The sequence below is a fragment of the Balaenoptera ricei genome, chromosome X (genome assembly GCF_028023285.1).
Source record: "Balaenoptera ricei isolate mBalRic1 chromosome X, mBalRic1.hap2, whole genome shotgun sequence".
Classification (NCBI taxonomy): domain Eukaryota; kingdom Metazoa; phylum Chordata; class Mammalia; order Artiodactyla; family Balaenopteridae; genus Balaenoptera; species Balaenoptera ricei.
In genome coordinates, this window is record NC_082660.1 from 76,030,008 (window position 1) to 76,318,365 (window position 288,358).

General features: G+C 36.8%; 2 protein-coding genes, 1 non-coding gene and 2 pseudogenes across 7 annotated transcripts; 4 read left to right on the forward strand and 1 right to left on the reverse strand.

Moving 5' to 3' along the window:
- The first annotated feature begins 47,852 nt into the window (after window positions 1-47,852).
- On the forward strand, window positions 47,853-72,061 carry ZNF711 (zinc finger protein 711). 5 transcript variants are annotated; one of them, XM_059911231.1, is made up of 10 exons: window positions 47,853-47,977; window positions 49,736-49,863; window positions 51,443-51,547; window positions 57,236-57,796; window positions 63,321-63,476; window positions 64,176-64,313; window positions 66,452-66,589; window positions 67,461-67,508; window positions 68,929-69,072; window positions 69,598-72,061. In XM_059911231.1, the coding sequence occupies exons 3-10, from the start codon at window positions 51,469-51,471 to the stop codon at window positions 70,773-70,775; spliced, it is 2,442 nt and encodes an 813-aa protein (XP_059767214.1). In that variant the 5' UTR covers window positions 47,853-47,977; window positions 49,736-49,863; window positions 51,443-51,468; the 3' UTR covers window positions 70,776-72,061. The 5 variants fall into 5 exon arrangements, with proteins under 5 accessions (XP_059767214.1, XP_059767213.1, XP_059767217.1 ...); XM_059911230.1 differs by lacking the exons at window positions 47,853-47,977; window positions 49,736-49,863 and adding an exon at window positions 50,784-51,064; XM_059911232.1 differs by lacking the exons at window positions 47,853-47,977; window positions 49,736-49,863 and adding an exon at window positions 51,047-51,069.
- A 4,832-nt stretch (window positions 72,062-76,893) lies between these two features.
- On the reverse strand, window positions 76,894-172,324 carry POF1B (POF1B actin binding protein). The gene is made up of 16 exons (XM_059910710.1): window positions 172,040-172,324; window positions 159,954-160,028; window positions 157,264-157,344; window positions 139,646-139,747; window positions 134,571-134,753; window positions 118,428-118,558; window positions 113,771-113,798; window positions 112,519-112,593; window positions 99,318-99,410; window positions 98,363-98,476; window positions 97,406-97,558; window positions 96,951-97,070; window positions 88,394-88,522; window positions 87,499-87,581; window positions 78,474-78,588; window positions 76,894-76,968 (listed from the first exon to the last, which is right to left on the reverse strand). Exons 1-16 carry the CDS (start codon window positions 172,322-172,324, stop codon window positions 76,963-76,965), a joined length of 1,773 nt encoding a protein of 590 aa, XP_059766693.1. The 3' UTR covers window positions 76,894-76,962.
- LOC132358021 (U6 spliceosomal RNA) lies at window positions 124,444-124,548 on the forward strand. Its single transcript, XR_009500386.1, has one exon. It is a non-coding gene; the product is annotated as a U6 spliceosomal RNA (small nuclear RNA).
- On the forward strand, window positions 127,667-128,461 carry LOC132357293 (small ribosomal subunit protein eS1-like; annotated as a pseudogene).
- On the forward strand, window positions 146,616-147,649 carry LOC132357604 (etoposide-induced protein 2.4 homolog; annotated as a pseudogene).
- Window positions 172,325-288,358: the final 116,034 nt, after the last annotated feature.

Consider the following 288,358-nt stretch of genomic DNA (forward strand, 5'->3'; position numbering starts at 1 on the left):
CATCGCTGTCGGTCCGTAGAGGCTACCTACAGTTGCCACTTGGCCTTCTGACAGACTCTCTCACAGCATTACAGCTTTCTTCAAGGCCAGCAGAAGAAGCTTCAGCTCCATTCTCCTAAGATGGAGTCATATAAGAAAATCTATTAAAGGGAATAACTATTCCATTGATATTTCCTATTATTTTCTCCATATTCTATTGGCTAAAAGCGAGTCACAGGTTCTGCTCACACTCAAGGGTAGGGGGTTACACAGGGGACATGACTCATTGGAGGGTCATTCTTTAGGGTGTGTCCAGATAAATAGCAGGTTACCACTTAAAGTGGACTAAAATGGTACTAAAACAGCATTTTACTGGAAGACAAGGTGAACAGGAAAAAATAGTGACCCTTAAAGATTATAGAGTTATAGAAATCTTGGGACAGGTAGATTAATCTTTTAAAACTGAGTGAAGTTAACAGAGTAACATGACATTTTTCATTCATTCAACTAATTTGTTGCCCATTACATGCCAAGCACTGTTGTGGTAGTTAAAGAATGATGAAAGAAAAGTTCCTGCTCCATGGAGCTGTAATATAGTGGGGGAAATATATTAAGCAAATAAACACATATAGAATTACTAATTGTGATAAGTGCTATGAGGAAATAGCTCAGAGGGTAGTGAGAGAAAATAACAAAGTTGGTGCAGTCACTTTCAATGCAGTGTGCATATCAGTTTTACCCTTAATTGCAGTCACTAAAAGAAAAGCAGTAATATACAAGAGTTGGACAAGAGACTTAAAAGGGAAGAAGTGGGCCGTAGCTCCCTTTTGTGGTTACCTCAGTCAAAAAGTAGTAGCACTTTCTAAGTAGGGGCAGGATTGGAAGTGGAGGAGGCAAGGTAAGAGAAAAAGTTGAAGTGAAATTGATATTGATAAGCGTAGAAGATAGTGCACCAAACAAGAAAACAATATGCCAAGAGCTCCTTACATAATACCTAGGGAAATTTTCATCTGAGTTTCTTTTAACAACTTCAACTTATCTTTTTCTCAAGAAATCTTTCATTGTACTATGATTTAAAGGACACAAGAGACCAAACTCAGCATTTTATTAAACCATGTTATTAAGATTGCTCTCATTACATATACCTGTAAGTCCCTGATAAGCAAACCTAAAGGCTTATTTTAAGACTTTACCTTACTTGACGTCTCTGTTGGCATTTGACACTCACTGCTTCCTGACTCTTCATTTGACTGCCAGGGTAACACTGCCCTGGTTGTCTGCATACTTCTCTGATTATTATTCCTCAAACTCCTTCTGAAACACTTCCAACTCTGTCCACAACTTAAATGGTGCTGTTTTTTTCAGGGTTCCATCTTGTTCGTGAATTTCAAATCTAATTTCAACTCATAGAAGTTTCTCTAGATCTAGACCAGTGATTCTAGTAATCTATAGGATATCTGTACATTTGTATCTCTAGCAGGCCCCTTAAAGACCTATGTCATTATCTCTTCACTCCACCCTGCTCCTCTCCTGTATTCTGTATTAAAGTGAATGGTGCCATCTACCCAATCATCTAAGACTGAAGTCTGTGAACACTAGGAGGCTCTTTTCTCTCCTTTACTGCTCTCTCTAAATCTAATCGTGCACAAAGTCATGTGTTGTTAATTTTTTCCCTTAAATCTAGGGTGACCATCTCACCACAATTTGCTTGGGACAGTCTTGGTTTTAAAAGTGAAAGTCCCACATTCCAGGAACGCCCTCAGTTCTGGGAAAACTCAATCCCTCTGCCACGGACTAAATTCAGGTCTTCAGCATGTCCCTTCTAAATTATTACTAACTAATTCCTCTGCCACCTGTGTCTCTATTTCAGGCTTAACTGTCACACAGCTGCCAAAGTTATCATCTTAAAACCAAATATGATCTTATTGTTATCTAGCTTAAAAGACCATACTTGATCCTGATTACCAATAGGTCAAAGTCAAAATTCCTCAAGCAAGCATAATGTGAAGGATTTTAGCTCCCCTCATCTCTCCAGCTCTCTAGCTTCATCTCTGGCTGATCTTAGGTTTTCACTCTATGTTCCAGCCATACCACATGTATGGTTTCTCAAGTATATGGTTCCAAAGCATTTATGGTTCCATGCCTGGAAAACTCCTAGTCATCCTAATATGTACTTTGAATATCACATTCATGAAGCCTTTCCCAAATCTTTAAGCAGAGGTAGTGCTCTATCCTCTGCCCTCCCAGCAGCACTATTATTGCCTTCATTCTTATACTAAGATATTATGTTATAATTATTTATCTACCTGACTATTGGTATGTGTCTTCCACTTGATTTTTAATTCATCCAGATCAGGAACCCTCACTTATTCATTATTGTATCCTTAGTGCCAAGTACAATGCCTGCCACAGAGTGGTGGTCAACATATGTGTATATGTGCACATATGTGTGTTTACCTTTGAACCATTCTCTTACAGTTGAGGAAAGTGATCAGTGCAATGTTTTCCAATAAAAATAGAGAATTCTCAAAATAAAGGCCTTCATTCCTTTCTCAGATCGGTTTTAAAATGGTATTTTTAAATGCTCATGAACATGTTTCTGAGAGTCTTTGCAATAGAAAAGTGCATCTGTGAGTAGAGATTAATTGTCAAAAAGTAACATGTTATGCTGAGAAAATGAGGTTTTAGTATGAACCCCTATCATAAAACAATTTTATGGTGGTAACAAAAGTCTGGGTTACTATGACATAAACAATGTTGTTATAATAACATATGATGTGGAAACACTATTAATGTAGTTTAATATTTGTGAATAAGATCATACAACAAAAGAAAAGTGAGATACTTCATAAAAGCAACAAATTTAATTGTGCAGTTATATAGTACTAACATTCATCACTGCAAGATTAGAGTGTGGACTTTGGTACTGTAATTTCAGAAAAAAGAGGTATCTGTTTTTCTTCCATAAATTTGCTCCTGTAATGTTAGTTTCTTACTTTAGTACAGAGATTCTGGATTGGACAATATCTAAACTTGTCTAGGGAAACTGTACTATGAGTACAGTATTTAATGGTTATTTAAAAGCAGCCAACAATTCATTTGCTAAAAAAAATTCTGTGTGTGTGTTTTTTGAAATAACTAAAATGTATAATGGTGATTAAACAAATTTCTAAAATGATTCAGATATTATATGCACAATTTTCTAATACACAACATATCTAAACAAGAATAGAAATTTTATTAAATATCATTTAATTATGTTTGATATTTTTAACTTCCTTGCAGAGTTTGGCCACACCAGGAGTTCCAAAGTCAAGCTACACTCAAAGAGAGAGACAACAAATTGGATACCCAAGTTCTGAAGAGCCAAAAATCCCTTATAAGATAGGACGTGTGCAGACAAAACCCAACTAATAAACGTTTCCGGCAGAAAAAAATCTGTATATATATATAATATATATATAATTTATATAATTTATATATATTATATATATAATATAATTTGATCATTTTCAAAGCATACTTGGAATATTTTTAGAAAACTATGGGTATGAGTTACCTATGCTATAAATTATACTTTACCTTTCTTTCTGTATTAGTGGCATCAATTCTTATCTCTTTATATTTTTAACTTTTCCTTCCCCCAACCCTTCCTTCTATGACCACAGAGCGAAACTTTCATTTCCAATATCCAACTTCTTTAACCAGCAGGGATGGCAAATACTTGTTATCTCCAAAATTCAGCATAACACTTGCTTACTGATTTATGACATGTATCTTTATGAAGTATTCAGTGAAATGCATAGAAGGTTGGTTGCAAATTGCTTATAGAGAATAATGAATACTTTTTAGTTACTGGATAAATCTATGGAATTGCACCAAAGCATCGGCATATAAATAATGAATTTTATTTGAAATGTGTGATTTGATTATAAATTAATTCCTTAAAATAAACTAAGAATTGCTAAATGATTTCTGTAACTGAGTGGTGTTGTGGAATGATCCCAAGATCTGGGTTGCTCCTTCCCCTTTTCCTTTCTTCCCTTATTCCTACTTCTCTTCCTTCATCCCTCCTTTCTTTAAAAGGCACTTATTTCACACCAACTATGTGCCAAGCACTGGTTAGTTGCAAAGGTACGGATGAATCTGAGATAGTCCCTGGAGCTCAGACTGGTAGAAGAGACAGAAACAAAAACCACTTATTATCCAAGGTTATCAATACAATGATAAAAATGTATACAAGGAAGTAGGAGCTCAAAGAACAATTAACCAAACCTAGGGAGAAGCGTGATGATAATGGTGAAGGAAGAAGGCCATAAAAGAAGGTGATGCCTAAGCTGTCATAAAAGGTGAGTGGGAGATAGCTTTATGAAGTGAGGTTGGGAGAGAGTTTTTGAGACAGAGAGAAAGCAAAAAGTGGAGAAATGAAAAACAACATGGAGTATGCAGGGAACTTCAAGTACTGCTGGCGTGTAAAAGTGAGCAAGGGCGTAAGATAAAAGATGAGGCTGAGGAGGTAGCCAAAAACTAGGTCATGGATGGTCTCATATGTCTTGTTAAGGAGTTTAGACTAAATTTTATTGGTTATGGGGATCCTTTGAAGGGTTTTAAATAATCATAATCAGATTTTATGTTTAGATTGATCACTTTGATGGCTATATGGAGGATGGATTTAAAGGAGATGAGGGACTTCCCTGGTGGTCCAGTGGTTAAGACTCCATGTTCCCAATGCAGGGGGCCCAGGTTTGATCCCTGGTTAGGGAACTAGATCCCGCATGACGCAACTAAAGATCCTGCATGCCGCAACTAAGACCCGGCACAGCCAAATAAATAAATAAATGTTTTTTTAAAAATAAAGGAGACAAGATGAGAGGCAGAGAGACCAGTTAGAAGGTAGAGATGAAGAATCGTATCACTGTAGCAGTGAGAGAAAAAGATTGAGAAGAAAGGCAGATTGAAGCAAATTCTAAGAAGTAAACTGACAGGACATGAAGGCTCATGAGATGTCACAGATGGGAGGAAGAAGTTATTATGATTGAAAGGATGTTGGGACTATTCAATGAGGTAGGTTGTTAACAGATCAACAGGTCAATGAGCAGACTGGGTGAGGGGTAAGAGAACGAAAGAGCTGGGAGGATAGAGGCAGATTAATGTCACTGTAAACTTGGATATCTCAAAAGCATTGAAAACTCAATATTTCTGAAAGTGAGCTCATCTATCTAGTTGCTCATATTAGTTTCCTATGGCCACTGTAACAAATCACCAAGAACTTAGTTGGTTTATAACACTAATTTACTCTCTTACAATTCTGTAGGTCAAAGTCTGAACATGACTCTCACTGGGCTAAAATAAAGGTATGGACATGGCTGTATTGCTCCTGCTCTAGGGGAGAATCTATTCCCTTGCCTTTTCCAGCTTCTAAACTTCTCACATCTCTTTGCTTATGGTCCCCATCAAAGCCAGCAATGGTGGGTTGAGTCCTTCTCACATTGCATCACTCCAAATACCTCTTCTGCCTTCCTCTTCCACTTTTAAGAATTACATTGGATCCACCCAGATAAATCCAGGGTAATCTCCCTATCTTGACATTAGATGATTAGCAACCTTTGTTACATCTGCAACTTTAATTCCCCTTTACCATTTAAGGTAACATCCACAAGTTCTATGGATTATGACATGGACATCTTTGGGGGAAGGGCATTATTCTGACTATTGTATCATTCAAGACTTTGATCACAATAAAGGTTTTGTTGGCAAGAGGAAAGGAGAAAATGGGTATTGGAATGGCATCCAGAAGTGTCTGCCACATTCCCCAAATATAATTCTAACCCATGCAGCACCGTTTTTCCCTCACAGAAAGGCAGATGGAGATGGGTTGATGGGGGAATTGGCTTAGCTGTTTCTCCAGCTAAATTGTTTTCCAACAACTGGAGAGAAGGGATTCATATGATTGTTCCAAAGTTGGGAAAGTTTTGCAAATTCCATGATCTCTAGTGTTGAATGTAGAAGCTGTTCAGAACCTGTGGATGCAGTGGGAGGAAGAGAATATAGAGGTCTTCTAGTCAAAGTTACAGTGAGGCTAGTTCTTCTTTAGAGTACCTAAAATCAATTTCTCCACTAAAACTAATATTATGGTAAAAGAGCAATTGTGCCCCCCCCCGAATTTAAGATACATCACAAAGAAACTACAAAAGAAGAAAATTATAGTCCAATATCATGGATGAACATAGATGCAAAAATCTTCAACAAAATATTAGCAAACCAAATTCAACAACACATTAAAAGGATCACACACCATGATTAAGTGGGATTTATCCCAGGGATGCAAGGATGGTTCAATATCTGCAAATAAATCAGTGTGATACACCACATTAACAAATTGAAGAATAAAAATCATATGATCTTCATGAAGAACCTAAGGGCAAGATGGAAATAAAGATGCAGACCTACTAGAGAATGGACTTGAGGATACGGGGAGGGGGAAGGGTAAACTGGGACAAAGTGAGAGAGTGGCATGGACATATATACACTACCAAACGTAAAATAGATAGCTAGTGGGAAGCAGCTGCATAGCACAGGGAGATCAGCTCGGTGCTTTGTGACCACCTAGAGGGGTGGGATAGGGAGGGTGGGAGTGAGGGAGATGCAAGAGGGAAGAGATATGGGGACATATGTATATGTATAACTGATTCATTTTGTTATAAAGCAGAAACTAACACACCATTGTAAAGCAATTATACTCCAGTGAAGATGTTTAAAAAAAATCATATGATCATCTCAATAGATGCAGAAAAAAGCATCTCACAAAATTCAACATACATCTATGGTAAAAAAAAAAAAAACTCTCAACAAAGTGGTTATAGGGGGCACATACCTCAGTATAATAAAGGCCATATATGACAATCCCACAGCTAACATACTCAAGGGTAAAAAGCTGAAAGCATTTCCTCTAACATCAGGAACAGGGCAAGGATGCCCACTCTTGCCACTTTTATTCAACATTGCATTGGTAGTCCTAGCCGCAGCAACCAGACAAGAAAAAGAAATAAAAAGAATCCAAACTGGAAAGGAAGAAGGAAAACTGTCACTCTGCAGATGACATGATACCATATATAGAAAATCCTAAAAATACCATGAAAAAACTATTAGAACTAATGAATGAATTCAGTAAAGTTACAGGATACAAAATTAATGTAAAGAAATTTGTTGCATTTCTATACACTAACAATGAACTATCAGAAAGAGAAATTGATATTAGAGAAATTCAAGTCAAAACTACAATGAAATACCACCTCACATCTGTCAGAATGCCTATCATCAAAAAGACAACAAATAACAAGTGTTGGCGAGGCTGTGGAGAAAGGGAACCCTCATGCGCTGTTGGTGAGATTGAAAATTAGTGCAGCCATTATGGAGAACAGTATGGAGTTTCCTCAAAAAAAAATAGAACTGCCAAATGATCCAGAAATTTCACTTCTGGGTATTTATAACAATAAAATAAAAACAATAATTTGAAAAGACATATGAACTCAAATATTCATTACAGCATTATTTACAATAGCCAAGATATGGAATCAACCTAAGTATCCATTGATAGAAGAATGGATAAAGAAACGTGATATTGTATGTATGTATGTGTGTATATATATATACATATATATATGCACAATGGAATATTAATCAGCCAAATATAAAATGAAATCTTGCCATTTGCAAAAACATGGTTGCATCTGGAGGGTATTATGCTAAGTGAGATAAGTCAGACAGAGAAAGACAAACACCCCATGATGTACTGAATATGTGGAATTTAAAAAACAAAACAAAGTGAAAATAGACTAATAGATACAGGGAACAAATGGGTGGTTGCCAGAAGGGTGGGGGATGGGGGGTAGGCAAAATAGATGAAGGAAATCAAGAGGTACAAACCTCCAGTCATATAATAAATAGGTCACATTATGCTGTAATATGCAGCATAAGTAATATTGTCAAAAACATTGTAAAAACTTTACATGGGGACAAATACAAAGACTTATCATGGTGATCATTTCATGATGTATGCAAACATGAAGTCATTATGTAATACACCTGAAATCAACATATTTTACTTCATTTATATTTCAATAAAAAATACAAATCTAATGTTACTTCTCTTCTTAAAGCTTTCAATATCGCTCCCTCTTCTCCCAAGCCGTGAAGTGAAGAACAGTATTCCTGTAGAGGAAGGACCTTTAGATGATAATAAACCAAGTAAAAAAAAAAAATGAGAGAGGAGACCTTCAAGATGGTGGAATAGTAAGACGTGGAGATCACCTTCCTCCCCACAAATACATCAGAAATACATCCACATGTGGAACAACTCCTACAAAACACCTATTGAACGCTGGCAGAAGACATCAGACTTCCCAAAAGGCAAGAAACTCCCCATGTACCTGGGTAGGGCAAAAGAAAAAGAGAAAAAACAGAGACAAAAGAATAGGAATGGCACCTGCACCTCTGGGAGGGAGCTGTGAAGGAGGAAAGGTTTCTACACACTAGGAAGCCCCTTCATTGGTGGAGACGGGGGTGGGGTGGGGGAAGGTTCAAAGCCAGGGAGGAGAGCGCAGCAACAGGGATGTAGAGGGCAAAGCAGAGAGATGCCTGCACAGAGGATCAGTGCTGACCAGCACTCACCAGCCAGAGAGGCTTGTGTGCTCACCCGCTGGGGCGGATGAGGGCTGGGAGCTGAGGCTCGGGCTTGGGAGGTGAGATCCCAGGGAGAGGACTGGGGTTGGCTGCATGAACACAGCCTGAAGGGGGCTAGTGAGCTACACTTAGCTGAGAGGGAGTCCGGGAAAAGACTGGACCTGCCTAAGAGGCAAGAGACCATTGTTTCAGGGTGCGTGAAGAGAGGGGATTCAGAGCACCACATAAATGAGCTCCAGAGACGGGCGTGAGCCGCAGCTATCAGCACGGACACCAGAGATGGACATGAGACGCAAAGGCTGCTGATGCAACCACCAAGAATCTGGTGTGAAAGCACAGGTCACTCTCCACATCTGCCCTCCCAGGAGCCTGTGCAGCCCGCCACTGCCAGGGTCCCTTAATCCAGGAACAACTTCCGCCGGAGACCACACAGCACCTCAGCCTGGTGCAATGTCACGCTGGCCTCTGCCGCCACAGGCTGGCCCCGCATTCTGTACCCCTCCTTCTGCCAGGACTGAGTGAGCCAGAACCCCCTAATCAGCTGCTACTTTAACCCTGTCCTGTCTGAGCAAAGAACAGATGCCCTCAGGCGACCTACACACAGACGCTGGGCCAAATCCAAAGCTGAACCCTAGGAGCTGTGCGAACAAAGAAGACAAAGAGAAATCTCTCCCAGCAGCCTCAAGAGCAGCGGATTAAATCTCACAATCAACTTGATGTACCCTGCATCTCTGGAATACCTGAATAGACAATGAATCATCCCAAAATTGAGGGAGTGGACTTCGGTAGCAATGATAAATATATTTTTTTCCTTTTTCTCTTTTTGTGAGTGTGTATGTGTATGCTTCTTTTTGGCCTAGGGTTCTGTCTGTCGTTTCTTTTATTTTTTATTTTTTTGGTATAGTTTTTAGCACATGTTATCATTGGTGGATTTGGTTTTTGGTTTGGTTGCTCTCTTCTTTCTTTTTTTTATTATTTTATAATTTTCTTTTAGTTTTAATAATTTTTTTTATTCTTTAATAACTTTATTTTATTTTTTTCTTTCTTTCTTTCTTTTTTTCTCCCTTTTATTCTGAGCTGTGTGGCTGTCAATGTCTTGGTGCTCCAGCTGGCTGTCAGGCCTGTGCCTCTGAGGTGGGAGAGCCGAGTTCAGGACACTGGACCACCATAGACTTCCCGGCTCCATGTAATATCAAGCAGCAAAAGCTCTCCCAGAGATCTCCATCTCAACTATAAGACCCAGCTCCATTCAACAACCAGCAAGCTACAGTGCTGGACATACTATGTCAAACAACTAGCAAAACAGGAAAACAACCCCACCCATTAGTAGAGAGGCTGCCTAAAATCATAATAAGGTCACAGACACCTCAAAAGCACTACTGGACATAGTCCTGCCAACCAGAAAGACAAGATCCAGCCTCATCCACTAGAACACAGGCACCAGTCCCTTCCACCAGGAAGCCTACACAACCCACAGAACCAACTTTAACCACTGGGGGCAGAAATCAAAAACAATGGGAACTACGAACCTGCAGCCTGTGAAAAGGGGACCCCAAACACAGTACGTTAAGCAAAATGAGAAGACAGAGAAAAACACAGCAGATGAAGGAGCAAGGTAAAAACACACCAGACCAAACAAATGAACAGGAAATAGGCAGTCTGCCTGAAAAAGAATTCAGAGTAATGATAGTAAAGATCCAAAATCTTGCAAATACAATGGAGAAAATACAAGAAACGTTTAACAAGGACCTAGAAGAACTAAAGAGCAAACAAACAATGATGCATAACACAATAAATGAAATTAAAAATTCTCTAGAAGGAATCAATAGCACAATAACTGAGGCAGAAGAACGGATAAGTGACCTGGAAGATAAAAGAGTGGAAGTAACTACTGCAGGACAGAATAAAGAAAAAAGAATGAAAAGATTTGAGGACAGTCTCAGATAACTCTGGGACAACATTAAACGCACCAACATGAGAATTATAAGGGTTCCAGAAGAAGAAGAGAAAAAGAAAGGGACTGAGAAAATATTTGAAGAGATTAGAGTTGAAAACTTCCCCAATATGGGAAAATAAATAGTCAATCAAGTCCAGGAAGCCCAGAGAGCCCCATACAGGATAAATCCACGGAGAGACACGCCAAGCCACATATTAATCAAACTATCAAAAATTAAATACAAAGAAAAAATATCAAAAGCAGCAAGGGAAAAACAACAAATAACATACAAGGGAATCCCCATAAAGCTAACATCTGATCTTTCAGCAGAAATTCTGCAAGCCAGAAAGGAGTGGCAGGACATATTTAAAGTGATGAAAGGAGAAAACCTACAAACAATATTACTCTACCCAGCAAAGATCTCATTCAGATTCGATGGAGAAATTAAAAGCTTTACACAGAAGCAAAAGCTAAGAGAATTCAGCACCACCAAACCAGCTTTACAACAAATGCTAAAGGAACTTCTCTAGACAGGAAACACAAGAGAAGGAAAAGACCTACAATAACAAACCGAAAACAATTAAGAAAATGGTAATAGGAACATACGTATTGATAATTACCTTAAATGTAAATGGATTAAATGCTCCAAACAAAAGACAGACGGGCTGAAGGGATACAAAAACAAGACCCGTATATATGCTGTCTACAAGAAACCCACTTCATACCTAGGGACACATACAGACTGAAAGTGAGGGGATGGAAAAAGATATTCCATGCAAAGGGAAAGCAAAAGAAAGCTGGTGTAGCAATTCCCATATCAGCCAAAATAGACTTTAAAACAAACACTAATACAAGAGACAACGAAGGACACTACCTAATGATCAAGGGATCAATCCAAGAAGAAGATACAACAATTGTAAATATTTCTGCACCCAACATAGGAGCACCTCAATACATAAGGCAAGTACTAACAGCCATGAAATGGGAAATCTACAGTAACACTATCATAGTAGGGGACTTTAACACCCCACTTTCTCCAATGGACAGATCATCCAAAATGAAAATAAATAAGGAAACACAAGCTTTTAATGATACATTAAACAAGATCGACTTAATTGATGTTGATAGGACATTCCATCCAAAAACAACAGAATACACATTCTTCTCAAGTGCTCATGGAACATTCTCCAGGATAGATCATATCTTGGGTCACAAATCAAGCCTTGGTAAATTTAAGAAAATTGAAATCATATCAAGTATCTTTTCTGACCACAACACTATGGTACTAGGTATCCATTACAGGAAAAAATCTGTAAAAAATACAAACACATGGAGTCTAAACCATACACTACTAAATAACCAAGAGATCACGGAAGAAATCAAAGAGGAAATCAAGAAATACCTAGAAACAAATGACAATGAAAACACGATGACCCAAAACCTATGGGATGCTGCAAAAGCACTTCTAAGAGGGAAGTTTATAGCAATAAAATACTACCTCAAGAAACAAGAAACATCTGAAATAAACAACCTAACCTTATACATAAAGCAATTAGAGAAAGAAGAACAAACAAACCCCAAAGTTAGCAGAAGGAAAGAAATCATAAAGATCAGATCAGAAATAAAAGAATAGGAAATGAAGGAAATGATAGCAAAGATCAATAAAACTAAAAGGTGGTTCCTTGAGAAGATAAAAAAACTTGATAAAACATTAGCCAGACTCATCAAGAAAAAAAGGGAGGAGACTCAAATCAATAGGATTAGAAATGAAAAAAGAGAAGTAACAACTGACACTGCAGAAATACAAAGGATCATGAGACATTACTACAAGCAAATATATGCCAGTAAATTGGACAACCTGGAAGAAATGGACAAATTCTTAAGAAAGCACAACCTTCCAGGACTGCACCAGGAAGAAATAGAAAATTTAAACAGAACAATCACAGCACTGAAATTGAAACTGTGATGAAAAATCTTCCAACAAACAAAAGCTCAGGACCAGATGGCTTCACAGGCAAATTCTATCAAACATTTAGAGAAGAGGTAACACCTATCCTTCTCAAACTCTTCCAAAATATAGCAGAGGGAGGAACACTCCCAAACTCATTCTACGTGGCCACCATCACCCTGATACCAAAACCAGACAAAGATGTCACAAAGAAAGAAAACTACAGGCCAATATCACTGATGAACATAGATGCAAAAATCCTCAACACAATACTAGCAAACAGAATCCAACAGCACCTTAAAAGGATCATATACCATGATCAAGTGGAGTTTATCCCAGGAATGCAAGGATTCTTCAATATATGCAAATCAATCAACGTGATACACCATATTAACAAATTGAAGGATAAAAACGATATGATCATCTTAATAGATGCAGAAAACACTTTTGACAAAATTCAACACGTTTTATGATAAAAAACCCTCCAGAAAGTAGACATAGAGGAAACTTACTTCAAAATAATAAAGGCCACATTTGACAAACACACAGTCAACATCATTCTCTACTGAGAAAGACTGAAACCATTTTCACTAAGATCAGGAACAAGACAAGGTTGCCCACAATCACCACTATTATTCAACATAGTTTTGGAAGTTTTAGCCACACCAATGATAAAATAAATAAACAAATGGAATCCAAGTTGGAAAAGAAGAAGTAAAACTGTCACTGTTTGCAGATGACATGATACTATACATAGAGAATCCTAAAGATTCTACCAGAAAACTACTAGAGCTAATCAATGAATTTGGTAAAGTAGCAGGATAAAAAATTAATGCACAGAAATCTCTTGCTTTTCTTTACACTAATGATGAAAAATCTGAAAGAGAAATTAAGGAAACACTCCCATTTACCATTGCAACAAACGGAATAAAATACCTAGGCATAAACCTACCTAAGGAGACAAAAACCTGTACGTAGAAAACTATAAGACACTGATGAAAGAAATTAAAGATGATACAAACAGATGGAGAGATATACCGTGTTCTTGGATTGGAAGAATCAATTTTGTGAAAATGACTCTACTACCCAAAGCAATCTACAGATTCAATGCAATCCTTAGCAAACTATCAATGGCATTTTCCACAGAACTAGAACAAAAAATTTCACAATTTGTATGGAAACACAAAAGACCCCAAAGAGCCAAAGCAATCTTGAGAAAGAAAAATGGAGCTGGAGGAATCAGGCTCCCAGGCTTCAGACTATATTACAAAGCTACAGTCATCAAGACAGTATGGTACTGGCACAAGAATAGAAATAAAGATCAGTGGAACAGAATAGAAAACCCAGAGATAAACCCACGCACATATGGTCACCTTATTTTTGACAAAGGAGGCAAGAATATACAATGGAGAAAAGTCAGCCTTTTCAATAAGCGGTACTGGGAAAACTGGATGGCTACATGTAAAAGAATAAAATTAGAACCCTCCCTAACACTATACACAAAAATGAAATCAAAATAGATTAAACGCCTAAGTGTAAGGCCAGACAGTATACAACTCTCAGAGGAAAACATAGGCAGAACACTATGACATATATCACATGGAAGATCCTTTTTGACCCACCTCCTAGAGAAATGGAAATAAAAACAAAAATAAACAAATGGAGCCTAATGATACTTAAAAGCTTTTGCACAGCAAAGGAAACCATAAACAAGATGAAAAGATAACCCTCAGAATGGGAGAAAATATTTGCAGGTGAAGCAACTGACAAAGGATTAATCTCCAAAATTTACAAGCAGCTCATTCAGCTCATTATCAAGAAAACAGAAAACCCAATCCAAAAATGGGCAAAAGACCTAAATGGACATTTCTCCAAAGAAGATATACAGATTGCCAACAAACACATGAAAGAATGCTCAACAGCACTAATCATTAGAGAAATGCAAGTCAAAACTACAATGAGGTATCACCTCACACCTATCAGAATGGCCATTATCAAAAAATCTACAAACAATACATGCTGGAAAGGGTGTGGAGAAAAGGGAACCCTCTTTCACTGTTGGTGGGAATGTAAATTGATACAGCCACTATGGAGAACAGTATGGAGGTTCCTTAAAAAACTAAAAATAGAACTGCCATACAACCTTGCACTCCCACTACTGGGCATACACCCTGAGAAAACCGTAATTCCAAAAGAGTCATGTACCACAATGTTCACTGCAGCTCTATTTACAGTAGTCAAGACATGGAAGCAACTTAAGTGTCCATCGACGTATGAATGGATAAAGAAGATTTTGCACATATATACAATGGAATATTACTCAGCCATAAAAAGAAATGAAATTGAGTTATTTGTAGTGAGATGGATGGACCTAGATGCTGTCATACAGAGTGAAGTAAGTTAGAAAGAGAAAAACAAATACCGTATGCTAACACATATATATGGAATCTAAAAAAAAAAAATTGCCTCTGAATAACCTAGGGACAGGACAGGAATAAAGATGCAGGCATAGAGAATGGACTTGAGGACACGGGGAGGGGGACGGGTAAGCTGGACGACGTGAGAGAGTGGCATGGACATATATACACTACCAAATGTAAAATAGATATCTAGTGGGAAGCAGCTGCATAGCACAGGGAGATCAGGTCAGTGCTTTGTGACCACCTAGAAGGGTGGGATAGGGAGGGTGGGAGGGACATGCAAGAGGGAGGAGATATGGAGATATATGTATAGGTGATTCATTTTGTTGTAAAGCAGAAACGAACACACCATTGTAAAGCCATTATACTCCAATAAATATGTTTTTAAAAAAGCCTTTAATATCTATCAATTACCCTAGAATGAAGCTTCAAATTCTTACCATAGTTTACAAGGCCCTCCAAGACTCTAAGACCTATGGTCTCTGTCTCTCTTTCTCTCTTTCTTACCATCGATCTACCTACCTATCTATATATACATCTATGTCGATCAAGTGTGTGTTAGTGTTTAATATTTATAGAATACTTATTATGATGTAAGTGCAAAATGCTTTACATGCATTATCTTATGGAGTCCTCACAAAGTCCCTATGAGGTAGGTAATATTATTTTTCCCATTTTACAAATACAGAAATTGAGGCTTTAATTAGTTTAGTAATTTTCCCAAGGTCACACAATTAGTATCAGAGCTGGGATTCAAACATAACCAACCTGATTCCAAAGTCTGTACCAACTGAATTATATTCTTTCCAGTTTCTTCATACACCACGTTCCCTCTGGCTCTCTGCTCTGGTCTCACTGGACTTTCAGTTTCTTTTTGAGGGCCTTCAAACATGTAGTTTCCTCTACCTTGATAACCTAATCAGAAATAAGTCTCTGGCATTCAGATGCTTCTTCTGTGGAAGATGTGGCCACAGCCTAACTTAGAGGCTGGCCCTGAAAGTGTTCCTGGGTGGTTGAATGTTTTGTATGATATGCCACATAAGTCCTGAATAGCAATAGGCTTCAGGTTGTTGAAAGCCTTCTTTACTCAACCTGAAAGTCTTGTAGGAGCAGACCCTGTGTAGTAGTACTCCTTTAGGTGCTTAATACCACATAAGAGCAGATTCTACCTGGCTCCTATAGTTCTAAACAAAAACATATATTGGATTTTGAGCATTGGTCTCTTCATGATGAGGCGGGCATAAGAATATAGTCTGTGAAGTTGAGATTTTGTTTGTATGCACTGAAGAGTTGCCAAATTGTCAGAAGCTTCTATTATAAGTGCTAGAGACAGAGCAGGAAAGAACCCAGGATAGTCAAAGGCATGGTTTATATACTAGAGATAATATAGTATAGTGGTTAATAGCCTAGACAACACTGTAGTCAGCCTCTGTATTAAAATCCTAGCCTCTCCACTTATTAGTTATGGCACGTTGAGCAAGTGACTTATTTTCTATGCTCTTGGCACTTTAGGGAACAAATATCACGTTTCAGCTTTCAGTATGTGCTTGATTATACCTTCCTTAGCTGACTTTTCCAAACTTTTTACACACACACGTATATAAAATTTACTCTTGCCAATTATGTCTATTCCCTTGGTGTATGCCACCTGGATTGCCTGATTTAACTACTTTAATTATGAAATTACAATCAGGTCTGTTTTGTTGACTCCTACATCTACCTCACAGTGACAAAAGCAATTTTTTTTTCAAAAGCAATTTTTTAATTGCTTCCTGCCAGACACAAGGATGATTTTAGTTTGCCTTTCTGACACTGTCAAGAAACAACTATAAGTCCGTATATCCTTTGCTCCTCATGACTAAAAGACAGAGACAAAAAATAACACAGATAGCAGTGTAGGAAAGTAAGTACCCCTATGAATAGGTTCTCCTCAATTAGGAGAGAATATTTTTTACCGAACTTTTAAGGAATAAAAGAGTCCACTTAACATTACTTTACTAACTAAAAGTCTCTAGCAAAGATTATTTTTAAGTTTATACACAATGGCTCTTGTTTTAGCTATCCTTGAAATGGCTACAATGTTATAGCCTCATATACAAAGTTATTCATGCTGCTTTCTGAAGGAATATTCATCCCTTCTGGGATTTTTAACAGTTTCAGAGGAAATTTTTTTTTATTTTTCCTCTACTGTTAAGCTTTTATTTTAATATTTGTTTTGAGCACATTGTATATTTAATTGTGATTGGTCTAGGTAGTACACATTCAAGGTCTGTGCCTTCATATCATGTGGTTGAGATACTGTCACAATAAAAATATTTTATCTTAGGAATTCTCCCATGTCCTTGCCCACAAAGTTTGTGTTATGACACTTGTAATTTAGAGACTTGGTAGGATTGAGTGAGTGCCTGGCTGGGTGTTTTATTAGACTGGAAGAGGGATAATATTTTGAGTAAGTCAGAAAACCGAATTTCAAGGAGGGCATCTAAGACCAAGACAAGCAGGCAGGTATGATAGGGCCAGAGAGAAAAAAAGAGGTCAAGATTTTAGTTTCCTCCCCTATAACATTAAGAAGTTAGACTAGATGGCCTCTCAGTTCCCTTCCAGCCATTAAGTTGCATCATCCAAATCCTGCAGGATGAACCAAGATATGTCCAGAAAGTGGATCAGATCTAGGAGGACAATTAGCAGAGATCAGTTTCCCAGGCTTACTGACTGGGAAACAAAAATCCTAGACCAAAAAATCAGGGCCACAAAAAGCTGCTTTCTAATTATGGATCTGAGTGATATGCACAGGGCATCAGCAACAAAAGAGACACTTGATGCTGAGCCAAACACCTTTTCAGGAGGAACTTCCTACATGCCTCCTGCCCAGGGTCACTCAGAACAGTTTTCAACATAGGTGCAGACTTGAATCTATAGACACAAAATTAGGAGTGACTGTCTAAAATAACAGACTAGAGGAGCAGGGATAGTTCTAGATAAAGGCCATCAGAGCAAATATCTTTGTCAGGGATTAGGGATGAGTTCAAAAGGAAAATTCTTACTTAAAAATTATGTCCTGCAAAATTACTAGATTATATTTCTAGAAAGAAAATAATTTTCTTTCGTTTAGCAATAACATTCTATTGAAATATGTTACAAGGTGTTTTATATTTTCATGTTCCTAAAACAGCTGCATCCAATTTTGTAGTAGGCCATTATGAATAGATTTGAAAAGACTGGAGCTTTCAACATTAGTAATGAAATCAAAGCATGTTTCGTCTTTTCTAAAAGTTCTTGAAACTCTGAAGTCCTGATAAACTTACCAGGATTTCCTTTCTGTGTTAGGTAAGATAAAGGTCCAGTTATGGTCCCCAAATGAGAGTCAAAATGTGTGTTAGTCAGAAGCCTGCAATTCACAGAATTGTTTTCCTTTTAAGAAAGCTGGCATCTGGCAATAGCGTGTTTACTTTCCAAACACAGGACTGGAGAATATGTTAAGCTTTCTGATGGGACCCCCAAATTTTAACAGTTTAGTATCTGATTAGGTACATCCATTTGAAATCAGCTGTAACACATGTATATTATGTTTTTGAATCACATAATTAAAATGAAGCATTATACTATATATTAAATTACTTTCTTGCCTAAGGCTCCTTGAAACAAAACTAATTCTCACTGGTGAACTCATTACTAATATTGAGGAACTCCCTTGTTAGATGTAGTATTTGTAGGATAGTATTTCAATGCCCAGAGCCTTAGCTGAACAGATAATCAGATATGTCACTACATTAACCTTAGGATATTTTCTCTGTCAACATTCAAAACTAGGTATTTAGACTGAGAGTAAAAGAATATATTCTCAAGTATAGGAATGAAGAAGGCACTGTACACTTTTATGTCTCTGGGAATAGAGGATAAATGCAGGCATGAATCATAGTTGGGAGTATACTGCCTAATGTTTTCAGATTACAAAATGAAAATGAAGCATTCTTTTTCTTTAATTTTTAATGGAGTATAGCTGCTTTACAATGTTGTGTTAGTTTCTACTGTACAGCAAAGTGAATCACCTATATGTATACATATATCCCCTCTTTTTTGGATTTCCTTCCCATTTAGGTCACCACAGAGCACTGAGGAGAGTTCCCTGTGCTATACAGTAGGTTCACATTAGTTACCTATTTTGTTTATGGTAGTGTGTATATGTCAATCACGATCTCCCAATTAATCCCACACTCCCTTCCCCCTTGGTATCCACACGTTTATTCTCTATATCTGTGTCCCTATTTCTTCTTTGCAAATAAGTTCATCTATAGCATTTTATTAGAATTCACATATATGCATTAATATACGATATTTGTTTTTCTCTTTCTGACTTACTTCACTCTGTATGACAGTCTCTAGGTCCATCCACATCTCTACAAATGACCCAATTTCGTTCCCTTTTATGGCTGAGTAATATTCCATGTATATATGTACCACACCTTCTTTATCCATTCCTCTGTTGATGGACATTTAGGTTGCTTCCATGTCCTGGCTATTGTAAATAGTGCTGCAGTGAATATGGGGGTGCATGTGTCTTTTTGAATTATGGTTTTCTCTGGGTATATGCCCAGGAATGGGGTTGCTGGGTCATATGGTAGTTCTATTTTTAGTTTTTTAAGGAAACTCTATACCATTCTCCATAGTGGTAGTATCAATTTACATTCCCACCAACAGTGCAAGAGGGTTCCCTTTTCTCCACACCCTCTCCAGCCCTTATTGTTTGTAGATTTTTTGATGATGGCCATTCTGACCGGTGTGAGGTGATCCCTCATTGTAGTTTTGATTTGCATTTCTCTAATAATTAGTGATGTTGAGCAGCTTTTCATGTACCTCTTGGCTATCTGTATATCTTCTTTGCAGAAATGTCTATTTAGCTCTTCTGCCCATTTTTTGATTGGGTTTTTTATTCTTTTCATATTGAGCTGCATGAGCTGTTTGCATATTTTGGAGATTAATCCTTTGTCAGTTGCTTCTTTTTTTTTTTTTTTTTTTTAAACATCTTTATTGAAGTATAATTGCCTTACAATAGTGTGTTAGCTTCTGCTTTATAACAAAGTGAATCAGTTATACATATACAATATGTTCCCATCTCTCTTCCCTCTTGCATCTCCCTCCCTCCCACCCTCCCCATCCCACCCCTCTAGGTGGCCACAAAGCACCGAGCTGATCTCCCTGTGCTATGCGGCTGCTTCCCACTAGCTATCTATTTTACATTTGGTAGTGTATATATGTCCATGACACTCTCTTACCCTGTCACATCTCACCCCACCCCCTCCCCATATCCTCAAGTCCATTCTCTAGTAGGTCTGTGTCTTTATTCCCGTCTTGCCACTAGGTTCTTCATGGCCTTTTCTTTTTTTTTTCCTTAGATTCCGTATATATGTGTTAGCATACTGTATTTGTTTTTCTCTTTCTAACTTACTTCACTCTGTATGACAGCATCTAGGTCCATCCATCTCACTACAAATAACTCCATTTCATTTCTTTTTATGGCTGAGTAATATTCCATTGTATATATGTGCCACATCTTCTTTATCCATTCATCTGTCAATGGACATTTAGGTTGCTTCCAGGTCCTGGCTATTGTAAATAGAGCTGCAGTGAACATTGTGGTACATGACACTTTTTGACCTATGGTTTTCTCAGGGTATATGCCCAGTAGTGGGATTGCTGGGTCGTATGGTAGTTCTATTTGTAGTTTTTTAAGGAACCTCCATACTGTTCTCCATAGTGGCTGTATCAATTTACATTCCCACCAACAGTGAAAGAGTGTTCCCTTTCCTCCACACCCTCTCCAGCATTTATTGTTTCTAGATTTTTTGATGATGGCCATTCTGACCAGTGTGAGATGATATCTCATTGTAGTTTTGATTTGCATTTCTCTAATGATTAATGATGTTGAGCATTCTTTCATGTGTCTGTAGGCCATCTGTATATCTTCTTTGGAGAAATGTCTATTTAGGTCTTCTGCCCATTTTTGGATTGGGTTGTTCGTTTTTTTGTTATTGAGCTGCATGAGCTGCTTGTAAATCTTGGAGATTAATCCTTTGTCAGTTGCTTCTTTTGCAAATATTTTCTCCCATACTGAGGGCTGTCTTTTCATCTTGTTTATGGTTTCCTTTGATGTGCAAAAGCTTTTAAGTTTCATTAGGTCCCATTTGTTTATTTTTGTTTGTATTTTCATTACTCTAGGAAGTGGGTCAAAAAAGATCTTGCTGCGATTTATGTCAAAAAGTATTCTGCCTGTGTTTTCCGCTAAGAGTTTATAGTATCTGGCCTTACATTTAGGTCTTTAATCCACTTTGAGTTCATTTTTGTATATGGTGTTAACGAGTGGTCTAATTTCATTCTTTTACATGTAGCAGTCCAGTTTTCTGAGCGCCACTTATTGAAGAGGCTATCTTTTCTCCATTGTATATTCTTGCCTCCTTTATCAAAAATAAGGTGACCATATGTGTGTGGGTTATCTCTGGGCTTACTATCCTGTTCCATTGATCTATATTTCAGAAATATACTGTCTTGATGACTGTAGCTTTGTAGTATAGTCTGAAGTCAGAGAGCATGATTCCTCCAGCTCCGTTGTTCTTTCTCACGATTGCTTTGGCTATTCGGGGTCTTCTGTGTTTCCATACAAATTCTGAATTTTTTTGTTCTAGTTCTGTGGAAAATGCCATTGGTAGTTTGCTAGGGATTGCATTGAATCTGTAGATTGCTTTGGGTAGTCGAGTCATTTTCACAAAATTGACTCTTCCAATCCAAGAACATGGTATATCTCTCCATCTGTTTGTGTCATCTTTGATTTCTTTCATCAGTATCTTATAGTTTTCTGCATACAGGTCTTTTGTCTCCTTAGGTAGGTTTATTCCTAGGTATCTTATTCTTTATGTTGCAATGGTAAATGGGAGAGTTTCCTTAATTTCTCTTTCAGATTTTTCATCATTGGTGTATAGGAATGCAAGGGATTTCTGTGCATTAATTTTGTATCCTACTACTTTACCAAATTCATTGATTAGCTCTAGTAGTTTTCTGGTAGCATCTTTAGGATTCTCTATGTATAGTATCATGTCATCTGCAAACAGTGACAGCTTTACTTCTTCTTTTCTGATTTAGATTCCTTTTATTTCTTTTTGTTCTCTGAGTGCCGTGGTTAGGACTTCCAAAACTATGTTGAATAATAGTGGCAAGATTGGGCAACCTTGTCTTGTTCTGGATCTTAGAGGAAATGCTTTCAGTTTTTCACCACTGAGAATGATGTTTGCTGTGGGTGTACCATGTATGGTCTTTATTATATTGAGGTAGGTTCCCTCTAAGTCCTCTTTCTGGAGAGTTTTTTTAATCATAACTAGGTGTTGAAAATTGTCAAAAGGTTTTTCTGCATCTATTGAGAATATCATATGTTTTTTATCCTTCAATTTTTAATATGGTGTATCACATTGATTGTTTGGTGTATGTTGAAGAATCCTTGCATCCCTGGGATAAATCCCACGTGATCATGGTGTAGGACCCTTTTGATGTGTTATTGGATTTGGTTTGCTAGTATTTTGTTGAGGATTTTTGCATCTATGTTCATCAGTGTTATTGGCCTGTAATTTTCTTTTTTGTGATATCTTTGTCTGATCTTTATGATTTCTTTCATTCCACTAACTTTGGGGTTTTTTTGTTCTCCTTTCTCTGGTTACTTTAGGTGTAAGGTTGGGTTGTTTATTTGAGATTTTTCTTGTTTCTTGAAGTATGATTTTATTGCTATAATCTTCCCTCTTAGAACTGCTTTTGCTGCATTCCATAGGTTTTGGATCATCATGTTTTCATTGTGATTTGTTTCTAGGTATTTTTTGAATTCCCCTTGATTTCTTCAGTGATCTCTTGGTTATTTAGTAACATATTGTGTAGCCTCCAAGTTTTGTGTCTTTTTACAGTTTTTTTTTCCTGTAATTGATTTCTAATTTCATAGTGTTGTGGTCAGAAAACGTGCTTCATACGATTTCAATTTTCTTAAATTTACCAAGGCTTGATTTGTGACCCAAGATGTGATCTATCCTGAAGAATGTTCTGTGTGTACTTGAGAATAAACTGTATTCTGCTACTTTTTGATGGAATGTCCTGTAAACATCAGTTAAGTCTATGTTGGCTAATGTGTCATTTAAGCCTTGTTTCCTTGCTAATTTTTTGTCTGGATGACCTGCCCATTGGTGTAAGTGGGGTATTAAGGTTCCCCTCTATTATTGTGTTACTGTAGATTTCCCCTTTTATGGCTGTTAGTATTTGCCTTATATATTGAGGTGCTCCTTTGTTGGGTGCATAAATATTTACAATTGTTATATCTTCTTCTTGGATTGGTCCCTTGAACATTATGTAGTGCCCTTCTTTGTCTCTTGTAATAGTCTTTATTTTAAAGTCTACTTTCTCTAATATGAGAATTGCTAGTCCTGTTTTCTTTTGATTTCCATTTGCATGGAATATCTTTTTCCATCCCCTCACTTTCAGTCTGTATGTGTCCTTAGGTCTGAAATGGGTCTCTTGTAGACAGCATATATATGGTTCTTGTTTTTGTATCCATTCAGCCAGTCTGTATCTTTTGTCTGGAGCACTTAATCCATTTACATTTAGGCTAATTATTGATATGTATGTTCTTATTGCCATTTTCTTAATTGTTGTGGGTTTGTTCTTGTAGGTCGTTTTCTTCTCCTGTGTTTCCTGTCTAGAGAAGTTCCTTTAGCATTTGTTGTAAAGCTGGATTGATGGTGTTGAATTCTCTTAGATTTTGCTTGCCTGGAAAGCTTTTGATTTTGCTCTCGAATCTGAATGAGATCCTTGCTGAGTAGAGTAATCTTGGTTGTAGGTTTTTCCCTTTCATCACTTTTAATATATCCTGCCCCTTCCTTCTGACCTGCAGAGATTGTGCTGAAAAATCAGCTGATAACTGTATGGGGATTCTCTTGTATGTTACTTGTTGCTTTTCCCTTTCTGCTTTTAATATTTTTTCTTTGTGTTTAATTTTTTTAGTTTGATTAATATGTGTCTTGGCATGTTTCTCCTTGGGTTTTTCTGGTATGGAACTCTCTGCCCTTCCTGGACTTGATTGACTATTATTTTCCCATGTTAGGGAAGTATTCTACTCTCATCTCTTGAAATATTTTCTCAGGCCCTTTCTCTTTCTCTTCTTCTTCTGGGATCCCTATAATTTGAATGTTGGTGCATTTAATATTGTCCCAGAGGTCTCTGAGACTGTCCTCATTTCTTTTCATTCTTTTTTCTTTATTCTGCTCCATGGCAGTTATTTCCACCATTCTATCTTCCAGGTGGCTTATCCGTTCTTCTGCTTCAGTTATTCTGCTTTTGATTCCTTCTAGTGTGTTTTTAATTTAGTCATTGTGTTGTTCATCACTGTTCGTTTGTTCTTTAGTTCTTCTAGGTCCTTGTTAAACATTTCTTGTATTTTCTCAATCTGTGCCTCCATTCTATTTCAGAGATTTGGCATCATCTTTACTATAATTATTCTGAATTCTTTTTCAGGTAGATTGCCTATTTCCTTTTCATTTATTTGGTTTTGTGGGTTTTTACCTTGCTCCTTCATCTGCAACATATTTCTCTGTCTTCTAATTTTCTCTAACTTGCTGTGTTCAAGTTCTCCTTTCCACAGGCTGCAGGGTCATAACTCCTCTCGCTTCTGGTGTCTGCCCCCAGTGGGTGAGGTTGGTCCACTGGCTTGTGTAGGCTTCCTGGTGGGAGGGACTGTTGCCTGAACTCTGATGGGTGAAGCTGGATCTTGTCCCTCTGATGGGTAGGGTCATGTCTGGTGGTGTGTTTTGGGGTGTCTGTGAGCTTGGTACGACTTTAGGCAGCCTGTCTGCTGATGGGTGGTTTTGTGCTCCTGTCTTGCTTGTTGTTTGTCATGAGGTGTCCAGTACTGGAGCTGCACGCAGTTGGGTGGAGCCAGGTCTTGGATTGGAGATGGAGACCTCTGGGAGAGCTCTCTCTGATTAATATTCCCTGGGGCCAGGAATTCTCTGGTGGTCCAGCATCCTGGACTTTGCACCCCCACCCCAGAAGCTCAGGCTCAACCCCCAGCTGGGGAACCAAGACCCTGCAAGCCACACATCATGGCAATAAAGGGAAAAAAATTGGGGGGGAGAAAACAAATGAAAACAAACAGAGAAACAAAATTGAAGACAAATAGCAAAGACAGAAGCAAACAAACAGCAATTAAAAAAAAAGGCAAACAAAACCCCAGACAAATGGTAAAAGCAAAACCAAACAAACAAAAGCAAAGAAACACACACAAACACCAAAAAAAGAAACAAAAACAAAGTAAACGAAAAACAAGAGAACAACCAGACAAACAAAAGAACCCCAAAACGAAATCAAACAATTAAAAACAAAACTAACAAAAACACAAAGGAAACAACAAAACTAAAGTGGAATGCAAACTGAAGAATAAAGCAAAGAAAACAAAACAAACACATAAAAACGATTTAATAAAAGATAAAAACAAAACAGAACAAAGAAAAGATAAAAGGAAAAAACAGAATGAAAAAGCAAAGTAAAAATAGAAATATAAAACAATAAAATATATTAAATTTTTTTTAATTTAAAAGAGAAAAAAGAAAAAAACGAACAAACCAAAAAAACCCCAGAAAAACTAAATAAAAATAAAAATTAAAAATAAAAATAATTTAAGAAAACAAAACAATACCAACAGCTGAATGAATCAAAACATAATAAAAATAATTGTAATAATAGTATTTCCCTGGGGTGTCAGCTGTCACTGTCCTTGCCCCTGTTGTGAGCCACAGCCCACCTCTGCCTCCCCAGGAGGCCCTCCACTGCCTCTAGGTTGGTCTCTGGACCTGCTGTGGGCCCTGTGGGGACAGCTCAGACTCTGATCTGGCCCAACTCTTATGTGTGCTTGCCCCCAAAGTCCACAGCTGCCAGAGCTAGATTGGCTTCATTTGTGGGAACACTCTTCCATTCAGGTATTCCATAGATGCAGGGTCTATCAAGCAGATCGTGGGCATTTAATCTGTGGCTTGTGCAGCTGAGGGAAAGATTTTCGTTACTCTTCCTTAGTCACCCCGCCACTGGGGCTCAGCTGTGGTTTTAGCCCCACCTCTGCATGTGGGCCACCCACAGGAGTCTGCTCCCGAGCCTGCCCTAGAGCACTGGTCTGCCCCAGTGAGGACAGGTCACAGAGGTGGCATGGCTTCCTGGGTCACAGGACCCTCAGCTGTGACAGGTGCATGGGTAAGCCAGCGGCCACGGGCACGAGTGATCCAGCCCTAGTGGGAGTCTTTTCTAGTGCCTGGTGGCAGGTGTGCAAGGGCCAGCCCTGGTGGGGCCCTTTCCTAGTGCCTCAGGAGGCAGGGGACAGCACGTGTTGAGAGAGAGGCCGCAATGATGGCTCCACCCCCTGTGCATCACTCAACAGTGGCACCTTGTTTCCATGGCAGACCAGGATTCCTCCACAAGCATTCCTTGTTGCAGATTTCCTCCCCCCGTCCCTTCAGTCTGTCTCCTTGCAGCTAACAGAAGTTCTCCCCCTAGGTTTGCTCTCCAATCCCCACACTACAGCTCTCAGCCCACAGTGGACATGCACACCAGTGGATACTTGTCCCAGTCTGAGGCACACAGGGCCATGGCACGGACTGTCTATGTAGTTCTCACTCTGTCCCGTCTGCCACAGACAGGCCATTTCACCCTCCTCTAACAGCCTCAGTTATTTCCCTTCTGTCCCAACTGATTTCCCTGTTGGTGATGGGGTTTCCCTGAATGCGGGAACCTCTCCTCTGCTTCAGCTCCCCCTCAGGTCTGCAGGTCCCGTCCTGCTTCCTCTCCTCTTCTTTCTCCCTTCTTCCTTCCATCCTACCCTGTTATGCAGGGATCTTTATTGTCCGTTCCGGTGTCCAAGGTCTTCTGCTAGTGTTCAGCTGGTGTTCTGTGAGAATTGTTCCATCTGTAGATGTATTCTTGATGCATTTGTGGAGAGAGATGAACTCCATGCCTTCCTACTCCTCTGCCATCTTTAAAACCCTGAAGCATTCTTTGTGGAAATGATAACACTGGAAGAGAGAGAGATATTGAGATTGGTGGATTATATACTAATGCGAGTGTTTTTCTTGCTTTCCTCTGTAGCTTTACCTCTCTGAATAACACTAATGGCTAAAAGCTAATAAGTGCTTACTGTGGGCCAGCCACAGTGCTAAATGTTTTTATGTTATGTCACCACTTCACTAATGGGGAAACTTAAACATAGAAACTTTAAGTCACTTTTCCAATGTCATAGTCCTGAGTAGCTAAGGAAGGCTTTGAACTCAGAAGTAACTCTAATGTCAGTGCTCTTAACTGCTGTATTAGTTTCTTGTGGCTGCTATAACAAATTACCACAAATTGGGCAACTTAAAACAGTAGGCATTTATTGTCTCACAGATCTGGAATATAAAACCCTGAATTCAAAGTGTCAGCACTGTTGCTCTGCCACCAGAAGTTCTAGGGAAATATCCATTCCCTACCTCTTCCAGCTTCTGATGGCTTTGTTGGCTTGTGACCACATCATGCCAATCTCTGCCTCCATCTTCACATCACCTTCTCCTCTGTGTATGTCTCTGTCTCCTCTTCTGTCTCTTAACAGACAAGCAAGATCCTTAACTTAATCACATATTTTGACATTTAAGTAATGTTCACAGGTTCCAGGGGTTAGGGACATAGTTTTGGGGAAGTCACCATTTAGCCCACTATAACTACTATGATACACGTTCTCCTATTCAGTTTCTTTTGTTCTCAAACATTGACTTTTTAGCAGGCATTTTTAATTTTATAACCAATATCCCCTTCATCTTTGCTAACAGAATCCCAGTTTTGTTTGGGTCATCTAAGTTTGTCCCTGTTTTTTCCAGCATCCCTTGCAGCTATTTCTGGCCAATGAAATTGAATGGGGAGTATGATGGGGATAGGGTTCTGGGAAAGTTTTTGCCTTCCTGATAAGAGGAGATGGACTTCCCTAGTCCTTCCACTACATCTAGCAATTCCACTCATGAGTATTTATCCAAGAGAAAGGAAAACTTATGTTCACACAAAACCTATACATGAATAGAAGCTTTATTTGTAGTAGCCAAAACTTGGCGGGGGGAAGCCAAATGTCCTTCAACTGGTGAATGGATAAACCATAATACATCCATATGATGTACTACTGTTCAGCAATAAAAAGAATGAGCTATTGATACATGCAACAACCTGGATGAATTTCCAAAGAATTATGTGTGAAAAATGTAAATCCTAAAATTTTCCAAACTATACGATTCCATTTTTATAACATTTTTGAAATGACTACATTTTAGAAATAGAAAGCATGTTCATGGTTGTCAGGGGTTGGGTTGCAGGAGGTAGAATAGAGTTTGCTGTGGTTATAAAAGAGCAACAAGAGGGATCCTTGTGGTGAAGGAATTATTCTGTACCTTGACTGTGGTGGTGGATACAGGAACCTACACATATGATAACAGTGCATAGAACTAAATTCACACACACACACACACACACACACACGAACACAAATAAAACTGGAGAAATCTGAATAAGATTGATGAACTCTACTAATGTCAGTATCCTGGTTGCTATATTGTACTACAGTTTTGCAAGATGTTACCATTGGGGAAAACTGGGTAAAGGGTACATTGATTATTTATGTGTTATGTCTTACAACTACATGTGAATCTACACTATCTTAATAAAAAAGTTAATGTCATGATGGTATATTTATAGAGTGTTAAGGAATACAACAGGAGGAGGTACTTAAATCTGCCTTGGATGTGGGGAAAAGGGAAGAATTTGTATTGAAATAGATGCCTAAACTGAGTCTTGAAAAATGAGTAGGAGCACTCCAGGTAGATGGGGAATGTATATAGGGGATACTCCAGGAAGAGAGACTAGAAGGCAAAGAAACCTGAGAGAGCATGCCAGACTGAGTGAGCTGTAAGTAAGTGAAGTATGGCTGAAGCATAAAGAGCATATGCATGAGATATCACTTTTCCTGAAATGTTCACCATTGGTAGTAGTCAAAAGGAATCCCTGGAATTCAACACTATGATACATAAGAATTGAAAGAGAACCCTAGCATTTCTTGTTCTCCAAGAGTTAGGAGAAAGACATACCTCCTTCCCTGGTCTCCACCTTTTCATTACATAAATGAAGAATTGGCCTCATATCTCTCTGTATTCCTTGCAGGATCCCCACCTCTCTCTCCCTCACCCCCAACACTCACAGCCTCACAACTATTATCTGCTTTGAGATCATTAGAATCATCTCATTTCACCCTTTATCTCTGTTTACTTCCGTCGCCTAAAGAAGTCCTGAAATCCCAAATCCCTAATCTGCATACAACTGTGCAAATTCTCTTTTTGTCCTTTTCCCCCACCCCTCACACCCTCCTGAATTTCTCCTACGATGTCTACTGGAACTTACAATCCTTCACCAGAAAAATTCCCTATATCCTCAACCTCTTTTCTGAACATTCCTTTCACCTTCTTGATCTAGGAACTCTGGCTCTCCCATGAAGACATTGCTTCACCTGAAGTCCTATCAAGTGGCAGCTGTTTCCTTTCCTATACCCCTCAAATCAATGGTCCTAGAGGTGGGTTAAATGTTCTACTTACAACTCATTTACTCTCTCTCTCTTCCCTAAACACTCTTCAGCTTTGAATTTCAAGTCATTTATTCATTCACTTATTAATTCATATAATAACTTATTGAGCACCCTACTATATGCCAGGTATTATCCTAAGACCTGAGGATATAGTGATAAAAAATATAGAGAAAAATCCCTGCTCATATGGAGTTTATATTTTACTACCCTTCCTCATTGAGTTATACCACTCATCCCTTGAGGAGTTTAGCTTCTGGCCCACTAGCCGTCATTATACTTAATGATGTCAATATCTATATTAATGAATTTTCCAATCCTTTGGCCTCTTTTTCCTTGATCTCCTCTCTTTTCCAGTGATCTTGTCCCTCACTCCACCTCAGCCACTTACTCCTGTAGTCTTTCCCTAGCCCTAGTCATTCATTACCCTCTTCATAACTCAATTTTTAGCCTGACATTATCTGATCAAAACCACCTATCCCTATAGCACACTCTTTTTTTTTTTTAGCTCCTTGACTTCTTTAATTATTCAGCCATTATAGGATATGCACTCCTTTGACCCTATCAGCTTTTCACTGTTCCTCATCATTCTCATGCTCTCACTTCCCCCTATACCTAATTCAAATTCCATGGTTCATCATTATAATCATTCCCTTGCACATATCCTCAATATTCTTGTCTTTTTCTTGCTTGTACTCATCTTCCAAAGCCCAATCCTGGTTAAATCCAGTTCTTTACCTACTTTTACCTGCACCCATGCAGCTGCAGTTTGCTTGAGAAAAGCACACAACTACACTTACTGGTCTTATGTCAAATTCTTCATCATGAACCTCATCTGTGCTTTTAGTATTACCTGGAAATCATATTAAATTTCCTTAGTCCAATCTTGTTCCCACTCTCCTAGATGTCTATTTAATACCTTCTCCTCATCAAATCTCCAGTATCTCCTCTCTCTCCTCACTCTAGTTGATGACATTCCTTCCTATTTCACTGAGAAAATTGAATCAATCAAAATAAAACTTCCAACTGTATACTAGTGTAACCTTATCAGGAATGAGGGGAAGTTTCTTATTTTAGAAATATTCCAGCTAATTCCAGCAACCCCTAATGAATTCATAGATCTAAGCAAAAATCATCAATTACTGCTAACAGCTTAACAAGAGAGACTTCTGGACATTATATGCCTCCTGATGGTAGTATACAGTGCCATCTATGAAATATTCTTGCAAAAACTTGAATCCATATCTCATTAAGCCTCTAGAATGCAAATTACAGAGAACAGAAAAACATGTTAAAAGTCACCATGAGGACGCAAACAGAAAAATCTAGACTGTGGGAGATTCTGTAAGACAAATAATTCAGTTTTTCAACAAGCAAATTAAGGAAAATAGATGGAAAGAGAATCTATAGATTAAAAGGGACTTAAGACACACATTGGCCAATTACATTTCATGGACCTTGTTTGTATCCTATTTCAAGAAAACATTGCTAAAGGTCAATTGGGGTATTTTGACCACTGAATGGATACTTAGTGCTACTAAGGAATTATCATTAATCTTTTAATTGTGGTAATGTGGTTAAATTTTTAAAAGAACTATCTTTTAGAGACATATAATCAAATATTTATGTTTCATAAATCATAAATATTTAAGGTTCTTATGGTACTTATTATGGAAACATTTATGGTAATAATATGCCATATGGGATTTCCTTCAAAGTAATCTGGGGAAAGGAAAGAGTGTAGGTGGGCCTACAGGAAAAGCAAGATAGGTGATGAAGAGATAATTGCTAAATCTGGGTGATGACAACAAGAGGTTCATTATCCCATTCTCTTTACTTCAGTATATGTTTGAACTTTTCCAAAATGAAGAATATTTTAAAAGAGAGATTTTCCACAAGCAATCAGAAGAGAACTTCCTGCTGACTTACCGGCAACAGTACACACATATTCTGCTTTCCTCTTGCCATTATCCACACCCCATGGTAAGGCAGACCACTTCATTTGTACACTATTCAAAGTGTACAAAGGACCCATCCCTCTCAGCTATTCAAAGATGCCATTCCAGTAATTCTCCTTTATTTCACCTGCATTATTAATTTCCCCTCCTTACTGGATCAGCCCCAATCAGCATATAAACATGCTATAATTTCTTACATTAAAGAAAAAAGTCCTCTTTAGGCACCCTGTATATCCCTCCAGCTATTGCCACATTTTTCTGCCCCATTTAGAGTAAAACCCCTCAAAAGAGTTTTCTACATTCATAGTTTCCAACTCCTCCCATCCTATTCTCTCTGGAATCCATTCCAACCAGGTTTTACTCCTACCACACCACTGGAACTTCTCTTGTGAAAGCCACCAATAATCCCAATGTTCTTAAATCCAGTGGTCAATTCTCAGTCCCCACCTTACTTGAACTCTCAGTAGCATTTGATGCAGTTTATCACTCCCTTCTCAAAACAGTTTCTTCACCTGGCAGCCAAAACAACATACTCTACTGGTTTTCCCCTTCCTTGCTCCTCTCTCCTTCTCAGTCTCCTTTGCTGGTTCATTCTCACTTTTCTGATTTCTAAACAATTCACTTCCCTAGATTTCATTCCTTCTCTTTTGTATCTATACTCTTTCTTGATCATCTCTAAATTTTATATTTCTGTCCTGGACTTTTCCCCTAAAAAACATTTTTGAAATCCACACTACATTTGGATATTTAACAGGCATCACAAACTTAACCAGTCTACAACTGAACTCCCTAAAAGCATTCTTCCCTTCTATCCATGTCTCCACTTCACTTGGTAGCAACTCCATCCTTTCAGTTATTCAGGCTGAAAACTTTGCAGTCATCCTTGACTTCTCTCTTTCTCTTAGCCCCATACCCAACCTATCAGTGAAACATATTAGGTTTACTTTAAAAATATATCTAGAATTTGACCATTTCTCACCACCCACTGCTACCACGATGGTCAAAGCCATCATTATCTCTCATCTGGATTGTTGTAATTCCTTCCTAAATGGTTTCCTGGCTTCATCCTTTGCATTGCTATAGTCTACTCTCAACACAGCAGCCAGGATGATAAACCATATGTTAAATCATGTCACTTCAACAGTCAAAACCCTCCGTTAGGTTCCCATTTCCTTCAGAGAAAAAGTCAAAGTTATAATGATAAAAGGTCCATGATCTGATCCATTTTTCTCTCTCTTACTCCAACCACACTGGCTTCCTAGTTATTCAGTGATACACTAGCCAAATCCCTGTCTCAGGACATTTACGTTTGCTGTTCCATCTACTTGGAATGTTTTTATCCCAGATAGCCACCTAGCTCAGTCCCTCATCTCTTTCAGGTGTTTGCATAAATAATATATTCTCAGTAAGGTTTCCCCTGAATATCCTATTTTAAATTGCAAACCATCCCCGAAACCATCATCCTTGTTCCCTGTTTCATCACTGCTTATCACACTACTCATTTTATTTACTCATTTGTTTACCTTTTGTCCCTCTCCCTCCACAATAGAATGAAAGCAATATGAAGTCATGGCTTTTTGTCTTTTTTGATCACTGATGTACTCCCAGTACCTAGAACAGTGTCTGGCATACAGTAGGTACTCAATAAATATTTTTTTGAATTAATCAATGAATGAATATAGAGAGTTATGATGGAGCTATATCACACTAACAGGGGTGACATACTCACTAAGTAAAATAGGCACCATGCCTAGGGCCCATGATACCTATAAAAGTCGTGAAAATGTTTTAACCTTATTTTAAAATCAGAAGAAAAAGAGGAATAATAATGAACATACAATAATGAATCCAGCCTGATTTATATTAGTCTTTATAACAATTAAGTCAAAAAATGTAATTTTTAGTATATTCTTACGGAGGAAGGCAGAAGTGCCTAGGGCTCATGAAAGTCATGATGTGGTCTTGCACTAAGTTTTATAGGCCTGGTTAAGGAGTTGAACTTCATCTTGTAGAATAAATGGGAATCATTGAAAGATTTAAATAGGATAGCAGAGTGATTAGATTTGCATTTTTAAAAGATCTCTTTTATAGACATGAAAAGGATAAACTAAAGGAAGGGGGCAGACATGTTAGGAAATTATTGCAGTAATCCAGGTGAGGGATGATGACAACCTGGAATACGGATGGAGAATATAAAAAATACTTGGAAAGTTGAATCAGTAGGATCTTTCAATGACTTCTCATTGTGAATAAAATAAAATACAAACTCATTACAGGGCCCTGAATGATCTGAGATCTGCATGCTTTCAACTTTATCTTGCATTGCTCTCCCCCTCACCTACCATGATCCAGCCACATTGGCCTTCTTTCAATTTCTTAAGTGCATAAAGATTTTTCTGGCCTCAAGGCCTTCACTTATGCAGTTCTCTCTGGATGTTGCTCTTTCTCCAACTCTTCTTCTGACTAAAATATTCTCAGACTTTAAGTCTCAGCCTAAATATCACTTTCTCAGAGAGGTTTTATTTACCTGAATACTCACTCCTTTTCCTTCATAGCAGCTTTCACAATTTGTATGTATTTGCTTGTTAGTTTGTTTTGTTTACTATCTGTATCCCTCAACTAGAATGTAAGCTCCAAAAGGCAAAGACACACTAGATAAGGGCCTGGCACATATTAGGCACTCAAAGAATATGAATGAATGAATGAATGAATGACTTGATGACATTTGGTTTGTTTCCAGTTTTTGGCTATTTCGAATAATGCTGCTATAAATGTTCTTGGACATATTTTTGTTGTTATTGTTTTGCTTATGTATGCACTTTTGATGGGTATATACCTAGGAGGGGAATTGTTAGGTATCAGGGTATGCATATGTTCAGCTTTATTAGACACTGCCAAAGTGTTTTCCAAAGTGGTGGTAACATTATGGAAAATAGTAATTCGGTGGTCACAAGTTGCCTAAGTTTTACCTGGTTTGAAGTGAGATGGATTCCTATATAGGAATTCAGGAAATAACAGGAGTATTTCAATGGTGTGCTAGAGCTGTATGTATTGACTCACTAAAGCCATTTTTAGTACATCTCTTTCAAGGTTGCATTCAATAATGTCACATTAGTAGTTTAAAATTACCCATGGTGGGAGTATTTACACCATGGAAATCGAGAAATACTATAATTCAAGGTTCCCATCTTCCCTCAGACTGTTTACCAGAATACCACTGGACTATTCTAAAGCACAAAGACAAAGTTTAAGCAAGTGTATGGCCACTCACAGATACTTAACCTTGAATAAATCATTTCAGATTCCCAGAGAATGTAGGGAAGGAACATATTCAAATTGTTCTGTTAGTAAAGATGATAACAAGATTAATAAAACAGTAATATTTATTGAGCTTTTACTGTGTACCAAGCATTGGACTGCATTTATAAGGATTCTCTCTTTCAGTTCTCACATCAATTCTCACAACCCTATGAGGTAAAGTACTGTTTAAATCCGCAGTTTACAAATGAGGCACAGAGTTTTAAAATTTTGTCCTTAGTCTCTAACGTGGTAAGTGGTTCATATGAGTTCACTCCTTCTTTGGCTTAAATATTAGATCTTATAAGCATGTAAGCTCCATGAAGGCAGAGACTGTCTTGTTCATATCTCTATTGCCAGTGTCTAGAAGTGCCTGGTACTAAATCTTTATTGAATAAATAGGTGAATGAATGCGTGAATAACTGCTTGATTGAATGAATGACTAATACTAAGCCTCTATGCCTCAGGTTGATAAAGCCTTAACATAGTAATCCAAGAGTTGTCCTTATTCATTATATTTACTTTTTCTTATCTAATTCTCCCTTGAACCCATTCTAACTAGGCTTTTGTTCTCACCACTCTCCAAAAGATGTTTGGTCGAGATCACCAATAACTTTCATATTGCTCAATCCAATCATCAAATATTAGCTGTTATCATACTCAAAGTGTCTGTCAAGAGCATTTGATATTGATACAGTTGATCATTCCTTGCATTTTTGGTAAAATTTTTAAAAATTATTTTTGAATAAATTTCAAACAATTGAAAAGTTTACTTTCAAGATTCTGCTTCCAGGTGAGATGGAGTAAACACATGCTTCCCTTTATCTCCTACTGAATTAAAATATAAAACGTGGACAGACTGCACAGAAAGTTGTTTGAGAACTCTGAAAAGTAAACAACAACAGGAGGATCAGGGCAGAAAATCAGAAATCAAAGTACCAGTGAACCAGTGATTAAGTTTACACTTTTTTATCCCCTCCAGTATTCCCTGGCCTGAAGTTGATATAACTGGAAACCCAAAAGTGAGAACTGGGAGTGCAGAGATAGAGAGCCATGAGAAATCCACTAGCTCTAGCTTGAGAGAGAAAAAGAGAATTCCTAAAGCTCAAAGAGAGTAAGGTAAAACACCATTTTTTTTTTCTCTCTCTTATTTTCTTCATTCTTCATTGACCTAACCAAAACAAGTCTTTGTTAAAACAAAAATGTCAACATACTCCATAGGATATAAACAAGACCCAGAGTCTCAATGTATTACTCAAAATGTACAGGACACAAACCAAATTATTCAGCATATGAAGATCCATGAAAATCTCAATGTACCTGGGAAAAGACAATCAACATGTGCTAATGATGAGATGAAGAAGATGTTGGAATTATCTAACAAGGACTTGAAAGCATCTTTGACAAAAATGTTCAAATAAGCAATCATAATACTCCTGAATCAAATATTAAAATAAAGTATCATCAAAGAAATAGAATATACAAAGGAGAATCAAATGGAAATTTTAGAACTGAAGAATGCAATAACCAAAACAATTACAAACCCACGAAAAACTCAGTTTCTGGATTCAATAGCAGAATAGACATGACAGGGGAAGGAGTCAGTTAACTTGATGTTAGACCAGTAGAAATTATCCAGTCTTAACAACAAAGAGAAAAAAGATTGAAAAAAATGAACAAAGCCTTAGGGACCTGTGGGACAACAACAAATTGTCTAAACTTTATATAATCAAAGTCTCAAAGGACTAGAAAAAGATGATGGCGTTGAAAGAGTATTCAAAGAAATAATGGCTGAAAATGTCCCAAAGAAGCTGAGTGGATCCCAAACAGGACAAACCCAAAGAAATCCAAGCCCAGTCACATTATAATCAAAGTGCTTAAAGCTAAACACAACTAACAATTGGAAACCAAATTTAAAAAAGAAACAGCAGTTCCCCCAAAATGAAATACTTAGGTGTATATCTAACAAAACATGTACAGAAGCTGAATTCTGAAAAATACAAAATGCTGATGAAATAACCCAAGAAGATCTAAAGAAACAAACATACTGTGTTATATGAATTAGAAGAATCGACAAAATAAAGATGTCTATTTTCCTTAGAGCTCTACAGATTCACAAATATCAATCAAAATCTCAGCAGATTTTTTTTATAGATATAGACACGGTGATATTAAAATAAAGGAGAATAGCTAATACCATTTTGAAAAAGAAAAAGTTGGAAAAATTACACTACCCAATTTTAGGACATACTAAAAAAGCTAAAGTAATCAGGTCAGTGTTGTGAAGGGATAGATATACACAGATCTATGGAACCTAATAAATAGGACAGATATATATCTGCATAAATATGGCCATTTGATTTTTTACAAATGTGTAAAATCTCTTTGGAGAAAGGATAGACTTTTTAACAAATGTTGGAATCTTTACTCGTCGATATATGTAAAAATGAACCACAACTTAAATCTCACACTTTATGCAAAAACTAACCCAAAATAGATCATAGATATAAATGTAAGGCCCAAACAATAAAACTCCTGGGAAAACACATAGGAGAACATGTTTGTGAGCTGAAACTAGGAAAATAATTCTTATAATTCACATCAAAGTGCAATCTATACAAGAAAAAGTTGATAAATTGGACTTCATCAAATTTAAGAACTTTTGCTCTGCCAAAGACACTGAGAGAAAAAGAAAAGACCAGGTGGCAATGGATAGAAAGTATCTGCAAATCACAAATCTGATAAAGGACTTGTTTCCACAATATATATATTTAAAACTATGAAACTCAGCAATAAGGAAACAACCACATTAAAAGATGGGCAAAAAACTTGAAAAGACACTTCACCAAAGAGATTATGGCAAATGAGCATACGAAAGATGTTTAGCAATATTAGCTACCAGACAAATGCAAATTAACACCGCAATGAGATATCACTACACATCTAATAGACCAACTGAAATAAAAAATAGTGATAATACCAAATGCCGGCGAAGATGGGGAGAAACTGATTAGAGGGTCCAGGTGATGACAGCCTGAACTCCTTTATAAAGTTTTCCATCAGCCCTTCATCTAATGTTTCACCCGCTGATGATTACTGCCTGGATCTGTTACTTCATTAAAGGTTGTAAAATGGTGAATTTCTATATTTATTTCCATGTTTATTCCATAGTTATTATATTTCTTGTGAAAAAAGAACTTTGCCTCATCAACCTAGAGTTATTTGGTTGTACTGAAATAGTGTGTACAGGAAAAGCAGAAAAAAATACTGAGTTCTTTTCTTTTAATTGTTAATTGTCAGAGTAAGGAGTTGATGTTTTATTTATTTCAAATGGTATCCAGTGAGATTTTTCTTTGGTGGGCGTAGGGGGGCGATCTCTATTTCTCTTCCAGTATCCTTAATAAACTCATGATTTTTTTACATATTCAATGTGTTTCAATCACTTAGTAATCACGAAGTTACTATTATTTTTTGATGCTCCTGTGTACTTTTATAAAACAACTTTATTGGAGTATAATTGCTTTACAATGGTGTGTTAGTTTCTGCTGTATAACAAAGTGAATCAGCAATATGTATACATATATCCCCATATACCCTCCCTCTTGCACCTCCCTCCCACCCTCCCTATCCCACCCCTCTAGGTGGTCACAAAGCACAGAGCTGATCACCCTGTGCTATGTGGCTGCTTTCCACTAGCTATCTATTTTACATTTGGTAGTGTATATATGTCCATGCCACTCTTTCACTTCGTCCCAGCTTACCCTTCCCCCTCCCCGTGTCCACAAGTCCATTCTCCTCCTCTGTGTCTTTATTCCTGTCCTGCCCCTAGGTTCTTCAGAACAATTTTTTTTTTTTTAGATTCCATATATATGTGTTAGCATAAGGCATTTGTTTTTCTCTTTCTGACTTACATCACTCTGTATGACAGACTCTAGGTCCATCCACCTCACTACAAATAACTCAATTTCATTTCTTTTTAGGGCTGAGTAATATTCCATTGTATACATGTGCCACATCTTCTTTATCCATTCATCTGTCGATGGACACTTAGGTTGCTTCCATGTCCTGGCTATTGTAAATAGAGTTGCAATGAACATTGTGGTACATGACTCTTTTTTTTTTTAATATATTTTTAAATCCCTTGCTTTATTTACTTATTTATTTATTTATTAATTATCATTTTTAAAAAAATTTTTAAATTTATTTATTTATTTATTTATTTTTGGCTATGTTGGGTCTTCGTTTCTGTGTGAGGGCTTTCTCTAGTTGCAGCAAGCGGGGGCCACTCTTCATCACGGTGCGCGGGCCTCTCACTGTCGTGGCCTCTCTTGTTGCAGGGCAAGGCTCCAGACGTGCAGGCTCAGTAGTTGTGGCTCACGGGCTTAGTTGCTCCGCGGCATGTGGGATCTTCCCAAACCAGGGCTCGAACCTGTGTCCTCTGCATTGGCAGGCAGATTCTCAACCACTGTGTCACCAGGGAAGCCCCCACATGACTCTTTTTGAATTATGGTTTTCTCTGGGTATATGCCCAGTAGTGGGATGGCTGGGTCGTATGGTAGTTCTATTTTTAGTTTTTGAAGGAACCTCCATACTGTTCTCCATAGTGGCTGTATCAATTTACATTCCCACCAACAGAGCAAGAGGGTTCCCTTTTCTCCACACCCTCTCCAGCATTTATTGTTTGAAGAATTTTTTATGATGGCCATTCTGACTGGTGTAAGGTGAAAACTCATTGTAGTTTTGATTTGCATTTCTCAAATGATTAGTGACGTTGAGCATCCTTTCATGTGTTTGTTGGCAATCTGTATATCTTCATTGGAGAAATGTCTATTTAGGTCTTCTGCCCATTTTTGGATTGGGTTTTCTGTTTTCTTGATATTGAGCTGCATGAGCTGCTTGTAAATTTTGGAGATTAATCCTTGTCAGTTGCTTCATTTGCAAATATTTTCTCCCATTCTGAGGGTTGTCTTTTCGTCTTGTTTATGTTTTCCTCTGCTGTGCAAAAGCTTTTAAGTTTCAGTAGGTCCCATTAGTTTATTTTTGTTTTTATTTCCATTTCTCTAGGAGGTGGGTCAAAAAAGATCTTGCTGTGATGTATGTCATAGAGTGTTCTGCCTATGTTTTCCTCTAAGAGTTTTATAGTGTCTGGCCTTATGTTTAGGTCTTTAATCCATTTTGAGTTTATTTTTGTATATGGTATTACTGAGTGTTCTAATTTCGTTCTCTTACATGTAGCTGTCCAGTTTTCCCAGCACCACTTATTGAAGAGGCTGTCTTTTCTCCATTGTATATTCTTGCCCCCTTTATCAAAAAGAAGGTGACCATATGTGCGTGAGTTTATCTCTAGGCTTTCTATCCTGTTCCATTGATCTATATTTCTGTTTTTGTGCCAATACCATACTGTCTTGATGACTGTAGCTTTGTAGTATAATCTGAAGTTCAGGAGCCTGATTCCTCCAGCTCCATTTTTCTTTCTCAGTATTCCTTTGGCTATTCGGGGTCTTTTGTGTTTCCATACAAATTGTGAATTTTTTTGTTCTAGTTCTGTGGAAAATGCCATTGGTAGTTTGCTAGGGATTGCATTGAATCCGTAGATTGCTTTGGGTAGTATATTCATTTTCAAAATGTTGATTCTTCCAATCCAAGAACATGGTATATCTCTCCATCTGTTTCTATTATCTTTAATTTCTTTTATCAGTGTCTTATAATTTTCTGCCTACAGGTCTTTTGTCTCCTTAGGTAGGTTTATTCATAGATATTTTATTCTTTTTCTTGCAGTGGTAAATAGGAGTGTGTTCTTAATTTCACTTTCAGATTTTTCATCATTAGTGTATAGGAATGCAAGAGACTTCTGTGCATTAATTTTGTATCCTGCTACTTTACCAAATTCATTGATTAGCTCTAGTAGTTTTCTGGTAGAATCTTTAGGATTTTCTATGTATAGTATCATGTCATCTGCAAACAGTGACAGCTTTACTTCTTCTTTTCTGATTTGGATTCCTTTTATTTCTTTTTCTTCTCTGATTGCTGTGGTGAAAACTTCCAAAACTATGTTGAATAATAGTGGTGAGAATGGACAACCTTGTCTTGCTCCTGATCTTAGGGGAAATCGTTTCATTTTTTCACCATTGAGAATGATGTTGGCTGTGGGTTTGTCATATATGGTCTTTATTATGTTGAGGTAAGTTCCCTCTATGCCTACTTTCTGGAGAGTTTTTATCAGAAATGGTGTTGAAATTTGTCGAAAGCTTTTTCTACATCTATTTAGATGATTATATGGTTTTTATCCTTCTGTTTGTTAATATGGTGTATCACATTGATTGATTTGCGTATATTGAAGAATACTTGCATTCCTGGGATAAACCACACTTGATCATGGTGTTTGAGCCTTTTAGTGTGCTGCTGGATTCCTTTTGTTAGTATTTTGTTGAGGAGTTTTGCATCTGTGTTCCTCAGTGTTATTGGCCTGTAGTTTTCTTTCTTTGTGACATCTTTGTCTGGTTTTGGTATCAGAGTGATGGTGGCCTCATAGAATGAGTTTGGGAGTGTTCCTCCCTCTGCTATTCTTTGGAATAGTTTGAGAAGGATAGGTGTTAGCTCTTCTCTAAACGTTTAATAGAATTCGCCTGTGAAGCCCTCTGGTCCTGGGCTTTTGTTTGTTGGAAGGTTTTTAATCACAGTCCCAATTTCAGTGCTTGTGATTGGTGTGTTTATATTTTCTATTTCTTCCTGGTTAGTCTCGGAAGGTTGTGCATTTGTAAGTATTTGTCCATTTCTTCCAGGTCGTCCATTTTATTGGCATAGAGTTGCTTGTAGTAATCTCTCATGATCCCTTGTATTTCTGAAGTGTCAGTTGTTACTTCTCCTTTTTCGTTTCTAACTCTACTGATTTAAGTGTTCTCCTTTTTTTTCTTGACGAGTCTGGCTAATGGTTTATCAATTTTGTTTATCTCAAAGAACCAGCTTTTAGTTTTACTGATCTTTGCTATTGTTTCCTTCATTTCTTTTTCTTTTATTTCTGATCTGAATTTTTTTATTTCTTTCCTTCTGCTAACGTTGGGGATTTTTTGTTCTTCTTTCTCAAGTTGCTTTAAGTGTAAGATTAGGTTGTTTATTTGAGATGTTTATTGTGTCTTGAGGTAGGATTTTATTGCTATAAACTTCCCTCTTAGAACTGCTTTTGCTGCATTCCATAGGTTTTGGGTTGTCGTGTTTTCATTGTCTTTTTTCTAGGTATTTTTTGATTTCCTCTTTCATTTCTTCAGTGACCTCTTGGTTATTTAGTAGTGTACAGTTTATCCTCCATGTATTTTTATTTTTTACAGATTTTTTTCCTGTAATTGATATCTAGTCTCACAGCATTGTGGTCGGAAAAGATACTTGATGCGATTTCAATTTTCTTAAATTTACCAAGGCTTGATTTGTGACCCAAGATATGATCTATCCTGGAAAATGTGCCATGGGCACTTGAGAAGAAAGTGTATTCTGTTGTTTTTGTATGGAGTGTCTTATAAATATCAGTTAAGTCCATCTTGTTGAATGTATCATTTAAATCTTGTGTTTCCTTATTTATTTTCATTTTGGATGACCTGTCCATTGGTGAAAGTGGGGTGTTAAATTTCCGTACTATGATTTTGTTATTGTCGATTTCCCCTATTACGGCTGTTAGCATTTGCCTTAAGTATTGAGGTGCTCCTATGTTTGGTTCATAAACATTTGCAATTGTTATACCTTCTTCTTGTTGATCCCTTGATCAATTTGTAGTGTCCTTCTTGGCCTCTTGTAATAATGTTTATTTTAAAGTCTACTTTGTCTGATATGAGAATTGCTACTCCAGCTTTCTTTCGATTTCCATTTGCATGGAATATCTTTTTCCATCCCATCACTTTCAGTCTGTATGTGTCCCTAGGTCTGAAGTGGGTCTCTTGTAGACAGCATATATACAGGTCTTGTTTTTGTATCCATTCAGCCAGTCTATGTCTTTTGGTTGGAGCATTTAATCCATTTACATTTAAGGTAATTATCAATATGTATGTTCCTATTACCATTTTCTTAATTGTTTTGGGTTTGTTATTGTAGGTCTTTTCCTTCTCTTGTGTTTCCTGCCTAGAGAAGTTCCTTTAGCATTTCTTGTAATGCGGTTTTAGTGGTGCTGAATTCTCTTAGCTTTTGCTTCTCTGTAAAGGTTTTGATATCTCCGTCGAATCTGAATGAGATTATTGCTGGGTAGAGTAATCTTGGTTGTAGATTTTTCCCTTTCATCACTTTAAATATGTCCTGCCACTCCCTTCTGGCTTGCAGAGTTTCTGATGAAAGATCAGCTGTTAACCTTATGGGGATTCCCTTGTATGTTATTTGTTGTTCTTCCCTTGGTGCTTTTAATATTTTTTCTTTGTATTTAATTTTTGATAGTTTGATTAATATGTGTCTTGGCATGTTTCTCCTTGGATTTATCCTGTATGGGACTCTCTGTGCTTCCTGGACTTGACTATTTCCTTTCCCATATTAGGAAAGTTTTCAACTCTAATCTCTTCAAATATTTTCTCAGTCCCTTTCTTTCTCTCTTCTTCTGGGATCCCTGTAATTCTCATGTTGGTGCACTTTATGTTGTCCCAGAAGTCTCTGAGACCATCCTCAATTCTTTTCATTCTTTTTTCTTTATTCTGCTCTGTGGTGATTATTTCCACTATTTTATCTTCCAGGTCACTTACCCATTCTTCTGCCTCAATCATTGTGCTATTGATTCCTTCCAGAGAATTTTTAATTTCATTTATTGTGTTCTTCATCATTTTTTGTTTGCTCTTTAGTTCTCCTAGGTCCTTGTTAAACGTTTCTTGTATTTTCTCCATTTTATTTCCAAGATTTTTTATTATCTTTACTATCATTACTCTGAATTCTTTTTCAGGTAGACTGCCTATTTCCTCTTCATTTGTTTGGTCTGGTGGGTTTTTACCTTGCTCCTTCATCTGCTGTGTTTCTCTGTCTTCTCATTTTGCTTAACTTACTGTGTTTGGGGTCTCCTTTTTGCAGGCTGCAGGTTCATAGTTCCCTTTGTTTTTGGTGTCTGTCCCCAGTGGCTAAGGTTGGTTCAGTGGGTTATGTAGGCTTCCTGGTGGAGGGGACTAGTGCCTGTGTTCTGGGGGATGAGGTTGGATCTTGTCTTTGTGTTGGGCAGGACCTCATCCAGTGGTATGTTTTGGGGTGTCTGTGACCTTATTATGTTTTTAGGCAGCCTCTCTGCTAATGGGTGAGGTTGTGTTCCTGTCTTGCTAGTTGTTTGGCATAGGGAGTCCAGCACTGTAGCTTGCTGGTCACTGAGTGGAGCTGAGTCTTAGCGTTGAGATGGAGATCTCTGCGAAAGCTTTCGCCATTTGATATTATGTGGAGCCGGGAGGTCTCTGGTGGACCAGTGTCCTGAACTCGGCTCTCCCACCTCAGAAGCAAAGGCCTGACACCCGGAAGGAGCACCAAGACTTTGTCAGCCACACGGCTGCTAGCATTGGAGGGTCTCCTGCAGAGGCAGGGGGTGGTTGTGGCTTACCATGGGGACAAGGACACTGGCAGCAGAATTTCTGGGATGTACTCCTTGGCATGAGCCCTCCCAGAGTCTGCCATCAGCCCCCTCCGACCTAGGTTTTTGTTTTATGGGATAAAATTTTCAACATGTAGTTAAAGCTGGTCTTCCTAAAGCTGGGCTGCCTTCAGCAGCAACTTTTTCTGGTCCCTCTTCCTCTTGTGTACTTTTGACATGATCCCACTGTCTTTGATGGTTGTTTTGCTCATTGACACAACAATATAACACAATTTCATCTTGCTTATTTCCTATCTCAAACCTGGAAATAAGTCCTCATACTTTTTCTGTGGAATAGTATTTAGAGACCTTTTTGTGCATCATTTTGTATATTTTTATTATAGACTAAAGGAAAAATATTTGTAGTCAATGTTGATTTAAGCTAGTTTTATTACAATGTTACTTAAACATAAATAACAGTAGAGCTATGTATAAATAAATATTGTAGGCTTATGGTGCTTATACAATTAGAAAACCAAAACAATAAACAACAAAACTAATAAATTAACAGCATTAATGCTATGCATTATACTGTTTTGCTGAAAGTAAATTACATTTCATAACATGAATATGACTCCACAATAGCATATTGAGCATATCTTATCTTATTGTATACTGTGGGATGACTCACTTGCCCCACCACTTTATTCCAACTACCAAGAAATTGTACTATGTACAGCACACCTGGTATACGACCAGACCATACAATTTACAAAGTCTGACTCCTTCATTTCATATCAACCCAAAACAATTAAAGTGGTACTCTCTGGTGTTGATGTGCTTGTAAATACAAAAACAAATGTGAGTGTTGATAATGTATGACAGTGTTCAGTTACAAAGCAGTCTTCTAGATGATTCTCAATATGCTTATGTTAATTTATTTTAGATTATTTCCTTGGGAGATGGCCAGGTGCCGGTTAAAGCAAGGAGTCTAAGAGTTTTCAGAGAACAGGTTGAAGTTAAAGGGAATGTATCTGATGACAAACTGTGACTTCGGAAGTACATGAGGAAGGAGAGACAGCAACATGTGGTTTATAAATGTACCATAGCAAAACACTATTAGTTAGCCAAGACTACCAAGGGAAGTAGAGGGAGTGAAGTGAGCAAGCTACAAAACAAAGCAAGCTACAAACTACAAAGAGTTTATAGCACCTAACTAATATTGGTCTTGGGGCTAATGTGAAACTGCAAAACGTTGAAGCATGACTATAAAAGCAACACTTACTATTTAAAATAATAGCACAAACAGCCATCCTTAACATAGTATTTAATTTACCCTTCAAATAAATATTGACCAAATATCTAAAAGATGTATGTTGGATCGTCTTCCACATGGTTGCCCAGCTGGGAGTCCTACAAGTCTCCTTCTCTCCTTGCCTGAATATCATCCTTGACTTCCAGTGGGAATTGACAGTAATGTTTAAGCAGGGGAATGAGATATCAGTTTTGTTTGTTTTGTTATGCAAAGTGATCTTTGTGGTGGTGTAGACTTTACACAGTAAAAGATATCAAGTGGAGTAAAGACAGACTTGTAGCCGAGAAATGAGTTAGGAGGCTATTGCACAGACCTATTTGCTGAGGGCCTCAACTGAAATGAAATTGGAGTCAGGAAGCTTGATCTGAGATATTTTTCTAATCTGGTGATTTTTGATTTCAGGATTTGATGGCAAATGGACCAGATGAACAAGTTAGGAAGGTGTTGCAGTAATCCAGATAAGAAGGGATGTGAACCCGAACAAGGTAATGATATTAGGAATGGAAAAAATTGGATGAATTCCACAGATATTAAGGAAGTAGAAGTCTCAGGACATTTTGATGGAAGAGATGTTTGGAGAAAGAGAGAAGAGCAAGGATTATCTTCAGGTTTTAAAAATTATCTACCACAATGTACTGTTCACAAAGGTTTTTAATGTAAAAACCCCACATCTTTCTCAGATTTTTCCATGTCTCCTATTGGAATTGTCACTGGGAGAAGACCTTTCAAATAGTATTTGCCAGGGTATCCAATGTAGAAACACAGCATGGATGGGAATATACTCATAAAAATACCTTTCTTCATCTAGGAGGGAAAATAAAAGTGTAAACAAATAATACCTACAGGGGTCAGCAAACTACGGTGCACAGGCCAAATCTGGATGGCTGCCTGTATTTTTAATGGCCTGAGACTAAGAATGTTTTTTACATTTTTAAATAGTTTTTAAACATTCAAAGAAAAATAATTTTTCAAGACACTTTAAAATGACAAAATTCAAATGTCAGTGCCCATAAATAAAGTTCTACGGAGCACAGCCATGCTCATTTGTGTACATACTGTTTATGGCTGCACTGGGGCTACAGCTGCAGATTGAATAGTTGTGACAGAGACCCTATAGCTCTCAAAGCCTAAAATATTTACTACTTGGCTCTGTACGTAGACAGTTTGCAGACTCCCGGTCTTCTATAAGCCAGATACTGTGCCAGGGCTTTCACACCGTGTCTCTTTTACTTTTCTCAAAACCTTTAGTGGTATATTAGGTTATAGAGACATGGAGAAATTATCTAGCTGATGGAGAAAAATAACGTTTTATTTGTAAAATATTCAAATTATTTAGGCAAAGGTAATGTTACTTTTTCTTTTCCTTTTTTTTTAAGGATCGTACCCTTTCCCTCCTTAAACTCTGCTATTCATTCCAAATACTCATAGTACTAAAACTAAATTTCCAGAACATAAGGCCCTTTGCAAATGCAACCTTTTAGTCACATCGCATCACTCTTTTCACCACTGAATTTCTCACTGTTCTCCCATTTTGTTCAGACACAAGCTGAAAGTGACACATTCAAGATATTTAATATTCACTTCATTTAGGTCCTTTGTCCACCTTTCCCTTCTATGCTTTTCTTCACTTTACTTTCTTAATCGAATTGTCTACCATTAGGAAATATAAAAGAAATGAAGGAGGGAAACTGCAAAACACACAAGGGTTTCATTTGGGGGAGGTAAACCTTTTATCACTCTGGTCAGCCTAATTGGTCAAATCCTCGAGGGTAGGGCCGATTTTTTTTAACGGTATCCAACATCTATGAGAGGTTCAGTGAGTGGCCATTCAGATATTAATTCTCCCCCTCCCCCTCTTCCTCTCCTTTGAGAAACCTGGAAAACAGAAAATCTTCCCACGGAAACTCCTCAGGGTCGCGCCAACATCGAGGCTTGCGCACTGGGTCTCGGCCGGTGGCGCAGCCCCGGCTTGCAAGTCCGCGGGGTCTCCGGGCAGAAACCCAGCGCGGGCTTCTGGATCGACCGCGCGCGCGTGCGCGCTCCCCCCTCGGCCCCCTACCCTGCAGCAAGGGGAGCGTGACGTAATGCAACCTCAGCAAGTCAGCCGCGATATAAAGGAGGACTAGGCGGCGCGCCTCCCAGACGCAGAGTAGCTTGTGATTGGCTCGAGCTGCGGAGCCTCGGAAACCCGAATGTGAGGAGCTTACGGATCCACAGCTGCCGCCCCCCGCAGAAATCCGGAGCGCGGTCAGAAGCCAACTGGCGGTGGCGGCTGCAGGTAAGGAGACTCCTGAGGAGAAAGTAGAGGGACTTGGGTCCGCTGCGCTCAGTGTCGTTAGCGTGAGTTGAGGAGAGGCTCCCACCCAGCGTGTAGTGTAGGACGAAGGGAACAATGGAAGTGGCGTCTAGTCCCTAAGCGTTCCCTCCCCCTCGGGCAGACAGTGTTTCTCCTCAGCAGCAGCGGGCGGCTGGAGGAATTGAGAGAATTACTTCCCCCTCAGCCGATCCGTTCTTCCCCAAGGCCAGAGCCCCCGGCGGCGAGAGCCGTCGTGGAGGCCGTCGGTGGTTTAGGGTGACGGGAAAATGGCGGAAAACAAAACAGTGAAGTGAAGAATGCGGCGGCCCCCTGGCATTTTCTCTCGGCGACCCCCCCCCCCGCAATATTCCTCTCGGTTGCACTGCCCCTACCTCGCCCCCGCCCCCCGCCTGCCGCGGATGGTAACCTTGGAACGCGCGAGGGATGGCGGCGTTTGCGAGAAGGTGGCACTGAATCGGGCATTTTAGGGGCTAGGGAGCCGTCAGAGCCTGGGGTGGGGGTGGGGGGCCGTGTGCGGCAACTGTCGCCTCCGTTAAAACACCACCATTTTGGTTCCCAGCCACCGTCTCCCGTGTAGCGGGGCAGAGGTAGCAGGAGGAGGATGAGGGGTTGGGCAGCACGGCGTGGGTAGCAGCGGTGGCGACCGCTGCACCAAGTGCAGGAGGAGGGGAAAGGGTATTCTTGTCTCTTCGGTCTCTTGACTTTCCACTGCGAAGGTTCTCTTGTTTGGTTGAAGATCCAGGCAGATGGGTAATATATGGGAGGGCACATGTGTGCGTTCTGCTCAAAATGATTGAAACTTGGCATGATCATGGGAAAGGGAGACTTCTGCGGGAAGAGGGTTGCGTCCAAAGCTGCAATACTGCTACTTGCCAGGGCTCCTTTGTCTCCTATCTCTGCTAATACTACTTTCACATTCTCTTGCTCTGCCGCCTTAGGATTTCTCTCCTGTCCTTCACCCTATTTACATTATTGAGAAGCTAGGTCCTGAGTGAACTATGTTTAGAGGAGACGAGGAGACGAATGAGAGTAAAATGTGGGGGGGGGGGTTGTCTTGTTTTGATTTTTGTTTTCTGATTTCTGCTCCCCACATATTTATGGAAAGATGTTTACTTGAAGAGTACTTGGTGGTTACCTCCATTCAATAAGGATGTGAGATACACTCTTGAGAAGACTGAGAAGCCTAGCTATCTATTGGCTGTTGAATCCTTAACACACTGCTGTTCTCATACCTCATTCATTATTGATCTTATTGAAACTTCCTATATGGGAAGAAGGTGCTCCAATTTATTTATTTGGTATTCTTACAGTGTGATACTTCCCGTAACAGTTGCACTGTGTGTTAAAATTTTTACACTTCATTGAGCACTAGTGCAGATTTTTCTCTATGAATTTGGCAAGGGTAACGCTTGCCCTTGGTTGGTTCTCTTTCACTTTCCAAAATAAGGTATTGCTAGTGATTATTAAAATATGCTTTAGGGAAGATTTTGGTTTAATCAGGTAGTCGAATTCTAAGTGAAATAACGTTGCTTATGTCGTTTTAGGTAGTTGTTTCTGTTGCAATCCCTTCGGTTGCTTTTTAGATTAGCAGTTTTGAGCATATGAACCCTTCCAATCTCACCCTGCACATTAAAGTGTAAAGAAAAATTCTTAAGTTGTGTAAGAGATTTGGTTTAAAATGTTTTAAAATATCTAATTGTGAATGTATTTTTACAATAGGTAAAAAGAACGTTTTTCCAAAGAAAGTAACGTAGTTCAGAAGGAAAAATAACAAAAAGAAAGTGCTGCAGATTTTATTTTACAATATGTAAGAAAATCAACAGTTTCTTCAGGATACTCATATTAAGGTGATTAACAAGTTACTTAATGTTTTATCTTTAATAATTAAACAAAATTAAGTGTTTAAAACATTTTAAAGACATCTGTAATTGTTCTATTAGTCATGTGATAAATAAAGCAATTACTCTAATTAAATTTGAAATAGTACACTGTTTTAAATGTTAAAAATAAGTCCTTATGGCATTTTAATTTATCTCTCTGAAGCCCCAGGTAGTTTATTGTGAACTCTCTTGACCCCTCTTGACTTCATTTTGAAGGCAGAAAATAATGTGGTATTTGAAAAAAGCGAAATATAGCTAAGAGTTTCTAAAAATTTGTAATTTTGCTCACACATGAAGTAATTTTGTTTGAATCATTTTAATATACAGAAAAGTAACCTACTGCTGTAGGATTTTGATATACATGACTCAAATGTTAATAAAGATTACTCTGTGAAACTTTCCTGCCTCTTTTACACCTATCAAATTTTAAGACAAGGGAAAAAATCTTAGTGATCTCTGGTACTTAAGGATAGATTAAGTTGTCTTACGTGGCAGCTTTCTAAAAGTTTCTAAAACTTAATGATGCAACCTCATCTTTTGTGTGATATAGCCCAATTTATTAAACATCCCTAACTAAAAATGAGGAAATGTTTTATAAAATTGACAGACTTTTTGGTTGATTTACTTAGAATCTTATGTTTGAAAGCGAAGTATACATGTAGTTGTAACAAATACGTTGAGTTACAGAACCTGACTTTAGGTTCCATACGATCTGGTGATCTTAAATATAGGATAAGTCATTTGAAATGAAATAGGTTGAGCCCTTGCTTTCAAAACTAGCATGAGGCTAGTGTGACTTTATTAATCATTAATGGAAAAAATTAGTCATACAATTACAAGTAAAAGATATTCTGAAAGAACCAATTTACTAAATGTTTGTATGTGATTGATCTTATCTCCACTATATTTAGGAAGCAGTCATGTTTCATGAGTCCTCAAAACTGTGAGACAAGAGAATGTAGTAGAATAAGGCCAGACGTCCTTACTGGCTCAAAGAACTCCAGGGAAACTGGGATAGAACATTTTACATTATAAGTAGAACCCCGGGAGCCAGAGGTGAAACACACGTTTATCTGCAGAACTACGCTGCAGAGCTGAGCTGGGTCTGGAAGAAATGGATGAGAGCCACTGGATGAAATTCACTAATACTAGACACCTGAGTCCTCTAGTAATGTATAAATATCCCAACTATTGTCTGTTGTCATCTTGTTCTCTTTTTTCTTCTTATTTAATAACCTGTATTTTAAGTGGAACCTCAGTGCTACAGTTTTGTTCTTTTGCTTGCTTCTATCACTTCCCTATGGCTCATCACCCTTATTGTGCTTATTCTCCATTATCTTTGGTTTACTTCCATTTGACCCTTCTTTTATTTATGGTTGTCACATAAAGCATCTAATCAAGGTTTTTGTTTGTTTGTTTTGTTTTCCTTTGTAATGAGATTTGCACACCTGGTTGAGAGGCACATTTTCAATTGCATTATTTTCTCAAAGCAACTGACTTTGGCCTAAATGTATTTAAACTATTTTGAAAACCATTTCTTTTACAGAGATTTGTGAATGAACTTTGCTAAGTATGGATTCAGGTGGTGGAAGTCTTGGATTGCACACATCAGACTCTAGAATGGCACATACCATGATTATGCAGGATTTTGGTAAAGCATTTTCTTTGTTATATTTTTTCTTTCTTTTTTAAAAGTCAGAACATACTAAATATCAAAACTGTATTGGAGAAGGGGAGAAATTACAATGAAAAATTGTTCTTTTGCCAGGAAAATACATTTGTAGGGCTTATTTTCTTAAAGTAAAGCTATGTGTCAGTAGTCTAGATAAAATCATTCTTATAATTTTGTGGGAAGGTTGAGGTAAGGAAACTTGGAATATAGTGGTAATATGTCATTGGAAATGAAAAACTCAATTTGCATAAATACCTGCATCAGTTCTCATGTGTAGGAAATATTAAAATATAAAATACATTTTAAGTTGCATTGTTAATAAAGCTGGAAAAGGAAGTACTTCAGTCACTTCAAAGAAGTTAGATGCTTATATAGTGATAGAGGAATATCTTGCACTGGGTGATTAATTATATTCTGATGCCATATCCTCAGAAAGTTGTTACTAATAGCATTACCTTTTTCTTTTTTTTGAAAAAAAAATTCCCCACTTTTGTGGCCAAGTTTTTCAGTAGCCTCTTAACAGTAGTCATTTTGATGAAGATGATAAGACTCCCTTGACAGTCAACAAAGAAACTGAATTTGGACAGGTTCAGTCTGAATGATAGAAGAGAGAGGTATCTGAAGTGTAAGAGGCAGGGATAGGGTGGTAAGAATTAAAGAAAAGATCAGAGTGAGAGTAGAAAAGACAAATGGCAAATTGGGACAAAAAGTAAACAGAAACATGAGATACTGTAGAATTGTTAAAGATGAAATTAGGAATGGGGGATTACAACAAGTGATACTTTACTCAATTAAGAAAATGCTCCTACTGTTTTCAGATAATATGGTTGAATATGTTATGTTGTCTCCTGTTGTAAAGCCCACAGTAATGAGAGCCAGAAGAACTAGATTCTAGTCTTGGCAGTCCTATTAAATTATCTGTGTAAATGGGCAAATTACATATTTTACTTTTATGAAGGGGTTGGACTAGAAAACATTTAATGTCCTCCCCAGTTCTCTGATTCCTTGACATTTCTGTCTGATGGTAAAGGTGCAATGCATAGATTAAGATTTAATATGGTGGGAATCGAGATGACTGTGTAGTTGATGAAATAGAAAGGAATTATGGATTTATTCTGCTGAAAGAGTCAGTAGTGAGTTGTGTTGATTATGGATGACTTAGAAGTGATTTTATGTGAAAAAAAAGATAAGAATAAACTCTAGAAGAAGGACAAAAGGCTGAAGCATAAGAGATTTCACAAAGAATGTTGTGAATTCTTTGCTAGAGATAGTTTTTCAAATTCTGGAACACTTGAAACTCAGTGTGATAAATTAAGTTTTGGTTGAAATTTCAACTTTAATTTTTTACCTTTTAAAAATAAGATATTTTTAAATGGAAGAAAGGCAGTATTTTCTCCATTTAATACAAAATATTACCTACCCTGTAGCATCTGGTAAAGTGCCAGAACCCCCCTCACTCCTGAAGAAGTTGCCCATTAGCAAGTAAAACTTGATTCATTTCAAAGAGTGAAAAAAATGTCTGATTGGTGCTGGTGAATATTTGCTTGGTGTTCCTCTTACCTTTCTTTCCACTGTTCCTCCTCAGTGTCTTGAGGTTTAATTAATCCCTTATTATATCTAATACTAAGCTTTCCAAATTCAAAAATTGATTAGAAATTAGAAACATTCTCTTTAAATTTTTGCTAACATCAAAACTTAGATATCTGCAATGCCATAAATTAATTATACTTGTGAAACATAAGAGTTTAGCATACATAGGTAGAGCTAGCCAAGCAAACACACTGTGTGGTACAGGATCTCTAAATTCTGTAAGGGTTTTGGTTGGTATGAAATGGCTACTATATTAAGAATCTGAACTATTAATTTAATTCAGAAGTTTATTGGACCAGTTTCTTTTGAAGGATACTTCAGAGTTTAAATTTTACAGTAGTATGCTTTATGTAATAACTTGTGCGTGTCTCAGTATAATAGTTGCCCTTGGAACCTGTGCCATTGAATTTAATTGTTGTTTAAGATTTTATTGCTGAAAAAAGTCCATATTGCTTTGGGACTTAAGTAGCAAAAACCCTTAGATGGTGGCCCAAGACGGACCCAACAAATACCAAATTTTATGCTGTCTATCTGGTGAAATTCCAGGTATTCACATTTAAATTAAATAACTTTAGTAAAAAGGGGAATGCTTGAAATAATGACTTGTTTCTTACTGTTATCTGGTTATCTAATTGATTTCACACTTTTTAAAAGATCTTCATATCATTTATAATTTGCTACCTAGTGAGATAAATTTTAATGCCCTTTAATGCTGCTTACTAAATGCCTTAAATTTTAAACGAGTGACTCTATGGTAGGTCTTCTTATTCTTTCTCTTTCAAACTCTTCCTTTAGTAGTCACTCACTTGATTAGCCCTATAAATTCCTTAAAAAATACTCTCTAGAATAAGTAAATTCTATTCTCCTCATTTAGGCAAGTTAAAAAAAAAAGCCAGTCTGGAGTAAAACAATTGAGTTCAGTTCCCAGCTTGAACCTTGGGCAAGGTTATTTATTTATTTATTTATTTATTTATTTATTTTAACATCTTTATTGGAGTATAATTGCTTTACAGTGGTGTGTTAGTTTCTGCTTTATAACAAAGTGAATCAGTTATACATATACATATATCTCCATATCTCTTCCCTCTTTCATCTCCCTCCCTCCCACCCTCCCTATCCCACCCCTCTAGGCGGTCACAAAGCACCGAGCTGATCTCCCTGTCTGTGCTATGCAGCTGCTTCCCACTAGCTATGTATTTTACATTTGGTAGTGTATATATGTCCATGCCACTCTCTCACTTTGTCCCAGCTTACCCTTCCCCCTCCCCGTGTCCTCAAGTCCATTCTCTAGTAGGTCTGCATCTTTATTCCCATCTGAGCAAGGTTATTTAACCTCTCTAAACCATAGTTTGTTCATATTTAAAATGGGGATAATAACACTCACCTTATTACACAGTTCTGAGGCTTAAATGAGATAATATATGTAAAAGTATTAGGTTGCTTGGTGCATAGTACTCAATAAATATAGCTAGAGTATAGCTAAAATAAGTGACTTTGTTTAGAAAGTCAGTGAAATCTAACAGATGAGTTGATAAGAGGAAAGAGCAAAATTTAATAAAAGACATCTTGGATCTTGGTCTGAGTAATCTGCCAATGCCCTGTGAGGAACCCATCAATTCTTGGTCTAAGATCCTTAAATTATTTTGTTCAGGGCAAACAAGGATGTTTGGATTTTTTTGGTTTAGATCTGATTTATTTTGACCTGTAAGTTCCTGCTAGAGTAAAGACTAGGTAAACTGAAAAGCACTTATTCCTTCTTCTTAGAATCCTCCCAAACAGGTTAATCTGAACCCAAGCCAGCACTAGCATTATTCTATCCTTCCATCCTTCCCTAGTGTCTACTCTCAGGAACCAAACTACTCTCCAGCAATGTTCTAAAATAAATGGGATTTCCCATATTTTAAGTCTAACTTATGAAAAGATTTTATAAAATACGAATTTCATTGTTCATATACATAGAATTGCAATACTGTGAATTTTATAGGGTTAACATTTAATTTTTCCCTGCTAAAAACCACATTTCCAGTCTGGTTGAATACTAAATTTGAACCTCACCTTCTCCCTGTCTCCAAAAATGGCCAGTGGAGTAACAAGTGAATAGAAAGCACTTGTTCTATACATACTCCCTTTGTCTACCAGATTTTCAAGGTTGAGGCTGTGTCCTTTTGGGTAATATGGTGGTTTAGGTGAGAGTTTGAGAATAGTGAGAAGGCTACAGAAGGGTTGAAAGGAAGATAATCCTGAAAGGCAGCTTTTCCCTTCTCACCTTATTTTTTGATGTGTTAGGGTATTAGTAGCGTTTACTGGTCTCCATCCTAACTTGCTAACAAACTTCCATAATGAATTGGTTAATAACAGTGAACAGTGTATAACATATGGTACTCTTTCAGGTATTACTGTATAGAAAGTGATCATTATGTAGAAAAGGCTTTGTACCGGATTATTTCATGTAGGTAATTTTGTTGTAACCTGGTCCACAAACTCTGTTAATTTGTTTACTATACCACCTCAGAGAGAATGTAACAGAATTACTCATGAAGGAATTTTACACTCTTACAGTATTTACAAGGGGGGTAGGAGTTGGTTTTTACCGTGCTACTCAAGAAAAACGTTATTTAAAACTTTATTCCTGCAGATTTACTAATTTAGAATTTAATATAATTTAGAGTTTGTATGTATGTTTTTTAAATAAACCAAATCTTTGTCTAAAATGAGTTGTTTTTTTTTCTCCTCAAATCAGATGTTAAAGGATGCTTTCCATTTTTGAATATAGTAATTCTTGTAAAATAAAGAAGTTCAGGGACTTTTATGTTTATAATACATATTTTCTAATGTATTAAGCTTGTCATATTTTATTAACTCAATTTAACATATTAGCAACCTTTTATGTTTGTGTGTCCTTTTTATTTTAATTTTAATTTTTTGAAATGCTAGACTCACAGGAAGTAGAAAAAATAGTATATAGGGTCCTGTATACCCTTTACTCATCTTCCTCCAACGGTGACATCTTTATAATAACTGTAGTACAGTATCAAAAGCAGGAAATTAACATTGGTACATTACTGTTAATGGGACTACAGATCTCATTCAGTTTTCACCATTTGTGTGTGTGAGAGTGTATATAGTTCTATGCAGTTTTATTTCATATATAGATTTGTGTAGACACCACCACAATGAAGATACAGAATGGTTCCGTCACCATATATATGCTATGCCAAAATAGTCACACACACCCCCACCCTTGGCAACTGCTAATCTGTTCTCCATATCTATAGTTTTAGAATTTTGAGAATGTTATATAAATGATTCCATTTATACATTATACAGTACAGTAACCTTTGGTAATTGACTTTTTTCACACAGCATAATTTTCTAGCAGTTGATTCAGGTTGTTGAATGTATCAATAGTTTGTCCCTTTTTTTATTGCTGAGTAGTATTCCATAGTAAGGATGTGCCAGAGTTGGCTTAATCAACCATTTACCTGCTAAAGGACATTTGAGTTGTTGTGTTTTTGTTTTTGTTTTTTGCTACTAGGAATAATAGCTACTATGCACTGTTATGGATATTTATGTACAGCTTTTTGTGTAAACATATTTTAATATCTATGGGAGAAATGCCACAGAGTACAATTGTTAGGTTGTATTGGTAAGCACATGTTTTTTATAAGAAACTGGGCAAATTATTTTCCAGAGTGGCTGCTGCCATCACGTATGAGAGATCCAGTTTCTCTGCATCCTCACCAACCTGTGGTGTTATTATTTTTTATTTTAGTTACTCTAATTAGTGTGTAGTGATATCTCAGTGTAGCTTTTTTTTTTTTTTTACTTGAAAATAAAGTACATTCTTTTTAAGTTCTTAATTTAGATTTTACTAACATCGTTTTCACCCATCTCCACCCCAATTCCTGGTTGGTGATGATTTTTATTACAGTTAAATTGTCAGTGGTTCTTTAAAATGATAGTTTGCCCAGGACTGTTTCATATTTAAAAACTATTTTATGTCATCTGATATATGCATACAGTACTTTTAATTAATAAAATAACTTTACTTTTTTTGGATAATTGTTTGTATTGTAGTGGCTGGAATGGCTGGTACTGCACATATCGATGGAGACCATATTGTTGTTTCAGTTCCTGAGGCTGTATTAGTTTCTGATGTTGTCACAGATGATGGGATAACTCTTGATCATGGCCTCGCAGCTGAAGTTGTCCATGGGCCTGATATCATCACCGAGACTGATGTAGTAACAGAAGGTGTAATTGTTCCTGAAGCCGTACTTGAGGCTGATGTTGCTATTGAAGAAGATTTAGAGGAAGATGATGGTGATCACATCTTGACGTCTGAGCTAATTACGGAAACTGTTAGAGTACCTGAGCAGGTTTTTGTGGCTGACCTTGTCACTGGTCCTGATGGACACTTAGAACATGTGGTCCAAGATTGTGTTTCAGGAGTTGACTCTCCCACAATGGTATCAGAGGAGGTTCTTGTAACTAATTCAGATACAGAAACTGTGATTCAAGCAGCTGGCGGTGTTCCTGGTTCTACAGTTACTATTAAAACTGAAGATGATGATGATGATGATGATGATGATGATGATGATGTCAAGAGCACTTCTGAAGACTACTTAATGATATCTTGTAAGTGAAACTTAAAGTCCATAATTACTTGGTAGAAACTGATTTATGTATAACATGGACAGGTTTTCTGGGATGGGGATCTATTCAATAAAAGTCATGGGGGTGATCTTCTTGAAAAATAATTTTTTTTCAAAGCTGTGTTGAGATGCTTTTTTGAATTTGTTCATGTTTTTAATTTATGAAAATTTATACCCACAATGGAGTAAAATAATGCAATTTATTAATATCTTAGAACAAAAATACAGATTTGGAAGGTTCAAAGAAGAACATTAAGTGAAAATATTTTAATGATAAATATATATATTTCAAAATGGGAAGTTTATTTCATGCAACCACTGCTTTCTTTTTAATATGACAGGTACTGGAGTTGTCAGTTCAGTTTTGCTTAGGAGTTTAAGCATAGCATGTTAAGAAATATGATTAGTTTTTTGAATTAAATACTTGAAAAGTAAATAATCAACTCAGATTGTGTTCTACAGTTCTGCCTGTGTTTGTTTTCTGTTGTCTATATATGTGTCTGTATAGTCTATGCAAAAATACTTTAAACATATTTATTTCAGACTGCTTTACGATGTCCTTAAGACATTCTATCTGAATGAGGAAGATAGAAATATCTTATTCTCATTTTAAGTGGTAAGTTTGCCTGAACAGCAACAATAATAAAAAATCTCATAAGTTATTGATGGAGCTTGAGGAAGAAGTGGGTCTATTCTTTATAAAATTTGAAGGCATTCCTTTATTAAAAAAATCCCTTTAAAACTTAAATAATTTTTTATTTTAGAAAATAGAATATACAAAAATTAAATATTTTTTATATCATTCATTCTCTCACCACCCAGATCCCTAACTTTTTATAATGGTTAGAATATTCAAATTGGGACTAGTTACTCTTTTTTTTTATTTTTTTAATTTTTATATTTATGGCTGTGTTGGGTCTTCGTTTCTGTGTGAGGGCTTTCTCCATTTGCGGCAAGTGGGGGCCACTCTTCATCGCGGTGCGCGGGCGTCTCACAGTCGCGGCCTCTCTTGTTGCGGAGCACAGGCTCCAGACACGCAGGCTCAGTAATTGTGGCTCACGGGCCTAGTTGCTCTGCGGCATGTGGGATCTTCCCAGACCAGGGCTCGAGCCCGTGTCCCCTGCATTGGCAGGCAGATTCTCAACCACTGCGCCACCAGGGAAGCCCCGGGACTAGTTACTCTTTTTAACCATTTTCATTTATTTTATTTTATTTAGTTTTCCCTTTTTTTCTTCATCGCTTAATCTTTAATTCATTTTTTTACCTCTTGGTTTCTGTTGACCATTGAATCTTTCAGGAGTTAGAGAATAAATTGCCTTGAAATGTCTCAATGGTAATTTTAAAAGTCCTCTTTTTTTACCAAGATATCTTCAAACTACTCAAGGGGTAAAATTGAGGACTTAAAACAGACTGTTATCTTATTCCTAAATCCCTAACTATTCCTGTAAGGAAATCTTATCAGCAGCTGAGTTTTTGTGGTAGGGAGTTTGTCTTCTCTCAGTCTCTGAGGTGCATCTGAGTTTTTTCCACTTTCAGACCAAATGTCACAATTTCTTTATCTTAGCAGTTGGTTAGGCTCTTCCACTTGTGCCAGGTAACTTGGAAATTAATATAGGATAACTGTATCTGTCTAAAGTTATCCCAGGTGTGCTTTTCTTTAAAAATACCTAACACCCTCAAAACATTTATGGGTGATGATTTTCTTTATGAAAAGCTTCACCGGAGAAAGGGGGTTCCTTTAAATAATGAACCAATATAATGCATTCAAATTATTTTTTTTACCTATAAAATCAGTTTTTATTTCTTTCAGGAAAATAATTTTGTATAAAGCAAAATATATTGGTAGGGTCATTATGGGAGAGGTCATGAAACCTCACCAATTTCAGGGGTAAAAGAGAAAAGCTAACACCTTTGTATTTTTTTTAGTATAATAGCTTTATTGAGATATAATTCACATGCCATACAATTCACTCCTTAAAGGTGTGCAATTCAGTGGTTTTTCATATATTCACAGAATTGTATCACCATCACCATAATCAATTCTAGAATTTTTTCTTCCCCCCAAAAGAAACCCCCATACCCTTGAGCAATCACCTCCGCCACTCCACTCACCCCTCAGGCAACCACTAATCCAAATTCTTTCTCTATAGATTTGCTGGTTCTCAACATTTCATGTAAATGGAATCATATAATATATGGCCTTTTGTGTCTGGCTTCTTTCTCTTAGTATAATGCTTTCAAGGATCATCCATGTTGTAGCATGCATCAGTCCTTCATTCCTTTTTATTAATGAGTAATATTTCATTATATGGATATACAGTTTATTTATCAGTTCATCAGTCGATGGACATTTAGGTTGTTTCCACTTTTTGGCTGTTATGAATAATGCTGCTCTGAACATTCATGTACAAGTTTTTGTGCACATAGGTTTTCAGATGTCTTGGATATATACACCTGGGAGTGGAACACCTTTGTAATTTAAATATTACTAATTTTTGTTTGTTTCATCATTGCATAATACGGATCCATTACACATTGCCTCACCGCATCCCTGTGGTACATCAATATACAGTTGACCCTTGAACAACACAGGTTTGAACTGTGTGGGTCCACTAATACGAAGATATTTTTCAATAAATATATACTACAGTATTACATAATCTGAGGTTAATTGAGTCCGCAGATGCGGAACTATGGATACGGAGGGGCAACTCTAAAGGTATACATGGATTTTCGACTATGTGGAGAGTCAGCACCCCTAAGCCCTGCATTGTTCAAGGGTCAGCTATAGTCTATACTGATGTCATATTCACCATATAATTTTGGTAGATGTAACATGAAAGGGGTACAGTAAAAAGCCTACTTAGTTTTTAAAAGGAATATTATACTGTACATTTTGCTAAAATGAAATTTTAATCAAATTGTACCAATGGGCTATAGAAGAATATTGAACGATAGCAAACTTTGTAGGGTTGGCAAATAATGCACCTTACTGTTTTATTTTTTTTTAATTTTTATTGGAGTATAGTTGCTTTACAATGTTATGTTTGTTTCTGCTGTACAGTAGAGTGAATCAGTTATACGTATACCTATATCCCCTCTTTTTTAGATTTCCTTCCCATTTAGGTCACCACAGAGCACTGAGTAGAGTTCCCTGTGCTATACAGAAGGTTCTCATTAGTTATCTATTTTATACATAGTGTATATATGTCAATTCCAATCTCCCAATTCATCCCACCCCCCGCAACTTACTGTTTTAATGTTATATTTAGCACCAGTAGAATTCTGCGTTGTATATAATATTACCCACTTATTACTGGCTGGGATGTCATGTGGGTTGGGAAACAACACCGTGGGACTTGAATGTTGTAAGCCTTATAACAAAAAGGTTAAGCTTGAATTTTGGGTATTTTGAGTACTATCTGTGTAAAGAAGAGTCTTTCAGGATCTATTTCTAAAATCTGTTGATTGCCTGTTAAATCTTTGTTAACTTTGTACTTTCTATAACAAAGGATACAGAATAAATCTTGGTGAAGTTGATGGTTTATCTCTTAAAACTGTACAGTAACATATTTAATAACTATCATCGTCTATGAACTTAAAATACAGAACAAGTTTAATTACTCAATACATTTCAAAATTGTTCATTCTGAGGAATCTAATTAAGTAGAAAATAATGGATACATTAAACTGTGGACCTCGAGGAAAGGTATAAATGTAATCAGAATAGCACCAGTAATTTCAACACTTAAAGCAAAAATTATGGTACAAAACTTTTGAGAAATGACCAAACAAATGTCTATTTCATTTCTTGAGTTTTAATTTTGGGAATTACAGTTTTAATTCAGTTTATCCCAGGAGGAACTGTGATTACTTTTAACCATTGAAGTGTAATAAAGTAGTATTTATCAGATGAGAGTACTTTTTTCATTAATTTACTGTTAGTGCAACCTAAGAAATTCATATTTTGGACACTTTTTGAGTGTTTTATATCCTATGTTTTTATTTCCAAGAATGAGAAAGTACTTTTTTTCTGAAGACTTAACTTGCCTCTTAATTTTTTTAATGATCTCATTATTTTATTCAACGTATTTTAAAAGAGAGGCTGTTAAAAACCAGTAATATCAGATTCTTCCTCATCTTTTTTTCTTTCATTTTAATCTGTCCCATTGTGAAAAAAATATTTGCCAAAAAAATACTAACAGAATTAGGGTTTATGATGGAATGAAATTTTTTTTTCTGTTTATGATGATCATTTAGGTACTCTCTTTCATAGACAATAAACTATTTGAACTCTTAAGTAGTGTGGAATCATTTATATTTAATCACAAAGTTAAAGTAGTTTTACATTGTAAAAAGAATTTCTGAAATGTGTTTTCACCATTTTGAAAGGCCAAAGGAATATTTTTGAATTTGCATGTATCAAATTTGAAACTGAGGTAGAGAAAATCTAGACTTTGACCCATTTAGATCTTACTGAAATTCATATTTTAAGAGTACTGAGTTAAAAACTTTTTAATGTCACTTTATTCTGTTTTCAGTAGCTCTGGAATTGTTTAGATATAGTCAAGCCTTCATGATTTTGTTTCATATATGATACTATGATACATATAGTAGGGAGGAGCAGATTTTCAGTTTAGGTTACATTTCAGTTTTTATGGGGACAGGACAAGCATTGAAATAAAAAATGGTAGGCATATAATCTTTGGGGGAGTATATTGTTTAATATTTATGTCCAAAGAGCAAACTTTATGAATATAATGTATTCATTGCATAGTTTATGCACAGTATTCACTTGAAACTAAATGCTATTCTTAAAGAATCAAATTTTTAAGTATACTTAAAATGTAAGTAATTATTGTTGCTTTATTTTATATATGATTTGAAGCAAATCATATAATGGTAAACCTGGAAGTATACAAAATTTCTGATTTGAAGTTGCCTTTCGTTGACTCAACAGGAATTAAAAGTATTTACTAAGATTTTATTTTTATGATTTTTGAAAAGCCCTTTTTATAAAATAATTCAGGTTTTCTGTTTTCTCTTTTTTTAAATACTAGATTTCATATGTTAATTGGTTTTAGTATACTGCTATTTAATTTGGGAATTGTTTATGTCAGCTTATTTCATGAGTACTATATATTTTATGTTCTAATTTTTGTTATTAATTTTGGTGTTAGGATTTAGCTTAAAATGTTGAACGTAATGGAAGATTATTTAATCTTTTCCCAAACCACTTTAATTAAAGCTGTATGGTTAAGAGTATTTCATATACATAAACTGAAATCTGTGATTATGTCTTTTATATAATTATGATCATGTAGTATATCTGTCTTGTATACTTTTTTTCATGAAATATACCACTTTTAATGGTTGCATAATAGGTCATTAATTGAATATAGTGGGTAGGTGGTTAACACATTATTTCACATTGCACTAATACTTAACACCCACTAAATGTCAATGGTACTTTTTGACTGAAACAGTTTCCCGTTTATATTTTACAGTGGATGATGTTGGGGAAAAATTAGAGCATATGGGGAACACACCATTAAAAATCAGCAGTGATGGTTCACAAGAAGATGTTAAAGAAGATGGATTTGGTTCAGAAGTAATAAAAGTGTATATATTTAAAGCTGAGGCTGAAGATGACGTTGAAATAGGTACAAATAATAATTTTAATTTATTGCTATAATGGTTAGGAATTAGAACTTCTCTTTTCTGGAGACTAAGTTCTAATATTGTCTTCAAAGTGCAACTCTTATAAAAGGTTTCTTTGGGGATAGAATATTTAAAAATTATATATAAATATAAAGCAAGGATAGAGAACAAGTCATCTTAGATACTTTTAAACTTGAGTAGAAGATTCCAGTTGAAATTTCAAAACATATGAGTGGAGGGGATTTGGTTTAGAGTAGGAAATTATGAGTACTTAAGGGCAGGCTAGAGGAAGGGTGCTTTGGATTTTAATCCTAGTTCTTCCATTTAGCTGAGTGGCCTTTGGTGAATTACTTAACCTTCTTCTGCCTCAGTTTCCTCATCCATAAAATGGCCATAATGGTAGTAACTACCTTATAATGCTATTGTGAGGATTAAATGGGTAAATACATGTAAAAGACTTAAATAGTGCTTGGCATATACAAGTGTAATGTAAGTGTTAACATTCGTTGTTATTTCTTAGTGATGACTGAAAATTTAAAGTGCAATTTATAAGAAAATTCTCTTGACACTTAGAAATTTATGTTGGCATATTTGAGGGGGAATATTTTTCTAAAGGAAAATATTTTTATGTATCCTTCTTATTAATTTAGGGAATTATTCCATGATACTTACTGATTTTGATACATGTTTTAACTTTTAAGGTGGAACGGAAATTGTCACAGAGAGTGAGTACACCAATGGGCATTCTGTAGCTGGAGTGCTTGACCAGAGCCGAATGCAGCGGGAGAAGATGGTTTACATGGCAGTTAAAGATTCTTCTCAAGAAGAAGATGATATCAGTAAGAAAAAAAGGCACTGTAGTGACTTATCAGTAGTCATCATGCATTCTTAAAAAAAAAAGCAATCTCATATTCAAGCACTACATAGGAACAAAGTTCAATAAAATAAGTCTGACCCTTCGCTATAATTAATTTAAAGGAAAAGGGTCCTTTTGACTATCCATGCATGCATGTATTGTTCAAATGAGCAAACATAAAATACTGTGTCTGAGATACTAGGGTTACAGAGATCAGCAAAATATGGTTCCTGACTTTAGGAGAGCCCACAAATATGTAGGGAATTACTGAGAATCTACTTTGTATATGTTATTGAATATGCTGCATATATAATATCTCATTTAATTCTCATAATTCATCTCTGAGGTAGGTGGTATTATCCCTGTTTTATGGAAGGAGAAAGTGCTCAGGGAAGTTAAGCAGTTGCCCAAGGTCATTCCAGTATTAAACGAGGAAGATAGGATTTGAACTCATGTCTGCCTAACTCTGCTGTCAGTGATCTTTGTACATGGCAGTGAGCACTGTTGACCTCTCTCTGAATTTAGCAGTAGAAGGGCTAGCTGGTTGTTTACCTTCTGCCACTGAGAGATTAGCTGAGTAAGTATTCTTCCAAGTCAAGCCACCAGGATTTTTACTTATTATGCCATTGATGGTCTCCAAGTAGTTGCTGTTTAAAGTTTCTTGCGGCTGAGCACCACAGGGTGAAAAAAGCTCCTCACATTTCCCTTCCTGCCATGGTACACATTTCCTTATGAAGATGTTTTTCTTTCTTCCTACTTTCTCCTCACCTCAGTGTAGGAATGCAGCCCTTCCCTAAGGCTTTTTCTGTCTTCTTGCCATGCTGAGACAAAAACTACTTTGTTTTGCCCTAGAAGAGCAAGAGCCTCCACTTCAGTGCATTACCTTGACAATAGTTAGCTTTACCTATACTGCACTATGATCCCCACTCCTCAGATTTCCTCCCCTAGAAGTCATAGGGAGCTGAATTCCAATCCCAAACAAACATGAATAATATAACACAGCTGAAAATGTCAAAACAAATGAGTCTAGAGGATTTGGTTAGAGAGAAAAAGAATTAATTTCTATTTGGGCTCTAGATTCTTTCTTTTCTTTTTTACTCATTGGTCAGGAGACTGAAGGTTAGGTTAGCTGATGCCAGAATTCCACAGGGATGTGCAAAACTTAGACCAGTGTTTCCTTCTGGTTAATTGAAAGAAGGGAAACCTAGGAGAAGAGGGATACTTTTTTCCCACATTTTTTCCACATTTTTCAGTATTGAGTAGGGACTTCCCTAGTGGTCCAGTGGTTAAGACTCCATGCGTCCACTGCAGGGGGCGTGGGTTCGAGCCCTGGTTGAGGAAGTTCCACATGCCGCACCTCGCGGCGCGGCCAAAAAAAGAAAAAAAATATTTAGTAGAAAATCCCAGTATGTGAATCAAAGGAAAAGCGTAAATTCAAGCCAATTTTCTACGTTAAATCCAAATGGATTATTTCACATAAAATATACTTACTGACCTTCTAGGTTTAAATTCTTTTACACTAATCCGATGTTTTTTTAAATGTCTCACTTAATGCTTTCGTCTTCAGTAGGGTCTCTGAAAATCCTGCCTGTTAATGGGTGTCCACATAGCCTTGAGCCGCCAGCATTTTATATTATAACCGTATATTATGGTTTTACTTACTTTCATTTTTAATTCTTTTTCAATTACTAGTATTTTTGACAATTTTTCATTGCATGTACAGTACTGCATTTAATTTACATGTGGGATAGCATGGACCACTTTCTAGTACTGATTCTATGGGAAGTGCCTTCTGAGTTCTGAAGAACTATCAGGCAGAATTATGGAATACAACTCTTCTTATAAATTCCTAATGCCCAGTGGACTGTGAAATTAGTCAATATATTTCAGGCGCACGTTTTATATAATCTAAAAGTCATTTTCGTAGGACTAGGTTTTAAGAGGAGGATAAGAACTTTGATAAATTACTGTCTCCTAGTGGCACCAGCCTGCGAAGTGCCTAATGTAATTTTTAAATTAACCAAATCGAAATCTTGAAAGTTGAAAGATAATCGTTTGGAAATTTTTACCCATTTATTAAATACTTGGGGTTATAAACAAGCAATTATTTCTAAAATTTAGGTTGCGCTGAAATAGCAGATGAAGTTTACATGGAAGTCATTGTAGGGGAAGAGGAAGGAACTTCTCTCCCTGAGACTCAGCTTGAGGACTCTGATGTTAATAAAACAATTGTCCCTGTTGTCTGGGCTGCGACATATGGTAGGACACTGGCATTTTTTCACCTGATAAGTACATAACATATCTATTTGATCAGCCTTTAGGTCATTAAATATGCTGTGCTAATGCCCCCCATGAGTTGGCTAATACTATAAAATGTTTTGCTGTGGACTGATTCATCTCTAGTTACTTACATAATTTTTGTACCACATATCTTGTGTTATTTACAATGAACCTTGCTTAATGCACTTTGTTTTTCAGAAGGATTTATTTTAAATCCTACATGTATAAGTGAGTGCCATAAAAAGTTTTATTTTTCTAAAATAGGAATATCCTTTGAAAATTGATCCTTCCCCTTTTGGAAAAACTTATTTTATGTTTTAACACCACAAATAATAAGATATTGGGGTTTTGAAAAGGAACAGAAATCCAGGTGTGCTCTTCTAGGAAGTACGTAATGAAAGGTAAATTTATCAAGTTATTTTTTCCCTTTCTATTTTATCTCATTCTTACTTAATTTACAAGATGGTCCAGGTATACTCTTTACTTTGAAAAATTTTGTTGTTCAAATGCATTAATGTATCTTAACTTGGTTTTTCCAAAGGTTCATTCATTCAACAGTCATTTATTGAGCATCTTCAATTTTGAGGGCATTCTGCAGAAATATCTACCCAGGTTTTATTTGAAAAGTAAGGTTGTCCTAGATGTTAGTAGTTCGAAGGATGCTGACAGCAGCCCTTATTTTCAGTGTGTGATATTATCTAATCCATGGGAGTGGAAGAACTCAACAACAACAAAAAAAAGTTTAATCCAAGGAACGGTGATCAAAGTAAGATTTTGTAGATTAAGATGTGATCTACTAGTAATCATTATACTCAGTCTATCAGTTTTTAATTCGTCTTTTTTTTTTAAGGAGATGAAAGAAGAGTTTCTCGAAGGTATGAAGATTGTCAGTCATCAGGTGAGAGAGCATTATATGTGAGATGTAAGTTAAGTAGCTGGTTTTGTGTACTGCTTGGTAGATACAGAGTTATTAGTTTGTGTATACAGACCCATTTGTTAGACTCTTACTTGCCTGGTCATATCTAGTTAGTTAGAAGAGTTTACCTCTTTGGGAAATTGATTAATTTATATAGAGACATAGCGTGTGTTATTCTGTGAATGCAGTTCATTTTAGATTTACCTCGGGATTTCCCTGGTGGTCCAGTGGTTAAGACTCTGCCCTTCCACTGCAGGGGGCACGGGTTTGATCCCTGGTTGGGGAACTAAGATCCCATATGCCATGCAGCATGGCCAAAAAGTAAAAATTAAAAATTAAGAAAATAGATTTACCTCAAGATACAAATATCAGGCCACTTACTACATGGGCCATAAAAAAGTTACTATGGAAAAAATTATAAAATAGGAATTATTCTGACATGGAATTAAAAGTTGTCAATGATATCAACCACTTGTTAATGTCTTCCTTGGGATGGAACTATTTTTTTAATTTCTATGGCAACCAGTAGATTTATATAGCTGTTACATAAAGTTCATGTGTCAGTGTAAATTTTTTTTTTTATTTTTAATACACTTCATATAGTGTTATTTATTCCATGGTTGATAGTTCTTTTTATTTTCTTACACAAGGAGACTTTTTCTTATGATGAAGTGTCTATTTTGTTTCTAGCTTTAGGAGGTATTTGACTCTCTAACTGTAGATTTCAGGGGAATTAATGAGAGGCATATATATCATAGCATTTAAGCTAAACAGTTTCTTAGGGCTACACATTTAAACTGAATTGCATAACACAAGGGATTGTGAGAACTGAGATTTTATTAAGTACTTTATTCTATAAACACTGATCCCACTGAAATTGCAGTAGATTGCCTGCCACATTTATCTTAACACTTAAAAAAATCAATCTTAATACTTTTAACATTAAGTAAACTATTCTAAAGCATAAATACAAGAAATCTGTTGTTTGTCATGTATTACAGTTACCATGATTGTATTGGATAACTGACATGTGTAAATTTCTTTGCTAAATCTCTTTAATTTCATCAGCCTTCATCGATGAGAAATTGATCTGATATCAAGATTTTGTTTATGGTCATAAAATTCAGTTTCTTATGTTTCATTCACCTTATCAGTTTGTTCCTTTAGGATGAATAAATTGGGATATTTTGAAGTTACTTTCACATGGTATCGTATTTAAAGTATTTGCATATACACATGTGTGTGTAAGAGTATAAAAGAGAGAGAAGGAGAAGATGGGTGTACTTTGTGAAATTTAGTACTGCAATGGCAACTGAATGCCATGTCTTCTCTAATTCATCTAACCAAAACCAAAAAAGTACAAATATATGTAGTTTAATGGTGTATCGATTTTTTTTTCCAGGAAATACTTTGGACTCAACATTAGAAAACAGAAGTAGTACAGCAGCACAATACCTTCAAATTTGTGATAGCATTAATACAAACAAAGTACTTAAACAAAAAACTAAGAAGAGGAGAAGGGGAGAAACGAGGCAGTGGCAAACAGGTAAAATATTAATACATTACTCGATGAATATTATAATTATTTGAAATGCAGTAGTATTTTTTGTAACCCAAGAATATGCCAGTTGTTTGTAGTGTAGTTAGTCCTACTCCCATGTACCTACTTGTGTTTGATCTAAATAGTTGGGTTTTTTTAAATGTTCTACTGGTACTTAATAAAACTATGCTTGTTTGCTTTTTACCCAAATGATGTTTTTAAAGAGAATTTTCAGATTGGTTTAACAATAAAGGGTGCCTATTTCTAGTTTACAAAGTGCATGTGATATAGCATTTTGGCAGGTGAATAGTCTATAGTAGAGTGCTGCTCATTACTTTTTAGTGAGCTACTTTATTATAAATTGCTTTCAATGTGCATTTTATCTTACGGGATTTTATTCTACTAGTATAGTTCTCACATTGTGAATGTCAGCTAATTTTGCCGCCTTTGTGGTAAAACTGTTTAAAACAGTCTGGCCAAATTTCACAACTTCCCTGTTTTGTTTTGTTTTTGTTGTTTTTTTAAATCTAGCTGTTATAATAGGCCCTGATGGACAGCCCCTGACAGTATACCCTTGCCATATTTGCACAAAAAAGTTTAAATCCAGGGGATTCTTGAAAAGACACATGAAGAATCATCCTGATCATTTGATGAGAAAAAAATATCAGTGTACAGATTGTGACTTTACAACTAACAAGAAAGTGAGTTTCCATAACCACTTAGAAAGCCATAAGCTTATAAACAAAGTTGACAAAACCCATGAATTTACGGAATACACACGAAGATACAGAGAGGCTAGTCCATTGAGTTCAAATAAACTTATATTAAGAGACAAGGAGCCGAAGATGCACAAGTGCAAATACTGCGACTATGAAACTGCAGAACAAGGACTGTTAAACCGACATTTACTGGCTGTTCACAGCAAGAATTTTCCTCATGTTTGTGTTGAGTGTGGGAAGGGCTTTCGACATCCTTCTGAACTCAAGAAGCATATGAGAACCCATACTGGTGAGAAGCCATATCAATGTCAGTATTGTGTCTTCAGGTGTGCAGATCAATCAAATTTGAAAACTCACATTAAGTCTAAGCATGGTAACAATTTGCCATATAAATGTGAGCATTGTCCCCAAGCATTTGGTGATGAGAGGGAACTTCAACGCCATCTGGATTTGTTTCAAGGACATAAGACACACCAGTGTCCTCATTGTGACCATAAGAGCACCAACTCAAGTGACCTTAAGCGGCACATCATATCTGTCCACACTAAGGATTTTCCTCACAAATGTGAGGTCTGTGATAAAGGTTTCCATCGTCCTTCTGAGCTCAAAAAGCATAGTGATATCCATAAGGGTAGGAAGATTCATCAGTGTAGGCACTGTGACTTTAAAACATCAGATCCATTTATTCTTAGTGGTCATATCCTTTCAGTTCATACTAAGGATCAGTCATTGAAGTGTAAAAGGTGCAAAAGAGGGTTCAGACAACAAAATGAGCTCAAAAAGCATATGAAGACTCACACTGGAAGGAAGATTTACCAATGTGAGTATTGTGAATACAGCACTACAGATGCATCTGGCTTTAAACGACATGTGATATCAATACATACAAAAGACTATCCACACAGGTGTGAATTCTGCAAGAAGGGATTCCGAAGACCATCAGAAAAAAATCAGCATATTATGAGGCACCACAAGGAGGCTCTTATGTAATAAGATCAATATAAAGAAAGAAGCTATTTAGAAAATATGACATGTTACATGGGAAGATAATTTCATGAACTGTTTCACCTGGTTACAAAGCTTGATATTAAATCATAAATTTACATTCTTTTTATTAAAGATCTTAAGATATTTGAATTGAGAGGGGATCTCATAGCCCTTTGAAATTAGTTAAAGAATTTAAGGAGCACCATAGAATGGTTGCAGAAAACCTTATTGTCTATTTAATAGTATTATAAGCATAATTCAGCTACAGAGGGGAAGAGCAAAGACAACCACTTTATTTGGCTGATCATACTAGAGACAGATGTTTCTGAAAAGATCATATCTAATTGAGGAGTTTAGCAATGCTTTGCTATCACAAGCAAGTGTCACTTTTATGCAGTTTTAGAAATGAAGTGGGGAAATAAAATGCAGTCATCCATTAGTCACTTAGTCATTGAGCCTTTATATGGTACCTGGAAATTGAATTCCAGAAATGGCAAAAGTTTTGTGTATTCATCAAAAGAAATTTCACTGGAAAACAGGTTAGATTAATTCAATACTATTTAAAAGAATTTCAGAGCTGCTAAGATTTTATCACAGGATAGGATGTTTAAAATATAGCATTCTGTACTGAAGTCTAAAGATTAAAGTTCCCCTTTTTCTGATGTTCAAGTTGATTGTTGTTCAGTGTGGCATACATGACAGAAGTATATTTGAGTCAAATGTGGCTTTCTAAAGTGGATGCAACAGTAATGTTGCAAAGTTAGCACTATATTTCTTAATGATCTAAAGATTAAATTGAGAGAACACAGTTTTCTTAAATATTATGTTTAGAGGTTTTTTTAGGACAGTCATAGCAAGTATGATTGTTCTAGTCTTACTTGCTCTAATGTTTAAAGGTGCAATTTTACGCCATTATTGAAAATTTTGATTTTTAAAATCTATATACCATATTATTAACATGCATTTTCAATATGAGGCAGTATTTATGCGGTATTTAACAAAACACTATGCTGCCAATAGAGCTTGGAGGTGGATATTCAGTTTACAGTGTATAAATTTAAAATATGCATCCCTTTAACAATGCTTTATGTTAGCATGCTGCAAATCAACATGGCGCTTAATATAAAAAGCAGGTTTAGGGAAACTTAATGAAAATCCTGTTCATAAATGTAATGCATATGATGTGTACTTTTAAGTTTTAGTTGCTTCATGTTTACACTCAGCTGTTAAACATAATTAAAATGTAATTTTACTTCATGCTATATTGTGGCTTTGTGTTTTAAATAATGTTCACCTTTCTGTTTTTGCACCAGATAAGAATCAGTTCCTTGAGAATAAATTTTTTATCTTTCTTAACTTCAGAATATTAAATTTGGAAATCTAAAATTGTGTGTCATGTGATTGTAAATGATGTACACGCTGTAAAATAAGATTGTCACTGTTACGTGCGATGATTATTTCTAAATGTTACTCATTGAAATGAGCATACAATAAAAAGCATTTATTGCACTTCAGGGTTTTATGAGTTTATTTAAAGTTGTGTTGCAGTGTCCCTCATTAAAAGACTTCACTTAAAATTGCTCTTAGGCAATTTTGTCTGCAGTTTAGTGTCTTGTAGAATTTTGTGCATTAACAACATGAGCTAGGAATTTAAACAATTATGATGACTATGGCATGATTATTCCTCAAAATTTTGTTTTTGCTAAAACCGTGATGGAATGTTTTAAGTTGCCCATCTTAAGACTTGAGACTTAGTATTACAGAGAAAACTAAAAATTCTTAACCTGCTTAAGTAACACAATCCTGAAAAATGAATCTAATTATATTCCCAATAGACCAATATACGTTCAAAAGGAAAAATATTAAATCAAGTATTTGGGAAAGATTTCTGCAAATGAGCGTAAAAATAACGTGCTGTATTCAAACTAGTCAGCATTCAGTAGAATCCATGTACCTGGATATAATATATAGCACTATTGCTAAGATTCTTTGTCAGTTATGTTATTCTTTAGTGATCACTAAGAGAAAAAGAATCTATTAGCTATTACATGTTAGACCAGTGCTTTAAGCTTTAATTCTATAGAGTTCATCTAGGGATCTTATTAAAATATATATTCTAATTCCGTAGGTGTAGGCCAGGGCCTACAATTCTGCATTTCTAGCAAGCCCCCAATGTGTTACCACCATAGAAATAGTAAGGTGTTAGACAAAGCCCCCAGTGTAATTCCTGTACACTTTGCCAACTTTGCTTAAACAAATATCTATGGGTGAGTAGATAGAGGAGATCCATACTGAGGACTTGGCATTTGAGCTGAGACATGAGTGGCAGGAATAAACCAGTCATGAAAATCTTGTGCAAGAGCAAGAGCATTCAAGGCAGAGAAACACACATGCAAATGCGAACAACCTGAGATGGTACCAGCTTTGGCTGGATCATGGTGAAGGGGGACTGATAAGGGATGAGACCTGTGAGAATTTGAAATGGGAAGTCATTGGAGGGTTTTAAGGAAAGGAGTGATATGATGTGATTTACGTTTTCAAGATCACTGTGGAGGCTGTGTGAGGAATGTATTGTACAGGGGCCAAAGGAAGCAGGCAGCCATGTGAAGAGGTTATTCCAGTTGTTCGTGGTTACAGTGGTGCTGGAGAAAAACAAATGGATTTTCTTTCTTATAAATTGGGCCTAGAAAACAGCCAAGATAGAACACATAAGAATTCAGCCCATGTTACAGACAAAAGAAAAATAAAAGGCACTTTTCCAGGACAGTTCAGGGTCATTAGGGTCATTATGTGGAGATGGATTTGTCTGATTGTCACTTCTAAGTGGCCTATACCATGATGGAGAGGAAAATATTTAGAATTATTCAGGTAGACCTCTCCAATTCACGTCTCATACAGGACAACCACCAGTTTGAACCTTGGCCTTCCCTTAAAGATATGTATGATAGATGTAGTATGACAGATAACTTTTATTGTAAAAAATTTCCAACCACATACCATATAATGAACCCCCATATAGCCATTACCCAGCTTCAGCAATCATCACTTCATGGCCAATTTTGTTTCATTTTTACTCTTCCTCACTCCTACTTTCACCAACCTGCCTCTCATTGGTTTATTTTGATGACCCCTTCTCTCACTGGCTTAATCTGAAGTAAATCCCAGACAGATTTTTAAGAATTTTTGAAGGAAAACAGCACAGATTAAGAACTGGACTTAACATCTCATCTACAAGAGACCAATCCAAGATTACCAAGACTGCCTGGCTATCATGTATTATAATCATGTCATACAACAATTCCAGTCTTCCTTTGTAGACTCAAAAGCAGTATGTCTTATTTTGTCACTAAAGATTAATGGTTTTATAAGACAGATGTAGTTGTTTATTCCATTCTTTGTTTTTAAAAAATATATTTTATTTATCCTAGGATGGGCTTGAAATATGTTGTACTTTTTTATTGGACAAAAAAGTACTATGGAAATCCAGTAAATTCAGTAATGGTATGTGGTGGGAGAGAGAGACCTTGTAGGGAAGTCTTTTCATGGCTTATTATTTACTTTCGAGGGAATTATTTCCACATGTTATCTTTGTAGATTATAACAGGAAAGAAGTGAGAATGGCTTTTTGTTAAAGTGATCTAAATTGGGTGGTGACATGCAATTTTTTGAGCTTTATTTTTTTTCCTTTTGTACTGTTTGTGTAAAGACAAAGTATTACAGTTAAAGCACCATTACCAAAAATAGGAAGAATGCTTTATGGCATCTAGTTATGAACTTAGTGAATTACAGAACTTAGAAGACTAGGTTTGTAAGCAAAGAAATTCTCATTTAAAGCAGAAACCTGCATCAACCAGAGGTCCAACTATGTTAAACTGTTGTCTCTAGTAGTCCACATCAGGATTATTTTTATAGTGGTGCTTGTTAGCTCTAACATAAACATTCACATGATAATAACTTCCTGAAAAGAGTATACAGCTAAGCTAAAACTCCATTCCGCATGTTTCCTACTAGGACTTCCACAAAGACCATACAGATATATATTTTATTTACACACTTAAACAAATTACTTTGCATGTCATTGCACAGTCTCCATTTTATTCAACATCTAAAGCAAAATATGCTGGGAATAGAAATTAGATAAACAGGCATTCCTCATCTGACAATATCTTTGCAATTTTCAGAGATAAGCTGTGCGAAACTTGTGAGAGGAAAAGAATCACTACTATTTCTATTGAACTTAATAAAAAATTGGAAAAGAAATACATTTAACTTTGTTAAGTATAATAAGCATCTTGTTATGACCCCCATTTCTCACTATGCATGGATCAAGTGAGCCAATGAAGTGCTGACTTCTTAACTATCCCAAATTTTGGACACTGTTATTTTTATTTAAGGGTATTTTAGGAAAATCACACTTGTTCTAATTTTCAGACAGTTATGGTGGCACTTTTCTATCAAGCTACTAAAAACTTCCATTTATATGCAATGGGTAGATAACATGGCATAATTACAGTTACACATATGAGTAGTTAGCAGAGGAGAAACTACCCTGTTGTTTCTACATCAAGGGAAAAAATGTAAGGACTACATAGCTCATAAAGAATATTAACATTTTCTACCACAAAATAACTAATAAGACTGGAATTGTATCAATCCACATTATAGAGCTTAACATTTAATATTTTTTAATATATTTTCTTTTTTTGGCCACACTGCACGGCATGCGGGATATTAGTTCCCCGACCAGGGATCAAACCCTTGCCCCCTGCAGTGGAAGGGCAGAGTCTTAACCACTGGACCGCCAGGATGTCCCCAAGCTTAACATTTTAGTCGAGGTATTAAGAAAATAAAATAAAGCTTTTAGCTTCATATCAAGACTTATTTGGATATTTATATAAGTATTAAAAGCATTTTTTCTCTTCATTTGTGGTTTGATTTCATGTAGTGCCTTATATGTTCCTATCTTAACAGTTTCTTAGTATAATGGATAATTATTAGAATATAATTATAAAGAATGACAGAATTCTATATAGTTACTTGCAGAGACATTTCAGTGCAAAATCTCATTCACATGTAAACCCAAATTTATTTGTTACCTTAATCTATACTTTGTCAAATGCAAACATTTTAATTTTTGCTAATTCTTAACTTTAACCAAAGGGTTTGACATTTTAAAATTTCATTCTTATCTACTAATGTATTTAGAAAATACTTTAGTTCACTTTTAGTGAGGTCATTAGAACCCAATTTATCAACCAACTTCTAAGTACATTAAATATTCTACTATAAAGTCTCTCCCAAGTAGAATACATATATCAAGTATTTGTTTTTGCTATTTTTATTCCCTAAGCTTTTACACAGTATTTCAATGTTGTTTTGTCTACTGCTATAAAAAAAGCCCACCTTCCTTCCACCCTCTACTACAATAATAGTGTTACAGGTTTTTAAGGAAGTGGGTGGGCTCATTTGGGGATGATATGCTTCAAAAGAACAGATTTGCCAAGCTACTGGTATGTACTTAGAACCATAATAGCATAATGTACAATTTAGTGGATTTAGGTATTTTAAAAAATATACTTCCCACTTCCCTGCTAAATGAAATTAATCATCACCTTTGATTTAGTTCTGTCTCCAAGAGGTATAAATAGCATGTAATAAATCACCTCTTTTAATCACAAGGTCTAATGTGAGAAAAGCAAATATATGCTGTATATTTTTAATTCAATAGTATTGCTTTTTGTTGTTGTTGTTAAAACACAGTATTTACTCTTGTAGCTAAATTGCACATCTAATATCATAGAAAAATCTTCTAATGGAATAACTTGTAAAATCTCTACCCCAACAAAGTTAATTCAGTGTCTAGGAAGCACCCTATTGAAAAATAGTGGATTAAGTCCTACAGTGCCTGTAATTGAGCTTTAAAAGCAGTGTGTTGTCCCTTGTAAAGCAATTATACTCCAATAAAGATGTTAAAAAAAAAAAATGGCGTGTTGCTATGCTGAATACAAAAATGTGATAGAAAGGATTCAGGCCTTATAAATGGTTGGAGAAACTCTCATCTGTATATCTAATTAATTCCATTAGATTTGCTGGGTAGTAGCATGGTTCAAAATATTGACTGACTTTAGTTATGGAAAAATAACAAAGTACTAATGAAGACAAAAAAAATTCCTTTGAGTTGGAGATTCATTCACGGCTAGAAAAGAAAAAAAAAGTCAGTTTAGAATGGCTTATAATTAATTTAAAACATTGTAATTGTATGCACACAGTTGTAAAAATGATTTAAATTGATATGAATAATACCAAGGGAAAAGTATGGCACTGTTTTGGCACTTTTTATATGTATATTCAATGAAACAATGGTTTGTCTGACTTTAGCCAAGGTATATGTTTCAAATGATTTTAAGCACAAGGGAGGGAGATGTGAGTAGATTTACTCCTTGGTGTTATAGTTAGAGGTTAAATATGTCCAAAAGTCTCTGTTAATAAATACAGATCTATCATCTGTGAATTTACTTAAATATATTTTGAATTTGCTATCAGTATCTAGTCCCTTCAGATATTGAGTTTGATGTTCATTGCTGTATGCTGTTAATGAAAGGAGAAGTAATGACTATTATTTTGTAGACCCTTTATTTGGTAGGTCTTCACATTGATGCCACCTCTGAGACACATGTGGTTAGTAGCAGCAATTGCTTCTCAGTATTAAATTTCAGAATCAAATAAACTTTGAGTGACAAATTTTAAATCCTATGCTGACTTTCTCTTGTTGCTCATCTGGTTCTTGGGCCACCAAGTACCCTTTATCAATAAATAATCAGTAATAAATTATTCTCAACTAATTAATGACCTAAGAAGCACAATATATTTCAAAGCTTAAATTTTTATTTTAGGGTTACTAAGTGTTGGTTGCTTTCACTGATAATGGATAATCATATACACAAGATTGATGGCTTGATTGTAGTCAGAGAAGTTCTTCAGAGCTAACAACTTTCTGAATTTTTTGGTTTATTCAAATATTTGAGCTTGTTCAACCAAAAGATAATTTTTTAAAGTGAGTTATTTAACAGATGTTTAATTTTATTAACTGCATCTGTAGTAATTTATTAATTATACATCTGCAGTATTTTATTAATGATAAATCTACATTTAAAAATTTCCTCAAAAGGTTCTACAGAATAATTGATTGACATATATTTATCTATTGCTCATCATGATATACTTAAGCATTTTAAAACTTTTATTGAAGTATAATAAACATAGGAAAAGTGCACATATAGGTGTACAACTAAATGAATTTTCCCAAACTGAACATGTTTATGCAACTATCACTCAGATCAAGAAACAGCATATTATTAGTACCCCAGTAGTCCTCCTTTTGTTTCCTTCCAATCAGTACCCGACCTTGAGGATAACCAACCACTTCCTGACTTTAATAACCATAGATTAGTTTTACCTGCTTTCAGTACCTAAGAAGTTTTTAACATAACAAGACAAAGGCTGTCATTTTCATAGTGTTAAAAGTCAGATTCTACATCGTTTTAGAATGTCCTACAATGTGCAGGGCAGTCCCCCCACATCAAATTATCCAGCCCAAAATGTTAATAGTGCTGAGGTTGAGAAACTCTGCTAACACAACACAATGGCCTTAGGATTTTTTCTCCCTAATTATATACTCGAGAAATGCCCAAGTGAACTTACACAAGTCCATTTGTCTTCTGTTTTCTCAATCACAGTAGTCCGTGTGTCACTACCTGGTGGTATATATTCAAAGTCATCATACAGGAGGCCTAGGATTGGATATTGTGACCTGTACCTATACAGAAAAAAAAGTTCGTTTACAAGCTGGACAAGAAAATAACTCTCATTACTTTTTAGTCACTCCTAGTTTGATCCTCCTTATTTAATTAATTTGGCTTTGAATGACTTTTAACTCTTTCTAAAAAGAAAATCTATTCTCAGTGGTACAAAGATTTACCACTGCTATTTTCAAGAGAGTAAGAGGGAAGTACTTTTGCTTCTGGCAATAATGGACCACTGGCTGCACAAGACAGTGATCCCAGAGAAGGGAAGCAAATGACATGAGCCCTACAAGTGCCTAGCTCACTGCCTGGAGTCAGAATTTGTGGAGCAGAACACCAGACAGGAGAGAGTTACATAGTTGGAGAGAGGTCACGGGATCTGTAGAGAGTTCCCCCACAAGTCTTGGGGTGAGCACTGATCAGTGTAGGCTTGTGAAAAAGCTACTGAGGCTGAGGAAAGAAGCACTGAAAAAGAGCAGTCTTCAAACTCCTGGAGTTCACATAGTAAAGGAAACTCCAGTCTGTGTTCCACTAACCAGAATGGAAAGACCTCCTAATACTAGAGGGCATCAGGCAAATACTACAAAAGACTATTGCCTTAGAAGTGAGATAAACTACCAATGGCATTTTTCACAGAACTAGAACAAAATATTTCACAATTTGTATGGAAACACAAAAGACCCCGAATAGCCAAAGGAATCTTGAGACAGAAAAATGGAGCTGGAAAAATCAGGCTCCCTGACTTCAGACTATACTACAAAACTACAGTCATCAAGACAGTATGGTACTGGCACAAAAACAGAAATATAGATCAATGGAACAGAATAGAAAGCCCAGAGATGAACCCACACATATGTGGTCACCTTATCGTTGATAAAGGAGGCAAGAATATACAATGGAGAAAAGACAACCTCTTCAATAAGTGGTGCTCGGAAAACTGGACAGCTACATGTAAAAGAATGAAATTAGAACACTCCCTAACACCATACACAAAAATAAGCCCAAAATGGATAAAAGACCTAAATGTAAGGCCAGACACTATAAAACTCTTAGAGGAAAACATAGGCAGAACACTCTATGACATAAATCACAGCAAGATACTTTTTGACCCACCACCTAGAGTAATGGAAATAAAAACAAAAATAAACCAATGGGACCTAAGGAAACTTAAAAGCTTTTACACGACAAAGGAAAACATAAACAAGACGAAAAGACAGCCCTCAGAATGGGAGAAAATATTTGCTAATGAAGCAACTGACAAAGGATTAATCTCCAATATTTAAAAGCAGCTCATGCAGCTCAATATAAAAAAAACAAACAACCCAATCCCAAAATGGGCAGAAGACCTAAATAGACATTTCTCCAAAGAAGATATACAGATTGCCAAAAACACATGAAAGGATGCTCAATGTCACTAATCATTTGAGAAATGCAAATCAAAACTACAATGAGGTATCACCTCACACCAGTCAGAATGGCCATCATCAAAAAATCTAGAAACAATAAATGCTGGAGAGGGTGTGGAGAAAAGGGAACCCTCTTGCACTGTTGGTGGGAATGTAAATTGATACAGCCACTATGAAGAAAAGTATGGAGGTTTCTTAAAAACTACAAATAGAACTACCATACGACCCAGCCATCCCACTACTGGGCATATACCCCAAGAAAACCATAATTCAGAAAGAGTCATATATCACAATGTTCATTGCAGCTCTGTTTACAATAGTCAGGACATGGAAGCAACCTAAGTGTCCATCGACAGATGAATGGATAAAGAAGATGTGGCACATATATACAATGGAATATTACTCATCCATAAAAAGAAACGAGATTGAGTTATTTGTAGTGAGATGGATGGACGTAGAGTCTGTCATACAGAGTGAAGTAAGTCAGAAAGAGGAAAACAAATACTGTATGCTAACAAATATATATGGAATCTAAAAAAAAATTGTACTGAAGAACCTAGGAGCAGGACAGGAATAAAGATGCAGACGTAGAGAATGGACTTGAGGACACAGGGATGGGGAAGGGTCAGCTGGGACGAAGTGAGAGAGTGGCATGGACACATATACACTACCAAATGTAAAATAGATAGCTAGTGGGAAGCAGGCACATTGCACAGGGAGATCAGCTCGGTGCTTTGTATCCACCTAGAGGGGTGGGATAGGGAGGATGGGAGGGAGACGCAAGAGGGAGGAGATGTAGAGATATATGTTTATGTATAGCTGATTCACTTTGTTATACAGCAGAAACTAACACACCATTGTAAAACAATTATACTCCAATAAAGATGTTAAAAAAAAAATGAAATAAGCTATAAGGATATATTGTACAAAACAGGGAATATAGCCAATACTTTATAGTAACTAAAAATAGAATATAACCTTTAAAATTGTGAATCACTATGTAGTATACTTAAAACTTATTTAATATTGTAGATCAACTATACCTCAATAAAAAAATTTGGACTAAAAAAAAAAGTACATATAGATGAAAAAAATAGCAAAAAATCATGAAGGGGAAATGGAAGTATACTACCATAAAGTTTGTATGCTACATGTGATGAGGTATATTATTTGAAGAGACTGTGATAAGATAAAAAGGAATACTTTAAAACTTATAACAATCATAAAAAAGTAATATACCCAATAAGCCACTAAAATAGATAAAAACAATAATGAAAAATCTTTAAGAATATCACTAAAATTGATACAGTTCTAAGCAGACTAGTTAGCAAAGAAGGAGCACACAATTTACAGATATTAAGAAAGAGAAGCTATCACCTCACACATGTCTTAGAATGGCTATTAACAATAAGACAAGAAATTGCAAGTGTTGGCAAGATGTGGAGAAAAGGGAACCCTTGTGCACTGTGGGTGGGAATGCATACTGGTGCAGCCACTATGAAAAATAGTATGGAGGTTCCTTAAAAACTTAAAAATAGAACTAGCATATGACCCAGCAATGTCACTTCTGGGTATTTATCAAGAGGAAGTGAAAACACTATAATATATCTACACCCTCATGTTCACTGTGGCATTATTTACAATAGTCAAGACATGGAATCAATGTAAGTGCGCATCAATGTTAGAATAGATAAATAAAATATTATATATATAATATATATATTTACACACACACTGGAATATATTTTAGTTTTTTTTAAATTTTATTTATTTTTTAAAAATACAGCAGGTTCTTGTTAGTTATCTATTTTATACATATTAGTGTATATATGTCAATCCCAATCTCCCAATTCATCCCACCACCACCCTGCCCCAAACTAGAATATTATTCAGCTATAAATGAAGGAAATCCTACCATTTATGACAGCATGGACGGACCTTGAGGGCATTATGCAAAGTGAAATAAGTCAGAGAGAGAAAGACAAATACCATATTATCTCACGTATACATGGAATCTAAAACAAATGAACTCATAGATAAGAGAATATATTGGTGGTTGCCAGAGGTGGGGGGTGGGAGTGGGCAAAATGGGTGAAAGTGGTCAAAAAGTACAAACTTCCAGTTATAAAATAAATAAGTCCTGGGGATGTAATGAACAGTGTGGTGACTATAGTTAATAACACTGCATTGGATAATTGAAAGTTGCTAAAAGATTAGATCTTAAAAAGTTCTCATCACAAGAAAAAAATTTGTAACTATGGATGGTGATGGGTGTTAACTAGACTTATTGTGGTGATCATTTAGCAGTATACATATAGTGAATCATTATTTTGTACATCCAAAACTAAAATAATGTTATAAGTTAATTATATCTCAATTTTTAAAATTTTAAAGGAGATCCTTTGTCTTGAAAACATAATAAAGGAGTATTATGACAATTTTATGCCAAAAAAAACTTGATAACTTAGATGACATGCACCAATTCCTTGAGAGATACAAACTACAAAACAGAGCTGACAGAAGACCTCAAACTTCTGAAAAGACAAGAAAACCTCCATATAACCTGCTAAGACAAAAGGAAAAAAAAAAAAAAGGAATCAGGACAGGGAGGGAGCTGGGAAAGAAGAAAGGTTCCCGCACCTTGGAAAGTCTGCTCACCAGTGGAGAGATCGGACTGGATGAAGGGGGAGTTTTGGAGCCTAAGAGGGGAGAGCAGCAACCAGTTCGTGTAAGGCAAAATGGAGAGTAACCTGCACAGAGGGTTGGCACTGCCACCCTGCACTCCCCAACCTGAGACACTCCTCTGTTCGTGAGGGTGGGGGTTGGGTGCTGAAGCTCAGACTCGGAAGTTCAGTCCCAGAGAGAGGACCAGGGATAGGTGTGGAAGCAGCCTGAAGAGGTCAGGCAGTGGCAACTGAAAGTATACCATGAAGAAGCCTTGGCCCACCAGAGAAGCAAGGCACCATTATTGGGAGGTGCATGAGGAGAGGGATGGGACCACAAGCTTCTTTCCCTATGAGTGCTCCCAGTCAACGGGACACTGCCTAGAGGAGTTCTCAGGGTGGGTGTGAGTCACCACCTCCATCTTGGTCTCCAGAGGCAGGCACTGGCCACCTCTTCCAGACCCACAGGCAGACACTGGAACCCATCCAACTGTGCCAGGAGTGCCCCAATAGCTCTCACTACAAGGAAGTCCACCAGTGGGTGCCAGGACCTGCCCCACTATCCAGGGAGCACATGGATAGCTCTCACTACAGGGAAATCTGACAGTGGGTACCTGGGCCTGCCCCACTGTCCCAGAAGGGGAAGGATAGCTCCCACCACTAGGAAATCCACCCAGAGTAGGGGCTGAAATCACCACTGAGAGCCAGGGGCTGTGTGACTAAGGAAGAAGAGCTGAAATCTCTCCTCGGAGCTGAATGAACTGTGGAGTTACACCTCTGTTGATGGTTTCCTAAATTCAGCACCTGTGAAACATCCAAAAGGACAAGAACCCCTGCAGCTCGGATGGATATGGCATTAGCAGCTGTGGGATTTGTGGACATGTACACACGGGAAATGCACCAGACCAGAGTCTGAGCAGCCTCCATAGCTCCCACGGCAGGTCCAGGTGAATGAGTACTGCAGTCCTAGGATCTGACCTCAGTGGATCTGTGCCAGTGACTGGGTGAAAATAATGCCTGAGAGTCACCAGGGCCAATTGCTGGCATACCCACAGTTAAGGTGGGACCAAGAGCAGTGCCAACAGCAGTGTACTTTGTGAGTCCACACAACGGATGAAAGAGGACACAACAGAGCACATTCACAGTGAACACCTCCAGAGGAGGAACACTCATTGGCTTCTCTCCCAGTGGGAGTCCTCCAATCCCACATACCTCACACCATACCACAGATCAGAATCACAGCCAAGAAAAAGATCCAGGGCACTCTACTCCAACAAATAGGGAGAAGACCCCGCCCCTGACAGGGCAGTAACAGCCACTGGGAGCAAAGGGGAGGTCCTCTCAATATCCAGGGCAGGCTCTGATCACCACAACACCAATCAAACACCTTACCAACGGGATAACAGCACAAGCCAATGGACCAACCTCACCCACCAGGCAGCAGACAACAGAAGCAAGAGGAAGTACAATCCTGCAGCCTGTGGAAAGGAGACCACAAACACAGTAAGTCTGACAAAATGAGATGACAAAGAAATATGTTGCAGGCAAAGGAGCAAGAAAAAAACCTACAAGAACAACTAGATGAAGAGCTACATGTAAAAGAATGAAGTTGGAACACTCCCTAACACCATACTCAAAAATAAACTCAAAACGGATTAAAGACCTAAATGTAAGGCCAGACACTATAAAACTCTTAGAATAAAACATAGGTAGAACACTCTTTGATATAAAGCACAGCAAACTCTTTTTTGATCCACCTCCTAGCATAGTGAAAGTGAAAATAAAAACAAAAAAAGACAAATGGGATCTAAGTAAACTTAAAAACTTTTGCACAATGAAGGAAGCCATAAACAAAACAAAAAGACAATCCTCAGAGTGGGAGAAAATATTTCCAAATGAAGCAACCCACAAGAGATTAATCTCCAAACTATACAAACAGTTCATGAAGCTCAATATCAAAAAATCAAAAAACCCAATCAAAAAATGGGCTGAAAATCTAAATAGACTTTTCTCCAAAGAAGACATACAGGTGGAAAAAAGCACATGAAAAGATGCTTAACATTGCTAATTATTAGAAAAATGCAAATCAAAACTACAATGAGGTTTCACCTCACACCAGTCAAAATGGCCATCATCAAAAAATTTACAAACAATAAATGCTGGAGAGGGTATGGAGAAAGGGGAACCCTCCTACACTGTTGGTGGGAATGTCAATTGGTACAGCCACTATGCAGACCAGTATGGAGGTTCCTTAAAAAACTAAAAATAGAACTACCATATGACCAAGCAACCCAACTCCTGGGCATATTTCTGGAGAAAACCATAATTCAAAAAGATACATGCAGAACAGTGTTCACTGCAGCACTATTTACAGTAGCTGGGACATGGAAGCAACCTAAATGTTCATCAAAAGAGGAATGGATAAAGAAGATGCAGTACATATATACAATGGACTATTGCATAAAATAACAAAATAATGCCATTTGTGGCAACATGGATGGACCTAGAGATTGTCATAGTGAGTAAAGTAAGTCAGACTCAGACAAATACCATATGATATTGCTTATGTGTGGAATCTAAAAAAAAGTGTACAAATGAACTTATTTAGAAAACAGAAGTAGAGTCACAGATGTAGAAAACAAACATGGTTACCAGGGGATAAGCGGGGGAGGGATAAATTGGGAGGTTGGGATTGACATTAACACACTACTATATATAGAATAGATAACTAATAAGGACCTGCTGTATAGCACAGGGAAATCTATTCAGTACTCTGTACTTGCCTGTATGGGAAAAGAATCTAAACAAAGAGTGGATATATGTATATGTATAACTGATTAACTTTGCTGTACACCTGAATGTTAACACAACATTGTAAATCAACTATACTCCAATAAAATTTTTTGAAAAAGAAATTAAAGAGGATCTAAATTGAAAAGGATCCCATGCTTATTGACCAGAAGACAGTTTCATTTACATGGCAATAATACCTAAAGTGTCCTACATATTCAATGAATTTTCTGTAAAAATTCCAGTGGGATCTTAACAAGCTTAACCTAAATCTCATATGGAAAAGCAAAAGACCACGAACAGCTAAAGCTTTCTTGAAAAGAACAGTTTAAAGACTCACACTCCTGATTTCACAACTTAACTAAAATGCTATAATAATCAAGACAGTGTGGTACTAGCATAAAGACAGATAAATAGATTAATGGAGTAAAACTGAGAGTCTATATATTTGCCCTTACATTTATGGTAGTTTGATTGACAAGGATGCCAAGTCAAGTTAATGGGGGAAAGGATAGCATATTCCATAAATGAGTCTGGGACAACTGGATATCCCCATTCACAAGAATGAACTTGGATACCTAATTTACAACATATAAAAAATTAACTCAAATGGATCCTAAATCTAAATGTAATAGATAAAAATATAAAACTCTTTAGAAGACAATGTGGGTGTAAATATTAATGACCTTGTATTAGTCAATAGTTTCTTATGTATGATACCAAAAGCACAAGTGAGTAAAGAAAGACTAGATGTATTGGACTTTCTCAAAATTAAAAACTTGTGTTGCAAATGATACAATCAAGATAGTGAAAAGACAATCCATGGAATGGAAGAAAATGTTTGCAAATCATATCTCTGGTAAGGGACTTGTATCCAGAATATATAAATATCTCTTTCAATTCAACAATAAAATAGAAAATAATACAATTTAAAAATGAAGAAAGACTTTAGTCATTTCTTCAAGAAGATATACAAATGGCCAATAAGCACATGAAAAAATACTATGCAACACTAATTATTGGAGAACTACAAATCAAGAGTGCAATGAGATACCACTTCCCACCCCTTAGAACGCTACAACCCAAAAGATAGACAATAACAAATGTTTAGGAGGATAGAGAGAAATTGGAATCCTTTTACACCACTGGTGGGAATGTAAAATGGTGCAGCTGTTTTGGAAAAGTTTAGCAGTTCTTCAGAAAGTTAAACAGAGTTACCATGTGCTCAGCAATTCTACTCTTCTTTATATACTCAAAGAAATGAACACATATGTCCACACAGATTTGTACCCAGATATTTACAGTAGCATTTTTCAAAATTGAAAACAGCCCCTAAATGTCCATCAGTTGATGAATGGATAAATAAAAGGTTGTACATCCATAAAATGGACTATTATTTAGTAACAAAAATCAATAAAGTACTGACGCATGCTAAAACATGGATGAATCTTGAAAACATGCAAAGTGAAAGAATTCAGTCACCAAAGACCACATTTTGATTATTCCATTTATATGAAATATCCAAAATAGACTTTTGCTGAAACTATTCATAAAGAGTCACTGTCTATTTGGTTTTGCTAAATTGTTGAGATGTAAGCTATGGTCACACTGCTAACATGAGGAGAGACCCTGCCTAAGAATGACGTCTATGCAGGAAAGAGCAGAGCCAAAAGATAAAGACAGATTTCTGAAGACATATTTTGATCACACAAATCCATCTGGACACCAAGAAATCCCAATTACGTGAATTAACTAATTCCCAGTTTAAGTTGGGTTTCTGCCATGTGCAACTGAAAGAGTCCTGACTAATATGGTTGGTTAAACAACTAATTATTTGCTTTTCACTTTCATTGTATTTACTGTATTGTAACTACAGTAAAAGTGTGCTCTTGAATTTTGTTGACCATAATAGCTATGTCTTTTTGTGAACATTCATTCTTCAGTAGAATTATTGGCCAGCAGAAAACACCAAACTCTGTCTAGGGGCGTATATATCAGTTAAACATGCTATAATTTGGATTATCATAACCAAAGTCATATCCAAATTTCATTAAAAATACATTACTTTCTAGTGGTAATAGTTGTCCTTCCACCACTGGAGGGTTGGTTATGAGATGAATATATTTCTTGTCTCAACTTCGAGAGTTCCTTACAAATAAAAAACAATATAATCATTTGAAAACCATAGAAACATGAGGTAAGAAGTATGTTTGATCATTTAACAAGGTTACTAAGAATAATTACTTTTTTCCCTTCCTTTTTAGCCTTGAGGTAAGAATGTTCCAATCCCACTTGTTGAATTCCCTATAGTCTTGCTTCATGGTACCTAATCAGTTACATTATAAGTCTCTGCAGGAATCCACTAACTGGTTCTATACTTAAGGGATAACATGAGATAGAATGAGCATGATTCTCAAGATGAAGATGTGAAAACTTTTGTTCCAAAGATTTAAATGTGTAGCTATAAAAGAAAAGTATGAAATTTCAATATGGAAGCAGATATTGTTTCTTAAGAGAAAATCTATCACTGAACGTTACTACAAGTACCATTAGTTCAATAACAGCAATACAACATTAGCCACCATTTGGGTAGTTTCTTCCTTCAGTACCTATTTTATGACAGATCTTGGGCTACATGCTACTGACACAGAAAGGAATATAACACAGTCCCTTGCTGAAGCAGCTCACAGCCTTATTGGGAGTTTGACTGCTAATGAGGTAGAAAATCAATGTCTTAAAATTATTAAAGGCACAATAGCACATATTTTTTGCTTCAATTCTAGCTTTTATTTGAATTATTTCTCCTGAAATGTGAGTCTTCTGCTTCTCATAGGCACTCACATTCTACTTCATAAATAAAGTAAGTCTTGGAAACATGTCTTTTTATAGTTTGTGGGAAGTATTTATCCAACAGGGCTGAGTTGTATGGTTCATCTCCACCTTGACCCCTTCTCTGTTACCTCTGATTGATGCTTTATAAGGGAATCCTTCTCTTCCAACAAGCTTGTCAGTTCATGAATCTTGAGTTGGAAGTCACTGCAACTTCCTTCTCTTCTTGAAACATCTTTTTGGTACTGATTTAATTGAGTCTAAGGATTTAAAAAGAACTAAGAATTATTATAATTCTCATTTAACAAAATGGGTAACTGAGTTCCAAAGAGGTTAAGTGACATAAAGTCATACAGCTAGTTATGAAATGAAGAGCAAAATACCAATAGTTATAAACATTTAAAGAGCTTTATGAATGTAATATGTGAACTGAAATGCCAATTAGGAATTTCTTATTTTTTTTAAGATTTATTGTTTAGGAGGAGGAGAGAAGATGGTGGAAGAGTAAGACGCGGAGATCACCTTCCTTCCCACAGATACAGTAGAAATACATCTACACGTGGAACTGCTCCTACAGAACACCCACTGAACGCTGGCAGAAAACGTCCGACCTGCAAAAAGGCAAGAAACTCCCCCCGTACTTGGGTAGGGCAAAAGAAAAAAGAAATAACAGAGACAAAAGACTAGGGACGGCACCTGCACCAGTGGGAGGGAGCCGTGAAGGAGGAAAGGTTTCCACGCACTAGGAAGCCCCTTCGCGGGCAGAGACTGCGGGTGGCAGAGGGGGGAAGCTTCGGAGCCACGGAGGAGAGCGCAGCCACAGGGGTGCGGAGGGCAAAGCAGAGAGGTTCCCGCGTGGAGGAGCGGTGCCGAACAGCACTCGCCAGCCCGAGAGGCTTGTCTGCTCCCCCGCCGGGGCGGGTGGGGCTGGGAGCTGAGGCTCGGGCTTCGGTCGGATCGCAGGGAGAGGACTGGGGTTGGCGACGTGAACACAGCCTGAAGAGGTTAGCGCACCACAGCTGGCCGGGAGGGAGTCCGGGGAAAAAGTCTGCAGCTGCCGAAGAGGCAAGAGACTATTTCTTCCCTCTTTGTTTCCTGGTGCGCGAGGAGAGGGGATTCAGAGCGCCGCCTAAACGAGCTCCAGAGACGGGCGCGAGCCGCGGTGATCAGCGCGGACCCCAGAGACGGGCGTGAGACGCTGGGGCTGCTGCTGCCACCTCCAAAAAGCCTCTGTGTGAGCACAGGTCACTCTCCACACCGCCCCTCCCGGGAGCCTGTGCAGCCCGCCACTGCCAGGGTCCCGTGATCTGGGGACAATTTCCCCGGGAGAACGCACCGCGCCTCAGGCTGGTGCAACGTCACGCTGGCCTCGGCCGCCGCAGGCTCGCCCCACCTCCTCTATACCCCTCCCTCCCCACGGCGTGGGTGAGCCAGAGCCCCCGAAGCAGCTGCTCCTTTAACCCCATCCTGTCTGGGCGGGGAATAGACACCCTCAGGCGACCTACACGCAGAGGCGGGTCCAAATCCAAAGCTGAACCCCAGGAACTGTGCGAACAGGGAAGAGAAGGGGAAATCTCTCCCAGCAGCCTCAGAAGCAGCGAATTAAAACTCCACAAACAACTTGATGTGCCTGCATCTGTTGAATACTTGAATAGATAACGAATCATCCCAAATTCAGGAGGTGGACTTTGGGAGCAGGATATATTTATTTTTCCCCTTTTCCTTTTTTTTGTGAGTGTATATATATATGCTTCTGGGTGAGATTTTGTCTGTATAGCTTTGCTTTACAATAGCTTTGTTTTACTTCACTATATTATATCCTCTTTCTTTCTTTCTTTCTTTCTATTTTTTCTCCCTTTTACTCTGAGCCGTGTGGACGAAAGGCTCTTGGTGCTCCAGCCAGGTATCAGGGCCGTGCCTCTGAGGTGGGAGAGCCAACTTCAGGACACTGGTCCACAAGAGACCTCCCAGCTCCACGTAATACCAAACGGCAAAAATCTCTCAGAGATCTCCTTCTCAACATCAAGACCCAGCTTCACTCAACGACCAGCAAGCTACAGTGCTGGACACCCTATGCCAAACAACTAGCAAGACAGGAACACAGCCCCATCCATTAGCAGAGAGGCTGCCTAAAATCATAATAAGGCCAGAGACACCCCAAAATACACCACCAGACGTGGACGTGCCCACCAGAAAGACAAGATCCAGCCTCATCCACCAGAGCTCAGGCACTAGTTCCCTCCACCAGGAAGCCTACACAACCCACTGAACCAACCTTAGCCACTGGGGACAGATACCAAAAACAACAGGAACTACAAACCTGCAGCCTGTGAAAAGGAGACCCCAAACACAGTAAGATAAGCAAAATGAGACGACAGAAAAACACACAGCAGATGAAGGAGCAGGGTCAAAACACACCAGACTTAACAAATGAAGAGGAAATAGGTAGTCTACCTGAAAAAGAATTCAGAATAATGATAGTAAGGATGATCCAAAATCTTGGAAATAGAATAGAAAAAATGCAAGAAACATTTAACAAGGACGTAGAAGAACTAAAGAGGAACCAAGCAATGATGAAAAACACAATAAATGAAATTAAAAATACTCTAGATGGGATCAATAGCAGAATAACTGAGGCAGAAGAAAGGATAAGTGACCTGGAAGATAAAATGGTGGAAATAACTACTGCAGAGCAGGATAAAGGAAAAAGAATGAAAAGAACTGAGGACAGTCTCAGAGACCTCTGGGACAACATTAAACGCACCAACATTCGAATTATAGGGGTCCCAGAAGAAGAAGAGAAAAAGAAAGGGACTGAGAAAATATTTGAAGAGATTATAGTTGAAAACTTCCCTAATATGGGGAAGGAAATAGTTAATCAAGTCCTGGAAGCACAGAGAGTCCCATACAGGATAAACCCAAGGAGAAACACGCCAAGACACATATTAATCAAACTGTCAAAAATTAAATATAAGGAAAACATATTAAAGGCAGCAAGGGAAAAACAACAAATAACACACAAGGGAATCCCCATAAGGTTAACATCTGATCTTTCAGCAGAAACTCTGCAAGCCAAAAGGGAGTGGCAGGATATACTTAAAGTGATCAAGGAGAAAAACCTACAGCCAAGATTACTCTACCCAGCAAGGATCTCATTCAGATTCGATGGAGAAATTAAAACCTTTACAGACAAGCAAAAGCTGAGAGAGTTCAGCACCATCAAACCAGCTTTACAACAAATGCTAAAGGAACTTCTCTAGGCAAGAAATACAAGAGAAGGAAAACACCTACAATAAAAAACCCAAAACATTTAAGAAAATGGGAATAGGAACATACATATCGATAATTACCTTGAATGTAAATGGATTAAATGCTCCCACCAAAAGACACAGGCTGGCTGAATGGATACAGAAACAAGACCCATATATATGGTGTCTACAAGAGACCCACTTCAGACCTAGAGACACATACAGACTGAAAGTGAGGGGATGGAAAAAGATATTCCATGCAAATGGAAATCAAAAGAAAGCTGGAGTAGCAATTCTCATATCAGACAAAATAGACTTTAAAATAAAGACTATTACAAGAGACAAAGAAGGACACTATATAATGATCAAGGGATCGATCCAAGAGGAAGGTATAACAATTGTAAATATTTATGCACCCAACATAGGAGCACCTCAATACATAAGGCAAATACTAACAGCCATAAAAGGGGAAATCGACAGCAACACAATCATAGTAGGGGACTTTAACACCCCACTTTCACCAATGGACAGATCATCCAAAATGAAAATAAATAAGGAAACACAAGCTTTAAATGATACATTAAACAATATGGACTTAATTGATATTTATAGGATATTCCACCCCAAAACAACAGAATACACATTTTTCTCAAGTGCGCATGGAACATTCTCCAGGATAGATCATATCTTGGGTCACAAATCAAGCCATGGTAAATTTAAGAAAATGGAAATCGTATCAAGTATCTTTTCCGACCACAACGCTATGAGACTAGATATCAATTACAGGAAAAGATCTGTAAAAAATACAAACACATGGATGCTACACAATACATTACTTAATAACGAAGTGATTACTGAAGAAATCAAAGGGGAAATCAAAAAAAACCTAGAAACAAATGACAATGGAGATATGACGACCCAAAACCTATGGGACGCAGCAAAAGCAGTGTTAAGAGGGAAGTTTATAGCAATACAAGCCTACCTCAAGAAACAGGAAACATCTCGAATAAACAACCTAACCTTGCACCTAAAGCAATTAGAGAAAGAAGAACAAAAAAACCTCAAAGCCAGCATAAGGAAAGAAATTATAAAGATCAGGTCAGAAATAACTGAAAAAGAAATGAAGGAAACAATAGCAAAAATCAATGAAACTAAAAGCTGGTTCTTTGAGAAGATAAACAAAATTGATAAACCATTAGCCAGACTCATCAAGAGAAGAAGGGACAAGATTCAAATCAATAGAATTAGAAATGAAAAAGGAGAAGTAACCACGGACACTGCAGAAATAAAAAAGATCATGAGAGATAACTACAAGCAACCCTATGCCAATAAAATGGACAACCTGGAAGAAATGGACAGATTCGTAGAAATGCACAACCTGTCGAGACTGAACCAGGAAGAAATAGAAAATATGAACAGACCAATCACAAGCACTGAAATTGAAACTGTGATTAAAAACCTTCCAACAAACAAAAGCCCAGGACCAGATGTCTTCACAGGTGCATTCTATCAAACATTTAGAGAAGAGCTAACACCTATCCTTCTCAAACTCTTCCAAAATATTGCAGAGGGAGGAACACTCCCCAACTCATTCTATGAGGCCACCATCACCCTGATACCAAAACCAGACAAAGATGTCACAAAGAAAGAAAACTACAGGCCAATATCACTGATGAACATAGATGCAAAAATCCTCAACAAAATACTCGCAAACAGAATCCAACAGCACATTAAAAGGATCATACACCATGATCAAGTGGGGTTTATCCCAGGAATGCAAGGATTCTTCAATATATGCAAATCAATCAATGTGATACACCATATTAACAAATTGAAGGAGAAAAACCATATGATCATCTCAATAGATGCAGAGAAAGCTTTCGACAAAATTCAACACCCATTTATGATAAAAGCCCTGCAGAAAGTAGGCATAGAGGGAACTTTCCTCAACATAATAAAGGCCATATATGACAAACCCACAGCCAACATTGTCCTCAATGGTGAAAAACTGAAACCATTTCCACTAAGATCAGGAACAAGACAAGGTTGCCCACTCTCACCACTATTATTCAACATAGTTTTGGAAGTGTTATCCACAGCAATCAGAGAAGACAAAGAAATAAAAGGAATCCAAATCGGAAAAGAAGAAGTAAAGCTGTCACTGTTTGCAGATGACATGATACTATACATAGAGAATCCTAAAGATGCTACCAGAAAAATACTAGAGCTAATCAATGAATTTGGTAAAGTAGCAGGATACAAAATTAATGCACAGAAATCTCTTGCATTTCTATACACTAATGACGAAAAATCTGAAAGTGAAATTAAGGAAACACACCCGTTTACCATTGCAACAAAAAGAATAAAATATTTAGGAATAAACCTACCTAAGGAGACAAAAGACCTGTAGGCAGAAAATTATAAGACACTGATGAAAGAAATTAAAGATGATACAAATAGATGGAGAGATATACCATGTTCTTGGATTGGAAGAATCAACATTGTGAAAATGACTCTACTACCCAAAGCAATCTACAGATTCAATGCAATCCCTATCAAACTACCACTGGCATTTTTCACAGAACTAGAACAAACAATTTCACAATTTGTATCGAAACACAAAAGACCCCGAATAGCCAAAGCAATCTTGAGAACGAAAAATGGAGCTGGGGGAATCAGGCTCCCTGAGTTCCAACTATATTACAAAGCTACAGTAATCAAGACAGTTTGGTACTGGCACAAAAACAGAAATATAGATCAATGGAACAGGATATAAAGCCCAGAGATAAACCCATGCACATATGGTCACCTTATCTTTGATAAAGGAGGCAAGCATATATAGTGAAGAAAAGACAGCCTCTTCAATAAGTGGTGCTGGGAAAATTGGACAGATACATGTAAAAGTATGAAATTAGAACACTCCCTGACACCATGCACAAAAATAAACTCAAAATGGATTAAAGACCTAAGTGTAAGGCCAGACACTATCAAACTCTTAGAGGAAAACATAGGCAGAACACTCTATGACATACATCACAGCAAGATTCTTTTTTACCCAGCTCCTAGAGAAATGGAAATAAGAACACAAATAAACAAATGGGACCTAATGAAACTTAAAAGCTTTTGCACAGCAAAGGAAACCATAAACAAGACCAAAAGACAACCATCAGAATGGGAGAAAGTATTTGCAAATGTAGCAACTGACAAAGGATTAATCTCCAAGATTTACAAGCAGCTCATGCAGCTCAATAACAAAAAAACGAACAACCCAATCCAAAAATGAGCAGAAGACTTAAACAGACATTTCTCCAAAGAAGATATACAGATTGCCAACAGACACATGAAAGAATGCTCAACATCATTAATCATTAGAGAAATGCAAATCAAAACTACAATGAGGTATCATCTCACACCGGTCAGAATGGCCATCATCAAAAAATCTAGAAACAATAAATGCTGGAGAGGGTGTGGAGGAAAGGGAACACTCTTGCACTGTTGGTGGGAATGTAAATTGATACAGCCACTATGGAGAACAGTATGGAGGTTCCTTAAAAAACTACAAATAGAACTACCATACGACCCAGCAATCCCACTACTGGGCATATACCCTGAGAACACCATAGGTCAAAAAGAGTCATGTACCAAAATGTTCATTGCAGCTCTATTTACAATAGCCAGGACATGGAAGCAACCAAAGTGCCCATCATCGGATGAATGGATAAAGAAAGTGTGGCACATATATACAATGGAATATTACTCAGCCATAAAAAGAAATGAAATGGAGGTATTTGTAATGAGGTGGATGGAGTTAGAGTCTGTCATACAGAGTGAAGTAAGTCAGAGAGAGAAAAACAAATACAGTATGCTAACACATATATACGGAATCTAAGGGAAAAAAAAAAAAGGCCATGAAGGACCTAGTGGCAAGACGGGAATAAAGACACAGACCTACTAGAGAATGGACTTGAGGATATGGGGAGGGGGTGGGGTGAGATGTGACAGGGTAAGAGAGTGTCATGGACATATATACACTACCAAATGTAAAATAGATAGCTAGTGGGAAGCAGCCGCATAGCACAGGGAGATCAGCTCAGTGCTTTGTGACCACCTAGAGGGGTGGGATGGGGAGGGTGGGAGGGAGGGAGATGCAAGAGGGAAGAGAAATGGGAACATATTGTATATGTAGAACTGATTAACTTTGTTATAAAGCAGAAGCTAACACACCATTGTAAGGCAATTATACTTCAATAAAGATGTTTAAAAAAAAAAGATTTATTGTTTATTTTTTTATTTTTTATTTTTGGCTGCGTCAGATCTTAGTTGCAGTACGTGGGATCTTCATTGAGGCTTCTATCTAATTGTGGCGTGCAGGTTTTCCCTTTTCTAGTTGTGGTGCACAGGTTCCAGAGCACATGGGCTCTGTAGTTTGTGGAAATGCAGGCTCTCTAGTTGAGGTGCACGAGCTCAGTAGTTGTGGCGCATTGACTCTAGTTGCCCCATGGCATGTGGGATCTTAGTTCCCTGACCAGGGATCGAACCCGAGTCCCCTGCATTGTAAGGTGGATTCTTTATCACTGGACCACCAGGGAAGTCCAAGAAATTTCTCATTTTTAAAAGGTAACTTTACTATTTAGGCTTAGGCATTACTTAAGTAAAAGTCCTAGGCAACAAGAATTAAAATAAAGCTAAGGAAACAGGTACTTTATATTCCTTCAAATACTAATTAAGGAAAACTCAATAACAAATCTTATATCATAATTTGCAGTTCACAACATATTCCTCCTTCATGACTCATCTCAGTCCTCACAGCAGCCTTCCAAGATAAGTATTATTATAATCTTTATTTACAAAACAGGTAAATGAGATCCAGAGACACAAAGGCACAACAGCTAGTAAGCAACATAGCTGCAACTCCGTGACAAGTCTTCTGACTGCAAATCCTGTCCATTTCCCTCTTTACTGCATTATGTGTGCACAGATGGTTGTTTAGGTTAAAGTGTTATTAGTAACGTTCATATGGAAAAGAAACCAGTGGAGGAAATCTGCAAGAAAAATCAGCAGACTTTTGAACAAATTCTATTTTATGAAGTCAAATGTGGCTTCACTGGATAATCTTGAAAGTTGCTTGGCTGCATAGAGCAGGCTTTAGGCAAGATCATAAAGTGTTCCCCCATCACCAAAAAAAAATAGAAATTAAAAATCAACAACCCTGAACTTAAGGTCTTCTTTTGCTTTCCTAGAAAAGATGAAGCTAAATTACAAGACAATTTAACAATATTCCCTACATAGTGATATGTATTTAAACAAATGGTTCTATGGCATACTCCTAAAACTCTACCTTTGGTTGATTTTTCTTTGTAGCATTAAACTTGAGACTATCATTATCTTATTAGAAAGTTTGTGCTGAACTGTGTATTTATGCAGTGTAGGATCTACATACCCTTAGTTTGCAGATCTCTCTATCTTTCTCCATTCTTAAGTTTTTTACCATCTCCATGTAATGGTTGCCAATCTCATCCACTTTAGCCTGCAGCATCGGGCCTGTGCAAGTCTCTGAAAGCTACACAAGACAAAATAAATTTCTGTAGTTAGACTGTTATGAAGGAAATACATATTATATTACAAGACATTAATAGATGAAAACCACTTGATTAAACAAGACATTGAAATAATGAGAGTGATTTTTAGGAACTGCATTACACAGCTCAAATGGCAGTGAGTTAAGACCTAACTGCATGTGAGATCATCAGAAAGCAGTCTACATATTTTCTCGAGATGAAGTGGATATATATATATATATATATATATATATATATATATATATATATATCCAATGCTAGGATTACAACCATATAACTAAGGCAATAACATATATTTAAAATAAAATTTGAATACCTGCACTCTAAGATTTTTATTCTCTTGCTCTAAATTACGCTTACAGTATTCCAGTTCTTTTAGTTTATATTCTACGTCTGATAGTGTATGCCGAAGAGAAAGATTGTTTTCTTCCAATGCTTGGCATTTTGAGGTTGAGTCTTCAAGTCGTTGCTGTAAAGAAGACACAGTAAATAAGACAAATGGATTCTACTTTTGGAGAGAGTGCTTTTAGTTGATTAATTCAATGAAACAAAGCAAATATTGATATTTTTCCATGCCCAGTTTTCTTATATATTTAACCTTAAAAGGCAAGTTAAATCAGCTATGAAAGACATTACCCTCACTTGCCTATCTTGAGTGAGAAGGAATCAAGATTAGATGAATGTTCAATGTACCAATCTAGCAATCTGACTCTTGCTGCTTTTTGACAATACCGTAACCTGCCTTCTAGTAGGCACCAAAATGACCATATGCCTGATTATGTGACAAATGAAAACCCAGCCAAAATTTGGGACTGTCATGGGAGTGAATTTTAGGAATGGACAGGCCTCAGAGGCTCATTACGATTTCCTAAGAATCTTCTCTGCTCAGGTATATGGAGAAATCTTCTAGAGTTCATTCATTCAGTTATTCATTGCACAAACATGTGTTAAGATCTACAAAAACTTTTTTATTGACACATTAGTAGATTAAATGAACGAGTGAACTTAGATTTTCAATATTTATACAATTTTTGTCACCCAACAAAACAGATAATTGTGGATTGTATATACTTTCTATCTAAAATACTTGGGGTTATCTATTTTTCTGAGAGGGCTTCAGTAATTGGAAATACCCAAAGCCACTCAATTCCCATATGAACAAATTGTTCTATCATATTTTAATTGTCTGGATTATATCTCATAACTCCAATGTGCTAGTAATTGTGCATATGAAAAACTATCAAATTTATTATCAAAGAAAATGTCAACTTACCTGCTGCTGGCGATTATTTGCTCTCACTGATGCTAAGAGTTCTTCATACTCTTTTATTTGAGTTTCTTTGAATGCCAAGTCTTTCTCAAATCTTATCTTGTCATTTTCCAGTGACTAGAAGCAAAATTATTTATGACTCAGAATTACAGAAACCTGTCAACAGTTATGTAATACAAAGACCTGTTTACATTGGAAGGTTTAAATAAGCATTTGTTTCATTTGTAGTTGTTTAATAAAACAGAATTCTTAAAAGTTAATCAAACTATGGGATACAAAGGATTGAAAATTTAAAAACCCACATCGATGGACATTTTGATGAATTGACTAATTGTAAGTACAATGAAGCAGAACCTTTTGAATTATTTTAATGTTTTTCTTCAATCTACAAAGACCCTTGTTAATCCCAGCAGGTGGTGAATTTTCAAATTAAGAGCCTAAATGTGTTCATCAGAACCCAGAAACAAGAAAACCCACTCCAAAGTCCTCAAGGAGTTATTCATTGTATGGAACGTATTCTGAATGTATCTAGCTGATGTCATGAAGAACACCAATTAGAATAGAAAATAGAAAATGTTAAGTTCTTGGAGAAAGAAGTTTTCAAGTATTCAAAGAAATTCAAAATATGCTTTATTATTACAGAAAAGGGGAAATTCTGAATCAGAGTCAGATTATTCTAATTTTACAAACTACTCCCTGGCTTTAAGCATTAAATTACCTTAGCAGTAAACTAAGTAATAAGTGTGCACCCAACTTTCTTTCATTTTCACATTGGATAACTCTTAACTCCTCTCTCCCAACCCCAATTAACTGTTTCAAGAAAATAACTATATCTGGGTGAGCACAATGTTGTTGTGTTGTATTAAATTTTGAAAAGGTATACTGAATGCTTTGATTTCTATGTTATGAAGCTAGGAACTAGAAAAGATTTGGAAAGAAAAATCAAAATAAATGTTACTGTCAAGTCATTCTGAAGATGTCCAAGCTCCTCCCGTATGTTGCTGAATGTGGACAGCACTAGCCGGAGTGATTTATCAGACATACCCCTCATCTGGAGGAAGAAAATGATTGATGGTTTATTTTTACTAGCATTTAAAAATAGGCAGTATAAGTAATAATAATCTTATTTTTCTATTCCTACAAGCAAACTTATTAACAGTTTCATTTTTGATATGACAATATTAGAATAGTGATGCAAAGCATTTGGTCAATAACATGCATTAGTAATCCAAGCAATATCCCTGAAGAGATCATAGCTATGCTATTAAAACAAGGGTCTCTTATTTTTTCCATGATAAATATCATCTTTCTCACGACAGAAATGTATCAGCAAATTCTCAAATTTACTTTTCTTCTCTATTTAAAGATTAGAAAAGATGAGATAGTCAACCTTCAAGTAATAAATTGCATCTCTGTAAGTGTGCATGGATTTTGCCTGAGTTGAGAAGAATCTAATACAAATTAAGTTTAACCTTGAAGTATAGAAATATCTCAAATTTTAAAGAGGGAGAAAAACCCTTTAACTAGATTAAACTCATTTCTTCAAAGAAAAATGGTTTTAAAAACAGGCAACTTCTGTTTCTGAAAAGATGGAGCAGAAATACTTTTCTCTATTTTTCCTGCTAAGTCTAACTAAAAACCCTGCACTTTATGTATAAAACAAACATAAAAAGACTCTGAAAGTTAAAAAAAAAAGAATAAAGTCTGGTTGAGAACATTGGGAGCTAAGGAATAATACAGAAGTGATTTCCTGGGTTTTCTTTTTGCTTCATATATGAGTGGTATTGGGGAAACCTGTGGATACAGACAACAAAAGTCCCTAGAAAAGCCTGCTCTCTCTACCCAAAGTACCATGAAAAGGGCAGCCTAGGAAGGCAGATAGCATTTAGATAATAACCAGTCTACTCCAGCCAAACACCACAGAAAAAAATCTGCAACTTTATTCTACACCCACCCAAACCATCAAAAGCCAAGAAGGGAACGTAGACTCTCTCTCTCAACCTCCCTGCTTAGGTGATGTCAGAGAATTCTTAGTGAAGTGTCAAGACTTTCATCATTGCCCAACAGAAATGAGGCCATTCACCTTGCAGTGTCAGTAGAGGCCAACAAGGGAACAGTAACACAACACACCTCCCCATCCAAACCAGGGTATTTTCAGTGGGAGCCTAGTAGAGAACCACACTTCCTATACCTGCCAAGGAAGAATAAAGAGCTACTCCCCCAACCTGTGTCAACAGAGGCAGAGTGGGGAACCTGGACTTCCACCCCCACCTGGCAGTAACAGGTCATGCCCCTACTTCCCCTGTTGCTCAGTATCTGAGGAGGCCTGCTAAAACAGAAGATGTGAATAAGATCCAAAGTCAGAACATAATACCCAAAATGTCCAGGTTTCAATTTAAAAAAATCACTTATTCTAAGAACCAGGAAATCTCAACTTGATAAGAAAAAAGGGTTAATACATGCCAACATCAAGATATCAGAAAAGTTAGAATTATCTGAAAAGGATTTTAAAGCAGCCATCTTAAAAATGTTTCAAAGTGACCTAAATGTCCATCAACAGAGGAATGGATAAAGAAGATGTGGCACATATATACAATGGAATATTACTCAGCCATAAAAAGGAACAAAATAGTGCCATTTGCAGAGACGTGGATGGATCTAGAAACAGTCATACAGAGTGAAGTAAGTCAGAAAGAGAAAAACAAATATCACATAATATCACTTATATGTGGAATCTAGAAAAATGGCAGAGAAGAACTTATTTGCAAAGCAGAAATAGAGTCACAGATGTAGAGAACAAACTTATGGTTACCAAGAGGGGAAGGGAGGGGTGGGATGAACTGAGAGATTGGGACTGACATAAATACACTAGTATGTGTGAAATAGATAACGAATGAGAACCTACTGTGTAGCACAGGGAACTCTACTCAGTGCTCTGTGGTGACCTAAATGGGAAGGAAATCTAAAAAAGAAGGGATATATGTGTATGTAAGACTGATTCACTTTGCTGTACAGCAAGAAACTAACACAACATTGTAAAGCAACAATACTCTAATAAAAATTAATTTAAAAAACACACCAAATTAAAAACAGTTTCAACAAGAAATTACAAAGATTTAAAACAAATAAAAAATAGAAAGTCTCAGCAACAAAACAGAAAATCTCAGAAAACAAACAGAATCTATAAAGAGTAACTAAATGAAAATTTTAGAACTGAAAACTCAATAACTAAATAACAAAAACAAAAACAAAAACCTCAGTGGATGGACTCAAAAGCAGAATGGAAAGCATAGAGCAAAGAATCAGTGAACTTGAAGACAGAACAATAGAAAATACTCAGTTCTGAACATCAGAGAAAAAATAGATTGGAAGAAAATTGAACAGAGCCTCAGTGTCCAATGGGAGTATGACATATATCTAACATTCATGTCATCAGAATCCTAGAAGGAAAAAAGAAAGAGGGGGGAGCTGGAAAAGTATATGAAGAAATAATAGCTGAAAACTTCCCCAAATTAGCAAAAAAAAAAAAAAACATAGACAGATTTAAGAAGTTGAGCAAACCCTAAAAAGGATAGACCCAAAGAAATCCATGCCTGGACATATAAGGCAAACTTCTTAAAACTGAAGATAAATTTAAAATCTTAAAAGCAGCAAGAGAAACCTTAACTATTGGGAATAACATTTCAAATGACAACCGATTTCTCATGAAAAATCATAGAGGCCAGAAGGAAGTGGCATACATTTTTAAAGTGATGAAAGAAAAGAATTGTCAACTACAAATTCTGTATGCAATGAAAACAACCTTTAGGAATGAAGGGGAAATCACATTTTCAGAAGAAAAGAAAAAGAATTTTTCACTAGCAGACCTACCCTTAAAAAAATGGCTGAAGGAAGTTCTCTGAAGAAAAAGAAAATAATAAAAGAAGGAATTTGGAATATCAAGAAGGAAGAAGTAACACAGTAAGCAAAACTATAGGTAAACACAGTGGGCTTTCCTTCTCCTTTTGCATTTTCTAAATTATATTTGAAGATTGAAGCAAAAAATATATATATATATATATATAACACTGTCTGATGTGGCTCTCAATGTCTGTAGAGAAAATATTTTAAAAATTATAAATGTGGAGGTTAAAGAAAGATAAACGAAGCAAAATTTTCTGAAGTTCACTGAAACTGATGAAATGTTGACACCGATACACGGGGATAAGTTATGGATATATAATGTAATACTTAGAGCAACCCCTAAAAAAGCTATACTATGAGATACACTCAAAAGCACTAGAGGTAAATCAAAATGAATTCTAAAACATATTCAAGTAATCCACATGAAAGCAAGACAAAGAAAACAGAGAAACAAAAAACAGAACAAACAGAAAACACAATGGCGGATCTAGCCCTAACATATCAATAATTACAACTTGGTCTAAATACACCAGTTAAAAGACAGATTGACAGAGTGATAAGAAAAAACATGACCTCACTATGTGTTTTCTATAAGAAATTCATTTCAAAGATAATGAAAATTAAAATATACATAATGAAATTTAAAAGTTGGGAAAAAAGATATACCATGCAAACATTAATCAAAAGAAAGGAGTGCTATTTATATTAGATAAAAATGACTTCAGAGCAAAGAAAATTACCAGGGACACAGAGGGACATTACATAATAAGAGTCAGTCCACCAAGAAGACATAGCAATCCTAAATGTTTGTGCACCAGACAACAGAGCTACAAACTGTATCAAACAAAAACTGATAGAACTGAAAGGAGAAATAGACAAACCCACAGATATAACTGAACACTTTTATACCCCTCTCTCAGCAACTGATCGTACTGCTTAGCAGAAAATGAGCAAGAATACATAATACAATAATTCAACAATACCATCAACCAAAGGATCTAATCAGCATTTATAGAATACTTCATCCAAAAACAGATGCACATTCCTTTCATATTCCCATGGAACATATACCAAAATAGAACATATCCTTGACTATAAAACTTAACCATTTCAAAAACATTGATCTCATACAGAGTATATTTTCTGCCCACAGTGGAATCAAACTAGAAATGAATAACAGAAAGACAATAGGAAAATCTCTAAACACTTGGAAAGTAAACAATACACTTCTAAATAATCCACCAGTCAAAGCAGAAGTCTACAGGGAGATAAAAAATATATAAAACTGAAAGAAAATGAAAATACATATCATAACTTGTGGACACAACTAAAGCCATGCTGAGAGGATATTTACAGCACTAAATGCTTACATTAGAAAATAGAAAAGGTGTGAAATCAATAATCTAACTTTCTATATCAAGAAACTAGACAAAGAAGAGCAAAATAAACCAAAAGCAAGCAAAGGAAGGAAATAATACAGACGAGAAAAAAAATCAATGGAAGTGTAAACAGGAAAACAATAGAGATCAATAAAACTAAAATATAGTTCTTTGAAAAAAATCAATAAGATTGATAAACCTCCAACAAGACTGACAACAAAAAAGGAAAGAAGACACAAATCACTAGTGTCAGGAGTTAAATAGGGAAGAGTAATACAGACCCCACAGACATCAAAAGGATAATAAGGGAATACTGTGAATAATTATGCACATATAAATTTGACAATTTAGTTAAAATTGACTACTTTCTTGAAAAACACAGGTTACCACAATTCACCCAATATGAAACAGATCATTTGACTAGACCTGTAACTACTAAGGAATTGAATTTAGAATTTTTTTAAACTCTTGAAAAATATATATCCATGCCCAGATATTTTCACTGAAGGATTATACCAAATGTTTAAAGAAGAGTTAACACCATGTCTATACAGTTTCTTCCAGAAAACAGAAAAGGAAGAGACATTTACTAATTCATTTCATGAAGCTAGATTATCCTGACACCAAAATGAAAGCAAATACAAGAAAACTACAGACTAATGTTTCTCAGGAACTTAGATGCAAACATTCTCAGAGTTTTTTGAGGAAATAGGCCTTGAATGCACTTTGGATGGACATCCTGCCACCAGAAATAATACCAAGGATGTATCCAAGATTCAGGTTCTGCAGAGCATATGTGTTCCCCATACCACTATCTCTTTATAATACAGACTGTGTGCCACTAAAAATATTTCATTTAAGTTTCACAGATAAGATGTTAGGTCCAATATCTGGATGATCAACAAAGATTTGAGACCATATATCAAACTTAGAAATTTGCCTCACTAGACAAAACTAGATTATCTTTAGAATCCTTTCTTGCAAACACATGCACTCTTCATTTTAGCCTTATTTCTTTAGCACCTATCTTGATCCGTCTTGGTCTGTCTCTCCCTTCAATGTAGGGGAATTTACTATTGCAGTGGTCTCTAGCATTCCACAATTCAGGAAAATCAAGTCATTGGCCTTTCCATTTGCCAGGGGTAGGGTAGGAAGGTATAGAAAGTAGAATGGAGAAGAGGAGGGCAAATCCTATATGTTAGAGTCAGGTTGTGCTATGGCAGTGAGGAGAGAATAAGGGCATTCCACAGCTCGGAATATTTCTGTAATGATTTCCTGAATGCTAGTCATTCAATACTAGTGTTTGATAGTCTGACCAAACTATAAAGCAACCCTTGTTTAATCAAAATGTAATCAACTCGAAAAGGAGAGAAGATGGCGGAAGAGTAAGACGCGGAGATCAACTTCCTTCTCACAGATACAGTAGAAATACATCTACACGTGGAACTGCTCCTACAGAACGCCCACTGAATGCTGGCAGAAAACGTAAGACCTCCCAAAAGGCAAGAAACTCCCCCCATACTTGGGTAGGGCAAAAGAAAAAAGAAAAAAGAAATAACAGAGACAAAAGAATAGGGACGGGACCTGCACCAGTGGGAGGGAGCCGTGAAGGAGGAAAGGTTTCCACGCACTAGGAAGCCCCTTCGCGGGCAGAGACTGCGGGTGGCAGAGGGGGGAAGCTTCGGAGCCACGGAGGAGAGCGCAGCCACAGGGGGGCGGAGGGCAAAGCGGAGAGACTCCCGCACAGAGGCTGGGCACCAAGCAGCACTCACCAGCCCGAGAGGCTTCTCTGCTCACCTACCAGGGTGGGCGGGGCTGGGAGCTGAGGCTCGGGCTTCTGTCGGATAGCAGGGAGAGGACTGGGGTTAGCGGCATGAACACAGCCTGAAGGGGTTAGTGCACCACAGCTAGCCGGGAGGGAGTCTGGGAAAAAGTCTGTAGCTGCCGAAGAGGCAAGAGACTTTTTCTTGCCTCTTTGTTTCCTGGTGTGTGAGGAGAGGGGATTCAGAGCGCCACCTAAATGAACTCCAGAGACGGGTGCGAGCCGTGACTATCAGCGCGGATCCCACAGCAACAGGGGCGCAGAGGAAAAAATGGAGAGATTCCCGCACAGAGGCTCGGCGCCGAGCAGCACTCAGCAGCCGGAGAGGCTTGTCTGCTCACCCGCCGGGGTGGGTGGGGCTGGGAGCTGAGGCTCGGGCTTCGGTCGGATTGCAGGGAGAGGACTGGGGTTGGCGGCATGAACACAGCCTGAAGGGGTTAGCGCACCACAGCTGGCTGGGAGGGAGACCGGGAAAAAGTCTGCAGCTGCCGAAGAGGCAAGAGACTTTTTCTTGCCTCTTTGTTTCGCGGCGCGCAAAGAGAGGGGATTCACAGTGCCGCCTAAACGAACTCCAGAGACAGGCGCGAGCCGCGGCAGTCAGCACGGGCCCCAGAGATGGGCGTGAGACGCTAAGGCTGCTGCTGCCGCCACCAAAAAGCCTATGTGCGAGCACAGGTCACTCTCCACACCGCCGCTCCTGGGAGCTGGTGCAGCCCACCACTGCCAGGGTCCCGTGATCCAGGGACACCTTCCCCAGAAGAATGCACGGTACACCTCAGGCTGGTGCAACGTCACGCTGGCCTCTGCCACCGCAGGATAGCCCCGCCTCCTCTGTACCCCTCCCTCCCCCCGGCCTGAGTGAGCCAGAGCCACCGAAGCAGCTGCTCCTTTAACCCCGTTCTGTCTGGGTGGGGAACAGACGCCCTCAGGTGACCTACACGCAGAGGCGGGTCCAAATCCAAAGCTGAACCCTGGGAGCTGTGCGAACAAAGAAGAGAAAGGGAAATCTCTCCCAGCAGCCTCAGAAGCAGCGGATTAAAACTCCACAAACAACTTGATGTGCCTGCATCTGTTGAATACCTGAATAGACAACGAATCATCCCAAATTCAGGAGGTGGACTTTGGGAGCAGGATATATTAATTTTTCCCCTTTTCCTTTTTTTGTGAGTGTATATGTATATGCTTCTGGGTGAGATTTTGTCTGTATAGCTTTGCTTTATAATAGCTTTATTTTACTTCACTATATTATATCCTCTTTCTTTCTTTCTATTTTTTCTCCCTTTTACTCTGAGACGTGAGGATGAAAGGCTCTTGGTGCTCCAGCCAGGCATCAGGGCCATGCCTCTGAGGTGGGAGAGACAACTTCAGGAAACTGGTCCACAAGAGACCTCCCAGCTCCACATAATACCAAACGGTGAAAATCTCTCAGAGAGCTCCATCTCAACATCAAGACCCAGCTTCACTCAACGACCAGCAAGCTACAGTGCTGGACACTCTATGCCAAACAACTAGCAAGACAGGAACACAGCCCCATCCATTAGCAGAGAGGCTGCCTAAAATCATAATAAGGCCAGAGACACCCCAAAATACACCACCAGACGTGGACGTGCCCACCAGAAAGACAAGATCCAGCCTCATCCACCAGAGCTCAGGCACTAGTTCCCTCCACCAGGAAGCCTACACAACCCACTGAACCAACCTTAGCCACTGGGGACAGATACCAAAAACAATGGGAAATACGAACCTGCAGCCTGTGAAAAGGAGACCCCAAACACAGTAAATTAAGCAAAATGAGAAGACAGAAAAACACACAGAAGATGAAAGAGCAGGGTCGAAACAAACCAGACCTAACAAATGAAGAGGAAATAGGTAGTCTACCTGAAAAAGAATTCAGAATAATGATAGTAAGGATGATCCAAATTCTTGGAAATAGAATAGAAAAAATGCAAGAAACATTTAACAAGGACATAGAAGAACTAAAGAGGAACCAAGCAACGATGAAAAACACAATAAATGAAATTAAAAATACTCTAGATGGGATCAATAGCAGAATAACTGAGGCAGAAGAAAGGATAAGTGACCTGGAAGATAAAATGGTGGAAATAACTACTGCAGAGCAGGATAAAGGAAAAAGAATGAAAAGAACTGAGGACAGTCTCAGAGACCTCTGGGACAACATTAAACGCACCAACATTCGAATTATAGGGGTCCCAGAAGAAGAAGAGAAAAAGAAAGGGACTGAGAAAATATTTGAAGAGATTATAGTTGAAAACTTCCCTAATATGGGGAAGGAAATAGTTAATCAAGTCCTGGAAGCACAGAGAGTCCCATACAGGATAAACCCAAGGAGAAACACGCCAAGACACATATTAATCAAACTGTCAAAAATTAAATATAAAGAAAACATATTAAAAGCAGCAAGGGAAAAACAACAAATAACACACAAGGGAATCCCCATAAGGTTAACATCTGATCTTTCAGCAGAAACTCTGCAAGCCAGAAGGGAGTGGCAGGATATACTTAAAGTGATCAAGGAGAAAAACCTACAGCCAAGATTACTCTACCCAGCAAGGATCTCATTCAGATGTGATGGAGAAATTAAAACCTTTACAGACAAGCAAAAGCTGAGAGAGTTCAGCACCATCAAACCAGCTTTACAACAAATGCTAAAGGAACTTCCCTAGGCATGAAACACAAGAGAAGGAAAACACCTACAATAACAAACCCAAAACATTTAAGAAAATGGGAATAGGAACATACATATCGATAATTACCTTGAATGTAAATGGATTAAATGCTCCCACCAAAAGACACAGACTGGCTGAATGGATACAAAAACAAGACCCATATATATGCTGTCTACACGAGACCCACTTCAGACCTAGAGACACATACAGACTGAAACTGAGGGGATGGAAAAAGATATTCCATGCAAATGGAAATCAAAAGAAAGCTGGAGTAGCAATTCTCATCTCAGACAAAATAGACTTTAAAATAAAGACTATTACAAGAGACAAAGAAGGACACTATATAATGATCAAGGGATCGATCCAAGAGGAAGATATAACAATTTTAAATATTTATGCACCCAACATAGGAGCACCTCAATATATAAGGCAAATACTAACAGCCATAAAAGGGGAAATTGACAGCAACACAATCATAGTAGGGGACTTTAACACCCCACTTTCACCAATGGACAGATCATCCAAAATGAAAATAAATAAGGAAACACAAGCTTTAAATGATACATTAAACAAGATGGACTTTATTGATATTTATAGGACATCCCACCCAAAAACAACAGAATACACATTTTTCTCAAGTGCTCATGGAACATTCTCCACGATAGATCATATCTTGGGTCACAAATCAAGCCTTGGTAAATTTAAGAAAATGGAAATCGTATCAAGTATCTTTTCCGACCACAACGCTATGAGACTAGATATCAATTACAGGAAAATATCTGTAAAAAATACAAACACTTGGAGGCTACACAACACACTACTTAATAACGAAGTGATCACTGAAGAAATCAAAGGGGAAATCAAAAAATATCTAGAAACAAATGACTATGGAGACACGATGACCCAAAACCTATGGGACCCAGCAAAAGCAGTGCTAAGAGGGAAGTTTATAGCAATACAAGCCTACCTCAAAAAACAGGAAACATCTCGAATAAACAACCTAACCTTGCACCTAAAGCAATTAGAGAAAGAAGAACAAAAATACCCCAAAGCTAGCAGAAGGAAAGAAATCATAAAGATCAGGTCAGATATAAATGAAAAAGCAATGAAGGAAACAGTAGCAAAAATCAATGAAACTAAAAGCTGGTTCTTTGAGAAGATAAACAAAATTGATAAACCATTAGCCAGACTCATCAAGAGAAAAAGGGAGAAGATTCAAATCAATAGAATTAGAAATGAAAAAGGAGAAGTAACCACGGACACTGCAGAAATACAAAAGATCATGAGAGATGACTACAAGCAACTCTATGCCAATATAATGGACAACCTGGAAGAAATGGACAGATTCGTAGAAATGCACAATCTGTCGAGACTGAACCAGGAAGAAATAGAAAATATGAACAGACCAATCACAAGCACTGAAATTGAAACTGTGATTAAAAACCTTCCAACAAACAAAAGCCAAGACCAGATGGCTTCACAGGTGCATTCTATCAAACATTTAGAGAAGAGCTAACACCTATCCTTCTCAAACTCTTCCAAAATATTGCAGAGGGAGGAACACTCCCAAACTCATTCTACGAGGCCACCATCACCCTGATACCAAAACCAGACAAAGATGTCACAAAGAAAGAAAACTACAGGCCAATATCACTGATGAACATAGATGCAAAAATCCTCAACAAAATAACTAGCAAACAGAATCCAACAGCACATTAAAAGGATCATACACCATGATCAAGTGGGGTTTATCCCAGGAATGCAAGGATTCTTCAATATACGCAAATCAATCAATGTGATACACCATATTAACAAATTGAAGGAGAAGAACCATATGATCATCTCAATAGATGCAGAGAAAGCTTTCGACAAAATTCAACACCCATTTATGATAAAAGCCCTGCAGAAAGTAGGCATAGAGGGAACTTTCCTCAACATAATAAAGGCCATATATGACAAACCCACAGCCAACATTGTCCTCAATGGTGAAAAACTGAAACCATTTCCACTAAGATCAGGAACAAGACAAGGTTGCCCACTCTCACCACTATTATTCAACATAGTTTTGGAAGTGTTATCCACAGCAATCAGAGAAGACAAAGAAATAAAAGGAATCCAAATCGGAAAAGAAGAAGTAAAGCTGTCACTGTTTGCAGATGACATGATACTATACAGAGAATCCTAAAGATGCTACCAGAAAAATACTAGAGCTAATCAATGAATTTGGTAAAGTAGCAGGATACAAAATTAATGCACAGAAATCTCTTGCATTTCTATACACTAATGACGAAAAATCTGAAAGTGAAATTAAGGAAACACACCCGTTTACCATTGCAACAAAAAGAATAAAATATTTAGGAATAAACCTACCTAAGGAGAAAAAAGACCTGTAGGCAGAAAATTATAAGACACTGATGAAAGAAATTAAAGATGATACAAATAGATGGAGAGATATACCATGTTCTTGGATTGGAAGAATCAACATTGTGAAAATGACTCTACTACCCAAAGCAATCTACAGATTCAATGCAATCCCTATCAAACTACCACTGGCATTTTTCACAGAACTAGAACAAACAATTTCACAATTTGTATGGAAACACAAAAGACCCCGAATAGCCAAAGCAATCTTGAGAACGAAAAATGGAGCTGGGGGAATCAGGCTCCCTGAGTTCCGACTATATTACAAAGCTACAGTAATCAAGACAGTTTGGTACTGGCACAAAAACAGAAATATAGATCAATGGAACAGGATATAAAGCCCAGAGATAAACCCATGCACATATGGTCACCTTATCTTTGATAAAGGGGGCAAGCATATATAGTGGAGAAAAGACAGCCTCTTCAATAAGTGGTGCTGGGAAAATTGGACAGATACATGTAATAGTATGAAATTAGAACGCTCCCTGACACCATGCACAAAAATAAACTCAAAATGGATTAAAGACCTAAGTGTAAGGCCAGACACTATCAAACTCTTAGAGGAAAACATAGGCAGAACACTCTATGACATACATCACAGCAAGATTCTTTTTTACCCAGCTCCTAGAGAAATGGAAATAAGAACACAAATAAACAAATGGGACCTAATGAAACTTAAAAGCTTTTGCACAGCAAAGGAAACCATAAACAAGACCAAAAGACAACCATCAGAATGGGAGAAAATATTTGCAAATGTAGCAACTGACAAAGGATTAATCTCCAAGATTTACAAGCAGCTCATGCAGCTCAATAACAAAAAAACGAACAACCCAATCCAAAAATGAGCAGAAGACCTAAACAGACATTTCTATAAAGAAGATATACAGATTGCCAACAGACACATGAAAGAATGCTCAACATCATTAATCATTAGAGAAATGCAAATCAAAACTACAATGAGGTATCATCTCACACCGGTCAGAATGGCCATCATCAAAAAATCTAGAAACAATAAATGCTGGAGAGGGTGTGGAGGAAAGGGAACACTCTTGCACTGTTGGTGGGAATGTAAATTGATACAGCCACTATGGAGAACAGTATGGAGGTTCCTTAAAAAACTACAAATAGAACTACCATACGACCCAGCAATCCCACTACTGGGCATATACCCTGAGAAAACCATAGGTCAAAAAGAGTCATGTACCAAAATGTTCATTGCAGCTCTATTTACAATAGCCAGGACATGGAAGCAACCAAAGTGTCCATCATCGGATGAATGGATAAAGAAAGTGTGGCACATATATACAATGGAATATTACTCAGCCATAAAAAGAAATGAAATGGAGGTATTTGTAATGAGGTGGATGGAGTTAGAGTCTGTCATACAGAGTGAAGTAAGTCAGAGAGAGAAAAACAAATACAGTATGCTAACACATATATATGGAATCTAAGGGAAAAAAAAAAGGCCATGAAGAACCTAGTGGCAAGACGGGAATAAAGACACAGACCTACTAGAGAATGGACTTGAGGATATGGGGAGGGGGAGGGGTGAGATGTGACAGGGTAAGAGAGTGTCATGGACATATATACACTACCAAATGTAGAATAGATAGCCAGTGGGAAGCAACCGCATAGCACAGGGAGATCAGCTCAGTGCTTTGTGACCAGCTAGAGGGCTGGGATGGGGAGGGTGGGAGGGAGGGAGATGCAAGAGGGAAGAGATATGGGAACTTATGTATATGTATAACTGATTCACTTTGTTATAAAGCAGAAACTAACACACCATTGTAAAGCAATTATACTTCAATAAAGATGTTTAAAAAAAATGTAATCAACTCTTGTGAAATAGGAATTTTATTTGGGACTTTCTGTTCTTAATTAAAGTAAACATCCTAGGCTAGTGGTTTGTTAGTGTTGCCTTCTCAGTCACTCTTGACCCCATCTCACCTGCAGAATATAGCGAATTTGCTGTTTTGTAAATTCTGACAATCCTTTAGGAATCAACGATTCAATGTCTTCTGACTGTGAGAAAAGAGAGGCTTATCCTTCAACAGATACATGTTAGTGTTTTAATCAGAGGGTCAGCAGACTTTTGTAGAGAGGGACATATTTTTACGGACATCAGAAGATTATTTCACTTTCTGGGCAATAGTTGCCACACACTTTACTTCTAGCATTATCAGTTCTTACTTTTTAAAAAATTCATTATACTACATACACCATGGGAAGAACCTTGAATTTCCAGGAAGTTTAGGGGGAAGTTTGGGGCAATCAATCAGATGTCCCATTTCTATTTTTTAAAAAGAGCAACTTAAAAACAAAAGGGTGGTCACTTAAATCCCATTACCACTTTATTTCCATGTATTTTTTAACAACTGGAAGTTTAGTTGGGTGGTAGATATGACACTTTAAAGGCTGATTTTTTAAATAATGAAAATGTGAGGAAATAAAATAAAATTAAAGGTTTACTGCGAATTTGCATAGAGCTGTGGTGACTTTTGAAAGATTATGATGTTGCCACAGCAACATTAAGAAGCTTCAACAAATTTTAAGTGAGAATCTGAATTGAAGTCAGTACTTTGTAAAGGCAATTTAAGGCTTACTGAATTATTGTAACAAATGCAGTATGTCAATACATTGGAAATAAAGATGAAAATTAACACAAAAGAAGCCATTGTGATTGTTACTTTGAAATCAGTTCTTTCTCTATTTGATGACTTATTCCATTAAAAGTAACTATTACAAATATATATATACATAATATTTAGAATTCATACTTGAAAATATTTACTTCAATTTGCTGGCTATTTGGCATGGGACATACAAGGTTTCAAAATACATTAAAACTAAATTTGCTATTTAATTAGTTAACATAGATTTCAGTTTTGTAAAACAGAGAGTATGTAGTCAATGAACTTTTAAATGTTCTCATAGGCAAAGGCAAGTTAAATTATAAGGTGAAAGCTGATAAAACATTTTTTGTGTGAATGATTATTACTTTTACAATTATCACCTTTAAAGCCATTACAAAGATATAAATGGTTATATCATTTTAAAGGCAAAAGGATCAATATTTCTTTCACTAACCTGTGTTTCCAGTCTAATAAAAATACCAAACTAAAAACAATATTATTAATGCAAGTATCAGAATCTGCTTTGTTATCAACTATATTCGATTTTCAACTCTTTTTGCACTTACCTCATCTGTAGACTCAAAGTCTTGTTTGCTGCAAGAATGAAAAAAAAAAACAGACAACCTTAGGAAAATATATACATTGACATATATAAATGTTAGTCTTCTAAATATTTTACCTTACTTTTTGATATATAATATATCCAAATGAAATTTATAATCCTAATGAAAAATTTAAAGCTAACTAAAATGGCACTTGACAAAAATAAAGTTAATTTTCCTGGAATTAGCTAATCTATTAAAAATGAACAACATCCAAATAACAAACCAATATAATATGCAGAATTAGTACCATTCATTAACACCAGTTTATTTGTGACTAGATGTAGAAGTCCTCAGTTTGGCAAGAAATACTATCTGAGTGAACAAATAACAATAATAGTCATTTTCTATTTCCACCTCCTTTTTCTCCTTGTATTGCTCCCTTTCAATGCTTGATTGCAGCTTCTCCCTACAGTGTCTTTAAGTTATTCATACCCTTTTAGTCAAAACCAAAACTTGCAAGACTGAGTAATCTACATTAATCATTCAATCTACACTACAGTATGTATAGCAGTGACAAAGCTTAAAAGGATATTGGAATGTTTACACATAGGGACATAGCCTTAAGCAGCATGACCAAAATTCTAGTGGGATAATAGAATTTCCAGCATCAAAATGAAGGTTTGTCCATGAGGGTTGGAAGGCCCTTTGTGAAGCCATGTTACATAGGCAAATGCTGCAAGTGAATTGTTAGTGGTTATACCAATCCGGCACTGGCTCCTTTGGGGAATGGTGAAAGCTGGGAAGGATACAGTTCTAGTGTTACCAGTGGCAACAGATAGGCCTTTATTTTTGCCTACTTGTTCCCTCTGCACTTCATGGAAAAACTGGGCCCAAAATGCATACAGTGAACATACTTCTCAAACAAACAAACAAAAAACTGGACACGTTCTGACAGCAAGACAAAGTATTTTAAAGTAAGACTAAGGAAATCATAGATATAAGACTGCCATATTGTCAAGTACAACAGAAAAGTATTTTAGAGATATAAGCTAGTACGTTAGCTCCTACATTTACCTTCTAAGTAAGTGCTTATGAGTAATATATTGCTTACAGAGATAAGTGGGTCACTCACTGTGCGAAACCTCTTGCATGCATTTATAAAAATACACAAGCTAATGTGGAGAATGAGAACTGAAGATTTCATTTCCTGAGGCATGACTGCATATGTGCAATTGTCTGTATGTATGTATGTGGTATTTCCTGGGTTGCCCAAAATAGAAATTTTGGGGAGGCCCTAGCGAAAAGAAATGAAGTATCTTCTACTTTTTTAGTGCGTTACTAAAGTAACTGCATGCATATATTGGAAGCTAAAAGAAGTTAAAATATGACTCACAATGCAATTATAGTAGTCTTGCATTACTGTTAACTGGAATTATCACAGTATTAATAGACCTTTTATGTTTAAAATCCCAATTCCAATGCCAATCTAGTACACAAGTCCCTAGCCACTTACTTCTTTCTACAAATAAGAAAACAAGACAAAGAAACAAACAAGGAACAATCAACAGCACTTAATACTGGAATTTACAAATGTAACCAAAATGGTTTCATAAGACAACCTTTCTTAATTCTGACCCTCCAGTTTACTCATTGCTGAATTGCAATTTAGAAAGAGAAGAAAAGTGGAGACAAAGGGATGAGGGGGAGAGAGAGAGAGAGAGAGAGAGAGTGGAAACAAAGAGAGCAGAGGCGGGAGGCGGAAAGGCCAGTGTGGATTACATCTCCATTCAGTACAAGGTGATGGTGGCTAGAATTACAGTGGGCAGAAAAAAAAAAAAAGAGTGGCACTCACTATGTCATCTCACCTCCTAGGAAGGAAGGAATGTAATAAGGAAAAAACAAAAGAAGAAATAAAGGAGGGGAGGAATGAAGAGAAAGAAACTGACAACCTTCTGATAAACAAGAACTCTTAAACACCAAAATTTTATGAGACCCTCTCCACACTGGAGTGTTTACTAATGTGGATACACCAGCTTTCTATTTTCTTTTTAGTATTTTTAGCTACTCTAGAAATTAAACTCAATGTTTTGCGGCACTTAATTACACATTTAGGTCACCCTTATACATTTATCAAAGCCCTCAATGACAGGAAGCTATTTCAAAACCCCAGATTACATCTCTACCTGGATGATCATTATAAAACAATTTAACTTCCCTTGCTCAATTACTTTGTCTACTTCTAATTAGTATGAGACTAATACATTTGGAATATATTTCTCATTCTATAAACCTTTATTGAGTAGCGACTTTGTCAAGGCCATGTGCTCTGAACTGGATTTGGGCAATCCAAACACAAATATTATCTTGTCCTGTACGTGACACAAACATAAGTGATCTAAGGCAAAATTTGAGCAATGTAAAATTGGTCTAAGTCCTCCAACCTTTTCAAATTTCATGATTCAAAAATTGATAATTTCTTTAATGTGTCTGCAATATGTTAAATAATTTAGAGACACATATCTAGTTTGAAAGGTTAAGTGATTTGCCTAAGGTAAAAATGTTCTCCCATAGGTTCTAGTCCCAGATTTGCCACTTTTGTGGCCTTAGGTCAGTGGTTCTCATACTTTAGCATGTATCAGAATCCTCCAGAGGGCTTGCTGCTTGGCCTTACCCCAGAGTTTTTGATTCTACGGGTCTGTTTCCAAGTTCTCACATGATGCTCCTGCTGCTTGTAAGTACATGTCTTAAATAAAACATTTATTGCTTATAACAAATCTATGAAATAAGTATTATTATAATCCCTATTTTACAGATGAAGAAACTGAGGTACAGAGAGGTTAAACAGGTTGCCTGATATTACACATCTAGTATGTAACAAAAGCTGGGACATGAACCTAGGGTATGAATCCTGTATCTACAATCAGTGTACTTAAGAATATATGTCTCTATATGTTTTTGATTTTACCATGTGATACTTTAACAGAAATATTCACAAGACATGATTAATGCACAGAAGAGGAACACATAGACAAAACAGTATCTAGGGAAAGCTTTGCAGAAAAGCTGAGTCATGGCTTATAGGTATAAGAGTACTCAGAATGTTTGAATCCATCTCAAGCACTTAGCAGCTATGTGATCTTAATAACTTATTCTCTTTGGGTGTCCATTTGAAACTTTCTATGGCTACTGTGCAAATTAGATAATATTTAAAAAGCACTTAGCACAGTGTCTGGCACAATAGTGGACACTCAATAGATAATAGAGTACTCAGAATGAGGGGAAATATTTTAAGGTAGTGACATTATGCAAATAAATGAATGTGTGAAATAGTTGTTTGGATAAGGGGAGAGGATATTGATTAGTATAAAACACTGATGAAGGCCTAGCTGAAGATGGAAACCATGCGTTAATAATGACCCCAATTCAAATAAATGGCTGTGCTTTTCTCTAACTGTGCTCAACTGCATGGATGTAGCATAAAGAAGGCATTCATTCATTCATTCAACAAATATTTATTAAGCACCACACTAAATCAGTCACCACACTAGGCACCAAGGAAACCAGGGTAAATGAAACAGCCCTCAGTGGGTAGTGTCTGAATTCTAGAGGTAGTGGGCAGTGAGTATTGGATGGAGAAAAAAAAGAAAACAATAGATAAAGCAGAGAGCTAGACTAATCCAGAGTTGGGATTTTGCTAAGTGGCAGGGACAATATGATAAAGAGGCAAGGCAGTTGAGGGTGATGGTAAGAGAATGGTTGCAATCATGAATAAGAAAGCAAGACAAGTTGGGGAGGAGGGAGCTAATAAACAGAATTGTAATAAGCAGAGAGAAAAGAGAGAAAAGATTAAAGATTTCTGAGAAGTAGAAGAATCTAGTTGGTGAAAGTTCTACTGACTTTCCTTTATCCTCCAGATTTTTCTGAGTTTATAGAGCTTTCCTAAATTTTGCCTGACAGATGACCACATACATGATGTGACTACATAGTAGAAGGCAACTTTTGGAGTATAGCTTATGAAATTCATTTCATGACATAATGTGCTCTCATCTACACATGGACAGTTGATAAATTGTTTATGTTTATATATTTAAATATTATATATTATTATATAATATTATTGTATAATATGCATATTTACATTAACTTATAAATAGATATTTGTATAATTTATATTTCATACATTATATGTAATATATAATATTAAAATAATACATGACATTTATAATAATATATAACCCTAAATGTATATTAAACTCTGGTCTTCATATGTTGAGCACACATCAATGGAAGATAAACAGTAGTGTGTTGGCAATGGGATTGTATCTTATATCATCAGTGTAATATCTTAAAACAAGTCATAGTATGCCACGTATTTTTTGAGCTCCTTGCCTAAATGGTTGCATTTGTCATCAAAGTACGCTAGAAAAGAAGGTCCACATAATTCTTTACTGACCCCAAAATAGCTGGTAAGATATCTTCAATGATTTTCATTAAGTACATTAACTCTTAAAATGAGATATTTCCTCAGATCTGCTCATACAGTTGCCTGTTTCGCCATTAAAAGTACTCAAGTTTTGCTGTAAAATTGCTCTTAAAAATAAAGTCTATTAAAAAATATCAGGGTATTGTAAAATGTTTGAAAGCTACAACACCAAGGCAAATGATACATTTACAGTACCTTCCTCCAATTCTCTGCAAATGTTCTAATAAGCAGTGATATAGATTCGTATTTTTACGGCTTAGATCAGCAAGCAACTCTCCAAAATATTTGGGGTCCAATTTTTCAGGGCCATCATCTTGAATTATCACCTGAAGAAAATATCAATCACAATTATAAACAATATTAAGTTCACAGATATTTTGCTGTGAAATGAAAAAAGTGAAATAACCTATTAATACAAGTAACTCATCACAAAGTCATCACATAAATGAAGCCACTAAATTTTCTTTGTAGCTGATATATACATTTTTCAATATGGGAGGAATTTAAAGGAAAAGCAACATTGTAATGGCATTTTCAGTTTCATTTCACTCAAGTCTAAGTGATCTAATGAATGCAAAACTTGAATAATTTACATAAAAATTCTTGAATATAGATGCTTAAATGAAAAGTAAAACAAGTAAAATCTCTGAATTGCTCATTATCAAAATCTCTGAATTGCTCATTATCATCACATGGCTTATTCATCTGTCAGTATCATTCCACTGATCCTCAGGTTATCTCATTGCTATAGCTAGCCAGGTAGATAATGCCTTCCTGCCTCACCTCTCTATGTGTGTCCCTTCCAAAACCATTAACTTTGCCAAGTAGAAAAGGGCATTTCTTTAGCCAAGGACATTCAAGTACTGAACTCCCTGTTAGAATCTGCACACAAGTAATTTGATACACTTAGTATTTTGCCTATTTTTCTCCCTTAGCCAATTATAATACCCTCATAATGCTGTGAAAACCATGGAGCTTTTTTTCCTTCCAGTTTAATTTGACAGAGTAATTTTACAGTTTCAAATTATCTTAAAGTATTTATTTCTTTTATTATTTATGCACAAATATTCTCCTGTCATTGCACTGTACACTAGTTAACATGTTGGGTATACAATTCTTTGCCCACATTAGTAATTTGTGCCATTACTAAAACTCTTGCTCTTGTGATTTCAATGTGGCACCCAAATAAAGAGTCACAGAGTCCAGGACGGGGAATGATTTGCATCAGCCTGGTGTCTGTGTTCATAGATAAAAAGAGGTGTTAAAAGTTACCAAAGGGAGGTGATTTTATTTTGAGAAATGATAACAATAACTAATATTTATTTAGCTCTTACTATGTGTCAGCCATTGTGCTATGAACTTGACATAAAGATTAAATGAGGTGGGCTTCCCTGGTGGCGCAGTGGTTGAGAATCTGCCTGCTAATGCAGGGGACACGGGTTCGAGCCCTGGTCTGGGAGGATCCCACATGCCACAGAGCAACTGGGCCCGTGAACCACAACTACTGAGCCTGCGCGTCTGGAGCCTGTGCTCCACAACAAGAGAGGCCGCGATAGTGAGGCCCGCGCACCGCGATGAAGAGTGGCCCCCACTTGCCACAACTAGAGAAAGCCCTCGCACAGAAACGAAGACCCAACACAGCCAAAAATAAATAAATAAATTAATTAATTAAAAAAAAAGATTAAATGAGGTAATGTTCTCTTGTAACCACTACACAATATTGCCTCCCAGAAGACCTCTTGTGTTTGTTTTCTCAGCAACTTAGGAATTACACTGCCCCTAACTGCATTATTTTGGAGGTTAGCTGGGCTAGGAGTTGAAACAGTCAAGAGTTTGATTTTCTTATTGTGAAACTATGCAAAATATGGCTGAAGTTCAGTTAATAAATTTTAATCAGTTAGAGAAAAGGTGAGAGTATTAAAATTGAAGAATGGGTTCTTTTGACCAAACAGCCATCAAGGTAGAATAGCAAGAAGCAAAATTTCACTCCTTTGTGTATATATTCCTCCTTAGTTGTATACAGTCCACAATTTACAGTAACATTTGAGTAACACAGTAAAAACCAAAACCCAGTTGGGTTCAAAAGTGTGGAGGGGAGAGGACAGACAGAAATCAGATTCTCTTCTGCTGTTAAGTCTTTGCCAGGACTACACTCAACAATAAAATGAAATTTCCTAACCATAAACTATGACGTGCCAGTTAGCAATATTTTCATTACTAAATCACAGGTCAGTAGATTTTAGTTTTATTGGAACTGTTTGTAGGTGTGATTTGACATTTCTTTTAGAGTTGGCTCAAAACCATGTTCTTGTTGACTTGAAAAAGCCAAGATAGGGAGCCTCCCAAGGAAACATGAATGTTTTCAGTCAGAATAATGGTAGCTCTAATGGATGGAGGTTTTCTCTCTGTGACAATATTGAGTTGATAAGATACCTGAAATAAAATTACCTCACATCAGCATTTCTGCCTGATGAATGATAGCTATCTTGAATGTCAATCTAAGATAATAGCTTTAGCTTTCACATATAAACAGGGCAGGAATACAAACTGTGCTGAAGAATAGTTGTTCCCAGATACACAAAATGTGATATTTCTCAAAAAATTACAAAAATTATTAAAGATTCTTTAGCATGCATCCATCAAATACCTTTAATCAGATCACTATTTGACCATAATAATGGCTAAGCAGTCCAACTCCTTGTGTCTGATTGCTAGTAAAAGCCTCTGATTAGAATTACTGCCACAAACCCAAGGCAAGCAACAATGTTTAAGTGTGAAACCAGAGGCAAATCAGCAATCATTTTTCAGGAAATCTATAGAAAGGAAGTACCTTGTAAAGGAAAACCATGGGCTTCACCTCACTACTGCCTTGGAAGTTCTTGTCCTGTTTCCAGTCTGGAGTTTTGTTTCTTATATGTGGTCTATGAGATTCCAGGAGTGGAATTTCTTTTGCTAGTATCTACATTATATAAACTTTGATATTCAAAGATGATACTTTTGACCAACCATATTTACAAAATTCAGTGGTAGTGATTATAGAGTCCTACCAATAGTAGACACACAATAGTTGCAGGTTTCACCTGAGCTATCTATATTTTCTTGCCTGGCCCCCTTCAAGCTTAGTGGCACACATTTTTGAGAATGCTGTTCAGGACTAGGGATAGCCTGTGAGGAAGGCACAAATCACAATCTAGTAGTAATCTCGTACTAGAGGGTACTGGCTTAATTAAATTTATCCTCACTGGGTAACTGGCTTATGTATGCATTTTTCACCTATTTAGAATGGTTGCTTAGTGGATTCAAATGTGCTTAAAATGCCATGTTATATAAAAGCAATTATACATAAATGCCTAACCCTCTAAAAGGTCATGGACATGTTAACTAATAAGGTCTTCTGTGCTTAGACCCTCCTGGGTAGTAACTTTTTGCTACATGACAACAGAAAACATCACTATTAAGGAAAGCTTACAACGTATAGATTATTATCCTGCAAACCTTATATGGTGACACTTGTAGATAAATAAGGTTACTGCTTCATTAATTTTGCTTTGATTTGGGACATTTAATAGCTGTCAGATAGATTGAAACCATAGTTAATCCAGTTGGCATTAATCCCTGTGAAATGAAATGCATTTTATGTACAACGTCATTTGGCTAACAAGGTAAAATAAAAACAATAATTGGTCTCTTCCTATTTTGTACCACAAGAAGAAATCCTAGGAGAAAAAGTATCAGAATTTTAGGTTCTGAAAATCCTCAGTGCTATTTTAATCTCCATAGATATTTTAGTAAAGAAATGTTGCATTATATAGTACCTGGTACACAGAAGGTTTTCAATAAATGTTGTCACTGAATTGAATGTATTGTACAATAATTATAATTCTAAAATGAAGACTTGATTCATAACAACAGTCCTGTACTTGAAATAAAGACCTAATTTAATTTTCTGTGAGTAACTCTAGGCAGCAAAGTGTTGCAATGAAGAAAGAATGGAAATTGGAGCCAAAGATGGAGCTCCCACTTCCTAGTTGTGGCCTAAGTGTATGTACTGCTTAACCTCTCTGAACCTCAGGTTCCTCAACTGTAAAATGCAGGTAATTTAGTACTTATTTTATAAAGTTGCTGGAGGTATTACTTTGGAGGGGGGCAGGTAAATTATTAAACTGTCATGTAAAAACCGTCATACAAATAATGGTTTTATTTAACTGAACACATATGGACAATTGGCTATTTGAATAATGATAGAAGGAGTGGAAGATGGTTATAAATTTTCTACAAGGCTCTCAGTTACCGGGGAGTAGAGACACTCTTTTTATACATTTCTTTAATTCCAGCACATACCATAGTGTCTGAATATAGTAGATCCTCAGTAAACATTTGTTGCATGAGGAAGTTGTCATAAAGGATGCAATTTGGGCTAAATGTTAACTATAATAGATGGAAAAGCACTAGTTGGAAGAGGTGCTTTAACAAGGCAACTGAAGGGCTTCCCTGGTGCTGCAGTGGTTAGGAATCCGCTTGCCAATGCAGGAGACACAGGTTCGAGCCCTGGTCCGGGAAGATCCCACATGCCCTGGAACAACTAAGCCTGGGCGCCACAACTACTGAGCCTGTGTGCCACAACTACTGAAGCCCATGTGCCTAGAGCCTATGCTCCACAACAAGAGAAGCCACCGGAATGAGAAGCCTGCACTCGCAACGAAGAGTAGCCCCCGCTCACCGCAACTAGAGAAAAGCCCGTGTGCAGCAAGACCCAATGCAGCCAAAACTAAATAAATTAATTAGTTAATTAAAAAAAAAAGCAGCTGAAATTGACTTTATCCAAAACCTAGTCAATGCTGTCCTTGCTCCCTTTTTGGTGTATATGTATAGATTTTGACATTTTATTATAAAATAAGATGATTCTTCCACTCCTAACAACTAAAAAAAAAAGTAGATGGTTTGGATTGTCATTTTATAATGAATCCAGGTGACTAATTTGTAACTGCTTAAATTATTCTCTCTGACTGGAAAATAAAATATATTTTCCTATAACACATGTGACTACTGAAAACTTATGAAGCTTTTTCTCATGAACAATGGGAATTTTGCCACTAATCATGTTTTTTCCCCCCTTGTGGTTTCCAGAAATCTCAGAGTCAAGTTTTTAGCCCATTTTTACTAATGACATGGAACTCTGTGGCCTGCATTTCTGTGTACTCTATTTTCCTTCTGGTGTTATTGCCCCATTATATTTACACTGCCCTTGACATTTCTTTTTCTGTTCTATTACATCTTATTTGTTCTTTTAAGACACTCTAAATACTTTTTGTAATGAAACAGGAGATATATCCCAATGAAATTAATTTTAAATGAATATGTATTTTTTAATGCATAACTTCTTGGAAACATCTTTGTTGCTACTTTTTTCTCTTCTCCACCTCTCTGCCATTTCTCTATTCTGCCATTCCTTAGTATGTAATTTATTCAAGGAATGGAACCACTTCTTTATTATGTAAGCAAAGCCAGTGGAGGAACTCACTGCACATATGTAGTAGTTCTTTCAATGTATTGATAATTTATCTTACATTCTAACTTTTTTTCTTAACCCAAAGGCTAAAATCTATACCCCCAAGCCACATGCAGGATTTAAAAGGTCTCAGTGGCATGATGCTTTCATTCATTCAGCACACATTTATTGAGAACTTACTAAGTACTGCCTTATGGTACAGTTCTAAGTGCTACTGGGAAAAAAAAAAGACATAAGATACTGTTTCCTCCTCTCTCAAGGACCTTATGGTCTTTTAGAAGAGCTAAGATATGTATCTAAATAACTTTATATGATAGATTGCCCAGTTCATAAGAGCTATGAAGAGAAGCACAGATGAAATGGTAAAAGAGTGCTCTCTTGGGCTTCCCTGGTGGCGCAGTGGTTGAGAATCTGCCTGCTAATGCAGGGGACACGGGTTCGAGCCCTGGTCTGGGAAGATCCCACATGCCGCAGAGCGGCTGGGCCCATGAGCCATAATTACTGAGCCTGCGCGTCTGGAGCCTGTGCTCTGCAACAAGAGAGGCCGCGATAGTGAGAGGACCGTGCACCGCGATGAAGAGTGGTCCCCGCTTGCCACAACTAGAGAAAGCCCTCGCACAGAAACGAAGACCCAACACAGCCATAAATAAATAAATAAATAAAAATTAATTTTAAAAAAAATTAAAAAAAAAAGAGTGCTCTCTTCTCTTCGGCAGCACATACACTAAAATTGGAACGATACACAGAATATTAGCATGGGCCCTGCGCAAGGGTGACACACAAATTCGTGAAGCGTTCCATATTTCTATGGGAGGGATGTGAGCCCCGGAGCCTTCATCCCGTCCTGTGGTGTCTCCCCAGGTCTTCCACAAGCTGGCCTCCTACAAGGGCTGTTTGCTGTCTAGCCTCAGCACGATGCTGAAGACGTGGGTTAGACTGCAGCCCAGGGCAGAGACTCCTGAGAGCCCTTGTTGCCGAGAAAGCCAACTGCGAGACACCTTGCTGGCTGCTTGGAGGAAAAAAACCCTGAACACCTGTGGCCGAGTACTGCGAGTGGCTCCCGCAGGCCATGCAGGTTGACCTCGAGAAAGCCTGGCAGCCCGCTCCTGACCGCTGACCCAGTGCCTGCCTGAGGGGCCAAGGACTGGCCTGCGGACCCAGGGGGCCTGGCAGTGGCCAGTGTCCGGCACAGTCACCCTGACCCCAGACCGCGCCCAGGAGGCAAGTCGAGCCCCTGGACACCCTCATTCATCATGGCTCGTTTCTGGGCACAACGTGTTGCCTTCCCTGGGCAGTCCGACCCAGGGGTGACTTTTGTAACTATTTATTACAGGGTGGATAATGGTTTTATCTCCCATGCTGGCCCCATTTTAAATGTGCTCTATGTACTACATTAGTCCCTGTAGAGCAGCAGGGCTGCTGGGCAAAGGCAACCACGGGCCCTTCCTCTGCTCTCCATTCCCTGCGAGTGTGGTGCACCCTCCCCACAGCCAGGGAGGGCCCCCAAAGCTACTGCTGGCTCCTGTGGAGTGGGTGTCTCCTCCCTGGTGGTCAGCCCCCCACTGGCTACATTACTGCAATAAACCTTAGCTGTGATGACAACAACAACAACAAAAATGGTAAAAGAGTTATAGGAAGGAAACCCAACTTTCAGCTATATGAGAGTGGTTTTATGTAGGAAGATTCTTCAGACTATGACAACTGATTAGGTGTGAGGTGGCAAATGAGAGGGAAAGTAAAAAATAATGCTAAATTTTAAGTCTGGTGATTAGGGCACTGAAGATATCATTAATAGAAATAGAGGGCATAGAATGAAAAGCTGGTATATGGTCAGTTGGAGGTGACTGTGGGACAGCCAAGTAGAGACATCAACTATTCCATTAAAAATTATGGATTAAAGCTTCGGAGGGAAGTTTGGGGAGTTGTCCATGTAAAGGTGATCATGTAAAGGTCATAGAAGTCAAGCTTTTACACCATATAGTCAAGGGAGAAGGGGTAGAGAAAGGAGAAGAAGGCCAAGGATGGGTCTTTGGGGAAGATCTGATGAAAGAAAGAAGAAGAGCCTGAGAAGAATTAGAAGCAGCAGTACAGTATAATGGAAAGAAAGAATATCAAGAATACAATGGATCAACATTATCAACTATTCCATCTTATTCGAACTGGAATAAGATGAAAATGAAGCAAAAAAGGAAGTGGAATTTGCAACTTAGAGGTCAATAAAAGCAGTTTCAGGAGAATGTTGAAACTAGAATCTGGTTTTCAAAGTGTTAAGGAATGTGTGGGTAATGAGGAAATGGCAGCAGTGAGTATGCCTTCCTCCTTCAGGGATTTTGCAAGTTAAGGGAACAAAAATGATTGAGATCATAAGTCAGTAGATTGGTAGGGTTGCTAATGGAGTCACCTTGAAGACAAGGTTAGATTATTAATTCTCAAAGATCAGAAGAATCAAAAGTTCACTGAAAGTACAGAGACATTTTTCAATGAAGTAGGGTGTTGAAGGAGTTCACATAGTGAACGCAAATTGTGGTCCCTGGACCAAGTAGCATTAGGATAACGAGTGAACTTGGAAATGCAAACTATCAAGTCCCAGCAATCTCTATTTAAGCAGGTCAGCCAACTGATTCTGGTACACAAAAAAATCTGAGTTCCACTGCCCATTCTTGGTAGAAGGCAAGGCTACCTGCAGAGAGTAAGAGAACAGCAATGGGACCTAGAGTATGAAGAGGGAAAAATAAAGATTATATGCTGAGGACCGGGGTGGCAAGTCAATCAGAATTAACTAAAAGGACTGTCTAGCAACAGAAGGAATCCAGCAAGACAGAGATAATCTGTACTAGACTAAATTGGCCTAGTTTGCGAACTTTCTCTAGCACACGAAGTCAAAATCTAGGTGCAGAGAAAGTGGATGGCAGTCTATCCAAAGTAAGGGATTAGCAAAGTGAGGACTAATCAGAGAAGGCAACAATTTTAAGGGTTTCTAGCAAGAGCATTGTTGAATCAGCTGACAGGGGACACCAGCCCGGTTTGGAACTGAGGGCTAGAGAGCTTGTTGAGGGCAAGGCTCAATGGGAATTAGAGAGTAGGAGATGAAGTAAGAAAGTGATGATAAGAGAAAGAGAGATTCAGAATTCCAGATGAAACAGTTTCAAGTGATGTGGAGGTTCAAGGAGTGACCAAAGTCTATGAGAGCTGAAGATGTAGTAGAAATGAAGAAATTAAGGGTGATGAAGAACCATGAGGACAGAGCATGAGAAAGATCTCTCATTTGAGTGGAGAAGTTCTCATAGATGATTCCAGGGCAGGGGTCAGGGGAAAGTGGGGAGAAGATTGTAAGCCTGCCAGTGAAACTGTTGAAGGATGATGAGAGTGACTAGAAGGTCAGTAGTAGTGATAATATGAGCCAAGAGGAGAGGTGTATATGGATTGCAGGGTTTTAAAGAGAGGAAATGGTTGATCAACAAAAACCAGAACACTTGACTGTATAAAATTGTACTGAGAAAAGAATTAGCAATAGATACATAGAAAACCAAACAAATGAAAACATTTAGGGAATTATTAACACCAGCAAATAATAGTTGTACTAATAAAAGCAGCAAAATAGTACACAAATTGGTTCAGCAGTAAATAATACTTTCATAGCAATAATAATATAAACACTGAATAATGATTTACCCTAAAATATGGGGATTTAACTATACTGAGATGATGAAAGGGATGTAAACAGGTAGGTGGGTGATTAATAGAACTAAATCCTTATGTACCAGAATTACCAACATATAATATACAACATTGATAAATCAAAAAATAGCAGCATAAGTATATCCATATTATTTAGCTATATGGAAGTAAAGACAAGAAGAAAAAAAGCTAAGAGTTGAAAATTGTTGCCTCTAACTTCCGCCCTTTTGGCTCTCTGAGCAGCACCATGGCAGTCGGCAAGAACAAGTGCCTTACGAAAGGGGGTAAAAAGGGAGCCAAGAACAAAGTCGTTGACCCATTTTCTAAGAAAGATTGGTATGATGTTAAAGCACCAGCTATGTTCAATATAAGAAATATTGGGAAAACACTAGTCACAAGAACTCAAGGAACCAAAATCGCATCTGATGGTCTCAAGGGTCGTGTTTTTGAAGTGAGCCTTGTTGATCTGCAGAATGATGAAGTTGCATTTAGAAAATTCAAGCTTATTACTGAGGATGTTCAGGGCAAAAACTGCCTGACTAACTTCCATGGCATGGATCTTACCCGTGACAAAATGTGCTCCATTGTCAAAAACTGGCAGACCATGACTGAAGCTCACGTTGATGTCAAGACTACCAATGGTTATTTGCTTCGTCTATTCTGTGTGGGTTTTACTAAAAAAGTGCAACAATCAGATTCAGAAGACCTCTTATGCCCAGCACCAGCAGGTCTGCCAGATCTGCAAGAAGATGATGGAAATCATGACCCAAGAGGTGCAGACAAATGACTTGAAAGAGGTGGTCAATCAATTGATTCCAGACAGCACTGGAAAAGACATAGAAAAGCCCTGCCAATCTATTTATCCACTCCATGATGTCTTTGTTAGAAAAGTAAAAATGCTGAAGAGCCCAAGTTTGAATTGGGAAAACTCATGGAGCTACATGGTGAAGGTAGTAGTTCTGGAGAAGCTGCTGGGGATGAGACAGGTGTTAAAGTTGAAAGAGCTAATGGATATGAGCCACCAGTCCAAGAATCTGTTTAAAAATCAGACTTTTAATGGTGACAAATAAAAGATCTTATTCGTGATAAAAAAAAAACAAAACAAAAACAAAAACAGAAAATGGTTTCCTCTGGGCATCAGGCGTGCATGGAAAGGGTTGGGACAGGAACTTGCTGTTTGTTTTATGCCATTTAATAATATTTGACCTTTTAAGCTATCTATATGCATTACTTTGATTAAAAAAAATAAAAACTATTTTTAAAAGAGTAAATAAATAACAATTCTTGTTTGCCACAGAACAAGAGTTCAAAAGGGCACAAGAGCAGGAGGTAGCAGGAGACAGATAAGGGTGGTGTTGGAGAAAAAATGGGTCCAAAACAGATATCAATTAAATTTGGGGAAAGGATAGCAGGGAATAGAGTTTTGCACAAAAGACACTCATTTTCAATAATGGGGATGGAGAAGGCAATAAAGATGGAGAAGGACTGGAGTCACATGTGACTGAGTGAGGGAACAAGCAGGAATGCTGAGTTTATTAAGCTAAGCAGCCCAGAGTTTCCATCATTAGTGAATGACTTATGTTAAATAAACATTGTAACAAGCTTCCTGGATACTTGTCAGAAAAAGCACCTGACACTAAGATCTGTGCTGTCTTGATGTTGACAAAAATTAAATTTTCAAATGACAGAAGAAAGGCATCACAAGTTGGAGAATTTTCCATTGGCAATAGCACTGTCCAAGTGAGCAGGACTCTTCCCTTGATATCTTCCCATGACTCAAAGTTTTCTTGGAAGCCTCAAGCCAAATGCAAGAGTTGTACATGCAATATATATAATTATTTGAGTCTTTTTTATAAACACCACCTGTATAACAACTTGTAAAACGAGTTCAGTTGAGCTTTTCCCTGTCACTAACATATGTGGAATTATCTGTTCCTTGCTAATGGCAGGAAAATGATCACAGCATGTTATTCTTAATGTCCTCGGGGAAAGAAATGTGATTGGTGCTGTTTTGAATTTGAAACCAAAATAATGATCTTTCTAAGGAGAACCATGGAAAACATACATAAATTAGTTTTATTAAAAATATTTTGAAGCCAGGTTTTTGTACATCTGATTTTCAAAAATATTTTAATGCCTTTTGCTTCTTGGAAAGCACTTTAAAGGTGATTTAGTTTCATTTAAAAATATCATTACAGGGACTTCCCTGGTGGTGCTGAGGTAAAAAATCCGCCTTACAATGCAGGGGACGTGGTTTCAATCCCTGGTCAGGGAACTAAGATCCCACATGCGGAGCAGCTAAAGCCTGCGTGCCACAACTACTGAGCTCGCACGCTTCAACTAGAGAGCCCGCGTGCCGCAAACTACAGAACCCACGCGCCCTGGAGCCTGTGTGCCGCAACTAGAGAAGAGAAAACCCACACACCACAACTAGAGAGAAGCCCTCGTGCCACAAGAACGATCCCACATGCCTCAACTAAGACCCGACGCAGCCAAAAATAAATAAAGTAAGGAAATAAATAATAAATAAATCTTAAAAAGAATATCATTACAATGGAAACCAATTTTTTATTTTGATGCTTTGAAAGATTTGGGGACTGGGGTTAGGGGAGGAAAAGGCAGAGAATCAAACATTCATTTGTGTACCTAGTATGTGCTTGGCACTAAGCTGGATACTTTACATATTTTACCTCATTTAATCCATTGTAGATACACTGCACATTAAGTGTGATTCTCTCCCTCTTTTATAGATGGGGAAACTGAGGTGCAGTCCAGTTAAGTCGATTACCTCAGTCCAGTTAAAGTCAGTTACCTAGGATCATGCAACTCAGCAGAATCAGGTTTTATAAACCCAGATAATTGAATTGAAGGTCTGTGTTCTTTCTACCTTATTATACTACCTCTGAATTGCAATTTAACTCTAAACACAAACTAAAAATGGGTCATCCTTTAGTTTTAAAAAAGCCTAACTGACATCTGCTCTATTACTCTTCAGAGACTCTTCCACTCATGTGGAAGACACATGTAAACACCAAGGAGCCTAGGTGAGACAACTCATTCTCTGCCCTGCTTTGTCCATGGGATCTGCACAATCGGGTTACCCCATCCTTACTCTGACCAGAAATGGATCCAATCCTGTGTAATCCACATAGGTGGAAATTACCAGCTCTAAGCTTCCCAGGGCACTATTCCATTTTCAGAAGCACTTCAGCTTTATCCATATAAAATACTGAAAAACCAGAAGAAAAGTATCTATACAAAAAGCCTCCAGCCTTTAACAAAGCTAAGTCGGAATCTCAAACTGAAAGATGAATAATAAAATAGAAAGTAATATATTAGTTACCCACCTCTGCCCATTTTCTAAACAGACAATATCTAGTCTGGTCAAATATATTATTATTTGCACTAAGCTAATGAAAGGGTATCATAGCATTACCATTGTCACTGTACAAGATTCTTAATCCTGTGATATTTTTCCCATCTCTGATAATTGTCCCTCACTCCATTCCTACTGTCATTATCCTAGTTTAAGTTTTACACTTTGACTACTGAAATATTTAGCTTTTAATAATCTCTCTGCAAATTCTTCTCTGTGGCATTTTTTCATGTTGTAGGCTTTATAGTTTATAAAGCATGTCAAACATATATTTTCATTTAGTCTTTACATCAACCCTGTGAGGTAGACATCACTACCAAAATTTATGGATGAGGATATTTCTGAGAGATTTAGTATTTATTAAGAACACATAGCTTGGAAAGGACATAGCTGGGACTGGAACCCAGGTCTTCCTACCCTGAAGCTAGTCCACTTTCTATTATAGCATGAATATCTCCCCAGTGGCAGACTATTAATCCACTGTCCTATTCATGTTTACATTATTGACCAAGGACTCTCCACATTACTGACTCAACTTCCAAAGGGAACTCTCAATAAGCTCTGGAGTCAGGTTACCTATGTATGAATCCTGGCTCTACCACATGCTAGCTATGCAAGCCTTCGCAAGTAACTTAACTTCTCTGAACCTCAGTTTCCTTCTCTTGAACAATAAAGGCAACAATGATACCTTCTTCATCTGATCATTGTGAGAAGAAAACTAATCAATATTTCAATCTACCTTGTGCAAAGCTTCTAGAATTAACCTCCTAAATCATACCTATCAATATTTTCCTACTCAATAACCTTCAATCATCCTCCATTGCCTGCCAAATAAAGTTCAAAATTTTAAACTTAATGTTCGGGAATTCCCTGGTGGTCCAGTGGTCAGGACTCTGTGCTTTCACTGACGAGGGCCTGGGTTCAATCCCTGGTCAGGGAGCTAAGATCCTGCAGTGAGAAGGACCTCATGATCTGGCCTTAAGGTATCATTTTAACCCTACACTCTAGTACTCTTCATCCCATGTCTTCCTTGCCATACAAACCAAACCACTATTCCTGAAACCCAAAGTGTACTTTCCCAAATATATGACTTTTTTCATGTGATTCCCTGTTCTTAGGATGTCCATACCACACATACCACAATACCACATTTGGAAATTCTGCTCACTCTTCAAAACCCAGGTCAATCTCTTCCTCCTCAACAAAGCTTTCCTAGATCTCCCAGCTGAAATTAATTTCTTCTCTCTTCTGTTCCCAAAGCACATTGCATGATCCTCTTTTATAACAGACAACACTTTGCTTTGTATAATGCTTTATGTGTTTGCCACTTTCCCCTATTAGACAATAAGCACCTAAGAGAAATGTGACAATGTCTTACCAACGTTTGTATTTTTCATAGTACCTGGCATGACGATTTAATGCTTACAAATAATAATTACTACTAAAAACTAGTAATTACCATTTAAGTACTTACCATCAGCACTCAACAATGGTTAAGTGCTTAACATACAAGACATAATTTATTCTTACAATAACCCTGTAAGAAATGGATGATGAATCTTTATTTTATGATGAAGAAACTGAAGTGTAGCGAAGTTAAGTATTAGATTGAACCGTATGAAGCTGTTGCTCTTTGATCAGCTTTAACCTATAAAAATGACAATTTCAGGGCTTCCCTGGTGGCACAGTGGTTGAGAATCTGCCTGCCAATGCAGGGGACATGGGTTCAAGCCCTGGTCTGGGAAGATCCCACATGCCACGGAGCAACTAGGCCCGTGAGCCACAATTACTGAGCCTGCGCGTCTGGAGCCTGTGCTCTGCAACAAGAGAGGCCACGATAGTGAGAGGCCCACGCACCGCGATGAAGAGTGGCCCCCACTTGACGCAACTAGAGAAAGCCCTCGCACAGAAACGAAGACCCAACACAGCCATAAATAAATAAATTAATTAATTAATTAATTTAAAAAAAACACAAAAACACAAAACAATTAAGAAAATGGTCATAGGAACATACATATCGATAATTACCTTAAAAAAAAGACAATTTCAAATGATTTAACCTAATAAAATGTCTTTCTAATGGTTATTACTAATCCATTTAATTTAAGAAATTCAACACCATCTGGACCATGTTTTAGAGTAATTCTAAAGGCCAGTATTTCCATACATGATAATTTTAGGCTTTTTTAGATGGGAAAAACGTGGATATTAAATATTTTGTGGTTCTTTTTTTACCATATGGCCAAAGTGTATATTTCAAGTTTCAGTCCTTAGAAATAATCTCATTCATATTTAATATAAAACAATCATATTCTTATGTGGGTAGGCTCTCTCTTTATTTTTTCGTATTCTTTTTCTTTTGTCTTTCAGTAGTAGTTGCCTATGAGAGAGGTCAACTTGAGCAAGCTATTCTTTATTAGAAAAAAATATGAAAAAATACGAACAGTGGCTTATTCCCCACAGTTCCAGTTATAATTGTTAGTTTTTCCAAAATACAAGACAATCTTTTATCCTTTAACACATGTATAACAGAGGTTTACAAGATTCGAAAGTATTCAGAACATAAATTAGTCACTGATGATTGCATCCCAAGATATTTCTTCTTAGCAACTAAGTTGTAGTTTCTATTTTGTTGATGTAACAAATAATAAAATGTACGCCTATTCTGACTTGAGTTAATATGCCATATTTTCAAAGAAAACATATAAAAAGTAATTACCAGCTTGTGAAATGTGACCATTACAATCATCTTAGACAATACCACTTCCAATTCATTATTCATTTAAATATCATACTTCATGAAAATATTTAATGTTGCACAACTGTTGGACCCATTTTAGAACTGAGGATCAGCTAGAAATTAGGTGTTCATTGATCAGTTCTTAACTCCCCTCATAGATTTAATGTATTAATAGACCTGAATTATTTTGTCTTCTGAGAAGAGATGGAAAATTTTGTTTTAAAAATGCCATAATACATGTACCCTGAGAAAACCATAATTCAAAAAGAGTCATGTACCACAAGTTCATTGCAGCACTATTTACAATAGCCAGGACATGGAAGCAACCTAAGTGTCCATCGACAGATGGATGGATAAAGAAGATGGGGCAAATATATATAATGGAATATTAGCCATAAAAAGAAACAAAATTGAGTTATTTGCAGTGAGGTGGATGGACCTAGAGTCTGTCATAGAGAGTGAAATTAAGTCAGAAAGAGAAAAAGAAATACCGTATGCTAACACATATGTATGGAATCTAAAAAAAAAATGGCTCTGATGAACCTAGGGGCAGGACAGGAATAAAGACACAGACGTAGAGAATGGACTTGAGGACACGGGGAGGGGGAAGGGTAAGCTGGGACGAAGTGAGAGAGTAGCACTGACATATATACACTACCAAATGTAAAATAAATAACTAGTGGGAAGCAGCTGCATGGCACAGGGAGATCAGCTCGGTGCTTTGTGACCACCTAGAGGGGTGGGAAAAGGAGGGTGGGAGGGAGACTCAAGAGGGAGGGGGTATGGGGATATACGTATGCATATAGCTGATTCACTTTGTTATACAGCAGAAACTAACACTACACTGTAAAGCAATTATACTCCAATAAAGATGTTAAAAAATAAATATATAAAAATGCCATAATAAAACACGAATCTTCATGGTATAACACCTCAATATTTTGATGAAAATTTAATGTGGGTACCTATACAGTGGTGTGAGCAGGGTTTAAGAGATTATTTCAGTTTTACAAGGAATCAGCTCATTAATCTCACCTGCTCATGTGTATGGTTTGAGTCACTATGACACAGTTCAATTCCAGTGTTTGTAGAAATTGAATCACTTCCTGTGATGGTTTGGATTTGCTGGCTAGAATGGGATTGTTGACAGTGTAGAGAGTGGAAGATCTGGGGCTGTTGGACAATGTGATGATGGCACTGAACCTGAGGATAGCATTCCTAAAACACATACACATGCCAAAAACAGTCACTCAGAATAAAAATAACTAATAAAAGAAAAGCCAACTGAATCCACTTTAAAAAATTTAATGTGTTCTTTCACAAGATAATTCAAGCCCTAGGATTTATAGTTTTAATAAGTGATATATTATTTTTTCCAATTATTCCATTGGGAAAAATTGTATTGAACTCTATTTTTATTTGACCAGGTGGCTGTAACCATCCAAATACTTACCTAAGTTGACCAGAGAATTGCATGTTCTGATTAAATTAATATTACAGTTATACTCAACACTAAAACTATAATGAATATTAATATTAATTAATATTTATTTGATGATTCAACAGGCACTTCAGGATCTAATTACATAATAATACTGAAGATGTTGATGGATATAAATTAGAAAATAATGTAATGTAGTGATTTTCAATGTCAGGAAGCATATTAGAAACACAGTAGGGGCAGGTGAAGTTCTTATGCTTGTGAAAATCAAGCATAAATTAAGAAAAAAAGATTGGAAAACAGTGACTGAGCCTTCAGATTCAGAAAACATGGATTCTAACTCTGATTCTACCACTTACTCTGTGATCTTGAGAAACTGTATATGCAACCTTTATAAGCTTCAGTTTCCTCTTGTGTAAAAGTGGAGATAGTATGTACCTCACTGGGTTGCTATGAAGAGTAAATTAACTAATGTTAAGTGCTTAGTACAAAGTAGGTGGGTAATTAACATTTATTATTATTATTATCATATTTTATCATTGTCATCATCATCATCAACTTAATCATCATCCACCCCGTTAATTCTGCAGGTGAAAAAAAATACAACCATGAGGTCCAGAGAAGTAAGATGATTTATTTATAACGACACAAATAATTAATGGCAAAATTGGGACTGGAACTCATGATTTCTTGCTCAGAGTTCTGTCAGAACATTAAACTGAATTTGTACTGTCTTCAAAATATTTTGGAACTTGTTTTCAAACTAAATCTTTCCTATCTGCTTGCTTATTTACCATGGCTTTTTTCTGGTAAGTGTAGAGCACAGAATAAAAACAGATATCTGGTTATTTCAGTTCGGGGGATTTCAAGTATGCTTGAATTTTCTATATTATTTTGTTATTATTCTACTTTGAAAGCAGGCACCTGAAAGCCAGTTTTCGAAGAAAAAAATACTCTGTTTGGATCATAATGCTACATTCATGCACATACAATTAACTTTGAAAGTATAAATTCAATGCTCTATTTTCTTTTGACTGTTGGAAAGGTGACCTATATTAATAAAGTAAGGCACTTCAAATTTTAAAAGTTTTATATGGAACAATTTTCAAGCTATATTAAATGAAGAAAGCAAGATGCATAAGAATGAATATAGTATGCTCCTTTTGTATAATATTTTTAATGTACATACATGTGTATTTACAAATATATACAGCTGCTTTTAAATGCATGCATAGAGCAAAAATCATTTTAAGAGTGACTGCCTCTGGGAGGAAGAACTGAGGGACAAGAGGATCAAGATAGAGAAGCTGTTTTTTCACTATATACAATTTTATTCTCTTTTCACACTCTTTTTGTACCTTTTTATACTTTTTATGCTTTGAAATTTTTTACCATGTATACAAATATCTTTTCATGTATACAAAAAATTTTTTGAAAGAAAAATATATATATAAAGAAACACATTTTACAAGTAGACACTGCCTTGGTAGACATATAGATAATAAAGGTCATAGAATCAGTTCATAGAATGATTTTCTCTAGGATCTTTTCAAATATGACCTACTTTACAAATATGCTAGCACTAAGTAAGAGCTCTACAGTTTAGAAGTCTGACTGTGTACTATCAGTAACTTTTGTACAAATTTTGGGGATGAATGTATCATCTGTTCTTTTATGTTACAAAATACCTTCATACACTAGATTAGGATAAAGTCAGAGTGATAGCCAGAGAAAGCTTTCACCAGTGGGGAGCTTGTACACTACTGAAGTAGAATTCCTCCTGAAAAAAAAAATGTGTCCCTTAAAAAGCAGATTAGGAAAAACTTTGAAAGGACAATAAATAAAACAAAACCCATTTCTCAATCATCTTTCTTTATTAATGCATCAGTTGAATAGAATGCTGATAGTCTCTCCATCTGGGATGTCTTGTGGTTTTCCTGAGCCTATTTGGCATCTGAACCACTCATTGGTACTCCTAAAGTCTTAGCAGGTTTTCAGTTTCCATTCCTCACACCTGACTACTAAAATTATTGTTCCAAAGCAAGATATTCATACATTTCTCATACTTTTGAAGCATACCACAAGCTGAGTTTTTAACAAAAGATCAAACATTTCTGATTTACCATATATCTTATCATTTTTGCTCAAGAAAAAAATACACAGAGTACAATTTATATGAATTGGATAATTATCTTGCAACTGACACCACTTTACCACCCTTCTACTATAAATACCTCTTTTTTTGGACGGGTCCCATCTCCTAAGAGCTAGTCCTATTTGGATTAGTCTCATATGACATTAAACAGGTTCATCCAGACTCTGGCTTTATCCAGCTCATCCCACCGTATTTCTGTCACTGAGGAAACTCAACTAGGTCAAAGCAGTTGTATGCATGGTTCCTTCTACCTTGGGTAGCCTCCCATGGCAGTTCCAAAACTCCCAAATCATTTAAGTCATTAATAAGAAAAGTGGACATGTAAAAGTAAATATTCTAGTTAACAGTAAGTAGCAGCAATGTTCTCTTAAAGGAATTCTTCTTTAATTGTTCCAGATGCATAGCAATAATAATGTACATGATATTCAATATTTTCTTCTAGGGCCAAGATTTAGAAAAGCTGTTTATTCTCTTTGAAACAAGAACTTGGAAGCAGCATGAAATGATGTGTCTCAAACATTCCTTCCTATTTAAAGTGTGTCAGACATTGTTTTGGCTGTCCAGTTAGATAAAGGACAGATGTTATAAACTGGTAGCTTGAGGAAAGTGCCTTTTGAAGAACTAAAATATTTCGAGAAATTTTTCTGTTTGGTATCATAATGTCCAGAAATATTCTGCAGTTCTTTTGGAAAATATGCACTTAATATGTACTATATTAAACCCTTCAGACTATATACAGTTTTCCAAGCAGACTAGAATCTTAAAGATTTGGATATTTATGATTCTGAGAGTTTACTCTTTTTCATTTTTATTGGGTATCAAATGAGTAATAATGTATTAGTTCCTATGAATTGGGTAACAACTGCCCATAAATACTCATAAAAATAAGACATGTTCTCATGCCAAGAAAAATGAAAAAAAGAGAATTTAGTATATTTTAATGTTTCAGTTGTATATGAGAAAAATGATTTTGTGGTCAAAATTCATTTGATAATATTTAACTGCCTGTTTTGGGTTGAATTGTGCCTCCCAAAAAAAGATTCATTGGGGCTTCCCTGGTGGCGCAGTGGTTGAGAATCTGCCTGCCAGTGCAGAGGACACGGGTTCGAGCCCTGGTCTGGGAGGATCCCACATGCCGCGGAGCAACTAGGCCCGTGAGCCACAGCTACTGAGCCTGCGCGTCTGGAGCCTGTGCTCCGCAACAAGAGAGGCCGCGATAGTGAGAGGCCCGCGCACCGCGATGAAGAGTGGCCCCCACTTGCCGCAACTAGAGAGAGCCCTAGCACAGAAACGAAGACCCAACACAGCCATAAATAAATAAATAAATAAATAAATAAATAAATAAATAAATAAATAAAAAGAAAAAAGAAAAAAAAAAAAAAAGATTCATTGAAGTCCTAACTCCCAGTACTTCGGAAAGTGAACTTATTTGGAAACAGCGTCTTTACAGAGGTAATCAAGTTAAAATGAGGTCATTAGGATGGGTCCTAATCAAACATGACTGGTGTCCTCATAAAAAGAGGAAATTTGGACACAGAGACAAACATGCACAGAGGGAAGACCATGTGAAGACACAGAGGGAGGGTGCTATGTGACAATGGAGAATTAAAATTACGCATCTACAACCTGAGGAACACTTGAGGCCACCAGAAACTAGGAGATAGGCAGGGAAGAGTTCCTTCTATAGAGGCTCTAGAGGGGGCATGGCCCTTTCAACACGGCAATTTCATAGTCCTGGCCTCCAGAACTGTGAGACAATAAATTTCTGTTGTTTCAAGCCACCCAGATTGTGGTACTTTGTTACCACAGCCCTAAGAAACTAATACACTGTCGTAGTTCAAGAGATAAATCCCAGGATTTGTCTGGGCTGGGAATGCTTGTACCCACTGAGGAGATCAATGTGAAACCTCTGCTGGTTACAGTAACAACTCTGCTTAAAGGACGGAAGGGCAGGGGGAGAGAGGAGCTCTAGATGCCATGGAATTACCATCACCCTGCTGCAGTTTTGTACTCTATACTTGGTCTCTCAATTAAGCTTAATGGAATTTCAAAAACTGACTTCAAGCTTTAGCTTTCTAGACCTTTTATAGTACACAGTATTTTACAGATCTGTTCATAGATAGTGTTCATTTAAAAATTCACTTCATATTAAATGAATTAAGAAAATTGCAATGTTTTAAATTATGATTTTTGTGAGCCTTGTTTAAAAGAAACATACAAAGCATTGAGATATCTATATTAAGTTCAGATTCTACCATTAATTTTCCCCGTGACTGGACATATATTTATTTCAGTTTCCCTTTCAGTAAAATGGGAACAATAATACTTCAAATGAGGAAATGGAAGTGAAAGCGTTAAGGATGATACAAAGGGCTGTAGATATAATGAGGTATCGTTATGACATAGCGAGCTTGCCTGGCACTTGACAATTGAAGGCCATTTTAGCTCTATTAAAATATTCATAATTCAAAAGTATACACTTATAAAATAAGCCTTAAAACAAATTTCACTTACCTGATCCATATTTAGCTTCTCCACTTTTCTTATGGTTTTTTCGTAAATAACATTATTTCCTGGAAAGAAATGGCCTCCTCTTAGGAATGGCGACAGTGGTTCCTATAAAGACATTAAAGACTGTGTTTTGCTTTGAAAGTTACCTTTTCAGAGGAATCTGAACTTAAGCAAATATGCATTCTCCAATAAACTCTGAGGTAGTGGCAGACTTTAGGAGGAAAGTGGAATGACATCCCAATAAGGTTCTGAGAGATATAAGGATATAGTAATAAAAATAGTCCATTTTCTCAAACAGAACAAACTGTATCTCCCACTACATTTTACTAAGCCTAACAGTGTTTTGGGGAAATTGGAAAAGAGTGGGAAAGATTTTTTTTCTGTTCCTAAGGCAAGGTAAGTTTCCTCTGAGGTAGACAGGCATGAGGTCAACCTCATCTAAACTGGGTTCACTGGCAGGTTACTTTCTATGCCAAAGTATTATTAGAGAAATGCAAAATAAACATAATTCAGCACCACTGAGCCATAAAGTAGGTAGAACTGTATTAAAGATTTTTTTTCTTGGAACTCAATTTGGGTTCCCTTGAAGTGTACAATTCCTACTTGTGATTACAATCAAAGCTAAGGCTCTCAGTACAAAGTGTTTTGAATACTGAGAACAGAGTAGAGGCTTTAAGAGCCACTGTATCTCCATATAATCAAATAAATTGATGTAGGATTATCCAAGTGCTTAGAAGTTGTCACCAATGAAATAATGGGTGGTGACATGTCCAAGATCTGAAAGAAACCAGGAAGGGCTAATAAGAATCAGACCAGGAGTCCAAAATAAATGTACTATGTACTATACTCCTCTCCTTTCTTTTGGTTTTCATATGACTTTTCACTTGTATAGGGGGAGTCAGGGTTATTTTGTTACAAACCAAAAATTGCATTCATTTATTTTTGTAATGCAAGGGAACAGTAGAGAAGGGGATTGGCTAAATCTATTACCAGTTAATGTGCTTAGGACCATTTCAAAACCAACAAAATATGATAGCATTTTTGTAGTCTACTATTGTAAAAACTGTTAGAACAACTGGACTAAAACACTGGTTGTTGAGAAGGCAAGACACTCTTGAACCCAAAGTATACACTTCTTGTGTTCAAGTTTGGATAAAGGGTGCTTTAACTTAATGTTCCTGGGATACTTTGGTAAAACAAACATATAAGTGATTCATTTTGACTAGCTGATGAATTACCAAATCTAAAGATGGATATATATTTAAAAATTCCCCTAGAAACTATTTTGTGTTTGTTTTTGTAAAAAAAAGCCTCTTTGGTAATACATGTAACACATGTTTACATTCATGTAACACATGTTTAAGAGCTTAGTATGCACAATATACTTTGCTAAGTATTATAAGGCATGAATCAAAGTTAGATTATTACTAGGAGCATTGAATATTGATCAGGGTTCAAACTATAGCCAGCAGCCTATATTTGTAATGTTCTCAAGCTAAGAATGGTATTTATATTTTTAAAGGATTGTAAGTAAAAAGAAGGAAGACCAAGACCTTATATTTCTAAAGGACTATAAGTAAAAAGAAAGAAGACCAAGACCCCATGTGGCCAACAAAGCCTAAAATATTTACTATATTGTCCTTTACAGGAAAAGTTTGCTAATCCCTAGTCTGGATGATATATGAACACAAATACCTATAATACAAGGGTGAAAGAGGCAAGGGCCAATAAAAAGTACAAAGAAATAACTTATGGGATGGAATTCAGAAGAAGAAAAACCGAGTTCCATTGGCAGTGCTTGGGTAGGTTACTTGGATCAGGTAGCATTTAAGAGAAGGTAAAGGTGGGCTTTGAATATAAGGAGGTGAAAGAAAATGGTATTTGAAGTGAAGGAAACAAAGTCAAGACACCAAGGTTGGAAAAGTGTAAAGTTATATGTAGGGAGCATACTTGGCAGATGGAGCTTGGTTCTGCAAGCAGTGAGATGCCTTTGAATGCTTTTAAACGGGGCTGTGATTTGAACATAAGTCTACTTCAGGAAGATTAATTGGGGAATGGAAAGAATACAGGTGAGGAGACCAGTTAGAAAATTATCCTAAATCATCAAGGACAGCACTTTTCAAAGAAGACTATGAGATCTTGAACCTGAGGAATCTACTATATGGTAAATGGACTCAAAAACTAAAACAGTAAAAGTGGAGACACATGGAGTTTTCTGTGCTCCTGGTAAGAATCTAGGTCAGATTCATATTTTTATTCTTCATAACACTTAGCAAAGTATATAGTGCATAGTAATCCCTTAAACATGTATTAACTTATTGCAAATAACTAGCAAAAGAACTCTTTTACAGCACACAGTTGAAAACACATGTCTGGAACTAAGTGGGGATTCCATGGCTATTGTTCTAGATTTCAGAATCATATGCTTAGAAGTTCTAGTTAAAATCATGCAATTGCTGAAAAGGCAAATGAAGATCAAAGACAGAACTACAAATCTTCAGACATATGAGAATCATAAGAGAAAAATGTCATACAGTCAAGAGAAGAGAAATTTTTAAGAAGCAATAGGAAGGTGAGTGAAGGTATAAATGCTTCAGGGAGGTCAACAGGTGAGAATTACAAAGTAGATTGGATTTGAACTACTACAAATCTATTGGGTTTGACTACTAAAATTAGTGGAAATAGGTATAATAGAAAAAAATTTCTGGGTTAATAAAACCTGTATTCAGTTCTGCCTCTATCACCTACATGCTGTGGAAACTTAGGTAAGTCATTTACCTTCTCTGAGGCTCAGTTCCTTTATCATAGGGATAGTAATGAAGGGTACTTTATACCAAGCAAAATATGTATGTTAAAGTACCTTTAATCTGTCATGTTAATGTATAAAAGGCATTGGTTTTGAATAATACATTAATATAATATTTAAAATCAATACTGATTTTAAAATAGTTTATGAGAATCTTGTTAGAACTTTTCTAGGATATCGAGTTTAAAAATACACAAAAGTGGACTTCCCTGGTGGCTCAGTGGTTAAGAATCTGCCTGCCAATGCAGGGGATACAGGTTCGAGCCCTGGTCCAGGAAGATCCCACATGCCGCGGAGCAACTAAGCCCGTGCGCCACAACTACTCAGCCTGTGCTCTAGAGCCTGCGAGCCACAACTACTGAGCCCACGTGCTGCAACTACTGAAGCCCGGGCTCCTAGAGCCCATGCTCCCCAACAAGAGAAGCCAGTGCAATGAGAAGCCCGCACACCACAACGGAGAGTAGCCCCTGCTCACCACAACTAGAGAAAGCCCGCACACAGCAATGAAGACGCAACACAGCCAATAAATAAATAAATATAAATAAATAGATAAAAAAAAATACACAAAAGTAAGCTTGTTGAGGGCAGGGACTTTATCCATCTTGAATACCCCATAGTGAATGAACAGATGATTGGATGAGAAGGGTCGATATGAACTTTCATATACGGATGTAAGCATCTTCTAATAGGGGAAAAAAATTTAACAAAAGCATGAAATTTTCTTCTCTATGAACTAAAATTCACTCTAAATGCTGAACCATTATTATTTTTTAAGAAGAAAAAGGACTTAGGTGCTAAGAGTATTGATTCTCCCTAAACTGTGTGTTGGACTTATTTTAAATGATCTACTGAAAGAAAAACTTCTAAATTTAGGGAACTATTATTTTCCCCAACTCTATAAGAAAGTAAAACCAAATATTAATATGAATAGATCACTCTGCATAAAACAGGTCAGCAAAATTAATCAAAAGTTTTAGATTTCTAATAAATGAGCTGCTAGACAGTTTCACTATTTGGTAGCTTATTTTATTTTTCTACCTGTACATTGGAATTGGTGCCAGACCCACCCTAAAAATTAACAGGTGTTTTCAAAGATGGCTGATCTTATAATTTAACTGTTACTTTTAGAACCTCTGGGAGTAGTTCTCACATCTAACAAAGTACATAATCCCCAACATCCACTTTACTGTTCCCAGGCCATGAAACCTTGTTGGAGAACATTTTTTAAAAAAGATTTGCTGGGCTTCCCTGGTGGCGCAGTGGTTGAGAATCTGCCTGCTAATGCAGACACGGGTTCGAGCCCTGGTCTGGGAAGATCCCACATGCCGTGGAGCAACTAGGCCCGTGAGCCACAACTACTGAGCCTGTGCTCCACAACAAGAGAGGCCACGATAGTGAGAGGCCTGCACACCACAATGAAGAGTGGCCCCCGCTTGCTGCAACTAGAGGAAGCCCTCGCACAGAAACGAAGACCCAACACAGCCTAAATAAATAAATAAATAAATAAATAAATAAAGGTGCTAAAAAAAAAAAAAGATTTGCTGATGTGGCTCAGTACGAATTCAAGTTATCCAACTTTAAGAAGCCCTCGGACATTCATGGTCATACTTGTATTCACCAAGTTCTCTATAACTACGGTTACAAATCTTTTTTTTTCCTGAAAGCCCCATGCTCATGTTTGTTCATTCACCTTCTACTTACTGAGAAAACCAATATAATCTGTCCAATGAGATTCCTCCATTTTCCTCCCCACCTCAAAAATCTCTTCAGTTTCTGCTCCTTCCACTCATTATGGAATAACATACTCCTCTTTTATCTGGAAGTCACTTCTCTGTCTGTACCTGGAATCCTATCCACTCTTGACTCTTCCAGAATCATGTCCCCTTTCTTCCCTTTCTCTGCTGCATCTTAACTTTTCCTTACTACTAGTTACTTCCCTCTGTCTATAAATCTCTCAGATCTCCAAGATTCTGTGCTACTATTCCATCTCTCCTCCTTTGACCAATATCCTTTTTAGGATAGTAATCCTCACTTATTTCCTCCACTTCTTGATCCAGTCACCCATTAACTTTTTGCATCTGGATTTTGCCTCCGTATGTATACTACAACTGCTCTCTCAAACATCACCATTGCTTTCTTAATGGTCAAACTCTATTTTCAAACCTCATCCTCCTTGGCCCTTTGGCCCTTTGAGATGGTTGACTGCCCCCTTTCTCTATTTGCTTCAGTTAGTCTGTGTTCACATCCCTCTCTGACCGCTCCTCTACCTGTGAAAGTGGTTCCTTCCTTCTGTTCCTTTAGAGTAGGCATTTTAGGTTCTAACCTCAACCCCTTCCATTACCCCTCAGTGATCTCACTCATTCCCACAGCTACAAAGATAACTTTAAGAGGAATAACTCCTATGTCTCTATCACAAATGTGACCTTCCTCAAGTTACCTTTTAACTGCCTGTTGGGCATCTTCCCTGCCATGTGTCTCAAAGGCTACTGGTTCAAACAGATCTCACAGTCTCCCCCTTTCCCAAACCAGCTTCTCCTCTCCCCTACTTCTTACTCCTTTTAATTGGGCTACCATGTTCCCAGTATCTCAAACTGAAAAGCTTAAGTCATATTTGATTTTTCTTCTTTTAACCCCAAATCCAATACAGGTTATCAAAACTTGTCAAAATTACCCCCAGAATAACAGTCAGAAAAGATAGAGAGTGACACATTTAGTTAGAAGACCTAAGCAAGTCACACTTATTTAAGCTTTTGTTTCCACATTAGTAAAATGGTACCAATAACGATGTTCATTGTAATAATCCCTTAAATACCACAATAAATCCTTCTCTGATTTCCCAAACAAATGTGTTATCCCCAGCCTCTGAACTTCAGTAAGACTTCATCTGTATTTCTCTTATGGCATCTATCATACACCTCACTATATATTTTACATAGCTGTTTGTGGACATATCTTATTCCCCTTCCTGAGAGGAACTGTCAGCTCCTTTGGTTTGGGAACCATGTCTTATTTCCTTTTATTTTCCAATTTGAAGGCTGTAGAGTGCCCTTCCCAAAGTAGGAGCTCTGCAAGTGGAAAATCAATGAAAATGATTAATATAATTTGGATTATATCTACTGATGGAATAAAAATATTTCCCCATTTCTGAGTCATGTTATATACCAGAATGCATAAATCCCTTGACTAAAATGACAATAAATGGAAAATAAGGAAGATCAGGAGCAACCAAAAATAAAAAGGCTGAACAGAGTTAGAAGGATATCATGAGAGAAGCGGATTGAGATCAGTTTAATTACAGGGAGAAGTAAAGATTAGACAAACTGGAAGGTGAAAGAGGATAAAGTTGCCATTTAGGAGCCTCAGCTTATTATAAATATTGTAATTTAGCCAGAATCTTCTACTGAGGGAATTTAAAAGAACAAACAAAAAGGCATATACTTAGATAAATAAAATGTATCTGGACAGGATTTTCAAGCTGCTCTGCAAAACCAGTTAGATTATTTTTGTTTACAAAGCATGGGGATTGAAATTTGTTTTATCCCTCAATACTGTAAAGAGTTAGAAGCTGAAAATGTTAAAGTTAAAATGATCATTTTTCTTTAACCCTCTGCTGCATCTTCTCCCTGAGAAACTATTTGCTTCTTTGCAGTTGAACACAACCATAATGAGGCAGGCTCAGTGTTACAAATATGTTATGTACTTGCATACATACTTCTGATTTCTCTGCTTTTGTGATTACTCTAGCTGGTGAGGATGGGGGAGAGGAGTGGTATGTGGGTGGGTCTCTGGATCCTAATTCACCTACATCATCAATCGTCCTTAATTCACAAATGTTCCTCTCCCATATCTGCATTGTTCGATTTCAGTTCCAACTCTGCTGTTTTGTAACCGAATGGTTTGGGACCAATTAAGAACTTCAGTTCCAAGAAGGTTGGGACCTTGTTTTGTTCACTGCTCTATCTCCAGTTCTTGGGGTAATTTTTGGTGCATAGTGGGCAATCGATAAAAATTAACTGAATAGGCAGGAGCTTCAGTGAAAATTCACTGATAGGTGGTACTGGGTGGCTGGGCGCGGAGGGGCGTGGAGGAGCCGAGCCGGCCTGCGGTGGGCCTGGAGCCAAAGACGTGGCAGCGAAGCTGCCGGGTCCTTCATGGTGAAAGATTTGGGGACATTTCTCTCTCCTTTGTGTAGTTGATAGTTTGGGCAGTGAAGATATGGCGGACAGTGTCAAAACTTTTCTACAGGACCTTGCCAGGGGAATCAAAGACTCCATCTGGGGAATTTGCACCATCTCAAAGCTAGAAGGTCGAAGTCAACAGAAGAGAGAGGAGCAGCGTCAAAGAAGGGCAAGCAGTGTCCTGGCTCAGAGGAGAGCCCAGAGTATAGAGAGGAAGCAAGACAGTGAACCACATGTTGTTAGTCGAATTTTTCAGTGCTGCACTTGGAATGGTGGGATATTCTGGTTGTCTCCTCTTGTTTTATTGAGTGTTTATTCCTGTGCTTCAGTCAGCAGTGGGCCAAATTATTGGTGAACCATCACTTCCTGGGGATGTTTGGTTGTGGCTAGAATTCTTCCTCACGTCAAATTTCAGTGCTCTTTGGGTGCTCCCCGTTTGTGCTTAGTAAAGTTGTGAACGCAATCGGGTTTCAGGATATAGCTGATCTGGCATTCGAGGTATCAGGGAGGAAAGCTCACCCATTCGCTACTTTCAGCAAAATAATTGCTGACATGCTCTTCAACCTTTTGCTGCAGGCTCTTTTTCTCCTCCAAGGGATGTTTATGAGTCTCTTCCCAATCCATCTTGTTGGTCAGCTGGTTAGTCTCCTGCACATGTCTCTTCTCTACTCACTATACTGCTTCAAATATCGTTGGTTCAATAAAGGAATTGAAATTCACCAGCAGTTGTAAAACATAGAAAGAATTGGCCTTACTACATTGCATTTGGTTTGCCCTTGTCTTTCCTCACAGCAATGCGGTCCTCCTACATTGACAGTGGCTGCCTCCTTTCTATCCTATTTCCTTTATTCATTATCAGCGCCTTTTCCAATTGCACCTCTTCTCCTTGGTGGTTTTCTTAAGCAACAGACTCTTCCACAAGATGGTCTACCTGCAGTTGCCCTGAGTAGCTCAACTTCTGCAGTAAAGTTCCCCTCACCTTACCCATGTCCTGCCAAACTGAAAGCTGCTGCAGGCCACTGAGTCACTTGCCTTCAAGAGGGGATGGGCGGGATTGGAGGGGCGCAATGGCAGCTCTTTTCCTTGTTCACCTCCCCCACCAGGGAAGGCAACACCAACTCTGCCAAGGGCCCTGTGCATATTCCCCTCTTTCTGAGAAATCGGGAATTTTTTATTTAACATCTTTATTGGAGTATAATTGCTTTACAGTGGTGTGTTATTTTCTGCTTTATAACAAAGTGAATCAGCTATACGTATACATATATCCCCATATATCTTCCCTCTTGCATCTCCCTCCCTCCCACCCTCCCTATCCCACCCCTCTAGGAGGTCACAAAGCACCGAGCTGATCTCCCTATGCTATGCAGTTGCTTCCCACTAGCTATCTATTTTACATTTGGTAGTGTATATAAGTCCATGCCACTCTCTTTGTCCCAGCTTACCATTCTCCCTGCCCGTGGCCTCAAGTCCATTCACTAGTAGTGCTGAGTCTTTATTCCTGTCTTGCCCCTAGGTTCTTCATGACCATTTTTCTTTTCTTTTTTTTATTCCATATATATGTTAACATACGGTATTTGTTTTTCTCTTTCTGACTTCATTCTGTATGACAGACTCTAGGTCCACCCACCTCACTAAAAATAACTCACTTTCGCTTTTTACGGCTGAGTAATATTCCATTGTATATATGGGCCATATCTTTATCCATTCATCTCTTGAAGGGCACTTAGGGTGCTTCCATGTCCTGGGTATTGTAAACAGAGCTGCAATGAACACTGTGGTAGATGACCCTTTTTGTATTATGGTTTCCTCAGGGTATATGCCCAGCAGTGGGATTGCTGGGTCGTATGGTAGTTCTATTTTTAGATTTTTAAGGAACCTCCATACAGTTCTCCATAGTGGCTGTATCAATTTACATTCCCACCAACAGTGCAAGAGGGTTCCCTTTTCTCCACACCCTCTCCAGCATTTATTGTTTCTACATTTTTTGATAATGGCCATTCTGACCAGTGTGAGATGATAGCTCATTGTAGTTTTGATTTGCATTTCTCTAATGATTAATGATGTTGAGCATTCTTTCATGTGTTTGTTGGCAATCTGTATATCTTCCTTGAAGAAATGTCTACTTAGGTCTTCTGCCCATTTTTAGATTGGGTTGTTTGTTTTTTTGATATTGAGCTGCTTGAGCCGCTTGTAAATTTTGGAAATTAATGCTTTATCAGTTGCTTCATTTGCAAATATTTTCTCCCATTATGAGGGTTGTCTTTTCGTCTTGTTTGTGGTTTCCTTTGCTGTGCAAAAGCTTTTAAGTTTCATTAGGTCCCATTTGTTTATTTTTGTTTTTATTTCCATTTCTCTAGGAGCTGGGTAAAAAAGAATCTTGCTGTGATTTATGTCAGAGTGTTCTGCCTATGTTTTCCTCTAAGAGTTTGATAGTGTCTGGCCTTACATTTAGATCTTTAATCCATTTTGAGTTTATTTTTGTGTATGGTGTTAGGGAGTGTTCTAATTTCATACTTTCACATGTACCTGTCCAGTTTTCCCAGCACCACTTATTGAAGAGGCTGTCTTTTCTCCATTGTATATTCTTGCCTCCTTTATCAAAGGTAAGGTGACCATATGTGCGTGGGTTTATCTCTGGGCTTTCTATTCTGTTCCATTCATCTATATTTCTGTTTCTGTGCCAGTACCATACTGTCTTGATTACTGTAGCTTTGTAGTATAGTCGGAAGTCAGGGAGCCTGATTCCTCCAGCTCCATTTTTCATTCTCAAGATTGCTTTGGCTATTTGGGGTCTCTTGTGTTTGCATACAAATTGTGAAAATTTTTGTTTTAGTTCTGTAAAAAATGCCAGTGGTAGTTTCATACGGATTGCATTAAATCTGTAGATTGCTTTGTAGAGTCATTTTCACAATGTTGATACTTCCAATCCAAGAACATGGTATATCTCTCCATCTATTTGTATCATCTTTAATTTCTTTCATCAGTGTCTTATAATTTTCTGCATACAGGTCTTTTGTCTCCTTAGGTAGGTTTATTCCTAGATATTTTATTCTTTTTGTTGCAATGGTAAACGGGAGTGTTTTCTTAATTTCACTTTCAGATTTTTCATCAATAGTATATAGGTATGCAAGAGACTTCTGTGCATTAATTTTGTATCCTGCTACTTTACCATATTCATTGATTAGCTCTAGTAGTTTTCTGGTAGCATCTTTAGGATTCTCTATGTATAGTATCATGTCATCTGCAAACTGTTGACAGCTTTACTTCTTCTCTTCCGCTTTGGATTCCTTTTATTTCTTTTTCTTCTCTGATTGCTGCGGCTAACACTTCCAAAACTATGTTGAATAATAGTGGTGAGAATGGGCAACCTTGTCTTGTTCCTGATCTTAGTGGAAATGGTTTCAGTTTTTCACCATTGAGGGTGATGCGGCCTATGGGTTTGTCATATATATGGCCTTTATTATGTTGAGGAAAGTTCCCTTTATGCCTACTTTCTGAGGTGTTTTTATCATAAATGGGTGTTGAGTTTTGTCAAAAGCCTTCTCTGCATCTACTGAGATGATCATATGGTTTTTCTCCTTCAATTTGTTAACATGCTGTATCACATTGATTGATTGGCGTATATTGAAAATCCTTGCATTGCTGGGATAAACCCCACTTGATCATGGTGTGTAATCCTTTTAATGTGCCGTTGGATTCTGTTTGCTAGTATTTTGTTGAGGATTTTTACATCTATATTCCTCAGTGACATTGGCCTGTAGTTTCCTTTCTTTGTGACATCTTTGTCTGGTTTTGGTATCAGGGTGATGGTGGCCTCATAGAATGAGTTTGGGAGTGTTCCTCCCTCTGCTATATTTTGGAAGATTTTGAGAAGGATAGTTGTTAACTCTTCTCTAAATATTTGAAAGATCTCGCCTGTGAAGGCATCTGGTCTTGGGCTTTTGCTTATTGGAAGATTTTTCATCAGTTTCAATTTCATAACTTGTGATTGCTCTGTTCATATTTTCTATTTCTTCCTGGTTCAGTCATGGAGGGTCATACCTTTCTAAGAATTTGTCCATTTCTTCCAGGTTGTCCATTTTATTGGCATAGAGTTGCTTGTAGTAATCTCTCATGATCCTTTGTATTTCTGCAATGTCAGTTGTTACTTCTCCTTTTTCGTTTCTAATTCTAATGATTTGAGTCTTCTCCCTTTTTTTCCTGATGAGTCTGGCTAATGGTTTATCAATTTTGTTTATCTTCTCAAAGAACCAGCTGTTATGATTTCTTTCCTTCTGCTAAATTTGGAGTTTTTTTTCTTCTTCTTTCTGTAATTCTTTTAGGTGTAAGGTTAGGTTGTTTATTTGAGGTGTTTCTTGTTTCTTAAGGTAGGATTGTAATGCTAAAATCTTCCCTCTTATAAATGCATTTGCTGCATCCCATAAGTTTTGGGTCATCGTGTTTTCACTTTCATTTGTTTCTAGGTATTTTTTGAGTTCCTCTTTGATTTCTTCAGTGATCTCTTGGTTACTTAGTAGTGTATTGTTTAGCCTCCATGTGTTTGTACTTTGTACAGATTTTTTCCTGTAACTGATATCTAGTCTCATAGTGTTGTGGTCAGAAAACATACTTGATACGATTTCAATTTTCTTAAATTTATCAAGGCTAGATTTGTGACCCAAGATATGATCTATCCTGGAGATTGTTCCATAAGCACTTGAGAAAAATGTGTATTCTGTTGTTTTTGGATGGAATGTCCTATAAATATCAATTAAGCCCATCTTGTTTAATGTATCATTTAAAGCTTGTGTTTCCTTATTTATTTTCATTTTGGATGATCTGTCCATTGGTGAAATTAGGGTGCTAAAGTCCCCTACTATGATTGTGTTACTGTCGATTTCCCCTTTTATGGCTGTTAGTATTTGCCTTATATATTGAGGTGCTCCTATGTTGGGTACATAAATATTTACAATTGTTGTATCTTCTTCTTGGATTGATCCCTTGATCATTATGTAGTGTCCTTCTTTCTGTCTTGTAATGTAATAGTCTTTGTTTTAAAGTCTATTTTGTCTGATATGAGAATTGCTACTCCAGCTTTCTTTTGATTTCCATTTGCTTGGAATATTTTTCTATCCCCTCACTTTCAGTCTGTATGCGTCCTAAGGTCTGAAGTGGGACTCTTGTACACAGCATATATACGGGTCTTGTTTTTGTATCCATTCAGCCAGTCTATGCCTTTTGGTTAGAGCATTTAATCCATTTACATTTAAGGTAATTATTGATATGTATGTTCCTAACCATTTTCTTAATTGTTTTGGGATTATTATTGTAGATCTTTTCCTTCTCTTGTGTCTCCTGCCTAGAGAAGTTCCTTTAGCATTTGTTGTAAAGCTTGTTTGGTGGTGCTGAATTCTCTTAGCTTTTGCTTGTCTTTAAAGCTTTTAATTTCTCCTGAAAATCTGAATGAAATCCTTGCTGGGTAGAGTAATCGTGGTTGTAGTTTTTTCCTTTTCATCACTTTAAATATGTCCTGCCACTCCCTTCGGGCTTGCAGAGTTTCTGCTGAAAGTTCAGCTGTTAACCTTATGGGGATTCCCTTGTATGTTATTTGTTGTTTTTCCCTTGCTACTTTTAATACTTTTTTCTTTATATTTAGTTTTTGATAGTTTGATTAATATGTGTCTTGGCGTCTTTCTCCTTGAATTAATCCTGCATGGGACTCTCGGTACTTCCTGGACTTGATTGACTATTTCCTTTCCCATATTAGGGAAGTTTTCAACTATAATCTCTTCAAATATTTTCCCAGTCCCTTTCTTTTTATCTTCTTCTTCTGGGAACCCTATAATTCGAATGTTGGTGCATTTAATGTTGTCCCAGAGGTCTGAGACTGTACTCAATTCTTTTCATTCTTTTTTGTTTATTCTGCTCTGCAGTGTTTATTTCCACTCTTTTATCTTCCAGGTCACTTATCCCTGCTTCTGCCTCCGTCATTCTACTATTGATCCCTTCTAGAGAATTTTTTATTTCATTTATTGCATTGTTCATCATTGTTTGCTCTTTAGTTCTTCTAGGTTCTTATTACACGTTTCTTGTTTTTTCTCCATTCAATTTCCAAGATTTTGGATCATCTTTACTATCATTATTCTGAATTCTTTTTAAGGTAGACTGCCTATTTCCTCTCCTTTTTTTTGGTCTGGTTTGGTTTTGCCTTGCTTCGTTATCTGCTGTGTGTTTCTCTGTCTTCTCATTTTGCTTAACTTACTGTGTTTGGGGTCTTCTTTTCACAGGCTGCAGGTTCATAGTTCCCGTTGTTTTTGGTGTCTGCCATAAGTGGCTAAGGTTGGTTCAGTGGGTTGTGTAGGCTTCCTGGTGGAGGGGACTAGTGCCTGTGTTCTGGTGGATGAGGCTGGATCTTGTCTTTCTGGTGGGCAGGTCCACGTCTGGTGGTGTTTTGGGGTCTTTGTGACATTATGTTTTTAGGCAGCCTCTCTGCTAATGGGTGAGGTTGTATTCCTGCCTTACTAGTTGTTTGGCATAGGGTGTCCAGCACTGTAGCTTGCTGGTCGTTGAGTGGAGTTGCGTGTTTATGTTGAGGTGGAGATCTCTGGGATATATTCGCTGTTTGATATTATGTGGAGCTGGATGGTCTCTGGTGGACCAATGTCCTGAATTTGGCTCTCCCACCTCAGAGGCACAGCCCTGATGACTGGCCAGAGCACCAAGAGCCTGTTATGCACACGGCTCAGAATAAAAGGGAGAAAAAAAGAAAGAAAGAAAGAAAAAGATAAAATAAATAAAATAAAATAAAGTTATTAAAATAAAAAATAATTATTAAAAAATTTTTTAAATAAAAAGTAAAGAAGAGAGCAACCAAACCAAAAAACAAATCCACCAATGATAACAAGTGCTAAAAACTATACTAAAAAAAGGAAAAACAAAAACAGGCAGAGAGAACCCTAAGACAAATGGTAAAAGCAAAGCTATACACACAACATCACACACAGAAGCATATATATAAACACTCACAAAAAGAGAAAAAGGGAAAAAAATATACATATCGTTGCTCCCAAAGTCCACCTCCTCAATTTGTGATGATTCGTTATCTATTCAGGTATTCCACAGATGCAGGGTACATCACATTGATTGTGCAGATTTAATTTGCTGCTCCTGAGGCTGCTGGGAGAGATTTCCCTTTCTCTTCTTTGTTTGCACAGCTCCTGGGGTTCAGCTTTGGATTTGGCTCTGCCTCTGCATGTAGGTCACCTGAGGGCATCTATTCTTCGCTCAGACAGGACAGGGTTAAAGGAGCAGCTGATTTGGGGACTCTGGCTCACTCAGGCAGGTGGAGGGAGGGGTATGGGAATGCAGGGTGAGCGTGCAGTGGCAGAGGCCAGCGTGATATTGCAACTGCCTGAGGTGTACCGTGTGTTCTCCCGGGGAAGTTGTCCCTTGATCACGGGACCCTGGCAGTGGCAGGCTGCACAGGCTCCTGGGAGGGGAGGTGTGGGTAGTGACCTGTGCTTGCACACAGGTTTCTTGGTGGCAGCAGCAGCAGCCTTAGTGTCCCATGCCCATCTCTGGGATCCACGCTGATAGCCGTGGCTCGTGCCTGTCTCTGGAGCTCCTTTAAGCAGTGCTCTTAATCCCCTCTCCTTGTGCACCAGGAAACAAAGAGGCAAGAAAAATTCTCTTGCCTCTTTGGCAGCTCCAGACTTTTGCCAGACTCCCTCCTGGCTAGCTGTGGTGCACTAACCCCCTTCAGGCTGTGTTCACATAGCCAACCCCAGTCCTCTCCCTGGGATCTGACTTCCGAAGCTCAAGTCTCAGTTCCCAGCCCCCACCCACCCCGGCGGGCGAGCAGACAAGCCTCTCGGGCTGGTGAGTCCTGGTCGGCGCTGATCCTCTGTGCAGGGATCTCTCTGCTTTGCCCTCTGCACCCCTGTTGCTGCACTCTCCTCCGTGGCTCCGAAGCTCCCCCCCCTGCCACCCACAGTCTCCACCCGCAAAGGGGCTTCCTAATGTGTGGAAACCTTTCCTCGTTCACATCTCCCTCCCAGAGGTGCAGGTCCCATCCCTATTGTTTTGTCTCTGTTTTTTCTTTTGCCCTACCCAGGTACGTGGGGAGTTTCTTGCCTTTTGGGAAGTCTGAGGTCTTGTGCCAGCGTTCAGCAGGTGTTCTGTAGGAGTTGTTCCACATGTAGATGTATTTCTGTTGTATTTGTGGGGTGGAAGGTTATCTCCATGTCCTACTCTTCTGCCATCTTCAGGAATCGGGATTTTTGTCTTCGGTGCAGATAAGGCAGAATCTTCCAGACATCAGTATGGATTTTAAACACCGGTGAGTCTGAAAGGACCACAGGTTTTTCTGCTCTTTTCTAGCATTTGCCATCCCCCATGCCTGGACTGATTTGAATTTCTCCCTGTGCCATTTATCTTCCCACTTCCCCTTCCTGCCTTCCACCACCCTTGGATGAATGGGTTTTTGTAATTCTAGCTGTTGTATTTTGTGGACTTGTTATTTTTGTTTTTCTGTGAAGTACACATATTGGATGTGGGAGTAAAGGAGGTTCTGCTGCTCCTGGTCACTCCCTTTATAGCCATCACTGTCTTGTTTCTTGTAACTCAGGTTACATTTGTTCTTTTGCTCCACTACAAGGAAAACAAGCCTGAAGAGATGGAACAGGAGGAAAGACCTCACAGCTAGATCTGCTAGGTTTTGAGAAGTGATTTTCTTCCTTCCCCTTGAAGGGGAAAAAAGTCTTTTTCACTGGTACATTTAATGTGCCCCCAACTATAGGGAGGTACCAATTTTGGACAAGTGCCATTGCAGCACAGAATGCTCAGAGAACCTGAACTTTTAAACTCTGGAGATCTGAACTTTACTGTTGGCCACTGATGGGTCTGCCTGGTATTTCAAAGGATATTGGGTGCTGCAAATAGGAACTGAAAGGGTAAACTTATTAAACCCATTAAACCTGTGGGAAAAAAAATTCACTGAATAAATGACAACTTCTCTGTGCTGCTGTTTTCTCACTTTTTTAGAACTAAATGAGATAAAATATGTAAATTGCCTAGCATGGGGTATATATCCAATAAATATTAATTCTTCCATTTCCTCATTAACTAAAGAATAAGAATGCATCCAAAGTCACATAAGAATCACTTGCAAAGAAGGCTGGAATTCAAATGATTCGATATATAAAATCTCTCCATGGATATATCTTAGGCAAACACAACACTTCTCACATCATGAAAAAAAAGTGCTATCTAGAACTAATTCTTTGAGAGCCAGGGATGTCAAGTGTAATATGCATTCAAGTATGCATATTCCCCAGTTTATTTGTGAAAGGAAGAAAAAGAGTGAGAGGGAAAAGGGGAAAGCATAAAGTGATTGGCCAAGTTGTAGAAAGAGGTACAGTCTCATCTCCGAGGCCTTCCTCATGTCTCCCTTCCCCCCCCCCACATTTTTCAGATTTGTTGCTTAAACACTTGATTCTGCAAAAGGAGAAAGCAGCTGCTTTACTATAATCACATTCTCTCTTGATTTATACATAGATGTATGAAAACTCCAGGAAATGTCCAAAACAGTCACCCTCTCCAACACAGAGCCTGTAAGCTCATAGGTTCACACACGCACATGTGCACAACTAACAGCCTCTCTAGCTAAAGAGACATGAGACAATAATTTTTAAATGAATAAAGAAAGAAGAAAGATGGGAGATAGATACAAGCAGAAGAATAGTATTAATATATACTTCCCACTCAACTAGACTAGTACCAAGTGTGTTACCCTAATTTAACACTTTGTTTTCCACAGCTGAAGCAAATGATCAATTTTATTTTTGAGAGAGAGGAGAATTGTTTCCTGCAGTAGTAGAAAAATAAAATAAAGAGAAAAGCAAAGAATTGTGGTATTATTATTCGGGGCACACTGTTTCTATTTGTGAAACTTTTGTCCTTATAACCCCATAGAAGAACCTCCTGTCGCAGCAGCTAAAGTAAGGCCGTGTGTGTGTGTGTGTGTGTGTGTGTTTGTGTGTGTGTGTGTTGAGGAAGGCTTATTACTGTGGGAAATTTTTTTTTTCTTTTCTCCTCAAAATGAGTCAGAGAATAATATCCTAGTTTGTATAATATAAGGTTAAATATCTTTGTAGAAAATATAATAATGTAATTTTCAAAAGACCTCATTTCTAGGCACAAAAGTTCATACACCGTAGGAAACAAAGGCATGGAGACACTTTTGAACTTTTGACTTTTCATTTTCTTCTTCCTAGCCCATATCTCAATGGTAAATCTAAATAGACTAAAGACTCCAACCGCCAATGCAACAGGTGATAGTTTTATATGAAGCCTGTGAAAGAACTTTGTCCCTTTTTTCTTTAGTTCAAAGTGCACAAAGGGTGGTGCTATAGAAGCAGAAAGACTTTATAACCCAAGAATTTCCATGCTACTTGGAACTGTTGCATCTCTGAGGCACATGGTTGTCTGGAGCTAAAGATGACTTTGTTAATATTAATGATCAGAAAGTAACTTTATAACTGGAAGAACTCCAACAATCTGATTTTAGGAATCTAGTAGCTGACTCACCCTTCTTGTTTAAGCTATCAACTTCTGAGGAATTACTAGGTTGGTACAAGAGTTTGCATGATATAGCTTACCTGTTCAGGATTTTGCACTACATATTGCCTAATAGTGGTCTGCGGATATGTAGTGACTTTCACTGTTGGAGAATGGAGTTCCTGTGAAGAAAAGATAAAAGTTGCATATAATCATAGTTATTTAGTGACCTTGGAGCCAGAATAATAGGGAGCAATTTTCAGAGTGAAATTTTAAAAACCATTTACATAAATGATGACATATGAATTTATGTTTTGGTTAATTTCAGTCTCAAAAACATACATGAAAGAGTGTGTTTATGGGCTCAGCACCATGCTAGGTATTTCTATTATACTCATTGCATAGTAATTCATCACACATTCCAAACTATGTTTGATGAGAGTTTCAAAATATTTGTTTCATTGTAAATGCCCCCACATGATTAGAAGAATATATAGCTTAATATTTATTAATCAGATCTTCTGTTTGGAAAGGACATCCTATAATTTAAAAAATGAAAGGAGACGCAAAGAGAAAACTGTGTGTGTATACACTTAAACATTTAAATCTTCAGTGTGGTGGCAGGCAAGGGCCATAAATAACGTTAAAAGGGAGACAAAACACCAGAACAAAGTCATTTGTAAATTTTTGATGGAAAAAGAATGGGTATCATTAATATAAAGAGAGTTTTTATACCTCGGTGAGAAAAAAAAATCTTCACATTAGTAGAAAAATGAGCAAACGGTATGAAAGCAGAAAAGAAGAAAAGCAAATGATTAACAAACAACAAAAATTATTCAAACAAACTAAGAATCAAATAAACATAACAAAAGAATACCATATTTTAACTGGGAAAATGTTAAAATAATAATGCTGATGAGGGCACAGTGGGAGGAGCATTTTCCTGTGGAGAGGGGAAAGATTAAATAATCATTCATAAGCTGAAATATGTAGCCATCAAAATAATGATCTTGATAATACAAATTTACATTAAAAAGCTCATAATATTATATAAGATTAAGTGAGAATGAAGATATAAAACTGCATATATGGTATGATCTTAATTTTTTTATTTGAATGGAAGAAAACACAACAAAATGCTAAGAGTACTATCTCTGGGTAGGGGATGGGCCATGAGTGAATTTTATTTTTTCTTCTTTATGTTCTTCTGTATTTCCAAATTTTCTAGAATAAACATTTTTTGTCAGAAGTAAAATTTACAGCAAACTTAATTCTAGAGCCCTTTATTATGAAAAATAACAGTAAATGCAATTTTATGACTGGATTTGAGTGTAGTGAACAGCTCTGTGATTTAAGTAGACTTACTTTTCTGAGCTAATCCTATGTTGGTGGTCCATCCTGTGGGGCTCCACTTTTAACTCAGTTGTAGCCTTTATTCCACTGTCCTATGTTTTGTTAGGTGTGTGACCCATGTTAGTCTGAGTTCTTTGGGAGTAGTGATTGGTTCCAATTCATCTTTGTGCAATATTTGGTACATACTTGGCACTCAGCAAATGTTCACTGAATAAATGCATGACTCTAACTGATCTAGTTTTAGGCCAGGCCGAATTGGGACATGGTAGGCAAACTTTTCTTTGATAATCTTACTTGTTCTGAATAATATCACCTTTTCCTCACTGTACCCCAGGTCTAGAGACCAGCTTTTGTCCATTTGGCCCTTCACTATTCAAGTTCACATCATGACACTTCAGTCTGGGCAGGCATGTTTTCTCAGAACAGTATCTTTCTCCCTCCTGTCCTCCAAATCCTGCAGCCTTTATACTCCCCTCCTGTGTACTAACAAACTTAGGATGTCATATGGTTTATTTACTCAGAATTTACTTTTTAATATGTGGGACTAGCTCATTAAACACATATTTGTTAATATGGTATTTAATTATTATTACAGGTACCTTTGGAGATATAATGTGTACACTCAAAAATAATCTTAAAAGTGGGATTATTAGGTCATAAAGGTTAAGGGAACTTGACCTTGTGTGTCTTTCAAATCATGCACCTTGGAGAAGGGCTAGTTCTGACCCTGTAAGTTATTCTCTCTGGATATAAATGTACAGTATTATCATTCACAAAGTCACATCCACAATCAATCCAAGATCTAGGTACTTCATTTCTGCTCAGATCAAGGACCTTTAAAATATACATAATCAGGGCTTCCCTGGTGGCGCAGTGGTTGAGAGTCTGCCTGCCAGTGCAGGGGACACGGGTTCGAGCCCTGGTCTGGGAGGATCCCACATGCCGCGGAGTGGCTGGGCCCGTGAGCCACAATTGCTGAGCCTGTGTGTCTGGAGCCTGTGCTCCGCAACAGGAGAGGCTGCGATGGTGAGAGGCCTGCGCACTGCGATGAAGAGTGGCCCCCGCTTGCCGCAACTAGAGAAAGCCCTCGCACAGAAACGAAGACCCAACACAGCCATAAATAAATAAAAATAAATTTTAAAAAATATATATATACACATAATCAGTGGGAGATCCTTGGCAAAAAATAAACTGCACTCAAACAATAACAATCAGATTGAGTAGACAATGAAATTGAAAACCTCAATTCACAGCACTTGCTTCATATTCCTATAATGGGCTGAGCTGACTTTCATATGTAAGGCTCTCCTTTCCAGTTTTATGTTCCTGAATTTTTGTGAATGTGTAAAGCTTTATGAGGGCCTAAAGATCACTTAAACATACAAGCAAGGTTTATACAAAAAGAAATTAATCTAATCTAATCCATATCTTATTTTACCTGTTCAGTATTTGGGGTTTTATGTAGAGTGCTTGGGGCACAAGTAGATATTTTCAGAGTTGGAGAATGAAGTTCCTGTTGATAGAAACAAAAGGGGGTTCAGAAACTATTACTGAGCAGTGTCATTTAAATGTCTTAGGTTAAGGTATTATCATTTCCTTTATTTTTATAATAACCCAATTTGTCAGAAATAAGAACGTTATTTAGTGCTTTCTTAGATGATGTCCATCTTTCCAAAGAGCACATTACCAATTCCTTTGTCAGCATTGCGAGTAATCTAATGAAAAATAATTTCTAGAATGCTTTCATAACAATACATACTTCTTGCACTTTTAGTTTGCATCCCTTTTTTTGCTTTTTTGAGAACTCGGCTGATGTATCCCCCAATGTTATTGTATGTCTGCAATTAACAAGATTTAAAATTTATCAAACAAAAACATTAAATGTAAAAAAATCTGAAACCAATATAGGAAACTACCTTTGAAAACTCAACTAAGACTACTGCTCTTAGATTACTTCAAGCTGATTTTTAATTCTGCTTCGTGTGATCTGCTTCTAGTTTAATTTCAAAGAGTAGGTTCTGATGTTAAAGAATGATCCATAAAGATGAGAGTATGATTTTTGATAATGATTAGATAAAATGGTCACTCTATCGATTATGCTGGCATTCTTTACGTTTTTCCCAGATCAGCAAATTGCATAACTTCATCAGTGTGCAAAGAGTTGACAGCATTACTCAATTTCTTCATACATTACTATAATTTACAACCAATTGACACAACTCCAGGATATATTCCTAAAATGATAAAAATAGTGTTTTCTTCAGATCAAGGAGGTATTAAAAATCGGAATCACAGACTTACAAGGGAAACACTGACAGACTAATACCGAAGTATAGCTATAATGTAGGTGTAACATGCTGTTCTTAAAACAGGACTGTGCATTTACTCAGACTGCCAAATGTTCTGCACACTGTGGTTTTCCTTTTGGTTCAACTTGTAACATTTTCAATCTTCCTCCCTCTGTTACATCAACAGCAACACTGCAAGCTTAATGTTTCTAGGCAGACTTTGAATAGGTTCCCAGATTTCCTGCTGGTAGCTGAGGATAATTGCTCAGGCAAATGCACAGAATTAAAGACTTTAGACCAAACAGGTACGTGTTCTTCAGTTTAGGAAAATGGCTACAAATACAACCAAGTGCAGGTGGATTTGGCCCACAGATCCAACAGGAATAAGTTCAGAAAGACAAAAAAGGTGCTTTTTAGTTATGCAATAGTGCATGAATACACTCTAACATAAAAATTTATAAAGTCAAAGATCTTCCCTTAACCATCCTCCCTTCATTCAAATCTCTTACCCATATATATACATATATGTATAAATAATATTTACTGCTTTTATTATTCTGCAATGTAAGCCTAACAATATCTCATATTATAGATTAATGTCTTAATTCATTATTTTAAATTATAGTGTTCCATAATGTTTGTTTGATAGTTTACTTATATATCTTTTTAAAATTGTTTCCAGGTTTCCACTATGCTGCAGAGCATACTTGTGCAATGTGAGTATTTCTCTAGAATCCCACAAAGTGGAATTACTAGGGCACAGAATATGTGCATTATTCATTTTAACACATACTGCCCAATTGATTTCTCAAATGGCTATGCCAATTCCACATCCATCAGCAAAGTGTAAAATTACTCATGTGTGAAAGATGCTTTTATGAAAACTTTTAGCCTTTTTAGGCTGTGGCTAGTAATACTAGGGTTATTTTGAGAATACAGTTAGTGCACACTGCCTGGTACCTTGTTCTATAGATAGTAGTTCTTTCCCTTTCCCTTTACCCTATTCAAATCTGATGACATCAGCAAATTAAACAGAATGAGACTTAACTAGCTATGTGGAGTAGCTTTTAAGATGAAAGAGTACACTGAGAAGTTTTATAAACTTGCTGAAATTAACCCAAGTAGGAATACACACACATACACAAATATATATGTGTGTGTGTGTGTATATGTATCTTACATCTTTAGGGCATATATTGATAGGCAGTTACTTTACTCAGATGCCAAGATAGCAGATATTCAAAAGGCAAATTGGTGTATTTGCACAAAGACTAGTCTAGTGCTAAAATGAAGAAATTATTCAATCTTCTTATATTTGGAAAGCTGGTACATTAATTCCACAAATTATGCTTTACTTAATTGTTCTGAGCCTTCATTATTAGAATTGATCTAGGCAAATGTGGCTTTTCCCATACAACCCTATGGAAACGAAGGACAAATGGAATGACTTCAAAAAGTAAAATATTAAGGAGATAGCTTAATATGGGTCAAAGAGATTAAGACATATGGCAGTGACCAGCATGAGTTTAAATTGCAGCAGTATTAGACTTATCATAAGGTGGAAAAAAACCTATCTGAATATAAGGTGTATTAATTTCAGAAAAACTTGCTAAAGAAAACCCTTTTCCCCTGAAAGTCTACGGAATTAGGTAAGTAGTGTGAGTAAAGGTCCAAAATGAACATTGTCTTGATGATGGAAGTTACTTTCAGTGGCATCTAGCTCTAGGCAGGATTGCAGCAAGTCATTCCACAAGTAGCTATTGCCTATTCTACAGGAAGTGATCAAAAATGTTTGTGAATGAATGAATGGATGAATGAAGAGGATGTCTTAGTTTTAAAGGCATCTCAGGAATAGAAATCTAAATCTCTCTCTTGATAACCTACATCAATGTTTAATTTTCAGTGTCACTCATCTGTATAGAGCTTCCTTAAATTCTTCATGTTGAAATCATTAAATCTAATGAATAGTTACATCTTTTGTACTTATGCCCTCTATGCCATAGCCCCATGTTCCTTATAACAAAATAATTGAAGGCTGGGGAAGGGGTGGTGGTGACTATCATAATATAGTGGAAAGAGTCCTGTGCTTGAAGTCCAGAGACCTAGGTTCTACTTCTAGTTATACCACTATACCACCAGCCAGCTGGGATAATGAACAACTCATGCCATCTTCCTGAGCTTGTTTCCTCATGTGAGAAACGGGATGTGGGTATGTGTAAGTGTGGATTGGAGGATCTTTAAGCCCCATTCTATTTCCGACATTCTGTGAATATAAGAGGTCACTCCCAGCTTATTTTTCCATACAGACAAGACAATTTCAAATCCTTTAAACTTGTCAGTCTTGTATTCCTTTGATGAAGATGATAATGACAACTAACACCTATTAAGAGCTTTCTATGCCAAATATGTTACATAGATCATCTTATTTAACACTGAGAAAAACTGCCATCAGAAAGGTACTACTATAACCCCATTTTACATATGAGTAAAGTTAGACAAAGATAGGTTAAGTAGCTAGCTGAAGATCACACAGCTAATACTAAGGTGTTGGGATTCCAACTCAAGTAGCGTGATGCTACTTAATCACTAAATCCAGAACTCATGCCCTTAATCACTATACTTTCCCACACCTATATCCTGCCTCATTATATTTTCTGTTTTTCAAGTTGTGGAACAAAATTCTCCTGTTAGATTTGACTAATTCTCATAATAAGAGGCTAGATATTTGACTCTTTTTATTATTTACTATCAAAAGTAACTTTTTGGTGCCTGAAAACAAGAAATCCACCCATAACTGACCGTGTGAGAGAATAGCCCTGATTAAATATTTTAAACTTCTACCAATTCAACAGGGTTTTTTTTGAAGTAGACCGCATGATATATTTACAGAGTGTACATACAGAACTCTAAACTCAATAAAACATTGAATTTTTATTTAATTCTCATATCATTTAAGCCCTTTGATTTTGCAGGAAAGCCCTACTTTTTCTGATCAAATATTCAGCCTAGTATTGAGTCGTTTATTCCTGTGGCTCGCATTTGCTAAATCGATAAATATTGCCTGTTGGCAACATTCTTTAGGTAGGGTTTTGTTGAAAAATAATTTTGTTTATAATTAGTAGATTTAGGCTTATTATGAAATCCAAGACTGTTTTTCCCATGATGACTAAAGTCATTTTCTACTTTGGGAAAGTTGTAGCAGCCCTCTTCCCTCTTCCTCCTCATCCCCACCTTTTTCCTTCTTCTCCTCCTCACCCTTCTCTTTCCCTTTTTCTCCTCCTCCTCCTCTTATAAAGTACACATGGCATTACCAATTTTAAGATCAGAATGGATTAAAATCAGTCTGCTTTTCTGGGATAATTTTACAACATCACTTGAGATAATTGTTCATACCTTGGTTTAACCTAAATCATAGTTGGGATACAGGAATCAGATATCAGAGACTATATGACATAAATAAGAGTCAAATGTATAGATCAGGAATATCCAGTATAGCATGGTGGTTACAAGCATAGACCTAGAACTAGACTGCTTAGATTTAAATCCCAGTTCTACCACATACTAGCTGCATGAACTCGAGCAAGATACATAGCACTCCTGTGCCTTGGTTACCTTATCAGTAAAAATGGGAATGATATTTGAACTTTACTTACTAAAGTTTAAAATTAATTCAGTAGCTTAAGGGACATAGGCAGTTCCAGAGAGGCTATGAAACTCAGATCATGTGCTAAAAGAAAGGAAGGTGCATTTTGATTGAGGGGGGTTATTTCATCTTTTTCCTCTTTTTAAATATTTACTCTTTCAAAAAGTAAGGTTCTGGGGAAATTATATAAAGGATAGATACAGTCACCCCTCCGTATCCACAGGTTCTGCATCTGCAAATTCAACCAACGAAGGATTGAAAATATAAAAAAAAATCTGGAAAGTTTCAAAAAGCAAAACTTGAATTTGGTGCACTCTGGCAACTATTTATATAGTGTTTACACTGTATTTACACATCTAAAGATGATTTAAAATACAGGGAAGGATATGCATAGGTTATATAAGATACTTGATCATCCGTGGGTTTTGGTACCTGGAGCAGGGGTCCAAGTACCAATCCTCCTCAGATAGCAAAGGATGACTATATGTGCATACATACATAAAAATATTTCATTCAGCTCTTTTATAAAAGTTTTATGAATTTAATTTTCCTTCTACTGAAATTGTCATTCTAAGCTTATACTTTGAAAGTTTGTGGCTTCATTTTGTGTTTCATTCCTATGTGTCCGTTAAAGCTGATCATGTACTTTGACAGCCCTTTGATTGCACATTTGCACCACCATGAATTTCTTTGAATTGTGATGATCTTAGAGGTAGTTCTATACTTAAATGAATAGCTTGAATATATAGATCTGCAGTGTCCAGTAGAACTCTCTGCAGTGGTGGAATGCCCTGTATCTGTGCTGTACAGTACAGTAGTCACTAGCCACATGTGGCTGTTGAGCACTTAAAATTGTGGCTATTGCAACTGAGGAACTGAATAATTAGTTTTATTGGATTTGAATTAATTTAAGTGTAAATGTAAATAAGCACATACTACCCTACTGGAAGTGTAGCTCTAGAGGAAGCATTAGGTAAGAGGCAGACTGCAAGCAAGCTTTAATGCTCAGCATCACTACATTTTAAAAAGGAAAAAGAAAAAAACACACACTAAAAAAACTTCATTTCAAATATTGAGGTTCAAGTTCAAAGACCCTAAGAGCATGGGAACTTCCAAATTACTCTTTCTAAAGGATATTTATGCCAGTAAACATTACAAATACATTCCTGCTGCTCCAGTCTTTTGATCATATACCATGTTTTAGAAAATTGCTTTAATGCTTTTCCTCATTAGTCTTTCTTAGCTAGCAGAGCCCTAATAAGCCTTTCAAGCATATGTGTTTACCTAATCTTCCCAGTGTCAAAGGAACCCTTACTTTATAGTCTATTCATTTAATTTATTACCGTAGTTTGTGCAGCTAATGCCTTTTGTTGGCTATATTTTTATAAATCAATAATACAAACAGAAAGAATTATCCAGTGCTAACTCTGTGCTGGACACCTTCACATGTTATCTCAATACTCACTACAACTCTGAAGGAAGGTATTATTGTCCCCACTTTACAAATGAGGACACAAGGTCATGAGACGTCAAGTCATTTATTCTGGGTAATACAACATTAACACTTACTGTGTGTCAGGCACTGTGCTGTGTATTTTCCACCATATATTATTGCATTTGACTCTAATAACAATCCTATGACTTAGGTGTTATTATCACCCCATTTTATAGATGAGGCAACTGAAGCATATAGCTAGCAAGTCCGTGAACCAGGAATTAAACCAAAGAAGTTTAAAACCTAAGCTTACACTATTAGCCACTACACTTGACTGTTTCATAGTTCAGTTCTCCCCAAGTCTACCTCATCACTGCACATTTATTATTTGTAGCTCTCCCTGGGACACTACACATAGATTCATTTGGATGGGTATTTTCTCCACACAATGTTCTCTGTGACTGATCTTTAGGATCTACATAATATGAACATTTTCAGTCAATACCTATTGGCTTTCATTTTCCTATTGATAACTCTGATCAAAGAGTTCAAGACCTTGGTGCAATATGTAAAGGAGAGACAGCGAGACTGCTGGGAACGAGAATTAGGTAATAGAAAAGATTACATGCATAGTACAGGACTTTGTTCTTTAAATATTTGGAATCTTGTTGAAATAAACATGGCACTCTTTCATGTTGCCTAATTTGAATTTTAAAACTTTACTTAAAAACTAATACATAATATAATGTTCCAAGAAGGAAAACCATGGGAGCCTTGTATACGCTTCTGTCAGTTTTAATGACTATGAGAATCACTGAAAGTAATAATAGTGACTTAGGAAAAGGCTAGGCTGAATAGTTTCAAAAGAGGCAGTATCTTTAAAAACCACCTGACATTTATGCTGACAGAATTTGCCAAGGCAAACGGCCATTTAAATAGGCCATTTAAATAAATTTTCGGAATAGTTTGGGAGATGCTTTTGTTAGAACCTGTCAAAGACAGTAACATGGTTAAACACTTGCCTTAGGCTATTGTTGAGATGCTGTTCTGAACTTTGTACAGGAAGAAACATGTAAATTATAATATCCTTTGTTTATATGAAACAAACACTTCCTTAATTTAGGATAAAATCTGTGATCCTGTTCTCATGTAAAGAAAGCAATAGAATGTAATAGTAATAGAACTCCTTCCACTCATCCCTTCCCTCCAAGGAAAATCCCTCATTTAAGAGACCCATTCCTGGATTCTTTCTTCTTTTCTTGAAGGCAACTAGGAGAGAAAATAAAGTATACAGTCACTTTGCAGTGCATGCTTTTTGTCTTTAAAAACTGAAAGTACATACGTTCCATTGGAAGCCAAAAAAAGGACGGCTATTAAGATAGCTGCTATTGTGAAGAAAAAGTTAGCTCAAATATACTTGTTTAGAAAGGTTTTCACTTTTAAATAGGGTTTAAGAGCATGGCAAACTTGCAGTTATTTTACCAAGAATTGTCAAGAAAAAAAATTTGGATCACAACAGTTAAAGGAAAAGTTCACCTCCCTCCCCTTTGCCCACACCACCTTCACACACACACACACACACACAATGATAGCTCGTTGAGTGCCATTGACTCAAAACAGGCCAAGCAATTTATCAGACCTCCCTTAAACAAGAGACAATTGGCAAGGGCATTTTCACCCAGCAATTAGTTGCACTCAATTTCTATAGCTTCATTTAACTGTAAGCACAAAAGGGATGACCAAAGCTGAACACTCGGGCCTCTTTATCCTATAACCTCATTGCTTTCTCAGGCAACCTACTTCCCTGAATAATCATTCACTTTAGCGACCACTCCTTTGAACAACAATTTTTCAAAGCAACACACCCATCCCCACAGAACAGGAAAATTTTCTGATAGTGTATAGAAATCCTGGCACAGTAAGGGAACTATCCACTATCTCTGTAACCAAAGAAAAAGGAAAAAAAAGTCATGTAAACAAAGAAAAGCCCAAGCTGGGTAATTATTGAGAGCAGAGGCCATTCATAAACTCACTCACATTCTCCCCTGGGCTGCTTTCTGGAGCTAAATTTGGTTGCAAGTTTCAAATTTTAAAAAATGGTAATCCATAAAACACAATCTCTAAGAGATCCCTTCTTGCACCAAAATGTTTTATTCAATAAAATATTGATGGCTAAAGCACAAAATTATATTTTAAAATGAAATATAAACATATAGGACACCTACAGACCAGGTCGTATATATCTGTCCTCAATATGGACTCTCCTTGGATAAGCAAATGGTATTTATCCACATAATCATGGTGCTTCTTACATAATAGGCACTTAATAAATATGTGTTCAATTAATGACTAGTATTAAAAATATTTTATTTTGATCAATTTCTCTCTCTCACAACAGAACTTCTCTGTATACGTGGAAAATATCTTGAACTTCGTAAAAAGCTAAAATTAATGGAAGAGAAATACATATGTCCAATGCGTATTAACATCAATGCTGTCCATTTGAGGCAGTGTTTCATTTTGAGTTAATGATGGTTGTTTAATGTTTAGGCCTTTTAAAAGGTTGAGCCATAAGGTTTTTGTTTTCTTTAGTTTTATGTAGTTTCTAGAATTCCATTTATTTACAAGACTATATTCAGTTCTAAAATGCACCTATGACCTTGATTACACCTGCTTTTGATTTTTCCTGTTCATATGGATAAACTTAGTAATTTTAATTCTACCATCAGTTTAGACAATTTCACTATACCTGGTTTCTATATTCAGTTTTCTCTGAGAAACACTCTATCAGTCAGACAAAATAATAACTGAGGGAATCATAAAATATATCTGATCAATTTTAGACAAGAAGCAAAGCAACATTATATCTGGAGAAATTTAAAATATGTTTATGTCTATAAACACTATTTTAGTGCACAACAAAGCAAAAAAGGAAAATCGTGGACTAAAAAGCCAGAAATAGAAAATACTAAAGTGCTGCAAAAAGCATTTGGTTAAATCTAAAATGTCTACTACATAAGCGAAAATTAAGATTCAGGAAGCAAAGCAGAGTGACATCAATTTCGGTCTCTCAAAGGGAACATATTTTACTACTGGCAATTATATATTTTTTTAATCTTAGGAATTCTTTTACTGTCATCCAAACACAAAAATGCTAAAAACAATTCAAGTAAAATTTTAATTGAATTCATGATAACCAACAATTGATTATAATACTTATCTTCCTAGCTGCCATGGTCACAAAATTTAGCATCAGAATAATTGCTATATACCAACTCAAAATGTCATTGAAACATGGCATATTAAGGAGAGAATTTTAAATCATAAAACAAAAAGTGTTTTAAGTAATGTGTACTGCTTGCTTGTGCTTGGCATGGTATATAATAAAGCTGCCACCACATCTTACACATTTCGTTAACATGAAGGTAATTTCAGATCAATTTTAGGTCCTACTTTATACAATGCCATCCTGCCACTAAACAGGGAGAAAAGAAATAAAATAATAGAATAATAGTTTCCTAGTCACATTCTTTGTGGCAGCTATCTAAAAGCTTTCTTGCCAAATTATCTTTTAGTGGATTTATGAATGCCCTTTGATATCTAACTCAGTTTGAAATTTTATAGTCAAATTTTCTTTATTTCACTAAGAGAATGAAGATTCTTATTTTTTTTCCTTTACCACATATCTAGAAGTTCACCTCCCTCTTCCTCACCCAGCCCTTTTCTTTCTTTTCAACTATAAATCACTTCAGACTTCACAACACCCTCCATTCCAATCTCTTTTCCCTGTTTCTGCGGCCATACTTTCTGTCCCTAAGGCTCTTTATAAACTCCTTGGGGGAACTACATTTCAGGATGGAGCTAGTCTTGTGAGGATCACTTAGCAAATATCAGGTAGAAAGGTGAGTCTCGTAAAAAACTCAACCAGCTTGGTCCCAGGAATATTAAAAAGGAAAGTTGAACTATGGAGTATACAATAAAGTGTGACCCTAAAAGTTGTTCTGTGGTCAATGTTTATAATTTGCCAAATTTCAGCTTTTTAAATTTCTATCTATTTATTTTTCTTTTACTAGGAAGTTGATAAGAAAAGAGGTTAATGTATTTAAATAACTACGCCAGATAGGGTGATTTTAGCATTCGTATGATAATGGTAACTGTTGTTTCAACTTCCCCATTGTTTTGGGGCTACTCAGGAATATAGGTGACACCCACTTTGTTGTTCATTAACATCACTGAATACTGGAATGTACATTTTCATTATTATTATCACAAACTAGTAGTTTTGACCTTTTATTTTTCTTCCCTTTGACTTCAATGCAGGTGGAGTTTTTCTCAAATAGGAAATTACTGACAGTGAATACTGGGGTTTTCTTCATATTTTTCCCTCAAATTAAGCTAGGAGTGAAATAAAACAGGAAAATTGTGGCCTTTGTAGTTGTTGGGTTACCTATATCTTTAAAAACTTCTTTTTAAAATAGTTTCGGGCTTCCCAGGTGGCGCGGTGGTTGAGAGTCTGCCTGCCAATGCAGGGGACACGGGTTCGAGCCTTGGTCTGGGAGGATCCCACATGCCGCGGAGCGGCTGGGCCCGTGAGCCACAACTACTGAGCCTGCGCGTCTGGAGCCTGTGCTCTGCAACAAGAGAGGCCGCGATAGTGAAAGGCCCGCGCACTGCGATGAAGCGTGGTCCCTGCTTGCCACAACTAGAGAAAGCCCTCACACAAACGAAGACCCAACATAGCCAAAAATAAAGAAATAAATTAATAAAAAAGAAAACAATGATAAAATAGTTTCTTTATATACTTTAGAAATGTTGCTTCATATCCTAATTAAAATTATTGTTTTGGGAAAAATAATCCATATTATTCCAGATCAGCATAACAATGCAACATAAGATATCAGCCCGATGGTTGCTTTTTGAGCTCTTCACAGTACTACTTGTATCTTGAAACATAATTTCAGTTTGGATGGAAGTTTCCAGAAAGCTTAAAGACATGCAAATTTAATATAAAGAGAGTCAAAGATGAAAACAGGCATAGAGCTGTTAATTTTATATTCTTACAGTGTTCTTTCATATTCATTGGCAAGATTATTAACACAGATACTGATGCTAAACTAACCCCTTTAAAAACAAATTTGTTTCATTTTAAAGGGTGTCTTAGACTTCCACCATTTTTAGCTTTCATGTAACAATTGCTTACATCTTGCCTTCCTCAATCTTATATTCACTCTTTCAATATTCCTTCTACTAATATTCATAAATTATCCACCTGGGGTTTCCGTGGTGACGCAGTGGTTAAGAATCCGCCTGCCAATGCAGGGGACACGGGTTCGATCCCTGGTCTGGGAAGATCCCACATGCCACGGAGCAACTAAGCCCGTGTGCCACAACTAGTGAAGCCAGCGAGCCACAACTACTGAAGCCAGAGAGCCACAACTACTGAAGCCCGCGCCTAGAGCCCGTGCTCTGCAACAAGAGAAGCCACCACAATGAGAAGCCCGCGCACAGCAACAAAGACCCAATGCAGCCAAAAATAAAGCAATAAATTAAAATGTATTAAAAAAAATAAAAAATAAAAAAATAAATTATCCACCTTGACTATACAAGAACCAATGCATCATTTTCAAAAGATGAAACACATATGACAATTCAAATAGACATTGTGCCTGTCACTTATCCTGGAGTAGCATACTATTTGCTAAACACAAATAATTGCTCGTCACTCCATACATGCCATTGTCCCTGCACCACCATATTTGATACAAAAAAACCTGTTTACTTTTGATATGAAGTGAATCAGTGGGAACCTATTTTATAAAAATGACTGTATTCAAGTTGAGGATTGCTTTGTGGTAGGAGCAAAAGAATACCTCAGGTCATATATTCCAATCTAATTCAACAAAAAATGAACCATCCTGTGCTCTAGTTAGATTATGAAAATCACTGGAACTGATAAACAAATGGCTACGGGAACTAGTAAATGAAAGAACAGCCAAGAGATGGAATTTGGGTGACCATACATTGCATATATAGCTGCAATCCAAGAGATAATATCCTGTAGAACAGAGCCAGAGAAGCAGAAAGAAAAGAAATGAGGTTCAAAAGCAAATAAAGGCAACAAAGATTTCCCCTTTCTGGCATAGCTGTCTTTGTGGTACCTGGGAACAGTCGCTCCAAAGCAAGCTTTGGTAGGAGGAGGCAGTTTTGAGAGAGGAGCACACTTCCTGTGAGTCGATGGGGTCCAAGGCCTCAACCACCTTGTTCATGGGCCCACTGTAAGTCCTCACTCGCTCATACACTACATTTTTTTCTGGAGGCTGCTGGGCTTGGCTTGACTGATGGTAGCAGTGGTAATGCTGGGGCTGGCACTGCAGCCCTTCTGGGGATTGCTGAGTCCCACAGCTGCTGCTGCTCATCTCACTCCAATAGTTTGAGCTCATCATCTTCTCAGTGGTCAGCAAGGTACTCCCCAGATGCTCTCCCTAAGGAACAAACAGAGAGAGATCATGAAAGAAAGGGGTAGGAAAGCAGGCAGGCAGGCACACGTTAGAGGCCTTTTATCAACCACCTCTGCCTATAGTGGTGCCAGCGAGAGATGGGAGTTACCTGAGCAACAGCTGAAGCAGGTCTGGCAGTTACAGAGGAGGCAGCAAAGTAGTTGAGTGCAAATGCAAAGTGGAACCACCCCTTAAGATTGCTCCAGGAAATAGTACTGCCACGCCCCTGAGGGGCGGAATCACTGGGTAGGTTTACCTGCCAGGAGAGGCCCTGCTTTGTTATGGAGATAGCTACTAGGCTGCCCAGTAGGCTACGGAAGTCTGGAAAGAGAAGGAATGTGGAATTTCAGGGCTAAAGCCAGAGCTTCCAAATCCACAGTCTTGGAAATTCACTTGAACTGTAAATAGGCAAACAAAGACATGCCCATGCCAAAACTTACTTCAGAAAAAAGGTCACAAATGTCACATGAAAGTGGCTTTCCCATGGTTTTTAAGCTTATCAAAGGTAATTACAAGCATGAGTATTATCATTCCAGAGTCCCAGACCAAAATTAGGGGTATTAGCCTAAGGACACATTAGTTTTCACAGATAAATCTTCATTCTTTGCAAAACCCAGCTAGTAATTGCAGTTAAGGGAGATTGCTATGAGGTTTCCTTTTAGCAACACTCTCTAATTTGTGGACCTGTTTATCTTGCTCCAGGCCTCGTGTGGCTTTCTAATTTAAATTGAGGAAGATTTGTCTAAATGATTAAATTGCTGTCTGTACGTGGGAGATTTGGTCAAGAAAAATCTAACCATTCCAGAAACACTTTGCATTTTAGCACTTATATTTATTGTTTCACATTTTTACAAAGGAATGTACCCTGACTTGATTTGTGCCTTAGGAAACACTGAGTTTGATTGCCTTTTTAATATCTAGTTGTTAAGGGAGCTGCAAGTCCTGAGAGGTGCCTTACCTGATATAATGAGATTAAATATGCTCAGCACTTATATTTATCACTACTTGAAATTACAATCATAATGCCTACTTAACCACCAGATTTTTCCCTGCAAGATATTTCAGCACCACGGAACTCTAGAATACTCACTGAGGGTGTCTTCAGAAAAGGGACATCTTCCTAATGTGTATATATACCATAGAACCCAGCACACCACCACCATTCTGGAGAGGAAGAGAATATCATCAAGCTGGCTAGCCAGGTTTTTATCTGCTAAGTGAACAAAAGGTAGTGACTTACTGGTCATTCACTCTGACCATGCGAGAAGCTTTACATGGAATATCTGTCATCCTCACAAATTTATGAGGGTTTATAGGCGAGGAACTGAGGCAGAGACACAGAGAGGCTGAAAAACTTCCCAAAGTTAAACTACTAGTAAAAGATGAGTCTGGGATTTGAACATAGAGCCTATAGCTCTACTATATTATACTGCTAAGTAAAAATTTAAATTATGTTCTGTATCTGGACATTCAATACATCTTCTAAGTGGAAAACTAAAACAGTTTTGAACCATTAGCACGTTAAGTGACTTTGAAAAGAATCTTTGGATTTTTTTTAACATCTTTATTGGAGTATAACTGCTTTACAACGGTGTGTTAGTTTCTGCTTTATAACAAAGTGAATCAGTTATACATATACATATGTTCCCATATCTCTTCCCTCTTGCATCTCCCTCCCTCCCACCCTCCCTCTCCCACCCCTCTAGGTGGTCACAAAGCACCGAGCTGATCTCCCTGTGGAATCTTTGGATTTTTTTTTAAAACATATTTATTGAAGTATAATTGCTTTACAATGGTGTGTTAGTTTCTGCTTTATAACAAAGTGAATCAGTTATACATATACATATGTTCCCATATCTCTTCCCTCTTGCACCTCCCTCCCTCCCACCCTCCCTATCCCACCCCTCTAGGTGGTCACAAATCACCGAGCTGATCTCCCTGTGCTATGCGGCTGCTTCCCACTAGCTATTTATTTTACATTTGGTAGTGTATATATGTCCATGACACTCTCTCACCCTGTCACAGCTCACCCCTCCCCCTCCCCATATCCTCAAGTCCATTCTCTAGTAGGTCTGTGTCTTTATTCCCATCTTGCCACTAAGTTCTTCATGACCCTTTTTTTTTTTTCTTCGACTCCATATATATGTGTTAGCATACTGTATTTGTTTTTCTCTTTCTGACTTACTTCACTCTGTATGACAGACTCTATGGAGGAGAGGTATGCAAAATGCTGAAAATCGACCTTAAAAACTCTTTAAAATAATTTATTGTATATGTACGTTTATATTTGTGTACTGTGTGCAGAGCTTTCAAATCTATTCCTTGTTCATTATAATGCTGTTCCTCAAGGATCAATGAAAATTTAATTAGGAACACATGACCTGCCAAACAGCCTGGTAAAATATCAGATCAATAACTTGTTAATATCACTAGCAGTATCATTTTGAATAAGCTTTATATGTGAATAGGGAATGGGTATTAAGTGGGATCATCCAGTCAGCTCTGATTGTTGAAATCTGAATTTAAAACACACAAAAACACATACACACAGTGCTGTTAATATCTGCATCCAGTGCTATTAATATCTGTATCCTAGTAACTAAAGTAAGAGATTGAGATGAAGACTAAAAATTCCTTCATCCATACCTGCCCTTCACATTTCTTGGATATATGGCATTTTGAGGCAACCACCTTAATGCAGTTAGGCAAAGAGTAATGTGTGAAACTGACACCCTCTTTCAATTCCTGAGCCTCATCCATCACTTTTCCACATGCCTGGATATGAGGAAGAGAGAGCTTGAAGCTCAGGGATACTATATAAGAAATGAGATGAGACACTCTCTGGCAGACAAACCACATCTAAATATGAAACAGATGTTGACCACCCTTGCACACCTCAGAGAGACTTATCAATCATTCTCACCAAAGTCTGTGCTCCTTCTCTGAGAATGCATTTGTGCCTTCGTTGATCTGCTTCTCCAATTGTTGTATTTCTCCTTTATGCAGATAATGTTAATACTCACCTATTTTTTATTAATAAATGCATATAAATTATTTGACCATTTAATAATGGTAATTGCTCTGTTTTCTACTTGAAAACCCAAGGGCTTGACACTCTGCATTCCTCAGGCTTCATGATTATGCTACACTTCTTACACTGGTGGATGAGACAGTAAGAGTTGATTTCTTATTCTCAGCTCCAGACTTGTTCAGAGAATCCTTAGTTATATTTCTGGCAGTTATTTTGTTTCACTCAGTAATATAGATATTTTATGTTTAGTACTGAAAAAACCTCATTTATGATGATGAATTTGATTTCCCCTTAGACGTGATATCCCTTTAGAAGCTAATTCAGTTCTAACAGACTTAAAAACCTTTAGTGTTTTTGATTATAAAAGTAATTTATTCTTTAAAAATTAAAATAACTGAAGACATGGAAAAAGTAGAAAATGAAACTTCCCATATTGATGGTAAGAACAAGGGATAGAGTAAGGATCAGGAATGTCTGCCATATACATTACTGGTAATAAAAATAACAACAACAGTGATTAGCATTTTGACTAAGCTGTTTTGAAGGCCATCTGAAGTCTTGACTTTACCTACCTCACAAAATTGTTATTAGGTTTAAATGAAAAAGTGCCTGCTAATTGTAATACACTATCCAGATACAAACATTTTAAAATATGTTATTAACAGATGGTGTTGTGTGATTTTTGTGAAATAGAAGGCTTTGAAAAGCAAAGCAAATATGAATGTCCCAAGAGGCTATAGGTCTGGTTTTTTAAAAGCTTAGCTACCTAAAACCATTAAGGTAAAATAGTTCAGTTATTTATCAAAATTGATATACAGAACTATCTTAGCATATTAAATAATAACACTAATTATAAATTTAACACCAAATGAATTTTATAAGCATCAGCAGTGGAGCTTTCATGTGTATAACTAATCCTGTACTCCACCTCTTGTTTTATGAGGCTGACTCTCAAATATATCTCTATCCCTGGCCCATTGCTTCAGGCTAATGGTGTAATGGCAAAAGATAGAGTTATTCAAATACTCTTACTTTTGATTTCTCTATGATCAGGGAGAAGTATGTTCATATAAAAAGGGTCGACAAACAATGGTCAGAGGGAGCTAAAGGCCAAGGTAGTGAGATGATTGTAGGAAAGCACCTATGTTTTACTAAATAGGTCCAAGTCACTTGATCCAACAGAACTCCATTCCAGCCTTCTGACAGAACTAAAAGTTGAGCTTGCTTAACTGCTGTTGGGAAAGTTTAGACTAGGCAATGTTTCAGAATATCAGATATGAAAAATCATTGTCTTGATTTTAAAAAAACTGAATGGTGAAGTTTACATACTGAACAGTTTAGTCTGATATCAATTCAGGTCAAAAGTCTGTATCCGATTATCAAGTGTCTGATGATACACATACTTAGAATAGAGATAGTTGATCCCTGAAAGTCCTTTGGTATCCCCTATTATGGTTTCTGAATCTCTGTCCTTAAGTAAATTTTAAGTGTGGCATAATTTTGCTCAGAAATAACTAATTCCGATGTTCTAAGAGTCACACTAGAGAAAATCAGACCTCGATCCTGAACAGAGTAAATAACTCCTCTGTATGGTATGAATGCAGCTGAACAGGCACCAAGCCTCTATGATTCTGGCAGATCCCCAGGGATGCCTGACCTTTCCTGTAAAAGAGATTATTTTAGAACAGCATTTCTCAAAGTGTGTCCTGAATAACACTAGTGTACAGCATGTTATACCTGGAAAAGTGTTTTATGACCAAATAAGTTTAAGAAACACTTGGTTAAATATATTGCGAGAAGTAGCTTTATTGACATAATTCTTATAGCCTTTCATAAGCTAATGGAGACTGTGATCTTCTAAATGGGTCAATGATGTGTAGACGTTTTCAAGTTTTGTTGGTGATGAAATATATTTTGTGTGGAAAAACTTTAGTGACTGGTGCTCTTCAGACTTTTTTCTTCTCTATGCTTTTTTCTTCCATATGTTTTAAACTAAGCTCATTAGGTGGGAATTCATAACTAGTTTATAATTCTGCCAATATTATGAAAACATACCAAAGACCATTTGATCAGGCATATCATTATACCAGTGATACCTGAAGTGAGGTCCCTGAACCAGAAGCAGCAGCTTCACCTGGAAAATTTTCAGAAATGCAAATTCTTGGCCCCCACCCCAGATCTACTGAATCAGAGACTCTAGCGACGGGACCCAGCAATCTGTTTAACAAGACCTTCTGGTGATTCTGATGCACAATAAAGTTTGAAAATCCCTGAATTATACCAGTATATTGGGAGCAGGCTTGGACAAAAGAGGAAGGCAGTAGTGCCAGAGAGATGAGACTTCCTGTGTATTGGGTAAGAAATTGTAAGCAGCTCAGGAGTGGGTGATTAAAAGTCTATGAGGAAGTAGAGGTGAGCTACAACCTTGGGTAAGAGTGTCTCTGTTCTATGTATATAAAGAAGTTAGAATGAGAATGAACTACAGTGTAGTACATTAATTATAGCTATCTAAGGTATTCTGATATTAAAAATAAAATATTTTCATTTTAATAAAAGAAGAATATTGAAGGTTATATAGTGTAGTGTCGATGAGCATAACTTTGCATTCAGACAGACCTGGATTTAGAATTTTGCTCTACCACATATTAGCTCTATGGCCTGGCAAATCATGTTACTTCTCTGAGCTTCTGTTATTCTCAATGAAATGGATAATAGCCCCTAACAAATGGCTTGCTGTGTAGATTAGATAAAATGCATGTAAAGTGTTTAGCATGGTGTCTGGTAACTAGTAGCTATACAATAAATGGGAGTTCTTAACATTATGCTCTAGATTTGGCTTGGGATAAAGAAAGAAAGGGCTTGCCATGGCTTTGCAGATAGAAATCTGCCTATAGTAGAAAGTATCATATGATACAGGTCTGACTTGAGAAAAGGGAAAACATCAGAAGTGGGGAAATGCCAGATGACATAACCACAGAGAAAGCTCAGTCAACTTAACAAAAAGGAGAGATAGAATGAAGCTTGATTGTAAGGTTTTCATTTATAATTTTAAAAGCTTGGCTAGAATGGAAGAGCTTAGCTAGAAGGTAAAGTCCCGTGGTGTCTGTTCCAGGTATCTGTGTTGTAATGTAGAGAAACTATAAGGAGTAATTTTAATGTAATCAAATTACTTAAAAATATATGTACAAAAGTATCCAAAGCAAACATAAGAAGGGAAATAATAAGAACTGAAATCAATGAGACTGAGAACAGAAAAACAATGGAGAAAATCAATAAAACCAAAAGATGGTTCTTTGAAAAAAAAATCAATGAAATTGATAATCCTTTAACAAGATAAAGAAAAAAGAAAGTACAAATAACCAAAATCATGAATAAAAGAGGAGATATCACTACTGACTCCACAGACATTAATAGGATAATAAAGTACCCTATGAACAACTCTGTGCACATACATTTTCCAATTTACATGAAATGGACCAATTCCTTGAAAACCACAAACTACCACAACTCAGACAAGATGAGATAGATAAACTGATTAACCCTATATCTATAAAAGAACTAGAATTCATAATAGTAAACCTTCCAAAAAGAAAAATGCTGAATTTCACCAAATATTTAGGGGAAAAATGAATACATTTTCTATACAATCTTGTCCAGAAAACAAAAGAGGAAGGAACACTTACTAATGCTGGTAAGTGTTTTGAGACCAGCATCAAAAGATACAAAGACAATACAAGAAAAGAAAACTATAAAACAACAACCCTCATGAATATAAACTCAAAAATCCTCAACAAAATGTTAATTCAAATCCAACAATATATAAAAAGAATAATATATTATCAACAAGTAGAGTTTATCCCAGGAATGCAAGACTGATTCAACATTTGAAAATCAATCAATATAATTCACCATATTAACAAACCAAAAAAGAAAAAAAAAATGTATAATCATCTCAGTTGATGCAGATAAAGCAGTTGACAGGATTCTACATTCATGCTTGATGATAAATCTGATAAAAGATATCTAAAAAAAAAACCTACAGCAAATATACTTAATGGTGAAAGCCTGAATGTTTTCCCCCTACAATCAGAAACCAGCAAGAACATCTGCTCTCACCACTCCTTGAAGTCATTGACAATGGAAAAAGGGAAGAAAACAAAATAAAAGAATTCCAAATTTGAAAGGAAATGAATAAAACTCCCCCATTAGCAAATGACATGATTGTCTATGTAGACAATCCCAAGGAATCTACAAAAAACCTCTTAGAATTAATGTAAGTAACTTTGGGACATCTGCAGGTTGGTAAGATGAACATACAAAAATCAACAGTATTTCTATACACTACCAATGAACAAGTGGAAATTGAAATAAAAACAAACAATATCATTCACAATACCTCCCAGGGAAATATTAAAGTATATATCAAAAAATATATGAGCTGTATGCTGAAAACTACAGAACACTGATGAAAGATATCAAATAAGGCCTAAGTAAATGGAAAACACACCATGTTGATGGACTGGAAGATTCCAAATAGTTATAATGCCAATTCTTTCCAAATTCATCTTTAAATTTTTTTTTAACATCTTTATTGGAGTATAATTTCTTTACAATGGTGTGTTAGTTTCTGCTTTATAAAAAAGTGAATAAGTAATACATATACATATGTTCCCATATCTCTTCCCTCTTGCATCTCCCTCCCTCCCACCCTCCCTATCCAACCCCTCTAGGTGGTCACAAAGCACCGAGCTGATATTCCTGTGCTATGCGGCTGCTTCCCACTAGCTATCTATTTTACCTTTGGTAGTGTATATATGTCCATGCCACTCTATCACTTTGTCACAGCTTAACTTTCCCCCTTCCCATATCTTCAAGTCCATTCTCTAGTAGGTCTGTGTCTTTATTCCCACCTTACCCTTAGGTTCTTCATGACTTTTTTTTTTTCTTCTTAGATTCCAGACGTATGTGTTAGCATACGGTATTAGTTTTTCTCTTTCTGACTTACTTCACTCGGTATGACAGACTCTAGGTCCATCCACCTCACTACAAATAACTCAATTTTGTTTCTTTTTATGGCTGAGTAATATTCCATTGTATATATGTGCTGCATCTTCTTTATCCATTTATCTGTTGATGGACACTTAGGTTGCTTCCATGTCCTGGCTATTGTAAATAGAGCTGCAATGAACATTTTGGTACATGACTCTTTTTGAATTATGGTTTTCTCAGGGTATATGCCCAGTAGTGAGATTGCTGGGTCATATGGCAGTTTTATTTTTAGTTTTTTAAGGAACCGCCATACTGTTTTCCATAGTGGGTGTATCAATTTACATTCCCACCAACAGTGCAAGAGTGTTCCCTTTTCTCCACACCCTCTCCAGCATTTATTGTTTCTAGATTTTTTGATGATGGCCATTCTCACCGGTGTGAGATGGTATCTCATGGTCGTTTTGATTTGCATTTCTCTAATGATTAATGATGTTGAGCATTCTTTCATGTGTTTGTTGGCAATCTGTATATCTTCTTTGGAGAAATATCTATTTAGGTCTTCTGCCCATTTTTGGATTGGGTTGTTTGTTTTTTTGATTTTGAGCTGCATGAGCTGCTTGTATATTTTGGAGATTAATCCTTTGTCAGTTGCTTCATTTGCAAATATTTTCTCCCATTCTGAGGGTTGTCTTTTCATCTTGTTTATGGTTTCCTTTGTTGTGCAAAAGCTTTTAAGTTTCATTAGGTCCCATTTGTTTATTTGTGTTTTTATTTCCATTTCTCTAGGAGGTGGGTCAAAAAGGATCTTGCTGTGATTTATGTCATAGAGTGTTCTGCCTATGTTTTCCTCTAAGAGTTTGATAGTGTCTGGCCTTACATTTAGGTCTTTAATCCAGTTTGAGTTTATTTTTGTGTATGGTGTTAGGGAGTGTTCTAATTTCATACTTTTACATGTACCTGTCCAGTTTTCCCAGCACCACTTATTGAAGAGGCTGTCTTTTCTCCACTGTATATTCTTGCCTCCTTTATCAAAGATAAGGTGACCATATGTGCCTGGGTTTATCTCTGGGCTTTCTATCCTGTTCCATTGATCTATATTTCTGTTTTTGTGCCAGTACCATACTGTCTTGATTACTGTAGCTTTGTAGTATAGTCTGAAGTCAGGGAGCCTGATTCCTCCAGCTCCATTTTTCATTCTCAAGATTGCTTTGGCTATTCGGGGTCTTTTGTGTTTCCATACAAATTGTGAAATTTTTTGTTTTAATTCTGTGAAAAATGCCAGTGGTAGTTTGATAGGGATTGCATTCATCTATAAATTTAATGCAATCCCAGTAAAAACTCCAGCAAGATTCTTTGTATATATACACAAGTGGATTCTAATACTTATATGGAAGGATAAAGGTACTAGAATAGCCATAGCCATACTAATTTTGAAAAAAAAAAAACAAAGTTGGAGGACACACACTACTCAATATTAAGATCTATTGTAAAGCTACAATAATCAAGACTATGTGGTATTGGAGGAAAGATAGATACACAGATTGATGAAATCAGAAGAGAGAGTCAAGATATAGACCCAAGATTGTAAAGACAATTCAATGGAGAAAGGCAAGCCCTTTCAACAAATGGTACTGGAACAACTGAATATACACATGCAAAAAAAAAAGATGAACCTAAACCTAAACTTTTCACTATATACAAAATTTAACCCATAATGGATCATAGACCTAAATCTATGAAACTATAAAACTACAGTTTATAGTTTATAAAAAAACTGTAAACCTATAAAAACTCATAGAAGAATACATAGGAACAAATTTTCATACCCTTGGGTAAGCAAAGACTTCTTAATTATGACATCAAAAGCAAAATTTGTAAAAGAAAAACTCACTAAATTGGATTTCACCAAAATTAAATCCACTAAATTGGGTTTCACCAAAATTAAAAACTTTGCTCTGCTAAGTACACCATAAAGAGAATGAGAAGACAAGCCACAGTCTGGCAGACAATATTTGCAAATTGTGTATCTGATAGAAGACTTGTATCCAGAATACATTTTAAACACTCCCAAACCTCAACAATAAGAAAACAAACAACCCAATTACTAAAAATAGACAAAAGATTTTGACAAACAATTAACCAAATAAGATAAATGGATGACAAATAAGCATGTGAAATATACTCAACATCATGAGTCATCAGGGAAATTTAAATTAAAGCCATGAGATACCATTAAATACTTATTAGATTGGAAATAAATAGTAATAAAAACCTGACACGAGCAAGTGCTGACAAGGATGAGAAGCACTTGGAACACTCTACCATTGCTGGTGGAAGTACAAAGTGGGTGCAGCCACTTTGAAAAAGAGTTTGGCAGTTTCTTACAAAGTTAAGTATAGACTTACCATGAGACTCATCAATCACACTTCCAGGTACTTATCCTAGAGAAGTTAAAACTTATGTTTACACAAAAGCCTACATGCAAATATTTATTACAGCTTTATTCATAATTGCCCCAAACTGGAAACAGCCCAGAGGCCCTTCAACTGTTGGACATCCATACAATGGAACACTACTCAGCAGTAAAAAGGAATGGATTTTATACATGTAACAACATGGATGAATCTTAAGTGCACTTTACTAAGTTAAAGAATGCAGACCCAGAAGGATACATATTATATTATTCCATTTATGAGTTTATGGAAAAGATAAATCTATAGGACAATGGATACCAGGGGTTAGTGCTGAGAAGAGGGTCTGAATACAAAGTGGGTAGCATGAGGGAATTCTTTGGGGTATTGGAATTGTTCTTTATTCTATCAGTGGTGGTGATTTCAAGGATTCATGCATGCATTAAAATTCATAGAACAGTACACTAATAGAAAATTTAATTTTACTGTATGTCAACTAAAAATAATAGTAATGAACAATTTTTTTTTTAAATCCAGATAGCCATTAGCACTGGGATTATGACTTCCTGATGGGCAGGTCAGGCATACGTGGCCCAAAGGAAGCCTTCAGTCTCCTTGGTGAGTACTTTCTTGAAGGAGAGGGTTAGTATTAACTGTGAGGCCATGAATTACTAACAGGTTATATCCAAAGAAAACAGTTATCTATTATCAAGTAGGCATTCCTTACTCTGATCATAAGAAGAAGTCATCGGGAGGGCATTTCGCCTGGTTTTCTGTCCTCTCAGACCTTTATTCAAGACCCACCAAATGTGCATTTGTGTAGCTATATAAAAAGGTTGATATTTGTCAGTGTCATTCTTTGGGAGAAATTAATTACTTGTGAGTAGAGTAACCATGACTACCTTTCTATTTTCTTCTTCTCCCTCCTCCCTTTTAAAAGCAAAACCAAAATATTAAAATTGTCATATGCTTCTGTATAGGTAATTCTGCAACAGATTAGAAATGACTATAAATATACACACAAGTCAGAGTTGTTACAGTTCATTCATAGTGTACCCTGCTAATTTTTATGATTTAAACAATAAAAAGTATGGCAATTAGTCACTTTCATTTTCTGGCAATGTTAAATGAAGCAGATTATTTAGGATCTAAAATAAACATGCTTATTTTATTATAAATCAAAGCCAAATGGACATTCCAAGTGGGCTAACAACTTTCTTTTTGGCATGGCATTTGCAACATCAAAATCTTCTATCTGCTTTATTTTTAGTTAAATTAGATAAAATTGAAGTGATTCCCTTAGAAAGGACATTTTTCTAAAGGAGCCATTTTCTCTAAAAGTCCAGATAGTAAATAATTTAGGATTTACAGGCCATAGAGTCTCTTACTCAACTACTCAACTTTGCCTTGCACTGCAAAAGCAGCCATAGATAACGTGCAAAGAAATGAAAGTGGCTGTGTTACAATAAGATTTTATTTACAAAAAAAATGTGTCAGCCATAGCTTGCCAACCCTTGCAATATAGGGGATGATAAGCTTTCTTTGATGTTGCTGCAACGGATAGAAAGGCTGAACAATGAAAATGGGTCTTTTCTCACACTGCTCAGAAAAATTAACTCCAAACGGGTCAAAGACTTAACATTAGACCTGATGTCATAAAACTCCTGGAAGAAAATGTAAGGAAGAAGCTCCTCGACATTGGTCCTGGCAATGATTTCTTGGATATGATGCCAAAAGCAGAAACAACAAAAGCAAAAATGAACCAGTAGGACTGCATCAAACTTAAAAGTGTCTGCACAGCACAAGAAGCAGTCAATAAAATAAAAAAGCAACCTACAGAATGGGAGAAAAATTTTGCAAACTGTATATCAAATAAGAGGTTAATATTCAAAAAAGAACTCACTCCACTCAATAACAACAAACAGTCCAATTAAAAATGGGCAGTGAACTAAATAGACATTTTTCCAAATATGACATCCAAATGGCCAACAGATACATGAAAAGATTCTCAACATCACTAATCATCAGGGTAATGCAAATCAAAACCACAATGAGATATCACCTCATACTTGTTAGAATGGCCATCATCAAGAAGACAAGGAAGGGACTTCCCTGGTGGTCCAGTGGGTAGGACTCTGCGCTTCCACTTGCAGGTTCGATCCCTGGTCGGGGACCTGCAAGCTGTGCAGCATGGCCAAAGAAACAAAAAAGAAAAAAGAAAAGAAAAATGGAGGGTCCTCAAAATTTTAAAATTCATCTACCATATGATCCAGCAATTCCACTTCTGGGCAAAGATCAACCCAAATATCCAAGAATGCCTTGCTCTATTCATAATATGGACAATTATGCAGTCATTAATATTATATCATAGAAACTCATTTAATTTAATGGATAATGTTCATAAAATAATAAATTAACAAATGGAAAAGTAGGTCATGTAAGATGTGATTTCATTTTGGTAAAGAAAAAAATATGCATATATAGAAAAAAGACTAGAAGGATACAACAAAATGCCACTTTGAAATAATGTATTTATAAGAATTTTTATTTGCTTTATGTTTTACTGTTTTCCATATTTCCTACAATGAATATATGTTTATTTTGTAATATGAAATATTATTTTAAAGCAACATTTATTTTTCTTTCCTAATTCTAGCAGTAATTCATGTCTACTGTAAAATATTTGGAAAACCTAGCAAGTTATAAAAAAGAAATAAAGCCTCTGCAATACCACCACCAGCAAGAGACTGTTTTGCACATTGTATATTAGGATGGTTTCATCCACAGGTAATAGAAAACTTGACTCAATGTGGCATAAACAATAAGGATATTTATTATCTTAATAAGGATCCCAGAGGTAGGAAGAGATTCAGAGATGGTTGATTCAGCAGCTCAATGATATCATTATGTTGTTAATTCTGGAGGCGGGGGTGTCTCTCGAACCTGTTCTCCACAGTATTCTACAGTAATTTCCTCTTATGTTTATATGATACTTGCCAGTAGCAACCCGGGTTACAGCCTTCCTCATTCACATCCAGCAGCAGAAATAATATCTCTCTCACACAATCTGGAAGAACAAGTTGATTGGAAGCCCTTCAGTGGAACTGGACCAACTTGGGTCATATGCTCACTCCTCGATCTATTAGACTTACCTCTGGAAAAAGAAGTAAGGTCTGTTTTCCCTGAGGCATATGAACAGAAATGGGAAAGAATGGATACCTAAACAAGATTGAGATTATTTAGAAAAGAGGAAGGGGAGAATGGTTATTAGAGAATCAACAAACAATGTTTATTACGTATATATTACTTTTATAAAAATACATCACTTATGTATGTCAACATCTTTGTACATCTCACAGATCCTATAATCCTCTTTTGCAAAAATAAAAAGTAGTACTTGATAAATGTTTGATAATTTCTTGAAGACAAGTCTTTTATTCTACTTATGTATCTCCCTTGTTACCTAGCAGACTACTGGGAGCTAGAATAATAAAATCTGAGGGTTGGAAAGTAACCTAACTATCATCTTATTCTATGCTACCATGTTCAAGAGGTTCTCAAAAGTCTGCAGCAAATATCATTTTTTTTATGTGGACCATTTTTTTAAAGTCTTTATTGAATTTGTTACAATATTGCTTCCATTTTTTATGTTTTTCTGTTTTTTTGGCCCTGAGGCATGTGGGATCTTAGCTCTCCAACCAGGGGTTGAACCCCCACCCCCTGCATTGGAAGGCAAAGTCTTAACCACTGGACCGCCAGGAAGTCCCTGCAGCAAATATCACTGAATGATTTCTTGGTTGGTTATTTCATCTATTTACTATCTCCTTAATTGAGAAGCTAGTGACTAGCTTTCCAGATGTTCCCACATGATACGGCTGCTTCTCCTTCCCAAACTCCCTCACTCCTTTCTTTCTTCCTCTCTATTTTAACATTTACTTATTAAACTGTAAGAAAAATGCACATTTGGTTAGAAAATTCAAATGATACAGTAGGGTATAAAGTAAAAACTGAAATCCTCCTGATCTTCCCCCACTCACCCCCCCATAGGTAAATAATGTTAGCAGTTTTGCGTGTATTGTGTGTATTCTCCTAGAAATTTAGATAGATAGATAGATGATAGATAGATAGATAGATAGATAGATAGATAATGTATGTATGTATACATATATATTTATATACATAGACACATATACAAATATTCTGAAATGTGCTTTCTTCTCCAAATAATTTATCATGGACAATTTTATAAATTTATTTATTTATTTATTTATTTATGGCTGTGTTGGGTCTTCGTTTCTGCGTGAGGGCCTTCTCCAGTTGCGGCAAGCGGGGGCCACTCTTCATCGTGGTGCGCGGGCCCCACATTATCGTGGCCTCTCCTGTTGCGGAGCACAGGCTCCAGACGCGCAGGCTCAGTAATTGTGGCTCACGGGCCCAGTTGCTCCGGGGCATGTGGGATCTTCCCAGACCAGGGCTCGAACCCGCGTCCCCTGCATTAGCAGGCAGACTCTCAACCACTGCGCCACCAGGGAAGCCCTCATGGGCAATTTTTACATAAATATCATCTTGAAAATTCTCACTCATATAAAGCTGCATAATATTCCAGTGTATGGAGGCATTATAAATCAATCTCCATACCTGTGAACATTTAGGACCCATGTGCTTTTTCTGTATTTCAAGCAATGTTGTAACATATTCCGAGTTATGGCCACATTTTCAAACTCTGTTATTATACTAAATCTATAACAAATAAAATTTTATGTGTGAAAATCCTTGAAAACTGAAGAAAATTATTCTGAGGGATGCTTATCAATAAAAACTATTAAGCCTAAAAATATTGATTGTATACTAAGTTACGTAAACAAGATTTTGCTTAAAAACCAAAATATTAAATAATAAAAGCAGAACTATTTAGTTGGGTAGGACCATTTGAAACAGAAATTGCTGAGCAGAAAATGACCCAGTTACGAAAGGCAAAAACTGCACAATCAAAAATTGCAACTATACAAAGTATTCAAATTTAATAGAAGCAGTAAACAGTGTGCAGTTGGATGATAAAAGCTAGGATAAATAATTATAGCAGTGTAATATAAATGTGGTAGGGGAAGAGATAAGAATACTGAGAAAAAAATCACGAACACTCCCAAGGAGAATAGATTGACCATATTCTTGAACTTTTATAACAAGAGGTGATATTCATTAAATGATAATGTTCCCAGCATTGTCCCAATGTAAGTGTAATATTAGGTACAATCACACTACAAAGATATATTCTGTCATAAAAGCTACTTTTCCAAAACGATCACCACTACACATAAGTATATACCATACATAACAGGAGATTGACTTGATCTAGATTGACAGGGAATTCCTTGAGGGTCGCAATGGTGTCTAATTACATTTCTATCACCAGGAATATGGCTGGAATTGGCTTCTTTTTCCTATAGATGAATGTGCTTCACCAAGAGCATATAGACTCACAAGATATAGGTAAATCGCAAGCAATCTTAAATGTCTGCCTCCGTTTTGCTCTAGACCTAATGGAGGAAGAAAGTGAGAATCCATAGCTGAGCTAATGATTATAGCCCTCACTACTACAGGTAGGATATGGGATATACCCTGTGGCAAAGAATGGTGTAGTCTTCCTGATAGCCTGAGAGTTTCCAAGGTAATTGAGACCTTTCATATGTAGTTGGAGGAGGAATAGAACCTTCACTAGTGATACAGTAGTAGCCCCACTAGATTCATGACCATGATTGCTTTAGGCTGATCTATAAAGACAAACACTGGATCCTCACCTTTACAGGGTCACTGAGTGAAATGTTGATTTTCATGGACTTTTAATGAGGGTGGCCAGACAATTAGAGACTTGGCTGCCATAATAAAATTAGCTTACCAACATTTTAAATCACATAGCCAGAAGCCAAGTGCAAACTTCTATTTCAAACTTAGCATTGATATTTAAATTCAAACTTCTTTATTACAAACATGTTGCCTTAGTGAACTTTATTATTTAAGGACTATAGCTTCAATTCATTTATGGAAGTATCTGATGATCAAATAAAGAAAATGACATTATGAAGTAACATTTACTTCAGGAGGTGCAGAGTCCATGAAAGAATTTGTCTCAGGAATACCTTACTAAGACATAGTTTGAGAATGTTTATTACTTGTCTCATATCAAACCCTGAAACATAAGAGAGAGACTGGTAGAGACTCAATTTCCTTATCTAACTCCACTCTTAAAGGAAGTATTTAATTTGTGTCTCACAGGCCCAATAATTAGAGATAAGGCCAAGGGGAAAGGGAAGGAAATTAACATTATTTTAAGAACCTACTCTGTGTTGAACTAGACAAGTTTTTTAACCAGAAAAATATATCTCCTTGCTTTTGAATCCCTGTGAATCCTTGTCTGATGATCCTGCATGAATTCTTGTAATAACCTTAATTGGTCTCTCTACTTTTAAATTCATGTCTCCCACACCATCACTCTCCCCAACCATCCATTGTATCAGCACCATCTTTCTTTAGCTAGGCATCTGTTCAAAGCTCTTTATAATCTCATCATTCTTCTGCATAATCAAGTCTGAACTCCTTAGCTTTACTTTCAAATACCTGGTACTTTGCAATCAATCTTGATCTTTACTCACATATTCTCTCCCTGCTTCCAACTCCTCCCCACCCACCCACTGAACCTTCCAGCCCATGGATGCCTTATTATGGATGGCTATTGAATGTTATAAAGAAATCTCAACACTTATTTCTAACATAGGATAGTAATTAACTATCTCTTTTAAAGAGGTTATTTGCTGAATCAAACTTATAGTGTTCTTTTATTACATATTTTATAATAACATTGACATTTCATGTTTTATACTTTCAAGGAAAAAATCTCCATTCTCCTTTCCAGTCCCATGACCTTAATACCATCTAATTGCTGATAGCCCTCAACTTTACATCAACAGCCTACTTCTCATATTTCCACTGCCTACGTGGCATCTCCACTTGGATATAATAGACATTTAAAACTGAACATAACCAAAACAAAACTTTTATTTCCCTATGAAAAACCCCATACCTGGTCCAGTCTCCTTCACCTCAGTAAATACTACTACCTTCCTTACAGTTGCTTGGGAAAGAATCTTTTCAGTCATTCATAATTTCACTCTTTCCTTCATAATCCACATATAAGCTGTCAGCAGGTCCTGTCAGAAATTTATTAAAATATATCTTGAATTCATTCACTTCTCTGTCTCTCCAACTGTATTATCCCTGTCCAAGTCACTATTATTTCTCCTCTGGACTACGACAAAAATCTCCTAACTTGTCTCCCCGTGTGTTATAAGCTGAATTGTGTCATTCCTACCCCAGATCTGTATGTTGAAATCCTAACACCCAGTACCTCAGAATGTGACTGTATTTGGAGGCAGAGCCTTTAGAGAGGTGATTAAGTTAAAAGGAGGTGATTAGGGTGAACCTTAATCCAATATGACCAGTATCCTTATGAGAATAGATCAGGGACTTCCCTGGTGTTACAGTGGTTAAGACTCCACACTTCCACTGCAGGGGGCATGGTTTTGAGCCCTGGTCCAGGAAGATCCCACATGCCGCAGAGCAACTAAGCCCGTGCGCCACAACTACTGAGCCCGCATGCCACAACTACTGAACCTGCGTGCTGAAACTACTGAAACCCACGCGCCTAGAGCTCATGCTCCGCAACAAGAGAAGACACCGCAATAAGAAGCCCGCGAGCTGCAATGAAGAGTAGCCCCCGCTCGCCGCAACTAGAGAAAGCCCGCGAACAGCAACAAAGACCCAACGCAGCCAAAAAAAGAAAAAAAGGAAAAAAAAAAGAATAGATCAGGACACAGACATACACAGAGGGACGATCATGTGAAGACACAGGGAAAAGAAAACCCATCTACAAGCCAAGGAAAGAAGCCTCAAAAGAAACCATCCCAGCTAGCACCTTGATCTCAGACTGTAAGCCTCCAGAATTATGAGAAAATAAATTTCTTTTGTTCAAACCACCCCAATCTGTAGTACTTTGTTATGGCAGACCTAGCAAACTAACACATTTTATATTGGTTTTCTGTTGCTGCATAACAAATTACCACAACTTTAGCAGCTTAAAACAACACCCATTTATTAGCTCACAGTTCTGTAGGTCAGAAGTCTGGCATGACATGACTGTGTTCTGTGCTCAGAGTATCAAAAAGGCTGAAATTCACATGTCAGCTGGACTGAGTTCTAGTCTGGAGGCTCTGAAGAAAAATACACTTCTGAGTTGATTCTTGTTTTTGGCAGAATTCAGTAAGACTGAGGTCCCCATTTCCTTGCTGACTGTCAGCCAGGAACTGCTGTCAGGTCCTTGAGGCTACCTGCATTTCTTGCCATGTGGCTCCTTCATCTTCAGGCTAGCAATGCTACCAATCAGAGAAGACTCTGCTTTTAAAGGGCTTACCTGATGACATCATAGCCACTCAGATAATCTCTGTATTTTAAGGTCAGCTGATTTGGGACCTTCATACATCTGCAAAACCCTTTCACAACATTACCTAGATTACAGTTTGAATAACTGAAAGAAGGTACGTCTTCCTCAGAGGCCCACAATCTTGGGGAGCCATATTATTAGAATTTTGCCTAGCACACCCTGCTTTTTCTCTTGTCCTCATATGATCCATTCAGCACATGATTCCTCTAAGATAGCTTTTAAAAACGTAAATCAGATATAACACCCTTGCTTGAAACACTCCAATAGTTTCCTATTGCACTGGGAATAAAATTGACCCCTTAACTATAGACTGGAAATAGCTTTTACTACTACTGTATCAACTCAGATAGAGTGCTTTGATCTGCAGCTGTGATAATAGCTTAACATTGAGACTGATGCTTTTTTAGAATCTTCCACTGTCACACTCTGATCCCAGAGATTGTATCACATTTTCATTTATAATTTCTATATTAGTGACTCCTAAATGTACTTCTACAGCCCCAACCTCTCCTCTGATTTCTAGTCTCATATATTCAACTGCCAGCTTGACATGTCTATCTAGATGTCTGATGGGAATCTCAAATTAAAAACATTCAAAACAGAACATTTTTTTGTCTCCCTCCTCCCTCAATAAAAGAACCTATACTTCCCCATCTCTGTAAATGCTTCTATCTTCAATAAAATTGCTCAGGGTACAAACTTCAGTCATTCTTGATTCCTCTTTCCTTCACAGTCCATATATAATCCATCATCAAGTCTTATCAGTGATATATACAAAATATATACTGAATGCATCTACTTCCCTTTATCTCCACTTTCACTGCCCTGGTCCAAGTCACCATCTTCTCTTGTCTAGATTAATGCACTATTACTTTAACTGGTTGCCGTGCTTCCACTCTTGCCCACTAATACCCGCTCTCTGCATAATAGACAAATCCTAATTGTTTAAAAATTGTGAATTAGATCATTCATCTTCACTATAAATTATCCAGTGGCTTTCCATTGTACTGATAACAAAATCCAAACTGCTGACTATGGCTCCCCAAACCCTAAGTGGTCTGTCCCTCTACCTACTTCTCTAATGATCTAGCCACATTGTCCAGACTTGTTTTCATCTCAGGATTTTTGCCTTTGCTGTTCTTTCAGCCTAGATCTTCTCATGCCTGCCTCTTTCTCATCACTAGGTCTCAGCTCAAGTGTCCCCTTGATCTCCATACGTAAAATACCCTCCCAAACCTACCCCCATTCTTATGCTAGTCACTCTCTATCACATTGCTCTGTTTCATTTCTTCAGTATTACTTACGTCTATCTGAAATGGTCTTATTTACCTATTTAGTGTCTTTCTCTTCCCACTAAACTTATAAGTTCCATGAGAAGAAGAATACTGGCTGTCTGGTTCGCTGCAGTATCCCCAGCACCTGGAATAGTGCATGACATGGAGTAGTCACTCAACAAATACTTATTGACTGAACAAACACATGAATGATCATCTGGATTTAAATGTACTCCCTCACGTTACCAAAACTTGGTTTTTTGGACAGTGTTCTTCCCTAAAGGCAGCTAGTCATTTTGCCCTGACTCTTTCTCTACTCTCCACCTTGGGCCAGTCTCAGCTCCCATCGGTCTTAACATCTTCCCTCCTTACCACTGAGAACTCCTAAAAGGCTTAGTGATCAGGGCTGAGACTTTTTATTGGCTTTTAACATTATGTAAGTTTTGTGTGTACAATATTATACTTTGACATCTGTATACACTACAGCGTGAACACCACCAAAGGTTTAATTTCCATTTGTCACCATACAGCTGATCCCCTTTATTCATTTTGTCCCTACCCCCCTTCTCCTCTGGTAACCACTACTCTGTTCTCTGAATCTGTCTGTTTGTATGTGTTTAGTTTGGTTTGTTCATTTATTTTGTTTTCTTTTGTTTTGTTTTTATATCCAAAGAAAGCATACAGATGGTCAACAGGCACATGAAAAGATGTTAAACATGATTAATCATTAGGGAAATGTAAATCAAAACCACAGTGAGATATCACCTCACGCCTGTTAGAATGACTATTATCAAAAAAGGCAAGAGATAACAAGGGTTGAAGAAGATGTGGAGAAAAGGGAACCCTCATACACTGTTGGTGAGAATGTAAATTGGTGCAGCCACTATAGAAAACAGTATGGAGATTACCCCCCAAAAAATTCAGAATAGAACTACCATATGATCCAGCTATTCCACTTCTGGGTATTAATCTGAAGAATACAAAAACACTAATTTGAAAAGGCATATGCACCCTTATGATCATTGCAGCATTATTTACAATAGCTAAGATATGAGAATTTTAATAGGTTTTTTGTGGGTTTTGGTAAATGGCTACAATTAACTCCAATCAATAATGCACTTTTGGGCTTCTCTGGTGGCACAGTGGTTGGGAATCTGCCTGCCAATGCAGGGGACACGGGTTAGAGCCCTGGTCCGGGAGGATCCCACATGCCGCAGAGCAACTAAGCCCATGCACAACAACTACTGAGCCTGCGCTCTAGAGCCCCTGAGCCACAACTACTGAGGCTGCATGCCACAACTACTGAAGCCCCCGCACCTAGAGCCCATGCTCTGCAACAAGAGAAGCCACCGCAATGAGCGCGCACACCACAACAAAGAGTAGCCCCCATTCACCGCAACTGGAGAAAGCCTGCGCACAGCTATGAAGACCCAATGCAGCCAAAAATAAATAAATTTATAAAAAAAAAAAATAATGCACTTTTTATCAGAACCATGCATAAGACAAGTATGGTGGAAGTCCCTGTTCTCAAACAGAAGATCCAATGTAAGGGCTGTTTTATTGTGATTTTAAATATACACACACACACACACACACACACACACACACACACACACACACACACATATATATATATATATATATATATATATATATATATATATACACACACACATAATTTTTCAGCCAAAATGGTTTTCTCTCTTAATAAAGGATTGACACCCAAGAAAGCCAGGGCTGTTATTGAAGAAAAATAGTAAGATTATTATGATACTAGAACTAATGGTTTCTAACTATTAGAAGCAACTATAGACACAACCTTCTCAAGAGAATCACTAGCAACCATATTATTTGCCATATTTGTGCTTTCAGGAAGGGACAAAAACAACAGCTCTGTGTTTGGTTAAAGGTCATAAACGCTGTCAATTAAGAGCAATATATCTGGGGCTCCCACCTGCCCACAAGCATGGGTTTCCATTCAACTATCTCCATTTTAACAAATACACATCTCAATGGCTGGAAAAGCACTAAATTCTAGGTAGCACACCTAATCATGTGCTGAAATACAAACTTCTCCTTTATAGTAGTGATACAGATGATTGATTACTTAATGAAACCATAGCAAATAGTGTACAGTGTTATACTGAAATATTGAAGCTGTTTCTCACCTAAAGATGGAACAGAATCAAATATTATTAGCAGGGAAGAATAATTAGGAAATTCATGACATTGATTGTAGTTTGTAGCTCTATTGTAAAAAAAAATAATCATCTGTTAGCTTAAGACTGTCCAGGATTTGGGATGTTTTATAGCCTATCCAGGGCCACTAACAGAGAAATAAATATCAAGGCCATATAAGTAGCAAGTTAATCACCTGCTTATTTTTTAACATCATGCAGTAAAATTGAATTTTTTCTTTTGGTGTACAGTTCTATGAATTTTTTTTATTGAAGTATAATTGATTTACAGTATTACATTAGTTTCAGGTGTACAACAGAGTGAATCTATATTTTTATAGATTATACTCCATTTAAAGTTATTATAAAGTATTGGCTATATTCCCTGTGCTGTACAATATATCCTTGTAGCTTATTTGTTTTTTACATAGTAGTTTGTACCTTTTAATCCCCTACTCTTACGTTGCCCCTCCACCCCTCCCTCTCCCCACTGGTAACCACTAGTTTTTTCTCTATATCTGTGAGTCTGTTTATGTTTTGTTCTGTTTTGTTATATTCATTTGTCTCATTTTTTAGATTCCACATATAAGTGGTAACATATAACATGCATATATTTGTGTAACCACCACAACAATCAGTGTACAAAACTGTTCCATCACTCCCCAAAATTCCATTGTCACCCCTTTATAGTCACACCCGCTCCTAACTCCCATCCCTGGCAACCACTGATCTGTTTTCTGTTCCTACAGTTTGATCTCTAAACAATGTTATATAAACAGAATCAAACAGCATGTAATCTTTTGAGACTGAATTCTTTTACTCATATAATATTCTCCAGATTTATCTAAGTTGTTCTTCCCTTTTTACTGTTGAGTATCATTTCATTGTATGAATGGACTATAGTTTGTATACCCATTTACCCATTGCAGTACATCCTGGTTGTTACCAGGTTTTGGCAATTATAAATAGAGCTGCTATAAATATTCTTGTATAGGTATTTGTGTGAACATAGCTTTCATTTCTCTAGAATAAATACCAAATAATGTTCAGATTTAGGTCTACCATTTAATTATTTATTTTCTGTTTGTACCATCCATCTTTCTCTCCTCTGTTTCCCATTTCCTGTCTTCTTTTGGATTATTTGAATATTTTTTAGTTTTCCATTTGGTTTTATCTATTGTATTTTAAGTATATCTCTTTACATAACTTTTTAAGTAGTTGCTTTAGGGATTACAATATATAGACTCACCTATTTCACAGTATATCTAGAATTAATATTTTATTATTTAAAATGGAATGTAGAAACCTTACCACCATACAAGTCCTTTATACTCCCCCTTTTCTGATGTTATTCTCATGTATATTACATCTACATACATTAGCAGCAGCATAAGATAATGCTATACTTTTTGCTTTCAACAGTCAAACATATTTTAAAGAACTCAAGAGAAGAATGTCTATTATATTTGCCCATAGTTTTACTCTTTCCCTTGCTCTTTCCTTCTTTCTGGTGTTCAAAGTTTCCTTTCCTTTCTGTTTCAAGAACTTCCTTTAGCCATGCTTTCAGAACATTTCTGCTGGCTATGAATTCCTTTAGTGTTCCTTCATTTGAGAATGTCTTTATTTCACCTTTATTTCTGAATAATATTTTAGTCAGATATAGAATACTGGGTTGGCAATTCTTTTCTTTCTAGCCCTTGAAAAAAAAATGGCCACTTCTTTCTGGCCTCAATTGTTTCTGATGAGAAATCTGCAGTCATTTGAATCATTTTTCTCCTGTAGTTAATGTGTCATTTTTCTCTGGCTGCTCTCTAGTTCTCAGCAGTTTGATTATGATGTGTCTGGGCATAGATTTCTTTGGTTTTATCTTGTTTGGAGTTTGCTCAGTTTCTTGACTCTGTGTGTTAATATCTTTCATCAAACTTGGTAAGCAGTCAGCCATTATTTCTTCAACTATTTTCATCACCATATGGTTTCTTCTCCTTTTCTGGAACTCCAATGGCATGAACATTAGCTCCTCTTGTTGTTGTACAGGTCCCTGAGGCTCTATTAACTTTTTTCAATCTTCTTTCTTTCTGTTGCTCAAATTGGATAATTTCTATTGATCTATCTTCAAAATCACTAACTCTTTGTTATCTTCCTTCTACTATTGAGCCCTTCCAGTGACTTTTTATTTTGGTTGTAGCATTTTATGTTCTAAAATTTCCATTTGGCTTTTCTTTATGCTTTACGTTTCTTTGCTGATTCTTTCTGTTTATATTGGTTTAAGAATATTTATGATTTTGTGTCTGAACACCATAATAATAGCTGCTTTAAATACCTTGTCAGATAATTCAAAAATATGTGTTGCTTTGTCATTGGCATTTGTTAATTTTTTTTCCTCATATGAGTTGAGATTTTTGTGGTAATTCATATGCTGAGTAATTTTTTGTATTTGTATTGTAAGCAATACTTTATGTGACTTTGGTTCTTGTTTATATCCTATTGATAATATTTATATTTTTGCTTCAGCAGGCACTTGATCTGGTTAAGTCAAGTGAATGGAGAAAAAGGGAGAAAAAACCCAGAGGATTTTCCAACAGTCTCTGAACTTTAGGGGTTCCCTTTTCTTCTTGAGCTAGAACTAGTAGGTTTCTCCTGGATCTCTTTATCTCTGTCTCTATCTCTCTGTTTCTCTCTCTCAGTACTCACTTCCATTTAAGGCATCGTTGAATTCAGGTTACAGGATACCAGAGGAAAACAATGGTAAACTCACAATTGGTTCAGTGACATTTCAAATTCAAGTGTGCTTTCCTTTTCCTCCTGTTGATATTTACTTTTCAGAGACCTCAAATAGCTGCATCATGCATTATGTGCAAGTTCTATTGTTGCATCTATAAGAGAAAATGGTTGCTATGTGTTTACTCCATCTTACCTAGAACTGGATTCCTTGCCTGTTTTGTTTGTTTGTTTGCTTGTTTAAGGGACAAGCATGAAACATTGTGGTGTAATGACAATGTCCCATGTTTCAGAGTCAGACTACCTGTGCTTTGTCTTATCAGTTGGGTAATTTTTGTAAAGTAGCAACCACACTGTGTCTTGTTTCCTCAGCTGTAAAACTGAAATAACAAAAGTATCTGTCTCAAAGCATTGTTGGGAGATTAAAGGAGATAAATGACAGAAGCAGAGGATACATTAAGAGGCATAGAGTAGACAGATTGAGAGACAGACAGAAACAGATGAAAAAAAGGCCAACAGAAAGAAATTGTAAGAAACAAGGGGGGACAGAAGCTACAGATATAAAACATTCCTTTTCCATCTTCTGCCAAACACGCGCACACACACACACACACACACACACACACACAGTGCAATACCGTGTAGGTAAAGACACAAAGAGAATAAAGAGTGATAAGAGAATAAGAAGAACAAAGAGAGACATGGAGTCAAGAATGAATATTTGTCTTGCGCTCTTTTGAAATATAACAGCCTAAACATTTTACTAAATTGCTTAGCGACATGGGCATTTAAAAGGCTATTATTGCCTTTGGGTTAAGTGTTTTTCATCTTCATTTCATTTCTGAGGTAATTAAAGCCTCATGAACCTTCCGTGCTAGAATGTAAGCTCCACAAGGACATGAACTTTTTGTCAGTTTTGATCACTGATATATCTCAAGTACGTGAACTATTTCTTGGCACTTGCTTAGTTCTCTATAAAATGCTTATCAAATGCATGAATAATTCAGTTTATCTTAATTTAGAAATTTTTGCTATTGGCCTTTGATTGTTTAGTTTCTTGATGTTTATGGAGGAAATCTTTTGCTATGCAAATTAATAATGTAAATACATTTTTTAAATGTTTATGTTACACTCAAAGAACAAAGTGAGATTTAAAATCCCTAAGTACCTTTCAAACATTTGCTATGCTAACTTTAAACTCTTTATTAAAAATCTATACACTAAAACAAATTTTATATGAAGTCCTTTATAATCTGTAACTGAATATACTGGCTATAAAATTGCACATCATAAAACTGAATTTCTTTTTAAATGATTTATAACCTTTTTGTACCTTCAGATTCATGTCTCCAAATAGTCCAAAGAAGAGCTGATTTATTATCTGCTAAAAGAAAAATATGGACTGAGCTTCAATTATAGTTGCAAAATATAGCATGGCTTAATGTTTATGTGACTATGCAGATATACATTTCATTCATTGACAATATGAATCATTTAATATTCGTTCTACTCAAAACCACTCAAAGCTCTTAATGGTAGTTGGAACATTTAGCTTGTGAAATTTAATTTTACACCTACTGGTATGCTGCTTTGTACCATTGTTAATCAATTATTTGAAAATATGCCAATCTTTTCTGCCCAAGCTAGTTTTAAAATTTCTTTACAAGATGGATCCAGTCACTGTTTTCTCTTGAGTCTTCCATAAGACCTCTTCCAAGGCTTGGTTCAAAGTAGTTTCTCAATTAAACATGTATTCATTGATCAATCAGGTCAACAAATATTTATTGAGGATCTTCAACTTTGTGCCAGTTATTTTTCTAGGTATTGCCTGCAAATTAGTGATTAGAGTCCTGTAAAAATGTGAATAATGCACTAATGGATTGTCTTAGTCTGATTAAAAACCAATTTATAGTTTCCCAAGTGGGATAGTTGGTTGTGCTCCCTCTAAATGAGAGGACCTTTACACAGAAAACACAGACTTACACTGTATTAGTGAAATAAAAGCAAATTCTAATTTCACCTAGCCCAAAAGTAAGTAAGGAATTCTAGTCTCTCACTACTCCAAGAAGGGTAGAACATATTCAGACAGCATAAAAGGAGGGTGGGCATCATTACAGGAGTCTTCAATTTGGCAGGGAATTTGGCCTGCTTTGTCAAGTTGGTCCAGTCAGGGGAAAAACAGCAATCCTCCCAGTGGGCCTCTGTAAATATATCTGAAAAACGGGCCTCCAAAGAGAAAACAAGCCACAGGATTTTTTTTTTTTTTAAGGCTGAGTGTAGTCATAAGTTTTATATGGACTGTGCATGCAAAATTCTTTTAACAATCTTTTAAAATTATGTTGCTAAGAATCAATCATACTCCTATATTTAAAAAATAACCTTTGTACCTAAGTTCAGATCACCCTCTCATAATAAAGTAAATTCAGCCAGATTTTAAGGACGATGGTCTTCAACTACTTTAGGTGACAATATAATAACCAAAAGGAAAAGATAAAAGAGTAACAAATGAAAGAGGAACTCAGGTGTTAAAAAGGGATTATTCTAGGGACCAGTACCAATATTTGAATTAATTTATTATTGATCTTTCCTGCTATACACATTGATGACTATTCCTTCTTTAGCCATAATTATAGCATGTGTCCTATTCTCACGCTTCCCAAGTTATTCAAAGGACAGTACATTCTGCTAAGAGCTGACATAGAAATTCTTTTCCAGTAATTCAAATCTATATCCTAAGTTTTTTCGGCCTGTTTGGTTTATTATTTTTGGAACCACAGGAATAAAAGAATGCAGGAAGGAATTACCCAAATTACACAAAACTAACTTTTTCACCCACTAATAGATTAATTAATAACTTAGCAGATTAATCAACCTTCAATTTGAGATGTGGTCAAATCTTAAGTGAGTATTTTGATGTTTGCTACTTTAGCTGCCTTTCCAGAGTAGCAAGTTTGTTAACTACCAAAATCCCAGCCTACAACAATGTAGTGGTTATGATTTGGGGATCTATATTCAGACTTCATGGTTCAAAGTTCAGATTTAGAATCGCCTAATTGTATAATATTGCAAAAATTTCCGAAGCTTGCTAAGAACAAATTTTAAAAGTTCAGAACAATAACTGGTTCAATGTAAACCCTCAGTGAATGCTAATCATTCTCCCTCATTTCCCACCCTCTTCTCCTGGCAAACTACTTCTCCTCTTTTAAGATCCACTTCAAATGTAATCTTTGTAAAGTTTTCCTCAGACCCCCAGGTATACTTGGTGCTCACATTGCCTTTTGTGAATGATTAAATTTTAGCAATTCCTGGGAATTCCCTGGCAGTCCAGTGATTAGGACTCTGAGCTTCCACTGCAGGGAGCATGCAGGGATCCCTGGTTGGGGAACTAAGATTCCTCAAGCCGTGTGGTGTGGCAAACAAACAAACAAATGAACAAAAACACAAACAAAAAACAAAACATAAAACACCCCTAAAACTTTAGCAATTCTTATGATACTGCACTTGAATTATTCATTTGCATATCTGCTTTATCATTTGACTGTAAGCTTTTAGCAGCATGTCTGGATGAGTTAGTCATGCCTTTTCTGGACTTTCAGAACTAGCATATATTTCAGTTATCCCTTATCACATTATATGGCAATTTGTTGTTTTTCTATCTCTCTATCTCACTAGAATATGAGCTGTGTCTTCAGTTATCTGATCAGCACTTAGCACACAATAGATGCTTAATAAATCCCGGTTGAATACATGAATGAATGCTATGTAAGTAGCAAGTGGGGTGAGATGAGAGTGTAGTACTAGAGATGGTACCAGGCATTTTATAAGCCATAAGAATTGCCATTTCAAGATCAATCAATTCTTTGACCCAGAAACCATGATTTAAGACAATGGTTCTCAATTCTAGCTGCATGTTACAATCACCTGGGGAACTTTTAGAAACTAATGGTGACAAGAACTTACCCCCAAGCATTCTTATTTAGTCAGTGTAGGAGGAGAACAAATATTCATAACTTTTTAAAAAACAGTTTTATTGAGGTATAATTTACATACCATAAAATTCACTCATTTAAAGTGTACAATTTCAGTAGTTTTTAATAAATTTATGGAGTTGTGCAACTATCACCACAATCTAATTTTTGAATATTTCCATCAACCTACCCTCAAATCTCCCACCCATTTGCAGACACTTCCTATTCCTACCCCCAGCCCAGGCAAACACTAATCCACTGTGTCTATATAGATTTTCTTTTTATTGAGGTATAATTAACGTATCACACAATTCATCCATTTAAAGTATACAATTAAGTAGTTTTAGTATATTCTTGGATTTGTGCAACCATCACCACTATCCAATACCAGAACACTTCCATCACCCTGAAAAAGAAACCAATACCCATTGGAAGTCACTCACCATTGTCTTCCCATTCCCTGGAAACTATGAATCTATTTTCTATTTATATGGATTTGCCTATTCTGGACATTTCATATCAGTGGAATCTTACAAGCCTTTTGTGTCTGGCTTCTTTCACTTAGCATAATATTTTCAAGTTTCATCCATTCAAGTTTTAGCATGTATCAGTACTTCATACATTTTTAGCATGTATCAGTACTTCATACATTTTTCTGGTTGAATAATATTGCTTTGTATGAATATAAAACATTTGGTTTATCCATTCATCAGTTGATGAACAATTACTTTGGTTGTTACCACTTTTGGGCTATCATGAATAACGCTAGTATGAACTTTTGTGTATGCATTTTTGCATGAACATTTGTGTTTTTATTTTTCTTGAGTAGAGCCCTGGGAGTAAAATTACTGGGTTAAATGGTAATTCTATGTTTAATTTTTTGAGAAATCATCAAAATACCTTCCAAAGTGGCCATGCCATTTTACATTCCCTCCAGCAGTGTATGAGTGTTCCAATTTCTCAACATCCTTATCAACACTTGTCATTTTGTTTATTTTTTCTTATAGCCATTATAGTGAGTGTGAAGTGGTATTTCATTGTGTATTGATTTACAATTCCCTAGTGACTAATAATGTTGAGTATCCTTTCTTATAGCTTTTAAAGCTCCAGAAATCTGTGTTTTCTTCAGCCAGAAGTCAAGAATCACTTACTTAGAAAACTCAGGTCCAAGATTTGAAGAAAAACACTGTGAGACACTGTGTCTCTGAACTGGAGTTTTTTTGGATAAACGTCAATGATCCTCATGTGTGACAATAACTGGATGGGCTGGGGTCAACAGATGCCTCCTCAGGCTAAGGACATATATAGTGTAAAAGAATAAGGGTGACCTCTTAACTTATACCCTTTCAGAATGTTGACTTAATAATGAAGGTACTGACTTACTTTGAGGAAAATGAGAGTCAAGATATTGAAACTTGGTTTAGAAGTCTGGTGGGGGTAGCAGGTAAAGAATGATTGTAAGTGCAATAATGTGGGTGCCAGTGAGGGCCATGTGATGGTGATGACTTCTGGTACTATCATGGGAAACAGTGACAGATGTCTAGGGCAAGATGACCTGTAACTGACTCAAGGAGTAAATGAAATGAAAGAGCTATATCTAAGTTTTTAAATTAGACTAGAAACAGAAAGCATGATGTGCTTTTGCTTTGTGGTCCTGTAATTGAGCAGATGATGGGTAGGAGATGAAGGAGGAAGTTTTTTCTCCCACTTCAGTGTCATGATTGTTAAATAATATCCTGGCTATCCATCTAAATGAGGCATAAGGAACCGTGGAAAGGAATCGGTAGCCAGGAAAGGTGATTTCATAGGCTATTATAGAAACTTAAAATGACCAAGAAGCCAGAACAGGAACAGCAGACAGAGAGGTGAGAACCACTCATAAATGTGGGCACTCGTGATTTATGAATACATGAAAAACACCACAGGGTCTCCCTGCAAGAGAGATACCAGAAATAAGACACTAAACAGGACTAGATTTTAGTTGATGATCAAAAGACTATTTTGTTACAAAAAGTCACCCTATTTTACTATCATGCTGATGCCACCTGAATAATGGTTATGCTATCCTATTGCAATTCGTTCAGTCAAGGCAGATAGGCTACCTTCTAGCCTATTAATCAGTAAGAGCTGTTTTCCTTCTCTTTGCTTCTTCCTCCTTCCCTCTCTATCTTCCTGGAAACGTCTTCCTCTTGAACATCTGAGGTAAATTTAAATTTGTCTTTTCCTGGTGGACTTTAGCTTCCTGGTGCCTATTAGGTAACTCCCAACCATAAACACCACTCCAGACCACCTGCCTCTCCAAATCTTGGCTTTGATTAAAATTTCTTCTAGTTTTCAACTGACCTTTTCTGGGCCGTTCCCCCAAAGTGTTCTCTGCTACAATTTTAAAGAATCTATTGATAATATACTTCAGCTACATCATGAATTCAACTGGCTGTTGTGTGCTAGCTGGGGAATATAGTCACTATTTATGTCATTATTCCTGATGGGGGATTGCACTGTTAATTCTAAAAAGTGGCTAATAAGGTATTCTTTAGAACAATATTGTTCAAGGTTGAGATTTTCCAATATGGAAAATATAAGAGCTAACAATAAAATAAATCAGGTGTAAATCTTGCTGATGCCTATGTTTCCGTCCAAGAAAATACACAATCAGAAACAACATTTTCAAATACAAAGGATAACCTTTCGGATAAAGATTTTTCCTTCTCTAGTTGATTTTAGCCCATAAGGATAAAAATCTACCTAGGTCGATCTACCCAGTATTTGAAGTAAGTAGATAAATTCTCGTGCAGGTTTGGATAGATTTAATCATTCTTACCCTGTATTCATATTCTCTTGACAGAAAATCATCCAAATATGTGAATTCAAGCAAAAGTTTAAATTCTTTCTTGCATTGTATCTTATGTTTGATTGTGATTCATTTTCTGAATTCTTTGTTGAATCTTATATTATTTTGTAGCCGAAGAAATGCATCTCACTTTCAAGGAGACATATATTTAACTCATTAAGAGACTGAGAATTTGGGACTATCCAATAGATAGGGACAATGTTTCTCCTTACTACTAGAGAATTTAATAAATATGGAAGCAGGAGTCCATGAGGAAATTACTTAACAGAGGAGGAAGGAGGCCTCAGGTGACTTTGTCAATGTCATACAGCTAGCTAACAGCAGAGCTAGTGCTGAGAACTGTGACAACTTGACCCTTAGAGTTTTCTTCCACAACACATTGCCTCTGTGCCTCCATATTTGTGAGAGATAAACGTCTATCTAGGTGGTGCATTGCCAGGACTATGGTGAGAAATTCAGAAAACTCTCCCAAGTCTGAGCAGATAAAAAAGTATGAGTTTCATCGTGGACAAGTAAGAATAAATGAGTTTGCAAGAAAATTACACAAAGTCCAAAATATTGGTAAAGGATTAGGGACTCATTATGGAAATACAGACATTATTAAGAAATGTGTTAGTTGGGAACAACCTAAGCATCCATCAATGGAAGAATGCATAAAGAAAAGAAAATGTGGTATACACACACACACACACCACAATGGAATATAATTCAGCCATAAAAGGGGAGGAAGTTTTGCCATTTGTGACAACATAGATAAGCCTTGAGGGCATTATACTAAGTGAAATAAGTCAGACAGAGAAAGACAAATACTGTATGGTCTCACTTATACATGGAATCTAAAACAACAACAAAACCAAAACAAAACAAAAAAACAATCTCATAGATACAGAGAACAACAGGATTGGCGGTTGCCAGAGGCAGGGGTTAGGGGTGAGCAAAATGAGTGAAGGGGGTCAAAAAGTACAAACTTTCAGTTATAAAATAAGTCATGGCATGTAATGTACAGTATGGTGACTATAGTTAATAATACTGTAGTGTATGTTTGAAAATTAAGAGAGTAGATCTTAAAAGTTCTCATTTAAGAAAAAAGTTTGTAACTACGTGTGGTGATGAATGTTAACTAGACATTGTGGTGATCATTTTGCAAAATATACAAATATTGAATCATTATGTTGTACACCTGAAACTAATATAATGTTATGTGTCAATTACATCTCAACAAAAAAGTTGAGAATGGGTTGTCTTAAAAACATAATAAATGTATTAGGAAAAAACTACAAAGCATTAACATTGTTTAATACAAAACCATAATGTATATAACTGGAACACTATGCCTTAGTTTAGTCACTATGTCAAGGAAAACAGAATAGAAATTTCTGGGAAAAGCTATAGGGTAGATAAGAAAATTATCTAAGGTATAGAGACTTCCATAAAAAATCTTTCCAGGATGGGAAAATACAGAGTGGGTGGAAATAAGACAAGTATTTATTAAATTTTATGAGTTTATGGTTTAGGTGAACATATTCTATTAGAACTGGAAACTTGAAAGATGTAGTTTTAGGACTCTTATTTTTTTTTTTACCAGAGATTTAACATGTTAAATGAATTATTTCTTGGCCACATATTCCCTGTCCTTGCTCCAGTCCCCTCAGGGGCTCCAGCACATGCATTGAGGACTTAAAAAGTAGGCAGCTTTAACGAGCCACCGTAGTAATGAAGAGTGTAACATGAGGTGCAAAAATACCATTTGTAGCATCAGAGAGTAACAGATATTCCCCGAATTTCACACCCAACTTCCTCCCCAAGTTAGTACAACACATGATATGTGAGTATGGGTTTTATGGTGTGACACATCCATGGTTTAGCTAAAGTGGTTAGACTGATTGATTCCACAGATGTAATAGTGCTCAGCTTTTATGCTCTATCTTGTAGAAAATGTGATTTTCACACGGTCGCAGAACAAATAGAAGAGTGATTTACATTAAGTACCTGATTTCAGGTATTTTTGATAAGTCCATTACATTTCCAAAAGTTACAAAATTTTTGCTCTGGGAAATGGGGGGGATGTGATGTGATGTGTGGCCACCTCTCTGCCCTACACTTATGGTAAAAGCAGTAAGAGAATTATAAAGAGCTTTACTCCTCTTCTATGTTCTTTTTTTAAAAATAAATTTATTTATTTTATTTTTGGCTGTTTTGGGTCTTCATTTCTGTGTGCGGGCTTTCTCTAGTTGTGGCGAGAGGGGGCTACTCTTCGTTGCAGTGCGCAGGCTTCTCATTATGGTCGTTTCTCTTGTTGTGGAGCATGGGCTCTAGGCACGTGGGCTTCAGTAGTTGTGGCACAAGGGCTAAGTAGTTGTGGCTCATGGGCTCTAGAACGCAGGCTCAGTAGTTGTGGTGCACGGGCTTAGTTGCTCCATGGCATGTGAGATCTTCCTGGATCAGGGCTCGAACCTGTGTTCCCTGCACTGGCAGGTGGATTCTTAACCACTGGGCCACCAGGGAAGCCCCTCTTCTATGCTCTTGTTTCTCTCGGTGGTAATACAGGGAGAGGCTAATTAGGTGGCCCGGGTGGGGGGGTGGTTATTCTGTCTGGTAAGTGCCTTTAACTCTCCAGAGAGGGGAGGGGGGATCTAAGAAGAAAGAAAGCAAGGCTTTCTTGCTAGAGTTGTCCTTAAGCTCTAAAGGTTTCAGAAAGGACAGTAGAGGGAATTTTATTGACCAGCATTGTTAAGCAGAGCAGAAAAACAGACACAGTTTAAGACCAGGGTCCCTGTCCAGGAACAGATAGCACATTTGGCAGAGGTGGAGCCAGTGAGGTATTTCTCAGGAGCCAACCAAAAGACATAGACTGGCTGAATGGATACAACAACAAGACCTGTATATATGCTGTCTACAAGAGACCCACTTCAGACCTAGGGACACATACAGACTGAAAGTGAGGGGATGGAAAAAGATATTCCATGCAAATGGAAATCAAAAGAAAGCTGGAGTAGCAATCTTCATATCAGACAAAATAGACTTTAAAATAAAGACTATTACAAGAGACAAAGAAGGACACTATATAATGATCAAAGGATCGATCCAAGAAGAAGGTATAACAATTGTAAATATTTATGCACCCAACATAGGAGCACCTCAATACATAAGGCAAATACTAACAGCCATAAAAGGGGAAATCGACAGTAACACAATCATAGTAGGGGATTTTAACACCCCACTTTCACCAATGGACAGATCATCCAAATTGAAAATAAATAAGGAAACACAAGCTTTAAATGACACATTAAACAAGATGGACTTAATTGATATTTTTAGGACATTTCATCCAAAAACAACAGAATACACTTTCTTCTCAAGTGCTCAGGGAACCTTCTCCAGGATAGACCATATCTTGGGTCACAAATCAAGCCTTGGTTAATTGAAGAAAATTGAAATTGTATCAAGTATCTCTTCCAACCACAACGCTATGAGACTAGATATCGATTACAGGAACAAAAAAAACTGTAAAAAATACAAACACATGGAAGCTAAACAATACGCCACTAAATAACCAAGAGGTCACTTTAGAAATCAAAGAGAAAATCAAAAAATACCTAGAAACAAATGACAATGAAAACAGGATGACCCAAAACCTATGGGATGCAGCAAAAGCAGTTCTAAGAGGGAAGTTTATAGCGATACAATCCTACCTCAAGAAAAAAATCTCAAATAAACAACCTAACCTTACACCTAAAGCAATTAGAATAAGAAGAACAATAAAAAAACCCCAAAGTTAGCAGAAGGAAAGAAATCATAAAGATCAGATTAGAAATAAATGAAAAAGAAATGAAGGAAACAGTAACAAAGATCAATAAAATGAAAAGCTGGTTCTTTGAGAAGATAAACAAAATTGATAAACCATTAGCCAGACTCATCAAGCAAAAAAGGCAGAATACTCAAATCAGCAGAATTAGAAATGAAAAAGGAGAAGTAACAACTGACACTGCAGAAATACAAATTATCATGAGAGATTACTAGGCGCCTGCCTTGAATGAGGGAATCAGACTTAGGGTAGCCACACTCCAGCAGCTTTAACCCACTTCCTCTCCCCAGTCCACCTAGTGCTCCTCAGCACCTTTTATATAACAGAGGAAGGGAAACTGAAGAATCATAAAGCTGGAGTAGAAACTCTTCCAGGCATCTTCCACGCCCATGCTTTCACAGGTAAAGGGGACCAGTTGTTATATTTTCCCCCTTAATTTCTAAAATAATACATGCTTATTGTAGAAAACTGGGAAAACACAGGAATGAAAAAAATAAATTAAACCATCCATAATCCCACTGCCTAAAGACAAATGTCATTCCAGTCTCCTTTCATGCATATGCATAGGGATTTAAAATCATATAGTAATCTGAACATGCTGTCTTGTTATTTGCTTTTTCAACTAGCAATAGTTCACAAATATTTTGATGCCAACACATATTATATTTCAAGTTTTTAATAACCATGTAATAAAATTGTATCAGACTTTAGTCAACAAATCTCTTATTGCTAAACATTTACTTTGATATTATAAACAGATTTTATAATTATTCCTATAAAGAAGTCTTTGTGCCTTTCATAATTATATCCTTAGAATAAACTAACTGCAGTGGGTAAAATGGTATATATTATTTTGTTAAAGATTTTTGATTTGCCCTTTGGAAATACACAAAATTGCACATTTACCATTAGTGTATGAGTGTGCCCAACTCACTGTACCTTTCCCAAAGAAACACAGATTTTGTTCTTTGAGGAGAACATACAGATTTACTGAATTGGACACTACTCCATTACACATTAATACTACTAATAATAGCTAACATTTGTTGAATGTGTTTTCTAAAAAGCATATCTTTTCCCCTAATTTTTAAAATCATCTTAAAGGAGAAGACAGATTAATGAGATAGTAATATGTACAGATGTGTAGTGAAAAACATATATTGCAATCTATGCTAATTATATGTGTTCACTAGGAGAAATAGCTCAAGATGAATGTTGACTTTGAAGGTTACTGCAGGGAAAGCTTCCTGCATAAGGAATAGTCATTATTATCATCTTTACCTAAGTAATCACCAGGCACATGCTATTGAATTAAGTGCTTCATATGCTTTACTTAATGAGAAAGGAAACAAATGACTATCTATTAATTTTCCACATCATGGAGGCTGCAGTTTATAGGAACTGCTGAAAGAACTCAATTCTGAAGATAGTATTTATCTAGCCTCTCCTTTTTCCTAGTGCCTTATCTCTAGCATGGCTTTATTAACTTCTTAAAATCACTGAAAAGGTAATTATTTTGAAAGAGGTCAAAGGCCTATTTGATTAATTTCTGCACTGACACACCAATTAAAGGCACAAATGTAAGCAAATGTTGTGATTAGTCAGAAAAAGCTTGAAAGAAATCTATTCTAAAGAATAAAAGTCAACCTCACAAATGGGTGAAAGATGTTTTATTTTTAATTAACATCTCTATTTGGTTTGAAAAAGGAAGCTGACTGTAGGCTATTTGAGAATGATTCTTATCTGTTACAGTAACATGGATTGAGTAGAATGGTTGCCCATAAGGGTACTGAAAACTGAACATTAAGAAATTATCTTTGGACTTGTGAAGATGGCGGAAGAGTAAGACGCGGAGATCACCTTCCCCCCCACAAATATATCAGAAATACATCTACACGTGGAACTGCTCCTATAGAACACCCACTGAACGCTGGCAGAACACCTCAGACCTCCCAAAAGGCAAGAAACTCCCCACGTACCTGGGTAGGGCAAAAGAAAAAAGAAAAAACAGAGACAAAAGAATAGGGATGGGGCCTGCACTAGTGGGAGGGAGCTGTGAAGGAGGAAAGGTTTCCACACACTAGAAGCCCCTTCACGGGCACAGACTGCAGGTGGCGGGGGGGAAGCTTTGGAGCCACGGAGGAGAGCGCAGCCACAGGGGTGCGGAGGGCAAAGCGGAGAGATTCCCGCAGAGAGGATCGGTGCTGACCAGCACTCACCAGCCCGAGAGGCTTGTCTGCTCGCCTGCCGGGGCGGGCGGGGGCTGGGAGCTGAGGCTCAGGCTTCGGAGGTCAGATCCCAGGGAGAGGACTGGGGTTGGTGGCATGAACACAGCCAGAAGGAGTTAGTGTGCCATGGCTAGCCGGAAGGGAGTCTGGGAAAAGTCTGGAGCTGCCGAAGAGACAAGAGACATTTTCTTGCCTCTTTGTTTTCTGGTGCACGAGGAGAAGGGATTAAGAAAATAGTTATTCAAGTCCAGGAAGCACAGAGAGTCCCATATAGGATAAATCGTAGGAGAAACACGCCAAGACACATATTAATCAAACTATCAAAAATTAAATACAAAGAAAAAATATTAAAAGAAGCAAGGGAAAAACAACAAATAACACACAAGGGAATCCCCATAAGGTTAACAGCTGATCTTTCAGCAGAAACTCTGCAAGCCAGAAGGGAGTGGCAGGATATATTTAAAGTGATGAAGGAGAGAAACCTACAACTAAGATTACTCTACCCAGCAAGGATCTCATTCAGATTTGATGGAGAAATTAAAACCTTTACAGAAAAGCAAAAGCTGAGAGAGTTCAGCAACACGAAACCAGCTTTACAACAAATACTAAAGGAACTTCTCTAGGCAAGAAACACAAGAGAAGGAAAAGACCTGCAATAACAAACCCAAAACATTTAAGAAAATGGGAAGAGGAACATACATATCAATAATTACCTTAAATGTAAATGGATTAAATGCTCCCACCAAAAGACACAGACTGGCTGAATGGATACAAAAACAAGATCCATATATATGCTGTCTACAAGTGACCCACTTCAGACCTAGAGACACATACAGACTGAAAGTGAGGGGATGGAAAAAGATATTCCATGCAAATGGAAATCAAAAGAAAGCTGGAGTAGCAATTCTCATATCAGACAAAATAGACTTTAAAATAAAGACTATTACAAGAGACAAAGAAGGACACTATATAATGATCAAGGGATCGATCCAACAGGAAGGTATAACAGTTGTAAACATTTATGCACCCAACATAGGATCACCTCAATACATAAGGCAAATACTAACAGCCGTAAAAGGGGAAATCAACAGTAACACAATCATAGTAGGGGACTTTAACACCCCACTTTCACCAATGGACAGATCATCTAAAATGAAAATAAATAAGGAAACACAAGCTTTAAATTATACATTAAACAAGATGGACTTAATTGATATTTATAGGACATTCCATCCAAAAACAACAGAATACACATTTTTCTCAAGCGCTCATGGAACATTCTCCAGGATAGATCATATCTTGTGTCACAAATCAAGTCTTGGTAAATTTAAAAATATTGAAATCGTATCAAGTATCTTTTCCGATCACAACGCTATGAGACTATATATCAATTACAGGAAAAGATCTGTAAAAAATACAAACACATGGAGGCTACACAATACACTACTTAATAACGAAGTGATCACTGAAGAAATCAAAGGGGAAATCAAAAAATACCTAGAAACAAATGACAATGGAGACACGAGGACCCAAAACCTATGGGACGCAGCAAAAGCAGTGCTAAGAGGGAAGTTTATAGCAATACAAGCCTACCTCAAGAAACAGGAAACATCTTGAATAAACAACCTAACCTTGCACCTGAAGCAATTAGAGAAAGAAGAACAAAAAAACCCCAAAGCTAGCAGAAGGAAAGAAATCATAAAGATCAGATCAGAAATAAATAAAAAAAAATGAAAGAAACAATAGCAAAAATCAATGAAACTAAAAGCTGGTTCTTTGAGAAGATAAACAAAATTGATAAACCATTAGCCAGATTCATCAAGAGAAAAAGGGAGAAGACTCCAATCAATAGAATTAGAAATGAAAAAGAAGAAGTAACCATGGACACTGCAGAAATACAAAAGATCATGAGAGATGACTACAAGCAACTCTATGTCAATAAAATGGACAACCTGGAAGAAATGGACAGATTCTTAGAAATGCACAAACTGCCGAGACTGAACCAGGAAGAAATAGAAAATATGAACAGACCAATCACAAGCACTGAAATTGAAACTGTGATTAAAAATCTTCCAACAAACAAAAGCCCAGGACCAGATGGCTTCACAGGCGAATTCTATCAAACATTTAGAGAAGAGTTAACACCTATCCTTCTCAAACTCTTCCAAAATATTGCAGAGGGAGGAACACTCCCCAACTCATTCTATGAGGCCACCATCACCCTGATACCAAAACCAGACAAAGATGTCACAAAGAAAGAAAACTACAGGCCAATATCACTGATGAACATAGATGCAAAAATCCTCAACAAAATACTAGCAAACAGAATCCAACAGCACATTAAAAGGATCATACACCATGATCAAGTGGGGTTTATTCCAGGAATGCAAGGATTCTTCAATATATGCAAATCAATCAACGTGATACACCATATTAACAAATTGAAGGAGAAAAACCATATGATCATCTCAATAGATGCAGAGAAAGCTTTCAACAAAATTCAACACCCATTTATGATAAAAGCCCTGCAGAAAGTAGGCATAGCGGGAACTTTCCTCAACATAATAAAGGCCATATATGACAAACCCACAGCCAACATCGTCCTCAATGGTGAAAAACTGAAACCATTTCCACTAAGATCAGGAACAAGACAAGGTTGCCCACTCTCACCAGTATTATTCAACATAATTTTGGAAGTGTTAGCCACAGCAATCAGAGAAGACAAAGAAATAAAAGGAATCCAAATCAGAAAAGAAGAAGTAAAGCTGTCACTGTTTGCAGATGACATGATACTATTCATAGAGAATCCTAAAGATGCTACCAGAAAACTACTAGAGCTAATCAATGAATTTGGTAAAGTAGCAGGATACAAAATTAATGCACAGAAATCTCTTGCATTTCTATACACTAATGATGAAAAATCTGAAAGTGAAATTAAGTAAACACTCCCATTTACCATTGCAACAAAAAGAATAAAATATCTAGGAATAAACCTACCTAAGGAGACAAAAGACCTGTAGGCAGAAAATTATAAGACACTGATGAAAGAAATTAAAGATGATACAAATAGATGGAGAGATATACCATGTTCTTGGATTGGAAGAATCAACATTGTGAAAATGACTCTACTACCCAAAGCAATCTACAGATTCAATGCAATCCCTATCAAACTATCACTGGCATTTTTCACAGAACTAGAACAAAAAATTTCACAATTTGTATGGAAACACAAAAGACCCCGAATAGCCAAAGCAATCTTGAGAACGAAAAATGGAGCTGAGGGAATCAGGCTCCCTGACTTCAGACTATATTATAAAGCTACAGTAATCAAGACAGTTTGGTACTGGCACAAAAACAGAAATATAGATCAATGGAACAGGATAGAAAGCCCAGAGATAAACCCACGCACATATGGTCACCTTATCTTTGATAAGGGAGGCAAGCATATACAGTGGAGAAAAGACAGTCTCTTCAATAAGTGGTGCTGGGAAAACTGGACAGGTACATGTAAAAGTATGAAATTAGAACACTCCTTGACACCATGCACAAAAATAAACTCAAAATGGATTAAAGACCTAAGTGTAAGGCCAGACACTATCCAACTCTTAGAGGAAAACATAGGCAGAACACTCTATGACATACATCACAGCAAGAATCTTTTTGACCCAGCTCCTAGAGAAATGGAAATAAAAACACAAATAAACAAATGGGACCTAATGAAACTTAAAAGCTTTTACACAGCAAAGGAAACCATAAACAAGACCAAAAGAGAACCCTCAGAGTGGGAGAAAATATTTGCAAATGAAGCAACTGAGAAAGGATTAATCTCCAAAATGTACAAGCAGCTCATGTAGCTCAATATCAAAAAAACAAACAACCCATTCCAAAAATGGGCAGAAGACCTAAATAGATATTTATCCAAAGAAGATATACAGATGGCCAACAAACACATGAAAGAATGCTCAACATCATTAATCATTAGAGAAATGCAAATCAAAACTACAGTGAAATATCATCTCACAGCGGTCAGAATGGCCATCATCAGAAAACCTAGAAACAGTAAATGCTGGAGAGGGTGTGGAGAAAAGGGAACACTCTTGCACTGTTGATGGGAATGCAAATTGATACAGCCTCTATGGAGAACAGTATGGAAGTTCCTTAAAAAACTAAAAATAGAGCTCCCATATGACACAGCAATCCCACTACTGGACATATACCTTGAGAAAACCGTAATTCAAAAAGAGTCACGTACCAAAATGTTCATTGCAGCTCTATTTACAATAGCCAGGACATGGAAGCAACCTAAGTGTCCATCAACAGATGAATGGGTAAAGTAGATGTGGCACATATATACAATGGAATATTACTCAGCCATAAAAAGAAACGAAATTGAGTTATTTGTAGTGAGTTGGATGGACCTAGAGTCTGTCATACAGAGTGAAGTAAGTCAGAAAGAGAAAAACAAATACCATATGCTAACACATATATATGGAATCTAAGAGAAAAAAAAAAAAAAAGGTCATGAAGAACCTAGGGGTAAGACGGGAATAAAGACACAGACCTACTAGAGCATGGACTTGAGGATATGGGGAGGGGGATGGGTAAGCTGTGGCAAAGTGAAAGGTTGGCATGGACATGTATACACTACCAAATGTAAAATAGATAGCTAGTGGGAAGCAGCCACATAGCACAGGGAGATCAGCTAGGTGGTTTGTGACCACCTAGAGGGGTGGGTAGGGAGGGTGGGAGGGAGGGAGACGCAAGAGAGAAGAGATATGGGAACATATGTATATGTATAACTGATTCACTTTGTTATAAAGCAGAAACTAACACACCATTGTAAAGCAGTTATACTCTAATAAAGATGTTAAAAAAAAAAGAATTTATCTTTGACTCAGTTACTATTAAAGTTAACACCAAAGGTCATTCACAGTTATTTCTATATGTCTAGGTATTTTCTCATTTCTCTAAATTTTGAACTAAGACATAATATTTCCTCAATGTTCATAATAGCTCCTGGAACAGCTTACCAAATTATGAGAAACTGGCATATTCTCTTACTGGTTAAAAGATAAACACATAACCTGTGTAAGAGTTAGCAAATAAATCTTTTATTAAGGAACTAGGTGGGGCACTGTTCTTTAGGGTGAGTTCCTAAATTTAAGAACTGCCTTTGTCCTACCAAACACTTCGTTAAAAATTTGTTTCCAACTGAAATGTTCTACCACATTAAGGGAAATTTACTGACAAACTGTTAGTAATTAGCTGATGCTGTGCCACACCCAAGCATGTTCTCAGCCCATTTTTTCTAGGTTTGTGCAAACAGTCACACATCAGACATTTATCTCAGATAGGTACAATCATAATCATGTATTTTATGAAAGGTCATGCCGTCTCTTTTTTAAAAGATTATCTGACCTCAGAGCTCAGCAAAGAGGTCTTGTGGAAGTACAGCCTAAGATGGGAGGAGACAAACATGGATTAGTAGTTAAATAGCGCAGTTAGTTCTCAAATATTCCTATTCTTGGAAAAAAAAATAATGATGCAGATTCCAAAAAATAGATGATAATTAAAGCTTCTCTACATGAGTGTGAATAACTTAGGGTAAGACAATTTTGAGAAACTGTTGAGGAGGGTAAACCTCAGTCAATTGGATGTCAGGTCCTGTAACTGAAACCAAAAGATGATGGGGTCCCTGGAAGTCAGGGAAGAATTAGAAGTGTATGTATTTATGCATTTGTGTGTTAGAAGGATTAAGACACCATGATTTGGGTTTTCACTGGTGGTCTGGGGCCAAATGGACTAGAACTGCCTGCTATCTAGCTTTGGGACCACATTCTCATTATATATTTCTTCACACTCCAGGCATTCATCCTTATGACACGCTCAATCCTACCACATTCTTGTTGATTGGGACTCTTTTGCAGATGAATTAAGAGCAAGATAAATAAAATCGTTTTCAGATACAAGACATTATTCATCCCTTTAGAATTTGGAAAAAAAGAATTACAGGGAGAAGAAATACTAGTATTGCTACTACGGAAATTGTATGGCCAAGAAGTCACTTCAGGTTTTCCCTCAATTTCTATAAAAATTTACCTTCATTATTCCCAAGTCCATCATTGTGATTTCTGAGATATCTAATAACTCAATTATTTTTGACTTTTAATTCATTAGAGTGTTGCTCCTTCCAGTGTCCATTCATCATCAACTGTAAGATCTTTGTCTCTATTATGTCTCATAGTTTTTTTTTGCTTGCTTTTGAGACTTCTTTTGTTATTTTATTGGATTTATTTCACACTGTTTTGGTGTCTCACTTTTTACTTTGGTGACTTCCCCCATTCCAATGTTTTCCTTTCTTATAAACATAGATTTTGATTTACAATGGTTCATAGAATCAAATTTGTTTAATGTGCTTATGTGATTAGATGACATTAGATTTATTCTCTCTTGATTGTAAATAAAAGTGAGAGAGGATGACACCATCTAAATATTAAAAAATTCCTCTTATCTTGAGAACACTCTCATTTAGAATCCATTTTTGTTTAGATAATTGCCAACAACGTATATATTTGTCTTGCCCAGTGAAAAACAAGATAGGACAGGAAGAGAATTAGAAAGTCGATACCAAAAATCAGCCTATATCTTTGAAGTAACTAAAGAAGCGAAGAATGAGATATAGGAGACAATAGCAAGGTATCACTGACCCCCCTTTTGTAGGTTTAACTCAACTCAGACAAATTAAATAGAAAAAAATTTACTGATTGGATTGCTGAACCACTCTTAGTAATCTTGAACAAATCGTGAAAATCTGTAGATGCCAAAAGCCTGGAGAGTTTGATTCTGGAAATTATTGACAACCAGATTTGACTTTGATCCTTAAAGAAGTCAAGAATATAATATTGTGGATGATTTATGCATACTTAGAAGAGCTCTAGGAGACAGCAAAGGTCTGTTGGTAACAAGTCATACCAAATGAGTCTCTTTTCTTGAGTTTCTTTTCTTGATGGGGTGACAAGGTAGGTAGTAAAGGAAATGCCCCAGATATAGTATATCTTATTCTCAACAGGTCATTTGACAAAGTGTCTCATAATGTCCTAGTAAATAAGATGATAAAAGAAAAGCTGGATTGAACAACTGAACTTCAACAGGGTTGATTTGTGTTATTCTGGAAAGACCTCTAAAATGTTGTGGTACAGAACGTTGTTCTCTCTGACATTTTTATTATTATTTGGATGAAGATGCAGAAGGCAAGTTTATCATGTATGTAAAAGTAACAAAGTTGGGAAGGATAGTAAACATTCTGAATGATAAATTCAATATTGTAAAAGATGTTGAATGTTTAGATCAAAATAGAACTTTATGAAAATGCTAGAAAAAATGCACCCCCATCCAGAAAAAAAGAAGAGGAAGAAAAATGATATGAAACTGATAAAGTATAAATGTAAAGTTCTGTGTTTAGTTTAGAAAATCAGAGAACTGAGAGAAACTTGACAGCAATTCATGGGGAAAAAGATATAGAATTTTATTGATCACAAGCATCCTTTGAACCAACTAATACAACAAAATGAAACAAAACAAAAAAGTGAATAGAATTTTAGGTGACACTAGTAAGAGCCTAGTGCCTAGATCTGTAAAATCGGGATAACAATAATAAATAATAATGATGATGATGATACCTTCCCCATAGGGCTCTTGCACTATGAGAAAATCCATGTAAAACGCTTGGCACTGGGTTAAGTATAAACATTCATACACTAGTTATTATTATTATTAACAAGAAATACGATAGTCCTACTTTACTTGTGTCAAATCACATGTGGAACAGTATGCCCATATGAAAGTTACTGAGGAGGGTAGAAATATTGGAACCAATACGAGGACTGGAGAAAACTTGCAGTGGGGAAGATGAGATAATGATAGCCTTCCAAAATATTAAGAGCTAGTGAAGAAGAATTAAATTTACTTTTCATGACTCCAAGCTTTACCAATAGGAGAAATAAATAGGTAGAAGGCACAAGGAGGCTCATTTTAGTTCTATAAGGACAAGCTTTCTAATAATCAGAGTTATTCAAAGTTGGAATGGATTACTCAGGTGGTGGTGTGTTTCTTGTCACTTGAAGTAGTCAGACAGATGCTGGATGACCACCTGGCAGTAAACTCTGTAGAAGGGATTCTTGCATGTGGTGTACTTATGCATTCATCCATTTATTAAGTCCATCATGAAACAAATAGTTAAGGAGCCCCTACAGTAGGTCAGTATTCTGATAAGTTCTAGCAGACATCTAAGGTTCTTTCCAAGGTAATGATTACATGATTTTGAAGAAACATGTTATCTTAAGCTTTCACAGAGGGACACCTAAGCTCCATGTAGGGGCTACTTTTCTTAGAACTTATCTCTGTTCCCTACCCTCAACAGCCCCTAATGTCACTTACTGCAAGAGTAAATAACCCGGTCTCTTATTCCATTGTCTGCACTATAAACCAATGCCTCATGAATCACATCAAGTTGAAAGCTTTGCCATTTCAGCAGTGTGACTATTTTTTCCAACTCAGCTGTGCCAGAAGGGCCATCCATAGTTTCCAATTCAAGTTTTGCTGCTCCTGTGTGATGTTTCATGTTGAAATGACATTTTCTTTTCAATGTAAACATTTTTAGAAACACAGTGAGGAAATTTCAGTGTAACAAATGTAGCAGAATAGCTATGCCTAGCCTGCTGGGTGAAATCCTTTTTTGAAACAATGTTAGAACAAAGAAATTCACTCTCTGTAAAAGGAGAGCTAGCTTAGAAATCATAAACAATATTCACACACTGTATTCCAGATGAGGTAGTCTTCCTGCTGCTGTCAGCAATATTTGCTGCCAAATTCACTAACTGCTTTAGCCTGACCTTGAGTCGATAAACAATATAATCTTCGATGCCACATCTCACCAGCCTCTGCTAGTCAAGAAAAGCATGCTTCTTTCATAATTACATCACAAATGCAGCTTGCTGTACTAGAACAGCAAAGCACTTGAATTGAAAATCACTTGTCCAAGACTTCCTAGCCAACAAAGCAAAACAACCCCCCTCAAAGCCCCAAACACACAAGGGAAGAACACGGCACTGGGTGATCAGTAAGAGCAGTTTGAACACACACAAAATGCCTTAGGAGTAACAGGATAGCACAGAGGTGAGAAGACTGTGACAAAAATAGTCAGTGGAATGGAAGCATAAGAAACAGCTGCAGACTGTTCTTATAAGACTTATAAACAGTCTTATAAGACTAAGACTTCTTATTCCCAAGAAAGACTTGGAAGTAGTTTAAATGTTGGTGCATGTTCTTTTTTCAAAGGAGGCAAGTAAGAAATTAAACAAATTTTAATGTAAGTGTAAAACATTAAAATAAATAGAAAATATTGTGAACAGTTCACACCTTCTCTCCCCACCACACTCTCAGACCATTTTCTATGTAGCACACACATAAGTAGTAAAATGATGGCAATTGTCATTCTTCTCTACTTGCTTGGAATAAGTTGTTCCTTGCCCTGGTCGAGTGACTATTTGCAAGGCTATTCTAATACATTTTTAAAAACTGTGTATACATTTGTATCCACTCAGCAATACCTATAATGTCATCATTTCCAAAAGAGGCAGCAAAGTGAAAGGTTATCAATTTAGAAATATTAAAATAAGTCAACAAAGCAGAACTTTCTAGCATAAAACAAAATGAAACGGCTTAACACTGCCCCTTATTCTGTCCCTTGTATGAAGGACCAAATGGTCCTATCATTCTGTTCCAGGAGGAATATTAGGATGATATAACGGAGTTGTCCTTGGTGGGAGGGTAGTATGACTGGAATAACTTTGCCTCCTGAGTGAACAGTAAACAAACAGAAGGGAGTATAATCAGTCACAGCTACATAGAGCTTCATGGCCAACAGAGAGGAGAAAAGTTAATGGTTAAAAGGTTATAAAATGCATATAACATGAAGATCAGCAATGTGTGTTCTTCCTCCACAGAGACTGTAGAAATAGGATATGAGTTTTGAAATGTTGGTTGATGAGGGTTTTTTAAAGGGCCTTGATTTAAAACATCAAATAATATGGTAATACTTAAAAATGGGTAAAATGCTTGAGCAAATAATTAACAAAAATACAAATAACTAGTGAATATCTGGGAAAAAATCATCCTCACTGGAAATCAAAGGTAAAAATTAAACCAAAAATAGGATATTGTTTTCCCCTGTCAACTAACCCAACATTGTCAGTATCACTATCATTATCTCAGCCATTCAGTCTTAAAAATGTTGGCGTCCCACTGACTCTTCTCTTTCCCTTACCTCCAATATCTAATCACCAAGTCCTTTAGACTCTTTGCAGTGCCTCATTATGTTTCATTCCCACTGTAAGCATGTTATTTAGAGCCTCAAAACTTCACTTCTTGACTATTGCAGTTGCTTATTAATTGGTCTTTCTACCTTTAAATCTATCCTATACAACACTTTCACGTCAATCTTTCTAAAACAACATTTTATATGGGACACTCCTCTACTCAAGGGGGAATGTTCCATGAACTAGTGGATAAAGTAAAAACCACTCCAGCATTTACAGCCAGTACTTATTTAGTGCTTACTATGGGTCAGACACACACACACACATAATTTCCCAACACTATGAGGTAAGCAGCATTATAATCCCCTTTTACTGGTGAGAAAGCTCAAGATAAGACAGTGAGAAAGTGGTAGAACTATGTCTTGAAGTTTCCACTCTTATCAGATATTTCTACTTCCAGTTCCCTGAACACAGCACATGCATCCCTGCCTTGGTGTCTTTGTTCATTCCATATTTTCTGTCAAAATGGTAATTTCTTCACTTTATTTAACAAAATTCTGTCAATCCTTTGAGACCATGTTCAAGCTTTCTGTGACTGTTCCAGCCCAGACTACTTCTTATTTCTTCATAGTCCTCCTTCATTCATAGTCCCATAGTTCTTGTCCTTATCACCCATTTGGCACTTACTGCAGGGTACCTATGTTGTTATTTATTTGTATATCTATTTTTTTATTCATTCTGTTACCTTAATTAGATTAGAGTCCACTTGAGGGCCAAAACCATGTCATATACCTTGTTTGACTTACCCTGTACCTAGCACAGTGCCTGAGAATAGTAGATGCTGAATAAATTTTTACTAATAATAGTAATTCATTTGTTTATTAATCAATATTTACTAAACATCAAATATATGTCATTCTAGGTTCTGAGGAAATAAAGATATAAAGATAATTAAAACGTTGTCTCCTCCCTGCCCCCAGAGTCTCACAGACTGGAGGGAAGAAAGACTTGTAAATGAAATATTACAGTGATATGATGAGTGCTGTATGTATGAAGCACTATGGTAGTACAGGAGAAGTGTTAATCTCTGACTAGGGAGATCTCATAAGCTTTCATCTGGTTGTTACATTAAGTCCAGTCTTGAAACAGAAGTTCATCAGGTACACAAGAGATTTCTAGTAGGGAGAAACAGCATATACAAAAATGTTGGGGAAAAAATCATTGTACACTTGAATTGCAAATAGTTGAGAGTGGTTGGAGAGTAGGGTGTGTAGATGGAGGTAGGAAGATGAACCTAGAAATGTAAGTAAGGGCCACAGCATCAAGGGCTTTATATGCTGGACAAAAGAAGTATGGTTTTTATTTTTTATTGAAACACTAAAATTTCTCCATTCAGTTTGGCAGCTGGAAGGCCCATTGTGACCCTAGCAAAAGAAATTTCAGTGGAGAACCCTAAGCCCAGCTTACTCTGGGCCCTTGGTTCTTCTGGAGGCTAATGTTAAGTGTCATTTTTCAAGTCTTAATTCCCTACAGAAAGCTAGTTGGCAATTTTCTTTATCAGTTATGGTAGCCACACCTGCAAATTTGGAATTTCCTAAAAGTTTCATACACCTTCACGCCTACAGGTTTTACTCAAGCTTTTCCAGTACATTAGCTTCCACTTTCTGCCCCACGGTCAGACCCTGCTCCTGCTTCTAGACTCAGCTTAGATGTGGTCTCCTCTGGGCAGCTTTCAATGACATAGACCTTGGTGGCCTGACACCATTCTGCATAGGAGGTTATTCATAATGAGCTCTCAATAAGCTTTTATTAAATTGAATTTACCAGAGCAAAAGCTTCGTTAAAGAAATAGAATATATCAATTAGTAAAAGATTCTTTAATGAAAACAGTGTTTACTCAATTTTAGTCATTTAATTATCACCTGTAGGATATCTGCCATCTTCACATACCACCTATGTTACTTACTTAATATTCATGAAAATTGACTCGCTTTATCCAAATTGCCAACAAATATATTAACAAGTGCTCAACAACACTAGTCATGAGAAATACAAACTAAGACCACATTGCACTCATGAATAGATCTACCAAAATGGCTAAAATGTCAAAGACATGGCATGAAGTATGGTGATAAGGAGCAACTGGAATTCTGGGACACTGATGGTGGAGACCACTTTGGGCAAATGCCTGCTTAGCTGAAGGCATGCATCTTTTGACTCACCAATTCTATTCTTAGAATTTATCCTACACAAATATAGGCATGTTCATCAAAAGAACCAATTGAGAGTATTCACAGAAGTACTATCTGTAATACACAAATATTAAAAACAGCCCAAATGTTTTACCAACAGTAGAAATGCATAAGTGAGTTATGATGATACTTACATAATGGAATTTTATACAGCAATGGAAATGAACAAACTACAACTACTTGCAACAACATGATGGTTTTCTTAAAAATAATGTTTAGAAAAGGAGACAGATACATAAAGGCACATGCTGTAGGATTCCATTTATATAAAGTTCAGATAGAAGCAAAACAATCTATGATATTAAAAGTGTGGGTAGGATAACTCCTGGGGAGTTATTACATTGATAGAGACATGAAGGGCTTTCTGGGATTCTGGTACTATTTTGTTTCCTGATCTGGGTTCTGGGTACCAGGATGTATTTACTTTGTGAAAATCTAATGATCTATGGTTTTTGCATCTTTTCTGAGTATACCATATACTCCAATAAAAAGTCTCCATCTGAAAAAAAAAAAAAAGGAATTTCAGTGGAGTTACAATGTGGAAGCCAAATCCAAGGAGGCTGAAGAGTGGACAAACAATGAGAGAGAAGCAGTGGTGAATTTAAAGTACTATTTCTACACAATGGCTATAGAGAAAGTAAGACATATGACAGAGAGAATAGAGGATGGGGGGGGAATTCTCTGGGGAAACTTGAGGGAGGGGATATGTGATGGACTTTGGGTTCTAAAAAAATGGGAGAGGATAATATACAAAGCACAAGCAAAGGAATTATTTAGACTGGAACAGGAAGAGAGAACAGGAAGATGGAAAACAGGGGGAAATGAGTATGGATGTAGATAAGTCTATAAGTATGGAATGATTTACTTAGAGATTATAGCCTAATGGCTTATGAAGGAGGTGAGATATTTTGCTGAGACTGGAGACATGGGAGTTTGTAGGTGACTTGAAAGGAGGGATAGATAGAAGGAAGAGTCTTATGGATGGATGTCAGATAGTAGATGAGATGGTGGATGGTGCTGTCTGGGCTGAAGGATGAAGGAAGGAAAGATCAAAGGAGTCTGGTAACCTGATAGAAAAGCTATGGGGATTCAAAAGACTAGAGATATTCATAAGGTGGAATATGAGTGTCACAGAGGGAAGGAAAGGAGAGAACAGAAAGGTTAGAGGTTATTATACTCATAGAGTGGGATAATAAATTTTAAAATTTCAGGAGTCAAGCGTTCCTAGGCAAAGATGAGTCCATGGTTTGATAAGCAGATGTGGCGGTAATAAGGAGAGCTAGGAAATAAAGAACTGTGAAATCTCAGTAGATGCTGGATAACCTTCAAAATATATCTCAAATCAGACCATTTCTCACCAATTTCACCACAACCACTTAGTCCAAGCTACCATCAGCACTAGCCTCTTAGTTGATCTCTTGGATTCCTCTTATGCCCACTCCCTATCCCCCACTCTTGTCAGCTCCTCACACATTGGCCAGAGTACAAATTAGATGGGCTCATGCTCCCTCCCTCCTTTTCTCAAAGCCCAATATTCTACTGCCTTCCCATTACACTTACTTGCCTATAAGTCTTACATGATCTGACCCCCCACCTTTTCAACCTTACCACCTAGCACTTTTCCTGTCCTGGTTGTGCTTCAACTGTACTGGGCTCCTTGCTGTTCTAAGAGCACAGTATGCATGCCTTAGGGGCCTTAGGGCCTTTGGACTTGTTCCCTCTGCCTATAATACAACCTCACAACCATCTCTGCAGATCTCCGCATGACTCCTCCTCTTACTTCATTCAAGTTTATGCTAAAATCTCCCCACAGAGAAGGCTTTCCTTAACTATCCTACTTAAAATGATAAGCTTCTTTCTTTCTACCTCAATACCCTACATTAGTTTTCTCATAACATATCACTCACTGAGATATTTTATATTTATTTGCTTGTTCATTCCCCCTACTCCACCCTCCATCTGGAATTTATGCTTTTTGGGGGTAATGACCTTGTCTGTCTTGTCCCCTGTTTGTAACACTGAGAATAATTCCTGGCACAAAGTAGGACTCAAGACAAGCATTAGAATGCTTGCTCAAGGCAGAGCTCTGTTCTAAGTGCTGGAGCTACCGAGATGAATAAGATGTGGTCCTTACTATAAGCAGCAGCAAGGAACCAAGAGGAGCACAGACTTGAGTACACTGCCTGGAGAGTGGCAGAAAATGAAGTAGATGTTAAGATAGCAACTAAAGACTAAGCCATGGCTACTGATTTATAATGGTCATCAAGGAAACAGATTGGGGTGCCTGGTGTTATGCTAGTGTTTCACAAGCCTTTAGTCTTTATTCCCACTGCTTCCCACCCTTCCCTCAAAGGAAAAAAAAAAGAAAAAAAAAACATGGTGCAGAGGAAGACATCCTTCCCAACCTTGATCTCTTGAAATTCATCTGTTACTCTCAGGCATCTATAAATCTGTAAATCGCAAAAGATTGCATATTTTCATTTCAACACACTAAAGCACTTTCTAGTATACTTTTGAAAATTAGGGTAAATTGGTATATAACATTATACAAGTTTCAGGTGTACACTACAGTATTATAATTCAACATCTGTATACACCACACAGTGATCACCAACCCCCCCAAAGGTCTAGTTACCTTCCATCATAATACAATTGACCCCTTTCACACATTTCACTCATCTTCCACCCCTTTTCCTTCTGGTAACCACCAGTCTGTTCTCTGTATCTATGAGTTTATTTTTGTTTTGTTTTGCTTTGTTTACTCATTTTGTTTTTTTAGATTATTCACATATGAATGAAATCATATAGTATTTATCTTTCTCCATCTGACTTATTTCACTTAACATAATATCCTCAAATCCATCTACATTGTTGCAAATGGCAAGATTTCATTCTTTTTTTATGACAGTGATATTCCATTGTGTATATATATATATATATATATATATATATATATATATATATACCAATCTTCTTTATCCATTCATTCATCAGTGGACACAGATTTTCCATATCTTGGTTATTATTGTAAATAATGCTACAATGAACATAGAGGTGCATATATCTTTTTGAATTAGTGTTTTTGTATTCTTCAGATAAATATCTAGAAGTGGAATAGCTGGGTCATATGGTAGTTCTATTCTTAATTTTTTGACGAACCTCCATACTGTTTTTTGTTTTTGTTTTAGTTTTTCTTTTAACATCTTTATTGGAGTATAATTGCTTTACAATGGTGTGTTAGTTTCTGCTTTATAACAAAGTGAATCAGTTATACATATACATATGTTCCCATATGTCTTCCCTCTTGCATCTCCCTCCCTCCCACCCTCCATACTGTTTTTCATAGTGGATGCACCTATTTACCTTCCCAAAAATGGTGCACAAAGGTTCCATTTCTCCACATCCTCTCCAACATTTGTTATTCCTTGTCTTTCTGATAATAGCCGTTCTAACAGGTGTGAGGCGATATCTCATGGTTTTGGTTTGCATTTCCCTGATAATTAGTGATGTTAAATATCTTTTCATGTGCCTATTAGCCATCTGTATGTCTTCTTCAGAAAAATATCTATTCAGCTCCTCTGCCCAGTTTTTAATTGGATTGTTGTTTTTTTGCTGTTGAGTTGTATGACTTCTTTATATATTTTGGATACTAACCCCTTTTCAGATATATGATTTGTAAATATTTTCTCCCACACAGTAGGTTGTGCTTTCATTTTGATGATGGTTTTCTTTGCTGTGCAGAAGCTTTTTAGTTTGATGTAGTCCCACTTTTTTATTTTTGCTTTTGTTTCCCTTGCCTTTAGAGCCAGATCCACAAAAACATCACTAAGACCAATGTCAATGAGGTTACCACCTATGTTTTCTTCTAGGAATTTTATGGTTTCAGGTCTTACATTCAAGTCTTTAATCCATTTTGAGTTAATTTTTGTGTATGGTGTTAAGATAGTGGTCAAATTTCATTCTTTTGCGTGTGGCTGTCCAATTTTCTCAACATCATTTACTGAAGAAACTGTTCTAGTATAATTTATTCTTATTTTTGTTGTGTGTGCTAGAGATATCTTTATGTATGTCCATACTTATCTGCACCATGGTGTGAGTGAGGGAGAATGGAGGTAAAGTTAAAGGAGAAAATTTGATTCCCATAGGAAACAGTTAAGTTGCAGCTGAAGCCACTTTTAAGCAAAACTGTGGAACAGTGCTTAATGTAAAGCATCCCCTATCTAATTGGTGTAGTTCCCAAACTCTTACTCAAGCCGCACTTCTCATTGGTTCCATGATCTCATGCACTTGACTAAATGAGTGACAGGCTTTATTGTTCGAGTTTCCTGGGTTAGCTTACTGTGAATCTGGATAATTGCAATAAGACTACATGAGCTACCTGTTTTCTGTTTTCCCTCTAACAAAGGTAGTGAAACCAGAATGGCAAGTACATTAAAAACAACCCAAACACTAAATGTATCACTCACTTCCTTTTTGTGATCTTAAACGTATGAAATGGCAAATATTTAAATTAAATCTACACAATACAATCTCAGTTATAAGGCCTTTATCAAGAAGAAGCAAATCATGCCTTTTCATTAATCTTACTTTCCCAGACCTTTCAGGAAACTCTACATTAGCCTCACCTTGTCTTCAAATAAATGTTCATTTTTTACCCCCTTGGTAAACATGTTAATTTATATTAATTTATAATCACCTGTACAAACCTTTATATTTGTAAACATTCCAAAGATTGTCCTGCAGACCTATGTTGTATGTTATGAATTCCATTGAGGTTTCCTGATTGACAGTGCCTTTTATTATTATATTTTTAGTATGTACCTCATGGTTCTTAATCGAGAGTCTATCAAAAAGTGGTTGCTTAATATATATCCATCTCTGGCCTCACCCCCTGTCCCCAAGACTCATATATCCAACTACCTATGAAAACTCTGCTTGGAGGCAACTCAAACTTAGTATGGACAAATAGAACTTTCAATTCTCCCCATCTCAAACTGGCTCCTCCTCCAGTACTTCCTGAGTCAATAAATGTCACTACCATTTACTAAACTGCTAAAGTTAAAAAATCTAGGAGTCGTTTTTGACACTTCTGTTTTTTTCACATCCTTAATCTAATCCAATCCATCAACAAGATGCGTCAGTTTTACATTCAAAATTTATCCAAAATCAAGACACTTTTGACCATCTCCACTACTATATCCCTAGTCTAAGCCACTATCAACTCTTGCCTAGACTTGCTTACATACTTTCAGTAGCCCTTCACGGGTCTCTTTGCTTCTATTCTTGACCCCCTACATTCTATCCACTACACAGAAATTAGATCAATATTTTAAAAACACACACCATGTCATGCCACTCTCCTTCTTTAAATACTCTAATGGCTTCCATTGCACTGAGAATAAACTCCAAACTCGTCTACCATGGCTTACAAAATTTTACATTATTTAAGCTCTCTAACATATTTCCCATCAGCCCCCGCCACTCAATCTTCTCCAACCCCCATGGCATTCGTACTGTTCCAAGAACACAAAAACTCATTCTCTGATTTAAATCCTTTCTACTTGCTTTCCTTTATGTTGTGCAAACTCTCCCCTCAGACTTTTGCATGGCTTGATAACTTTCTTCTATCAGGTTTCTGCTCAATTATCACCTCTTCAGAAAGACCTTTCCTGACCACCCTTTTTGTTTCTTTGTTTTTACTTTTCCCCCTAGATTTATTGAGGTATGATTGACAAATTAAAATTGTGTATACTTTAGGTGTAAAATGTGATATTTTGATATACACTGTGTATTCATGTATACACTGAAAAATGATTACCACAATCAACTTAATTAACATATCCATCACCTCACATAGTTACTTTTTTGGGATGTGAGAAAGTTTAAGATCTACTCTCTTAGCAAATTTTAAGTATACAATACAGTATTATTAAGGATAGTCAGCATGCTGTACATTAGCTCTCCAAACTTATTCATCCTGCATAATTGAAAGATCGTACTATGACTAACATTTCCCTCACCTCCAGCCCTTGGCAACCACCATTCTAATCTCTGTATTTATGAGTTTTAAACAGCCAATGGAAAGCAAGTTGCATACAGTTGCATGTTTACAGATGTTTCTCACTGGGTTTGTAAACTAATGTAGTGTTAGGTTCCACATTTATGTATCTTTTCAGCCTAGTAACTTCATTTTCTCTCTCACTAGAGAGAAATCTGGAGAGAGAGGGACAGAGAGAGAGAGAGAGAGAGAGAGTGACTAAGAGAGACACAGAGACATGTTGACAGAGTGGGACAGTCAAAGAGACAACAAAAGTGATAGGAGAGAGAGATGGATTGGAAAGGTTCATGCAGACTTTACACGTAAACTCTCAAGAAAATGGATAAACTTCGTAATGTAAAGGCTACTGAGAGAGAAAAAATGAGGGGCATGGGGAAGATTCCTGAGGAGCAATTGGCTGTTTTATATTCCATTGCATCCGCCACACTGAGTCTTAGATATGAAGCAGAAACAACACATAATTTTTCACCCAAACTGCAGTAATATCAGAGTCACTTAATAGCTTTATAACCTTCAGTAACTTTACTTGGTCTTCTTAAGTTTTAGTTTCTTTATCTGTAAAATAAGGATATTCCCATCGACCTGGTATAGTAACATTTCTTAGTTCAATAATACTTGTTCAATAAATGGTAGCTGGTATCACCATCATTACCATCATCAACACGAAGTTACCTGGAATGCCCCCTAAACTGACCCCTATGACAGTTATCTTGTCCTTAAAACCACAATTCTTTTCCAACAAGGAGTAAAAACTAGATCGGATGAGTTATCCTGGGACAATCTCGTGTAGCACAACTGTCAAGTATTGTTCATTTGTTCCCTAAGAAATATTTTCTCCTTACATTTGTTAGATGTTGTAATTCATATTTGTGAGTGAGCAAGTGTTCATGTGTGTGTATGTGTGTGTGTGTGTTGGTTTTGTGAGCTATTTAATCAAGAGCCTCTAAAGGTCATCATTATTACTGTATTTACTGAGGTGATGATATTATTTTACTTTGCAGAGCAGTTGTCTGTTTTGCAGATTCATTTATTCAGAATATGGACCCTCCTTACTTCATAATTAAGCAACTAAGTGGGCTTTCAATTCCTGATATCCCATTATTTAACCTAGCCATTTATGAAAAGGGAAAAAAGAGAAAACTGGAAATAAAACCACAGAAAACAAATGAGGCAAATACTTGCAAATCATGGAATGTTAAGAGTCTAAAGGAAATATAATGATAATCTAAACCATCTAGTTATAGAGGAGAAAAATTGAAGTCCATATAAAAATAAAAAGTAAATTTTTAAAATCAAACCAGGCTTCAAATCCAGGGTTTCTGATGTATAATATAATGATCTTCCTTCTACCTAGCATCCCTGCTTAAAGATATGAAACTCAGCAGTAACAAGAGTTCTGCAAAGGGACTATTCATTGAGAGCACTTAGGTCCACTTCAGGTTGCAGAACAAATGAGTAGAGGAGAACACCATGGGAAAACTGATGGGAAAATAAGAGTGGAGATGGGGTGCGTTCATACCCTGCATTGTTAGCAACTGGCTTCTTTAGTTTGAGGATAGGGTAGGAGCAGCAGCCTTACTGTATGATCGCTCCCAGAACTTAAGTTCTGGAGTGTAATTTGTAACATGAACAAATGAACTTCCAATGCAAATTAAAAAATTCTATCAACCTTGATTTTATTTTCTTAATTTTTATCACAGTTTCAGTTTTTGGTGTGTGTCGCCTGAAGTTGGAAAATATGTACCAAATATGGATTGAAAAGAATCTTCCCCTTTCATTCTCACTGGGCTAAAAAATAGTACTTTGTGTGTGAGCATGTGTGTGTATGTATGTGTGTATAGCAGTAGTAGTAGAATTCGTAAACAAATTACAATCCTTAACATAGTCTGAAGATAGCTTCTTTTGAGCTTAAATGATCATCTTAAAGATTTTATTTAGAGGTATTAAAACATAAAATTTTGCAGAAAACTCAGCTTTTGCTTGCTTGTTTGCTTTTCCTTCCTTTCCCACAGAATGAGTTCTGATGGTTTACTAGATGACTGATGAATTGCGATGATATCCAAGTTATGACTGCTTTGTAAGAAAAAAAGTAGAAAATGTAAGAGAAATTCTGTGGATGAGCTGGGGAGGGAACTGCCCTTTCAATGTATTATAGTTTTGCTAGTCATGGCATGATGGCATTATAGGGAGACAGTGGGTATGTAGAGGAATTTATGTTCACTTACTCTGAGACAAAATAGGTGTTTTTTTCAGAAATTTATCTTTATATAACATAAGTCAGGCTTCACCCTATCACTTTTGTGGTTGAAGTGCAGACAGGTTGCCATGAAATAATTGGACCTCTTAAATTCTTGATGGATCTCTAGTTTACTGTAAAAAGTAGGCTTTTTCCAAGCCACAGTTTTTAGTTATTTATAATTATGTTTATTGCTGTGGTAACATACCATACTGGCCTACATAAAATTGCTTTATTTGATGTAATTTGTCCCAAGTCCCTGTATTCCTAAAAAAGAACCACTTAAAAAGCAAACTATAGGGACTCCCATCATGGCGCAGTGGTTAAGAATCTGCCTGCCAATGCAGGGGACACGGGTTCGATCCCTGGTCCGAGAAAGTCCCACATGTCATTGAGCAACTAAGCCGGTGCGCCACAACTACTGAGCCTGTGCTCTAGAGGACACAAGCCAAAACTACTGAGCCCGCACGCCACAACTACTGAAGCTCACATGCCTAGAGCCCATTCTCTGCAGCAAGAGAAGCCACCACAATGAGAAGCCCAAGCACCGCAACAAACAGTAGTCCCAACAGGCTGCAATCAGTGAAAGTCTGCTCAGAGAAATGAAGACCCAATGCAGCCAAAAGTAAACTAATTAATTAATTAATTATTTTTAAAAAAAGTGACTACTTGAGAAGGTAAGCAAAATTGATAAACCATTAGCCAGACTCATCAAGAAAAAAAGGGAGAATACTCAAATCAACAGAATTAGAAACGAAAAGGGAGAAGGAACAACTGACACTGCAGAAATACAAAGGATCATGACAGATTACTACAAGCAACTAAATGCCAATAAAATGGACAACCTGGAAGAAACGGACAAATTCCTAGAAATGCACAACCTTCCGAGACTGAACCAGGAAGAAATAGAAAATATAAACAGAACAATCACAAGCACTGAAATTGAAACTGTGGTCAAAAGTCTTCCAACAAACAAGAGCCAAAGACCAGAGGGCTTCACAGGCGAATTCTATCAAACATTTAGAGAAGAGTTAACATCTATTCTTCTCAAACTCTTACAAAATATAGCAGAGGGAGGAACACTCCCAAACTCATTCTATGAGGCCACCATCAACCTGATACAAAAAACCAGACAAAGAAGTTACAAAAAAAAGAAAACTACAGGCCAATATCACTGATGAACATAGATGCAAAAATCCTCAACAAAAAATACTAGCAAATAGAATCCATCAGCACATTTAAAGGATCATACACCATGATCAAGTGGGGCTTATCCCAGGAATGCAAGGATTCTTCAATATATGCAAATCAAACAATGTGATACACCAGATTAACAAATTGAAGGATAAAAACCATATGATCATCTCAATAGATGCAGAAAAACCTTTTGAAACAATTCCACTCTCATTTATGATAAAAACTCTCCAGAAAGTAGGCACAGAGGGAACTTACCTAAACATAATAAAGGCCACATATTACAAACCCACAGCCAACATCATTCTCAATGGTGAAAAACTGAAACCATTTCCACTAAGATCAGGAACAAGACAAGGTTGCCCACTCTCACCACTATTATTCAACATAACTTTGGAAGTTTTAGCCACAGCAATCAGAGAAGAAAAATAAATAAAAGGAATCCAAATCAGAAAAGAAGAAGTAAAGCTGTCACTGTTTGCAGATGACATGATACTATACACAGAGAATCCTAAAGATGCTACCAGAAAACTACTAGAGCTAATCAATGAATTTGATAAAGTAACAGGATACAAAATTAATGCACAGAAATCTCTTGCATTCCTATACACTAATGATGAAAAATCTAAAAGTGAAATTAAGAAAACACTCCCATTTACCACTGCAACAAAAAGAATAAAATATCTAGGAATAAACCTACCTAAGGAGACAAAAGACCTGTATGCAGAAAATTATAGGACACTGATGAAAGAAATTAAAGATGATACAAATAGATGGAGAGATACATCATGTTCTAGGATTGGAAGAATCAACATTGTGAAAATGACTATACTACCCAAAGCAATCTACAGATTCAGTGCAATCCCTATCAAACTATCACTGGCATTTTTCACAGAACTAGAACAAAAAATTTCACAATTTGTATGGAAACACAAAAGAATCCGAATTGCCAAAGCAATCGTGAGAAAGAAAAACAGAGCTGGAGGAATCAAGCTCCCTGACTTCAAACTATACTACAAAGCTACAGTAATCAAGACAGTATGGTACTGGCACAAAAACAGAAATATAGATCAATAGAACAGGATAGAAAGCCCAGACATAAACCCATACACATATGGTCACCTTACCTTTGATAAAGGAGGTGAGAATATATAATAGAGAAAAGACAGCCTCTGCAATAAGTAGTGCTGGGAAAACTGGACAGCTACATGTAAAAGAATTAAGTTAGAACACTCCCTAACACCATACACAAAAATAAACTCAGAATAGATTAAAGTTCTAAATGTAAGGCCAGACACTATAAAACTCTTAGAGGAAAACATAGGCTGAACACTCTATGACATAATTCACAGCAAGATCCTTTTTGACCCATCTCCTAGAGAAATGGACATAAAAACAAAAATACACAAATGGAACCTAATGAAACAAAAGCTTTTGCACAGCAAAGGAAACCATAAAGAAAACAAAAAGACAACCCTCAGAATGGGAGAAAATATTTGCGAGTGAAGCAACCAATAAGGGATCAATTTCCAAAATATTCAAATATCTCATGCAGCTCAATATCAAAAAAAAACAAACAACCAAATCCAAAAATGAGCAGAAGATCTAAACAGACATTTCTCCCAAGAAGACATACAGGTGGCCAAAAAGCAGATGGAAAGATGGGCAACATCACTAATTATTAGAGAAATGAAAATCAAACCTACAATAAAGTATCAACTTACCCCAGTCAGAATGGCCATCACCAAAAATCTACAAACAATAAATGCTGGAGAGGGTGTGGAGAAAAGGGAACCATCCTACACTGTTGGTAGGAATTTAAATTGATACAGCCACTCTGGAGAACAGTATGGAGGTTCCTTAAAACACTAAAAATAGGGCTTCCCTAGTGGTGCAGTGGTTGAGAATCTGCCTGCCAATGGAGGGGACACAGGTTCGAGCCCTGGTCTGGGAAGATCCCACATGCCATGGAGCGACTAGGTCCGTGAGCCACAATTGCTGAGCCTGCACGTCTGGAGCCTGTGCTCCGCAACAAGAGAGGCTGCGACAGTGAGAGGCCCGCGCACCGCGATGAAGAGTGGACCCCGCTTGCTGCAAGTAGAGAAAGCCCTCACACAGAAACAAAGACCCAACACAGCCATAAAAAAAAAAAAAAAAAAAAAAACCTCAGGAAAAAAAACCAAAACACTAAAAATAGAACTACCATATGATCCAGCAATTCCACTCCTGGGCATATATCCAAAGAAAACCATAATTTGAAAAGATACATGCACCCCAATGTTCATTGCAGCACTATTTACAACAGCCAGGACATGGAAGCAACCTAACTGCCCATCGACAGATGAATGGATAAAGAAGTTGTGGCACATACATACAATGGAATATTACTCACCCATAAAAAGAAACGAAATTGAGTTATTTGTAGTGAGGTGGATGGACCTAGAGTCTGTCATATAGAGTGAAATAACTCAGAAAGAGAAAAACAAATACCGTATGCTAACACATATATATGGAATCTAAAAAAAAAATGGTTGTGAAGAACCTAGGGGCAGGACAGGAATAAAGACACAGAGGAGGAGAATGGACTTGAGGACATGGGGAGGGGGAAGGGTAAGTTGGGACGAAGTGAGAGAGTGGCATGGACACATATACACTACCAAATGTAAAATAGATAGCTAGTGGGAAGCAGCCACATAGCACAGGGAGATCAGTTTGGTGCTTTGTGACCACCTAGAGTGGTGGGATAAGGAGGATGGGAGGGAGATGCAAGAGGGAAGAGATATGGGGATATATTTATATGTATAGCTGATTCACTTTGTTATACAGCAGAAACTAACACATCATTGTAAAGCAAGTATACTCTAATAAAAATTAATAACAAAAAAGAATGAAATAATGCCATTTCAGCAACATGGATGAACATAGAGATTGTCATACTCATTGAAGTAAGTCAGACAGAGAAAGACAAATATCATATGATATTGCCTCCAAGTGGAATCTTTAAAAAAGTCTACAAATGAACTTACCAAAAAACAGAAATAAAGTTATAGATATAAAAAACAAACTTATGGTAACCTGGGGGTAAGAGGGGGAGGGATAAATTGGAAGACTGAGATTGACACATACACACTACTGTATATAAAAGAGGTAACTAATAAGGACCTACTGTATAGCACAGGGAACTCTACTCAATACTCTGTAATGGCCTATATGGGAAAAGAATCTAAAAATGAGTGAGGATATGTATATGTTTCACTGATTCACTTTGCTGTACACCTGAAACTAACACAACATTTTAAATCAACTCCAATAAAAATTAAAAAAAAATAACACATAAGCTATCTGAGGGAAGTTTTCCAAAAGGAAAAGAAAAGGTTATGAATTCTAACATAAAAGTTATACACATCATAATTCCGTCCAGTTTCACCTCAGCTTTACTGAACAACCAACCAATGGACCTCCACATGCAGAGCTTCCTGTCTAGACGTCATTAGGAAATGAGATGCAGTGGAGAAAACAAGGACATTAAGGGTGTGTCTGCATCATGCATTGTGAAATAATTAATTACTGCTGCTTCTGTGATCATGAGAATTCCAGGTGACTTCTTTTTTTTTAAATTTATTTATTTTTGGCTGTGTTGGGTCTTCATTTCTGTGCGAGGGCTTTCTCTAGTTGCGGCAAGCGGGGACCACTCTTCATCGAGGTGCGCGGGCCTCTCACTATCGTGGCCTCTTTTGTTGCGGAGCACAGGCTCCAGACGCGCAGGCTCAGTAGTTGTTGCTCACGGGCCTAGTTGCTCCGCGGCATGAGGGATCTTCCCAGACCAGGGCGCGAACTCGTGTCCCCTGCCTTAGCAGGCAGATTCTCAACCACTGTGCCACCAGTGAAGCCCCTTCCAGGTGACATTTCTGCCAGCCCATTAAAGCTCATACTGTGACATTAAAAATAGCTGAGCTATTACATCTTCTCCAATATAATTTTCCCCCATCTCTTTCCAAAACACCAAAAAGTGAACTACAAAAGGCCCTAATAGATTTTCACACAACTTTGGAGTCTCTAAGTCTCTAAGATGCTCCCTCACTCACCATGGGGTTCATATTGAAATATAAACTGGTCCAATTGCCAAAGATACTCCATGATGGTAATGCCTGAAAAATGTTGAGTGCAGGTAACAACTGGAAACATAGGGAATGTGTCACAATTTTAACACTTGAGTGTAAACCCAGATATAGGAGTCAGAAAGCATCAAACCAATTAATTCATCTGCTGCCTCATTTTCTGTGTTTAGTTGCTTAATTTCAGGGCTTAAATCTTGTATGATCTTACTTTGTTTTAGATGGAGTCTCTGTTTTGTAGATATAGAAAAAACTACTGATTGAACCTGTGCTAACTCTTTCAAAATTCTTTGCCCCCGAAAAGAGAAATGACAGAGATCACAGAAGATGATATGAAAAGATGAATTGAGTGCTTACCATATTCCAGGTTTTTGTGTTATGCATAACCTTGACACTCTATGTCTCATTTAATCTTCAAAACAATTATATAAGGTAGATAATGTAATTATCTGCATTTTACAGGTAAAGAAACCAAGGGTAAGCAAGATTAAATTGACTGTCCAAAGCCACACAGCTTTAAGTGGCAGAGCTAGAATTCAAACCAAGATCTATCTGAGACTTGGGACAATACACTGAAAAAGTAGATCTCATAAAAAAGAATAATTCGATTAAAATTAGTGCTTGTATATGGTGCTACTATAAATGAACCCCAAAGAAGTCGTCTTCATAGCATAATAGTCATACTAAGTTGTTAAATTATAAAGTAATGCAAAACCTAATCCAGACTACCCACTCAGATTTTAGGTATTGCTGGCAGTCATGCGCCAGCTCTTCAGAGCATGATATACTGAAGTTATATCTCACTTCAGAAACTTCCTTCCTCCTCTTTTAAGTACCCAACTTTGATTTTTATAGAGACTGCATTGTAACACTTTGCCTATTCTATATGTTCCCGTTCCCTTTTAAAATAAAATCTGTCTATGAAATGATTAAGGACCAAAACAATTCCTAAATTCTTACACTAAAGTGTCGAAATCAACAACAATGTGCATTAAAGTTAAGGCCCTATTGATACTTCTTTTTAAAGTGTTATTTAAAATAATCTGTTTATATTTCTGTTACCGATTTTAATGATTAACTTGAACTAAGTTCTCCTTTGATTTCCTTAGAATCACTAATATTTATCAGAAAACAATGACCATGTTTGTTAATTTGTATGCACAGCTTGCTTTGTAATTTTTAAATTTCTTACATATTTTATAGCAGAACACTTCTTATACTTAAGGTACAATGTAATATTTATGTTCATAAATGACTACCCAGCACAATAGATGTTAAAATGGTAATCTGTGTACAGAATATTGCTAACAATACTTTCCAGTCATCACTCTGTCTTTTATCTTGAACAGTATACATCCTAACTAATAAAAAAAGACAAAATTCTCTGAACAAAGTTTATCCAAGTATGAAGGGTTTTAGACCTGATTAATATAGTGACTCTGGGTCATCAATTGAAGGCTAAATTATCATTATCATCATCATTGCATAGGATGGTTCCAGGAAACTTCTTGAAGAATAGTGCTTAATCAGTGCAGACAAGTTCTTCAAACACCCTCTCAATGATGACATGAAGGATGCCATGAGTGGAGCCATAAGCAATCTGACGCAATGGCACAGACAAGCTAGGTTTCATTTTCTCTACCTACTGTGATACAAGACCTGAGCTGAATTTTGTCTTTTACAAAAAATTGTATCATGAAATCTCTATATTCTACTGCAGGCAATGCCATTGAAACCATTTTTATATTTTCATTTTCTTTTTTTTATTCTTATTTATGTATTTATTTATTTATTTAACATCTTTATTGGAGTATAATTGCTTTACAATGGTGTGTTAGTTTCTGCTGTATAACAAAGTGAATCAGCTATATGTATACATATATCCCCATATCCCCTCCCTCTTGCATCTCCCTCCCACCCTCCCTATCCCACCCTCTAGGTGGTCACAAAGCAATGAGCTGATCTCCCTGTGCTATGTGGCTGCTTCCCACTAGCTATCTATTTTACATTTGGTAGTGTATATATGTCAATGCTACTCTTTCACTTTGTCCCACCTTACCCTTCCCTCTCCCCATGTCCTCAAGTCCATTCTCTACGTCTGTGTCTTTATTCCTGTCCTGCCCCTAGGTTCTTCAGATCTTCGGATCTTCCCGGATCAGGGCTTGAACCCATGTCACCTGCATTGGCAGGCGGATTCTTAAACACTGTGCCGCCAGGGAAGTCCTGATTCTATCTTTTTAATAAGTCTTCAATTTATCAATTTCTTTTCATACTCACCTTAAATCAAATTACCATTATTTCTTACATGAACTACTGCAACAATCTCTTAAAAGGTAGCCTTTCTTACAGTTTTGCTCCTCCCCAAATTCATTTTCCACAGAGTAGCTAAACGGAAACACTCAGTTAATAAACTCAAAAAGCATTTTACCATATAATAACCTATAGACCAGTTCATATTTATTCACCAAGTTTCATCTTTATTTTCTTCTTTTACTTTGATTTTGGATAAGTACAATTTTCATGCTTACAGAAAATCCCATACTTCACTTATCCTGGTACTTATCACATTATATCATAATTATCGATTTACTAGTCTGCATACCCCCATAGATTGTGAGCTCCTGGAAGGCAGGGGCCAGGTCTGTTTCATATACCTGTCACCTAGCCAGTACTTGACACATAGTAAGTACTTAATAATTATTTGCCCTGTTAATAAAAGAAGGAAGAAAGGGATGAAGAAAAGAAGGGAAGGAGGGAGGATGAAGGAAGGAAGGAAAGAAAGAGAAAGAAAGAAGGAAAGAAAGAAAGAAAGGAAGAAAGAAAGAAAGAAAGAAAGAAAGGAAGGAAGGAAGGAAGGAAGGAAGGAAGGAAGAAAGAAAGAAAGGGTTAAATCCATCCATCCAATTATTCCAGTTTTACTGGAGGCTGAGAGACAAAGTAGTGGAGTCTTTAAAAGGCATGGATGTTGTTCAGAGTGTGCACTTTATTGCAATCAATCAATTGAGGAAATGGGGGAATTGGCAATGCCTTCAAAAGAGGCTTTTGTTTTTTGTTTTTTAACATCTTTATTGGAGTATAATTGCTTTACAATGGTGTGTTAGTTTCTGCTTTATAACAAAGTGAATCACCTATACATATATATATATACCCATATCTCTTCCGTCTTGTGTCTCCTTCCCTCCCACCCTCCCTATCCCACCCCCCTAGGTGGTCACAAAGCACAGAGCTGATATCCCTGTGCTATGCGGCAGTTTCCCATTAGCTATCTATTTTACATTTGGTAGTGTATATATGTCCATGCCATGCTCTCACTTTGTCCCAGCTTACCCTTCCCCCTCCCCGTATCCTCAAGTCCATTCTCAAATAGGTCTGTGTCTTTATTCCCGTCTTGCCCCTAGGTTCTTCATGACCTTTTTTTTGCTTTGTTTTGTTTTGTTTTTTAGATTCCATATATATGTGTCAGCATAAGATATTTCCTTTTCTCATTCTGATTAATTCACTCTGTATGACAGAGTCTAGGTTCATCCACCTCACTACAAATAACTCAGTTTCGTTTCTTTTTATGGGTGAGTAATATTCCATTGTACATATGTGCCACATCTACCCTACCCATTCATGTGTTGATAGACACTTAGGTTGCTTCCATGTCCTGGCTATTGTAAATAGAGCTGCAATGAACATTGTGATACATGACCCTTCTTGAATTATGGTTTCCTCAGGGTATATGCCCAGTAATGAGATTGCTGGGTCGTATGGTAATTCTATTTTTAGTTTTTTAAGGAACCTCCATACTGTTAGCCATAGTGGCTTTATCAATTTACATTCCCACCAACAGTGCAAGAGTGTTCCCTTTTATCCACACCCTCTCCAGCATTTATTGTTTGTAGATTTTTTGATGATGGCCATTCTGACCAGTGTGAGATGATATCTCATTGTAGATTTGATTTACATTTCTCTAATGATTAATGATGTTGAGCATTCTTTCATGTGTTTGTTGGCCATCTGTATACCTTCTTTGGAGAAATGTCTATTTAGGTCTTCTGCCCATTTTTGGATTGGGTTGTTTGTTTGTTTGATACTGAGCTGCATGTGTTGCTTGTAAATTTTGGAGAATAATCCTTTGTCAGTTGCTTCATTTGCAAATATTTTCTCCCATTCTGAGGGTTGTCTTTTCATCTTCTTTATGGTTTCCTGTCCTATGCAAAAGCTTTTAAGTTTCATTAGGTCCCATTTGTTTATTTTTGTTTTTATTTCCATTTCTCTAGGAGGTGGGTCAAAAAGGATCTTGCTGTGATTTATGTCATAGAGTGTTCTGCCTATGCTTTCCTCTAAGAGTTTATACTTTCTGGCCTTACATTTAGGTCTTAATCCATTTTGAGTTTATTTTTGTGTATGGTTTTAGGGAGTGTTCTAATTTCATACTTTTATATGCACCTGTCCAGTTTTCCGAGCACCACTTATGAAGAGGCTGTCTTTTCTCCACTGTATATTCTTGCCCCCTTTATCAAAGATAAGGTGACCATATGTGCATGGGTTTATCTCTGGGCTTTCTATCCTGTCCTATTGATCTATATTTCTGTATTTCTGCCAGTAGCATACTGTCTTGACTACAGTAGCTTTGTACTATAGTCTGAAGTCAGGGGGCCTGATTCCTCCAGCTCCGTTTTTCTTTCTCAAGATTGCTTTGGCTATTCGGGGTCTTTTGTGTTTCCATACAAATTGTGAAATTTTTTGTTCTAGTTCTGTGAAAAATGCCAGTGGTAGTTTGATAGGGATTGCATCGAATCTGTAGGTTTCTTTGGGTAATAGAGTCATTTTCACAAAGTTGATTCTTCCAATCCAGGAACATGGTATATCTCTCCATCTATTTGTATCATCTTTAATTTCTTTCATCAGTGTCCTATAATTTTCTGCATACAGGTCTTTTGTCTCCTTAGGTAGGTTTATTCCTAGATATTTTATTCTTTTTGTTGCAATGGTAAACGGGAGTGTTTTCTTAATTTCACTTTCAGATTTTTCATCAGTAGTGTATAGGAATGCAAGAGATTTCTGTGCATTAATTTTGTATCCTGTTACTTTATCAAATTCATTGATTAGCTCTAGTAGTTTTCTGGTAGCATCTTTAGGATTCTCTATGTATAGTATCATGTCATCTGCAAACAGTGACAGCTTTACTTCTTCTTTTCTGATTTGGATTCCTTTTATTTATTTTTCTTCTCTGATTGCTGTGGCTAAAACTTCCAAAGTTATGTTGAATAATAGTGGTGAGAGTGGGCAACCTTGTCTTGTTCCTGATCTTAGTGGAAATGGTTTCAGTTTTTCACGTTTTAGGACGATGTTGGCTGAGGGTTTTTCATATATGGCCTTTATTATGTTGAGGAAAGTTGCCTCTATTCCTACATTCTGGAGGGTTTTTATCATAAATGGCGGTTGAATTTTGTTGAAAGCTTTCTCTGCATCTATTGAGATGATCATATGGTTTTTCTCCTTCAATTTGTTAATATGGTGTATCACGTTGATTAATTTGCATATATTGAAGAATCCTTGCATTCCTGGAATAAACCCCACTTGATCATGGTGTATGATCCTTTTAATGTGCTGTTGGATTCTGTTTGCTAGTATTTTGTTGAGGAGTTTTGCATCTATGTTCCTCAGTGATATTGGCCTGTAGCTTTCTTTCTTTGTGACATCTTTGTCTGGTTTTGGTATCAGGGTGATGGTGGCCTCGTAGAATGAGTTTGGGAGTGTTCCTCCCTCTGCTATATTTCAGAAGAGTTTGAGAAGGATAGGTTTTAGCTCTTCTCTAAATGTTTGATAGAATTCTCCTGTGAAGTCATCTGGTCCTGGGCTTTTGTTTGTTGGAAGATTTTAATCACAGTTTCAATTTTAGTGCTTGTGATTGGTTTCTTCATATTTTCTATTTCTTCCTGGTTCAGTCTCGGCAGGTTGTGCATTTCTAAGAATTTGCCCATTTCTTCCAGGTTGTCCATTTTATTGTCATAGAGTTGCTTGTAGTAATCTCTCATGATCCTTTGTATTTCTGCAGTGGCAGTTGTTACTTCGCCTTTTTCATTTCTAATTCTATTGATTTGAGTCTTCTCCCTTTTTTTCTTGATGAGTCTGGCTAATGGTTTATCAATTTTGTTTATCTTCTCAAAGAACCAGCTTTTAGTTTTATTGATCTTTGCTATCGTTTCCTTCATTTCTTTTTCATTTATTTCTGATCTGATCTTTATGATTTCTTTCCTTCTGCTAACTTTGGGGTTTTTGTATTCTTCTTTCTCTAATTGCTCTGGGTGTAATGTTAGGTTGTTTATTTGAGATGTTTCTTGTTTCTTAAGGTAGGATTGTATTGCTATAAACTTCGCTCTTTGAACTGCTTTTGCTGCATCCCATAGGTTTCGGGTCATCGTGTTTTCATTGTCATTTGTTTCTAGGTATTTTTTGATTTCCTCTTTGATTTCTTCAGTGACTTCTTGGTTATTAAGTAGTGTATTGTTTAGCCTCCATGTGTTTGTATTTTTTACAGATTTTTTCCTGTAATTGATATCTAATCTCATAGCATTGTGGTCAGAAAAGATACTTGATATGATTTCAATTTTCTTAAATTTACCAAGGCTTGATTTGTGACCCAAGATATGATCTATCCTGGAGAATGTTCCATGAACACTTAAGAAGAAAGTGTAATCTGCTGTTTTTGGGTGGAATGTCCTATAAGTATCAATTAAGTCCATCTTGTTTAATGTATCCTTTAAAGCTTGTGTTTCCTTATTTATTTTCATTTTGGATGATCTGTCCATTGGTTAAAGTTGGTTGTTAAACTTCCCTACTATGATCGTGTTACTGTTGATTTCCCTATTATGGCTGTCAGCATTTGCCTTATGTATTGAGGTGCTCCTATGTTGGGTGCATAAATAATTACAATTGTTATATCTTCTTTTTGGACTGATCCCTTGATGACTATGTAGCGTCCTTCTTTGTCTATTGTAACAGTCTTTGCTTTAAAGTATGTTTTGTCTGATATGAGAATTGCTACTCCAGCCTTCTTTTGATTTTCATTTGCATGGAATATCTTTTTCCATCCCCTCTCTTTCAGTCTGTATGAGTCCCTAGGTCTGAAGTGGGTCTCTTGTAGACAGCATATATATGGGTCTTGTTTTCATGTCCATTCAGCCAGTCTATGTCTTTCGGTTGGAGCATTTAATCCATTTACATTTAAGGTAATTATCTATATGTATGTTCCTATTTCAATTTTCTTAATTGTTTTGGGTTTGTAATTGTAGGTCTTTTCCTTCTCTTGTGTTTCTTGCCTAGAGAAGTTCCTTTAGCATTTGTTGTAAAGCTGGTTTCGTGCTGCTGAATTCTCTTAGCTTTTGCTTGTCTTTAAAGGTTTTAATTTCTCCGTCAAATCAGAATGAGATCCATGCTGGGTAGAGTAATCTTGGTTGTAGGTTTTTCCCCTTCATCACTTTAAATATGTCCTGCCACTCCCTTCTGGCTTGCAGAGTTTCTGCTGAAGGATTAGCTGTTAACCTTATGGGGATTCCTTTGTATGTTATTTGTTGTTTTTCCCTTGCTGCTTTTAATATTTTTTCTTTGTATTTAATTTTTGATAGTTTGATTAATATGTGTCTTGGTGTGTTTCTCCTTGGATTTATCCTGTATGGGACTCTCTGTGCTTCCTGGACTTGAATAACTATTTCCTTTCCCATATTAGGGAAATTTTCAACTATAATCTCTTCAAATATTTTCTCAGTCCCTTTCTTTTTCTCTTCTTCTTCTGGCACCCGTATAATTCGTATGTTGGTGCATTTAATGTTGTCCCAGAGGTGTCTGAGACTGTCCTAAATTCTTTTCAATTTTTTTTTCTTTATTCTGCTCTGCAGTAGTTATTTCCACTATTTTATCTTCCAGGTCACTTATCCATTCTACGCCTCAGTTATTCTGCTATTGATCTGTTCTACAGAATTTTTAATTTAATTTATTGTGTTGTTCATCATTGTTTGTTTGCTCTTTTGTTCTTCTAGGTCCTTGTTAAACGTTTCTTTTATTTTCTCCATTCTATTTCCAAGATTTTGGTTCATCTTTAGTATCATTGTTCTGAATTGTTTCTCAGGTAGACTGCCTATTTCCTCTTCATTTGTTTGGTCTGGTGGGTTTTTACCTTGCTCCTTCATCTGCTGTGTGTTTCTCTGTCTTCTCATTTTGCTTACCTTACTGTGTTTGGGGTCTCCTTTTCACAGGAGGCAGGTTCATAGTTCCTGTTTTTTTTTTTTTTTTGGTGTCTGCCCCCAGTGACTAAGGTTGGTTCAGTTGGTTGTGTAGGCTTCCTGGTGGAGGGGACTAGTGCCTGTGTTCTGGTGGATTAGGCTGGATCTTGTCTTTCTGGTGGGCAGGTCCACGTCTGGTGGTGTGTTTTGTGGTGTCTGTGGCCTTATTATGATTTTAGGCATCCTCTCTGCTAATGGTTGGGGCTGTATTCCTGTCTTGCTCTTTGTTTGGCATAGGGTGTCCAGCACTGTAGCTTGCTGATCATTGAGTGGAGCTGGGTCTTGGCGTTGAGATGGAAATCACTGGGAGATTTTTGCCGTTTGATATTATGTGGAGCTGGGGGGTCTCTTGTGGACCAATGTCCTGAACTTTGCTCCCCCACCTCAGAGGCTCAGTCCTGACACCTGGCTGGAGCACCAAGAGCCTGTCATACACACAACTCAGAATAAAAGGGAGAAAAAAGATAAAGAAAGAAAGAAAGAAGATAAAATAAAATAAAATAAAGTTATTAAAATAAAAAATAAAAAATAATTATTAAAAAATTTTAAAAAGTAATAAAAAAAGAAAGAAAGAAAGAAAGAATGAAGAGAGCAACCAAACCAAAAAACAGATCCACCATTGATAACAAGCACTAAAAACTATACTAAAAAACAAACAAACAAAAAAAAAAAACGGACACACAGTACCCTAGGACAAATGGTAAAATTAAAGCTATACAAACAAAATCACACACAGAAGCATACACATACATGCTCACAAAAAGTGAAAAAGGGGGAAAAAAAAGTATATCGTTGCTCCCAAAGTCCACCTCCTCAATTTGGGATGATTCATTGTCTATTCAGGTATTCCACAGATGCAGCGTACATCAAGTTAATTGTGGAGATTTAATCTGCTGCTCCTGAGGCTGCTGGGAGACATTTCCCTTTCTCTTCTTTGTTCGCACAGTTCCTGGGGTTCAGCTTTGGATTTGGCTTTGCCTCTGCATGTAGGTCGCCTGAGGGTGTCTGTTCTTCGCTCAGACAGGATGGGGTTAAAGGAGCAGCTGATATGGGGGCTCTGGCTCACTCAGGCCGGGGGGAGGGAGGGGTACGGAATGCGGGGTAAGCCTGCAGCGGCAGAGCCCGGTGTGACATTGCAACAGCCTGAGGCACGCTGTGTATTCTCCTGGGGAAGTTGTCCCTGGATCACGGGATGCTGGCAGTGGCGGACTGCACAGCTCCCAGGAGGGAAGCTGTGGAGAGTGACATGTGCTTGCACACAGGCTTCTTGGTGGCTGCAGCAGCAGCCTTAGCGTCTCATGCCCGTCTCTGGGTTCACGCTGATAGCCGCGGCTCGTGCCCATCTGTGGAGCTCCTTTAAGCAGTGCTCTTAATCCCCTCTCCTTGCGCACCAGCAAACAAAGAGGCAAGAAAAAGTCTCTTGCCTCTTTGGCAACTCTAGACTTTTTCCCGGACTCCTTCCCTGCTAGCTGTGGTGCACTAGCCCCTTCAGGGTGTGTTCACGCAGCCAACCCCAGTCCTGTCCCTGGGATCTGAACTCCGAAGGTGGAGACTCAGCTCCCAGCCCCCACCCGTCCCGACGGGTGAGCAGACAAGCCTCTCGCGCTGGTGAGTGCTGGTCGGCTCCGGCCCTCTGTGTGAGAATCTCTCCACTTTGCCCTCTGCACCCCTGTTACTGCACTCTCCTCTGTGGCTCTAAAGCTTCCCCCCTCCGCCACCCGCAGTCTCTGCCCGCGAAGGGGCTTCCGAGTGTGTGGAAACCTTTCCTCCTTCACAGATCCCTCCCACAGGTGCAGGTCTCATCCCTATTCTTTTGTTTCTGGTTTTTCTTTTTTCTTTTGCCCTACCCAGGTACGTGGGGAGTTTCTTGCCTTTTGGGAGGTCTGAGGTCTTCTGCCAGCATTCAGTAGGTGTTCTGTAGGAGTTGTTCCATATGTAGATGTATTTCTGATGTATTTGTGGGGAGGAAGGTGATCTCCACGTCTTACTTTTCTGCTCTCTTGAAGCTCCTCTCCAAAAGAGGCTTTTCATGATACATTTAAGAGTGGGATGAGACATGCGTAGGTATTCTGGAGAAAACATTTTTGACTGAGGACACTGGTTTTATTTATTGTTTTTGCTTTTGCTGTGTTTTGTTCTTAATTCCAAGTCAAGATAATAGCTGCAAGATCATAGTATATTGCAAGCCAAGATGTGCCATAAGAGCTGTATCATGATAGTCATCCTTTTGATCTGGAGTGATGAGTGTGTCTGCTCTTTGTCTCCCTCCAGCAAGCGATAGAGAGTCCTGGCTGGGTTCCTAACTTTCCTAATCCAGGGTGTCATTAAGTTGATTGGTTTTGAAGTCTATTGAATGATTCATGTGGGCTATGATGGCCTATATTTGTAGTTTGTTCTATCACTTTACATGGCTATTCTGTGATTGGCACTTCTTGTACTTTTACATTTATGCAAATTATATGTTTAAAGTATGTTTCCTAAGCAAGGACCCCTGATTTTTGTAGTAAACATGGTGAAAGATCACATCCTAGAGCCTGACAAAGCCTATAATATGTCATGATATCCTTTAGGGGCAGGTCAGAGACAAAGTGGGGATGAGAGAGGAAGAGAATGACGGCTTAACTCTTTCATTTCCAGAAAGCAAATAAGACAGAGTTGCTTGTTTATCTTATTTAGGGAAAGGGAATTTAGAATTATGTAGCTTTGCTACAATAAGGATGGCTTTGTTTCTCTTCTTTTTGTTACTCCTGGCCACACCACATTCTTTGGAAGGAACATCTGAAAATAATCAACTTGGAGCCTCAAGTTGGCTTTGTGCTCCAACAAAATAAGCGTTGAAGTGAGGACTTCTTACAAAACCACATAGAAAGTATTCACCAGGTGCTAGAAAATGGCAGATTCTACCTGTCCATAAAAATAATTCAAGCAGAGAAGACCAATCAATATGAATAAATAAATTCAAAAAATGAAGACAATAGGAACTTGGCATCTGGATTAGTCTGACAATACAGATTCCCTGCCTTTTTTTAACATCAAGAAACAAAACTAGAAAGTCTCTTTCTTAAATTTTTACTTGAAAAAATTTCCCATTCCTTTTCTGACTACAAATCTTGATTTATTTAAACACCATTTTCAAGCTCAAAAATACATAAACCGTAGAACAACATTCACAGTTAAAGTTTTGGTTCAACTGAAAAGCTCAACTATTTAACCAGCAAGTCTTTTGTCTTGCAAAATCTGTTTCAATTATTTTTTTCCAAAGTGCGGTTAATCTGACGGGAGGGACTGAGAAGAGGAAAGAATGTTTAATGAGGAAAGTGAAAGAGAAAGACAGAGACTGAGAGAGAGAGAGAGAGAGAGAGAGAGAGAGAGAGAAAGAGAGAGAGAGAGGGAGAGAGAGAGTGGAGAGAGGAGAGAGGAGAGAAAGTGAGTTAGTTTGCCAGGGAAGCTGGGTTTCCCTTCACTTTTTCATAGCAATACTTTCTACTTACTCCTTTTCATCAAAATCTGTCACCATTTAAAGCAACAATTACAAAGCTAGAAAGTTTCTTTTTATTTAAAATAACTGGTTTAGTTTTTTTCAACGTAACACAAATAATGTATGAACATATTCTTATTGTAGAAAATTTAAACACTACAGACGTATATGCTGTAAAAAGTGGTAGGTCCATTAGACATGCCCACCCCATCCGAATCCACTCCCCAGTAGTAGCTATTGCTAACAGTTTGATGTTTATCTTTCCTATCCCTTTTAGAAAACATTTTTAAATCTTAAAAAGTATTATACTTCCAAAAAGCAAGGACCATGTTTACGTGTCTTTTTATTTTTACCCAGAACTTCATACACTGCAATCCCATTGTAAAGCTTTTGGTTTCATTTTGCAGAGGAATTTTACATAAGACATGTTTATCTTAGTTTCTCAGGCAACGAAGTACCAAGAGGACCTCCACAGAAGGCTGTTTCAATTATTAAACCATTTCACTTGGACCCAAAAGAACAGTGGGCTATTATAGGCTTCAACATACTTATTCTGAATTAAGTGGGCACAACACATATTTTTCATTGATACCAGAAATATATTTTCCTCAGTAAATCTACTCAGGCAGAGTGTAGAAGAGCAAATACCTAATGAGTTTAATCAATTCACTACTAATGTTGGTTCTCAAATTAAATGTTTTAAACCCTCAATTGCTGAGCTGTTGGTGTGAGGAATTTACAAAACCGCCTCAAGTCTCTTCTTTACTGTTGCTGGATCGATAGGTTATATATTAATAATAGTGAATTTTCCTGAAGAGTCAATTAATAAACATGTATTTATTAGGCATGTGCTATATGCTTGTTCATGAGCTAAGCATTGTGCGGGATGCAAAGGGGTCAGTTATTCACATTCTCTTTGTCCTCAGTGAGTCTAGCTGGTAAGATAAAGCACAAATACATAAAAAAAGCTGAAAACAAACTGTGTGGTATTGAGTATCAATGCAAAATAGGTACCTGGAGATGGCCTTACAGAGGCAGTGGCACATGGGCTAAGGCTTAAAATTAGGTAGGTAGAACTTAATTAGCTTATTAGAAATGTTAAAAGCAAGGTTCCTGGAATCCAACTACCTGGATTGCACACCCTGGTTTCAAAACTTGCTGGTCATGTGATCTTGGAAAGGTACTTATTAATCTTTTTGCTTCAGTTACCTGATCAGTAAAATAAAGATGTTAATAATACTACTTACCTCATAAGATTGTGGTGAGTATAAATTGAGATAATACCTGTAAAACACTTAGTACTAGGTATATAGTACATAATTGATAACTCTTAGCTATTTCTATATAGATTATCACTGTGATGAAAGAAATACTGAATTACCCAATCTCTGTGTAGCATAGCATTATACAGTGACATTCTTTCATTCTTTTTAAAGCTCTCATTTAATATACTTATTAATTAATCTTAAATTGTACCTTTTACTTTTCACTCTGTACTCCTCTGTATAATTTGGATTTTTTACATTCAGTTCTTTTTTATACAGCTTTATTAGGATATAATTTACATACCATACATTTGCTCATTTTAAGTGTATGATTTAATGAGTTTTGTTACATTTACAGAGTTGTGAAATCATCACCACAATCGAACTCTAGAACATTTCCATCACCCCTAAAAGAAACATCATACTCATTTGCTATAGCAAACTGTTATATTTCATGTGCATGTTTCGTTGTTTTTAATTTTTAAAAAATCAAGAGAGAAAAAATATAATAAAAGAGAAACTGATGGTAAACCTAGGAGTCAATTAATAAACTATGACTGCTTCTTTCCAAAACGATGCCACCACGCAAAATTATACTTTTAAAACTTGGCTCACTGTGTCAGATTACAATATTTCAGTAGTAAGTTTGCCTCCATTTCTAAAAAACACTTCTAGAGCTTAAAATTACCCCTTTATGTAGTTTAAAAATACTCCCGGGGAAGTTGTTCTAAAATATTTTCAGTCAGTTGGCCCATTTAATGGGGCAAAAGAACCACCCACTCCATTTGCTCCTGCTTTTCTCCAGAAAACCTAACCAAATCTCCACAGAATTAGGAAAAGCCCTACTTTTGATGAGATGCAATGAGGTAATGTCTGCATTTTTATTAAAAACAGAAATTCTGAATGTATAACATTAACTGAAGAATAGGAATTGTTATATTATTTTTATTAATGGTATAAGATAGCCTATGGGCCACTTGGAGGACCCATATGGACCATGAATTGCAAACCAAAGTTCTGTGTCAAAGTGATCTCAGAAGTGTGACATACTGGGAATGATCACATAGGCATAGAGTCAGGCAAACCTAGGCTTGAATTCTGAGCCATTCAGTAACTGCAAGACCTTAGGCAAATCACTTAACCTTTCTCAGCCTGTTTCCCTTTCTTAAAATAAAGGAGTAATACCTACCTTGTTGGGTTATTGTGAGCATTAAGTGAGAACATGCATGGAAAGAACATAGCATTTAGCAGAAAACAAATATTACTTTCTTTCCTCTGCCTCCTTTATTTTCTTCCCTCCTTCCTTTATCCCTCTGTCTTTCTCTTCCTTGTTCCTTCCTTCTTTCCTTTCTTTTTTCTTTTGTCATGGCATTTGTTTTCTTTCTAATGGCTCTGAGGAAATTGTATAAAATGTCCCTTTTAAAAGATCAACACCCAGTGAATCCATTTCTGTACACAAAAAGTCACAAGAATGTGATCATAACATTCAAGCTGTCTCATTTCATATCCAAAACTTTTCTCATCGTCTTCTGCCACTACCTTTTTTCCCCTTAAGTATAGCTGAGCTTTGATGATTCAAATCAAGTTTCATGTAAAAACAGGTTCTTAAAAGTTGTATCATTACATATATTCTTGGGTTTTCCAACCACTCCCTCTCAATTCCTGCTTATTTTATGTTAAATTATATTTTGATGATTGGTTTTTGGAAGGTGCCCTGTACAATGCATTATTTGCAGAAGTATACCTGATTTGATATTTGAATACTCGACAGTTCTCTGAGGTAAGAGTTGTGAACCTGGAAAATCTCTATTTTATATGCACGTGATGGCAGCAAAATGTTAATGGAAAAATCTTTGCTTAGGAGTTTCTCACACTTCACTGTGTTGTAGTAAATATGACTTAGCATGAACTCACACTGTTACTGGAACTGTGCCTACAGAAACTGCCCTGGTAATGTGTTTGCATGGCACATAATTCAGTACATGTTGTAACTTGTTCCTAACTATTATACATACCAGTTTGAACAATGTGCAATATCCAAGCATAAAATTAAGACCTATGTTTTTCATTATGTCTTTTGAATTTCCCTGATTTTAAGAGTAGTGTGACCCTCAAATCATGAAACAATAAAAATCAACATAAAACATAAAAGTCAAAGGTGCCTGGGAAATACTAGATAAAATGAACAGGTGAGACTTGTTAGTTAATTTCACCACTACTTGGTTACCTGGGAAGTCAGATCCACTTCTAGTCAAGCCATAGCAAAGAGAGCGTTCTTATCAAAAAGTTAATGCCCTGCCCTGAGATATGAGCTCTGGCACTTAGGAAGAGCCCTCACTTGTTCAGACCACTCTAACTTATTGAAGGGTAGCTATAGAGAACGAGCAGCACAAACTAACAACATCTCCTGGAAACTAAAGTTCCAGAATTGGAGGTAGGCACAGCTGAAATGTAAGGACCAAGTGGAGGGAGAGAGTAATAAACAGAGAGGTAGAAGGTAAGGGGAAAATCTTGAGGGCATTTGACCATTTGAAAGACTTGGATTTTTACTTTGAATATTATGTCATTTGAGAGTTGTGAGAAGGGGAATGACATGATCTGATTCCTGTTTTAAAGAAATTATTCTGGCTTGTTTGTTGAGAATACACTATAGTGGGGACAAGGGCAGAAGAAGGAAATCAGTTTGTAAGGTGTTGTGATATTACAGGCAAGAGATTATGGTAGCTTGGATCAGAAGAAGTGGTGACAATTTGTCATATTCTAGACATATTTTTAAAAGGATGGAGGGTAGTGGAATAATAAAGACCTTATATTACAAGCCCCTAAAAGCTCAATACCAATATAGTTAACAGGACTTATACCACCACAACTCATAATCACAATAAATGTTTATGGGAATTAGGAACATAAAGGCATATTTCTGTTTTGAAACCACTGTCCTATCAACTCTCCCACCCTCCCCTGATTAGTTTCTTAGATGATAATATACTCAAGCTGGTTTTACATGACTTCTCAGATCAATTGTACTATGGGTCAATCATTACTCAGCCAATTGGCTTACAATTAATCAGTCCTATCCTGTCTTAATGATCGAATAAGGCCTGATTTGAGTAGTAATTTCATAGAATTTTCAAGCTCAAAGGTGCTTTGGAGATCATCTAGTTTAGAGATTCCCAACCTTTTTGAGTATAGAGACCCTTTTTAACATTGCAAAATGTGGTGGCTCTCCCAAGATAATGGTAGCACTTTTAGTAGCTGTTGATTGAGAAAATACATAATAACAAAAAGTTACAATGGATTCAATACCGGTTTTGAGTGAATGTGTATTTTATTAATCTCAACAGCATTTACATACACATATTGCAATACCTGTTATTTATGTACCATACAAACAATGTTCAATGGACATATGAATTCATGTACTCCTCCCCCACTCCTACCTCAAAGAATCCTTGGTTCACAGGTTCAAATCACTAAAATTCAATTTTTACTTTCTACATTCCATGGCCAATTTTGCAGGTGGAAAAAATTACATTTAAATGGGCTGAGTGATTTGAGGGTGTTAGTTAGCATCAGTACTGGGACAGGAGAGCAGAGCTGTAGGGAAAAGGACAAAGTTTTATACTTGCTAGGAGAACCTAACTTGAAGCACAGCTCTCAAGCTAGTCCCCTATTCTCTTCGAGCCTCAGTTTCTTTATCCATAAAGAAAAGACAAACCTTAGAGAATTGTGCTGAGCGTTAAAAGAGATAATGCACATGTCTTTTCATTGAAATGTGCTATACAATAGAAATATTTTACCATTACTAGAACCGGACTCCCAGTTGAGACACTATGAATTATTTCTATCAGTTTTATAACAACACCTGGCCATGTCATTGTGATGATTCTGATGCTGAAATCAAATGAAACGCATGACATCAATTTGTTCAACACTAGATAACAGCTCAAACCACCATTCAAAATGAAGAAGACTGAATGAGTGGACATGATGTGGACATTATCTCAGTTAATGACCAATATTTATATTTCCTTGTTTTCTCTGCTTTGCTGTGTCTGTTTCTGAATTCAAGAAGACTCAGCTGGATTCATTCCAGGGTCACAAGGATGGTTCAACATATGCAAATCAATCAATATGATGCACCACATCAACAAAAGAAGAGAGAAAAACTGCATGATCATCTCAATAGATGTAGAAAAACATTGGATAAAATTCAACATCCATTCATGATAAAAACTCTTAATCAAAGTGGGTATAGAGGGAACACAATTCAACATAACAAAAGCTATTTATGATAAACCCACAGCCAACATAATATTCAATGGTAAAAAGCTGAAAGCCTTCCTGCTAAAATCTGGAACAAGATAAGGATGCACACTCTCACTACTTCTATCCAACACAGTATTGGAAGTCCTAGCCACAGCAACAAGACAAGAAAAAGACAAAAATGTATCCAAATTGGAAGGGAAGAGGTAAAATTGTCATTATATGCAGATGATATGATACTATATATAGAAAACCCTAAATACTACACACAAAAACTCCTAGGACTGATAAACAAATTCAGCAAGGTAGCAGGATACAAGATTAACATACAGAAATCAGCTGCATTTCTTTACACTAACAATGAAATATCAGAAAAGGAAAGTAAAAAACAATACGTTTTAAAATCACATCAAAAAATACTTAGGAATAAACCAGATCAAGGAGGTGAAAGACTTATATGCTGAGAACTATAGAACATTAATAAAGTAAGTTGAAGATGATTTGAAGAAATGGAAAGATAGTCCATGCTCTTGGATTGGAAGAATTAATATTGTTAAAATGACCATACTTTTCAAAGCAATCTACAGATTAAATGTGATCCCTATCAAGTTACCCATGACATTTTTCACAGAACTAGAACAAATATCTTAAAATTTATATGGAACCATAAAAGACCCAGAATTGCCAAAGCAACCCTGAGGAAACAGAACAAAGCAGGAGGCATAACCCTCCCAGACTTCAGACAAAGCTACAGTAATCAAAACAGCATGGTACTGGCATAAAAATAGACATATGGATCAACGGAACAGAATAGAGAGCCCAGAAATAAACCCACACACCTGTAGTCAATTAATCTTCAACAAAGGAGGCAAGAATATACAATGGAGAAAAGACAGTCTCTTTGGCAAGTGGTGTTGGGAAAGCTGGACAGCCACATGTAAATCAATGAAGTTAGAACACACCCTCACACCACACACAAAAATAAACTCAAAATGGCTTAAAGACTTAAATATAAGACATGACAACATAAAACTCCTAGAAGAGAACATAGGCAAAACATTCTCTTACATAAATCATACCAATGTTCTCTTAGGTCAGTCTCCCAAGGCAACAGAAATAAAAGCAAAAATAAACAAATGGGACCTAATCAAACTTATAAGTTTTTACACAGCAAAGGAAACCATAAAAAAAACCAAAAAGACAACCTATGGAATGGGAGACAATATTTGCAAATGATGCAACTGACAAGGGCTTAATTTCCAAAACATGCAAACAGCTCATACAGCTCAATAGCAAAAAGAAACAAACAACCCAGTCAAACAATGAGCAGAAGACATAAACAGACATTTCTCCAAAGAAGACATACAGATGGCCAATAGGCACATGAAAAGATGTTCAACATCGCTAATTATTAGAGAAATGCAAATAAAAACTACACACTGCTCAGAATGGCCATCATTAAAAAGTCTACAAATAGGACTTCCCCGGTGGTCCAGTGGTTAAGACTCCATGCTTCCACTGCATGGGGCATGGGTTCAATCCCTGGTCGGGGAACTAGGATCCCACAGGCCACGAGGCATGGCCAAAAAAAAATGTCTACAAATAACAAATGCTGGAGGGGTGTGGAGAAAAGGGAACCCTCCTACACTATTGGTGGGAATGTAAATTGGTGTAGCCACTATGGAGAACAGTATGGAGGTTCCTCAAAAAACTAAAAACAGTGTTGCCATACGATCCAGCAATCCCACTCGTGGGCATATATCCAGAGAAAACTATAATTTGAAAAGGTACATGCACGCTTATGTTCATTGCAGCACTATTTACAATAGCCAAGGCATGGAAGCAACCTAAATGTTCATCAACAGATGAATATATATATATATATATATATATATATATATATATACGATGGAATACTACTCAGCCATAAAAAGGAATGAAATAATGCCATTTGCAGCAACATGGATGGACCTAGAGATTATCATACTAACTGAATTAAGTCAAAAGGGGAAAGACAAATACCAAATGATATCACTTGTATATGAAATATAAAATATGACACAAATGAACTTATCTATGAAACAGAAACAGACTCACAGACATAGAGAACAGACTTGTGATTGCCAAGGTTGGAGGGGTTAGGGGAGAGATGGATTCGGAGTTTGGGATTAGCAGATGCAAACTATTATACATAGAATGGATAAGCAACAAGTTCCTATGGTATAGCACAGGGAACTATATTCAATATCCTGTAATAAATCATAATGAAGAAGAATATGAAAAAGAATTTATATATATATATATATATATATATATATATATAACTGAATCGCTTTGTTGTACACCAGAAACTAACACAACACTGTAAATCAACTATACTTCAATAAAAATAAATTAAAAATAAAAAAGAAGACTCAATGGTGTTTCTCTCATAATCGGAATTCTTCTTCTTGGGTGTTTCTGGTACTATTTCTGTTACAAAGTGGTCAATAAATTATATGGACTTTAGAATCAAAGATAGTGGTTAAATGGAACTTTCTGAAACTCAGTATTGGGGGCATATAAATTTAGGTTAGAAGAAACTTCGAGCTGGTTATTTGCCTGTGATGATCACGTGTTATGTCAGTAGCCATTGCTATTAGTTAGCATATATGAGCCAAATCACCTTTGCTTTTTTCTAAAGTGAATTTAAAACAATATTCCCATAATTAAGAGCAAATAATATGAAATCTAGACATTTTGTTTTAGTCATACTCTCAAATCAAGCATTTCATGTTTTCCAGGCAATTACACTAGACTATGCAAACAGATTTTAAATATATGGATATGAAATCTAATGACATCCTGGTAAGTGTGCATCCTGGAAATATATAAAGTGGGAAATAACGTCCAAATTGTGTTAAGTAAGTCCCTAGGTATGTGTACAGCCTGTGATGCACACACATATGAATGACTTTGTAACAGATGAATTAAGTCATTAGATGCCATCATACCATGCAAAAGGTATTTCTCTAGACTATGGATAAGAAGTCTGAAGCTTGAGAGGGAGCAGGTGGGGAGCAGTTTGGAGAACATGGTGAGTGAGTACAGGGATGGACTTCCTAAAGAAGTTATATAACACAACTTTTTTGTTGCTCATAGTTTGACTGCTGGTGCAACTTCCTTCCTAGTTGAGGATGAGGACTATGCAGGTTCTTTTCAGATTTTAGCTAAATTGAAGGTTATTGAGTGTGAAGAACCAAATTCCTTGGAATATGTGTTCCTAAGAGACAGGAACCTTGCCTCAGACATGCCTCAACATTAACAAGCAATCAATCCTTTGATGTCCACCCCATATTTCTGACACAACTAGATATTTGAAAATGAGAAGAGTCTTTGGGCTACTGTGGAGAGAGAGAGATAGAGAGAATATTTATAGCAATTTCCCCTCAAAATTATTCACAACAACAATGGATAGTTCTAATGTGATGTGCTTTTTGATCTCTCTGTACTTCCTGATACTTATTGCAAAGTGTCCATACTATATGGTATTGAAGATGTCATTGATAGAATGTCATTTCTTTAGTTTAAAGTTTATTATCTTTAATATAGAAATTCCCTGGGATGAGGTAGCATTCTAAATTGTCAATTGTCATTTACACTTTGGTATTTTAGGCACTGGAGCTTGGGGGGATATTGCTATCTAGAAGAAAAAATAAAAAGTTATCAAAGATAGAGGTCTTCCTTCACAACTTTACTCTGCAATATGTTGCAATTTGGAATATTTCTTCTTCCCCTGCTGCCATAGACCTGTAATTAAATATCCATCTCATAAGGCTATCATGGGACTAAGTGAGATAATGCATGTAAAGCACCAAGCGCAGTGCTTGGCAAAGAGTAAATTCTCAGTAAACGTTAGCTATAAAAACCCCTTAGCCATTTACCGACCAATAGCAACTGGGAATCAGCGGACTGTGCCTAATGGAGCTGAGAGAAAGGGAAAAATAATATCCTATGCATTCATAGGGTATTTTCCCCAAAGACCTTTACAACACTTTCTGTTTAATTAGTGTGGCATCAACATGAGGTAAGTAAGAGGAATTTTACTTTTAAGCTACTAAAAGTAACTAGGCAATTTATTTAAGGTTACAGAATAAATCACTGGCAAAGTCTGAAGACCCTCAGGTCTTGTAACTCTTATTCCAATGTCCTGTTATCCATGCTAAATGGCTTCACTGAGGCCCAAATTCTGGAGGTATATGGACTTCTATATGGGGTCAATTTTATGAAAGTAAACCGGGCCTTATGATACAATCAGGCAAATGGTTTTATTCACTGAAAGTATAAAACTGAGAGCAGCAATAAAGATAATGGTTTAACAGTCAAATCTAAGGAACAGAATTTTAAAAGGCAAAAATAAAAATAACACATTAACACTTTATCTAGAATTTGATGCAATCAAATGCTGAGGTGGGGGGTGCTGTGTAGGAAAGGAAAATGGGTGTCAGTGTTTGTTTACCTATGACTGTCAATAGAAATGAATTATTTTCTAGAAACAGTTATTTTATTTTTTCAAACATTTTTATGCTTAAACAATTTGTAGACTGATTTAGCAGAGTGGTCTCAGAAACATGATTTCCTATTTCCCACCCACAATTTTTTTTTTACCATTGACTAATTGGCCTACGATCACACTACAGTAATGTCAGGTGATCTCAGGATTGGAAAGGTCATGAAGACCAGCCACAATGTGGAGATGGGGCTTTTCAGAACTATATGTTAACTTTGAAAAGTTTGTTCTCTCATTTTTAGTTCGAGGAACATACAGCATTAGAGTGGAAATTTTTAGTAATGTTTTCCAAAGGTCAACTGTTCTTAACAAAGCCTCTAGTGTTCAGGTATGGACCTTGCACAGACCAGCTGTTACTAGGGTTGGAATTATAGCATCAAATCAGGTAGTTGAGTAATGGTCCAAGACACATGCCAAGTACTATTTCTGCAAAAAGCGTATTTACTAAACAAAGGGTCACTCCTTGAACTAGAGTCCTTCCTATGCAAGGAAACCCAATAAATTATCAATATATTGGATCATATATTTTGCCATTTCTCCAAAGTACCTACACATTGAGATCTACTTTCATCTCAGTGTTTACCAACTGATGCATATCCCAAACATATTCAAAATAAGTTATAAAGTGTTACATTTTTAAACTTCAGTTTATCAGTGTCATCTTTCTCTAACGCACCTTTTTTTGAGATAACAAAATTCTAGTCAAGAGTAGATAAAATGACTAAAGGATTTCTGTGTTTTGTTTTTACCTACTCAGTGAATCAACAGCATCACTTAAAAATAAGTATATGGGTTATACATACAAAGAGATACTGTACATACATATATCTCAAAAGAGGAGGCACAAACTTCTGTTGCAAATCAAACACCAATCCTAGGTTTCTGCTATTTTCAACTGGATGTTACCCAGATGCTTAGATAAAGAAACTGTTTTGACAAAATGCTTAAAATCTGATATTTTGGTGAAAGGCTAGTTCAAGGGGAAAAAAACCCCTTTCAATTAGTGACATTATTTTCCATATGCCTATTGCATAGTCAGATCACTCTGCCACTACTTTCTGTTTTCAAGACGAGTTTAAGGCAACATCATAATAAAACAGTATTATTCCATCAAGTTCCAGCTTTCCAAATACAATAAAGCTATATATTATTTTATACTCCTCAAATTCAAAGTATGCATTGATTCATATGGAGGTTGGAATGAAATTTATTTATGAAGAAAGGATTTGCTTGGGAAAATAGAGGAACAAAATATAAATGTTCAAATTCATTTTGATGATTTTCAAGAAATCATCTGCTTACTTACAACTTAAAATACTTGCCTCTCCCTCACCTACTTCTGCAGCACTTTATAGTTATTTCAACCATCACTTTTATTTTGTTATCTTATGAACACTGTTCTCATAAATGTCTCCCTAGTAGATTATAAGCTCCTTGTCAACAGGGAATGGCACCTTACTTTTTTTATTATTTTATATTTTTAGTTAAAATGTACTGTTTACAATGTGCCAGGCATGGTTCTAAATGTTTTTACATTTATCATCTCATTTTTACGTTTCACAAAAATCTATCCAGTAGATATCATCAAGAGCTCTATTTTTGAGACAGGGAAATTGAAGCTTGAAAAAGTTAAATGAAGAGCTTGTTTAAAGCCTCAGCAGTCTGACACGAGTGCCTTAGCGGGCTTTGTAGCCACTCTTAATTGTTTGGGTCCCACTTGGGAGGCAAGGGTGAACCAGAAGAAAGGACCACCGATTAGATCTAAATAAGAGCCACCCAAGAGTACCATATGGGTCTTCTGTAGCCAGAAAGTAGCTTACCCCCATTTAACAGGTATTTAGTCATCTTAATTCACTTGCAAACCCCTCAGGTAGAGGTAACAGGAAGAGTAAGTCATTTGGGTGGTCAGACCAAGCCTTAGGATTAAAGTGCTTCAGAAGGCCAATAGAAACGCCAGGGGAGGGGGAAAGGATAGCTAACTATTTCCACTAGCCCCTGAATGTGGGAGATAATAGGGACAACTTTACCATAATTTCTAATCTCAAGCTTGCAAATAGACAGGTTTTCAACAAAGTAACTAGGAAGAGGTTCTCCAGTATCCAGTTTTATTTTTAAAATCTTATATTTTATAATGTATTTATATCTTGGAATGTGTGTTATCTTGAATTAGTTCATTTAGCTTAATTGAATGAATAAATGAGAACATTTTATAATTAGTACAAATATTTTATATGTAAATGAGTGCTTTTAAAATGCTTGAATATTTTGTGCTCTTAATTGGCATAATTAAGATTGCAAGGGGAGAAATTTTCTTTGTTAATTTCCTTAGTATATTTTTTCTCTTATACTGTAACTAAAGACCATTGTAAAAGATCATAGATTCTATTTTTGTGGTGTTTTCTCTTTATATTTCTTGTGCAATCTTGTCAAGTATCTGATTTAGCTTAGTTCACTAAATAAGACCAAATATTCAATTGTTCTACCTTATTTTTCCCATCCAGATGAATAAATCATTTTTAAAATGAAAACATTTTTCTGCTTTAGAAACTTTTAGCTTCACAGTAGATGAAGAGATTCATGTCTTGATTTTTACAATGTACAATTTCATACTTTTCATGATAAAATGTCATTTAGGGAGAAGATAATATTTCTCTTTGATCATGATTCTTTACTCTTTTCACAATTTACAATGTAAATGAACATTTTTATATACATTTGTTTATTTTTAATTATCATGAAAGCGCAGCATATAGAAAGTGAACAGAAAATAAAGACTAGTTTCTACTTATCTCTACTTTATTCACATAAATGATTAAACAAGGAAGTGCTGGAAACCGACTGTTTAGGTTTAATTCTGAGCACCACTAGTTATGAGCTGTGTAACTTTGGACAAATTATTCTCTCGGTGCCTCAATTTCCTCAATAGACTGACAATAATAGTACCTAATCTCATAAAACTGATGTGAGAATTAGCCAAAGTATGCATGTAGAATAGTGCCTGACACACAGTAAGCACTTGCTAAATGTTAGCTGTTATCATTTTACTCTGGTGGACATATGCACATTGTGGTGGTGGATAGACACTGGGAAAAATGAAAATAATTAGTAATAAACTTTGACCTCAGAACCAAAGGTCAGGTGACTGCTAAGTTTTTCAGTCTTTTTCTCCCCACCTTTTATTGGGAATCAAAACTTTGGTTATTGATTTAAAATTGAATTACTTAACCAAAGTGAAGTTTTCATAGTGGTTAATGGAGAGATATCTGAATTATACAGCTTAATTTTATTGTTTCCATTTTTAGTTTAAGAGAAATATTTTTTTCAGAGTAGACATTGCTGACCACAAGTCCACTATCACTCTCTCTCTTTAAGAAACTATCACTAGAAAGCACTTATCCCAGTAATTATATAATTGCATTAGTGAGTTTTTTTGTAGCAAGGCTCTTCATAACTTTCCATAATTACATGTATTTATTATTATATAATCATCTTTTAGAAACAATATTGATAGAATATGGCCTTTGATATCTTTCACATAAGAAATGCAATGCATGAACTTATTCATAGCTACATGAATCTTGGCAAGTCACTTTACTTCTCTGGACCTCAGTTTCTCCATTTGTAAAATGTGGAAATTTAAACTAGACTAGACTCTATTTTTTCAACTTATAAACTTCTAAAATTTAATCCGTACATTGACTAATACATATTTGAGAGCCTAGTGCATGCAAAGCATTGGTCTGGCTGCTATAGATATATTTTTTCCACGATTTCCTGTCAATATTTTATTTACAACAGTGGGAATCAGGCTTTTTTAGAAAATCTCAGTTTAAAATCCATCATTAACACTTTATCAAAACATTTTCTGAGATTTAACCAAAAAACTCTACTCTTTCCCCCTCCCCACCAGGCATTCAACACAAGTTTAAATTTATACAAAGAGAAAAATTTACCAATTCCTATCAGACTACGTTATTTTCTGAGACCATGCTGTTCTTTTGAAATATTCTAGGGAGGATAATTGACCATTTTTCAAGTTGTGCTATTTTGTTCCTATTTTGAAGAACCAAACAGTTCATTCTGTTTTCTATCGTTTACCAATTGTTGCCAAAGACTGAATTTTTTGTTTCTGCAGACACTTCGACCATCAATTTCTAATCGTTAATGGCGCCCTCAAATCAGATAGCAGAAGGGTTAATTAGAGGGCACTGCTCCTCTGTTGCTTCATCAATTAACTGCTGGCTTACCCTTCCCCTACCCTCGCCAAACCCGTGCTTGTGAGAAAGATGAGGTGGAAGGAGAGAGGGAGGAAAGGAGAGAAGAGGGAGAAAGAGAAAGCTTATCATTCAAATCTCGGTGCCAAAGTGCTTGCAGTTTCTTCGTGTGTGTCTGTGTGTGTGTGCCTGTGTCTGTGTGTCTGTGTGTGTTTGTGTGTGTGTTCACAGTAGTACATAAATCTGAAGTGACACCAGCCTTTCCCTAGTGGTTGCTGGAGGAAGGGGTTAGACATGGTATTTAGTTAACAAATTAGGAATAGGTTTGCCTTCATACCCACATCTAGAATACCAAAGGATTTAAGTAAGCCAAAACTGTGTGGAAATTTTACATACCTAGAATTATATTGCAAAAAAGAAAAAAGAATTATATTGCAATGCTGTATTTTATATAAACTGAATAAAGCAATGGCCCTTAAACTATCCTTTGCCTCACTACCCATTCTCAGAACAGATACACCTTCTGATGCTTTATAAAACATGGTGGTAAATAGAGCCCTATTCATTTGATGTTTCAAGAAAAATTAGAACAATTCAAGCTCTCAAAAAAGGTAATATATTGATCAGAGCCTATCAGATCCAGAAGGGACCTTAGAGATAATCTATTCCAATCTGTCATTTTATAGACGGAGACCAACAGAAATTCACCCAGCTGATTAGTGGCAATGCCAGGACTTTAACCCAGAATTCATGGCTCCCATTTAATGCTCTTCAGACCACAATTTGCTGTCTCATAGCTATTCAATTTTGAGATTTGAAGTTTCTCTCCAAATTTATTTTCCTGGATTTTTTTCAATTCCCCTTCCTGTGTCCATCTTTATGAAAGCCACACAAAGAGTTATTTGACATTAACTCCTAAGTGCTCACTATGTCAATGGAGTTTTCAGATTTTAAATTAGATAATGTCAGTACAGTTTGACCGTGTAGGGGAATGTCTCTGTGTAACTATGGTAGAAGATGTTATTATAATAATTTGCGGAGAGGCAGCAACTTGATTACTTGTTCATGTTATTAAACTCTTCATCAAAGTTCTCATAATGAAAAAAATGCACTTGTCTGATTTATAGGTAAGACTGATTCCAACTAAATTCATTCTACTCTAACAACTCCTCCAAACAACCCCTCCAAAACACAAGCTGTATCTTTTTTTTTTTTTCAAACTTGTCTCAGCTTTTAGCATTGTCTTAAAATTACTTGAGGAATGTAAAGGCCAAAATAACTGCACACACCCATAATATAAATGCAAAGTTATGAACTAAAATGTAAAATAACTCATATAAAAACTTGGGTCTCCTACTAAAGTGTCCTCACAATAACCACAGGCCCTTCCCAGATGGTCCCACTTTATGGCAAAAGGAATTCCATTGATAGCATCTAATTCCCTCCCTGGAGATTTCAAACAGTTTGGAACAAGATTTTCTAATGGTAAGTAAATGAAGTAGCTGGTGTTTTATTACTGCACAAGGAGGTGTTTTGTGAGAAGATGCTTGGAGGATAAAGGATTATCTTGTGACAATAGAGCCATTCATGCAGCTTTCACTCCAGGCACTCAGAGTTACAGAAACTCTGTGGCAGAAAGATTCAAGCTTTAGGGGTGAAATTACTCAGGCTAAGGCTGGGCCTCAAGCTGATGCTGACATTTAATGAATATCATTCATATAAAAATATAGTACATGCTTTTTATCAGGGAGATAGTAAATGGAACAATATTTTATTTTCCAATAAAAACATCTATAGATACTTCAATAGATACGTCCTATAGAATGAATCATATTTAAAGATTGAATGCATTTGTGTCAGATGCTTCCCCTGTTCTCTCTCATCTCTGCCTCTTCCCTAAAGCCATTCTGAAGGCCCTCGACAATCAACATGGCTGAAAATGTTAATGATTAGGTGACCTAGACAAGTGAGAGAGGCTATCTTATCAGTCACTTGAAAATTTGTTTGATGGAATACTAGACAATGGCATCAAGAACATTAAAAATGATCTGGTTAGTATCTTGTCTAATAAATCAGCTTCTCTGATTTAACCAACTTTTCTCACACTCCGGCTCTTGTTTATTCCACATACTGAATTGGATTGGGGGACCCTGTGAAGGAATACATGTTCCATGAATGCTGGTTCCCTCTCTTGAAACACTTTATCTGTATTCTGTATTTACAGGCATCTTGAAACACTTTATCTGTATTCTGTATTTACAGGCATTTTGTTGCAATTGCATTTTCATCTCAAGGTTTAAAAAAATACAATACCCAACTGAGCTCTGTCACAAGAAGAAAAGAGTAGGAGGGCTTTTGCGTTAGTAGAGACTGAAAATATGTGGAGAACACCCAAGCAATAATGAATTCTAGGTTTCAAAATCATTTCTTACAGTCCTTTGTACACACTGCTTGCTCCCTGCATCTGAAACACCCAACTCATTTCATTACTCCTGGGTTTACATCTAAACTTAGATGTCCCTTCCTTTAAAATGCCTTTCCTGACCTCTCAAGACTAGGTTAAATTCTCCCCTTGCATGAGTCAACAGCACCCCATAATTAAACCCATCATAACATTTACCACACTGCATTGTAACTGTTGAGTTTTTCTTACCAGGATGTTCTCAAAACCTAGAACAGGGAATCATACAGAGGTGGTTGATTCCAGAATATGTTGGCTGCATAAATGAACAGATGAATGACTGGATGGAGTGTGCCCAGACCTTTGAGAAGGCTTATCCCATTATCTTGTACTCTCTTTTTTCTCTCAGTAAAAATCAATGGATAATCATTTCAATAATGTGCTCCAATTCATTTTCATTTGCAAAACAACTTGGTGAACAAAAACTTGTGAAGTGTTAACAATTTTTCAAATCATCTTGCTTGTTTCTGTGTAGTGTTTTCTGTACTCACCATGTCTTGTAGAATTAACCCAAACTCAGTGGTTTAGAAGATTTGGGTGTCAAAACTGGCTGCTTAGTTTAACTATGTAATGAAAAATATTTTGCAGAGGCTTAAGGGTGACATCTAAGTCTAACTGTTGAAATCAGTTCTTCTACTTAATGGTAAAAATCTGAACAAGGAGGTGTTTTGTGAGAAGATGCTTGGAGGATAAAGGATTACCTTGTGACAATAGAGCCATTCATGCAGGTGGAGATAAAAAAGCATTTTATTTCTTACAGGCAAGCATATTTGAAGTAGTGCAACTGATGATAAAGATGAGATGTAATTTTAAGTGATCTGACTTTTGAATAAATCAATTACCTTTCTAATTATCATCTGTGCTGAGAAGGTGGATTTCTAGTAGTCTTTTTCAAAAATTTTTGATGACTCACGGATGTACTAGAGACTAGAGAATGCTGCAATTTGTAAATATGAGCAACGCAAGTGTGTACAAATTCAAAACCGGTTTAGTTGGGTGTGTCTGACATTCATGAAAACTTAGTTTTACTCACATACTGAGCAATGAAATTAAGATCTTTAGTCCAAATATCTTGTGGTGGGAACTGATACTGGGAATTGGGTTCTAGTAAAGTATCTTCATTGTAAATAAAAAGCTTTTTCTTTTACCAATAATAATTTAAATTTCACTATAAGAAGAAAACTGTGGATGTGACTTCTTATGAAATACCCCAGGATTTATAAAACCTTTACCTCGTCATCTAATCCAAAAATAATATGCAAAATCCACTATAATATTTTAGAGAATTCATGATTTTCTACTTATGACACTGCTAAATCAGAACACCAAAGGGGAATTTGGTCAGGGGACTATAAATCAAATCATTAAGCTAAAATTTGTATTTTAACACCCAAATCCAATTGCACAGATTCAAAACCCTAATTTATAAATAATATGCAATATGTCACAGAAATAAAATAGCACAATGAGCCAAAATTTAAAAACTTTTGATACATAATATATTGGAATAGTCTAAAATTCTCCTGTAAGATTTAATTAGAGGCATTAAATTGTTATAAGGAAATATAAATCCTTTCAGAGAATTCAGAGGTCTTCATGAAGGAGATTAAAATAATGATTTCTAAAACCTTGTAATTTGTATTTAATTTTAGGCTTTATATGCCGCAAGAATAATATGTGGAGAAACCCCAGGAAACAGTGAATAAATGCACTAGTAAATTATATGTATACACACCTATATCTATATGTATCTATCTACCTATGGAGAGAGAGAAAGAGGGGAAGGGAGTCTTGAAGCAATACAGTTCTTTCAAATTTGACTGTTCCTGACATAATATATATATACATACACACTACAAAAGCATCTTGACATTTCTAATAAGCCAGACATGAAAAATGTAATGCTGTGGTCTTTATTCTTCAATACTAAGCAGGGCCGTGTTGACCCACAAAAATGTCAATCTTGTGATGAACCATTGTGAAGTGTTTTCATGTGTGGGGTTTCCTCATTTTTTTGGTGACATTCCTAGGGTCAGTTTAGGGTTCATAATAGGTGTTTTGTTCCCTGAATCAGCATCTGTATTTGGAATATTTCTAGTTTGACCTTGAGTAGAAGGGAATACTTTGGGCTTAATTAATTTATCTGTCTATGTAAATATCAGAAAAGCCTTGTGGATCATGGATGGCTTCATAGAAAAGGCTATAATATTTTACATTTCTCTTAATTGTCACTAATACTAAGCACCATCTAAAAGCAACTGACAGAAGCATTAGTATAAGTGACTATTGCTCAAAATCTGGTTGTAATCTGAAAAAAATTTTGCAGTCTAGAAACTTCCAGAATAGATCCCTCTGTTTTCTTCTGGTAGGCCAAATGAAACTTTTTGAAGAAATGAATAAACAGATAAATGAATGAGTAGAATGGAGGAAGAAACACTGGTTCCCTCAAGAGAGATGTATGTTGGGGCAGCTGTTAGATTTCTGTTGGGAGGTCTTGTCACATATTTCGTCTGAGTATTAAGAGTGCACAATAAATATCTATGAAGTTCAAGAGGACTATGAGATGTGTATAGAAATTAACATGAAATTCTACTTTAAAAAATTCCACCCACCTGAGTATTTCCCCCAAGTAATACTTCAGGAACTGGTAGAAAGAGACCTGGTTTTTATGTGTGAAGCTATAAAATACCATGTAGATATTGCATGGCACAATAAAAGTAATTATCAGTAATAACAAGAACAATGCAATGGCAGAGCCAGCTCCAACTCAGTCGAAACCAACCCTAACCAGCTGGGGACGTTCAAGAGAATGATCTTTGTTACAAAAGGTTTATTTCAGTGTTATTTCTACTGCTACATAATTCCTGCTATGATTAGGGGAACCTCCCAGTTCCTCTGAATTTTCGCTCTGGTAACAGCCAATTGCAATTCAGCTCCAAACTCCCTTGTTTTTGTTAATCCTTTATAATAGTAAATTTTTTAGGCATCAGGATAAAGGGATAGAAAGATTATTGCCAATTAAAAGAAAAAATAAAGGCTGAAAAACTTAAGACATCCAATTCAAACATTGTAAAATATGTTTCTACAGTAGGATATTTGTTGTGTAACCTTTATATTCAGTCATCAGCATAGTAACTCACACCATATATATCCAGAAACTTAGATGTTGCAAAACTTCCAATGGTCTGTGTAGTATGAGAGCCCTAAAAATAGTCCAGGCAGTATGGAAAAAACATTTCTAGAAGTTGGAAGGACACTCCTTTATAAAATCTTACTTGATTTTACCCTTACTCATTTGCTTAGGTGTTTAAAATTCACAGCTCTGGACTGAGGGGTATAGGTGGAAATCAATAGTTATATTCAGATAAGTCACAAATTCTTGCAGTGGTGTTTGTATTGCTGAGTACTCATAACCACTCCCACATATCATTACAAAAAAGATTTGTAATTGAGTGAGGAGTTAGTTTCATGTTTTCTGTGCTTACTATTTGGAACACTACAGCTTTGAGATTCAGATTCTCACTGAATGAAAGGATGGTTTTGAAGTTCTTTAGAATTGCTCTTAGGTTTTGGGAGATGACAGTGAAATAATTGGTGGATCTGGGGCAAAAGTTGATTCATTAAGAAAAATCCAATCAGTCAAATAGACATGTTAGTGCTTATTAACAAAACACATTGATCTATTGGCTAAATTTTAAAATGTCTCTTCTATACTTAAAACAGAGGCACAACTTCGTATTTCTAAATGCAATATAATTTTGCTGGTAAGATTCCAGGAACCCAGACTATAGATTCACTTTCATTTTTTCACTCACATTCATTTGTTCTTTACAAAAGTATTTTTTTTTAGACTGATAAAACATAAGTATATTTAAAAGGCTTAATGTGTGCTTTCTGTCCATACAAAATATCTTGTTACACACACACAAATGTAAAGACAATCAAAATTGTATTCACCTGATTAAAAACAGCCAGTGTACATTACATTACATCCTGATCAATTAACCAGCCACATCAACGTTTACTTCCAGAACTTCTCTATTATCATAGACTAAAAAACGATAGAACAAAGGCCAATTCAAACATGCTGCAAAAATGAATTAATGTTATATTAGAAGGCCATAGTCACTTTGAAAGGTTCCTCTTCTCTTAAAACCAATTTCACTCACATTTACTTAAAAATGGCTGTCTGCTTAGCAGGTAACAGTAACAGAGGGTAATGACTTAAGACTCTTGGGGAGGAAATTGTGGGCCTGATTCATATTCCTTTTCCAGTTCTCAAACCAATTCTCAACAACGTCAGGGTGAGGCCACAGCCTGACAGTTCACGGAAGAGGGCTGATCTAGGATTCGCTGTGGGCCTGCAGATAAACCTTGTACAGGCTGTGAGTGTATCACGACCTCACTTCTTCTCTCCCTCTTTTGTCCTCCAGGCGTCCCGCGAAGGTGAGCCTGAGGCTGTGCCGGGAGGACGGCGCCCAGGTGTGAGCAAGGCAGGCGCAATTAGCGTCTCCCGGCTCCGCGCCTCCACCCGGCGGCCCTCATTCCCCGCACTCCTCCGGCGGCGGGCGGGGCGGCCGCCAAGGAAGACGTCAGAATGGGCGACACGTCACGACAGGCTGTCGTCAGGGTCTCGAGAGGGAGGGGAGCCAGGCTCGCTCGGGCAGCACAGGCCCCCGTCAGGAGTGGGGTTCGGGGTGTGACGGGGAGAAACCCAGCTCTGTCTCGTCCAGGGAACCCAGGCAGCCTCAGCCAGCCCGTGGCGCCGGGTCCCCGACGCGGCCCAGCGTCCCCGACCCTCGGCCGGGCCCGGGCCCTGGCGCCCCCGCGCCCCCGCCTCCTCTGGTCGCAGAGGCCGAGGCGTTACCTCGGGTCCGGTCGGGCAGCAGCCGATGACGCTTACCTCCTCTGCGCCCGAGACCCGGAGGCCTGAGACCCCGAGGCCCGAGGCCCGCTGCCGCCGCCATCGCCTCAGCCGTGGGGCCCGAAGGCCTCGCCCCTCCCCTCCCCCCAAAGTATTTACTGACCGTCTACTGTATGCAAAGCCTGTGGTGAATGTTGTGATTCTCTATCCTCACAGTTTATATGCTAGTAGGGGAGGTAAAACTTGTTCAAACACAATCACAATACAGGCAGTATGAGATAACTGCCAGAAAATGGTAGTAACAAAGGCCACAAAGTGAGAGATGATTTTTGTCTAAATTCAGTCAGACAGGCTTTAGAGATGTTTGATTTAGGTCTTAAAGAGTGAACAGGATTTCAACAGAAGAAGAGGAAAGACCAAGACTTTCCTGAGGGAGGAATGGTATGAACAGAGTTACCAAGTTAGAAAAGTATTAGGAATGACCCATGAAAAGGTAAGTGGAGCAGTTTGGCTGGAGCATTGAGCATGTATGAGAGTAGAGACATGTCTGAAAAATATGTTGGGGCTATATAAGAAAAGAACCTTTGTAGTGGACATTTATTGTATAGGGATGTCCAACATGTTTTACCTCTTTTAGAAATTCTGTGGCAGAATTAATTTTCCTCTAATATGGGTAGTCTTGATAGATATTTAAGTCAAAGTGTCCTACCCTTCCTAGCTAAGGAGTGGACATGTAAACCAAGCTAGGTCCATTTAATGTTCTCCTGGAGGCTGGGTTTTAAGCAGAGTAAAATAATGAGAGAAAAACAGTTGATTGGTTCGTCCATTTTCTTCTTCTACTTGAAATTCTGGATCTTTCCTAGTTTATGTTACTCCTAAGTCTGACCCTCTTCAGTTGGTCCTTCAATTCTGTGAGCTACCCTCTCTCTTTCCAATAAGTATTTGATTTTTTCTTTCGTTTTTTTCTCCTCAGCTAATTTTGTTGCTTACACCAAAGAACCCGATAAAACCTTGAAGGCAAACCAGTTTGACACTGAGGGAAACCTTGAAGGCAAAGTTAAGGAGGGGGAATTATCTAACCAAACTGGCGCATTGGAAACAGTATTCTGGAAACACTATGTTGGATGGTTTGGGAGAGAGACTGAGGTGAAGGATACCAGTTAGGAGGCTGTTTAAGTAGTTTTAGAACTAGCCACTGAGGACCTGGACTAAGGTGGTAGCAGTGATAATGAGAAGTAAGAGATATGTATGAGAGACATTATTAATAAGAAAGAACAGGTTTTGGATACTGATTTGACATTAGCTTTGCAGGAGACAGAAAAGTCAAAGATCACGCTGAGATTTCAAAACTGAAGGACAGTATGATGAATCAGAAGTATGTGAGAGACTGAGGAGAAACAACTAGAGAAATACAGTGAGAATCAGGGTGTTGCAATATCATGTGAACCAGTGGAGGAGAGATTGACAAGTTGTAGGGGATGATCAACAGTGTCAGAGGCTATGGAAGAAAAGGTTCTAGAAATAAGAAAAGTTCTCATTATTCTCAATTTAGCTGAAATCTCAGAAGAACAAGAAGAGTTTTCATTATTGACTGGGAGAAAAAGCCATTGGATGTAGCATTATTTGTGACCCTCCAGAGCAGTGGTTCTTAACCCTTTTTTGTTCCATGGATCCTTTGGCAGTCTGGTAAGGCCTAGAGATCCCTTCTCAGAGTAATGTATTTAAATGCATACAATAAAATATGTAGGCTTTTAAAAGAAGTCAATTATATAGAAATGTAGTTATCAAAATATTTTAAAATTTGGTGATATAGTAACATATGTCTAATTTATCAATGGACTGAATAACAAGACAATGCACTTAAAATACAGGCAATTTAAAATTAGGTTTTATTTTCGAAAGACATATCAGTGTGAAGGTTGTTGTTTCTTAGCTTGAATAAAAACACTAAACTTTGGAGTGGTCTTTGGCTCACTTCCTTCTGTGTGTTGATCAATTGTCAGTTATAGATAGGGAATATCAGAAGGTGACTTATACACTTGGCTCACCAATGTGAGAACATGTGACTTCAGTGTTTGGGGGCTGAATGACCAGTAGGAGCAGAATTGTCCAATAGTTGGCTATCTATGTGGACAAAGCATCTGTAGACAGGAAGACTGCAATCATGTACAATCTAATAGCTACCCTAATTCCAAAGTAGTGATGAGTATAAATGGCATTTTAAGATATATTCAATGAGAGTTATGTTATATGAAAATATCTGTGGCTCATGTTGGTGACAGACTCACAGGTACTACTAATCCTACTGTGATTTTCTACCTATATTCATAATAGAGGCACATGTCAATTTTCAGTTAGAGGTTAGTGAAAATCAAAATTTAATTTTTTCTGACGCAAGTTCTGAGAACCCTGAATTCTTGTGGGTGAATATCATCTTAGGAGCCCCTGCTTAGAATGCAGTTTCAGTTACAAGAAAGAAGTGGAAGTAAAATGAAGTGGGATGGTAGCCAAATTGCAAAACGGTAAGTGTAGATTATTGAGAAGTTTAATTATGGGACAGAAGAAGAGAAATAGAGCTCAAGGAAGTCAGCAGATCAAGACAAGAATGTATTTGTTTGCCTGTTTTAATTTGAGGGTAAGGAAACCAAAGCATGCATGTGGGTTAAGAGAAAGGAAGGGGTAGAAAAGATGAAACAAAAGATCACAGACAGAGAGAAGGCAATTGATGGAGCAAGGCTTCAGAGATGTTGAGATGAAATGCGATCAAGGGCATAAGTGAAAAAGCCTGGAAAGTATAAACACCACTTCCTCTGATATAAAGAATAGAACATGGTCTTCTGTAGATTTGGAAGAATGAAACATTTATTTCTCTGCAATTTCCTTTGCATAAAAGTTGTCTCAATTTATGAGATGTTTCCTAAGATCAGCTTTAGAAAAAGTTGTGTATAACTGATTATTTCATAGTATACTAGCACCTTAGAATATTATTTTTTCTATGACAATGACTTTTAAAAATCTCTACTACTTCACTATAAACAAATATCATACTTTTCCTTAACCACACAATTATGATTCCCACAATACCCCAATACCGCAAGACTTCTCTTCTACCCAGGTCCTACTTACTTTCCAAGTAATGCATTCTCTCTTGTAGCTATTCTTTCCTCTTGATATCTTTCTGTTTCCCGTCTACATAAAAGTTTGCTCCAGTGAGCTTTCCTTGATTTCTAAGTGTTATTTTTCTATTTTTCTATTAATCCAGCCTCTTTGATTATTCTCTTAGATTAATTTTCAAACCACATAATAGAGTAACAACATAATCTATTAACATCTTGTACAATCCCTAAGGTAGATGTTTTTATAATGGGAATTGGCCATCTTGAAAAAGAATTGAAATCTTGGAAAACTTGGATTCAATTTGGCTTTTTCTGATGAGCCTTCTCTGGAAAATTACTGCGGTGCCTCTGCTCAATGGCCAGACATGAACTGGATTTACATCATTGATGATTAAATGTTTGAGGGGGGGAAATAGAACCTACTGTCTTGTCATTTGTTCCATTTGCCTATGTTTGATCTCACTGTGCAGCATGAGGAGTAGTTGCTGGAACATTATTATTGCTGGGATAGTCACTATTTATTAAAAATAAATACAATATTGATATTCCCTTACTAAACGGGTAGAATATATAGAGTTTTGTTTCCCTGAAATCTTTCTAAGAATTCCCATTGCTCTGATAATACACTTCAATTTTTTTATACCCAAGATACTGCCTAATAAGAGATAATCTGTTTAAGGAACTGGAATAAATGTTTTGTTGGATTTGTGTAATGTGTGTTATTATTTGAGCAGGCTGACTCCTAGAGGGCAGCAGTCTTGAATGACACATAGCACTTAAATATTTCAGTAGTAGGTCAATTGACTCAGTAAAGGGGTTATTTTCCATTCTCTCAAAGTTTGTGATCACCCATCTGCTTCTCATTGTGTTTAGGGTCATCTTAACCCTTCAGAGACAATATTATCATCATCAACATATGTTTATTGCACCTGTACCTGGTGCAGATTACTGTATTAGGCAATGTGGGGTTACAGACGACAAATTAAGAATGGCCCTTGCTCTTGAATAACTTATAGCCCACAGAATCCTGAAATGACACGTGCCTTAGCCAGTTGGTTTTGGCCTCCCATTTCCCTCCCACGTTCTGGAACATCTCATTGCTGCCCTTCCTACTCCAGGCCAGAGCCAAGAATTCACATAAGTAAGAGGGTGTTATAAATGTTGATTTTGCAATCAACAAAATTTTCTGTCAAAGGCACCCACCATTACTTATTTTTTAGGTCTATGACCAACACATACTGGGCCAGCCCTGGCTTTTCTAGTAAAACTTATATCCTGGGCATCAACCAGGTATCAGTCACAAACATAACATTCTTCATTTATTACTTTAACTTCAAATTGAGAGGCCCAACCCAGTGTCAGTTTTAGTCCAATAAACAATGTGCTTAGGATTTACTGGCTTAAGTTTAACAAAGGATGAGGCATAATTTCATAATTAAAGTGGCATCTAAATGGTGACTTCAGTACATGAGAATGTTCCTTGTCATCTCCATCTGTGTTTAACTGTATGCCCATGTGTGCATAAGAACACCAAGACTAAAATGACATTTTGATTATGTTAATTTTTTGGTACCCTTTTGACTGAACTAGCTTAAAGTGATAAACTACATTAAAATGGCCCTTCTGTATATGCTCCCTTTAGATCAAAAAGAAGATAATATATTATTATTTCTCCCTTTCCCCCTCACTTATTAAATCCAATTCAACAGCAGTTGCACTAAAGGAATTGTGATATAGTTCTATTTAACACTGTTTGCTTTGTTTAAACTCAATTTTGTGTTCCATTAAGCAGAGACAGGACTGTATATTTCAGTGTTGTCATAGGATTTTATCATACTGGTTGATACAAATATTTTTTTTCCATAGAGAACAGTTACTTATATGTAAATGGTTAATTTCTAAGAATGTATCCCATTTGAACTCGGTATGCCTACCTCTTCAAAGTCCTAGGCAGGTAAGATTTACCTTTCAGATTTGACACATATAAAACATATTATTCACCAAGGGGATTATTTTCTGATCTTAAACTATAGCTATTTTAAACTCCAGATTAGCTACTTTCATACACTAGTATCAGTGTAAATGTTAAGAGTCCAGGCTCTTACTGCTTGAGGCACGGCAGGCCAATAAATCGAGACACGAGTTGTTGGGGCAAGGAAAAGTGACTTTATTCAGAAAGCCAGCAGACCGAGAAGATGGTGGACTAGTGTCCCAAAGAACCATTTTACCCGAGTTAGAACTCAGGCTTATTTTATATTAAAAAGGGAGGGGGTGTGGTTGGTTGCTGCAAACTTCTTGGTGCTGGAATACTTTGTTCTAGCAGCTGTCCACAGAGGTCCAGTCACAATGTTCCTATAAACCTCCAAGACAAATGTTATTCTCTGTTCTTCAACTTTTTATCTCTATATGAATGGAATAGTGTTATACCTTTAAAGGTCAGAGACTTGAGAAAGGGCTATCCTATATATTTCAGGCTATAGACAATATTCTTAACCTGTAGTGAAAGCAGTCGAATACAAAAGTTAAAGAAAAATAAACAGATCCAATATGGAGTCAAATTTGTTCTTCCCTATTACATAAATTCCATTTATCCTGTATCCTACTAGTATCTGAGGTTCTTGTTTAAAACAGGAACATAAAAATCAATTTTCTTAAACCCTTTCAGGGTATTGTTTTCCACTAATAACAACCATAGATATCTATAAGTGAGATAATAGATATAAAGCACCTAGCAAAGAAACTGGTACACAATAGGTGCTCAAAAATATCCATCCCCTCCCTCCCATTCTTTAATGAAGGGCCATTGCCCCCTTTAAACCATGATTATCTATATACATACATTAAATTAAATACATGCATTTAAGGTGCTATATTAAATGGAATGACTTATCAAAATGAGTCCAAGTAAAAACATGTTTTTTTTCTAAATCATTCTCTCCCTCCTCTTTTCAAATATATTTTCGTACTAATAATGTGATGATAGTATAGAATGGGAATGTGCTTCCTGGGTGACAGCCATATTAAAACAACAGCATGACATTTGGCTATTTTGCTCCTGCTTAAAATTCACAGGGCTAGGAATGTAAATTCTTACTATTGTTATTCTTAATATTTTAAGTCATTTTATATATTGAGGTCTTGAAATTTTCAGTCATACCACCTAACAGTAATTGTATAGTGTCTGCTCTGAGCTCCACATGACAGCATTTAGGTTAATTCTTATTCCCTCTGCATTATATTTCCAACGTGAGCTTTCAGAGAATAAACAGATAATAATCTGAAATAAATGAGGCTTTACTACTTTAAACACAATAGTCAGCTTTGCAAGTTAGAAAAAAATTAGAACCTTCAATTCTGATAGAATTCTCACATAAAACTTTATACATTTTCTAGTAACAGGAGGAATTGTACACTTAATTCACTCCATTGCATATTACAATTCAGGGCAATTTCAAGAATTAGTCTGAAACTAGGGGTTTCAGGTAAAGCAGTTAGAGGAACACAAGACAAAAAAACCCCTGTATTCTAATTAAATCATTATGGTGGTTTCTGTAATGGTGAATTAAAATAAATTATATGCAACACCTCCAAATTCATGATGCTTTCCATATGGGCTCGGTGGATTATTTACAAAAGTGTCTTGAGAACAGAGATTTCATTTTGCAAATAGTCCAAAATGCTTAGGAAGAAAAGATGGCATTCTCCCAAGTTTTGTAAATTTGAATGTTTCACTTTGCCAGTGTAAAAAGTCTTAAGGTCCCAAGGGTACTGACAAATTATGTCCTAATGGCTCTATTTATTATGTGGAAAATGCTTTAGTGATTTTTCACAAATCAAGATAGACTATAGAATCTTGATTTTTTTCGACTGTTTAAACTTGCTTGCTTAAAAAAAAACCCAAATTCAGTGAAGCACTGGTTTTTGGCAGAGGATTAACTAGTTCATTTTAATAAACTTGTGTAAATGTATTCCTTCATTTTTTTTCCTCTCGAGTATAATATTTGTAGACAGGCAAGAATCAACTTATAATAGTTTCCATAAGTGTACCTTATTGAGACGTGGATGGGATTTTGACAGACTATGATCGTTTTAAAAGTTTAAATGTTTAAAACATGTTTAAAACTTTGTTTTTTAAAACTTCAGTAAATAGTTTTGACATGATTAACATTCTACTACTTCCATGGAGACACATTAGTTTAGTTCTCCCTAGGGGGGACAAAAACAGTTCAACATTTAAATGCTGAAAAACGCTGGAAGAAAATAATGAGCTATTTCATGTCTCTTCATCTCCCTCCTAGCCTAGACTAGCTCAAACTCCCCAGGACCATATGTGTTTAATTTTAGAAATGCATTGGGAAATCCAGTTTCCAAGAATGTGAATAAAAAAGAAATGGAAAGAATGAGATTACTTGTAACTTATGACTCCATTATAATATATCTCAGCCAAAAATATTTTCAGAAGCACAATCACCAAATGGTAATAGCCATTGCTATTATCATATTATCACACAAATTTAATGCATTATGAATCCCAAAGGAGTTTCTTTTTTATGTGGTGTATTTCCATGGAAAATTCACAAGTTTTAAACTGGTTATTCCTGAGGATAACAATAAACGGAAGTTACATTTTTGTTCTCCATTTCACATGAAAAAAAAAAGTAGCTTGATTATTTTTCAGTGGTCACGCTAAACTGCAAATGCTTGTGACTCATACGTATTATTTCTTCTATTCAGAGCATGCTAATGATTTGAATGTACACTTTCCAACATGCCACAAAGGCCCTTTTCAGAGTTACCTTAGCAATATTCTAAGAGCTCTTTTCTGTATAAAAATAGTCAGGAATTTACATTTAGATCCATATTTTATCTAAAAGTATTTTCATGACATTTTCAGGTTCAAAATGGCACTGAAGTCAGAGAAAAGAGACTTGATATACTACCTTTTTGTAGCCCAAGTAATAAATGTTGATGTTTTAACCAGTTAATTTAGTATTTTAACCTTAAGGCTTAAAATCTTAAAACTTTGGACATTTGTTCAAGTTGTGACTCATCCAATTTTCCCCCCATTTTGTAGTGTTAATAAATTTAAGGGTAAAACTATTTTGTTAGAAAGTCACTAAGTCACTAGCACCACCTACTGTTAGTATTTGGAATTATTTTGAAATACTTAGTATTGTTTTTCTACAAGTATTTTTAAGAAAAACCCCAGTTGTACAATGATTGCAATAGATTTGGAATTTTAAATGATTGGAAGAGATTTGGAGTTTTTACTAAACATCATAGAAAAATTTAAATAAACGTGGAACTTAAGGGTGAGAGTCTGGGTGGGTCAAAAACTATAAGAAAACATTTATTTGGACGTAAATAAATCACTAATAAAAATGTAATTATCTCCAGGGATCCAAAGGGAAAGAAAAAATCATATTATCTAAAACCATGTGAATGAATGTAATTTTCTGAAATGGTTTTGAGATTCTGGGATTTCATGGGCCAGTAAAATCTATGCCCCTCCCCCCAAATTATAGTGAACAACCAAAGGTTGCCAGCTTTTAATTTTGCTTATTAAGATAATTACAATTATAATTCACTTTTATTGTAATCTCACATGCATGAAAATGACACAATTTTAGAATAAAAGACAGCCTATTAAATAATGTAATATGATTAGCATTATGAAAAACTCAATATATTGTCCTTATTTTTCTCATTTTTCTGGACTGGCACTGGTCAAATAACAAACTGTTATTTGGGAGGAACCATTACACAGTATCCCAGACAAATATAAAATAATAAAATTGCAAGAAGAAAGGGTTAGGCTATGGTATTTTAGAGGTATTGTAAGGCAGCTTTCACCCTGTGGGGTTGGGAGGGAGTGATTAGTTTTCTTTCTTGATATTTCCCCCCGTCACTTAGCTAGTTTGGCATCAAATGAGATCCAGAGTTACATAAAGAAAATAAATAGAAAGCCATCAACAAAGCGAAAAGATAACCTACTGAATGGGAGAAAACATTTGCAAATTATGTATCTGATAAGGGGTTAATCTCCAAAAAATATAAAGAATTCATACAACTCAATGGCAAAAAAACAATCTGATTAAAAAATGGGCAGAGGGGGCTTCCCTGGTGGCGCAGTGGTTGAGAATCTGCCTGCCAATGCAGGGGACACGGGTTCGAGCCCTGGTCTGGGAAGATCCCACATGCCGCGGAGCGACTAGGCCCGTGAGCCACAATTGCTGAGCCTGCACGTCTGGAGCCTGTGCTCCGCAACAAGAGAGGCCAATAGTGAAAGGCCCGTGCACCGCGATGAAGAGTGGCCCCCACTTGCCACAACTAGAGAAAGCCCTCGCACAGAAACGAAGACCCAACACAGCCATAAATAAATAAATAAAAATAAAATTAAAAAAAAAATGGGCAGAGGATCTAAATAGACATTTTTTCCAAAAAAGACATACAGATGGCCAACAGGTACATGAAAAGATGCTCAACATCACTAATCATCAGGGAAATGCAAATCAAAACCACAATGAGACAGGGTGAGAGAGTGGCATGGGCATATATACACTACCAAATGTAAAATAAATAGCTAGTGGGAAGCAGCCGCATAGCACATGGAGATCAGCTCGGTGCTTTGTGACCACCTAGAGGGGTGGGATAGGGAGGGTGGGAGGGAGATGCAAGAGGGAAGAGATATGGGAACATATGTATATGTATAACTGATTCACTTTGTTATAAAGCAGAAACTAACACACCATTGTAAAGCAGTTATACTCCAATAAAGATGTTTAAAAAAAAAAACCACAATGAGATATTACCTCACACCTGTTAAGGTGGCTATTATCAAACAGACAATAAATAACAAGTGTTGACAAGGATGTGGAACCCTCGTGCACTGTTGGTGGGAATGTAAATTGGTGCAGCCACTATGGAAAACTGTATGAATGTTTGAACTACCATTGATCCAGCAATTCCACTTCTAGGTATTTATCCAAAGGAAATGAAAACACTAATTTGAAGAAATATATTTATCCCCATATTCATTGCAGCATTATTTACAATAGCCAAGATATGAAAACAATGTGTGTCCATCAACGAATGAATGGATAAAGAAAATGTGAGATATACATATTATCCACCCCCCCCAAAAAAAGAATGAAATCTTACTATTTGTGACAACATAGATGGATCTTGAGGACATTGTGCTAAGTGAAATAAGTCAGACAGGAAAAGACAAATACTTTGTGATCTCACATGTGGAATCTAAAACAAAAACAAAAACAAAAAAAGCAAAAACAAAAAAAAAAAGCTCGTAGATACAGAAAACATATTGGTGATTTTCAGAAGTAGGGGGTGGGGTTAGCCAAATGACTGAAGGGAGTCAAAAGGTACGAATTTCCAGTTATAAAATAAATAAGTCATGGGAATGTAGTGTACAACATGGTGACTGTAGTTAATAATACTGTATTGCACATTTGAAAGTTGCTAAGGGAATAGATCTTAAAAGTTCTCATCACGAGAAAAAAATTTGTAACTATGTATGGTGACTGATGTTAACTAGATTTGTTGTGGTGATCATTTCACAATATATACTAATATTGAATCATAATGTTGTATACCTAAAACTAATATAATGTATACCAATTACACCTCAATTAAACAAGAGTGAAAGTATATTAATAAAGTGATTTATTGGAAAAATATTGAGTGTTCTAGCAGCAGTTAAAATATATATTCAATGATATAAAAATGTTCTGAACTAAACAAGTTCTTTGCTTTTTATTGACACAACTAAAATTTCTGTCAAAGGAAATGAGCATTTGCATGTGGTTCAATTGTGTGCCCTAACTGGATTTTCAGTAAATTTTTTGTCATCACAGTTATCATATTTTGATCAGGTTGTCTTATGTTATAAATTAAATCTGTGGTTCTTTTTAGTGGCCTAGAAAAATTCCATAGTATTCCAAAATATAATGTAGTGTTACATAGAGTTCTGATGAGACTCAAAGACTCCTTTAGTTCATCCATCTGCCTCTTGGCTACCTTGAAAAAGGATAGAATGCTCCCTGCCTAGAAGATGAGATTTAAAAGAATAAATGGGAGAGGAGATAAAAACATGTTTCTTTTCCCCTGTGAGCCAAGCAGTAAAAGAAGTTTTGGATTTTTTTTTTTTTTTTTTTGCCAATAAAGACTTCTAATTAGCAAAACGTGTAAGAACTTGATTAGGGGATTGCTCATCTTAAATGAGCATGAGATAAGTAAAATTGTGGTCAAAGAAAATGATAGTGGGACCATGTTATAGTTAGGCTGCTTGGTGTGACTTGAAAAATACTGACAAAATGTTTCTCATCCCTTAACTCTCTCCCTTCCTAGTGACTTCTTGAGGTACCTAAAATTCAACCATTAGTAAATCATTCCTCTTAATTAATTAAAATGTCCAGAGAGTCCTCTTTTCAAATACTAGTTTTATATACTGCTCCTGAGTATCTGGTAACACGAAATAGTTTTGCCAGTTGTGAAGATATGACGTTCTAAATAGTAGGTTCTAATGCAGCATGTGGAGTTGGGGGACTCGAAAAGGAGGAAACAACCAGAAAATGAGACGAGGAAGAAATACAATTACATTTATGACTACTTTACAGTTTTGTCTAGGGATAGCTCTTGGTGCTAGGTAAACTTGTTAATGGATTATTTAAATTAGACAGAATGCTTGGGGCAGTGACTGGAAAAAACTAATTTTGTCTTCACATTGTTTTACCTTGTGTCAGGTCTTTGCCAATCTATTTGACGTGAAATTTGCTGATTAGAGGAAAGGCTTTTCTAGTTTATGTAAGTTAACAGTGATTTGAAAAGGAGGCCATTTAACATTATTGAAAATACTTTGCAACTGGCAGAGAAATCACTGCTTGGCTTTCAAAGTGCTTAGTAGACAATTTTGGATCCAAGCCATACACTACCTTTTCAGAGAATGCTTCAGGGCAGAACCAGGATCTGTAGGATTAGAAATAGCAAATAGCTTTCATTGGGAAATCCAGAACGGCATCTGTCAGATCTGACTAGTGCTACAAGACACGAAATGTCAACTTTCATTCCAGCTGAGATAGCCTTCTCACCAGTGACTTTTAGAATACCACGTGGCTCTTAAGCAGAAGGCATTCATTTGAGTCTTTGGTGGCAAAAGAGGTCTTTCTTTCACATTTCCCTACTAACCTTCTCCTTCCACTCTTCACGATCTTCCATTTTGCACTTAAGTTTCTGAGGAGAGGTGATTTAAGAGGTATAACTTTAGAGCAGTGATTCCTAAACATCTGGCTGTTTCAGAATCATCCAGGGAGTTTGTTTACCGTTTTAAAACCATTTTAAGCGCATAATTTAGTAGCATTAAATACATTCACATTGTTGTGAAAGCATCACCACAATTCATTTCCAGAGCTTTTCTCATCTCCCTAGACTGGAAACTCTGTACCCGTTAAACAATAACTCCACATTTCCTTCTCCTCCCAGCCCCTGGAAACCACCATTTTACTCTCTGTCTCTAAATTTGACTACTCTAAGTACTTCATGTAAGTGAAATCATACTTCATTTGTCCTTATGTAACTGGTTTATTTCATTTAGAATAATGTTTTTAAGATTCATCCATGATGTAGCATATGTCAGAATTCCCTACCTTCTCAAGGCTGAATAATATTCCCTTATATGTATATACAACATTTTGTTTATCCATGCAGCCATTAGTTGACATTTGCAGCTGTGCCTGCTGCTTCCTGTGGCTTTTCCTATCCTGAGATTTGAGTTAGGTTACACAGAGACCAATCTCTCAGGCAGCCCACAGACAGGTTAGAAAGTTTCAAAAGTTGGTCAACTCTGTACTCTCCAGTTCTGGGAAAGGGATTTGGAACCATTTCCAGGGAGGGAGTGGACAAACGCAAGTAAAAATGTTACAAAATTTCTTACCATTTTGAATGTGGCTTTTTCTTGATTGGACATTCACTTGGTTACTCTAAATCTTTGAATGATTTTTAGAGCTCCTATAAAGTTATTTTAGTCAGTATCTAGTTGTGTTTTTAAAAAATATTTCTATAGGAGAATGAGGGCCTGGAACTGCCTAGTCTCACATCTTGCTTATGTCACTCTAAACTCTAACTCAGGTAGTTTTTTTTAAGATGAGTATTCTGATTAAGAAGGACTGGGGTAAGACCTGGAAATATACATTTTCACAATTTCCTGCAGTTTCTGGTATATAGCCAGATTAGGACTCCTCTGTCTTGGAGTACAGACATTTATTAGAATAGTAGAGGCAGTACAAGGCCCAATGGCAGCCCTTGGCCTAACTGAGATTCGTGGCCACAGGTCCCAATCTGGGGACATTATGAAGAGGAGAGCATTTAAGCAAGTATGCACAGTATAATCCTTTTTAAAAATTAATTTTTAATGGAGTATAGTTGCTTTACAATGTTGTATTAGTTTCTTCTGTACAGCAAAGTGAATCAGTTATACATATACATATAGCCATTCTTTTTTACATTTCCTTCCCATTCCCATTTAGGTCACCACAGAGCACTGAGTAGAGTTCCATGTGCTATACAGTAGGATCTCATTAGTTATCTATTCTATATATTACAGATGTAGGAAACAAATTTATGGTTACCAAGAGGGGAATGAGGGTGGGATGAATTGGGAGATTGGGATTGACACAGTACACCCTTTTAAAATGTTATCCCACAATTTGTGAGAGTCTCTTGGGTCTATATCCTCAATAGAAGAAACTGAATCTATGTATGATTCATAGGGCTATTTTTTGAAGACTATGTGTCAACTGAGTTGCTGCTCTGCCTCAGACTGATGTGTTGAAAAGCAGTTCTGAGAGGAAAAGCTTCTGTCTGGCAGTTTAAAACCAAACAAAAACACCCTAGTAAAGAACAAAATTCTAGCTGGAGGAGCTCTGGAGCAGTTGTGGTGATGTTAACGCTCTTAAAATACATTGGCCAGGAGAAACACAATTGGTAGAGGAGGTGGCAGCTGCCCCAGAACTCTGGAGAATAAGGGAATGGCAGTCCTAGTAGCATACAGTGGACCAACAATTGTGGGTCATAAGTCAGGCAGAAGCAATGGCTTTGGCTAAGCCAGCCCTTTTCTTCAGATGTGTTAAAACAGATCTTAATCTTTGCAGTTGCATGAGGGCAGTGACTTCTGTGAAGGAATGGGTATTGGGATGAAACTCCCTTTATGCAGAACAGGGTTGATAGGCACTGCGTCCTTCCAGTGAGGCCTGGATTTTGTTACAAGAACAAGTAGGAATTGAACTGTATTTTAAAAGCAGGGAACATGTCTTGAGACAAAGGTGACAATGTTAAACATTATGAATGGGAACAACTCCTAACAAACATCCTCAAGATTAGCTTCGGTATTATTAGCTGATTACTCTCGTGTGTGTGTTTGTGTGTGTGTGTGTGTGTGTAAAGATTATTCAGAATCTTTTCAGTGCTAAATATGCATTAGCAGCTGTGCATGTCATGTGCAAGCCCTCTTGTTGGTTGGTGACTTTGTTTGCCCTGCTCACTGCACAAAGTCATGGAAATGGAAATTGCTTACTATGGTAACCCTAATTCTATTAGGGTTAAGTCATTTGCATGAGAAGCATAAGACTGGAACATATCATGAAGTACCTGTGGCGTCTCTTTCTCTGGAGATTTTTGAAGAAAGAAGAAATAATTGCTTTAGCTTTGTGGAATAATTCTGCTATAATCCTGGCTAGAGATAGAAAGGTGAACTAGATGCCCTCTCAAAGCTTTTTTAACCTTAAAGGCTTATTTGATGTGCTTGGCACAATTGCTCATATAGTCAATTGCATGGCTCTACATAAATTGGAAATCTATCTTTACTCCTCTGCAAGTACTGACCATTTTGCTCACCACAGAGTATTTTAGACCTTGAGAGAGGTCAGGATTAACCTCCCCAAACTACCATGTTGTGTGCAGTTCAGGCTTTGGCAACACTTGTTATGTATCTGGATCTGTGAGCAAGGTTTCTCTGCCATTTCCAACATTTGTGCAGAGATTTGCCAAAGCAATAACATATCATGAGGCAGGGGCCCCCTTTGGCAGAAAGTCAAAAGTCACTTTATTACAATTTATTTTTTATTTATTTTTTATTTTTAATTGATGTATAGTTCATGTACAATATTATATTAGTTTCAGGTGTACATCATAGTGATTCAGTATTTTTATAGATTATACTACATTGTAAATTACTAGGAGATAATGGCTATAATTCCCTATGCTATACAATATAAACTTGTTGCTTATCTATTTTATAGATAGCAGTTTGTATCTCTTAATCCCATACCACTAATTTGTCCCTCCTCCCTTCCCTTTCCCCTTTGGTAACCAGAAGTTTGTTCTCTATATTTGTGAGTATGTTTCTGTTTTGCATATGTATGTATATTCATTTGTATTATTTTTTAGATTACACATATAAGGGATATAACACAGTATTTGTTTTTTTCTGTCTGACTTATTTTGCTAAGCATAATATTCTCCAGGTCCATCCACATTGTGCAAATGGCAATATTTCATTCTTATTTATGGCTGAGTAATATTCCATTGTATATATATATACCACATCTTTTTTTAAAAATTTAACATCTTTATTGGAGCATAATTGCTTTACAATGTTGTGTTAGTTTCTGCTGTATAATAAAGTGAATCAGCTATATGGATGACTGTATTAAGAAGATGTGGTATGCAGCTGCTTCCCAACTAGCAGCTGCATACCACATCTTAATACAGTCATCCACTGATGGGCACTTGGGTTGCTTTCATGTCTTCGCTATTGTATATAGTGAACATTATACTATTGCTATGTTCATAGTACATGAACATTGGGGTGCATGTATCTTTTTGAATTACTGTTTTAATTTTTTCCAGATATATACCCAGGAGTGGACTTGCTGGATCATATGGTAGTTCAATTTTTATATTTTTTTGAGGAATCTCCATACTGTTGTACACAATGACTGCACCAATTTACATTTCCACCAACAGTGTACAAGGGTTCTCTTTTCTCCACATCTTCTTCACATTTGTTATATGTAGGCTTTTGATGATAGCCACTCTGAGAGGTGTGAAGTGATATCTCACTTTTGAGGTTTTGATTTGCATTTCTCTAATCATTAGAGATGTTGAGTGCCTTTTTGTGTGCCTGTTAGCCATCTGCATGTCTTCTTTGGAAAAAAAGTCTATTCAGGTCTTCTGCCCATGTTTTTGATTGGGTTGTTGGTTTTTATGATATTCAGTTGTATGAGCTCTTTGTATATTTTGGATATTAACCTCTTATTGGTCACATCTTTTGCAAATATTTTCTCCCATTCAGTAGGTTGTCTTTTCGTTTTGTTGATGGTTTCTTTGCTGTGCAAATGCTTTGAAGCTTAATTAGGTCCCATTTGTTTAATTTGCTTTTATTTATTTTGCCTTAGGAGACATCTCCAAAAAGTATTTCCACTATTTATGCCAAAGAGGGTTCTGCATATATTCTCTTCTAGATGTTTTATGCTTTCAGGTCTTACATATAGGTCTTTAAACCATTTTTAGTTTATTTTTGTATATGGTGGGAGGGAATGTTCTAATCTCATTGCTTGTGTAGCTGTCCAGTTTTTCCAGCACCACTTGTAGAAGAGACTGTCTTTTCTCCGTTGTATATTCTTGCCTCCTTTGTCATAGATTAATTGACCATAAGTGTTTGAATTTATTTCTGGGCTCTCTATTCTGTTCCATTGATCTATGTGTCTGTTTTTGTGCCAGTACCATGCTGTTTTGATTACTATAGCTTTGTAATATAGTCTGAAGTCTGGGAGGGTTATACCTCCAGCTTTGTTCTTTTTCCTCAGGATTGCTTTGGCAATTTGGGATCTTTTGTTGTTCCATATGAATTTTAGGATTATTTGTTCTAGTTACGTGAAAAAATGTCATGGGAGTTTTGAAAGGGATTGCATTAAATCTATAGATTGCTTTGAAGAGTATGGCCACTTTAACAATATTAATTCTTCCAATCAAAGAGCATGGGATATCTTTCCATTTTTGTATCATCTTCAATTTCCTTCATCAGTGTTTTATAGTATTCAGAGTACAGGTCTTTCACCTCCTTGGTTAAGTTTATTCCAAGGTATTTTTTAATGCAATTTTAAATGGGATTTTTTTCACTTTCTTGTATTTCATTATTAGCATATAGAAATGCAATAGATTTCTGCATATTAATCTTATATCCTGCAACCTCGCTGAATTCATTTATTAGTTCTAATAGTTTTTGGATGGGGACTTTAGGGTTTTCTATATAAAAGTATCATGTCATCTGTGAATAGTGACAGCTTTACCTCTTCCCTTCTAATTATTTCTTTCTCTTGTCTGATTGATGTGGTTAGGAGTTCCAGTACTATGTTAAGTGGAAAGAGTGGGCATCCTTGTCTTGTTCCTGAATTTAGCAGGAAGGTTTTCAGGTTTTCACTGTTGAGTATGATATTGGCTGTGGGTTTGTCATAAATGGCCCTTATGTCAAGATATGTTCACTCTATACCCATTTTGAGAGAGTTTTTTAAACCATGGATGGATGTTGAATTTTGTCAAATGCTTTTTCTCCATCTATTGATTGTGTGATTTTTATCCTTCTTTTATATTAACGTGGTGTATCACATTTACTGATTTGCAAATATTGAACCATCTTGTGATCCTGGAATAAATCCAACTTGATTGTGGTGTATGATCCTTTTTATATATTGTTGGGTTTGGTTTGCTATTATTTTGTTGAGGATTTTTGCATCTATATTCATCAAAGTTATTGGACTGTCATTTTCTTTTTTCATATTGTCTTTGGTTTTTGTATCAGAGTGATGGTGGCCTCATAGTATGATTTTTGGAGGGTTCCCTCCTCTTAAATCTTTTGGAATAATTTGAGGATAGGTATTAGTTCTCCTTTATATGTTTGGTAGAATTCCCCTGTGAAGCCATCTGGTCCTGGACTTTTGTTTGCTGGGAGTTTTTTTTTTTTTTTTTATTACAAATTGAATTTCACTTATAGTGATCAGTCTATTTAAATTGTCTGTTTTTACTTGATTTAGACTTGGCAGGTTGTATGCTTCTAGAAATTTTTTCATTTCTTCTAGGTTGTCCAATTTGTTGGCCATACAACTGTTCATACTATTCTCTTATGATTTTTTGTGTCTCTGTGGTATTGTTATTTCTCCTCGTTCATCTTTTATTTTGTTTATTTGGGTCCTCTCTTCCTTTTGGTGTGCCCAGCTAAATTTTATTAATTTTGTTTTATCTTTTCAAAAAAAACAGCCCTTATTTTCATTGATCATTTCTATTGTTTATTATTACTATTTTATTTATTT

What these genes read in the sequence shown, in the direction of transcription:
- POF1B (XM_059910710.1), bottom strand. Translation starts at nt 172,324, where the DNA reads ATGATGAGCTCAAACTATTGGAGTGAGATGAGCAGCAGCAGCTGTGGG. An exon ending in TAGTGCAAAATCCTGAACAG is followed by an intron (nt 139,748 to 157,263) that starts GTAAGCTATATC and finishes ATGTCTTTATAG; the next exon opens with GAACCACTGTCGCCATTCCT. An exon ending in CAAATAATCGCCAGCAGCAG is followed by an intron (nt 97,559 to 98,362) that starts GTAAGTTGACAT and finishes TCTTCTTTACAG; the next exon opens with CAACGACTTGAAGACTCAAC.
- ZNF711 (XM_059911231.1), top strand. Translation starts at nt 51,469, where the DNA reads ATGGATTCAGGTGGTGGAAGTCTTGGATTGCACACATCAGACTCTAGA. An exon ending in TGAAGATTGTCAGTCATCAG is followed by an intron (nt 67,509 to 68,928) that starts GTGAGAGAGCAT and finishes TTTTTTTTCCAG; the next exon opens with GAAATACTTTGGACTCAACA. An exon ending in AACGAGGCAGTGGCAAACAG is followed by an intron (nt 69,073 to 69,597) that starts GTAAAATATTAA and finishes TTTTAAATCTAG; the next exon opens with CTGTTATAATAGGCCCTGAT.